This window comes from Pangasianodon hypophthalmus, chromosome 16, assembly GCF_027358585.1.
Source record: "Pangasianodon hypophthalmus isolate fPanHyp1 chromosome 16, fPanHyp1.pri, whole genome shotgun sequence".
NCBI lineage: Eukaryota > Metazoa > Chordata > Actinopteri > Siluriformes > Pangasiidae > Pangasianodon > Pangasianodon hypophthalmus.
In genome coordinates this window covers 20,112,297-20,400,654 of record NC_069725.1, presented here as the reverse complement: position 1 = coordinate 20,400,654, position 288,358 = coordinate 20,112,297, and the positions used below count along the sequence as shown (strand labels likewise).

At 39.5% G+C, this 288,358-nt stretch overlaps 16 protein-coding genes, 1 long non-coding RNA gene and 1 other non-coding gene across 38 annotated transcripts; 10 read left to right on the top strand and 8 right to left on the bottom strand.

Moving 5' to 3' along the window:
- Positions 1-4,309: 4,309 nt before the first annotated feature.
- Positions 4,310-48,176, bottom strand: rarga (retinoic acid receptor gamma a). Of its 4 annotated transcripts, none has more exons than XM_053241021.1 (10): positions 48,158-48,176; positions 40,575-40,693; positions 30,507-30,790; positions 9,838-9,986; positions 9,379-9,520; positions 8,267-8,430; positions 7,594-7,770; positions 7,295-7,499; positions 6,666-6,824; positions 4,310-6,484 (listed from the first exon to the last, which is right to left on the bottom strand). In XM_053241021.1, the coding sequence occupies exons 3-10, from the start codon at positions 30,661-30,663 to the stop codon at positions 6,126-6,128; spliced, it is 1,512 nt and encodes a 503-aa protein (XP_053096996.1). In that variant the 5' UTR covers positions 30,664-30,790; positions 40,575-40,693; positions 48,158-48,176; the 3' UTR covers positions 4,310-6,125. The 4 variants fall into 4 exon arrangements, with proteins under 4 accessions (XP_053096996.1, XP_053096995.1, XP_026777240.1 ...); XM_053241020.1 differs by lacking the exon at positions 48,158-48,176 and adding an exon at positions 46,813-46,966; XM_026921439.3 differs by lacking the exon at positions 48,158-48,176 and adding an exon at positions 40,941-41,085.
- A 1,649-nt stretch (positions 48,177-49,825) lies between these two features.
- Positions 49,826-67,761, top strand: nr1d4a (nuclear receptor subfamily 1, group D, member 4a). Its single transcript, XM_026920084.3, has 8 exons — positions 49,826-50,867; positions 60,424-60,723; positions 60,837-60,925; positions 61,021-61,165; positions 63,966-64,543; positions 65,135-65,320; positions 65,491-65,701; positions 66,241-67,761. Exons 1-8 carry the CDS (start codon positions 50,852-50,854, stop codon positions 66,435-66,437), a joined length of 1,722 nt encoding a protein of 573 aa, XP_026775885.1. The 5' UTR covers positions 49,826-50,851; the 3' UTR covers positions 66,438-67,761.
- A 3,420-nt stretch (positions 67,762-71,181) lies between these two features.
- mfsd5 (major facilitator superfamily domain containing 5) lies at positions 71,182-73,597 on the top strand. The gene is made up of 2 exons (XM_026921228.3): positions 71,182-71,339; positions 71,771-73,597. The coding sequence occupies exon 2, from the start codon at positions 71,883-71,885 to the stop codon at positions 73,311-73,313; it is 1,431 nt and encodes a 476-aa protein (XP_026777029.1). The 5' UTR covers positions 71,182-71,339; positions 71,771-71,882; the 3' UTR covers positions 73,314-73,597.
- A 2,287-nt stretch (positions 73,598-75,884) lies between these two features.
- On the bottom strand, positions 75,885-89,570 carry gdap1l1 (ganglioside induced differentiation associated protein 1-like 1). The gene is made up of 6 exons (XM_026921229.3): positions 89,094-89,570; positions 82,880-83,072; positions 79,752-79,925; positions 78,747-78,841; positions 77,893-78,007; positions 75,885-76,239 (listed from the first exon to the last, which is right to left on the bottom strand). The coding sequence occupies exons 1-6, from the start codon at positions 89,271-89,273 to the stop codon at positions 75,896-75,898; spliced, it is 1,101 nt and encodes a 366-aa protein (XP_026777030.1). The 5' UTR covers positions 89,274-89,570; the 3' UTR covers positions 75,885-75,895.
- A 3,521-nt stretch (positions 89,571-93,091) lies between these two features.
- On the top strand, positions 93,092-118,057 carry jph2 (junctophilin 2). 4 transcript variants are annotated; one of them, XR_008304304.1, is made up of 7 exons: positions 93,092-93,918; positions 98,170-98,989; positions 110,723-110,841; positions 113,346-114,577; positions 115,677-115,773; positions 115,912-116,053; positions 116,199-118,057. XR_008304304.1 is itself a non-coding variant. In XM_026921331.3 (6 exons), exons 1-5 carry the CDS (start codon positions 93,540-93,542, stop codon positions 115,755-115,757), a joined length of 2,631 nt encoding a protein of 876 aa, XP_026777132.2. In that variant the 5' UTR covers positions 93,092-93,539; the 3' UTR covers positions 115,758-115,773; positions 116,224-118,057. The 4 variants fall into 4 exon arrangements, 3 of the variants coding, with proteins under 3 accessions (XP_026777132.2, XP_026777130.2, XP_026777131.2); XM_026921331.3 differs by lacking the exon at positions 115,912-116,053 and having other exon boundaries at positions 116,224-118,057; XM_026921329.3 differs by lacking the exon at positions 115,912-116,053.
- Positions 118,058-118,901: 844 nt separating this feature from the next.
- Positions 118,902-121,748, bottom strand: LOC128316982 (tubulin alpha-1C chain). Its single transcript, XM_026921335.3, has 4 exons — positions 121,617-121,748; positions 120,342-120,564; positions 120,088-120,236; positions 118,902-120,003 (listed from the first exon to the last, which is right to left on the bottom strand). Exons 1-4 carry the CDS (start codon positions 121,617-121,619, stop codon positions 119,029-119,031), a joined length of 1,350 nt encoding a protein of 449 aa, XP_026777136.1. The 5' UTR covers positions 121,620-121,748; the 3' UTR covers positions 118,902-119,028.
- A 1,869-nt stretch (positions 121,749-123,617) lies between these two features.
- Positions 123,618-125,350, bottom strand: LOC113530927 (tubulin alpha-1A chain). Its single transcript, XM_026921333.3, has 3 exons — positions 125,111-125,350; positions 124,791-124,939; positions 123,618-124,703 (listed from the first exon to the last, which is right to left on the bottom strand). The coding sequence occupies exons 1-3, from the start codon at positions 125,229-125,231 to the stop codon at positions 123,723-123,725; spliced, it is 1,251 nt and encodes a 416-aa protein (XP_026777134.3). The 5' UTR covers positions 125,232-125,350; the 3' UTR covers positions 123,618-123,722.
- A 6,605-nt stretch (positions 125,351-131,955) lies between these two features.
- tuba1c (tubulin, alpha 1c) lies at positions 131,956-135,244 on the top strand. Its single transcript, XM_026921334.3, has 4 exons — positions 131,956-132,111; positions 133,514-133,736; positions 133,842-133,990; positions 134,078-135,244. The coding sequence occupies exons 1-4, from the start codon at positions 132,109-132,111 to the stop codon at positions 135,056-135,058; spliced, it is 1,356 nt and encodes a 451-aa protein (XP_026777135.1). The 5' UTR covers positions 131,956-132,108; the 3' UTR covers positions 135,059-135,244.
- A 196-nt stretch (positions 135,245-135,440) lies between these two features.
- Positions 135,441-144,382, bottom strand: pmelb (premelanosome protein b). The gene is made up of 12 exons (XM_034311543.2): positions 144,298-144,382; positions 141,296-141,409; positions 140,794-140,940; positions 139,621-139,758; positions 138,964-139,125; positions 138,491-138,856; positions 138,318-138,410; positions 138,059-138,181; positions 137,452-137,539; positions 137,163-137,362; positions 136,865-136,949; positions 135,441-135,914 (listed from the first exon to the last, which is right to left on the bottom strand). The coding sequence occupies exons 1-12, from the start codon at positions 144,350-144,352 to the stop codon at positions 135,779-135,781; spliced, it is 1,707 nt and encodes a 568-aa protein (XP_034167434.2). The 5' UTR covers positions 144,353-144,382; the 3' UTR covers positions 135,441-135,778.
- Positions 144,383-146,260: 1,878 nt separating this feature from the next.
- ccnt1 (cyclin T1) lies at positions 146,261-154,182 on the bottom strand. Of its 2 annotated transcripts, XM_026920527.3 has the most exons (9): positions 153,934-154,179; positions 152,960-153,041; positions 152,750-152,878; positions 151,148-151,208; positions 150,355-150,417; positions 150,156-150,201; positions 149,789-149,952; positions 149,437-149,507; positions 146,261-149,258 (listed from the first exon to the last, which is right to left on the bottom strand). In XM_026920527.3, the coding sequence occupies exons 1-9, from the start codon at positions 154,101-154,103 to the stop codon at positions 148,107-148,109; spliced, it is 1,938 nt and encodes a 645-aa protein (XP_026776328.3). In that variant the 5' UTR covers positions 154,104-154,179; the 3' UTR covers positions 146,261-148,106. The 2 variants fall into 2 exon arrangements, with proteins under 2 accessions (XP_026776328.3, XP_053096932.1); XM_053240957.1 differs by having other exon boundaries at positions 150,156-150,417; positions 153,934-154,182.
- Positions 154,074-164,122, top strand: mlh3 (mutL homolog 3 (E. coli)). 3 transcript variants are annotated; one of them, XM_026920525.3, is made up of 13 exons: positions 154,074-154,387; positions 156,152-158,598; positions 158,758-158,859; positions 158,952-159,016; positions 160,447-160,551; positions 160,665-160,749; positions 160,845-160,913; positions 161,108-161,216; positions 161,842-162,001; positions 162,101-162,124; positions 163,371-163,449; positions 163,569-163,717; positions 163,956-164,122. In XM_026920525.3, exons 2-13 carry the CDS (start codon positions 156,153-156,155, stop codon positions 164,025-164,027), a joined length of 3,465 nt encoding a protein of 1,154 aa, XP_026776326.3. In that variant the 5' UTR covers positions 154,074-154,387; position 156,152; the 3' UTR covers positions 164,028-164,122. The 3 variants fall into 3 exon arrangements, 2 of the variants coding, with proteins under 2 accessions (XP_026776326.3, XP_026776327.3); XR_004579656.2 differs by lacking the exon at positions 163,956-164,122 and having other exon boundaries at positions 162,101-162,248; positions 163,569-163,603; XM_026920526.3 differs by lacking the exon at positions 158,758-158,859.
- A 598-nt stretch (positions 164,123-164,720) lies between these two features.
- Positions 164,721-172,928, top strand: kansl2 (KAT8 regulatory NSL complex subunit 2). Of its 4 annotated transcripts, none has more exons than XR_003403201.3 (11): positions 164,721-164,794; positions 165,261-165,519; positions 166,993-167,168; positions 167,704-167,818; positions 167,954-168,117; positions 169,321-169,487; positions 169,850-169,946; positions 170,234-170,550; positions 171,106-171,285; positions 172,141-172,280; positions 172,576-172,928. XR_003403201.3 is itself a non-coding variant. In XM_026921412.3 (11 exons), exons 2-10 carry the CDS (start codon positions 165,269-165,271, stop codon positions 172,198-172,200), a joined length of 1,527 nt encoding a protein of 508 aa, XP_026777213.2. In that variant the 5' UTR covers positions 164,721-164,794; positions 165,261-165,268; the 3' UTR covers positions 172,201-172,246; positions 172,576-172,928. The 4 variants fall into 4 exon arrangements, 3 of the variants coding, with proteins under 3 accessions (XP_026777213.2, XP_026777214.2, XP_026777210.2); XM_026921412.3 differs by having other exon boundaries at positions 172,141-172,246; XM_026921413.3 differs by lacking the exon at positions 172,141-172,280 and having other exon boundaries at positions 170,234-170,487.
- Positions 170,019-170,156, top strand: LOC113530994 (small nucleolar RNA SNORA2/SNORA34 family). The gene has a single exon (XR_003403208.1). It is a non-coding gene; the product is annotated as a small nucleolar RNA SNORA2/SNORA34 family (small nucleolar RNA).
- Positions 172,929-174,845: 1,917 nt separating the features above from the next.
- Positions 174,846-200,413, top strand: nckap5l (NCK-associated protein 5-like). Of its 5 annotated transcripts, XM_026920676.3 has the most exons (13): positions 174,850-175,205; positions 179,331-179,481; positions 190,273-190,404; positions 190,513-190,581; positions 190,848-190,886; positions 191,022-191,141; positions 191,893-191,979; positions 192,201-195,295; positions 195,463-195,598; positions 195,706-195,784; positions 196,221-196,517; positions 197,063-197,211; positions 198,367-200,413. In XM_026920676.3, the coding sequence occupies exons 3-13, from the start codon at positions 190,279-190,281 to the stop codon at positions 198,616-198,618; spliced, it is 4,449 nt and encodes a 1,482-aa protein (XP_026776477.3). In that variant the 5' UTR covers positions 174,850-175,205; positions 179,331-179,481; positions 190,273-190,278; the 3' UTR covers positions 198,619-200,413. The 5 variants fall into 5 exon arrangements, with proteins under 5 accessions (XP_053096931.1, XP_026776477.3, XP_026776476.3 ...); XM_053240956.1 differs by lacking the exon at positions 179,331-179,481 and having other exon boundaries at positions 174,846-175,205; positions 198,396-198,535; XM_026920675.3 differs by lacking the exon at positions 179,331-179,481 and having other exon boundaries at positions 174,851-175,205.
- Positions 200,414-200,539: 126 nt separating this feature from the next.
- LOC113530699 (uncharacterized) lies at positions 200,540-215,448 on the bottom strand. Of its 4 annotated transcripts, none has more exons than XR_008304307.1 (6): positions 215,281-215,448; positions 215,064-215,147; positions 209,039-209,170; positions 207,805-207,866; positions 205,448-205,550; positions 200,540-204,186 (listed from the first exon to the last, which is right to left on the bottom strand). It is a non-coding gene; the product is annotated as an uncharacterized LOC113530699 (long non-coding RNA). The 4 variants fall into 4 exon arrangements; XR_003403167.3 differs by having other exon boundaries at positions 215,292-215,448; XR_003403168.3 differs by having other exon boundaries at positions 205,448-205,547; positions 215,064-215,444.
- Positions 215,449-215,558: 110 nt separating this feature from the next.
- LOC113530786 (coiled-coil domain-containing protein 42 homolog) lies at positions 215,559-229,202 on the top strand. Of its 2 annotated transcripts, XM_026921101.3 has the most exons (9): positions 215,559-216,326; positions 220,925-221,115; positions 221,807-223,379; positions 223,646-223,751; positions 224,266-224,367; positions 224,940-225,140; positions 225,371-225,592; positions 226,061-226,222; positions 226,657-229,202. In XM_026921101.3, the coding sequence occupies exons 3-9, from the start codon at positions 223,312-223,314 to the stop codon at positions 226,768-226,770; spliced, it is 975 nt and encodes a 324-aa protein (XP_026776902.1). In that variant the 5' UTR covers positions 215,559-216,326; positions 220,925-221,115; positions 221,807-223,311; the 3' UTR covers positions 226,771-229,202. The 2 variants fall into 2 exon arrangements, with proteins under 2 accessions (XP_026776902.1, XP_053096933.1); XM_053240958.1 differs by lacking the exons at positions 226,061-226,222; positions 226,657-229,202 and adding an exon at positions 225,880-225,995.
- A 1,069-nt stretch (positions 229,203-230,271) lies between these two features.
- sdf4 (stromal cell derived factor 4) lies at positions 230,272-236,451 on the bottom strand. Its single transcript, XM_026921316.3, has 7 exons — positions 236,279-236,451; positions 234,020-234,357; positions 233,748-233,884; positions 233,335-233,448; positions 232,930-233,088; positions 232,045-232,220; positions 230,272-231,949 (listed from the first exon to the last, which is right to left on the bottom strand). Exons 2-7 carry the CDS (start codon positions 234,325-234,327, stop codon positions 231,773-231,775), a joined length of 1,071 nt encoding a protein of 356 aa, XP_026777117.1. The 5' UTR covers positions 234,328-234,357; positions 236,279-236,451; the 3' UTR covers positions 230,272-231,772.
- A 3,909-nt stretch (positions 236,452-240,360) lies between these two features.
- On the top strand, positions 240,361-265,309 carry c1qtnf12 (C1q and TNF related 12). Its single transcript, XM_026920137.3, has 8 exons — positions 240,361-241,464; positions 254,089-254,193; positions 254,397-254,508; positions 255,921-256,102; positions 258,724-258,832; positions 260,853-260,946; positions 263,918-263,996; positions 264,087-265,309. Exons 1-8 carry the CDS (start codon positions 241,291-241,293, stop codon positions 264,183-264,185), a joined length of 954 nt encoding a protein of 317 aa, XP_026775938.2. The 5' UTR covers positions 240,361-241,290; the 3' UTR covers positions 264,186-265,309.
- The last annotated feature ends 23,049 nt before the right edge of the window (positions 265,310-288,358 follow it).

Here is a 288,358-nt window from a genome sequence, read left to right as displayed (position 1 = left end):
TCAATGGAGCCGGGCTGCCTGCTTTATGGCCTCCTCTAAAACCTTAACAGGGAAATCACTGTAGGATTGATGACTCCCTCACTCTTTATCTCTTTTAATTAGAAATGTAAAAGATATGAAGAGCCAGAGGCCAGAGTAGTGCACCCAGGTTTTTACGACTTTTCACCCCTCCCTCCCCTTCCGCTGGGGTCTGATCCATCTCCTCTTCCTCCAGAGGCCCTTGTACTCCTCCAGTGCCATCTTTGATATGCCTCCATTTTGTATATGCCTTGGCGTTCTTTCCACATGTCAGTCTCTTGATGCTTTCTGCCTTCAGCTTTTTATTCATGTGTCATATGGTATGTGAATGCTAATGTGAAGTGATTTAACTAGCCTTCCACTGCTATAATTCAATAATACATAATTCATGAATTTTTCTTTTCAGGTCTATGAATTTAATCCTTCGTTCCTAATGCTTCTTCCTGCTTTCCTAGGTAGATAGCTACAAAGTAGTCAACACTGCAATAAATTAACGTTCTGTGGCTCTACAGAGCACTCAACGCTTCTTATGCCTGCTCAGAAAGCTACAGAATATTTATGGGGAAAAAAATTAACCTAGTCTTATCTGCAACTTTCAAGGCACAAGAGCATCCCAATTATTTTTATAGCTCTCATTAGCAAAGATCAGACAGTTAGCAACAGTGAGTCTGCCATGGACCTCCACATTTCTTTCTGTAGTTTAAAAAAAAAAGACCTGCATTCACTGGCCACTTTAACAAGTACACATTGCCTGGTCTTTTTCCAACCTTGAATTGTCCAGTTTCGGTAAACCTGTTTTCTGTTCTTGGCTGACAAAAGTGGATTCTTTTGCTGTGTATCCCATCTGCTTCAAGTTAATCAGATGCTGTTCGGCTCATCGGGGTTGTAAAGAGCGGTTATTTGAGTTGTCGTAACCTTCCTCAGCTCGAACCAGTCTGGCCATTCTCCTTTGACCTCTGTCATCAACAAGCCGTTTCCACACACAGGATGTTTTTCAGGGTTTTTTTTTTTTCACGCTGTTCGGGTGTAAAATCTAGAGACAGTTGTGTGTGGAAAATTCCAGGAGATCAGCAGTTTCTGAAATTCTCACACCAACCTGTCTGGCAACAAAAACCATGCCATGTCAAAGTCACTGAGATCACATTTTTTCCACATTCTGATGTTTCATGTGAACCTTAACTGAAGCTCTTAATGCTACAAGTTCAAAGTTATCTCTGCAGCTTGACATGTATCTGCCTGGTTATATGCATAGCGCTGCTGCCACATAATTCGCTGAATTGGCTGAATTGATAATTGCATGAATGAGCAGGTGTTCCTAATAAAGTGGCTGGGGGCTGTCATGTATATGTCATTCATACATACAGGCTGGATCCATAAACATAGCATTGTTGGTTGTATTTGAGCTTAGTAGCTTTATTATATTGGGTTTTTTTGTTTTTTGTTTTTTTTTATTTTTTGGTTTGTTTTTTTTTGGGGCGGCAATAAAGAGGGTTCAAGACCACACTAATCATGTATAGGACAATGTTGCATTTGCAGAATATCAGTTTCATGAATGAATGGCTACATAGACACATTACAGTAATGGCTTTACAGGTACTCTGTAGTTCATGGTTGGAATACCCACAATGGTGATTTAACTTAATTAGATCTGATCATTAACTCTTTATAAATTGCATAGAAGTAGTAGACCTTACAGAGACTATGCTCTGCAGCAAATAAAGGGCAAAGACTTAAAAACGCACACTGTCTTTTTAAATTCATCAAACGTCCTGCACCCTTCCTGTGTTCCCATAGCAACATCTTATTGGGTTGAATATATGAGGCCATTTAGAGCCTCCTTGTAAAAGAGTGTATAATGTATGGACCTTGTTTTAATTTGAGCCCTGGTTTATTGATTTCTGTTTAATGAAGTTTCATTATAGCAATCATTTAATTAATAGTGCCATATCCCTCTTTATCACCGGCCTTAATCTCTGAATAAAAATAACTGTATATTCTTGGTGTCATCAGAAGTGTCAAACACAGCCTTACAGCAAAGTGTGTTTTCATACTGGATGAAAAGAGAAAAGAGTTGAATCAGGTGTTAAATGGGACTGGAATCACGGAGACTCTGCAAGTCTATACTAATGAGTGTAGCACATTCGCAGCATTGTCCTTACATTTCAGTTTCTTTTAGGAACTATATGCATGTCACTATCAGTGGGCCTTGCCATCATCAACCTACCTTCATAGACACAGCGTTGTTTCCATAGCCTCAAGACAAGTATGAATCAAAAATCAAGACATGCAGCCATATGGTTGTAATAAAAATTATGAATTTTTAAACATATATGAAGTCATAACCTGTTTTTTCACTGTCTTTTCACTGAGGCATTTTTATGCAAAATGGAGATGATTATGCATCTGTACGAGCCTGGCTTGTTACTGATTATGAAGATGACCTACAGTATATCTACTACAGTGGCCTTTATTGTCTTCACCCCCACTGAGGATTAATAAGAGTGACAGAATGAGCCATTGGCTTTGCACCCTTGTGCATGCATGCATAATGAAGCTTTATGTTTTTGTTCCTTAGAATAAGCACACTCTGAGCAGCTCTCTAAGCTGTAGAACTTGATCGCCCCCAAGTGGATGGATTTATTCTTAGACTTGTTTTCTCTAAGCCTTGCCTTTTTTTAAAACTATTATGCAGTAAATGCTATAACCACACCTTGTAATTCATATAGGATTTACTGTTTTTAACTGCAGAAACTGTGTCCTTTTTGCCTTTGCTTAATACTTATGGAGAATTGAATACGTATTGATAAGGGAAATGGTTATACTTAATTTTAACACTGTAATACTGAAAAGTGGATTATGCATTACTGGAATAGATTGCATGGCCATATTGTTTGCAGATAATCAGTTTAACACTGTACATATTTATTTGTTTGATGTTGGATTGTTTTAAATCCATATGCACCGAAGCCAAATTGTGTTCCTGACACAAGTATACAGTAATTTGGACATTTCCTTGCTCTTCCTTGCTATACCTGGTTCAATTTGTGTCCAACTGATAGATATTTATTATATTTTTATGAAAAGGTAAAGGTAAAAATAAATAAATTTAAATAACATCATAAAGCCTTCCTTGGAAGCATTTTTACCCGTCCCAGCCCAATATCACTACACTTTACCCTGAAATATAATCATTACAAATACTTAAAAATATTATTGGTGTATAAATGTGAATCCATTTTACCATCTCGTTCCTGAAATGTCCTTTATCACAAATCATCCATTATAGGTTATGAAAAATATACATTTTAGTCATTATTCACTCAACCATGTTATTTTACATTCACTTGAATATTCCCATGCTTAAGTCACATGTTAAGCAGGAAGTTGCATCATCTGAATTTCCTGAAGATCATGCAAAGAAGAAAAGTTTTTTTTTTCATTTATTTTCATTTATACTGCCTGATGAGGTTTAAAAACTATAGCTCTGTTAAACAAATTATAGCTCGAAAGTAAATTATTAAAGTAAGTAAATGTAAAATATTTTGTAAATTTAAAAAAAGAAAATGAATTGTCCTTGTGCCATTAGCATGGATACTAGTGCACCACATTTTGTGTATTTGCTAATTCTATGCTTAAAAAAACCTCAACCTTGTTACTTATTTAAGAGCAAAATGCAGCCTGTCAGCATGTTTTCTTAGACTCAGTGTTGGAAAAAGAAATTAAGGTTTAATTTTTAAGAGTTAGAAGAACTAAATGGCATCTGAGTCATGGAATTACCCATTAAGTTTAGTAGGGAAACCACAAAACTGTGCTGGACCATGGCTCAGCATGACCAACAATGAAATTGCAAATATAGTTTTCCTGACAGAATAATGCAGAATCCTCTTTATGCAGGGATAACCATCTACTTAGTGTAACTCTTTTTGCCTTAAGTATCTGAATCCAGTACCTATTTATATTCTTTTCCAGATCCTCCCACAGCTGAGCAAAGTCATCAGAATTCTCCAACTATAAATTACAGTCCTTCATATTGGCTGGTGGACCAGAATAAAATGTCCATATGGCTACAGTTTCTTAAGAAGCTTTCATTGATCCACAAATGATGAAGGCTAATACCTGATACTGATCAAATACTGGCATCCTTAAAATATTCAAACCTGTTTCTGTTATCCTTCTTGTTCTATTCTTCTTCTAGAATCTCGACATTTCAAACATTCACCACGGAAATGGAATTATTTGCAGGCACAAAATGTAACAGTGAATTAGAAAAGTGTATAAATAACAAAATACACCCTTGCAATCAGTCATTTATTGCCTCTGAATGCTTATATGGCTTTTCTTTATATAACAGAGCTGCTTGAACATGAACAGGGAATCAAGAATGCCTCAGCCAAATTGAGGACATGAAAATGAGCAAAAACAAGACAACATAATGTCAACATTCGGTTTGCAACGTAGCAATGTGTTACAGGAGGTGCTACACGCCACAAGGTGCCAGGAGAGATTTGTGTGTGCGCGCATGTGTTTCTGAACAAATAGGACAGACATGAGTGTGCACAAGAGACAGGCGATGGTGCTTATGTGTTGTGTGTGTGTGCATGTGTGTGTGTAAGAGAAGAGTGGGTGCACATTCACATTCTCAGTGTTTTAGCACCACACAAATGACATTCATCATTCCAAATCTATGCTCAACAGACCTCACAATCCCAGAGACAAACACACACAACTGGTTTTCTGTATTGCATAACTGTAAAAGTGGCACATTACACACGGTCACCTAATTGCATGCTGTTTTTTTTTTTTTTTTGGCAGTATATTACAAAAATGACCATTTCTATAATAAAAGAGAGCATATAAAAGTTTTACAATGGCTTTACTAAGGTCTGTAGATGTCACCACTTCCAAGTAAGACATCTAAACTGAGCAAACATATTCAATACTACACACACATAAATATTGCTGTTTTTGCAGCATGCCTGCAGGCAGCTAGCGTTTGGTCCTCACCGAAATGCCCTGAGTCGGAGTTTCCGTTTTATTTTTATACATAGAAAGAGTTCTGTTGGCATGCTGGATGTGCTTTCAATATGTGGGGATAACGCGATTATATAAGATTCATGTGTGTATGAAAATCTTAGCAAAGCTTTCTTCTGGAATCCATGTCTCAAAAGAACATTAAGGAGGTGATCATTCTGAACGTTTAGCATATACTGTAGAGCCTGCCTTATGTATGAATCAAGTGCACTCTTTAGAGTTTGGCTTTAGAGGGGATCACTGACAGCTGACAAACTCTTTGCCACATTATAAACTGCATGCTTTGGCACAAAAACACCATTCAGTTGGCAGGAAGGTACTGCAGCTTAAGCAACCAGAATTCATATCAGTAATCCCAGTCCTTAAAACACTGATCAACTAGCAGAAGTCAAGGAAGAGACGACCTAGTGAACTGATTAGGGTCGACGTCTACAATGAGCCAAGTGCTTGAGAACCCAGCCGAACGTCTGGGTAAAGACTCAGTAGACGTCTGCCAGTTATAATTATTAGATCATCTCCAACTCTCCTTAGGAAAGCTATCCAAACAATGTATAACTGAAGAAATAGTATACAAAGACAAAAATATAAAGGTATATAGATATGTATGGGCATATTCATAAAAAGTAAAGAGGTTGAAAAAGTCAAAACTGTAATCAAATGCATCCAAAAAATTATCAGCTGATTTGTTTGTTTGTTTCACCTTGCAGTTTTTGTTGAACCTATTGACTGTTGACTGTTTTATGTTGTGTCTTTCTGTATGGCTGCTCCATTATCTTTAATACAAACATGATAGTATAAAAAAGTAACTGTACAGTCATTTGTTTTGTCTCGCGTCTTCCCTCTTGCCCTTTTTGCAGAGTTCCTGAGAAGAGCCGTCCATCTCAAGTCTTCACACATTGTGCATGTGTGTCTCATTGCTGACCACGAGGCCTGAGTTAGGGTTGGCTGTACGGATTTAAGGCTCTATGTTTACCCCTGCAGGGGCAGATTGCTGTGAGAGCAGGGTAACCGAGGGGAAAGAGGGGTATAGGTGTTGGTATGAGGTGTAGGTGTGCGTTTACAGAGAAGAAGCCTGCTCACTGGGCCCTTCCACCATGGCTCTTTCTGGACATGTCCACATTAGGTTCCTGACCAGGCCAGGCCTCTCCGTCACTGTCCGTTCCCCTCTCCTCCTCGGCATCTTCGTCTTCATCGTCTTCCTCTTCTGGTGATGGCTCGCTTCCGTTCTCAGTGGCCCAGCTCTCTTCCTCATCCTCACGCTCTGTCTTCATGGTGAACGGGGGAACTGTTGGAGGAGGAGGAGGAACTGGCTCGGCTTTGCTCTCGCTGCACTCCGGCTGCTCTTCAAATGCCTCTGGATTCTCCAGCATTTCCCGGATCAGAGGTGGCATTGGGCCCGGGATCTCCATCTTCAGCGTGACCGCCCTCTCTGCTCCTGTAACAAACCACAGAAAATAGTATTTAGTTTTTTCAAAACTAAATTTAACCAAAAATCTTTCAATGCTCAGATATGTTCTGTGATTTTTCATGCCCTCATTCCTTTTTGTAGAAAATCTTCTGTCATATCAGCATGTAGTATCTCAAGTGATTTGAAAAAATTCTGCAGGTGGACTGACCTTTGGTGCTGATGCCACGCAGGTCTGTGATCTTCATCAGCATCCGTGGGAACATGTGGGGTTTGTTGGGCCGGCGGCGGCGGGCGTAGATTTTCAGCGCCTCCAGCAAGGGCTCCTGTAGACGATCTACACGCTGGGGCTCTTCTAGGTCCATACGGTCTGGGTAGAGAAAGGAAGAAAACTTAGCCTAAAAACATTATGCATTCCTTTTAACGTGAACACCAGCAACAAACATCTTTTTGGTGTCTTTCAGTTGAGTCAAGTCAGCATTTGTAATGATAATGTGATGACTCCGTTATGTTATTTCTAGAAGACATACCAGTCATTCCTAATTTTATCCCCAAATGCTGATGACTGAAGTCATATATTACACACCCATTCCAACTAAGATATGTTTTAGCATTTTGTGAATAACTCCACCCAACAGACTGTCTATCAGTTCTCAGATTCTGAATGGCTATTATTAGAAAATTAAGGCAACTGAAGGTTTTCCTCACTGCTCAACACTTTACAGAGTAGGGAAACATCTTCAAGATTATACCAGAAGTTCAGTTGCCTTGACTTACTACTACTAGACAACCCTCCACCAGATGGCAGCAGTGGTGCTATATAAGTGCAGAATGCAGTACCTCCACAGATGAGACAGATGGCACTGAGGAGGCCTGTTTCGGTGTCGTCCATCTCCAGCGGTAAAAGTTGCCCAGCAAAGGCAAAGACCAGATCAGTTAGTGGACCAAAACCTGCATTGTGCATCTGAGTGCGGTTCAGAGTGAGTCCGTCTGAGAACGTCATTGTATCCTGCTCAGGTGTGTAGCGTGTACAGATCCGCAGCATCTAGCATAGCAAAAAAATTGTGGCCAAAATAAGTGTCAATTTTACGGCCTCATCAGTGTACACATACACTGTATTTTGTTAACAGTTTAGTTACCAGAATGTCCAGGCAGGCTGATTTGAGCAGGGTTATCTGGTCGGCAATGGTGAGAGATGTGAAGCCAGGGAGGCGCTTGGCAAACTCCACGATCTTGATGATGCACTTGGTGGAAAGTTCACTGAACTTATCCCACAATCCGAGATCCAACTGAACGCGGTGATCTGAGCTGGAGTTCTGAGAGCAGATAAGACGAGGAGAACCAGAGTAAGACAAATAAATTAGCAAAAGAGACATCACATAAGCTAATCCATCACATAAGTGCTGATGTTGTATAAAATAAGAACTGCTAATTTTAGGGTGCAATGCATATAAATTGTGCAAACACACAAAATGTCACATTGCAGTAGGTTGGACAATATGGAAATAAAAAACTTTTAAGGTTACCAGAGTACATTTTCACAACAAATATGATAATACTTAATTTAATATTTAGTCATGTTACAATCATAGTTTCAAAGAATTTCCAAAATCAACACTATCTACTAAGAAAAAGCAAGGAAGACGAAAGCCTTGGTAAACGATACTGATTTTTAACCTACAATACTCGGTATACTCTTGGAAAAGAGTTTTCAGTAATGTATTTTTTTTTTATTTCAATATGATATCATCCATCCTTTGTATATTTCTATGCTGGTGTGCATATGACTATTTGCTATGTGGTTCAACTCACTGTGGTGTATTTTCCCAGCTGGCACAATGAAGGGCAGGTCTCTTGGTGTGCTTTGCTCACTTTGTTCACCAATTCCTCCAGTTCACCACTCAGCTCGTAGCTCTCAACCGGCACAATTTCCTCCTTCACGTCCTTCTTCTTCTTATTTCGGTCATTCCGCACAGCTGAGGGTTACAAGGGGAGACGAGTCAATACCTCAGCCATGAATCAGGCCCATCGAACTATAGCCAAACTATGATCTTGGCAGATGGAAGTGCTTTTTGGCAATTTGCTGACACTGTGGACATTTCTCTGGCTCACAGCAATCATCCCTAGGAACTGAAGGACCAGGTCACCAAAATCTGTGATTCATAAATCAACAGCGTACGGGAAACTGACCTGAGAGCAACTTGTTGTAATGTATGTGACCTGGAGGAGCACATCTCTGTGTTGCCAAGCCTAACCTTCTCCATAACCCTCTCGCTCACCCTCACCCTCCCTCCCACCTTCCCTCCTCCCATTCTTTCCTTCCTCTCAGGATATCCAGTAATAGCAAAGGCACAATGTGATCCCGGTTTCTACATACATCCCACACATATAAAGACACACATACATGTCCCTCTGGACACATAGAGTGGCCAATGTGCCACTCTCCTGGTGAGATCACTGCTGTGACTCTGGCAAGTGAACAAACACACAGCCAGCTTGCAGTCTTTGAACTTGGTGCTATTGTCTCTGGCATGGCACAAATCTGTTAGTGCCAGGTCATAAAGGCGCCTTTAGGAAAGGCTACTAAAAAAAAGAGCAAATGCTGATGGATTGATGTAGATGGGGGAAAGACTCATTTATAAGGTGATAATGGTTTGCATAATATGACCACATGAATACTCATTCAGCTGCATTTCTCACACAGTCTAATCATGTTTCTGTGCAAGTGTGAATTATCTGAGGTTAATGTGCACTGTGCGGCTGTCTATGTTGTTTCTTCTATCAAAAATTGTTGACTACTGCCTTTATATCTGTTCAGATCTGCGTTCTAGTCTTCATGGCTCTGTACGCAAGTGTGTAAGTGTCAGCATGTCTGTGTGTGGGCATGGCGCCAAGAACGCCTACATGCCAACCAGCAGCCTCACCTTCCTTGGACATGCCGACCTCAAAGCACTTCTGCAGGCGGCAGTACTGGCAGCGGTTGCGTGTGACCTTGTTGATCTGGCAGTTCTTGTCGCGGTGGCAGGTGTACACCATGTTCTTCTGGATGCTGCGCCGAAAGAAGCCCTGCAGCCAGGCAAGAGCGAAAGCATGTTAACCACTGCTACCCATTGTGTTCGCTTGCTCTTATCTGTCCTCTTTTCTCTTTTCAATGGACTCTTTATCTTCATGTTTGAACATGCTGAACAGAAACATTTCCTCCATAGTCCCTCATAACCATAGGACTATGGTTAGTCTTTGTCTACAATATATACTTATTGTGTTTTTCTTGATACTTTGTGACCTCTCAAGTGCAAATGTTTCTAATGGCAGACTGTATTATAGACGTTCACATCCAGGAACACTGCATCAAAAGAAAGCACACTTTAACACATTCTTCTTACCTTACAGCCCTCACAGGAGCTGACGCCGTAGTGGTAGCCCGACGACTTATCCTGGCACACAAAGCACGGCTTGTAGACACGAGGTGGTGGGGGTGGAGAGGGTGAACTGGGTACCATCTCCTCTGAACTGGTGCTCTGAGTCTCCACCGCTGAATAGAGAATAAAGAAAAGATATACATTACATGCTGGTACATTGTGTAAATCCTCTTAAAATATTGGCAAAGAATAGGAAAGATTAATATATGCATGTCAAGAATTGCATATCTCTAGAGGCAAATTAACTAGAATGGCCAGATAAGCTCAGTGATCCTTTATTTCCCTGCAGTTAAGCAGAAGATGCTAACTTAGCTAAGGGGTGGTTCTTTACTGCTCTATTTTGTGTAATCGGTGACAGATTGGTGGGGGTTAAGTGGGGGTGACGTCTGTAGAATTAATCTCACCTAACCCCTCCCCCTTTGACCAACCCTCTCCTTGGGGGGTGGGATTTCAGGGAGATTGGTGGTTTGATTGACAGAAAGAGAGAAAAAGATGAGTTTAACACAGTGACAGATAAGCAGTAGCATCACCGATGTTCTGATAAGACATGTATCTCATCTGTGCTAGAGGCACAAAGGTGGGGCTTCAGTGCAAGGCTTCCTCATTTTTACACAACCAGCTGATTGGCTCCTGTGTTTCTCAGCTTATAGACACAAATACCTTTCCCTCCCTTGAAACATACTTTGAATTACACACTCACTGCCCACAAGCGTGTTTCACAAAACACTACTATGACAAATTACTAAGCTATTATGTTTGTTTGTTTTTTTAAGCTACGCATTCATGCATGTGTGTCTGAGAGACAGTTCACACAACACACACGTAATCTGAACCTGGTACCTTGCTGCACAATGCCTCCTGAGCAACACGTCTTTCAACTTTCACCCTGTGGTCGCCCCTAAAACTTTGGCACCACCCCTTTGCCACCTCTTGACACACAAACCCTATTTTTCCTGGCCCTAAATTCCTGAGTATGGCCCTACCAGTTTTTATTGGAGGCCGGGCCTCATAAGCTTGGCCTATAAAGGTGCTCTCAGGGCCATGGTGGAGGCAACAGCCTGGCTGCTGGGGCTTTTACTGGGGTTCAGTCACCTCGGGCAGCCATTCACACCACCAGCTGTAGCCCTGGCCTGTTAAAAAGGCCCAATCATAAAACGAAAAACAGGGAGGCTCTAAACTTCTAACTTTTATTGCACTCCATTCCCCAGCTATGGTCAATGGAAAGCACAGAGACTAGCCTGAACTTAACCTACAAACCCCCTCCTTTTTCTCTTTCACACACACACACACACACACACAGGACTCAGCCAAAGCACTGGCTTGGCATTTTACAAGACTTGTGAGACTTCAAAAAGAAGAAAAGAGGGCATAAAAAGAGGAATTTGATAGAAAACAGAAAAAAGGACAAATGAGATTTGGGGGGGGCAAATGTTCCAGGCTTAGAAGCAGCAACGTCCCTGTTCACGGCCATGCTTATGCAAACACCATAGAGCTGCTAGTTAAATCTACATACCACCTGTACATTTACACAAAATGATAAAATGTTTCATCTCAGTTTACTTGTTCACATGTGAATGCGATGTGATAAGTATAGTTTTTGGACATCAAAACAGTCATTACAACATTTTCAATAACAGAAAAGGACTTTCACATGATTGTGTTAAAGGTTATAATACTAAATCTAGTACTGACATCAAACACAAAAACAGGGACAAACTATTGCTGTGAGTTAAATCTGGCATGAATCATTTGTTTATGTAGTAATCACAGCAATATAATGACTTCACCTCTTTCACACACTCTAAAAAGGCAGAACCATGGGTGGCGTCAAGCATAGACTACTGACTGGCACCATCTCAGACAGCGAGACAGGAGGGGGACAAAAATCCATCAGTGTCTGTCAACAGCCCAAACTGGTTCCTGTGGTAAATAAGGCGTCTTTTACACCTCTTTCACACATCATTCCAAAGTTCAGTCAACACCTCCATGGAACATACAATGGGACAGGCCATCTTTGACAGCTGCTCCCCCCCGGACCCAATAGGTCCTTGACTCTGGTTTCTCTACTGATCTCATCTTTCTATGTGGAAAACAATTCTTCTCAAAAACACCAGGCCTCCTTATCAGGGCCCCATTTGCATGACAATCTGCAGGCCTAGCTGCTGGCTGATGGAGGGACAGGTTGGGGGCGGGACAGGGCAAGGTGGGGATGTCGGGGTCATAGTTATCAGCAGCCACTGCTCACTTCCTGTTGTGTAATTTTACTACTAATCCTCTCACTTAAAGCTCTCTGCACACAAGAGCCATATGAACAGGCATGCATTAATGCAACCATTCAATTACATTTAAGACCCTTCCCATCCATACCCATAAAATAAAGCATCAGTAAAAAGTAAACAAAACACACAAACATATAAGGTGCATATACAGTTAACTCCAGAATTATTGGCACATTTTAAGAGAATGGGGAAAATCATTGTTCAAAATAAATATAATGCCACTATGCTTCAAATTCTCTAAATAAAAAAACGTCAGAAGCTCCTTTCCTTAGCTTAAACAAGATTTTTTTGGTTAAAGTACGATTATTGCTTGAAGCCATGCAAAATAAATGCAAATCAAAATGGCATCCTTGAAAAAGAAACCCCTATCTTTAAAATTGCTCTACTGTTGCCATCAACCAGCTCTGTTGGTGGCTTTGCAAAAAAAAAAAAAGAGCTTTCAACACAAAAGATGGTTCTTGACCTGCACAAATCAGGTTATGGACATAAAAATACATATGTGGTTAGAAATACCATTAATCACAATCAGGACTATAATAAAATGTTAAAGGTCTGGTAACAGTTTAAAACTTGTTAAGAATTGGACACATTAGCATACAATAGGTACTTGCTGCTTGTTTTTAACTCTACTGGCCCAGGGGGGCATCTGTGAACATTGATCATGCATTCCACTAAGTACCAGGATATTTTCACCTGATCATCTGGTTGCCTCTTACAGGAGGTTACTTGGCTGTAGATGAATATTTCCAAAAGATAATAAGCCCAGCCATAAGCCCAGCCTTCTTTGTCTAAATCAACAAAGAAATGGTTAGCAGAAGAGAAAATCAGTGTTTTGCAATGGCCATCTCTCTGGAATCGTCAGGACAAAATAGGACAAGGCTTAGTGTTATTGTTGTGGGATGCTGATACCTTTGAAACAAGTGTTTTGGAGAAAAAATGCACCATTTAAGAAAAGCACTTTAAAATAATAAAAACAACACAACATCCCCATATGTTTATATATGCATTCCAACTTTTTCTCAAGCAGTTCCAACTCCAAATGAATAGCTTGTTTAAAAGTATGGACAATGAGCAATAAGATATGTGCTATAAAAACATAGCACAGGGTGGGTGTGTAAAAGTAAATTCTGCATGTGTTTTGTGTTGCAACGCTACTTACACTAGAAGCATATGACGCATTGGCTGAGGAACAAATATTCTTTCACAATAGGACAGCAGATTTTTTGTACGTGACAGGGTGTGATTGAATCTTCTGGAAACACTCTTCCCAGATCTAGTCTTGGCCTGTGCATGGGTGTGTGTGTATGCGTGTGTGTGTATGCGTGTGTGTGTGTGTGTGTATGCAGTTTTGTGTGGGTACTTGCATGGCTACCAATGACCCTGTTTCCAAAGCACCAAATTTGATTTGCAAATGTAGTCAGCTCATCTCAATTCCTTTTAAAATGATTCAGTCTGCATTTATCTGTATGTGTTTATGAGACCTAACTTTGATCACTATCATTGCTTAGCCCAGGATCCCAAAACCTTGTTCTAGAAGCGTCAGGCTTTTTTTTTGTCTCAGTTCTGCATGCCCAGGCGCGCTGTGCGGCAGACGGTGCACAGATTGGCCAGGTTGTCCCGAACAGCATGATTGATAAGCTGACTGGCACAGGCTGCATGAGCAGGAGGCTTCTCTCCAAGCCTCGCCTGACGAGCAAGGACGCACAGTCCTCTCCAGAAAACTTGCACCAGCTTCCTGATGGGGGACCAGGTGCGGCTCACTCTCTCTCTTTCTCTTGCTTTGCCTTTCTCTTTGTCTCTGCCCACAGCTTCCTGCCATCTCCAGTGCATGGTTGTCATCACAACACTTCACTACAACACAACCACACTTCCTTCCTCCTCTCTGCTTCACTCGCTTTTTTCCGCTGGATGTTTTCTGATTGCTGACTATCTCTGTGAGTGGCATTTCCACTATTAGTCATATGTTGCAAAACAGATAATTTAACTGAAAATTATCTTCAAGGCATTATCAGTCAGAGACAACTGATTTCAAGTAGTCACTGGTCACTGAATATGACTGTCCATGTATAGTCAAAGTATGCTGGTAAGTCTGACCATACTATTTGACTTGGCCCATAGAAAAAAAAAAAAAAAAAAAAAATGAGTGATAGACTGGTGTTACAACAGGAGGGAGTGTATGCATGCTCTTATTAAGGTACTCAGCAGTAGCAGTTCCTGTCAACAGCTGAGTATGACTTCATTATCTGAACCCCCACCTCTTTCTCAATTTCTCTCCTCCCCCTGTCTGAGCATGTTGAGAGATATTCTTCCTGTTACAGTGAAACCCTTTCTGAAAAAGCCCTGAGCTGCCAGCCAGACGACGACTCAGAAGGGTAAAAAGCGAGAACATGCACCACACTGGACAAGACCAGAGAATCCGACCTAGACTGGAGTCTCAAGGAATTTGCACCCTCATGTCATAAACAGCACAAAGGCATGAATACATACACGCACACACATGAACACTCTTGGAGCAGAAATGGCCTGGTGTGCACACACACCTTAGAAGTTGTGATGTCAGAACAAAACTAGCTGAGATGCCAGCACTGTCCATAGAAGGTATTCAGCAGGTGGGGGCAGCCAGGCCCTCAAGGTTTGGGAAATTACCCTTGGAGACAGCAGTACACATTTAACACTTTTTTCTTTACAGTGCCTCATAAACCCCTTTTAGAACACCTTATTTCCATGTTAGCATTTGGCCTCGAAAGCCCTTCCTCACTGCACAACACCAGTCCATCAAAGAAACATGGTGTGACCATGAACCACTCCACCTACAGTGGAGTGATGTTGCTTCAGCACTAGTTCAAAATTATTCCATGAATTATTCTCGGCTTGGACTGCCCCAGCTGCTGGTTAAACAACTTTCTGAGCAAGGTACTTCCATGGATCTATCACGATGACCCTATCTAAACAATTCATTGTGAGCCAGTAGATGGAGATCAGATCCAATGGAGACAGATCTCTGGCATGGAGCCTTCCACTGCCTGCTAAGCCTCATATGTACATTCGGAGTTTGGGGGATACTGTCTCCTTCAATTCCTCTTCACTCCAGTGGCTGGATCATTCTTGTATGGGCACAGACGCTGGGGTGTTGATCTGTCTGCAAGCAATGGAGCCAAATGACAGGCTCAGCCTGGTCTACCATTCAGCTTTGATCCCAGGGCTTCTGCTTGCTCTCACACATTTCCTTTCTCCATCTGTCTAGCCGTCTGCACTCACCTGCCATGATGCCATGGTCCCACGTGTCACTACGCAACAGATTCAAGGAACTCCTTGTATGGTTCTTATTGCTTCCTTCCCCAAATAATAGAAACCGCAAATGTAGAAGTAGCAAGTCGGTTGACGCCTTTGTGACGGAAATAAAGACACCAAACACAAAGGGATTTCGTTGTTATTATGTAGAAATAACACTCCAGTATTATACAAATTGGAAGCTGTAGTAATACCATGATGTGCTGCAGAGTTAAAGTGGTGCACTCTTTTTTTCTATCTCTCCTCTTTGTTTTTCTGGTTAATTATGGCTAGTTGTGGACCATATTGTGACCAATTAAAATGGCACTTTGTTTAGGCTTATTTTCTCACAGTACTTATGACTTTCCATTCAAAGCTGACTTTACTACTTAAGGAGACAGTGAGACTGTGGCTTCCTGCTCTCTGTATGATTTGTGGTCAGTGAAAGCTCCACCTGTGTGTACAATGTGAGGTTCAGAAAAACAAATCCATTCAATATCACACATCATACCAGGGCATTGTATAGTTCTTTCTAATAGCATTCTAGAGGAAGTGTGAGAAACTTCTGCTTTGAGTGACAGAAACCAAGAAATGATGTTTGATTACATAGGTGGAATTTTTCCACCCTTGTGGGGCAGCAAGCTCTGAAAAATGGTTGCCCAACAGTGAAGGGTGTGGACTGGCAGCCTTCAAAGCATCACATGTTGAGTGATATCCTGTTCTTGAATTTTACTGAAAAAGAAAAGGTTCTTCACTGGAAACCTATGTGTGAATCATCTCGAGGTGGAAAGTCCTCCCCATGGTTGAGTTACCACAATGCTTTTTAGAGCAAGTTTTTATTTTTGAATTAGTGGCATAGGTTAGAGGTGTCTGGCAGTTACTTTGTCATACCAGCCAGCCAGTTTCATTCCTGCTCATCAAAATGAATATACTAATAAATTTTGACAGGCCTACTCTAGTGAGGCACATATGACTAAAATGCTGAGCATTTACATTAGAGTAAAGAAGGCTTGTTCTATTAGGGTTCTGGGCAGTGCAATCTAATTTGTCAAGGAAGATGAAAAGGGTGTTTAGTAGGTCATTTAAAAATGTATCTTCAATAACCAGGACAGATCAACTGTAACATTATTACCATGCCAGACCAACTGAGGTAGTGTTTATAGGGCAAAAAGTCCTTATCTAACTTTGCACTGAGAGTAAAGTTTGAATACAGTGCAGTTTTTTCCTGGGAACTGAGGTTTGAGATAACATTAAACAGTGAAAATTACAGTGGTTTGCTCTCTCTTGGCTTGAGACCACTGTCCTCTAAGCCAAGGCCCTTCAGCACATGTTCACATACAACAGTAAAACAACTACTTGCCAATGCCTAGCCTCCTGCACGCATTGAGCTTCTCAGTAAACAGCCACCAGAGTTGAGAACAGCACAGAGGTGCTGGCCAAAACAGAGAAATCAACAAGCCCGTCCCAGAATTCCCTAAAGCATGACGTTCAGCCCCGTTTGTGTGTTACAGAAATCTGAGACAGGGAAGAAGACAGACGGCTAATTACAGTTCAAATCTGGGACGGATCATGGGTAGGGCCAATAGCATTCAGACAGCTTCAAATTGCATCTGAGATGGCACGGAAATCTGCAACAAGCTAGTGTCAATAGCTATTTTAATAACAATTACCTGGCAAATGTTTGGTTAAGTCAGGGACTGCACAATGGAGCATTTTTATATTGCACTGAATCTAAGCCTGCATATAATCTTGTTTTATACAGCCAAGTCAAGATTATGGAGTCATCCTGCTTTTTGACAAGAAAGATCTTTTATTTACAGTTCCCTGACCCCAGCAAGAGGCTCTACTGCCATTATGGCAGCAATCCGGATTCCAGCGGCCCACTGTGGAATCTCAGCAGCCACGTCAGGCCTCTTTTTCTGGAACTGACAGGATAGGAAACTCCCTTTGCAACACAGACCATCACCCATCCACATACAGGTACACCACATCCATAGCATAGCACTTTCTATGCACTCCATATATAATGATTCATGCTCATGCATAGATATAGTAATCTATGATACAATCTACAAAGGCAGTATCAGTGATAAGAGTCTAACCAAAGGGCAGCTGGTCAAATTATTATTTTAAGATGAGGAACAGAACTGATTCACTGTCATACCCGGTTAAAGTTGAGTACACATACAATATATACATATATACATTTAATCCTTAGAGAGATATGTGCATATGTTTAGTACAGAACGATCCATTCTTCTCCCACAATCAACACAAATAATTCTAAACTGCTTAAACAGAAATCCCTTTGCAGCCTCATAAACACAGAGTACAAAAACATACCCCTCTCACTAAAGGGCCACTAAACGGTCACCACCACATACATACACCATACTGTCTATCTCTTTCTCCATGTTACACACATCTTCAAATCACCATTTTATCTACTCACACACCCGACTCCTGAAGCACTGTAATCTTTTAATTGAATCTTTTGTAAAGGATGACCTCCATTAATACAAAATTAATGAAAGGGGTTGTGTGTCCTACATTGAAAAGGTAGCAGTGTAATCAGGATTTCAACCATGGGATTCCAAATTTAAAAAGAAAAAATGTGTCTGATTAAAACATTAAATGATTTATGCCATGTATTAATGTGTATTTACTGTGTATTATCATAGTAACAACCATGTAATGCTCAAATGTCGGCAGTCTTCACCTTTAAGCATTTCAAAAAGTAATTGGTGAGAGGAAATGTGATGTTATCTCATTGCTAACTGATATGTTTCCAAATCATTGACGTTGGTGTCTCAAGTGCACATACCAGCCCCTCCTTCAAGTCTTTGCCACTGTTCTAAGTGTTACCCAATTTTTGAAGAAAAAAAAAAAAAAAGCTTTTTACTTGTCTTCCTTTTCAGGATCTTAACAAGTGCAGTGCACATGGTGTGGAGAGCTGACACTGCCCAGCGTGTAACCTCTCCATCACCTTTGACTCTAGAGATGGAAAGAGATGCATGAAAAAAACAGGAAAGCTGACTATGCATCCCAAAGTGACCAGTAAGGCTTTTATTTCTCCACCTATTGCAGACAGCTAGAGCTTTTACTGAATGGCACAAAGACAAAGGCTCTTCATTGTCAAGTGGGTCTCTCGGATGGTTCAAGTCTCCCTGGATGAACAAAAGGGACATGGTGCAAACAATTACAAAAGCTCCTGAGGTGGTGTAAGAAAGTGAGAAAGAGTCATCCATAGAAGTAACTTAACAGCAAAACAGAATATCTGTGTCTCACTGGCAAAGCAGACATTTTTTATGAGGGAAAGTTCCTTCCTGTAGACTACAAAGACAATGTTGGGGATTGTAAAGTGCTGAGAGAGACAGCCAGCCAGCAGCAGAAGTCAACCGTCTGAACCTCCCTGCATCGGCCAGCCGTGCTCCGCAGCTGGTTTGGCCCTAATGAGATATTGGGTTTGAACATCAATTCATCTGCTTCATCGAGGGGGACAATGAGTCGAGTGGCGGCTGGAGGGGGACAAGCTGGCCTTGTTTACTAAGCTTTAGCGGGCATGCAGGGCTGAAACAGGACACCGGTCCTTCCCTCAGGCCAGCCCACGCTTTCCCACCACATTTCTAGCTCTCCCGTTTCCTGGAACTCAAGTGAGATACAAATTCGTACAGTCGAGGAGCACAGGGATACTTTTCCTGCTTGTGTGTATGTGTGTGTGTGCTGCTCTTGGATGGTGAAACCTGATTGATTAAATAAACAGATCTCATCGTGCTCTGATCTGGGGAGGCGGTGTGGAGTGCGATGCCTCGGCCAGGCCCCTGACAGGGCATCTGTCTTCATTAAATGGCGGCCCAGTGTGGCTGACAGCCACTGAAACGTTGGTGTCTTCAGGATTAATGAAGACAGATGACTCACCCCACAGAGGCCAGCACCAAGGAACAAAAAAACAGAAGGTTGAACAAATAAAAACCCTAAAGCGAAGCAACCGGCTCCCATTTGAGAAGCTGAAGAATGAGAGATGTGTTGCTTGTGCAAATGCTCATTTTTTTGGATTCGCCTCAAAAACACAAGGCCGTTCCTCCTTTCTCCTAACACACACCCATGCATACACATGCTAACCTCCCTGTGAGACTATGAAAAAAGATCCCAGTTTTGTCTGTGCTAGGACAGGGCCCTTGTGGGAGCCAGAAGACTGTCAAAAGCAAGGGAGGGCCAAAAGAGAGAGAGAGAGAGAGAGAGAGAGAGAGAGAGAGAGAGAGAGATACAGAAATGGGGGACTATCCAGGCCACAGGAACAGTACTGCTGCTTTTGACTCAGCTGGAACATTGCTTATCCCATTTCCCTACTCTTTATTTCACTTAATGTCTTAATTTATTTATTTGCTAACCCCTAACCCAGATGCTTGCAGTTCCCTAGACAAATCCTTTATTTAATGGATGTGGAACACTTCTACAACATGTCTTTCCTCCTGCTGTTTTTGTGTCCTGGGTGATGCTGGGAATGATAAATAGGGTCATGGACAGACTTGCTGGGATCTCAGACTTGTCTGCCGTCAGTTGGGATGTGAAGAAAATAAATGCAATCTGCATGACTGAAATTATAGCAAAGAGTCTGATTCTCCTCCACCCCACATCTAACTCTCTCCTTCTTTATATTTTACCCCCATGTTCCTTGCTGTTTAACTTTTCAACAACTGGCAAGGTCAGGAATTAGGTTACCTGCATTGGTGCTGAAACCAGACACTCAGTTTGACATTCATGTACAAATAATCACATTCAAACAGCATAGACACACGCGTACATACACACTTACTCCTCTGGCCACTCACATGTTCACGCAAATAAACAGCATGACGAATGCTCCATAGTTTAAGGACTCTAAATGCATTGCTAAAGCATAGCAAAGGCTTACGAAGTTACAAACTGCCCGAATGAGTGCAAGATGACAGCATAGACAGGAATAAAAAGAACGCAACTTACACTGAACGGCTGTAGTCCCCGTCCAGGCGAAGTGATCCAGCCCCGTAAAGAAGGGACTCGCCTTCCTCAGCATACACGCACCACGGTTAGTGACATCGTAGAGCTGCCTGGGTCCCATCCCCAGAGGCTCCATACAGTCGAACATACTGCCTATGCCCTTCCCCTATGCAAAGACTCTTCGAAGTTAACAGCTGCTTCCTAGCTCAAAACAACAAGAACGACAACAAACCACGCTGGACAAACAGCAAAACCCAGGCTGGAATTCCTCTGCTCAGGATCTGCGCCTGTTGTTGCTTTCTTCCTGTATATTCTTAATGCTGCTTGCCTGCCTTTCACTGGGGTGGAATGTGGAGCTGGTTCCTGGCTGGCTGGAGCTCACTCTCTCTCTTTCTCTCTATCTCTATCTCACTCTCAGTTCACCGGATGCCCTTGGGCAAGCTGCTCTTAGTCTTCTGTAACCGACCTAAATAAGAGCTCCACATAGCACTCACTGAGTCCCAGGCAGAGTGGAGCGAACCAACTGCTTCAGTCCCGCGCCCACGAAGGGGGGTGGAGAGAGAGAGCGAGCAAGAGGAGGGAGGGATGGGGGAGAGAGGAGGAGAGAAGGAGAGAGGGAGGCAGGAGGTGGGGCAGAGGAAGGGCCAGAGTTAGTGTGTTTGTGTGTGTGCTTGCCAGCCCTGATCTGGTTAGAGAACAAACTTTTATTTGAATCTCACTGGCCTCTTTTTTTTGTCTCTTTGGTGATTCATATTTTAGCACACAGAACGCCCAAGCGTGAATACACACGTTCACACTCTCACTCTTCTCTGTTCAGCATGTTAGCGACTCTGCACCTCCCCCATTTCCCCTGCAGTAAATATGAGACCCCCATCCCTCCCTCCCTTTTCAACTCCGTCTCTAATCATAACCATATTAAAGTCGAGCGTGAGTGAGTGAAAGAGAAAGAGTGAGTGTTTGAGACAGAGAGAGAGAGAGAGAGAGAGAGAGCACATTGTGCATGGAGCAGATGCCAGAGCGAGAAAAAAAAGTCTCCTCTTTTGTCTCCACAAAAGACAGCAAATGACTGATGACCACTTCTGTGGGACCTTCATTAAATATGTGGTGTAGATTCAAATACCTTGCTTTTCAGTTGCCTAACAATATGAAAATATCAGCAACAGTAAATATTCACTCTAGCTGTTGGTTTGCATATGATAATTTTACCAACAACGTCCCGTTACCTGATCTCACAGAATGTTAAGTTCACCTGAGGCCTGAGACTTTTCCACCCTACATTTTTCACCCACTCCAACCATGATTTCATTCCTCCACCAAACTCCTTCATGTAACTAATGACACATGCAGTGCTGCCAAAAAGTAGCTAATGCGTCCTCAAAAAGTCGCTAGAAGTCACCACATGATGTCATAGGCTGATCTGCATATTAATTGAATTGTCATGGACATTTGCATATCAAAAGGTGTTACATGAAGAAGGACGATTTTCCAAAGACACTCGCAAAAGAATGGACTAGAACAGAGTTTGATCAGAACAGAAAATAATAGATTATAGCTTATTTCTTACAGAAAAAAGTCTTCTTTGGTCATGACACCATAGAATAACCATTTACATATGTATGTATAAAATATTTTAATTTCTATCAAGAATGCAGACAAAAAAAAAAATCAGTGATAGTGAGTAGTTGGGAAACAGAAAGAAATGGTTACTGATTTGAATAACTCACTTTTATTACTTGTAAATATTGTGAAGAAGAGAGTTTAATATGAAGAACAAAGTGGGATAATGGGAACAATGGTGATCAGTGATTGGTCTTTGGGAAACAATGGTGATCAGTGATCGGTCTGCTCTCTCAACTCGTATAACCAGCAGCTGTGACGTGTGCTGGAGACCTGTGTCAAGTGCAGGACAGTTGCTAACATCTGCTCAGATTTGTCGCCAGACTCTTTTTAAAAATAGTCTCTTAAAGGAGTCTAAAAAGTTGCCAAATCTATCAACAGAGTCACCAAGTTAGCAACACTGTACACACAGGTTGTTAGTATGACATTAAGTGTGGGTGTTTGGGTGCGGGGGGGGAAGAGACATTATGAAATAAATAGCTCTGCCAGTGTCAATGCCAATGGCTGTCAGTGGCAGAACAGCTGAGGGAAAGCCAGACCCTCGGCAGGGTTCAAATCAAGCAAACAGCTGAACTCAATGCCAGAAGCAGCAGAGATGGCGGAGCTCACTGCCCCACTACAACAATCTTACCCCCTTCATCGTAAAAGTGGTACAGCCCAGACTGCTTCAGAAAAAGGCACCATTTCCTGTCAATCTGTGCTGTTGGTTAGGTTCTCTGTATACATGTACAGCCTTTTCACTCACACTCTGCTGTTTCTCACTCTGTGTGTGTTTAGTCTTTTCACAGGGTACAAAATAAGCATTTTTCATACTTGTGCACTGGGACTAGTGCTGATTACACTGTTTATTGATCCTGAGGCTCTTGACTTTGTTATGGTTCGCATCTATTTTCTTTAGGTGGCCCTCACACACGAGCAGAGACAGAAAGAGAGGGGAGTGAGACGGAAAAGGGGAGAGAGGAAAAGGAGGAGGGGGGGAAGTTGGTTAATTGCCCTTTTGTTTGAGCTGATACTAAACATCAATTGAGTTGCTCTGCTCCTTCATGTAATTGTCATGTCATAAAGGAAGAGGGTGGTAAAAGAACAGATCAAAAAGTAGCATGGTGCACAGGCTGGTTGTTATACTAATAAAATTTGCCTTTTTAAGTTAGTCATACACTGCAGTCATGCTGGAAGTGGACAGAGAGAGTTTGCATTTTCTGTCTCTGGTTTTCTCTATATTGTCCATCTCACTTTCGAAATGATGCTCAGAAACCCTGAAGACATCATGATTGAAATAAGATGAAATGCCATAGAATGACATTTTCTTTCAGGTTTCATTTTTGTATAGAGAGATGATTGTGGAATTTCCCTGTACCAGAAAGCATTGATTGTGCACAAAAAGTACTAGCTAACACCTTTAACCTTTATCCATGAATGAGATTATACTAATTCATGGCCTGTTGTCTGTCTTCACTAAACAGAGACAAAAAAAACTCAGTCACACACTTTTTCTTCTCTCTCCTTTCCCTAATCAAAGAGTTTTGTTAGACACAGCTCCTGTACCTGGAGGGGGAAAAAAAAACGAGCTGGCTCAGACATTTAATCCGCCCCAACATCGTAGTGCTGTTGACCTGAGCCCCCGCCCTCCCTTTCCTTCCCTGTCCAAAAGGAGTGAACTCCAGGAGAAACCCCCACAGGGCCACTAACTTTTCCCCCTCAACTTATCCTGTTCACTTTTTCTCTCTCTTTCGCTTTTTCACCTCATGGCTACTTTTAAAAGAGGCACTCTACATATCCAACTCTACATATCCGTCTGCCATTTTTTCCCCCCTCAAACACTAAGTCAAGAATGATTCGAAAAAGATGAGTCCCAGTTCTTTTCTTTCATCCTTGCCAAAGACCAGACTCTCCGAGTCTGTCTTCACCCACCCTCGGTCCAGTTTTTTCCCCCTCCCTTCTCTTTCTCCATCTCGTGTGACAAAACTGCAATGACAAACAGACCCTGAACTGCAGGAAATCCATCTCACTTAGCTGGCTCTGTCATCTACCCTCGGCAGGCCAGAGACGTGCTGCATGCAGACAAGCTGCAGAGCAACGTCGCGTTCAACTCAGGTTCAACTACTGTGCAAGAGAAAGACAGAAAATACACACACATACATAGATATGTAGATAGATATACAGACACATAAAAAATTTACACCACCCAATGAAACAAATTGTATGAAAGTGTTAAATGGGTAGAAGTGGAAACAAAAAATACAATTAACTAAAAAAACTAAATATAATCAACTCAAGGCATTACTTAAGGCGTTTAATACTATGTGTGTTTACAACAGGGTTTCCCAAACCAGGGTTTGTGGTGGCATTGCAGGGGGTTCATAAAACTGATGAAAATGTCAATGTCATGTTAAATAAAATTTTAAAAAATGCATATTTTTTACAAGCTCTAATACAAATTCTAATAGTAAAAATACAAAAATTAAAGTAAAGCTGTTAATATATTTCATACTCTGAAAAATAACATGCTCTAAATGATAAGTTTTGACATTTATTACAAAAGTTTGACTCAATGCTGACGTATTTCCAGTGTGTTGAAGTACTGTACTGATTTACACAACAGCCAGTAGTTTAGCAAACTGGCTAACTATGGAGAACAGCAACGAATTATGCAAGAGCCTTTTTTCAACTGTGGAGGATTTATCATCACCAACTTCACCCAAGCCTGTCCGATTTAACGAAGATGATATCCTAGATGACAAGATGCTATGTGTTTTTGGAATTCTGCTGTAGGTTAACCATCAGCAGCGCCGATGGTGACGGAGAGCCACAGGTTCATCACTGGGAGATATCCGACACATCTGAATGTTAGGCTTACAATCAATTTTAAATATTTGTCTACTTGTAAAACTTTTATTGATGGATAATTGTATAAAGACGGAATCACATTTTCGATCAGTGTGATCGACATTCCGACCCTAAGTTAGTAAAAAAAAAAACTCCTCTGAAAAGTACTTGACACAAATTCAAAATGAATAAACTGTAACCATTTTTTCCCCTCAACCACGGGATGTTTAGAAAAGGGAATATTGTGTGGGAAAATGCAAAAATGTTTGCTGCTAACAAGCTGCCAGTGTACAGCAAAACCCGTCCCCGGGGGCAGGACATAAACACTCCAGAACACATTTAATTGGATGAACACAAGACTAGTATGTGTATGAGTCATCAAAAAAATTTACATTTTTCCAGAAGTGACTAACTATAAAATTAATAATATCTTATATAATAATAATAATAATAATAATATCTTCAAAACATTTTTCAGATATTCTACTGCCCACAACAGTAACAGACAGGTTATGGAAAAAAAAAAAAAAAAAAAAGCTCTGAAACACCAGTTTTGACTTCAGAAGCACTTATAATTTAGCCAAATAATTTAGGTTCAAAGGGAGTTCGGCTGACAAAAAGGTAAGTATTTCATAAGGTATGAAAATATTACACAAATGAGGATGCGAATCCATCTGTATGGAATGCGGATATGGGTTTACCTTACATAGCGTATAGCGTTACATGTGTGTTGGTATATTTGTATATGAAACACATTGCCAGTAAGTTGACTGTTCTTTAGTCACCTCATTATGCTTTCCAGCTACACGCACATTTCAAGCTGCCACAGCTTTGGGCAAGCCTGCACATGTTGAAGCACACACCAACCAACACAGACCACAATTCTCATGACACATAGCGTACCACACATAAAGGCACATATGCCAAGCACATTCCAGAGGGTTTTGAGGGTTATTAGTGTGTATGGATTGCCACTTTGTTGATTATTCGCAATGATTGTCTTCCACTCTCCTGTCTACTGACAGCGTTCCCTCTGCGTGTCTTTCTCATCAATCAACTAATACACGCAGGATGCCAGTAGACACATGTTCAACTGGGAAAGGGCACGTAATCTTGTGCTGCCATCTGACTCAGGTAATTTCAGGTGTCAGTTTAGTGAGAGGGTCTTCAGAAAGAGCCAATGCCCACTCAAACAGCTTCAAGCTTTCTTTCTCACAGTCAGTCCCTCATGTCATAATTCGAGACGATTAAAAATGGAAACTCGTATCGCATACAATTACAAGTTTTGCCAAAATCTCCCCTTTCCCCCTTTTGAAGACCCACCCACTGCACAAGTCCCCTCCCCTACTCCCTCCTCTTCCTGGTCGCCATGGTCAGGTCCTTGTCCTGCACGTCATGCCCGGTCCTGTCTGTCGGAGACTCAAACACTCCTCCTACTCTTGATACTCACCTCTTCATCTTCATCTGTCAACATGTGGAGACACCAGTGGCCCAGTCTTCTCAATACTCAGCTGCTCTATCCCACCACTTTTTTTCTTTCTCTATCCCACTGGAACTGAGGATTGGAGATGTGTGGAAATGAAGAAAATAAGAAGCAGAAGCCGTAGGATTTGAGGGTAGCCCAAATTCCATTTGCTAATAATGTACAAAACTGCCTGGCAGTGAGCACATGCACTTGCAAGTCTGTTTTCATCCCCCTAACACACTCAGTCAACACTAACTCTCTTAAAAAATATACTGTGAGCAGCATCCTGGGCCAAAAAGATCAAGGCTTAGGAAAATATCTATGGGTGTGAGAGTATAGCAAACATACCAAGAAGGAATCTTAAAGGAAAAATCCACACTTAACAATTTGCATATATCTTTATAATTAACACGTGATCTTCAGTGGTGTCCTAGAGTTACTGTGTAATGAAAGTCTGAGTTGACATTTTTGCTTAAACTTCTTTCATCAACATATTTTCACTCAGGTGAAAATATACTTTCCTGTATTACACACAATGCCATTCTGATGGAGGTGATAGTTGGATTTAGCCCTCTCTTCATCTCTACCTAAAGAGAGTGATGCAGCAGTGCTTTAGTCCTTTAGTTTCCTAATCTGTACACTCCACTTGGACAGATCAGCTTCCAAAGTTTCGATTTTAATGATATTGCCGCCATAAACGCCATCACGCTCATTAGCTCACAGATTGAGTCCAACGTTTGCATCAATGTCTTCACCACTGGATTTCTCATTAATATGACATTGTGGAAAAAGGTGAGTGAGAAAAGAAGCTCTTGCTCTTTTGTTTTTCGGAGTTCACAGCGAAACCCCTCACAAATATTTCAGTATAAACCCATTAAATGTGCTTCACGGTGGAGATTTCCTGTAAGGCAATGTTCTACAATAGCAAAGATCAGCACAGGAGATCAAGTGAATAAAGTTATTCATGTCCAACTTTTATATCAGTTGCTCCTGGACTCTGGTTTCTTTGTTCTGTTCATGCCTTAAGCCCAGATGGGGGTGAACGTGAGGGCATTCAGTTCTGGCCACCAACAATGAGGCTGAATCATCTGGAACGTCACGTCTTGATTGCATTGTTTCCTGCTGTAACGATTTATTAGCAAAGACTTCAAAAGAACGGTAAACGGACTGGCGAATACATCAAGGGCCCACGTGCCTGATTCATTCAATATGAAGTTGAACAGAGTTGTTTACAATAAAGGCTTTTAGTAAAACCGGTCAGTTCCTATTGGGGCTGAAGCAGAGAGAATGAAAGTGAAGGTGTAAACAGGAAATAATGGAGTCTTTATGCCTATGAGGAAGTGTCCAGACCTCGAGTATATACTTTACTCTCATTCCATTTCTCTCTCTCTGATTTTTTTCTCATTCACTCTCTCATACACACACGCACACATGCACACACACAGGCATGCACACATTCAGAGAGCAGGGGCAGCCAAGAGCTGGGCTGAAACCCAATACTTCAAGTGAACTTTTTTAAAAGAATAAATAATCAGGACCAGCGAGCTGTTTGCACTCAGACCCTTAACCGCCACTCTCCTCTAAATTTTCCTCTCCTCTGATTTTTAAACAGTCCTTTCTCAGTGCTCTTTTTCACACAGGCTGAGAACAATTCTTAGAAAGTAACACGTATGTGTGTGTGTGGGAAAAATTGATGCAATTTTCCACTGTTTTTTTTTTTTTTTTTTTTAAATTAATGTAATTTTCAACTGTGATGCTGAATCAGGAGATCTTGGCTAGATCAGTTTGGACCTCGTAGTCTGAATGTGTGTGTGTGACTGTGTGTGGGCAAATGAGTCTGATGCATGCAGATTTTTGTGCATAGCAAAACAATTATACTAGTTCTTTCCTGAAGGGGCAGCATTACACCCTTTTTTTTTTTTGAGGGGAAGCAACAAGCTGAAACTAGCACATCATTCCTTTAGGACACTCCACATCCCAACAGGGTTTGCAAAAAAAAAATCGATATGGAAAAACTGCAAGTAAGCTTCTGTATATGGTAAAAACTAGACAGGACCTAAGTACTGGTGCTACAGCTGGTCCCAAGGGGGTCTGTGAAGATAAATGAAATGAGCTTTTCAAAACATGTCTCCATTCTGATTGGCTGAAGTTCACTGGAGCATTTCAAAGCTCAGTGTAAATGTTATCACATGGTAAGTGTTGCTAATGGGCTTCCAGCCGTTTGAGTAAAGGCCTCAGATTAATGACAGGGATCAGCACAGATTTGGACATGGGGGGGTATGGCAGTGCCACACACAAATCACCGTCTATTAGAGCTGAGCACCAAGCTAACATATTCACATATGACACACTCCTGAAGAATCTTTTTCATGTGCTTCCATTTTCTCTTCTCACAAGCTCTCCCCTTTTTTTGTTTATTTTATTACTCTCCCTCTTTCCCCGCTCTCTCTTCCCACCTTCTGTCCCCAACCTATCGAAACAGGCACTCCGGAAAGACATGTGCCAACACTTAGGATCACGAGAGATGCTCGAACCTGTCTGCACATCTGCACGCTGTGCGCATAACAAAGCCAAGAGCATGTCTGCACTCTGCAGGCAGTTACACACAAGCCTGAAGAAAAATGCACAACACACACACACATACACACACAGCTAGAAACAGGCTCCTCTTTGCACTGGGCCCATTATGAGCTGGGGATTTTTGCTGTCTAGCCAACAGACTGCTTTGACAACAATGGGGAAGCCTGTTAAAGCAACTCCTTCAAAAGTAAACCAGCACTGCGACACTTGTTTTGCCTGCAATGGCAGTGTGTCAGTAAAATGACTTATGGCATGTCTGTCTGAAAAGAATGTCAAACTCCATCCAGAAAAAAGTCAATTGGAGGGGCCTTTGTGGGGTTTGACGCTCACCCAAACCCCAGACCCTGCTGAACTCCTTCTGTGGGGCAGCCTGGTAGTTCCAGCTCTTAAAAAATATGGAACCTGTCTTTTTTAAACTATCTTAGAAGTCCATGTGAGCCAGGGACGATTATTTAAATCCACATTTGGCACGTCAGACTACTATGATGGATTCTCTATGACCGATTTCTCCAAATTCATCCGAGTGTTTTTCCACGATGGCGACTCAATCTTGGCTGTCTTCATCTACAAAGGTGTATGTTTTTAATTTTCAGGAGAAGGAGACAGAGAGGCTCTGTTGGTGTGTTTTCATAGCAGGGTGTGTTCTTGGATTCCGCCACATTAGGAACGTCACCCCCAGGTGCTCGTTCTCTCTCTCTCTCTCTCTCTCTCTCACACACACACACACACACACACACACATACACACACACCTCCCCCACCCACTTCTGTCTCTCTTTCTCTTTCTTTCTGTCTCTCTCTCTGTGTAAATAAATACCTACTGGATTAGGTTGGCAGCATGAAGGGGGGGGTGGGTATTGATTGACATCTGAAAAGCAAGAGCGCTGTTTGGGCCTGCTGAAGAGTGAGAGAGACACCGCACCGGGAGAATGTGTGCATGTCTGTGTGACTGTGTGAGGGGGGAAATTCATTGTCTTTTACTTACTTGTTGCCACCCATAAACTCCCCCAGCAGCCAGATAAGATTTCAAATCACTGTCTTAACTTTTCACCCTAACCACTACCTCACTGACAGGACCCCCCCCCCCCCCCCCCCCCCTTTCTGTCTTGCCAGAAATTCTCACACACACCGCTAATGACACACTCCAACTCCAAAATAACTTTATAAATTCGCTTCTCTCACATGGCCAAGATAAGTGCTTAAGAAACCTTGTTATTTTTCTGGAATGTCTCAACGGTTTTGCACAAAAAGCAGTTTTAGTTTAAACGTTACCTTCTTTTCACTTGCTGGTTTAGCCATTTAATGTGCAACAGCGCCCTCTAGGATCTAACTGAGGCTCCATTCATTTTAAAAAGTAAAAAAAAAAAAAAAAACACTCATTCTTTTTTAATCAACTGTGTTTTATTCTTGTCTTTTTTCCATGCCCTTAAATATGACATTTCAGGCACCTTGTAAAGGCTAATCTTGCTCCCGACAATCTCAAAAGGTTAATGATCTGGACATACTGATTTAATCATGCTGTGCTATGTACAGTTTGACAGAGCTAGTGAGAGAGAGAGAGAGAGAGAGAGAGAGAGAGAGAGAGAGAGAGAGGGGTGAGAGAAGGATTGTACTCACACAAGGCCGCCATCTCTTTGGGAAGGTCCGCCCCGAAGCGGCCAAACAGACTGCCATTGGCCATCAGGTCAAAGGGGGAGTGGCTCCGCATGGAGTTGAAGGCGAACGGGTAGACAGCGGGTGGGAAGCCGGGCATGTGACTACGATTGGTGGCCATGGCGACACCGCAGGCCGAGGCTCTGATTGGCTGGCCCTGTGATCCCGGCCAAGCAGCCAGGGTGATGGAGGGTTAACAGTACTTCACCTGGCGTACTCAGCACTCCAGTTACTCAGAGCCGGAGGACCTGCATGAATACAGAGAAAACAGCAAAAATACATAAGCTTTTGATTAGAAGAACACCACAAACTAGAGCGTGAGATTCAATAAAATTGCACAATAAATCAAAAGTGGTGAATGACAACTGCTTCTCTACCTGCCAAAAGAGTGTACAGATCACTGTGGGTGTATGCGTGCATGGAGAGGGTTCTGAAGTACAAAAAGTACCAGAGAAAGTAGAGAGCAATAAAAATGAAAAGGCAAAGCAAAAAAGGGGGTAGAGGGAGGGGAAAGGAAAATAAGAAAGTGGTTAGGAAAAAGAGAGAGCGAGCGAGAGCAAGAGAGAGAGAGCTCTTGTTCCTGCACTTTTGAAAAGCGTCCAGACTTTTGCAGTGCTTCCAGGCTATGCCATATGATTTAAATCACCAGAACTCCACAAGAAAGAACCTCTCTGTTTGTGCTGCCAGGCCAGCTCAGCCCCAGCCAGGCTCCAGGCCCTGAACTGCCCCACTCACCCCAATGGAGAGAGAAAGAAAGAGAGAGAGACACACACACACATATAAGCAAGAAAGTTGAAGGGCAAAAAAAGGAGGTAGATTTGCATCTGCTAGGTTGAACTTTGTTGAACTTCTCATTTTTGCCTCTACATCTCTCTCGTGTTCTAACCATCCTCTCACTTGCAATCTTTGTGCCGTCTTGTCCGATATTGGCTTGCCCAGAGTGATTTTATGAGTGGGTGGGGGCCAGCGGCCTATTCTTTACATGTGGCTTTTTTTTTCCCTGTGAATGCACTGAGCCAAAAAAACAGAGCTTTCTGGAAGTGCTGTGGCTTGTGCAGCAGTGGAAGAAAAAAACAGCAAAGAACTGGAAATAAACAAGTCTAAAGGGTGATGGGCAACTGAAATATGGATTGTGTGAAAGGAGCAGCTCAGACTCTGGGCACTGGGGGGCACCAGTGGCAGCCGCATACCCCGCAAAGCAGCTACTGCATTCCAAGACACACAGAATACTGCCTTCCTTTCTTTCAATCACACACACACAGAAAATTATTCACACACATATAAAAGGGATACGGCACTCACTCTAGCACACACACACTCACACTACACACACAAAATGATGTGAGGTTAAAAGATGCACAGTCTGCAGAAAATTGTGCCATCTTAAAACTTGAAAGCACCAGGCTTCAAACTTTTCTCACTGAGTGCTTTCTTCTCATGGTCTCTAAATATATGTCTCCTGAAAGCACACACACACACACACACACACACACACACACACACACACACACACACACACACACACACACCCTCCCTGCATGTCTTTCTGGCTCTTTCTCTTTCAACAGAGCCAGTTAATTACAGCCTACTGCTGCAGGCAGCTTGAAACCGCCACTAATTTAGAGTTCCATTACCGTAAACTGTTCCACATGTGCATCCGCGGCTCAGGCGGCCTCGAGTGGCCACGTCTCAGGAAGGAGCGAGGCGGAGAGGCACCCGCCCCCAGCCAGCCATCCAGCCACCGCCACAGGGCCTTGCCATCCCTCGCTCTCTCCCTTTACCCTGTCTCTCTTTTTTCTATTCATGTCCCTCTCTCTGAGTCTGTTTTTCATCCTCTCTCGTCTCCTAAGGGCTCCCCGATTCTTTTTTTCAAGCTCCGCCGAAGACCGTGGCCTCACCCCCTATTTTTTTCACCCATGTCTCCCCACCCTCAGCCCCGACTGCTTATACAACGCCTCGCATGACCCCACAGAACTTTTCCATATGTAACAGATATCATTTAGAAGTCGGCGCTCGATGAAAGCACACATGGCCCAAAGTTCCACACAGGTGACAGTACAAATGCGTTTTTCTGCACGGGTCTCGAATACGAGGAGAAGAAAGCCAGTCGCAGGGTCCCATCCATAGCATTACACAATCATTACAAACAGACAATAAAAGATGTGTTTTCTTCACGTTTTTAATCAAAGCCAGGAAATGCCTGCTTCAAATTGAATGCAGACATTTTCTTTTTCTTCTTACTTCTGCTAATGTTTGTCTGCCTTGGAAGTTCAAAGTGATGTTAAAAAGTAATTCAAAACTTTTATATTATTCTTAGAGCTTTTACATCTAATCAAAATCAAATGGAAAAAAAAGGAAGTACAAAGCAAAAAAAAGTATTCATGGCTCCAGGAAAAAAAAAAGTACTGTTCATTATATTACATAAAATATTTTAAACACACAGGTTCAAAACCAAAAACTCAAGTGACAGATTTTAAATTTATTTGGTTTTATATTATCACATTGCCTTCATAAAGGCCGAAATAGTCACCACTCATAAAACAAAACCGCTCAGGAAATTAATCCACAATAACTTATACAGGAAATCAGTGAGTAGAAAAAGCATTTTTAGATTTTTAGACCATTTCCAATACTGTAATGATTTGTTAAATGTTATATTTATACATGGAATTGTTTCATATTCCAGTCTTTTTTTCCTTTCATTTTTTTTCCTCTTTTGACTTTGAACCAAAAAAAGTTTTTCAGTGACCAGAATTTTAGTGTGTCCCTAAGAAAAGGTTTCAAGCAGGCATCTTAAAGGGGAACTTAAAAGGGATCCGTGTTCCTAGAATTTTCCCAAAAACACAGTAATGAATTAATAAAAAAGCTGGCGCCAGCACATTTTAATGAGTCACACTGGCTTTTTTTACGCGGCCTGCACTGGGTTTATGGAGCACAGACTGCATGGAGTGAGCTCATTCCCCCAACACCCTCAGCCCAGTCTCTGGCACAGCCCCCTAAGCCCTGGGGCACACACACACACACACACACACACACTCATACATACACATTTTATATATATACACATATATATATATATATATATATATATATATATATATATATATATATATATACACACCACAAGCACACATAAGTACATACGCATATGGTCTCTTACTACGGCTATATTCTGGCAGACTCCAATACACACACACACAAACTCGTTCACCGTGTCTGGCAGCTCCAGTGGACTCGGGGGGCACGCAGCAGGCCCGCAGTGTTTGCAGGGATTAAAATCCCAAGTTGGGACTTTCCACCAACCTCTGCTTTCACTGCTGACTCGGGGTTTGACCAAACTTTTTCAACACATCATTAGCTGAGCACGCCGAGGCTTATTAGTCCCAGAGAGACAGAAAAATTCAGAGAAACAGAGTGAAGCTCTGAGCATGGTCGATGATGCATTTTGCGTCTATAGTAATGTCACAGGGGTGTGATTGATGGTCAGGGTTGGCCCTTGCCTGAGGTGCTGAAAACACAGTGAAAGAGTGTTTTGGAGGTTCGATTTTTTCCGGAGTCGAGTGTCCCTTTTCTCTCGGGATCGGGTGTCTCTCATCCACGGCCATTCTCACACTCTTCCTTCGCAGAAACAACCACTTGAGAATTAAGCACTGAACTGGCCATAGGTGCCACAGCCAAGAACAAAGAGAAAGAGAGTGTGAGAGAGAGAGAGAAAGAGAGTGAGAGAGAGAGAAATAAGATGATGACACAGGATGTCAGGAGGAAAAGGTGAGGGTGAATAGGGTTTCTCCATATGAACCCTTCTTGCCCTGGTGATAGGGCTCGTGGTTTCTGGGGTCACTTCCTGCCTCCTCGAGTTCTCTCTGAATATTTCCACTCTATACTCTTAAATATATATGGATCATATACCCGGCTTTAAATTCCCACATTTGTTTTTCATCAAAGGGGCATTCTTATGAGAAGGTCTTACCACAGCCTGGAGACTTGGATTCGTCTGTGTTAAATAACAGAGAGAAAACATGAGATGGGGCATACGGTGAAAGTTAGGATTCTGAGCTTTAAAGCTGCTCCAATAGAAAAAAAAAACAGACGAGAGAACATTTTACTCAGCATGAAAGAAATAAAATGTTTTTTTTTAAATCTAAACCATATAAAGGAATGTGGTTAAATTGCTACCGGTGACTGGCACACTTCACGCTGTTCTCTGACGTTCCGCAGAAAGACTTGCCCACTCCTGTTCTCTGTGCTAACACATGCCTCGAATCCATATTGCACAAGATCCGAATGCTAATTCATCCCAAAAAGTGTTCAGCAGAATTCATCTGTACAAAATGTACGTGTTGCTGAGGAATTGTTATAACATTGCTGGAATAAAATAAATGATATTTATATCCTGTGTATGAAATGGCAAACACGTGTGCGCAAGGCTCCGTTTACATCCGGAGCTCTTGTTGGTAAAACAATCTGTCTCCGTGTTTTGCCAGGGAGTCATTCACATGAGAGCGTGGTGAAATCACACCGGCCTCGTGTGCCATGGCTTCCTATAAAAATGCATGTGGATCCAATTGAATAAAGATGTCTGAATGCGAAGTGTGTTGTGCAAAACATTTTGGCTGCTGCAGAGACGCCCTGAGGCGAAGAGGGGTTCGGGTGGTCATGAGCTTGGGCAACAAGCGCACATCACAACAAAGTATGGAGGAGGAGCAGGAGTCAGACGAGACACGCACACAAACACACACAATTTTGTGTTTTCTTCTTTGATTTTCATTTTTTCTTTCCTTCTGACTGCTTTTCATTCTTTCTTTCTCCCAGTTATGTCTGCCTTATGTTTTTCCCTTTATCTTTTCCTCCTTCCTGTATGTTTTTTGGGCTGCTGAAAAATGGAACAATGTTGTCATCTGACTTGTCTCGAAGACAAAGCAATCATAACGCGCTGGTGTATTTAATTCCAACAACAGAAAACCAGCATCTTCTCTGATTGGCATGTCTCATGAGCTAAAGGCAGACTGAACCAGTGCCTCTCCTGGCAGCAGGCACATATTCTTATCACCCAAAAAAAGCTTTAGAATAACCTCCACTCTGGCCAAACAGTAACCCAGCACCTGCCATGCACAACCCGTCACTTGAGAATCACTCATCCTGAAGCGAAGTAGCTGAAGAATCAAATAAATTGTCCTGTAATCACACACCTGCGTGAGAGATTCTGTTTCTGTCTGCCTCTTCCGAATGCCAATAGGTGTCACAACAAGCAATTTGCACACTGTATCCGTTTTCACCCACGTAGGAAGGGAGAGGCTCGGCACTTATGCCTGAATGATTTAAATGCAGCTGTCAATTAAACCATTTCTCAATCATAGTAACAGAAATAGACAAAACACTAGCAGGACCAGCCAGTGTAATGTTTTATACTCAGCCACCCGAATTATATGTGTGTCATGCCATGGCAGCTAGAACAGAGAGAGGGATGGAGTGTGAGGTGACGAGAGAGAGCGAGGAATGAAGCACTAAGTGGCAGGACTGAAGCCACTGACATTAGTGTTCCATGATGTGATGCTCAACCTCAGGAGGGAAAAAGAGAGCAGTGGAGGGAGGACAGCAAAACAGGGGATGATTAAAAGAGTCTTAAAAACAAGGGAGAACCTTATTATTAGGACAAATTATTTATGGTTCAAATATATTATTTTTCTATGTGTAATGGGCCAGTGAAGGACAGTTCACAAGGCTAAGCCTACTTGTCCTTCCAGAAAATTTATATTTAAAAAAAGACAAATTTTTTGCCATCCTTTGCCATCTTATTTGCTGTTAACACATGGTTTAAAAAGTATTCAAATGAATTCTGTTAATATTTGAATTATATACAAGTCACATTAAATGATATTGTTAATGTAAAAATGTACGTTGCTGCTAAGGTTTTTTCTTTGTTTAGAATTTTAAAGGGGTAAGTTTTGTCTTTAAAAACATTTAACTCATCTGGGATTCCCAAAGAAAAGTAGACGCTTTCAGCGTGGTCGAGCAAATTAAAAACGTTTTTATGTTATACTGAAACAGCTAGTTTTCATACAGTGATGTTAAAACATGCCTAGAGTACGTATTTAGGTAATGTTCTAGCTAGTCAGGCTACACTAATGTTAGCTTACTGTCAATCGTTAGCAGCTAACAGCTAAAGTTAGCTGCTTAATATGAATTTAACTATTTCAGTAAAGATAAAGTCTTTAGATGCACTTATAGTTAATATCTTTCGTTTTGACTCCAGTTAACTCTGCTTTGTATCTCTTCACATAACTTCATGGACATGAGCGTGAGAGATGACTGTGATTGGCTAAATGTTCTGAAAGTTTTTCCTGGGAATCCCAGATGCTTCACTTTTGGCCTCATTTACATAAAATCTGTATATCTGAGTTTTGAAGTTTTGTACTTATGGTTCTGATTTATTTAAATCTCAGAACCCAGAATTATACGTTTTAAAATCAGAGGCTTGGGCTGATTTCTTTCTAGCCCAGAAACACATTGAACTACTCTCTAGATTTAGTCTCTATTGGGGCTAACTTTTTTGAGCCCACTTCGCTGACACATCTATAACACGTCAGCTGCAGTTATCGAGAAGGAGCATGTGAAATATAATCACAGGTGTAAAAAACAAGAACGAGCTGGATCACTTTCTCGATAATTCATTTTTCTAAATGCCTTTCGAGAAGAAACTAGGAGTAAATAGATGAGATAGGCGTCTTCCAATCAAAGTACAAATGACAATGGGACAAACTAGGAAATTAAGTTCTGTGTACCTTTTTTGAACAAAGCTTTACAATGTAAAAAAAAAAAAAATCAGCAAGCACAAATGGACCTGCAATTAGTGTGTGCGTGTAACAGTTTGATGCTCACGATGAGACCTCATGCTATACAGCTCAACCCTAGAATACTAATTGCGAGTTACTGAAGGTATTAGCATATTTTTAGACCACTCATTCAATATCGTGACCAGAAATCACTTAGTAAATCCACTCTGATTGCAGCTATGGTTCACAAACACAGCAACAGAAAAAAAAGATTCACAATTGAGCTGGTCTTTGTGCTAGCTGTTTCATACAAGCTCGGTTTATTTAATCAGACAATTAGGCATCTCTCATTACAGTAGCTCACAAGTATAAACACACACACACACACAGCATGTACTTACTCCACACACACACATTAATATAAGTGCACATTAATATAAGTCCTAACATGCACGCAAGCACACGCAGGCAGAAAAAAAGAACTTCAAACAGCAGATGTTCCTCTTTCACACAAACACATACAGACATGCGCACACGCCGCCTGACACACAAAGCGTTACATACACACATCCTTACACACCTGCAAAAATATACAGGGGAAATAGTGATCTGACAGCTTCCTATGTAATTATAGGGCACAGAAAGCCTTGTTCCCTAGCTCCCTTCCCCATCTCTCATTTTGCCCTTAAACCACCTGTCTGGCTCCTCCCTGATGTTTGCACTTCATTGGCCTGAGAAAGAATTCTTGACAGAAAAAAAAAGAGATGAGACCCTCACGCAGCGGGGTGGTCTCACCATAAAACACTTACACTTAAAACACCTTTTAAAAAAATCCCTGCGCTCTATATTAGCCTTGAACCAATTTCTTTCATGCAATGCCACTTTGACAAGGCCAAAATACCCTGTTCTAGAAGAAGGGCAAAATTATTATTATAAGGATGGAAACTATTTACTTGCATATTTAACTGCACAATTTTAGTGTTCAAAATATTCTCATCAGACCCAATTTTCTACAACCGTCATCCACACAAAAGGTTTAGACCTACATTACCCGACTAAAAGTAGAACATATGGTCTTAAACTTCCAATTTCCTACACACACACACACACACACACATACACATCTTACTATGTTTGTGAGGAACTTCCACTGATATAATTATTAATGCTATGCTACACCTAAATTTATCCCTATCCTTAACCTCAGTGACCAAATGGAAACCTTTTTTAAGTTTTATAATGAAAGCTGTGGGTTTTTTTGTTTAAAAAAGCAGTTTTCATTGAAGGGACAAAACAAACATCTCCACAAGGTCAAACTGTCAGATATTCCTATCTTTGTGTAAAAACATTTCCCCCTATCACATACTAACATCTAACTTAGTAGATGCATGTGTCTACACCTATATATAAAAAGAAAACTTAAAAGTGAATTACTCAACAAAGAGGCTGACTGTGAAGGTATACACACACACATACACACACATACATATATACATATATATATATATATATATACACACACACACACATATATACACACACACACACACACACCCCCACACACACACACACCCTCACACAACACACAGAACATAATAAGCATCCCAGTCATTGTTTCTTTGACGCCAACGGAAATGAATGGATGCAATTGACGATGCTATATTTAATCTGTTTATTCACAATCAGCTGAGGAATGTCTGCTGTTCCATTAAGCAGAGGTGAGAAGGCACATTACAGCTCAGGCCTGAAACATGGCGGAACGTGAATATCTGGTTTGACTTTAGTTTGTTTTCTTTGTGACGTTCCCTTTTGTCTCCGCTCGTGTAAACTCGTGGTTAATCTGAGAGATGTAAACAGCTCGGAACAGAGAAAGGCTGGGGCATTCCAGCTATAAAAGTTAGGACCTGATCCTGTGTGCATGCGTGTGTGTGTGTGTGTGTGTGTGTGGTTAAATTAATGGCTGTCTTGTTTGCAATTTGTTCACATCTCAGGCTCCTCCTCAGCCCAGATTGTTCCTGGATGTGTTAACTATCATTTTGTCACACATTAAAAATAAACATGGAGTAGCCCTGTGCTAAATACCAACATTAAATAATTTAATATATGACACATAGCAACAAGATGAAATACCAAATTAAAAATAATCAAATTAAAACACAAATCTTTGATCAAGCTTAAATAATCTAGCTCAGAATTAAACAGAATGCACTTATAACTAAATTGACTCCTATCTAATAATTCCCTGCTCACAATTTATAGCCAGATACATAGTTTTTTTTTATTTATTTTTTTTAGATTATTTATGTTTACTAACAGGTAATAACAAATAAGGTACACATTTGCTAAAAATCATGAGTCACTAAAAGGGACTTGAACTTTTTTTGTATTTCACAATGACGTAAAAATAGTTTTGCAAGATAGTGAGACCATTTCAATTTATCTTCCTCTTAAGATTTTTGAAAACCGTTAACACCAACCTTTATACATTTACAATACAAGTTATACCTGTAGAAATCCAGCTTATCAGGTGACATCAAAATCCCTGTGGCGCCACATGGTCATGCACTAACGCTCACAAGTGTCTGTCTTTGCAGTTTTGAGCAAACCGTGTCTCTCGGAAGTTGTGCAATGTGACTCAGGTGCTGAGGAACCTGCTCACCTGGCTGCGTGTGCAGTCTGCTCGCCAGCGAGACTGACAGGACGACAATGGTGAGATTTACAGACATTCCACAATCACAGGATTGCAGACAAAATTTATAGACGCAAACAGACACAATGTGACGGCTGTTCAAAAATAAACACACGTTTAGAATGGTCCCTTCACAGCCGGTACAAAGATGCAAATGCTGAAAGTATCCCTTTACACATATCAGGACACTGTGAGTACTATTCTCACCTTTCCTCTGTTAAAAGGATATAAAACCTTTAGGTCAATTGAACACAGACAGAATTAACAAATACAATTATTGTGATATACACATGGAATGAAATCAAAGAGTGGAAAGCTATATTTGTACCAGGAGCTGGTCCCAGAGTACGGAAACTGTGATTGGTTTTCTTCTCTTTCCCCCTTACTCACTTTCTCAATCTCTGTCTTCAATTAAGGCTGACAGCAGTATCGGCTCAGACTGCAGTCAAAAATGCCTTTCTTTCCTTTTTTGAACTCTCACAGCAGAAAAGAGAGAGGAAGTCCAGGGAAAAAAAGAAGAAAAAACAAACAAAGGCATTGTTTAGAAAGTGTCCTGAGAGCCAAACTCACCCACTTGTGTCCAGTTCCAGCCGTTGTAGAAACTTTCCCAGCTTCACCCAGGATGAAGGAGGAGACAGTGCGTGAGGAGAGGAAGCGAGTGCGCTCTTCGTCCGTCCGGGTCCCTTTAGCTGCAGAGGCAGAGCACAAACCAACTCACCAACTCATTTCTGTCTTTTCTTTCTTTCCCTCTCCCTCCCTCCTTCCCTTTCGTTTCTTCCTCCCTCTCTTTCCACAGGCACACACTCCCTGTGGCTCTCGGTGAGAAATAATTAGGCTCTGTGAATCATAAATGCAGTCGGGATCATGTGACTTTAAATAACCAGCACATTTTTTGACAAGACACAAAATGTCTAGACGGAAGAAAAAGAGACCTACGTTTCTTACTCTGTCTACTAAGTCTCCTTTTTCTTTTTCTTATCCCCCTCCCTCTGTCTCTGTCTCTCTCTCTCTCTCTTGTTTTCTTCACCTCAATCTCCCTCTGTCGGAGAAACTGACAAACACTGAACAATGGCTGATTTTCGGATGGCAATAAGGAACTCATTTAGAAGTGCTGCACAGAGTCAGAGCTGACTGAAGCCTCAGGGTGTTCCTCCCCCTCCGTCATACGATTCCACCATAGTATTTCTCCAACACCAGCTACAAACACCATATCCTGTAGAGGAAACCAGGGGCTTAAATGCAGGCTGTCCACTGGGTATTATTGTACAATATGGACAACATATCTGGATTAAGACATGGAGTATATAGGGTTATACAGAGGTAACAGTTGACACAAAACAAACAACTGATATGATTCTACACATATTAACAATCATCCAAATAAGATTTCAGAGATTTTCTTTCATTCATATTGGACAGGGTGTGAGGATCGTCCCAAAGTAAACCTCAAGTTATGAAGTTGCTAGTTTAAGGCAAGTTACATATCATTATACAAAACAGAGAAGAATAAAGATCAAGGTAATTATTACTGGTCTTTATATTTGTTAGACTACAGAAATACTAACAAAGGAACAACTGACACTTTTAGGACCCACATTACTGACATTACACATTATAACTTGGTGATTTGTGAAATACGGTAGGGGCGGGGGTGTAATCGTACTTTGTTACTATACTCAAGCATTATTTTTTCAATACTTATTGGTCTTGTTGTTATAACTGAACACTGGTGCTCTTCCTGAGTTGTTTCCTGTCCTCTGTAGGAGGCATGAACTCCATCTAATTTGAAGATCATTTCGCTAATTTGCTAATGTTAACTGGCTATATTTATATAAACCTGTTTTGTTTGCTAATGCCAAGTTAGACTGGCATTGATTCCAGTAGCTAATGCAATTGGTGAGTCAAATTCTAGCTAATGGTAAATATTAATTATTAATAGGATATTTTATCTCTGATTAATTCATTATCAAACTATGTACCGTTAGTCATGCATACTGTGCATGACCAGCTCAAAAAAGGGACAGCACCTTGCATTAGTCATGAGCAAACTTGCATACTTAACTATGGTTTTGGCCAAAATCTTTTTCTAACAGTTTTAGATAATAATTAAAGTTACTTTTCACATGAAAACATGACATTAATTGATTTCATCAGTTAAAACACTTACTTTTGAATTTTATTTGAAATAATTTGCTTTTGAATTAATGCTTGAATTCATTTAAAAGTAGCAACTTTTTGACTTTCACTTGAGTACACTGTGGGTTGGATTCTTCCACTTTAAATTGAGTACATAATAATTATAATTATATATAAGTATATTTTATCAGTATTTTTTCCACTCATGTGTATATGCCAATGCTGATACATTGTATAGCCACGGACTATGCAATCCCAAAGAAGGTAGCTTTCAATATCTCAGCATTTATTCATGAAAAAAGCACTACGAGAACTTCCATAATTTAAAATATATAGTTGATGCATACAGTTCCACCACCTTTTCACATTTTTCATGAAAAGGACCTGAAAGTACAGGAAGTCCCCCCTGATATGGTAGCTAGGGTGTGTCTGCATATATGCCACTCTCTGTACGAGCTCACATGGTTTAGATCTGTATTGGGTGTAGATTGTGCTCGATGGGCTGTTTGTGGTTCTGGGTGTATGCCCTTGGCTGTTCTTGAATCCGATGTTCTGAAATGAATTTTGGTTAAAACCCCAAAACCTCATTGCAGAGACACACCTTAACTAGTTCCCCTTTCATAGTACTACCACTTGTGTGCCCATCTCCTGGTGCCAGAATGGGCCAGAAAGGCTGTTGGTTGATTACCAGACTTCTACAAAAACACACTATTAGGCATATTGAGACAAATTTCCATGTGTTGAAGGGGCTTCATCCCAAATGATTTCAAAAAGGATTTCAAGTATGAACTTCAGTGTTTACATCTGAAAGATAACAAATCCAGACTGTAATTCCAAGAGGACCCACTCCTCCCAGTCCTTCCATGAATGGTCAGAGATTATACACAGAAACTTCACTGTCAATGTTCTAACTTATAGACAGAACTTCTACCATTGCCACACAGCACTATTAGCCATGATCTAAGGTTTAAAGGGGATATATGGCTCCCGTGGTGCAACAGAAATGCATTCACCCTATTGTTGGTAGGTCGCAAGTTTGAATCTCAATGATGCCACAGCAATCCGTGGCCATGTGCGCAAAAGAGCAAAACTGGATGGCATTGCTCTGTCCCCTGTCAATCAGAGCGATACTAGCCAATTGTCGGCATCTGTGAGTTCACGAACACGAAAGAGGGTAGATAGTGCCATTTTCCAAGTGTGTTCAGCTGCCCAGTGATGTAGCAGGAACCTCAATTCAAAAGGTTGCAGCTGACTGGCTTCATGCGTCTCAGAGGAAGCGCATGCCTTCTCACTTGGTAGCTGTCATGTGATGGGTATAGGACTAGCTAGTTGGTGGAAATCTAATAAATTGGAGGGAAAATGGGGGGAAAAAATCCCAAAAAAGGCAGACTGAACCACAGCGGACAACATTTTTGATGGACTGGTGTGTCAGAGGAAAGACAAGTGGAGGCATTTGTGGGCAACTTTTAATAATAAAATTTTTGTATTATTGAAGCATAAGTCTTTTGTAATCAGTCCATCTTTTTGGGTAAATTTAGATTTCGTGTTCTGTGGGTAGCCCAACATTAGCAGCCAGTCAATGGCTAGAAAAATGGACATAAGGAAAATGTTCTGTTGTGCGACATCAGGTACTCTGAAATCTAAAGCCTTCTCCACTCAAGTGAAAGGAGTGGAAAAAACATTGGCAGTTATTTGGAAGACAATAACCACAAGTCATGTACCTGCTAGTCCATAATCTGCTTTATAATCAGAAACAGTGGCTGCAATGACAGTGATAAAATAATTATGATTTGTTCATGGAGATGGTGATGATGGTGGAGGAGCCATCTATGTGATTGCATGATGAGCAGTACATGAATATGTATTCGATGTGTGAGAGAAAGGCAAAGCTAGCACATTTGGTCATATCAAAATGAGTTTGTGTGTTAGTTGTCCAGAACATCATGCTACTTCCTTGAGTTCTTCAAATTACTTCATCAAATTACTACAGACACAACGGTGCCCCAAAATAGATTGGATGGTAATAATGCATTTTTAAACCTTTGGCAGAACTGTTGGCTATTAAAAAAACCTATGTAACCAAATGTAACTCTTCCCTTTTAAAGTCATGTCTCACACTATTCAGTGATCCTTAACACATTTCACCAAAAAGAAAATGACATGAAAGGTAAAAAAAAACAATCAAAGTGGTGGGGAAAAATTTGTAGAAAATAAAGGTTTTGGATTTGTCTATAAAGAAATTTGATATTCATCCTTTTGCAGTCTATGTAGCCTACTCCTCGGCATTGCCTAGACTTTCCCGTCATTTGTCTACACCTACCCCCATCTACAATATTGGATCCAGTTTCACTAAATCATTCTAATACAAACGTCACTTTAAATGGACAGAGTGAAAATGACCTTGCTCTCAATCCCATAATCCAATGTGTCCAAGTTGTAAAGAACTAAAAATCAGGAAAATCAGGAAAATCCTTTAAATCATTTTGGCTTGCAGGGTAATTTATTGATGACCATAAATGAAAAATAATATAAATGAGACAGTCATGTGTGTCAAAAAAAAACTGATCAAAAACTAGATAAGACTAGTTTTATATGGAAATTTTAAACTGAGTACTTGGGTAACTTATTACAGAAGTGTAATATATTACATAAGGAAATGCCTATCTAAAATGTCTACGACCTGCCATTTTAAAAGAGATTTCTTCCATAATGATCTATTTATCTGACTTGAATACACAGGCAGGGCAACCACAATGGTGTTGGCATCAGAATGTAGTCAACAGGAAATGTTCGACGTAGCCACACTTCACGGGGAGTTCACTACTTTCTAAACGTTACTTTTGGGTAGAGTGCTTTCTAAATTTCATTCTGACATGATGTGTAGTAATAAGTAATCTTCACACATCATACGAAACTTAAAAATAACAGACAGGCAAAATCCTACCGTTTGGCTTTAAAAGAAAGCCTCTAATAATATAAACTCACTGTATATCTTGTATCTAACTCCTAAATCTAATTGTATATGTTGTATTTAATGCCTAATGCGTATGAGCAAGTGTCTACATCAGTGTGTGTGAGTGAGTGTCAGTAGCAGCCAAGTAGTAGAAAGGTCAGAGGTTAGCAGTGTTTGTGTTTCGGAGTCAGTGGAGTGTGCTGGAGGCTGAGATTTATGATCCATGTGTCGGGGAGACTGCCGAGTGCAGGATAATGAAGACAGATCAGACTGCTATCTCCAACCACCCCCCCCCCTTCTCTCACTCTCTCATTCTCTCTCTCTCTCTACCTCCACTTCTGTGTAAAACAGGCAGCATCGGTGTGCTTCCTGCCTGATTGTTAACGCTCTTTCTACGTTCCAGTTCTCATTCCCATCTTTTTAACCACCTCCATGTTCCTGTCGTCTTCCTGTCAGGCTATCCATCTCTTTCGGTTTTTCCAACTGCCTCTAACACTGTAGACTGTCAATTATTTTAAATGATGTTATTTATTACAAACTACTTAGCTAAAGCAATAATTCCTTAATTCCACATTCCTTATGCGAACTTTACAAATGAGTAAGTTAATTAGATTTAGAAGGAGAAATAATGTTTCATCTTTTCACATTTGGAGCTATTAAATATATAGCTAAATTTGTTGTAGGCTAGAGCTTCTTGTGTTCTCTGCTGTACTCTCCATTTTTTGTCTTCCTGTCTCACCCTCTGCCTCCCTCTCTTCTACTAATGGCCTCTTCATTACATCAGGGTCACTTCCCACTCTGTGAATCGACATCAACCCACAGCGATGCCTTCTGACATCGTTCATTCTGAGAATGCATTCATATTGCCTGCTTCACACTTTCTTCCCCTTGGATAATTAGCACGGCTACATGAGTCTGGAATAGGAAAACTGTCCCTATGAAGACAGATGAGTATTTATTCGCATCTAAGACAAAAGCAATGGCCTGGAAAGCAAAAGGAAAAACCCAAAGAATGGATGCAGTTGAGAAAGGGATGGAGGCTGTTTCAAATTTCTAATCAGGAACACTGTGCCTGTAATGAACTCACTATTTCCTCGCGTTCTGATTCATGTCATGTGAAGTTGTGCCACACCAAGACATGCACAGGACACAAGGCAGGCATGCATGGCCAATCTCACATAGACATAAGCAAGAAAATAAAGACACACACAAATAATCTTAACTCACACACCCACCAATCTCACTTCATCTCTCTCTCTCTCTCTCTTACTCACACACAGTTTCAAAGTTAGACATTCATCCTGAGAATTCAAGGGGCTCATTCATACTGCCTGGCAAAATGTACACTTTCAGAATCCAACTGTCATGAAGTAAAAACATACACACCAGAAAGTAACAGAGGAGGCATTGGAAAATGGAAAATGAACTTGGAAGGTAGGGGGGGAGCCTATTTATACTGCATACCATGCACACAGGTTAATGTCAAATATAATTTCACAAAATCACGTCATTCTGCATTTGTGCCAAAATGTGTGTATTAGTGTATGGACTCATATATGATGAGTGTTTAGGCTGAAAAGTGGTTGGAAGGATTGAAGGGGTGCAAAAAAATGTATCTGTGTGCCAACAAGTACATCAAAAAAAAAAAAAAAAAAAGTGAATGGTCCTCCTGTCTCTATAATCAACCATGATGTCACTATGAACCTTTTCTGAACTCACCGTTAAAAATATTTTTTCATTCGTTTTTCTCCCTTTTTCTTTGCCTCCAAGTTTTTTTCCACCTCTCCCTCACTAGGATACCTCACTCTTGCCTGAACTCTTTCTCCAAAACCGCACTCTTTTTTTCCCCCCCTCTTTTCGTTTGCTGTTTTTCTCTGAGTTTGGTGCTCCTAACACGCCCACTCTCCTGCGCACGCGCACTCAGTGCTCGTGCTCTCTCTCTCTCTCTCTCTCTCTCTCTCTCTCTCTCTCTCTCTCTGGTTGCTCTAATTGAATCACCGCACGTGAAGCGCGTTGCCAAAAGTACCAGGATGTTCTCATTAAATCTGGACTTTGTTGAGCACGAAAACGAGGGGCATAGGGGGGAGACCAAGTCGCTAAAAAAAGAGGGGGAGGGTTAAAAGAGAAAAAGAAAAAAGGAGGGGGAGGTGGGGGGAGTTTTAGCAGTCTGTTCAACATGTGGAAGTGATTCTGTAATTACGGCAAATCTGCGAGCGCCAGAGGAAAGGTCGTCTTTTCCATGCCTCCTCCTCCTCCACAAATAAAACTCCCCCTTGTGTAGCACAAATGGCACGCTCTCAAGACACTTAGCATTCAAAGCTACATATGTACACAGCAGGCTGCCGTCAAATGAACTGGTATCAGAGCGACTCTTTGTTCGAGCCAATAATGATTTCAGCCAGTAGGCAATTCAACAAGAACGCACTGATTGTAGCTTTAAGAAGCCGTAAATCACAAAGAATCCAAATCCATTCCTCTAATTAAAAACACCGCTTTTTTTCAGCTTCACAGCTTGCCATTACTCACTCATCCCACTCAGTGACTGCATCCAAACCTCCAGCCCAACAGCGTCAGCAAACCTGGCATCTGCTAAATCTCACAACACTCTGTATAACACGAAAATATGAAAAATGTAGAAGGAGACAGATGGCAGACGTGACTGACACTGATGGGTGACTACCTAGCCGGAGGCCCAAGGTGTTTTTTTCTCTGTGTGTGTGTGTGTGTGTGTGTGTGTGTCTGTGTTGGCAGCATCTCCTGTTCAGTTCCCAAACACCGCCGCGCGCGCACTCTATAATTACCGGCCTGTTCTGCCATAACATGCTCTCCTCGCTGCATATGTCGCCCACAGTTATAGAGGTTCCTAACTGCTGACTGCAGCACGAATTTTATCACGCCCAATTAATCCTGCCAACGCTCAAAACACTACATAAACAGAGTTTGATTCCTTTGTGTTTGAGTTGTATGCCTTCTACGTTATCACTTCACTCATCATGTCATCGTAGTTAATCATGTTTATTTTACAATGTAGAAGGATTTCGCACGTGAATCATAGGCCACATACTTGAAAAGTTTGGCAGCAGGCCTTCATCACGCTTTCTCACTCTGTGATGTAAAACAGGTGGTTTTCGGTCGCCAAACTACCTCCATGGCCAATCGCACGCCTGTGAAGTTTCGTGTAAATGCTATTTACCCAAGCACGAAAAAAAGCCTTCAACTTCAACTTGTAGGGAAAGCAATTTCCTGCATTATGGTGACACCTAGCGGCAGATGCCTGAATTGCAACAAATAAATATACATCGCTTTGTCACCTACAATGTTTAGTTTTTTTCTAACCTTTTTTTTTTTAAATGGCGATTGTGATTCGTGCTAACAAAACACTGCGAAGACTATTTGTTTGTTTGTTTGCTTGTTTGTAGGAATGTATTTTCTTATAATATGAACATTGACAAGAAACTTGAAGTGGTTATAACCTCAGAAATAAAGGTACCAAATTGTACTATACACTGTAGACTAAAGACTAATAATTCTCAGAAATAAATGTACTAAACTGTACTGTACACTGTAGTCTAATGCTAATAACTCTCACAAATAAAGGTACCAACCTGTACTTTTTCTTGTTGCTGGTGTGGTCCCATCAAAGGAGCATCCTTTGTACATTCAGTATTTATGGAAATATGAATAGTATAGCTTTAAAAAATAATTTAAGGTACATAACTGGATGGACTACTGATTACAGCTTTACTCTAAAAGCCAATTAAAGGTGCACCACATACACCCAGGTTAAAGTTACACAGAAATACTAAAGTTACAGAAGATGGTACATAATGGTAACAACCCAAAGTAGCCTACAGTTTGGCACCATTATTTCTGAGAGTTATTTGAATTAGTCTACAGTGTTTAGTACAGTTTGGTATCTTTATTTCTGAGACTTATTAGTCGTTAGTCTACAGTGTATAGTACAGTTAAGTACCTTTATTTCTGAGAGTTATTAGACTTTAGTCTACAGTGTTTATGACAGTTTGGTATCTTTATTTCTGAGACTTATTACTCATTAGTCTACAGTGTATAATACAGTTAAGTACCTTTATTTCTGAGAGTTATTAGACTTTAGTCTACAGTGTTTAGTACAGTTTGGTACCTTTATTTATGAGTTATTAGGCTTTAGTCCACAGTGTTTAGTACAGTTTGGTACCTTTATTTATGAGTTATTAGTCTTTAGTCCACAGTGTTTAGTACAGATTGGTACCTTTATTTCTGAGAGTTATTAGACTTTAGTCCACAGTGTTTAGTACGGTTTGGTACCTTTATTTCTGAGAGTTATTAGCATTAGACTACAGTGTATAGTAGAGTTTGGTACCTTTATTTCTGAGAGTTATTAGTATTTAGTCTACGCTGTTTAGGTTTTTATTCCAACCTACTTTTTTTAAAAGGTGGTTGTGATTCTATATCAAGCTTACAAAAGACTTAGAAAAGGCATTTTATTCTTTTGTAGGAAAGCATTTTCTTATAGAATGAAATTTGTAATTCTTATAGGCTATGTGAAAAGTCGGGTGTATAGGTTTGCAGCCACCAGAGGGCGCTGTTACCTGTTTTTTCTCCCTGTGCCTTTGTCCCTGCGTGTAGTACTTGGATTTTTTTTTATTTATTTATTTTTTTTAGCTTTTATAGATGTTTAAACGTTTAAATAGAAATGCTTGTGAATTTACAACCTGAGTTAAGAATAAACTGTCCGAGTTGACTATATAGCCTACTAGAAGAACATATGGTAACACATCTTAGATTACGCGTGTTTTTAAAATGAGTTCATTCCATGCCAAAGCTCATCTTTATACATTCCTATATTAGGATGGAGCTCTGCCACGTGACCCACACAGTGGACATCTCCAAGGATTCCCACTGGTTGTGGATTTTAATAGCTGCTGTGACTGTTGATGCAGCCTTCATGTCGTGACACTCCACGGGGCGTGTTTTGACAAGTAGCAAATGCCTTTTCAAAGCAACGCGGCGGTCACGGTGAGCTCCGCCTCCGTTCCACGTGCTCGCCTTTGCCTCTCTCATGTCTCTGTGCGGCACGCTCGAACATTTTGCATAAAATGTGTGTCAGTAGGGCAGCGATCTCTCCGGCACATGCAGAGCGCACATGCACTAGGCGGCTTTTCACCCCGCGCTCGAATATGCACATCTAATACCCCAGCTCAAATGAAAGTGCGCGGTGTTACACTAAAGCAGGCAGAGAAAACGGAGTTAGAGGGGCACGCGCGTCCAAAGGAACCACACGCGTTCTCAATAGGGTCCCTTAGAAGCACTACCCAAGTCACCTGAGCGGGATGTGGGTGTGAGGGGTGTGTGTTGTGTTATCGGTTGGGTAGGGTGGGGTGCTCAAGTTTTGACAGTCCGTCCCTGTACACAGTGGTGGCAAGAATTACTCTGAATTCTTCACTATAAGCTACAACACAGCGCGCGTGCCAGACCTGAGACGTTATTATACCGGCAAAAAATAGAGACAGCGAGAAGGAACTGCAGAAAGCTCTGCGCACCTGACAGAGCTCGGGCTTTATTTTGTGCACTTATCTCCTGTTTTGTATGCGCTTCTGTTTTTTTTTCTGTGCATTGTTATTTATGACTTTTTCACCGGTTTCGACTCGCGCACTTATTCGACACCTCTTTCACCTAATTCGATATATGCACATTTTGAGGATCTGAGCCTGACCTAAATATAGTAATCGACAAAAAGATCGAGCAAGACATATCAAGGATGGATAGCAACCCTGGTAAGTAATAATAATCATCATCATCATCATCATCATCATTATTAAAGTTATTTTCATATAATTACCATTTACATAGACTAAGGAATTTAACGCAAATTTATGTTTATAAAATATTGCTTTACATAATTCCTATAAAGCGCTTTTTGTATATTATTTATTCAGTTATCAAGTTTTGTGCCAAATTCTTGCGTCCATCCATGCTTGTTCTAACTAAGGTTCTTGGTGTCTACCTGTCCACTGACCTGCAATATTATAAAGTTAAGTGAGTTCGTATGCAAAACTGTGTGCATTTTTATGTATATGGGAAGTTAAATTGCGGTGTGTGTGTGCGTGTGCGTGCAATGCTGCTTTATTGCCTAGAAGGGCGCAACGAGCAAGTGCAAGGTGCATTATTACCTTTCAGTTTGCATACACTAGCGACAATGAATGATTGCCAACATTCAGCAGGTCTGACACAAGCAGCAGTCCGAGACACTGGAAGATCTATGAGTGCCGCACGCGCGCGCACGCTTGTAACTTCCTGTTCTGAGCATGAAAACAAACTCACGTGGAGCAGTCCACACGCCTCTGCTCCAGAAGCCCAAGTGTTGTGGTTCAGCGGGCGAGCTGCCTAAAATGAGATTCTGTAGCCATGCACCTATCACTAGGGCATGATGTAAACAGAAAAAAAAGCTGTTTGTGTGTCAGGGCCATCTAGCCTACAGCAGCTCAGTCAGATAGAGTGGCATTACACAGAAAAGTGTGTGTGTGTGTTTGGGCAGGTTTTTAGGTTAGGGTTAGATTTGGGTGTAGACATAGGATTAATCAGCTGCATTAATAATTATGTCAGTGGAAGATCCTCACAAGGATATTAAGACAAATGTGTGTGTATGTGTGTGTGTGTGTGCAGACAACACCTCACACTGATTTCCACAACTCACAGAACTGCATCTACTTTCAAAACTGATTCTTAAGTCAGCAAAAGTACTTAGCAATAATTATACACTTTTCCCCACATGAAACTCTTTTATATTATTACTTGAACGTCCACCAAAGGAACTTGGCGAGTTAAGCTTATTTGCACAGGGCTTTCCTCCGGAAGGTTATCCAGGGGCCACCAAGCCCTGCTGGATCTGCTTACCTAGTGCACTGGTCTATTAACCGAAGGATGTTTTATTGGTTCAAAGGTTATAGTCACGTTCTAGGACCCGTGATAGAAACATGATGCCTCCTTTTTAACCCCTTTGATTTGAGGAAATCCTGGCTTGGCCATGTGAAACAAATAATTGACTTGAAAACATGCCACATGTCACTTTATGACTAGCAAAACATAATTACTGATATGGTACACAGAAAAGAAACATAGCCTACATCATGACACGTGATTTTGAAAGGGACTGTTACTCTGTAAACAGACTAAAACAGACTGACAAATATTGACATAAGCCACTTGCAAGTGATCTACAGTTCCACCACACAGCTAGGCAGTAGAATAAAATGAAACACTGCCAAGATTATGGTTATATCAACCAGTTGATATTTGGTTTTATTTGCAGTGCGGGTGAAGTTATTGTACACTTTAGGGGAACACTTGGCACATAGACTTGACACATAAACGCTCTCAGACATAGCCTGATGGTACCAAACTGGACTTTTCATTGTAACTGGGGTGGTATCATCAAGGGTATCTTCTGTCCATCCATCCATCCATCCATTTTCTGTACCGTTTATCCTACACAGGGTCACGGGGTAGCCTGGAGGGACTCGGGGCACAAGGCGGGGGATACCTTAGATGGGGACACCCTGGGCCAGCCCATCGCAGGGCGCAATCGCACACACACTCACACACCACAAACAATTTGGAAATGCCAGTCAGCCACATGTCTTTGGACTGGGCGAGGAAACCGGAGTACCCAGAGGAAACCCCTGAAGCAAGGGGAGAACACGCAAACTCTGCGCACACAGGGCGGAGGTGGGATTTGAACCCCGACCCCGGAGGTGCGAGGCAACAGTGATAACTACTAAACCACAGTGCCCCATCAAGGGTATCTTTTCACCTGGAAATGTGAACATGGTATACCTTTGAAAAATAGTTTAAGGTGATAATTGGACCTTTAAAGCATTACTCTAAAAATTACGCTATATGCACTGTCCCAAGTAGCTTAATAGAATCATACTAAAGGTACAAAAAGGTGTATGTTTCATGGTACCACCTCAGTGACAAGGGAAAATACTGTTTGGTATCTTTATATCTATCTGAGAGTGAAGGGTTCTTTGTATCTTTGTATAGTTAAGGATTCTTAGCTTCCTAAAAGGGTTCTAGTTTGAAACCCTTTCGGATGAGGTTACGTTATTGTAGGCTTCTACATAGGAAGTTTAAGGGTTTCCTCAGAGGGAAAACCACATAACCCTTAAGGGTTCTAGATTCATACTGATGCCTCTTATCTTCTGTTAGGACTATCTAGCTCTGTTTGTCTCATTCTGGCTTAGATCTTTTTCCATTCCTGTAGAGAGAACTGCAGTAGTGGATATTGCTGCACTCTTAAACCGAGTCCAAAAATTTCAGCTATGGTCAGAAACCTGATATGCTGTAAACAATACGAAAGAAAGGTCATATGAGGCAATAGATCTGAGTGTTGAATTTCGCTGGGTAGCGGCGCTAAATGCAGAATCAGAAGAGAGAACTCCCATCTCTTCTCACCCAGACCAGATCTATTTAATTTCACTTTTTTAAAATAACAAAGCAGGCAAGGCTCCGCCCACGTGCGCGATATCCTTTCCTCGTTCCCTCGCGCGCCTCCGTTCTCCTTCACGTGGATGCGCTCTCTCGGCCGCGTGCGGCGCGTGATTCCCGCAGCACCCCCCTCCCACCCTCACCCTCCCTCTCTTCTGCTGCTCGCGACTCTGTTGTATATTTCTGTGCCCGCTGCAGAGAGACGAAAAGAGGGAGGTTGGTCAGTGGGTCAGAGATTTCACCGAGGAAATGTAGCGCGTCGTCACGTTTTCCGCCTCATGCAATATGTTTTTTTTCCCACCTAAAGGGGTTTATGTTTAACAGGACTTAGGACTATAAACCTCGTGAATGGTGTCCTAATATATTTCTTGTTATATACATAAACAGAACAAGAACATCTTGATAAGAATGCGATCCCAAAGCATAATGTTGGGCTTTTTATTGCTACTCTGTTATTGCTTAGTGGTTATCACTGTTGACTCGGACCTTCAGGGCTGGGGGTTCAAATCCCACCTCCACCCTGTGTTCAGGAGATTGCATGTTCTCTCTGTGCTTTGGGGGTTTCTTCCGGATACTCTGGTTTCCTCCCCCAGTCCAAAGACATGCACTGTAGGCTGATTGGCATTTTCACATTGCCCGTAGGGTGCGAATGGGTGTGTGTGCGTTTGTGCCTTGTGATGGGTTGGCATCCTGTCCAGGGTGTCCCCATCCTTGTGCCCCGAGTCTCCCGTCTCCAAGCTCCCCCTCGACCCTGTGTAGGATAAGTGATACAGAGAATGGTTGGATGGATTTTACCAAGAAAAGCATAAATGACTCTGTCCTACAGACTTTCCCATATCAGAAGTGTACTTTACAAAGCACTGGCACTGGAGACTCCTTCCGTAAATGAAAAATAAACATCTCCTTACAAAAAATCTTCATGGTTTTCTTTATTAAATATCACATTTTTATATAAATAACATTTTTTATCCATTTATTATTAGCCTTAGGTTTTGTAGATCGTCCCTTATATGAGTTCCTGCAAATGAGTTGTTACTATAGAAATGATAATGTATTAGAAAGAATGCATTAATAGAAACCTTGAATTACATCCAGTACTACTGTCACAGCTGCTGTTATAAAAAAATGAATCAACAGTGAGTTTTTTAGATAGTGTATCACTTATAAAGAACTTGATTCAAATAGTCCACTGTGACTTTGACCTACTTAGAGAAGTGATCCCTTTTTATTAACAAAAACTGAATGTTGATGGCGCAGCATGCTGTGTATCTCTACTCCCTCTTAAACGTTTTTTTATTTTCCACTAAACCTTCAAGTGTGACGTTTGAAACTCTGTAAAGCGCTACAATACAGCAACAGCATGACTCACATGCCCCTACACTTTTAGACACTGAAACATGAAGATGATATTGAGATCACTCTGGATGGCACCCATGCAAGCCAAGGGATTTTAACATTTTGCAGAGACGGTAAAGGGAGGGGAAGAGCAGAGTGAGACGGGGAAATGATTGTGCCTGCAGAGAGCTCACGTTCCTGTGTCTGACTTTACTCACAGGCAGATTAAAGTTTGCATGGGTAATCTAAGCTCATGATGAGCTGTTAGGGTCCTGCTGATTCTTTAATTCACATGAGTATTTCCAATGACCCTAATTTAATATCCTTTTCCTTTTATCCTGCAGAGACCATGCCTAAGAACAGTCTTTTACACTCGATAATGCAGAGATCATTGCAATTATTAAAATGATGACATGATATGATAACAAATATTTTCTAAGAAGTTACCAAGTGTGGAACTTTGAAGTGCATTTCTTCACCAGAAGCTGGCTGTTCATTTATTACTCTATTTCCATGAAATTCTCTGTGTTCACATGTTGTCTAGCAGTGAGTGTATGTTGTCTGGGTGGGGCTACTGAGCTAATCTCAGGTAAAGACCTGAGTCACACACATGGAAGGTCAGGCATGGCAGTGTGTCAACACTAAATCCCACACACACATGCTCTAGGATTATTAAAAAAAAAACGTGTTAACCAAATGATGTGCAGCATGAGGTAGCAGCAGCGCTGAAGAGGGGCCGAGACAGGGGAAGCATCTGTTTATATTTTCCTCACTCACCGAGTAGAGGTTATTTGCAATGTGCAGCTTGTAGCCTCAAACCTTTTCCTGTTGTTTACTGAGGAGCCAGTGACGGCAGAGTTCAAGGAACAGGCTACTGTAAAATGACTGTTAAGAATGTATGGGGTTGAGTAGACCGTACCAGACCAGACATTTTTAATTTTGGCTTTTTGTTCGGATGAGGATATGTGCACTTGTAGTATTGCATGTCCAAGAGCATTTTCATAAAAAGCTTGTAAATAATAAATGTAGGCCTGCAGATGTGCATATTATTACATAATTTTAGCCCGAGGAGGCAAACTGTGGTCCTGGAAGTCCAAAACTAACTCGTGTCAATAAATAAATAAATAAAAACAAGAAACAAAATAAGTTCATGTAAATGCAGGATAATAATCAGGAGATGTTATGTGTTCGTTTGGTGGAAAGTAAATTGAAATGATTTAAATGTTTCCCATTAGGAGTTGATTAGTCATGACATGTTTGCACTAGGGCTATGAAACTAAAGTAGCTTACAATTAATGAAATTTACAGCTAGCAGCTTAGCATTGTGCAAATGGCATGTCCTAATTGCCATAAACCTGCCTCAGAATATGCTGAGTTGTTAAGCTGTTATGTAGACTTGCTTTATGGTTTCTGGAACCACAAAAATGCACTTTAGAGCTAAAAACAGTAGTAGCAGCCATTTTGAGGCCAGAGTCATTTTCACATTTGGTCATCAGAACCAAGCGACAGACTTGGTTCCAGTTCATGTTTTAAAGAAGTTGACTATTTTTATATGAACTTAATCTTTAAACCATTTAAACCATGGTATTACTTCACATAATGGATTTCATGGTAAGTGTGTGATGATTGCAGGCCGGCAGATTGCACAATGCTAAACTTGCTCACCTTTCTTGTTTGCCATATTGGCCTAGTCACTCCAGTCAAAACTAATGAAGCACACTTTGGACATCAAACATGTCGTGATAATATTTGGCAAAAAAGGGCAGCATTGTGGTGCAGTGGGTAGCATTGCCACCTCACAGCTCCATGGTCCGGGTCGATCCTGAGCTCACGTTACTGTCTGTGCAGGGTTTCCTCCAGGTTCTCCGGTTTCCTCCCACCTCCCTAAAACATGCCAGTAGGTGAACTGGCTCCTCTGCCTATTGGCTACCCCGAGATCTGAATGAGCGTGTGAATGTCTGTGTGTGTGTGTGTGTGTGTGTGTGTGTGTGCAGGATGCACTGTCATTTACTGGCTTCCTATCTGGGAGGCTCACGCCTAGTATTCCTGGGAAAGACTCCGGATGCACCGTGACTATGACCAGTGGTTTCTGAAGATGAAAGAATAATGAATGAATTTTGGTAAAAAAAATAAAAAATAAGCGGATTGTGCAAAGTATGAGATTATAACATAGAACATCATAAATCAAACAGATAAGGTTATAGCAGTATCCATGGTTTATAGATGTGTACAGAATCAAGCCGTGTGATTTCCCTACACATACACACACACACACACACACCCCTAATTAGCTAATTCGAGTTTAGTAGAGCAGAAACATGACCAAAATCTGGTTTGAGCACATCTGATACATTCTTCTGTAATGTAAACTCAACCTTTGCAAAGAATAGTGCTTTAAAAGCAACATGTCACTTCTCTCCAGTCTTATATGGGTCACAGGAAAGAGTAATACTATCAGTCATTTCTTATTATAAGATTCAGACTCGGCTGTGGGAAAACGCGGTGGATCAAAGGTCCAGCCAAAGCCGCAGAGCACATTCTCACCAAACGTGACACTCCCTCCCCGCCTGTGATCCAATTCGCGCAGTGGCAGCGTTGCAAGACAGCAGAGACGTCCTTGAGCGCGCGCCACTGACATGAAATCACGGAACCGATCTGTGACGTTGTGCACGAGACCGCGGATTTCGCAGCTCCATGTGAGGAGTCGGTCAGGTGCGGCTCGCTGCTGGCTCCGTGCCACAGGAGCGAGAGGAGCCGCTATTGGTGTGGAGGCAAGAGGCGTGAGAGCGCGCGGCCACGTGACACCAACACGAAGTCAGCTCATCCGCGTCGCATGACCGGAGATGCGGGAGGATGTGGTGCAGGAGAGCACGGGAAAAAAAAAAAGAAAGAAAGAAACAAAGGGGGAGGATGCACCACAGGAGCTAATGCTGTGCCAAAAAAAAAGAAACAAAATTAGGCCACTAGATCCGCAAGTAAAAGATTAAAGAGCCTGTTAAAAAATCTGAAAATACACCCTTAGGGAAAAAAAGGGCCCTTTAAGGTCGGGTCTTCATTGGGTATTTGGATAAGGGTTGTTCAGCATGTACCCCTCTCTTCCTCTGGGAAACACTCAGCTGTAGGGTTCTGCAATGAAAATGTAAAGATTCCACCAGAACAACTGAAAAACCCTCAAGGGTTCTAGATTTAATCTAGTTTTTTTTTTTTTTTTTTTTTTGCTTCAAAGATAAGGATCAAGCACTCAGCAACGGATATCCAAAAACAAAAACAAAAACAAAAAACCTGTAGCTATACCTACATACTGTTACCTTTTACATTACCTAAGTATAGTATTAACAACTTCTGATTTATAATCACATTTAAATTTATCCAAAATTTATTAGCTCATTCATCCACTCCACTTATACTTTCAGAAAATAGCTTTTTACTGAAGTGTGCAGCATTTTCAAGCTCTACAGCATGGGCTCTCAGACCTTTTGCAGCCATGAACCTCTTTAACTGTAAAATACTAAAGCCATGGACCCCCTTCGGAAAGATTTATTTTATGAACATAATCCAACTCTTCCGATATTAGGCTCTTTATCTAAAAGTGTACAGCAATGTTCAGGCTATTTGTTAAGATTTTAATTCCTGAACTTTCCAATAACAGTAGATTAGCTTCAAGTTGATGTTATTTCTAGGCCTGCATGCTGTACATGAGTTATTGTTTGGATTAAACCTATTTGATTCAAGTAAGTCAATAACTACAAGAGCTCAATTATAAATATAATAACAAAATAAAAAAAAATTGTGGGCCCCCTGTGTGTGCTTCATGGACCCCATGGAACCATGGCTCTATAGTATATCTCATAATATTGTTGCGATACTTTAATGTGGTTTTAACGTGGGGATATGGCTATGTAAATCTACAGACTTAAAAAAAACAATAAAGTTCTCTAAAATATAATCTCTTAAAAATAAAATCTCCATTACAATCAGTTGTTTGGTGAATACATGTGCCAGCAATACTGTTTTAACACTTTTAACACAAGCCTGCTTTTATTAGGGATGCACAATATATTACTTATTAATAATTAATGCGTTATTGGCCCTTGCAGTACTTATATTGTAGAGGAATGCAAGACAGAGTCCTAACTGAGCTTCAAAGATTTTATTGTGTGCTCTCAGCATCCAGCCCAACCTTAGGCATTGCAAATGAGTGTTACTGTTTATGATTGAATGAATGACAATATATTCAACATATTGCACCATGTGACACAAAGAGCTCAGCACTGTTTTAATATATTATGTGGCGAATTATTATCAACATTATACACATAACAAGATATTTGCACTTTAGTATTCTATAGTATTTAGTTCATATTATGCAGCCCCTTCAGCGATCCGAGATTACACAACTCTGCATCACTTTACTCTGAATTTAATGACTAGTTCAGAGTAAAGTGCACAACAAAATCTTGCCTGACTTGCTGGACCACTTAGTTTCTTTATTACTGTGTAACCTGTACTGTGTAACTGCTGAAAATGAGTAACATGAAGTATATTAATGTGCTCATTCCAACATGTTATCATTTTTATACTAACAGCTACTTTCTGTTCTAACAGCTACAGCAACTTGTATAACAGATACACCACATAATCTAAGACTATTAATAAATAATTAAAAATGTAGACGAAAAAAGTTGTTATTTAAGAAAAATGTATAATTATTGATATGGTGGGGTTTTCTGTTAGGAGATGTTTATTTAACATTTATCGAAGTCAGTGCTTTGTATTAGTCAGTAGGTTTTCCGCCACAGGAAAGTCTTCAGGACAGAGGAATTTGCGCTTTCTGGTTTAGAGCTGTTATAACCTGCGGGATGACAGGAACTAACTTGACTTATTGATGGTCCACAACATTAACTGTAACTATAAACAGATAATACATATAAAGGAATAAAATACTCATGCTCTTATAGAAAAATAATCAACTTTGAGGAGGAAACAACATCATACCATCCCGTAGCTGATTATTTTTCCTATATCATGCCCAGTCATGTTTTGCTCCATACATAATAAGATACATAAAGCCACATTCTGCTTGTGAGATTCTTATGTTAGTGATCAAATTTACCATTATAATCATACTATTAGTGTAAATCTTCTGCAGTTCATCCTGGTATTAGATAACTTATATTAGTGTCAAAGTAAACAATTTGGGCTCACAAATATGTCACAACCAGTCATTGCACTACTTTTTGCATTGTGCAGGTGAGCTTGTCATTTGGGTAATATGAGTCCCTGGTGTATCACATTTCTAAATCTCATCTTATCAGCATATTTAATGTCCCAGTTTTGAACACAACTGGGTGAAACTGGGTGAGTGAGCTGTACTGTACTTTATTTTGCACCAAAGAAGGTCTAGGAGTTATATTATGAAAAGTAAATTCATAAATTCTGCGGTAAACTGGTACAAACCAACAAGACACACATTTGTTTGGTGTTTACTTCTAATTGGGCTTTTTTCAGGAGGTGTTATACTATATGCTGGCTCCAGTGGCAGTGCCAGCCCAAGCCCAGGAAGCCCATCCAGTGGGTACCAGACCCAGTCGCCCTCCACACACTCACAGCCTTCATCCCCAGAGGAAGTCACCTTCACAGAGATTGGTGCTCTGAAACAACATGGCAGCAGTGGGACCCCCTCCTCTCCCAAACTGGTCTTTCAGTTCCCAGAGATCTACAGCAGCTCAACAGCATCCTCCAACCAGAATACTTACTCCCACCCCACTGCAGGAAAGAGGCCATGTGGCTTTACTGGCACCTTCACCAGTAAGCACCAGATTTCACTGTCCTTAAAGATAAGACGCTTAGTCATAACACTGATAAATCAATTCTTGTTTTTTTTTTTTCCTAATCTCTTTCCTTCTGTACTGTTCTCTCAGAAGCAGGAGGTATGGTCCTACTCTGTAAAGTGTGCGGTGACATCGCATCAGGCTTCCATTATGGAGTTCATGCATGTGAGGGCTGCAAGGTAAAACCCTGACACATTTCGATATACAGGGCAATGAAGTTCCTCCTGATGGAGCCCCAAGCCTCACTGTGTCTCCTGATTTTCACTCCTGCCAGGGTTTCTTTCGCCGCAGCATTCAGCAGAACATTAACTACAAGATGTGCATGAAGAATGAGAATTGCCTGATCATGCGCATGAACCGCAACCGTTGCCAGCACTGCCGCTTCAAGAAGTGTCTGGCTGTGGGCATGTCCCGTGATGGTGAGTGTCATCATTGCCTGTGTCCTGCCACCTCGGTATCGCAAACACAGCTTCACAACAGGCTTCCAAAGGCAGAGAAAAATGAAGGCTTCACATTTCTCAACCTATATTCTCCATTTAGCTTTTGCACAGTTAGGAAGTTTTTAAGAGAGCACATCTTTTTTGGCTGAAGTGCAGCCTCGCTCTGGTCTTTCTTCTGCCCTTTGCAGTATGTTATGCATCTCCTCCTCCCTCCCTCTCTCTCTCTTTCTCTCTCTCTCTCTCTCTCTCTGAGCCAGTTTGGGCCTTCTCCCTGCACACTCCCTAAGCTCTCCTTCCTCCACCCATTCCACAGACAATGATTTATGAGGGCTGGAGTCATGCAGTCCCTGAAGCTATCCGTCATCTGGAAAACTGCAGCAAGTACAAGAATTATTTTGGGAAACTGGAACACAGGCAACTAGATTACCCCACATGTGCCCTTATGATAGCTCCTGCAATGAATAGCCTGCCACTGCAACAATTAAGCAAGAGTTGCAGAAAATAAAGAGGTGGCTCTGTTGCCCCCTTGGTGAAACAATGAACCATTCATTTCCTGTTTCTGTAGTTTTCTCACCAGAAAAACACATAATAAAGAGAAATCAACACATTATAAAATGACTAAGTAGGAAATATTTGCCTGGCCCAGAAAACAAAACAAGACAGCCACACACATTGTGACCTACTTAGTGGGTTTGGTTTTGGCTTCATGTCTTCTCGTCAGTGTCGGCGCTACCAGCTGTGGGACAATATCAGATATTTGTGAGCGTGTGGGGTATAAGCACAAGTAGGTTATATGGTTGATGGTATGATAAGGCACGGGGGGGGAAAATGTCTGAAAAGGTACATAGGAGAGTAGGCAAGCATTCCTGTTGACCCTTAGGAGAGTGTCAAGAACCACAACCTAAAAACCCCTTTCTTTTGTTGCACCTATTGCACAAACAGGAAAACCTCATATAACTGCCTCTTCACCACATTAAAGTGGCCGCCCTGATTTCTACTCAGGCCGTTGTGTGATTTTAGCTTTATGATAGAAGCAGATGTTCAGTTTGACACGATGGCACGGTTTCACTTCCGCTGTTATCTTACCATTTCAAAAAACCAGGCCTCAATATAGGGCTTATAGAAATAAATCCGTTACAATGTTTTGTCTCAGTGGAACATAAATGAGTGTGGCTCTTAGACTTGTTTTTAATAGAGAAACGATTTACATATGTCAGTTCATACAGTTGTCTAATATTCCATAATGCAAAGATGACTCATTTGTAAGAAGAGCTTGACATGAAGGTTCTCTCAGCTATTTCATCTTGACTTCTTAAACCTAAGTTTGAGATTAGTAGAGCAACTCTCTTTAAGCCTGTTTTACACTGTGTGATTTCAGCAGTCTTGAGATTATTACTTTTCACACTATATATGATCTCAATAATCATGGCTGAATCCTTCATATCACTTTATATGATGAAGATCTTCTAACAATAGACCCATGATTAAAGAAAATGACTACATTCTGCTTAAATGAAAGAGTGTGATCCAGGTTCATGCAGAAAATGGGGTTGCATAAACAGAAATATTTGTCAAAGTAAGCTTAAGGTAATCAGGATATTTTTTCTGACCATTAGCATGTTTTGTTTACCATTGCCAAAACTATTTTTGTAGCTGACACATGAGTTTCACAGAATCCCATGCTGTCTTCTTACTGGTAGCAGCAGTCACACTGAGATTTTAATAAAACATTTCTGACACTTTGTTGTTGGCTGTCTTTCTAAGACCACTGATCTCAACTCACAGCCAAAGATTTCGAAGTCACACATTACAGTTTGTAATCGTACAATATGTGACATTTGTCTGCAAAAGCAAAATCATTCCAAAACTGTACAATGTAAATGTAGCTCTAGTGTTTCAGCTCTTAGCCTTGACACCCTCTAAGGGCCTGATCTGGTGCTGAGTTTTCCTTTCTTCATCACACTCTACTTGTGTACTGTTCTCTTTTACTTTTTTCTCTCCAGAGGTTTCTTTTCTCCTCTCATGCTGCTCTCCTATATCCTAGGCTTTCATTCTCCCTCTATATCTTCTCTCTTTCATCCTTCTCTCCACTAATTTTACTCACATTTTCACTCCTCTGTTCCATTCTATATATTATCCATTAAATTTTTTTCTTTCTTCATTCTTCTCTCTTCTCTTTCCTTTCTTTATTCTCCCCTTCTCTACTTCTCTCTTCTCTTTCTGCTCTCTCTCCCATCCAGCCCAATGAACCCCTGCTCTAATGGGCATCAGTCTTTTTACCCACTCACTGTTTAACATCACGTTTTGCCTGCCCCACTGCCCTATTTACTAGTCGAATGAGGGAGTAAGAGGAGAAGACAGATGAAGAGAGCAAGGGAGAAGAGGAGGGACAGAGAGAAGGAGAATGAGCGGGGGCAGTATACGGTGACATGGGTCCTATTTTTAGCGTAACTGGCTGATGGATATTTTTAGAGTAGGAGAGAGGACCAAATAAGAGGTCTTTTTAGATGATTGTCTGATGTTTTGGTCATATCTGGTCAGGTTTTCTCATGAAAAATAGATTTAAATATCTTAATGGGACCAACCCGGCTAAAAAAGATTAAATGAACATATTAAGGAGCGCACCACAATCTGAAATTGCGTGCACTTTTGCTATTTCTCCTAAAGTATCATTCTCAAAGAACCTATGTCCAACCTACCCCTACTTTGTACCTAGTAATCTGGCAATTTTACATGATCGTTTAACATAGAAATCCATGTTTCTTTGTGTCTCTCTTAGCTGTGCGCTTTGGCCGCATCCCTAAACGCGAGAAGCAGAGGCTGCTGGATGAAATGCAGAGCTACATGAACAGCCTGAACGAGTCAGCCAGCTTGAACATGGCTTCCTCCCCTCCTTGTGATCCCCCGACCAGCCCTATGGAGATACAGCCCAAAGAAACTATTGGCTCCATGGCAAAAGCCTATCAGGACATCTTCCCAAGTGCTCCCGACCGCCTGACCAAGAGAGCAGCTGGCATCAACACCAGCAGCAGTGTGCCAACTTCCTTTCAGAGCACCACCCCTCAGGAAAGCAGCTTCTCCCATCACAATACTCCTGCAACGTATCACTCTGGAGTACCTGTGGGTTACACAGTAGCTGGTCTCTGCCCTGGACAGCAAATGCCCAATGACAACAAATGCCCAATAGCCTTAGTGGATAATGGTCACTATCAAAACCATGCTCCATCCAATCAAATCCCATGCCAGTCTACAGTTAACCCATCTCCGCAGGCCAATTACGGCAGTACTTATGCAGCTGGGGAGATGCAGGCTCAGACCTCATGCCCGTGGAAGCTGGTTGCAGGCTCCAAAGTACTGGTGAGAAGTGCCTTTAATTTGTAGTGGTGTAATGAATTTACAAGTCTGTGATGAAGGTGTCCTATGAGAAAAGGCAAATATAGCATAGTATAGAATAGTAAAGAAAGTAGAAGGGTTGTCAATTCTGCCTATGCATTGCCACTTCTCTCTTGCATGTCTCATTTTGTCTTAATCCAAATACATCACTTATATATTCACTTTTCTCTTTGTTACTTCTTGTGGAATTCTTCTTTTTTTGTAAAGAGAGACTGTTTATGCGACTGACACTGAATTCAAACACTAACATGGGTAGTCTTTTTCAGTTCATTTAGTAGCTTTTAAAATTGGGGTTTGAAATGTATCATAGTGGAAACCATAATTGCAGTGTAAAAAAAAAATAAGAAAAATGAAATACGTTGATACATATCGGAAAAGAATACTCATTTAAAGGGCTGACACCTCATTTGGACCAAAATTTTAAATTGATTTGCCCTAACATTAAGTGGTATATTATTTATTATATTCCAGGAACTAACTTAAAACATTTTAACTTGCAAATATGGAAATGCTCTGAATTCAAAATTTACTTTCTACCCTAATCTGTCTTTCCAGGCCTGCCCTCTGAATGCATGCCCAGTTTCAGCGCCAGGCGTCTCAAGCCAGCAGGTGTGGGAGTCTTTCTCTCAGTGTTTCACCCCTGCAGTGCGAGAGGTGGTGGAGTTTGCCAAGGGCATCCCAGGGTTTCAAGACCTGTGCCAACATGACCAGATCATGTTGCTCAAAGCAGGCACCTTTCAGGTACAGATGATTGATTTTGATGGCCTTGTCTCATTAATTCCAATCTCTCTAGCCATATTTATTCCTGATGTCTATGTCTGACATTTATTTACCTATGAATAATTATTCTTCATGTGTAATTAGCTTCTGCATGTCTACATTATCATACTTTCCTCTGCTTTTTATCAAAGGTGCTGATGGTAAGGTTCTGCTCGCTGTTTAACCCAAAGGACCGGACGGTGACATTTCTAAATGGGCAGGCCTACCCACTGGCCACACTGCGGGCACTGGGTATGGGCTCACTGCTGGACGCCATGTTTGACTTCTCTGAGAAACTGGCCTCCCTCAGCCTGGAATCTGATGAGATGGCACTTTTCATGGCAGTGGTCCTAGTCTCTGCAGGTAAACTACAAACAAACACCGAATTCTGTGCGAGATACAGATAGGGATATAACTTATGTAAATCATTTCTCCTTTAAAGCTTCAGTCTTCATTTATTAGAGACACTAAAATAGAAACAATATTATAAGATTCCCACTGTTAAAATATTAAATACAACCCTAAAGCGATGTTGCATGTTGCTGTTTTAAATGTCCCACTGACAACTATGCAACATCCATCCTTTACCCAATATCTTTTATGTCTATTATTAGAAATATAAATTAGCTTTATGGAAATGGACACAGAGAACACTGGTATGACTGCAAATAAAAGGTGCAACAATTACCTGGGGACAAAATACTGAACATGATCTCATTTAATTAAACAAAAATTTAGCTAGATATATGATGTAATTTTTCGTTGGTTGAGATTTGACCAAATTTATTCAAACATTTTGATCAAAATGATCAAAACATCCTCAGGTTTTAGAACCTCTAACTAAAGTCTATTCAATTACATATAATCTGACATGGATTCTGATGATGCTGATCTTTCCGTAGATCGAACTGGTGTTTCTGACACAGCAGCTGTGGAGCAGTTACAAGAGAGTCTGATTCGGGCGCTGCGAGCCTTGGTTTACCGTCATCATCCTGATGATAGTGCACTTTTCCCCAAGCTGTTGCTGCGCTTGCCAGACCTGCGCACCCTCAACACTCTGCACTCAGACAAACTGCTCAACTTCCACATCGACCCATGAGCGACCAGCAAACTATGAACTGACATGACTGGTCATTAAGAGAATGACTTCTCATTTATCAAAAAAGAATAAGAGTGGATCATGCTAGGAACATTTCACCATTTCAAATTCATGGTCAAATTGTAAGAATTAGCAGAAACAATTTTGTGTGATTGGATGGACATGGACATGGAAAGATGGTTGTCTCAACTGATCAAAGACAAGATCTAATCTTCTTTCCAATTTATTTTTCTTCACACAATGTCCAAGACTCTCAGCACACTCAAAGCGCCTCAAATACTTTTCCAACAGACATGGCTTTCCAAAGGAAGCAGTTTCCTATTCATATCATGACTAACCAGCTAACGTATTGAACAAGGAACCAAAAAATGTTGGTGTCCTGTTTGGATCATCTATCATCTGTTTTTCTAGCACAGCCTGCAACCAAGACCACATATAGAAATAAGGAATAAAGTATAGGGACCATTTAAACATGAACATCAACATAAATGGAACGAATTACCATGTACAGAACATAAATATTACAGCCATGTAATTCATGTCATGTAGGTTTTCCAGTTGTTCATCATGTATGTATCATCAATGTTAGTGTAAGATTAAATAGCACAATTTCAACTGTATCAGTAAGCACAAGAACTCTGGTTAGTTAGTTCACATTTTGAAAGAAATATAGAAATATTATTCTTTCATCCTGGCAAAATGTAACTGAGTTGATCATTTCTGTTCCTATTCTGTCTTGGACATAGTACATACAGTATATTGTTGTCTCTCACTCTACTCCACTGTTTAATTTTTAATCTTGAGAGACAAAACCAGCAGCAACAACCCAAGCATGTTTTGTAGTTGCTTATTTTTCTGTTTCCTTGCTGTAAATATTGTACGGCTGCAGGTATGTGTGACTGAGGCAAAACAATATACATCAAAGGTATATTTGAGAGAGTGGTGGGGGTTTGGGTGCCTTCTGAAGAAGCGTTGTGGCTAATGTGTGGTTGTGGAAAAGAACCCTCACCAGGTGTGCTGAAGGAGTAATGAAAGTTCAGATTACACCAGCAGAGACCTCCAATAGCCTTTACTGAGAGTTAGAGGTCTTATCAAGACATTTGGCCTGGAGTGCACAAGATTTGTATGCAGAAATACTGGTTGTTCAAACAATGTGATGTAATCATGCTAATGTATATTTTGTAAATTATATCCTTCCATAGAAGCAAGATAAATGAGATTATGTACAGTATGTAGTAGTGTGCTGTTTTTCTACTGCATGATATTCTACTCATTTTAATGCCTAATTAATGCAGGCATTCTTAACAGAGCTACAGTGTAAAAGAAAATACCTTTTCTATCCCATGAGGGTTGAGGAACATCTCTGGGAATAAGGACTAGGTGATGTATAGGAAAGGCATTTTCATTTCAGATGTATATTTCAGGAACAGAAGCTCAGAGAGGAAAGATGGTGATCTCTTAAGGGACTTCACTTCCCATGTTCTTTACTCTGCCCAAAAATATCTTAAAGTATGAAACGAAAGGCCCTCAAAAGGAACTGAAAACCAAAGTTTTAAATGAATGTGAGGTACATGCTAGAATCTAAACGTCAGGACCCATTAAATAAAAATGCAAATAAAATACTGTACATACATTCACTGACTGTATCTTACAGACACAGATCAAGAGCTTCAGTTAATGTTCATATCAAAGATTTCCAGAATAAGGGAAAATGTGATCTCAGCGACTTTGACCATGGTGCGTTTGTTGGTGCCAGATGGGCAGGTTTGAGTATTTCAGAAACTGCTGATCTCCTGGGATATTCACATAAAATGGTGTAAAAAATAAATAAATAAATAAATCAGTGATGTGATAAAACAGATGATAAATAAACATCAAATTAGTTAGTAGTGTACTCAAAACTTGTAGGTGCATCAATACTGAGTACGTGCAAGAACCTAATGATGGCCTCATTATGGAGATATTTTATAGCAAAGATTGTCAAGTCAAAAAAGGTAAAGCATTTGTTCTCTAAAAGTCCAAGCTCAGCATATTTTAGTGTTTCCATTGCTCTAAGACATGAGACTAAGCTCATACAGGTCCACACCCAACACAAAACGTACCTCATTTTTATACTTACCATTTAGGTTTGGTATGGTCCAAATATTATATTGTGTTTGTTCAACATTTACAAGAAACAATACAAAACCCATTGGTTAACTTCCTACTTTATACCAATTATAATTTTCCCAAAACCAAATTTCCTTAGTATGTTTTGGGATCAGTAAAAGTTTTATAACCTGGTTAGTACACCTCTTTCGTGTTTCGTGGAGCCTATATAAGCATTTTTGGCACTGTCTGCTTTCATGTGCTACTGGCACAAAAACAATGATACAAAAGTAGTTTAGTAGGCTGGCTCATGTGAAACTGAACATAAAAGCTTGATATTCACTGTGAGCCATGATAGCAATCTGCTGTCCTTCCTTTAATCTCCAACCTTTTTCCATCAGGTTATTTCATTTGCATTGTGTTTTGGTTACATTATGATCCATCCTAGACTCCTGCACTTCACACTATAGTGAGTTCTCTACTCTAACATGTCTGAAACATCTCATTAGCTAATTAAAAGCCCCTAAAATAAGAACAAGACAGTGAATACACAAAGGCAGGGTACTTGGAATCAGTTTTTAATATTTTTCAGCCTCATACTACTAGTTTGCCTGTATGCAAAACACTAAAAAAAAAAAAAAAAAACATTAAAACAGCAACTGACCGTAGCTAATTAACATGCATGGTGAAACTCAGATGCTGTTCTGGCCATCTGCGACTGTGGCTTTAAGTCTACACTGAGTGAGATTTAGAATAGCTCCCCTATTAGCAATAAGCTGAAAATAACACTTCCTTCTCTCCACTGAACTGTCTCCCACCCTGTGTGTTGGACCAGTTGTATCGTCTGAGTTTTATAGAAAACGAGGATGCTCTCCGAGGCATTAATATACTCTGGCCTAAATGTAGCACCAAATTATGCCAGACAGATCAGGGTCACTTGGTTATTGACTCAGAAGATGAAAAGAGAGCACAAGTGTATATTTTAGTTAATAGATAGTTTTCTAATACCAAATACTCCTTGTCTCTTATATATACAGAATATCTTTTATGTGGGAACTGATGAAAGGTCAGAATGGCTTACCCAAATAGCAGTGAGATACACATTTCATTCATCATTTTGTGGCAAGCAGAAGGGAACAGGCTGCAAAACAGGTGGCCATGTGATTTCAAATAGATTAAATCCAAAACTAAAATGAGTCTTAATAAATAATCTCAATAAAGAATCTAAAAGCACATATTTTAGACTAACAACATCATAGAAATCATCTAGCTAAAAAATTATATACATTCTCATGTCATGTGTGTGGTTGTGCTGGGCACCAGGTTATTATTTCATGTCCTGCAGGTGTCAGAACACACTAACACACTTTAATTCTTAATTTTGCTGTATTATTGAAACAACTCCCAAATTAATAAAAAATGTATCATGACAGATCTGAATATCACAGTATGCAGAACAACATGCATATATGCATATTATGTCCATCACAATCTTGTCCCTAAACACATGGCCACTGAGGTCTATTTTATGTTTGACATTTTGTATATTTCCACAACAGTCACCTGTTCTTTTTCACTTTCTTATTTGTGCTCACTAGGTTACACCTGCAAATACATGGTGAGCATGCATAAAGGCAAGTAGGGGCATGTAAAATAGAAATGCGTGCAAGAAGATTTGGCAAACTGTATTATGCTGCCACCATGTGACCATGTGTTGTGTTATGTCTCCATATACAGATAAAATAAACTGGTGGCTCTGGTCTGCTATTTTGGTGGCATGATTTTGGTACACCTCTTCCCTTAGAACACAGGTTCCCAACACTGGTGCTTGAGTATCCCTTGTCCTGCACATTTTAGTGATATTCATGTTCCCAACACACCTGATTCAGTTAGTCAGCTGATTTAACAGCCCTTCTATGAGCTGAAGTTGATGTGTTTGAACAGGGGAAGCACAAAAATGTGCAGGACAGGAGGTACTCCAGGACCAGGGCTGGGAATCTGTACCTTAGAGAGAAGGGTCACTGCAAATCAACACAAAGTTACTCTGCCTGATCACATTTATCCTATAATGAAACATTTCTATCCTGATGGGAGTGTTCTCACCCAGACAGCACCAATCGCTGGTTCGATCCTATGCTCAGCTCGGATTACTATGTCAGCATGGGTTTCCTCTGGGTTCTGTGGTTTCCTCCAACCTCCCAAAACATGATGGTTGGTGGATTGGCTATTCCAAAATTGCCCGTATGTGTAAACGTGTGTGTGCATGATGCCCTGTGATGTTATGTTCCATCCAGGGTGTATTCCCACCTGCAACCCTGACCATATGCTTACTGAAGAAAGAATGAATGAATGAATGAATATGCTGTTGTTAATTTAACACCTATGGGAGATTCTGGAGCTGTTCAACACCTTAAGGTGCACCTAATTCAAAGGTAAAACTGACATAGGTGTGCAAAGATGAAGCAAACCAACTCAAAGCCTACTGGCAACTCCACGGAAATATCCATGGCTGCCAGTTAGGCTTGTAAATATTAGGTGACCTGACCGTTTTGAAGAAAATACGGTCAGGTTAGCAATCAGAACTGTTTGTGGAATAACGAATGCCTACTATCTGTTTGTCATTTGACTCCTTCCGGGGGCGCGTCGCTTCTACACGACTACGTCACGCCTGGTGATGTTGCTACCCGGAACCCGGAAGTGTTCGCAGAAACGGTTGTGAAAACGAATGGTGATTCTAAGACTCCTAAATAAACCTGTAATATGAGAGTCTGGAAGAAGTATCTTGAGATGAAGGAGCAGGTCAAGGCTGTTCAGGTATTGCAAACAACAACAAAAAAAGAAGCTAATTTTAGTAACATTCTTTAGCTACAGTTACATCAAGCTAACTGTTTCAAGCTAACTTGCTAGTTTGCAACGGTAATTAAACTAGTTCACTAACTTTACAAGGTGAATTCAGCTAACCTTATGCTGAGTAGTCTGCTTATATAATGCACTAAGTAGGGCATATAAGACGTTGTTTCATCATTTTTAAATAGAAATAGAGTAATTTGAATCCAGCCCTTGTTCTTTCATTTCTTAGTGGGCTCTAATGTACTAAAGGAAGTTTACAGTTCTACTGATGTACTGATCATGTGTACGACAGATTCCTGCAGTGTGCCTACATATCAGCATTACTTTATTCATTACTTATTTCACTGTTTTTCCATTGCAATCCATTCTTATCCTGTTGCACCCTACTTTTATAGCCTCTCCAAAACATAACAATGAAGTGAAATTGTGAAGAAGAAGAAGAAGTGTGAATCCGGAGCTGTGAAGACCTACATTACCAGGCCACCTGAAAGCTGACCGTGGTCTGCCATGTTTGTGACTGCATATCTTGCGTTTGTGGCCCTGGTGGTCCTGTGTGTGTGTCTGGAACTCGCAGCACGGCGCATTGCTTCTCCGCAGTCCACTCAGGCGACCGTTGCCAACCCGGCTTTCCTCTCCTTCCAGAAGCTCTTCTTAAAAACATACCTGTTGGCTCTGTGGGCTGACTGGCTGCAGGGGCCATACCTTTACAAGCTCTACCAGCATTACAGCTTCCTGGAGTCCCAAATCGCCATCTTATACGTCTGTGGTCTGGCCTCGTGTGTGCTGTTTGCCCCCGTGGCTGGTTGGCTGCCGCAGGTTCTGGGTCGAAGGCAGACGTGCCTCCTTTTCTGCGTGTCCTACTCCGTGTGCTGCCTCACTAAACTGTCTCGGGACTACTTTGTGCTCATCCTGGGACGTGTGCTGGGGGGTCTCTCCACTTCCTTGCTCAGTACGGCCTTCGAGGCCTGGTATGTGCACTGCCATGTTGATGTCCATGATTTCCCTAAAGAATGGATCCCTGTGACATTCAGCAAAGCTGCAGACTGGAATCACGGGCTGGCTGTGGGTGCTGGGCTTGTGGCAAACCTGTTTTCAGAATGGTTGGAGCTGGGACCTGTAGCTCCTTTCCTGCTTGCCATTCCAAGCCTGGTTGCGTGTGCTTGGATGGTATTTTCCGATTGGGGTAATGAGGAAAAACTGGAACAAGGAGGCCAAAGGGACAGAAACAGTGCTCATCCCGGCCCTCAAAGTGCCCCTCAGACTCGATTCAGGCGAGCCTGTCTGGAAGGCGTGCGCTTTCTGTTCTCAGAACGTCGCGTAGTACTCCTGGGTGGTGTGCAGGCCCTTTTTGAGAGCGTACTCTATGTCTTCATATTTCTATGGACACCCGTGCTGGAGCCACAGGGCCCACCACTCGGCATTGTCTTCTCCTGCCTAATGGCGGCCAGTATGGCAGGATCGTCACTCTTCCGACTGGCCACATCAGCCCGCTACCGGCTCCAGCCAGCCCACCTGCTGGGCTTGGCCACGCTGCTCGCCTTCTTCTCCTTCTTTATGCTGACGTTTTCGACAGCACCAGGCCAGCCAAAGCCTAGGGAATCGTTCCTGGCCTTCCTGCTGCTGGAGTTGGCCTGTGGCTTGTACTTTCCTGCTGTGAGCTTCCTTCAGGGCCGTGTGATCCCAGTGGAGCGCAGGACTGCAGTTTTGGCGTGTTTTCGACTGCCGCTCAACTTGCTGGCATGCTTGGTCTTGCTGGCGTTACATGGTGAGGTGTCAGGCGCTGGTGCAGGTGAGGCAGGTAGTGGCACCAGGCACATGTTCGCCGGCTGTGCTGGAATGATGCTAGCCGCCTTGCTGTCTGCTGTGAGTCTCTTCACTCTGGGGAGGAATGATGCAGACCTGCGACTTGACGGGACCAAAGGAGAGGGTGAGATTTAATCAGGATGATGGGAGAATTTCCAGTCAGTTCATAAACTGAACTACTTTGTTAAGAGAACTAGCTATTATAGCTGTATGAAGAATATTTACAACAAAATCTGTAAAATACAGTACTTTTGTGAAGTGACTACTTGTATGCCAGAAAACATTTGCAAAGTGGTCAATGGTATAGCAGACCAAAGATGCTGTTACTTTTCCATGGTTGCTCACAGTGTTGTTTCATTTTTACATATAATCTCCCAATTACAATTTTCTAAGTGAATAAATAATGTCGGTAAACTGAGTATTTATTGTTTACATTTTGTGGAAATATATATTCTGACTCAGTCAGCTCCCTTGGTAAAGATGGTATAAATTATTGGGTATATGGGTAAAAATAATTCGCTTACCCACAGTTATTTTAGATTTTCAAGGTTAAAACACTGAGTACCTGTGTTCAACAACATTTCAAAGATCCACATTAGTTCATCATGCCACATTTCTTGTTTTTGTTTTAACTGTACATGCATAGAACCAAATAAAAAGCATGATCATGTGGTTTTAAACGTTCTCTTGCAAAGTGTTGAGCCAATCCTGACAGCACAATGCCACTGATTTTTTAAAAAAAATTTTTTAAATGGAGTTTTTTTTTGGTTTTGCTGACTTTGCTATTTTCACATTTGTTTATCACACAGCTACGCCGTTCTCTAAACTTTTCATAAGTACGAAAAAAGTAATAAAGCTCTCTGTTAAGCATTTTCATTTATTGTAATCCATGGCAACTAAACAAATTATGGCTTATGAACAAACATCGTAAAAAGCACCATAAATGCATATCTTATCAATATAAAAATTAATAAATACATAAATAAATAAACAAAAAAAACCATCTGTTGTGAACTGTAATGGCCACAGTAAAAACAATATTTATTTCTGGAGATTCTGTTTGAAGGAGACTGCTTATTGTTGTTTTTTTTCATCTTCAGTGAACTACACCAGAAATTATGCACTTGAATAAATCTCTCATTTTTCCATCAGGGGTGGATGCATTTACACATTCATTTATGACTTGTAAGGCGGTGTATATTGCTCTTATTCTATAGTGTACAGTGTCAGTTGTACACTGATCTTTCTCCTGACAAATCCATTTATAAGCACTTACACTTATTTTTATCTCCAGGAGCAGAATAATGCCCCTAATAAAGGGGAAAATCAATTTTTGCCTTTGGTTAAAACTCATGTATTTCAGAAGGACTTGATATTTTGGTGTCATTTATAGGCCTAGTGTCAATTATCAATGCTTTTCTATAGAGTTTTTATTTATGTTCACTTTTTTGACACAGTATTAACACTACATATCACTTTTCTATCATCTGTGTTTTGAATCCAAAGCAATTATATAATGTGTTCTGCCTTTGTGTCATCTGTACAAGCCCATTTCTGTAATTATATACAAGAAACAAAAACACATAACTGACAACAACTAATGGCACAATGAACCACCCCATCAACTGCATTCTTGATGTTGGATTGTGTCTATTGTGCGTTTGCTCAATATAAGATGATGAGCGAGTGCTATATGAGTAATGTATGAGTGATTTTCTGATTTAGTTTCCTCTGGATATATTTCCATGGCAAATGGGTTGAATGAAATTCATCTTTGAAGAGTCACAGTACTGCACATTTCATTGTTCCTTGCTCTAGCACAAATGATTTAACCCATGAAGATCTTAACAATTAATCAAGTTGGAAAAACACTAGAGCTGTGACTCTACCCGACTAGATACAACCGATACATGGAAAGTCTTACAAGCTATAATCAATCACCTGCCTATCAAGCATATCTTAATATCCCATTTTTATAATGACCCCACATCTTAAAATAACCTAAATGATATGAGTCTAGTGTAAGCCATCAGTGTCCACTCATCCGGGTGCTAATGCTGGTGAGGTACGTTCTGCAAACAAACAAACAAACAAAAACTTTTACATGTCCATGTGCTGTTTGTGAATGTGCTGTAATCTACACAGAGTGAGTGAACGAATAGTAATTTCATGTGTTTGGCAGTATTAGGCTGCAGCTAAACATTTTATCTAGTATCTCAATAATTATCAGGGTTTGGATGGAAACCCATAAATGAAAGGTAGATTAAAGGGCAAAAGGTGAATGCCTCAAACACAAGATACTCCTACTACAGTGTTAGAGGGGGGGTATCGTTATAGGTCATGCTATAATAAGTACGCGTGTAATGCCAACACATATCACGTGGAGGAATTTGTAGTGCTTTTAATTTAGATTGTGACATTTCATTTTGCTGATTATAATCAGACTGTAGGCAAATGAAATTAAAGGTTGACAAGGCATTTAGTAACCCATAGGGGAATCAATATAAAAAAATAAACAAATGAAGGCATTGATTACCAGAAAATGTGTTGATAAGAAGAATTCCTTGTCATGGAATGTTCTTATTTAATCCGTTCACTCAGATAATAGGGTTTTCTCTGCACAGCATTATAACTCCAGCTGTTTCACAACATCTGGTACAGAAAAGTTGCAGCCTCACACAAATTCACTGACACAGAACACAGTAATAGAGTATTTACTACATGTATTTCTTTTTTAAAAACCAATAGGCAAAATAGCCCATACCACCTAAAGAACCCATTAAGAAGGAAGCGCCGAAGAAGGACGGCGGCTTCTTTTTTACCATTCGGAACGCGTTGGGTAGGACTGCTGACAGTAAGGTGGTGTGGATGTCTCCCAACACCTTGCGGAAAGCGTAGCGCTTCTGCACACGCTCAAAAAATGACTGGAGGTTGGGTCTGCTTCCGTCTTCCCAGTACTTCTTTGAAAGTCCCAAGAACTTAAGCCTGTGCAACGTGGCTCCAAGACATATATCAGCTAGTGTAAAGTCAGGTCCACAAAGCCACAACTCATACTTCTGACCTGTAAGCAGGGAAGTGGGGTTATAAGTGAGTGTTGTGCTGTAGTATAGGATTGTGCGATACTGATTTTCCCTGTTCATTTTAAAATATTACGATAAACAATTAAATCATCCAGAACCACCTAAAAAAAGGACAGGATTACAAGCATTTCCACCATTTCAGGTTTAAGAAGAGTACTGGAGGGCGTAATAATATTATTAGCTGTGCACTTGGGAACTGTGACAATCGTGAAAATCCTGTTACAAATATGTTATCTAATATCCACATGGCTGACATTTTCACTATTCCGCTGCTGCTAAAAGAGTTCAGCAGGAGGGAGTGGGAGAGTTCCAGTCAAAAAAATGCTAGGAAGTGTCAGTTAATCATTCCAGATTAACATGCTGAAGTTTTACTAGGGAGGAAAAGACTTTTTCTGTATTTTTGAGTGATTTTTGTACTAGTACTAGTGTATACCAATGATTTAATGATGTAACAGTTGGCAAGTTTGGTAATATAATGTAATCGCTGATAAACGTCACTGGATATCATGACAATATAATATCGAGTAGGGATGATAATATTGTTATATCGCACAAGCCTATTGTAGTACACAAAATCTGTAGACTTCATGAAAGTCTGAAATCCAAGAACTCAAAATTCAAAAGAATTACTGTTTGTTTGTTTTTTTTCTGAACAGTTATGCACATGTAATAGTAAGATAGTCTGAAAACTATGAAATAGTGACAGATTGCTTTTATCAGCAAACATTAGAACAGCTTCCCAAAGTGACCCCAAGACTGTCCACGATTTTGTATGTGGGAACCACAAGAACCATTCTGGGAAACTCTGCACAGACATTCAAACAACAATAAATAAGAATTTTTTTGTATAAAATAAAGATCGCAATGGGTTCTGAGGTTAGCCTGAGAAAACCCATAATGCTGTCAAAGCAAGTCCACTTGAGCACTTAAGCCTGTAAATACCAATATCAGGGGTGTCAAACTTATGCCCTGCAACAAGATAAAGGTTCTAATCCAGCCCACCAAATTTAGAGTCCGTGTTCTTAATATAAATCATCTCGTGGACTGTAATTGAATTGAAAGATTGAAGAGGAATTGAAAAAAGAGCTAACCTCTGTAATTCCACCAGGGTGCAATATAGGGTAATAAACTACAGGCCATAAACCCAGCTACTGAAAAAATTATATGTAATCTTTCAATAGCAAGTTAAAAATGTATAACATATAATCTCAAATCCATGACAGTTGTAACACAACAAATTAAAAATAAAAAAAAACTGTCAAAGTACTGGAAGAATTAAAGGGACTGAATATTTATGACAGACACTGTATGGAAAAACCATCATTTGGAAACATTGATTTTTTGGTAAGGAATTGCAGTCTGTTCATCTGTTCTGTAGGTGACATATTGTACATTTAATCCATTTGTGCACTCAGAATATACCTTTCAGATAAATACAGATAAATGAACACATTTAAGAACAGTGTTAATGTGTTATTTTTCACTAACCTGATTTTCTTTGGTCTGTCCCACTTGACATTGGTATAGTCAAGTATAATGTGGCCTGTTACCTAAAATGAGTTTGACACCCCTGAGCTAGAATAACATTAATTAAGATGTTAAAGTAAAAGTAAAAGTAAAAAAGAAAAACTTGCCTTGATATTCCAGTTTCCTCTTTTCAAGTTCTGCCTCTACCTGGTCTAGTACCATTGCCAACTCAACAAGGATCTTCTTCAGGTAGTTCACATTATCATGATCCAATATCTTTGCCTGGTAGAAGAAGATAGGCCTGTGAAACGATACCCCATACCAGAGACTCCCCCACATACACAAATTTTATTGCAAGAAGCCATTTCCTCTTCGTGTAAAAAGCAGTTACACTGAAGAAGCAGATTTATTAAACACAACATGGTGACAGTTGCAGTCTAATTTGACATTAATTCTAGACAGGTTTGTTTATGGACCTTTGATATTTTAATGAAAAAGTCATCATGCAAACACACTAGTCGAATCTGATTTTTCAGAAGGTGTTGATTAATTTTCTATAATAGCGGCTCTGACAATCATTCTGGCTGCAAGACAAATCACAAGTTTATATTAATGTGTTTGTTCTCATTTATTTCTTTTATATTAACATCTTACACAGGGACTTGTATGCTAGACAGAATTTAAAACGTGTATAATTTTTGATATGGTGAAGCTAAATTTTTGGAAGGAGTCTCCAGTGTCAGTGCTTTAACATACGCTGCATTCTTATTAACTTCAATAAAAGAGGAAACAACTGTTTATAGCCACCAGAAGTGATAAGTACAGGTTCCATAACAATAACGTTATCTGTAAATGGATAAAAAGGTACAACATGATGTCCTTTAATAAATAAATAAATAAGGCTTCCCATTCAATCCCAGCTGCCACCCCATGATTGGGTTAATAATCACACAATAAGTAAACACTAATTACTTGCCTGGTAGGAATTTGGTTTTGAAACATTTATTGCGAAAAAACTTACCATGAGTTTTTTCTGCTTTGAAAGGTAGGGCTCTGTCAGCTGTGGCTCCTCATGGTCTAGTTTCATCAGTTCAGATGCTGCATTGGCCAAGTGTCCTGGAAGAGTAGGATCATAGAAAGAACTTCTATCAGCAGTTACTAACCAGGGTCACGTAGATCAAGTAAATGTAAGGATTTGATATCAGTGCTTGTTATCTAAAATTGTTGTGGGGGAAAAAAACAAGGTGCTGATAGTAAATCAGAATGCTTTTAGGGGAAAAAAACTGAAAAAGACCAATTTTAACAAATAAAACTGAGTGCTAGTGTTCTCCTCTGGAATAAAAATAAGATACTCTTTGTTTCTGAAGAGTTCTATGGGCAGATGTGAGGATAGTTTTCATCAAAAATTTGAAACAGATTTGGCAAATAATTAAGTTGTAATGAGATTTGCATGCTTGAAAGGCAAACTGATAAACATCAATCAGCAAAGGGGGATTCACACACATTTACAATAGTGGAGATTTATTAGGGTTTATGCAGGATTTTCCTGTCCTCATTAAATCCAAAACAAGCCTTCGGGGTGGATCACGTCTATTGCCTTGATTTACTGGTCTGTTTCATTGCATAATGCCTGTGCAATGCGGTTCAGAATAAATAAGCCATATCCAATAACAGGGGCCTTTGCATAAACCAGCTAGCATTCTTCTGCAGCTGGGGTTCATGCCAATGCAAGGTCAACACTTGATCCCATAACAGGGACCTTGCTGTAAATCAGCTAGTCTCAAAGCATTTTAATGCAGCTGCCATTTATGCCATTGAAAGGTCAACACTTGAGTCAGCTACATTTGTTTGTTTTCAAGTTGAGAATCCAGTTGAACCCAATGCTAAATCATAGGCGTTATGCTCTTTGACTATAGATTTTTTTGTCATTAGCTATGCCAAGCACAAACAGATCCAAATCATCCCAAAGATACCAGTCTGCAATGAAGCAGTTCAACAGAAACCACTGAATTGTGGCATCACTTACTACGTATTTCAGCAGTGGCGTACTTTGGGATCATGGAGTCAGTGGTGAGCTCAGGGTGGAGGATGCAGCCATGTGTGTAGGCGTCCATGGGCAGGCCGTCCAGAAGCTCACGATACTGCTTCACCCGAGCATGCATGGGAGTGCCTTCATCTGGAATAAGCTGGGCTATTGTATCTGTAGCAACACATATATACATACAGGGCACATTATTATACAGACTGCTGAAAATCTGGAACTGTAAGCCTCATATCAGCTCCTTTATGTGAGTTGTCCCTTTTATAGAGAGGATTCGATACTTCACAGATGGTAGTTAATTCCTTTTTTGTGAAATAACATGGCTTAGTTCGACCATGTGTTCACCAGCTGAATTGACCCATGAAGTAAAATATCCAGAATAAAGTAGAATAAACAGCCAACTCTTGATTAAAGTCATTGCATACGCATTTGCAACACAGCTGTTACAAAGGAATAAAGAAGGCTTTGTAGATAGAACTGAAAAAGAAAGACAGACTACATGTATCCCACTCTGTCTGCACCATCTTGATGCATTAGGGACAGTGGATGAGAGCAGCCTGGCTTTCCTCCAGCCTGCTGACTAATCAGCCTCTACCCTGCACCTGCACGTCTCCATCAGGCTTGGGGTGAGATCTGCCGCAAAGCAGCCTCAGGGTACAGCAACATAACAGTTCGCCTTGTCTCTGAAAATCTTTCTGCATCAGGATTGATTAACATCAGTCCATGAAAGCCACCTTCTGCATCAGGATTGATTAACATCAGTCCATGAAAGCCATGTCACTGCACAGTAGGGCTGCACGATATTGAAGAAAAATGAGATATGCGATAACTTGTTAAACAATGTGATATGCGGTACGATAATGCTATAAGTGTGTAAAATCAAATTATATTTAAATTATATTTATATATTTAAAAACTGAAATAATCAACCTACATGTTTCATGTTCTTTTGAGGAAAAGAAAGCATTCTCTGCTTTCTGCACTGCCCTAAAACTTTGACTTTTCGTAACTTTTTTGAAGTATTAAAATCAGTTATCGAACCGTTGTGATATATATATCATGATATTTCGCGATATTTCGATCATTTCAATCTGTTGTGCAGCCCTACTGCATAGGATAGGTTTCACTCCCTTAACACACTTGTTTTAACTTAGCAAATTACTTGTATGTACTAATAAGAGATTAACTGAGTGCAGGAAGAACAATGCACAACTTTCTGCTGGGGTGAGAATTTGCTCATGCTTCAGTTTACACATAAATTTAGCCACTTGGGCCAACATGGGTAGTGTTGCTGCCTTACAACTCCTGGGTCCTGGGTTTGATCCTGAGCTGAAGTTACTGACTGTATGGAGTTTCACATTCTCTCCCCATGCCTATGTGGTTTACTCCAGCTTTTCTGGTTTCCTGCCACATCCAAAAACATGCCAGATGATGGACTGGCTATGCTAAACTGTGAATGTGTTTTTGCCATCCAGAGTGTATTACCACCTCACACACCTTAACAAATCAACAGAAAACAATGTTAAGATGATGCTCTTTGTTCATTTCAGCTTCAATACAGTCATCTCAGAAAGGCTCATCACCAATCTCAGGACAAGTAAAATATTCTTTAAATGAATTCAGGAATTCCTGACCTCAAAACATCAGAGGTCATTTCCCAACCTATGCACCAACAGCCAGGAATCCCTATACAGGAATCCCTCAAGACCGTAGACTCAGACCCTTCCTTCAGCCACGACTATATGGCCATTGACAACACTGTCATCAGGTTTGCTGATAACAAGCTACTATGGGGCTAATGTCTGATCAGGAACAATCAGCATTTACAGGGAAAGCATTGACTTACTTGCTGCCTGGTGCAAACATACCAACCTCTCAATGAGTGTTTAATAACCAAAAAAATGGGTCGTCAACTTTACTACTCTTTACAATGGAAGGTCTGCAGTTCAGAGAGTCACCGTCTTTGAATACCTGGTGACTTGTATCTTGTAGGACTTCAAGTGGTCCATCAACAGTACAATCTTCCAGAACCCTTAACAGCTACTAGAAATGGAGCTATGAAATATCTTTAGGAGAAAGACCAAGGCTGAAGCTCTTCCTAAAAATTCCAATATGTCTCTTCCTCCAACAGTGACCAAGTGACAACTCCTACCCAAGAGTCTTTCATGGGGGTATGGCTGTCTTGCACAAAGCAGAAGCCTCCTAGACCTGCAGATTTCTCAGAGTTCCAACCCTAGACGAGGAAGAAGAATTAAGAAGAATTATTAAGGAGCTTCCTCTGTAATATGGAAGTAATTCGGATACATCAGATCAGATGTGAATCAGACGTCTCTCAAGACTGTATTTTGATGTGACTTGTGGCCAAAAAGATAGTGTTGAATATTACTATTTTCATATCATCATTTATATAGTTACCGCAAAAAATACCATGAAATATTGTGATATAGTTTTAAGTCTATATCACCCATCCCTAGTTTCACAATCACCATTCATGTAATTTAGTTGAGATGACATTGTCTGCACTCGTAAATGCTGTTGTAGAAAGAATCTAGCACCATTATGGTCTGAAATGGCAACAGCATTTCAGGGCACAACGCTCTCCACATTGAGGTGAATTCAGGCCATCATTGGTTACCTCTGATTTTGGACATCTATTGTATAAGAAGCTCGGTAAGAGTACACACAATAGCATAATATCTTCAGACACAGCACACACCCAGAAGAGAGTACATCACATTAGTGCCATCTAGCAAAGGGTGTCTGAGCATTTGGTCTGCTTCCAACTGTATAAAGGGCAGTTTTTCTTCTCAGGTCATTAAGCTTCTCAAATCTCTCACCTGTTCCCCTTCACCACACTGTTAGATCTTGAACCCGCTTAATTTACTTTACCTAGTCTTCATGGGCCATGAATTCTGAGGTGTAATATATTTAATGTTTTAGTATATACCCCAGAATTTGCACTGTTCAATATGTATCTGTGTATTGTCTGCCTCTCAATGTAATGCCCTAACATATGACAATAATGAAATTCGATTCGACTTTAACTTCACTGTCTCTGTCTTATGACTGACAGTCTAGTTACAGTTACCTCCATCCAGAGTTTTAATACTTACCACCCACAAAGTTGGTCTCTAAGTATTCGATGATTTGGTTGTAGTCACTGACAATGGTGTCTCCATGTATGAAGACAGGCACCTCCTCTCCAAGGTTGAGCCTCATGAACCAGGGCTCCTTGTGCTCAGTCAGAGGTAGACTCACATCCCGCTCTTCACACAGCAGACCCTTCTCATTAATCACCAGACGCACCTGCCAGACAATAAACTCCAGCTCAAGCGCATATACAATATTTTTCACATGAAGTTAGATACAGGGTTCTTACCAGACTTTTTTATGATTCAATTTGCTCTTTTAAACTTTCCAGACATTCTTTCCAACTTTCTATGTGCAGTTTTCTTGATATTTTTAAAGGCCACTTAATATAGTATGGGAAGACTAAAAATATTATAAAAACCTAAATAATAACCTGGAAATAATTGACAGAGTCATCAAAAGGCTTCAGTGAGATTAGAGTGAAATTAAGAAATAATAAGAAAAGAATAAACCACAAAGAGGCATCCTCTTAGAGGAAAATCAACAATGTGGTGTTGTGCTGTATTTATAATTAAATTTAATGTTGTGGACCATCTGCATTTGATCTCTCTTCTTCCTCTCTCTCTCTCTTGAAGTTAATAAAAATGCAGCTTCTCATATTACAGGGAAACTGCAATGCCCTCTGGCCTGAAGACTTTGCTGTGTCAGAAAACCTAAAAGTTACAGCTTTACCTCTGACTGTTACAAAGTGCTGACACTGGAGACTCTTTCCAAAAACATCACCAATTCAGCATCAACAATTTTTTTTTTTATCGGTTTATGTGGTGCTTCTACCATTCAAGTCACTATATTAGCTGTTACTGTAGAAACGATAGACTGTTATAGACATTGCTGCTGTTATAGAAAATTAATTAGCACCTTCTGACCAATCAGAATTGAGAATACAAAAGCACTGTAGTATAAAGCATTTTATGTTATGTGACAGTTATTATCAAATATTATCAGTTACATAATAGCAGATACCAAAACCAATTATCATATGATATTTACTATATAGTATATGCACAAGGGAGTTACTTGGTGTGTCAAGCTACCTGAAATTTTGGAATTAGAAGTTCAGTTTACTATAAAATCACAGGTTGTTACAACCTAGTTTTAAAGACATGCCATACAGAATTTACTGCTCAGTGGTTTGGGTGAGACCATCCTATAGCTGTTTGATCAGTGATATTTAATATGCTCCAAGGACTCCTGTTTGTCTGTACTGCATGTCTTGAACCCAGATGAGACCTGAACACAGTTATTATTAGTTGTCACCAGAGCCTACAGAAAACATTCACTAGACTGCAGTCTTTGTTCTTTTGATTCTGAACCTGGTTAATGCATAGCGCGTCTGAATTTTCAGGCGGGATATGAACAAATTTATTCAGAAATCGTTCACACAAGCATTTACACAAGAAATGTGGTGTTCATAATAATTCAGCTGTTTTGGAAAAATATTTATATCCCATCAGAACAGCAGAATTTGTGTAAATTTACATATAATGAGACTCACTAATGTGAACCTTGATTGATACTGATTTGAAGCATATCAGGAAAACGTATTACATTTCCAAGGGTTTCTCAACGATGAAACTACTTTTGTGAGCTTACAAGCTCGCATATACTCTGAGCTTTCATATTGAGCATCGTGTCAAAGTGCCAACAGCATTAACTATGGTGAATTCATTCCTGCCTTTAGATGTTCTTTCACCATTTAGTGATCATTTTTGTTGTTTTCAACTCTGTGAGCTATCTTGTCCTACATCTGGACCTGCAATCTGCCAGCTGGATTCCATCCCTTTCACAATGCTCAAAACCATCTCACAAGACCTCCTCCCCTTTCCTCTCTTCTATCATTAATGAGTCCATAACATCTGGTCATGTACTGACTGCATTCAAGATAGCACGTGTTATTCCCATCCTGAGCAAACCCACACTGGATACCTCAGACATTAGTAACTACCGATTGGAATCACTTTTCTTTCCACTCTCTTTTCTTTCTAAAATCCTTAAACACACTGTCTACAATCAACTGTCTCTGTGTCTCTCTATCTCACCCAGAACCAACTCCAAGGTCCTAACCAGTCTAGCTTCAAAGTGGCACACTCCACAGAAACTGCCCTTGTGGTTGTAACTGAGAAGCTTCATGCCACTAGATCAGCCAAACTGTCATCAGTCCTCATCCTCCATGTCCTTTCAGCAGCATCTGACACAGTCAACCACAAGACTCTCTTGTCCATCCTCATGAGTCTTGGAATTTGCAACAATTTTTGCCTCCTGCCTGGAGGGATAGTAATATCAGGTGACACAGAGGGGATCCACGTCTGCTTTATGCAGACTCTCCACTGGTGTCCCACAAGGCTCAGTGCTTGGTGCTCTTCTGTTCTCCCTCTATACCCAATTTCTTGGTGAGGTCATGTCTTCACATGGGGTTTCTGATGACATTCAAATTATCCTCTCCTTTCCTTCCTCAGACACTCATGTTTCTGCATGGATCTCTGGCAGACATCTCATCATGGATGGCAGCTCAAGAGCTAAAACATCATCCTAGCAAAACTGAGCTGCTGTTTATCGCTGGAGATACATCCCAATGTCAGGAGGATTCGTCCACTCTATCGCTCTATCCACTGAGCCCACTCAGGTGCTTGTTCAGTCCCTTGCCATATCAAGACTTGACTACTGCAACTAGCTCCAAGGAGGTCTGTCTGTGCACACTATGCAACCTATAATCTAGAATGCAGAATGCAGTTGAAAGACTTGTTTTCAACCTTCCCAAGTTCTCCCAGACTACCGAATTGCTTGACTTCCTGTGGCTGTCTGCGTCAGATTTAAAACACAGATGCTTGCCTACAAAGCCCAAAATGGACCAGCACTGATCTACCTTAAAGTACTTATCACACTCCGCTCTGCACCATGCTCCCTCCGATCCTCTAGCACTGTTCGGTTGACCCCACCATCTCTCAGTATACAAGGAAGACATGCATTAATGCTATTCTCTGTTCTGGCACCTAGGTGGTGGAATGAACTTCCCCTATCTGCCCAAAGAGCTGAGTCACTGGCTGTCTTCAAACAATGACTAAAGACCTACCTCCTCATGAAGTATTTAAATTTGCACTTTTTTTAGACTGATAATACTCTTAGACCCTGCCCTAGTGAACCACTATGAGGTTGTGTTTACTGATGGAGACTTCAAAGTTGCTCTGGATAAGGGCGTCTGCCAAATGCCATGAATGTAACTGTATATGTAAATGTACTGTGAGCTTTTTTGAAGCTTTATGGCTGTCACTAAATGTAAATCAGCTATGCTGTGAAGGTACTTAGCAATTTATGAGTGACTGGCATTGTCAGCGTATGCACCTGACTACGAAAAAAAAAATCAGTGTTACTGAAAGTTTTGTGAATCTGGCAGGAATTGTTAGTTTGCTTTGGTGTAGAAAAACATTTACACAAAACTTGGTTAAAAAAAAAAGAAAAATTAAGCCCATTATGTGCATTTTTGTACTCAGTCATGCTAGAACATTTATGATGAAAGACTTGAACATTTCCAATAACAGTGGGTGTTCTTATGTTACAAAGTATCAGCAAGTAATCCAAACTATTCGTTAATTCCAGAAAGAAAATTGGGAAGCTGGTGTTTATGATCTAGCTGATCTAGCTGAAGGGCTGAATCCCAAATGACTGCCTACCCTCCTTAAGTGCAAGCCATAGGATATGAACTAATGGATTCTTGACACTATATTGCACTTTATGTCTAACAGAGAGCCATCTGAGACTCAGCTTTGTCGAAAAGTCACTAGTGAAGTGTGAGAGAAATATATAGGGCAAATGAAACAATTTTCAATATAGACAGAGTTCTGTGGAAGCTCAGTGGTTAAGGTTTACACTAGTGCTCAGAAGACTATGAGTTTAAATCTGAATACTTAAACTACCAGAGAATTACTGTTGGGATCTTGAGCAAAGCATCAGCTGTATTATTGAATTGCATCATCTCTTAACTGTACGTTGCTTTGGATAAAAGTAATTGTTGCTAGAGATGGCACCGAGCCGATATCCAATATCGGTATTGGGTCAACATCAGAAGAAAATGCTGAATCGGCTATCAGAGGGGAAAAAAGAACAAATCCGATTCAATGATCCATGGTATTATAACATGCTATTCATTTTCATGAAAAAGTATGAATATTTCATTTGAGTCATAATTCGAAGTTGCTTCAATTACAAAGCACTCATTTTACATCTTAAAAGTTTACCAAAAAAATATCAGCTCAGTACTGGGGAATCTCTAAATAATGTAATGCTAAATAATAAATATATAGTAAATCTGTATGTAATTCTGAATAATATAAATCTTTTATATTATGAAACCAGGTCACAGACAATCTGCAGCCTATCCTGGGAACAAGGGTGTGAGGCGAGAATACACGATGGATGGGACACCAGTCCATCACAAGGCACCATGCACACACATTCACACACTCATTCACACCTAGGGGTAATTTAACGAAGGCAATCCACCTACTGGGATGTTTTTGGGAGATGGTAGGAAAACAGAGAACCTGGAGAAAACCCTCACAAACACAGGGAGAACAGGGGACCCTGGAGCTGTGAGGCACCAATGCTGTCCATCTCGCCACCATGCCACCCAGTATTAAATATTAAATAATTAAATATTATTTTTATTGGCCTTGGTAGTTTGTTAAAACAATACTGTTTTTCGTGTGGACTGTTTGACTTTATAAAGCAGACTACCCTGTTTTAAAAATGCCCTGAAATGTTTTATGGAATGGGACGCACGTGGAAATAAATGTTGTGCATTATGTACACTACAATTTTAGCCAATTTGTGCAGAAATCCCGTTTCTAGTTTAATCACAATGTTAAAGTCATCCATCTCATTTTCAGTAACACAGATTGACTTGTCTTTATTTAAAGTAACAAATTAATGAATCCTCACTCAGCACGCAGCAGATAGACCTGGCCTTATCAGCTGGTGTGTAACAATCCAACGTCCATGCCTGTCATTTGATGTTGACAGCCTACCAGAGGCACATTACTTCTTCATTTTACATTTTTAGAAACATATCAAGTATAATATTGAAAAGGTAATGTAGGGGCACAGAGAATTTAGATAAAATCAGACTAATTCTAGCAGAAACAGGAAACCAGGTTCTGATTTAATGCACATCTGGTCTACACAATTGAATCTGTTTTTTTTTTTTTAAATCAAACATCAATATAAACAGATTTCTGTGTATCCTTTAATAGAAAAAGCTGGCCCTCCTCCGACTTGTACGACTTGTATTTCAGAGATAACAGTAAATGTTTATTTCTTTTTCCAACAAGTTATATATATATATATATATATATATATATATATATATATATATATATATATATATATATAATGTGTGTGTGTGTGCTCCATTTGTCTAAACATGGATCAATCTCATATAATGCTTTCATTTGAGTCATAATTCGGTGTTGAGACATTTCATTAACTTGCTGGATAATGTGTCTGCACACAGGATGCTATGACATTAAAAGTTGAGCCTCATAAATGCAGCTCAGCTTGTAAGGTCAGTGGGGGAGAAGATCTGTTTGTCTTTTGCTTGAGTGAAGTCGTGACTTCCATTTCAACCACTTCACTGCTTCACTGCTTCACATAGGCCACTGTCCAGCAGAGCAGTGCTTCTTTATCCCGCTCTGAAAGCTTGATATTAAGATGATCAGCTGATTCAGGAAATTCACAGATTTTCGTGATGCCTGGAATTTCCAGGACTGCATCATACTACATACTGAGTAGTATGCCAGCCACATGCTAGCAGTGCCATCTACTACAAGATACAGCTCAGTCAGTTTTTTGCATAGCCAGGCTCACTTGTTTCAATGAATAATTTAGAGTGTCATCCTCATGTCTACAGCCAGATCTGAGTCTCTAGCCATGCACAATGGTCTGAGCTGTCAAAATGGGTCATGCATTTTCCAAAATCAATCCTAGCAATAAACATACACTACAGATCTGGAGCATCAGCAGCTATATGTTTCTGTAAAACTGAACAGGTACATGCCAGCACTGTGTGCTACAATAAAGCAGACAGAAGGAGAATAAAAATGAATGCAGTATAGTCAGTGTGTCCCACTGCATAGCATGCAATGTACAGCCTGAGCTCCTCCATTTTGCTAGCTATGTGTTTACCTTTTGCGAGCTGAAAGACTGCGTCCAGTGGTACAAAACGAGGCGGTCTTTAGAGAAGGGCTTGTGCTCCACTGGCGGCTCGTGACTCTCCTCTCCGTCCGCGAGCTTGCCGTCCTCGCCCATGGCCGAAATGGGCCACCAGCTGCAGTTGGTGGGGGTGACATGGTTGGAAGACGCCATGACGGAGGATGCTCGTGCGTGCGAGAGAAAGGGTACCAACCGGGGAGGGAGGATGATGCGAGAGAGAGAGAGAGAGAGAGAGAGAGAGCGGAAGGAGGGAATGCAAACCGTGCAATAACAGCGCGCGGAATCTTCACCAGCGCGAGCACAGCATCCTTGGGTTATCCTCTATTTCCGGCTGCTCCTAATCCAACAGAGGATGCTCCATATATGCAATTTTAATAATGAGCCATATATTTAACATTAATGCACGACATCTATGTAGCATAGGCCTATATATGTATATACATACACACACACACACACACACTTGCGCGCGAGCGCGTTATGACACATGGAAACTATCTCCGGGTGATGCCTGATTTCTTACGCCATAGTCTGAAGGTCAAGAGAAACTTCTAACGCCTTGTGTCAGGGGTTCTCAAACTCTTTGCACCCAGAGACCCCTTTAACTATAAAATAAATTCCACTCACCCTCTCAGTGCAGTTTCATGAACATAACATTAGGCATAACATAACATTCTTTAATTGTGTACAATAATAGAGCCATGGAGCTTTTTATTCCTGCACTTTCCACCAACACAACACATTATGTCCTCATTATTTATAGGTATACTTATTTTTAAATTGGTGTGGACTGGCTTTAACTATTTCATGCATAAATTATGTATGAGTAAAAAAAAGGTTAAAAGATTATATCTGGGGGGAAAATTGTACTGATGACCAAAAAATATAGAAAATATAATTTTCAAACAAAATGTTGTAATATTCTTGACATGTACGAAATGTGTGCAGTTTAGGACTCTTGCATGATGTATCTGTTTTCAGAAGTAAAAATGCATCTTTAATAATGAAAAAAAAATCTGGCACAATTTTTTTTTTAATTAATTTGGGATTTTATGTAGAAAGTTTGTGAACATATACTTGAGACATTGAGAATGGCAAATAAATAACAGTAATGGTCTCAAGTTATTAGGAGGTGATATTTTCCTAAAAACAGCCTTAAATTGGCTGTCCATAAGTGGACACTATGCATAAAAGCAGTAACCCATTTCATTCAATTAACAAGTCAAATAAGATAACAACTATAAGAATGCAATAATAAACATAACTTTTGATAATGATGAGTTATGATTTCTACTAATGTAACAAAATTTTAAAAATTATAAACCCCAGGCTGTGCTTCATGAACCAGTGCGCTAAAGGATGCTTTTACATGTGTGCAACTGTATATATGGTGAAAGACAATAATATAGTTCCTAGAGACAGAGAGCAGTTTTAAAAATCAGAATTTCGAGAATGAAAATTTTAATTCATTTTAAATATTATTTCGGGGTGTCAATCGTTTTGCTTTGATATTTTTAATGGAAACACAACTATTTTCTAAACACTTTTCTAAAAATAGGTTTTCCAAACTTTTGAGTTGAAAATGATACTAATTGCAAGTAATGTTTTTGTTTGTTTGTTTATTGGCTATGTTACCCTTTCACTTGATGGGTGCCAATAATTTTGGAGTTGACTGTATTGGGAAACATTATTTGGAGTTGTCATTAATTTTGTCACGTATTTTTTTAAAGGAAAATACAAATCTTCTAAAAATGAAAACATGGGAATAAGTTTTCGAATTGTTTGAGTCTAAATTGTAAATGTATTCTACATGTAACAAATTCTTAAAATGAATAGATCTCTGCTCTTAGCCAGGCGTCTCAGTTGTGCAATACCTCATGTTGACCAGCAGGGTGTGCGCTTCTCTATTTGTCTCCCCACAGCCATGGCGCTTTAGGATCCTGAGGCGACACAGTGCACACTGAGGAGTTGTCAATGGCTCAATCCTAAACAGATCCCTGTTTTCAGGACATATATTTCCCTCCAGAGTTATAGTTTAGGTTTTATTGAATTTATCAGCCTATAGGCTGTGTACTTACAGTATATGATTATAATCTATAAATTTCTATTTTGGCATAGTGTTGATTAAACATATTGTTTCTACTAATGGTTTTCATGTCTAATATATATACTCTAATATTTATTTATTTACATATTACTATTATTATTGTCATAATATTTTAATTTCTACTAATACAAATTCAATTATATTAATTACACATAATGGCCACAAGAGGGCGCGCTGTGGTCATTTATCCCCATAAATCAAACCTCAACTTAAATCTCCAAAATGTTCAATACAGTGTTTCGAGACGATTTTAGGAGTCTTTACATGCATTAAAAACATGATATTATGAGGTTCAATGCTCTGCGAGATTTTGTTATTCACCAAATTATCACATTTCCTTTTAACACCTTTGGAGCCTGTTATAGAGCTTGGTCAGACAGCAACATTTCCCCATGTCCCTGAGCTGCTTATTACATTCTCATTAGATCAGTGACACTACATAGACAAATTTAATTCTGACCAAAATCAAAACACATTATTACAGTTATTTCATAGTTGTGACGCATAAAAAGAGATAAAAAGCTGCTCTATGGACCTGTTGTGTGAAGCATCCTTTATATGCTGTCTTGACAGTAGTACACATTTCTCTCTCTCTCTCTCTCTCTCTATATATATATATATATATATATATATATATATATGCTATAATTCTTTAATAATTATTAGTTTGCAAAGGTCTCATAAACACCAATCATGGCACATTGATTTCCATTTGATCAACATTTTTGCTGCAAAGAAAAATGTAAAATTAAATTAAATTAGGGCACTCATCATGCAGGTTTTTCTCTAAAAAAGTTAATTTCACATCCACTTTAAGAAAATTGAATCATAACAATGGAATGATTTGCTACATGTCAAATGCTCCATGTTTACGTGGTCCTGACTTTACTCCATCTACACCATCTGCAGCTAATAAAATTATTCATTGATTAACTTAACTTCATTAAGCATAACTAATGTTCAATTCAAAACACTGAATACTGAAACATGTACAGCAACAAAGTGAAAAAATGAACAGAAGTTGTATCAAAGTAAAAAAATGTGATGTCTTACTTCATTAAACCTAAATTATATCCAAAATCATGTACACCTATGCTTTTAAAGGGTCTAGATAACATTCTTACATTATGTCCTGGGGGCATTTCGCTCCTCTGCTGGGGTTAACTATCCTGTTCAGGGAATTATATGTGTTATGAAATAAAATGTAAAAAAAAACAATAAATCAGCCCCTTTGAGTAAAGCTTTACAGGTGCATCAGAGGACCTTAAATTAGATTTTAAAGGTGAATGATACACACGAGAGATGTAACACTGATGGTACCACCTGAGTGACAAGGAAATGTAAAGTTTGGTATATTTATTTCTGAGAGAGCACCTGCATAACTTTGTTATAGTGGTCTGTCATTCAAAGATAAATTTGGCATATTGGGTTAAAAACAGAAATTATTCTTTAATAAGAAATTCTGATATTGTTGTTATTATTATTATTAGTAGTAGCAGTAGTTTAATTAATGAATTATATTTTATTATTTTTTATATAATATTATTTTATTATAATATTATTTGTGTATGTTTTTGGTGGGATAATAATTTGGCCCAGATCCCAGTTAGGAACTTAAACAAGACATTAATCCAACACCTCTGATTAGCACCTTTTCACATCTCAAATTCATGAAATGCAACTTTTTGGAACACCCAGTCAGCTTGGCACAGATTTCACTGAACCTGATATGGCCACATGCTCGCCCACCCCCTTCAACTGCAAGTGATCTGGCACGGCGTTGAGCAGGGCCTTGTAGCCGGGGCAGGATTGGGCTGTATTTTTGGATACAGCGTCGGGGTCTGGTTATCCTTGTTGGGAGTGCTGGAACATTAACCGAGCTCGGTGGAGAAAAGAGGGGAGACAGGGAGAGGGGAGAGCCATGAAGACCACCGGCTCACCAATTCGACTCAATGGTACTCACCTTGAAAAAAAACCATGTAACTAAAGAAAAGTAACTCCCTCTCCCTAGTCAAATCCGCTCTGTACCGACAGTTTCTCAAGGAGGTTCATCACTTAGTGTGAAATACCTGTGGATTTTTTTTTTTTTTTGTAAGAAGAAACACAAGAATTGGGATAAAACAGAACAGCTGTCAACAGAAGATGCGCGCCAGCGACTAGACGCACCGACAATGACCGACGTTCAAGAGCAAGAGTTCCCCTCGGCGGAAATACACATTTTAACAATTTAACGTCACTTTGGAAAAGGTCACAGGCTCAGTCCAAGTTTGAAGAATTGTTTTTTTCCCCCTCTTTTTTTCCATTCAAGAAGGATGAGTGGAGGTCGCTTTGAGTTCGATGACGGCGGCGCGTACTGCGGCGGTTGGGAAGGCGGCAAAGCGCACGGCCACGGCATCTGCACGGGTCCGAAGGGTCAAGGCGAGTTCTCCGGCTCCTGGAATTACGGTTTCGAGGTGGTCGGGGTGTACACCTGGCCCAGCGGAAACACGTACGAGGGCTACTGGGCTCAAGGCAAGCGCCATGGCCTGGGCGTCGAAACTAAAGGCCACTGGGTGTACAAGGGCGAGTGGACGCACGGCTTCAAAGGCAGGTACGGCACGCGCGTGAGCCTGGGCAGCGGCGCCAAATACGAGGGCACGTGGAATAACGGCCTGCAGGACGGCTACGGCACCGAGACCTACGCGGATGGCGGTGAGTTGAGCGCGTAAAAAAAGAAAAAAAAGAAAAAAACTTCTGAACACAACCCAGATTCAGCTTTCCTCTTTTAACAGGTGGCTCTGGTAAAGTGCGTTTCTATCCAAGTTTTTTTTTTTTTTTTTAATGTTTTTTCCCCTTTAAAGGAAAAATGCGAATCGTTTTGCGTTCCCACGCGAAAAAAAGCGAATTTTCTGTATGGAGGATGGGGGTGGGGCACCAGGGATGACGTAATTAAGAGAGCGCCCGCCCAAAAGCCAGGTTTACACTGTATATTTGTTGTCGCAACCAACAATCGTACAATTCTTTGGTCATGAGTTGAGATGTGCGGTCTTGAACTTCTTTTTAGCACCACTGTAACCACAGACAGGCAACGACAAAGTTCTCTGACAAAGTGTCAGAAATTTCTCATGAAAAGCCGGTTTTATGCTGTGATTTCAGCTGTCATTAAAGATTATTATCACACTGTATGATATGATCCCAATAAAATCTTGGCTGACTCCTGTAACAGACTGTTCAATAAGGTGTGTTCTCCATACGATGGATTATATGATGGAAAGATTATATGATGGAAATCATCTAATGATAGACCTGTGATAGAGAAAATTACTACATTTCGCTGAACGTGATCAATTCAAGCTTGTGAAAACAAGGGTCATAAACAAACATTTTTCAAAGTGAGCTTGGAGTAATAAAGAATTTTTTTTCTATCCAGTAGTTGATATCATTGTCTGATTTCGGTATCACCATTGCCACCAACGTATTTGTAGCTGTAGTGTGTCATATGAGATTAGCATTATCCTAGGTTGTCCTCCTATTGGTGACGTAGGAGCTTTGTAGCAGCACTCAAACAGTGAGAATTTAATTGGAAATTTCTGACACTACCAAAACGTTGCCATCAGCTGTCTTTGGTCACCTAAAGTCACGTTTACACTTTACAGGTTTAACCCGATTTTGTTGTCACAGACAAAAATACACATCGTAAAAGAATTACATGATAGTGAGTTGAGATCCGCAGTCTTAGAACTCATAATATAACATGCTCATGGTAGCCAATTTAATGCCATTGTGGCCAAAGACAGCCGATGACAAAGTCCTGGCAGTAATAGAATTTTTTTTCAATGGAAACCTCAGAGTATGAGCACTGCTACGAAACGCATTTGAATTTGGATTTGGATTACACGAAACTGAGAGGACATCTAGAAATACAGTAATGGCAATAGCAAAACCTGAAGGAAACATGCTAAAGGACATTACAGGCCGGTTGATAGAGGATCTTCATCATATACTGTGACATGGAGAACACATGTGAACACAACTCCAGACTGGAAAACATATTCGCTAGTGGCAGTGGCTCACAAAATGGTTTCTGAGGACCCCCAGGGGTCCATGAACAGTTAAAGTTTTAATAGTTTAGTTACAGTATTAGAAATCACATCATGTCAACTTGGACCTGTTTTTTTGTGTGTGGAAAGAAATAGAAAAATTAAAATCATCTGTACTGCGAGGGTCGGTGGGATGTATTTTACAGCTAAAGAAGTCCCTGGCTGAAAAAGTTTGAGAATCCCTGTGCTATGGCATGACTTTAAAAAATGTTTTCCACACCCATATACCAACTTCCAGCCAAGTGTCAAAACTTTTGTTTTGCAGTATTAAGGCAATTTCTTTCAAAAATTCTGGCATGATCAAAGTTCAGAATTCAATAAGACTGCCAGATGTGAACTACAATTCCCAGATAGCAGATAATTCATTGCTGAAAATGATTGAGTTTAGCTGCATCAGGATCATCTGTGGCACTTGCAATGGCGTTGTGGTCTAAAATTTTCATACCTTTTGGAACCTGCACACATCAACCATATTCTGCACTTCATTTTGGGTCAAATGAAAAGTGCCCAATTGTAGGTTTTGGTTCATATCATTCCTGAGATTCGGTTTTAACCAAGTGGTCTAGTGGTTGTGATCTGGCAGTCAGATTTGGATGTATTTGTCATTGTCATTCCACTGTGGTATATGGACACATGGAGGGGTAAATGTGGGCCAAAACTGGGCCATCAGTCATTTGCTACGTGTTTAACCTAAAACGGGAACTGAAATTCAGGTCAAATTATGGAGATCCCCACACAGCAAGAAGCCCAGTTTCAGTTTAACACCTCCTCCGGTGTTTATATGTATGCAGGACTTTAAAGTCGACTGGTCTTCAGAAAAGAACAATAAAGAGTAATGGATTCTGACAGAAACCCAGTCGCTTAACGGATTATAAAGGTGGCACCATGGCGTCACCACAGATGGCCTGCTGGGTAAATGCCCATCACTAAGGAGTGTTTGCCAAAGGAAAGGGGAGCAGGGGGTTACAAATTAAAGCTGTAATGAATTCTGTTCACTCTCTGTGTTTGAGAGTCTGGAATGAATATAAAATCCCAGTGTTCCTGTCCCTGTTCTTTAGTGGTTTGAAGTAAAGTCAAAAAAGTGAAGAAATGAGGTAAAGACATCTTTACTGTGTAGGCCAGAATAGATGGTAGACTTTAATGAAGTGAATGTTGCTGTATTTTAAGACAAAGGGGAAATATATATTAGCATAAATATATTAGAATTCTTTCTACATTTTTTTCAGCCAATCAGGTGACTAAAGGTAACAAACTTACTTTAAGTTAGTTTGGAGCACAAAAGCAAAGTATCAGGGTTATACAGTAGCAGTTTTTCTAACACTCATTGAAATATCTTGTTCACTTTACTATTATCATAACAGTGAATGGAATAACATGAAGCAGAACTACAATGTAGATAAAAATCTGACATTTGTTAAATATATTAAGGATAAGGGCACTGTAAATCAAACATACTAAAATACATCAAAAATAATTACAGAGACGTTTGTTTGGCATCTCACTTTTCCAGGTATGTTCAGTAGTATATGATTGTAGCCGTTATCACACAGCTATTAGATATTTATAATATTATATTTAATCCTGGTTCATATTGGTTGTTTACTCAAAAAATATGAAGAAGTGTTATGTGAAAGCGTAAGAGCGAAAATATACTGCTAAGGATTCGACGAGACAATATAATTGAAATGTAACTACAAAATTCTTAAATATGTATCAATATCAACATTAAACCTTTATTTGTAAGATTATTTATCTATAGAAGGCTGAGTCGTCACATTCAGCAGGGTGTAAAGCAGTGCTGCTGGTATAGCACTGTGTAGAAGGACAAAGAGTTCAGAGTGTACCCTTCTGGCATGTCTTACCTATGCCCTGGAAATGATGAACACAGGCATGTGTTGCTTGACCTCAAGTCTCAGGGACACACAGAAAATAACCGTAAGTGGTTTATGGCTCTAGAATTTGAACATGCATGTCTATTGTGGTTACAGCTGAGGACAGGAAGTAGTGGGTATGGATTAGCATGAAACACTTATGTCAGCAGAAATCATCTTCTTGTCTGTTTTTCCAGATGTCATTTTTATGTAATTTGTACAGCCAGGGTCTCCTTTAAATGTAAAATAAATCCCAAGGACCCCCGTATGATTTGTTTTATGAACATAGTCCAACTATTCAAATATTAAGCTTGTTACATTAATTAAGCTTGTTATAATAATATATTGGCTACTTATTAGAGCCAAAGATCTTTTCAGTCCTGGACACTTCATTGACAGAAAACATAAGGTCCAATTTTGGCATTATTTTTAGTCTATTTGTTTTTGATTTATTGAGATTTAGATTAAACCCACTGAATCTAAGTAACTAGTCAAATATGCTAATAATTATAAGAACTCAGTAATAAATGTAATAACCATAATTATGGTGGGTCTTGACTTCATTACCACTAATTTAAAAAAAAAAGAGAAATCAAGGACCCCCTTGATTTGCTTAATGGACCCCTGGAGGACCCCAGTTTGAGAACCATTGGTTTAATGTACTGTGCTCTAACTTTCCCCTGTTTCCAGGATGGGCTCTAGATCACCTGCAACACAGACCAGGATAATGAAGACGAATGAATGTGTCTATCCCCCATATTTACAGGCTTTTTATGGTCAGCCATCAAATGGTAAACCTGGAGCATTCAGGCTTAAGAACCTTGGTCAACAGGATATCAGTGGGGTTTCGGGCAGTTCTGTGATTTGAACTCACAACCTTCTGGTCACTAGTGCAGAATATTAACTGGAGAATTACTACTGCCCCTTATTTTGCCTTTGTAGCTCTCATATATCTACTAGTGTTTTATGCTCACTAGACCTTGTCTCGACAGGCACCTTCCAAGGCCAGTTTACCGGTGGAATGCGACATGGATATGGTGTGCGTCAGAGCGTTCCATATGGTATGGCCGCTGTGGTGCGCTCTCCTTTGCGCAACTCGCTAACCTCACTGCGTAGCGAGCAAAGCAATGGCACACTGCTGCAGCAGGATGTTCCCATCATCACCACCACAAATGCGTCAGGCCAGGAGACTGTGGTCACCCCATCCATGCCTACGGGGCCTTCACGTGGTGGCTTTGCCCTCAGCCTACATGGTGACCCTGAACTTGCCAAGCCAAAGAAGCGGGGCCTTTTCCGGCGCGGCTCGCTGCTGGGCAAGCTGACCAAGTCAGAATCCCGCACATCCCTCTCCAGCCAGAAGAGCAAGATCAGCTTCCTGCGCAGCGAGTCGGCCCTCAGTTCAGCGACTAGTGATGCCAACTCCACCATCAGCATGGGTGACAGTGAAGCAGAGGGCGAAGGCCACGAGTTCCCACCTGTCGAGTCTGACATTGACGCCACCACTACCGAGGTTTACATGGGAGAGTGGAAGAATGATAAGCGGTCAGGCTATGGCATCAGTGAGCGCTCCAGTGGCCTCAAGTATGAGGGCGAGTGGCTGGACAACCAGCGGCATGGCTATGGCTGCACTACCTTCGCTGAGGGTGGTAAAGAGGAGGGCAAGTATGTACACAACGTGCTGGTGAAGGCTGTGCGAAAGAAGGTGATTCAGCTGAAGGGCACCAAGGTCAAGCAGAAAGTGGAAAGGAGTGTCGAGGGAGCACAAAGGGCTGCTGCCATTGCCAAACAGAAAGCAGAAATTGCAAGCTCAAGGTCAGTGTTTGTGACTGAATGACTTTGATATGCAGTAGAAATTCAGTGTAACCTATGAGTTATTAAAAGATATTAAACAATACAGATATACTATAGGTGTTATTATATAAATACACCAGCCTTAACTTATCAAACCCTGCATGAGCTTATCAAAGTAAAGCAGGGAAACAACCTTAAGTGATGTAATGTCACACACACACACACACACACACACACACACTTGCTACAATCTTTAAACATATCATAATAGTCTGTTGATCTGAAGAAGGAAATAGGCCACAGAGGGAGCTTTGTGTAACCTCTAAAAGGACTTTTTGACAGGACCAGACTTCTCCTCACCCATTAAACTGCATATTTTTCCCATTAGATTCAACACAGAATAATTCAAAGTAGTTACTGAGTAATACACTTTGAGATGAATGAAGAGATTATTAACATGAGATTTTATGGGATAAACACCTTATTAGCAAATTTGCACTTCTAGAGTTGTTGTCACAGTAAGAGCCACTACTTGATGTAATTAATGTCCATTTTCTGTATGGGTCTCTCTTAGGTAGTTGTTTATTAACTATTAGATTCCTAGTGAGTAACATCTTTACGTAATACCATTCAAAACATATCCGTTCTCATTTATTAGCATTCAGCAGAGGAGAACGTTTCTCTCACAGTAAGATCAGCATGCTTTGTCTAGGTCTTTTGGTCTCTGATGTTTTTGTAATTAGTCACTGGTCTTTGTCTGGTCTTTACAAAGCAGAAGTAGGCATAACCATGCTGCCCAGGTCTCAGTTTATTCAGCTACCGGATACCAGAATGTTGGTTTACAGTGTGACCTCTGACCTTACAGTGATGGGATAAGCAGTTTTTCCTCTATGTAGATTTCCACAAGTCTGTTGTAAGCACTTAATATTTTCATAACAGCAGATTAACTACATGAACATTCTTTAAAAACACTGAAGTAAAACAGTAGAAGTCCAGGTCAATACATGGTAAAAGATTATTCACTGAATAATCTTTTATAATTCACAATCTTCTTCCTGTAGTCACTGCAGTACTGGAGTACTCATATGTGAAAGCCAATAAAAGCCAAATTTGGGTCAGCTGTAATTACAACATAACTCAATAAAAATGTGGCATGAGGTAGTGGGGCAGTTTTTATATATATATATATATATGTGTGTGTGTGTGTGTGTGTGTGTGTTAAAAACTATCTTTAAGTATTTATAAGAACACTTTTCTATAAGTAAATCTTCTAATAATAAAGTATTGCACCGTATTATAATTCCAGCAATGAGAACATATTTTCTCCACACCATACACAGTCTATTATTTCAACTGTTGCACTTTGACATTTTTCTAATAAATTATTTATATACTATATCTGTGGTACATTCACTTCTCACCAGTTGTGAGAGCAGGGCTGTTTTGTTTTCATCTGTGCATCTCCTTACAAGGAGGGAAGCCTCACCACCTGGAATTAGCACACTGTTTATAAGAGCGAGTGTCCCAATGATGAGCCACAGAGCCTGTCAGTGGCTCAGAGAACTCTAAATATTTTACCTGAGAGACAAGCAGATTTATTAATGTTGGTGGCTTTTGACTCTCTCCCTCTCTCTCTGTCTCATCGTGGCTGTGTTGAGGCTACATGAAGATCCTCCAAGAGTGTTTTTACATTTTTAATGCAGTGAAAGAGTCAGGAGGCTGATAATTCTCACTGCGGTGGTCTCTGATTTACCTGGGAACTGTTTTTTTTCTCAGAATGAAATGTGTTATTATGTGTCAGCGCATTCCAAGGGTGGGATTCAAATTACAGAATGACATTGTGGTACAATTTTGGATGCTAATGTGACACTGTATATCACAAATCATGCTTTATTTGCTTTGATGAGTGGTTGCATATCAAAAAAATGGGCTTGTTCTCTGCATTTCAAACAGAGAAGTAGTTTACCCAGTGCCTTTTATCAATGCCTTGACATGCTTGACAAAATACTGAGCTGTAATACAAAGCTTCAGGTTTGTATTATAAATTATAAATGAAAGAAGGAATACTTTTTTTGTGGATGTAATAAAATGCTCTGGGAGTCATACAAAACACTGTGTTGGTAGTTTAGAAACAGTTTTCTCTGCCATTAGGCTTTTTGTCTCTATATTTATTAATCATAATAAATTCTAGTACAGCCATACACTCTCTGAAAGGTACTAAACTGTACCTTTCCTTGTCAATGGAGTGGTATCCTTATGTTTTGCACCTTTAATATGTATCCTTCACCTGAAAATGTGGATATAGTGTAGATGATAATTACATCATAGAGTAAAGCTAAGTAAAAGATACACTATATTACCAAAAGTATTCGGTCACCCATCCAAATGATCAGAATCAGGTGTCCTAATCACTTGGCCTGGCCACAGGTGTATAAAATCAAGCACTTAGGCATGCAGACTGTTTTTGCAAACATTTGTGAAAGAATGGGCCGCTCTCAGGAGCTCAGTGAATTCCAGCGTGGAACTGTCATAGGATGCCACCTGTGCAACAAATCCAGTCGTGAAATTTCCTCGCTCCTAAATATTCCACAGTCAACTGTCAGCTTTATCATAACAAAATGGAAGAGTTTGGGAACAACAGCAACTCAGCCACGAAGTGGTAGGCCACGTAAACTGACGGAGAGGGGTCAGCGGATGCTGAAGCGCATAGTGCAAAGAGGTCGTCGACTTTCTTCACAGTCAATTGCTACAGAGCTCCAAACTTCATGTGACCTTCAGATTAGCCCAAGTACAGTACGCAGAGAGCTTCATGGAATGGGTTTCCATGGCCGAGCAGCTGCATCCAAGCCACACATCACCAAGTGCAATGCAAAGCATCGGATGCAGTGGTGTAAAGCACGCCGCCGCTGGACTCTAGAGCAGTGGAGACGCGTTCTCTGGAGTGATGAATCACGCTTTTCCATCTGGCAATCTGATGGACGAGTCTGGGTTTGGAGGTTGCCAGGAGAACGGTACATTTCGGACTGCATTGTGCCGAGTGTGAAATTTGGTGGAGGAGGAATTATGGTGTGGGGTTGTTTTTCAGGAGTTGGGCTTGGCCCCTTAGTTCCAGTGAAAGGAACTTTGAATGCTTCAGGACACCAAAACATTTTGGACAATTCCATGCTCCCAACCTTGTGGGAACAGTTTGGAGCGGGCCCCTTCCTCTTCCAACATGACTGTGCACCAGTGCACAAAGCAAGGTCCATAAAGACATGGATGACAGAGTCTGGTGTGGATGAACTTGACTGGCCTGCACAGAGTCCTGACCTGAACCCGATAGAACACCTTTGGGATGAATTAGAGCGGAGACTGAGAGCCAGGCCTTCTCGACCAACATCAGTGTGTGACCTCACCAATGCGCTTTTGGAAGAATGGTCAAAAATTCCTATAAACACACTCCTCAACCTTGTGGACAGCCTTCCCAGAAGAGTTGAAGCTGTAATAGCTGCAAAAGGTGGACCGACATCATATTGAACCCTATGGGTTAGGAATGGGATGGCACTTAAGTTCATATGTGAGTCAAGGCAGGTGACCGAATACTTTTGGTAATATAGTGTATATACTATAGGTACAAAAGGTGTACACTTGAGGGAACCAGCGCAACAGCAAGAAACAGTATAGTTTAGTACTTTTTTCTGTGATTGTGGCTATGATTATATGGTGTTCCTCAGTTGTGTTGATTATAACAAAGATGGGCATCTGGTAGCTCATCTCTATGAAATAGGGACGATTCATACAGAACTTCACTCTGCTCTACTTATGCTCTTCTCACACTGTAAATATGGAGGTTGTTTCTGCTGGACTTTTTTTTTGTTTTGTTTTGTCTATGTATCAAAAGAACCACTATTCATAATTGGGAATACCCTGTTTTGGGTGAAACAATCCAAGCTGGTTGAGTTATGACACTGAGGGCCAGACCTGGGTTTGGCTTGGTGCAGTATATTTTGAGCACTGCCTGGTGTGCTCTGAAAGCTAAGGCTCTTCAGTGGGTGTAAATGACATGGCCCTGGTGTCAGAAAGGAGGCCTGCCTAAATATGGACACACACTGTTGCTGTATCACAATTGCAGGAGAATGTAACAGCTGATAGCTAGCAGTTCTCAGAGGCTGACAATCAGCCGAGGTCCCCCATTCTTAGTTTTGAAGTTATAGTAACACTATGTTCCTGCTAAGCTTTGCAGATTATTGTTCTCTCTTGGTCAATGAAACATGATTTGAGACTAGTATATTTATGAGTATTGTTTTTGAATGGCTGTTGCAGATAATGAACTGTAAATGTAGAGTGTGTTACAGTGTGTGCCAGGATAAATGTTGTTTCACACTCCAAATCTAACAAACATAATTGCTGGATCATAGTCAAGGTTTCAGATGACTGTGTACACACATTTATTGTGTCCATCTTTGTATCTTTGTGTTGCTGTTTTTCTTGTTTTTGCTGTTGTCATTTGCCTGCCAGCTAGTGAGTAAAAAAGTAGCAAGTGAAGGTTTTAAAAACCTTCTGATATATTTCAAGACATATATGCCTTGGAATGAATAGCATTTTTTTGTTCATTATATAATCACAACTCTTTTCTTAAATTCAGGGTGTCAAACGTACAGCCTGATAATCCAACCCACCAAATGAATTTAAAGTCCATGTTCTGAATTAAAATTGTTTTGTGGACTGTACTTGTCTTGAAATGTTCTGAGTTAGACTTTATGGGGAAAAAAGGGCAATAAACTGAAAGCCATACACTCAGCTACTGACAAAATGTGTGAATGATTAATCATTCTTCATTAGCAAGCTGAAAATTTCATGCTATAACCATTTCTCTTTCCAATAGAACTAACTTAGGGGTTTCACAGCCAGGGAGTGAATACTTATGCAATCACAGCTTTTATGTTTTCTATTTGTAAACAATTGTACAAATTGTATTTATACCCCCACAACCCACTTTAATGCTATGGGATATTTTGTGTATAATCCCAATTAAGTCCATTTCAGTTCCAGATTGTAACACTACAAAATGTGATAAAGCTTGGGAGGGTGAAAACTTATGCAAGCTACTGTAAAGTCTGTCCATTTGCTTTGTAGGTCATATACTTTCGATCCATTTCTGCATTTATAACATAACTTTCAGACTGATGATGATAAATGAACAAATTTCATGAGCTGTTGATGTGTTACTAGGCTACTAAGCTAATCTGTCCAACTTGATACTGGACTAAGTGTAATGTGGCCTGTTACCTACAATGAGTTTGACCTCCCTGGTTTTGTACAAATATGACAAAGACAGTCCTGGACTTTGGAAACAACTCAAAGTGAATTTAAAAAAAAAGTTAAGTTGAATGGCGTATCGTTAACTCCCATTTCTGTGCGAGGAAGGTTTCTGTTCTGGTGCTCCTGTTCAAAGCTACACGCATGGAAAGCTATGCAAAGCCTTGCGTCAGCAGTGGTGTCAGATCTTTCAGTAGTTATAAATATTACTCAGCCTGTAAGTGAATGGCATCACTTGCAGTATATTGATGTCCAACACCTAGCCTTTATCTGGAGTCAAAGTTCTCTAGGTGATCTTAACGTTAGCTCATCTTAACTTTAATAACATGGTATGTAGCCTGTTCTAAATACACTAGGCAGTATTTAAAGGGACTGGCTTTCTCCTATTTCATTGATACAGCATTGACATTACCTGTCATGGGTTAATGTAAAAATCTGACATTTATGGTAAGAACAAATTTCAGACTTTTTTTCTGGCACACTGAAACCAGCAGCTTTGAATATGTTCTCACAGGCCAAAGACTGTATGATATTTAATAATGGCTTTGGATAGGCAGCATACTTGCTGAAAATCCCTATCTTTGACTTTGATTGATTTGTTGCGCAAGACACTGTCCAAAAATCAAGTCACGTATTTTATTCATTGGAATAATATGGGCCATAGTGACAGATGGCATGACACCAACTACTCTGATAAACAGAAAAGAGGCAGAAAAATAGTCAATGGTGAGGTCCTTAAAAAGAAAACTTTTTTTTTTACATACATCTTTGTTTAAATCCACACAGAATGCATTAAATTTTTAAAAAGATTTTAATACCACCTCCATTTGGTCACCTGCCAATTGCCACCCACCAGCCAGCTCTCCCCTATCATGTGACAGCCACCAACCAGGGAGGGCTAGGACTAAGACATGCTTGCTATGAGACATGTGAAGCCAATCAATTGCATCTTTTCAAACTGCTACCTATGCTGCATTACAGGGCAGTCTAACACACTCAGAGGAACAGACTATCTGCATACGTGAGCTCACAGATGCCCACAACTGGCTAGTGTCACTGTGATTGACAGGGGAGAGAGAGTATGCAACCACTCCTGTGTATGGCTGTGTCATTGTCAGGATTCAAACTCATGATCCCCTGATGAGCCACATCTTTTAAAGTAATCGCCTTATAGAAAAGCTCGGTCCAATTCATTGTAAGAGTGGTGGTCTGGGAAAACCCATCGGATATTGCTATGGCTGAATTATGGCAAAAATCAGGTTTTGGCAAAAAAAAAAAAAAAAATTCTGTATATAACATACGTTTACACTTATTTCACCAAAATTACAGAAATGATTTTATTTACCATTTAAACTTGCCTAATCTATCAGCAAAGATAATGTTGGGTAAGGAGCCAGTTTAGTCACCACGGTGGTAAAAAACGAAAAAAACACAGCCAGTCTGTATAAGACGCCTAAACCCTTGCTAGCTAAGTGTGATTTAGATCATAAAGTGACTGTCACACTTTGATCAAGTTGTTAGAGAGCTAAGTGCCATTGCGAAATGGATATAAACCTAAGCAATTCAGTTATGTAATCAGATTCCTGCTGTCAAAATATCTGTGATGCTCCGTGATGTTAGAGGTAACCAAAGTTTAAAATGCTAGAAATTTACTTTTTGTTGAAATGCAAAAGAGAAAAATATTTCAGATCAGGAAAGTAGCGTGAAAATACTTTTCAGAACTATATATGGTAGAAAACGTCAAAATTTCACTATGTGAAGGGTTTTTCCAGGATCTAACATATATTTACAAAGATTCAGATTCAGTGTTACTGCTTCCCTGTTGTGGAGGTTCCAACCTAACATTCTGTTTATTCTGTGATGATATTCAGAATATTCAAATGGCATCAGTACTTTCAGTGAAGGCTCGCTTGCCAAGACTAGCAGAAAGAGCACAATTAAGTATCTTCATTTTTCAGTACTAAGAACATGCTATTGGTGGTGTTTTCTGATTGGAGGTCAAATATTGGACAAGACGATATAGTCCTCTATAAGCTTATAAGCCTCAAAGTGTTTGTCAGCTGACTGAGTTGCTTCAGCTGCCATCTGTCAAAGGTCTCTCCACCTACTGCTTGGCCACATGGTAACCCAGGCATGGAGGATACACCCCCACATAAATTTGTTGTTTAATAGTTTTTTCCCCTTGTGTTGCATTGATTCTATTTATGATTGCTCAGCAGATTTGCTTTGTTATTGTTTGACCCAAGGATACCAGTTGTGAAGGTTAATCCTGGACATGAAGCCGCCACGTGCATTCTACTGATTTCACGTATAATTGAATGACCCATGGGATGCCTGCTAGAGCTTATCTGCTCCATAACTGCTGTCCCTGTGAGATGACTGGCTTATCACTAGGTAGCAGGGCCCAGTAATCACTGGAATGTCTCTAGAAACTGTAGCATGAGTCAGCTGTAGAATGATATGTCATTTCTGGGCTATGTTAATCTGTTTGGGGAGGCAGAATTTGTGACCACCTGAAGTGAGAGGAGTAGAGAACTGAAGGCTAAGGCACTGCTTCAGGCCTACATTCATATTAACTTCCTCCAAAACCCCCATCATATTATTCAGCCATTTATCTTAAAGCGTATTTTTAGTATTGACTCATTTTCTATAACTGCAGCTCTGGCAGTAGTGCTGGCTGTAATTTAACATATATGGAAGGAGTCTCCAATGTCAGTGCTTTGTAACAGTCAGTAAGTTTTCCACCACACGAAAGTCAGTACTTTGCACTTTCCAGTTTCTGGGTAACATTGCAAGCTGCAACTTTTGTTGTTTAACTTCAAGAGAGAGTGTGAGAGCAAAAAGAGAGGCTGGTGTGGGAACAACTGTTTATAGCTGATATAAAGTAAGTGATAACTTGATTCAAAACCGTTCCAAATATTAAATGTAAATATAAATGGAAAAAAGTATAACTTCATTCATTAACAAATTAAAAATTGTAATCGTTGGCAGTCAGAATTGGAGTAAACTAACTTTTAGTAGATTACTTTAGTATTATAAGGTTCTGTCTGGGTTAAACATGAATATTAGGTAGAATCTTATAATACAAAGGTTGCAAATTGGTGCTTTGGCCTCAAAATCTGTTGTTAGAGATTATATGTTATAATATTATATTATATTATTATATGTTATGTGTACATGCCTGGAGTTTTCACAAGCTTTTTACAGGTGCATTAGAAGAGGACAAAGCTGTGTTGGTTATTCTTTTTTTTTTTTTTTTTCATTTTCACATCTAACCTGAGATGATCTTTTATCATTTTGTAATAGTTTATATATAAGAATCTTACTGTACACGTAGTTCCAGTATATTCTGCCCAACATGCTTTTATGATGCCAAATTTGTAAATTCATAAGAAAACTGTGTTAGTAGCAGGATTAGCAGTCATATTTTTTCTTATGACTTCTTTCACATAAACTCCAATGGCTTGCACGCGTTAGAAATTTTTTGTGAGATTGTACTGGTTATCTCACAGGAACAAACCGAAATAGTTCTGAAATAGTTCTGAACCCTGAAATAGTTCTGTATGAAGCCTTGGTTTAAAAGCCTTTCACAAAGAATCTGACAATAGGCAAGAGGCAGCTGTATTACTGCATCAGTCACCTCTAAGCTAAGTAACCCTGCAGGGAGTAGGGAACTGTGTTGACTGCCTGCGGACAGGTGGAGATCTAAGATTCACTACAGGCAGTTATGAGCCCTTCGAATGGCACCGTTGGGAAGTGCCGTCTAAACAGTCTTAAAGTGGAGGAGGCTATTTTGAGGCCAGGATAATGTTACAGCGTGTCAAGTATTCCCAGTGTAATCTCAATCTGCAATGCTCCAACTCATTATGCATAAGGATGCTTTCACCAGTTCAACCACTACAGCACTGTTTTGGTCAACAAAACAGCATGAGAACGATTGATGAAAATATAACCTAAAAGGAATTAGTAGTGTTGAGAATTTATGAGAATTTAGATATCCTCAGAAATCCATTTGGGTGTTTCTTAGCAAAATTACATGAAGTTTGATTTATAATCGTATTGAATGGAACATGATAGAATGCTGATTTTACTGTGGACACTCTGAAATATACAAAGCTTAACTTTCTGCTGCATGGTGTTTTGGTCTCTAATATCCCCACTTTAATACAGTAAATAAAACTGAACACGAATTTGGTTGATCACATGGTAACAAACTATTTAAAAGGTGCAATTTGTGAAATTATTTTATTTTAGGAAAAGGAGCAGTCATACTACATGGTGTGCCCCAAATAAGTTAATTATGAGTACTTTAAGCATTACAAATTACAAAAACAAAATTATGTATTATTTCTGCAGAAATGTCTCTAGAAAAATATTTGAAGATTTGAAAAATTTGAAGAAAGTTTGAAGATGAAATACACTTTGATGAGTACCTGGATGTGCAATGATGTTTAACAGGTTAAGAAGTTTAATTTCATTAAATCAATAACCAATATTTACAGGATATGGACACTCTTTATTGCACACAGAAGCCTACTATTTAACTATGTTATTAGTTTGTGAAACAATTTCCATTTGAATATCCCCATAACACCATTTCTCTTTTTTTTAGCTTTCTATGTAATATATTTTTTTGTTGAATAAAGCCTTTTTGATTATTTTACAACATTATATTAAAAGTTATGTGTATTTTTGCTTCCGAGTGGCACAACAGAAAAGCATTCAGCCTGTCGTCAGGACATTGTGAGTTTGTATCCAAACAATGTTACAGCCATCTGTGGCCAGGAGCCAAGGAAGCAAAACTGGCTGTGCTCTCTGAGTGAGAAGGATGGCATCCTTTCTCTCTCTCCCCTATCAATCACAGGGACAGTCGACAATCATGGGCATCACTGTGCTCATGTATGCGGAAGAGGGTAGATAACACTTTGCTCAGAGTGTGTTACACTGCCCTGTGATGCAGCAGTTCGAAAAGTTGCAGTTGCCTGGCTTCCACGTTGGAAGCACGTGCTAGTTTTGCAGTTTCCTTGGTTGGTAGCTGTTGTATGATAGGTGAGAGCTGGCTGGTGCATGGGTGACCAAATTGGGGAGAAAATGGGGATAAATCAAAAAAAAAAAAAAAAAAGGATCCACATTTTGTACCTAAGGCAACAAGAAAAAATTCTGAAAGAAATAATAAATGAACTTTTTGGGCTAAGAACCAAAATTCACACAGTTACAGCATTAGAAATTCATGCCATTATTTATGTTGTTGCTATGCTCAGAGAACGTGATTTGTTTATTATTCTAAAGCACTATTATAGAGAAGCTATTTGGTAAGAATAAACTGAGTGGTACTCAGCGCAGCCTTGGTCATATCTCATTGTCAGAAACTGGCTGCTAATTTAGCTCAGGTCCAGCTTGATGCCTGATGAGTCCTATGCTAATAACCTGCTAATATTGCATGACCCTGATCTCTGCATTCACACTTTACACACTTTACACAGAGTCTAGAGTCATAGGACATTTTGTCTCATATTGTTTTCTCTTTTGGGATTTTACATGTTTCCATTACTACCTGAGTAGGGTATGGTGAGGGATTCTTTAGTGCTGAGGCGTTGTGCTTTTTATAAATAGGACAGACAACTGCTGTCCCATCTTCCAAATAAAGACAAAGGGGGAATGTCTTGGAATGACAGTGCTGTGCATTGCTCTAGTAAGAATACATTCAGCATTAGATGAAGATCTCTGCATTCGCGGATCGTTTAACAGTTCAGAAATGCACATGTGGGAAATTTCAAAGCATTGTCCAAATGTGCAAGACTATCCTTGTGACTGATACTGTAGTGAATTATTAATAGACCAGGATCAGCATGGTGGTTGTATACCAGCTTACTGTTTTTGCATTACTCATTTGTAAATGTGGGTTGACTGGAAGTGTCCTCACATTGACAGACACACGACTGCTGTCAGTCTGATCGTTTTTCACACATGCTTGACACGCTTAATCAAAACTGTTTGATCCAGAAAAGAACCTAGACTAATTAACAAGTATTTAATAAGCTTAACCTGAAAAACTAGATGAACAGACAGTCAAATAATACAGCACGGTAAACATAGCTTTCCTTTTGCAGCATGATCCTGAAACGCTGCCATCTTGGATTACATTTAGAGGTCTGTTTTCCCTTGAGATTATATTTGGAGTATTGCTATTTTGATTCTGGTTTTATTTGTGGTCCATAGTGTTATTGGTTACAATGGTGTTACAAAACGTGAATAAAGTCCTACTACTGTTACTCATTTTAGTTGCCATGTTTACTTAAACCAGTCCTTTTTACTGAACACATTTATTGTCTTGTATACTATATCATATATCTTATCTTCCTAAAAGTAATTTTTCACCCAGGTTGTCTAGTGAAATAATTTCACTTTTAATAGCGAAAGAAGAAGTAACTCACTGCGTAACTCCTTCCTCCGCAGAACTTCCCATGCCAAGAGCAAAGGAGAGGCTGCTGAACAAGCCGCTCAAGCGTCCAACAACGAGTCCAGCATTGCACGTGTAGTGGCCAGAGAACTCTCGCCTTCATTCTATCAGCCAGGTAACAACAGTTCATCTTAGAATTTCTGTAAACTAACACATTTAGATTAGTTTAATGAATATAGTTCAACCTAAAATGTCTGTTTACAACTAATACATAATACTAATATCTCATATGAATAACTTCACACCTATGATGTTTTGTACATTGAAGAGACACACCTATCCAAAACTATTAAATCTTAATTAATATCAGTTTAAATATCAGACAATACAATGCAATATACACTCACCAGCCATTTTAATAGGAACACCTTTACACCTCCTCATTCATGCAACTACTCAATCAGCCAATCATGTGGCAGCAATGCAATGCATAAAATTATGCAGATACAGGTCAAGTACTTAAGTTAATGTTCACGTCAAACATTAGAATCAGTAAAAAATGTGAGCTCAGTCATTATGATATCCTGGGATTTTCATACACATCAGTCTCTAGAGTTTACAGAGAATAGTACGAAAAACAAAAAAGATCCAGTGAGAGTCAGTTCTCAAAAGAGAATGTGCAGACTAGGTTGAGCTGACAGGAAGGCTATGGTAACTCATATGTAATCACGCTTTACAACTGTGATGAGCAGAAAAGCATCTCAGAATGCCAAACACTTAGAACCTTGAGGTGGATGGGCTACAACAGCAGAAGACCACATTGGGTTGCACTCCTGTCAGCCAAGAACAGGAACCTGAGGCTAACATGGGCACAGGCTCACCGAAACGGGACAGTATCTGACAATTTTTTTACAATCTCAACTGTCTGCCAATATTCTGAGATGCTTTTCTACTCATCATCATGGTTGTAAAGAGTAGTTATTTGACTTACTGTAGACTTCCTGTCAGGTTGAACCAACCAGGCCATTCTCCTCTGATCTCCCTTATCAACAAGCTCACAGAAGTGCTGCTCACTGGATGATTTTGGTTTTTCTACCATTCTGTGTAAACTCTAGAAACTGTTATGTGTGCAAGTCCCAGGAGATCAGCAGTTTCTGAAATATTCAAACCAGCCCATCCGGCACCAACAACCATGCCATGGTCAGTCACTGAGATCCTTTTTTTTTTTTTTTTTTTGCGTTCTAATGGTTGAGGTGAACTTCATTCATTACCTGAAGCTCTTCATCTGTATCTACATGATTTTATACATGGTGCTGCTGCCATGCCATATTATGCTCCTGTAATACATCTCATCTGTGAAGTGAAGGGTTAAATGGTTATCCTTTTAAATGTCACACTTCAGCTGCAGTCTACATATATTAATATAACATTCCCGAACTCTCCACTCAGGCCTTGTGTGAGTTCTCAATCAGCTCTAAACCATTTACGCTCTTCAGCTGCAGTGGGCTTGTATTTCAGTATGAGTATAAAAGACACACTATATAGATTATTCCATATATATGAGAGCTTTCTGTCTCAGATAGAAAAGGCATGGCTATGAATAATCAGCGTCCCCAGCTGTTCGATTCTATTTGTCTTCAATTTCTAAATTTGTCTGTACTGGGTTTTGAAGGAACATGTGGAAGAGGGTGAATGTAATGTGGGCACCAAATGAAAATATGGACACAAGATATCCTTTCAGATTCCTTAGTGTCACGGAAAGAGCATCAAGGGAAACAAAAGGTCAAGAAATGTAGGCTTTTAGTGTTTACATCGGAGGTGTTTAAACTGTTATTATTGAACAGTTTGATGTGAGAGGCCACAGGGTTTTTGTAAAATAACTAAAATAGCGTAATTACTATTAGGCCAGCTTGACTGCCACCATTATGTTGCTTTTTAATCAGAGTGAATATCATAAAGTGTACATTTTATCTACTTTCTATTGGTTGCTTAATTAAATAAGGTTGTGTACATCAGGATTTACAGATTTTCACTCAATAATTATATTCCTTCTTTACAGCCAAGCAGACACACACCTTCCTCTGAACTCAGCAAAAAGCATTCATTTTGATGACATGCCTAAAAATCTCCTTTGTGTGCATTTGTCTTTCATTTTTCCAATCATTCTACCTAAAAGCTTTGTAACTTTAATGTAAAAAAAATGAATGCCATGAACACATTGAGGAAAGGAAAGAGATTTATAGATTTTTACAGTTTGATTTATGGGACAGCGACACCTAGTGTTCAATGCAGGATTTTTTTTTTTAGGTGGACCATCCTGAATTTTATTTTTAAAATGGTGGTCGACATGGTGTTTAAAATGTTAAAATATGGCAGTGATCTGCAAATGCTTCACAGGCTGTAGTTTGGACACCTATGGTGAAATTATATAACTCTAAATTATACATCTTAATTAATTTGTGTAATTATTGTTTGTTTTTTTTCTTTTTGCTACAACTATATTTGACTCCCAAAAAAAAAAAATATATTAAAAATTATTTTAGCAAGAAGGGCCATTCTAGAGCCATGATATTGTCATATGGTAACCTTAAATATTGGGATGAATATTAGAATCAACAGACCAAAACATAACATTTGGGAGATATAATAAAGTTGTTTTGTATTTTATGTGTCTTTCAGGCCCAGAATACCTAAAGAAGCGAGCACTACAAGAAATTGCTGAGAGCAATGAGAACGCTGAAACAGGCATGCATGAGTCACTGCTGGCTGAGGAGATCATGCCTCCAGAGAGCCCCTTCATGCACGAAATGGAAGGCCTGAAGCCCAACATTAGTCCAGCACGCACACCATCACCTGGACCTACCACCTCTGCTGCTCTAGATCCTAACCTCCTTGGTCCTGGTAGCTGGAATGGGGACAGAAGCAGTCGAGGTGGCGGTAGTGGCAGCAGAGGGGGAAGCCGCCCAGGGAGCAGACAGAGCAGTCGTCCTTCAACTCCATCAGCCAATTCAGCTCAAACACCAGCTTCAGCGCCAAGCAAGGAGGAGCCTGGGGTCCCCAGCACAAAGGGTCCATCCCAATCCCCCAGCCGCCAAAACGCCAAAGCTGAGCAGGGCTCTGACCTTGAGATTAAGCCTCTACAGAAGATGGACTTAGAGTCCAAAGCAGCAGAACCTGCTCCAGCTCCTGTAAGGACCAGCCTCATCTCCTCTACTGATGAAGAAGAACCACCTCCTCCTGCCTCCAAAGTGCCCTCCAAAGCGGCGACCCCAGAACACAAAGCTCCCGAGCAGAGAGCTGAGGCCAGGGAACCTGCAACAGAGCACCCAGCATCAATGACTGAGAGTAAGCGGGAGGCCAAGGAAGACAGAAAAGTGGCTAACAAAGTTGAAGCTAAGCAATCTATGAAACGAGAGCCTAGTCCGGCTCCGAGACGAGAACCAAGCCCGGCTCCGAGGCGAGAACCAAGCCCGGCTCCGAGACGAGAACCAAGCCCGGCTCCAAGACGAGAACCAAGCCCGGCTCCAAGACGAGACCGTAGCCCGGCTCCAAGACACGAACCAAGCCAAGCTCCAAGACGAGACCGCAGCCCGGCTCCAAGACGAGACCGTAGCCCAGCTCCAACACGAGACCGCAGCCCAGCTCCAAGACGAGATCGTAGCCCGGTTCCAAGACGAGACCCTAGCCCGGCCCTGAGAAAAGAATCTAGCCCAACTACTAGACGAGATCCTAGCCCAGCTCCTAAAGCTGTGTCTAAGCCTGAACCCAAGGTTGTGCCTAAACCAGAGCCCAAAGCTATCGCCAAACCAGTCGCTAAGCCTGCTCCCAAAGTGGACCCCAAAGCTGAGCTGAGACAGAGGGCTTTGGTGAAAACCCCTGATGAAGTGACTGGAATCACAGCACCAGAAGAGGTTAGACACAACCAGAAAAACACACAAAATGCAGATATTTTTTGCTTATCATAGTTGCAAAATGTTGCTTAACATGATTAAATAAATACATTGTTTGTCTTGATGTCTAATTAAGTTTTCAGTCATCCAGGTGTTTGAACTGTCTAGCACTAGTACGTCAAGATGTTTGGTCTTGTATAATTATAAAGTTTTGTGATATGAAAGGCTTCTTCAGTTCTAAACAGAGCAGAAACCCATAATGTCTAAATGAAATGTCGTCAAGGGCCACTTTCCTGGAGCCACAAAATGCAACAAAATGTTTCAAAGAAGCCCGAAATTACTCAGATATTGTGCCTTAGTTTTACAATATTATTGGCTATTTATTAAAGTTTTTTATTCCTTAATTTTCCACTGACAAAACACATTAGATCCAAGTTTACTTTAATCATAAGCCTACTTATTTCAAGTGAGCAGTCTAACAGGCTAATAACTATAGAAGTTAATCATAAATATAATAACTTTGATAATGGTAGGTTGTGATTTCCACCACTGTGCAATGAATAAAAAAGGTGCAGATCCCCTGGCTATGCTTCACAGAGGCCCCTCATCTCCAGAGATCTTGAGAACCATGTTTCAATAGTGATCATATCTCATTTCCAAAGGAGCATTGCCAGAACGTTCCCTCACTGACAACATACTGAACATATTGAATATCAAAATCAAAGATGGGTGAGTGAATGTTCAATCCTAGAATTGAGATCCACTGTGTGACTCCAGAGCAAAGCCCAGTGAATAATTTCAAATATCTTTATGACTTCTTTCTTCATAACCTAGATCTTTGTGCATGGTACTTTCATACAAATAAAATGTATTGTTACATTACAAAACAGGAGATTACCTTGAGTTCAAAATTTATGCATTAAAAAAATCAAAATAGCTGACATTCCACTTATTCCACAAGTAGTCACTCAGACAAGACATGCTGAGTATCTGAGGTTTGCTTTGCCCTGGCGCTATGTGGCTAATGTAGCTAACAATTAAGAGACGTTTATATTACCAATGTAGTGATTTACTTGATATATATGTCTGTAATGGTGTTTTTGTATTTTTTTTTTTCCAGGGCCCAAATACGATTATGATCTGCATGGTCATTCTGCTCAATATCGGTCTGGCCATTGTTTTTGTTCACATCCTGTCCTGATGGAAAGATATCCAAGGTAAAAAAAATAATAATAATAAAATAAAAAACATGCCTGTGTGCTGATACTGTATACATGTATGAAGAAAAAGTGATTCTATAGTTCACCTGATTTTATCTATTTTATTTTAGTAATCTATAAATAATGTTTTGTCAGTTTTTGAAAACTGGGGTGCCCAAGTGGTGCAACAGGGGTCCAGTAAAGCATAATTTCCCATGCTCTCTGGTTGGGAAAGATGGCGTTACTCTCTCCAAACAACAGAACAACACTAACCATTCATGGAAGTCTGAGAGCTCATGTATGTGGAAGTATATGGCTAGTGCTTTCCTCCAAGTGTGTTCAGCTGCCCTGCTAGTGGGTGGGAATTGGCAGTGGGGAGAAAATTGGGGGGAAATTACAAAAACTGGAGTAATTATGCTTTGTTTCTGTCTATTTTCAAGCAGAATCTTTTTTTTTCTTCAAACCAAGAACATCTATATTGAAGAAAGAAGAGAGAGGAGCTGTGATGGATGCCACATGCTTCCCTTGAGGCTTCACTGATGTGATACAGTCTCAATAAAGCCCTCTCGAGCCACTTGAAGGACAGTTACTATGTATAGTTGGATTGAAGGATGACATACAGTGAAAGTTTCTGTGTCTGAATGGTGGAGAGAGCTTTGCTCTCTTAGGATGGAAAGCATTTATCTGTATTGTGCTGCTTTAAAGAACGATTCTTCCCAAATGAACAGTGCCATTTACTTAAAAGGGTGAATATATTTTATGCAAATCAAGCATTGATGTCAAGCTTACCTGGTTTACCACTGATTATCAATCAAAGCCATAGTTTCAGATCAGTCTGAGATCACGTGAATTTAAAGAAGGAAAAAATCTACTAATTGGCCAAAAAAAATGTTTTGTGCTTATTACCACCTGACAAATGTGTTGAAACTACTTTATTAATGTGCAATAATGCACACTCAATAAGATGTCTTAAAGTCTCACAATAAGGCCTTTTCCTTCAGTCTCTAATGCAGTCTTCTAATACATGACACATACAAACTTTTTTCAAACCTCATGATAAAAAAAATGGATTCTGCAATAAATCTTTGACTATTACAATATAAGCCTAAGTATAAGAACAAAGCAAAGGTCAAGAATTTCATTTCATGTGAGGAGCTGTGTGTCATATGGTTTTGCCTGATGTTCCTCAGAAGGTTTTTCTTTCTGAATATAACATCCCACTTCCATTTACAGTGTCTGAAATTTTACAAAAATTAGCAAAAACAAAGTTGTTTAGCTAAAGAAACATTGTACTGTGAACATGTTTGTGCTTGCAAATTTAATTTTTGAAAGTACCATTTGCAGAAACTAAAGTGGTGACGTTTGAGTACTCAAACAAAACTGGTTTTGTATGCATGTATGTTAAGGGTTTTTCTACCTTTCTAAAATTGTGACGTTACATTACAGCAACATGTGCATTTGCAAATATTGTAGAGTCACCTTAGAACAGGGGTGGCAATCTGCAGAGGGCCAGCGTGGCTGCAAGCCTTCATTTCCAGCCAGTCAGGATCTACAGCTGTTCCCACTTGATAAATCAGTTGATTGTGGATCATGGAGCGTGAACCTGCAGTCACGCTGGCCCTTTGCGGATAGGATTGGACGTCCCTGCCTTAAAATATTGCAAACATATGTTTTGATTAATGTCTCCCTATTAGAAAAGTAATTATTACCTCAGACTTTGCATTGAAGAATTGGTTTGCACCATGATGATAGTCTTTGCCCAAATATTTTATTTTATTTTGAGATTTTATTTGGACATAAACAGTAATCATGGATCCTAAAGCCTTCATCTAGGTCTTTGACCCATTACCGAAGGATATGAAGAGAAATTAGTGAGTTACATGTAATTGCTCTGAAACAGCATTCATCTGTTTTGGCTTGTAACCGTTTGCACTGGAGTGGTTTGATATGGCAGTGTTTTACAATGCAAATTTGCCAATGTATTTTATTCTCATCAGAGTGCCACCCACAAATGTCCATGTTATGAATAAAAAAAAAAGTCAAAGATGTTATTTATTCATAGGTTTGTTTTCATATGAATGCATTAATTCATGCTTTCACTGGCCAAATAGTGCACACATTCAGAATCTGGATTTCTCAATATGACTTCCAAAATGTTCATCCCATGTAGATGATTTAATTAACGCATACTTGTGTTTGCACCTTGGAAAGGAATTAAATCACAGCACTCAAAATGCCAAGTATAAATGTATTGTGCTGAGCAGTACCACTGAATGCAAATAAATCTATTTTTCAACTGTAACATTCTTAATTTGCTTCATATTTCACTACATATAACTGCATTCATAGTACAGTGTAACTTCTCACTAGCTAGCAATGAACATGATATATTTAAATGTTAGACAGAAAGAGGATATAGACAGAAAGAAGGAACAAGCATGGTGTCTCAGATAACAGTATGTAAATATCAGGCACAATTTTAGATTAGGACTGCAAACAGGACTCTCCTGAAAATGGAATATCTTTCATTTGCTTTATTGCACAGGATCTTCTATTAATGTGCTAGCATAATTACTTTCATAATTTAACCATTAGACCTTATAATTATTTGCCAGTTAATTGCCTGGTTGCTCATCCTAACATAGGGTGACTTTTAGAATAACTGCACACAGAAAATGTACAGCCTGTTGTAGTAATGCAGTGTTTGCTCAGCACATTGTATGCTCAGTAACACAGGTGCAGGTTATTCATTTCACTACCATTGTCTCTATTCAGAGTGCACTTCATACAGGCAAAGCCACAACGCTTAGATGAGTATACTTGGTTCAAAGTTTATGTAATCCTTATGAATAACTAGTTTGAACTGGCACTCAGATTGTATACATTTTTGTCTGCAGCTTTTATTTTTCCCCTTCAAAGAGTTAACCATCTATTTAAGACCAAAGGGCCATTTTGCTTTCTGAAGCGAAACCATACAATATGGAACTTTGATCTATTAATTGTAAGGATTGCTATTGAAAACCACCTGTAAAAGGACATAAACCAAGCCCAGGAAGTTTACACATGAAATAGTTCCTAACACCCCAACCATTTCCATGCTGGTGAAATTACCATGACTCGCACTGATGAGACACAGAACACAAATCTGCAGAGGAAGCTTTTTCCACCTTTATTGTTTAGCTCTTGCTACTGATGAAATAAAGTACAAGAACACACATAAAAAGACATGACAGGTCTGCCAAGGAAAAGAAAAAGGAAGGAAAGAAGGTCAACTTAATACTCCTCTCCTTCCTCTTCTCCCTCCATACTGTCAGCACCCACTTCTTCATAATCCTTCTCCAAGGCAGCCATGTCCTCTCTGGCCTCAGAAAACTCGCCCTCCTCCATACCCTCACCAACATACCAGTGCACGAAGGCGCGCTTGGCGTACATCAGATCAAACTTGTGATCGAGACGAGCCCAGGCCTCGGCAATGGCTGTGGTGTTGCTCAGCATGCACACAGCCCTCTGCACCTTGGCCAGGTCTCCACCTGGAACCACAGTGGGGGGCTGGTAGTTGATGCCCACCTTGAACCCAGTGGGACACCAGTCCACAAACTGGATGGTGCGTTTGGTTTTGATGGTGGCGATAGCAGCGTTCACATCTTTAGGCACCACGTCACCACGGTACAGCAGGCAGCAGGCCATGTACTTGCCGTGACGTGGGTCACATTTCACCATCTGATTGGCCGGCTCAAAGCAGGCGTTTGTGATTTCAGCCACAGAGAGCTGCTCGTGGTAAGCCTTCTCTGCAGAGATCACTGGAGCATAGGTGGCCAGTGGGAAATGAATACGGGGGTAGGGCACCAAGTTGGTCTGGAATTCAGTAAGATCGACATTGAGGGCACCGTCGAAACGGAGAGAGGCTGTGATGGAGGACACAATCTGACTAATAAGCCTGTTGAGGTTGGTGTAAGTAGGACGCTCGATATCGAGGTTCCTACGGCAAATGTCATAGATGGCTTCATTGTCCACCATGAAGGCACAGTCGGAGTGCTCTAGGGTGGTGTGGGTGGTCAGGATGGCGTTGTAGGGCTCCACCACAGCAGTAGACACCTGGGGAGCTGGGTAGATGGAGAACTCCAGCTTGGACTTCTTACCGTAGTCAACAGACAGGCGTTCCATCAGCAGGGAGGTGAAACCAGAACCGGTTCCACCACCGAAGCTGTGGAAGACCAGGAAACCCTGGAGACCTGTGCACTGGTCAGCCTGGAAAGATGATGAATGCTAGTCAGTTTATGATTTTTCAAAAGAATCTGTATAAATTTACAACATAATCCAAACAGTGCTCACCAGTTTGCGGATCCTGTCCAGAACCAGGTCAATCAGCTCCTTGCCAATGGTGTAGTGACCGCGAGCGTAATTGTTGGCGGCGTCCTCCTTTCCTGTGATGAGCTGCTCAGGGTGGAACAGCTGGCGGTATGTTCCAGTGCGGACCTCATCTAAAGGAAAAGCACAAAATATATGAGGAAACTGAACAGTCAAATAAATTGAACATTAATAAATTTAAAGGGGAAAAATTCTCAGCAGTATAATCTCAATCCTACCTATGACAGTGGGCTCCAGATCCACAAACACAGCCCTGGGGACGTGCTTTCCGGCTCCAGTCTCACTGAAGAAGGTGTTGAAGGAATCATCGCCACCTCCGATGGTTTTGTCGCTGGGCATCTGTCCGTCCGGCTGAATGCCATGTTCAAGACAGTAGAGCTCCCAGCAGGCATTGCCAATCTGGACACCAGCCTGACCTACGTGGATGGAGATGCACTCACGCTGTGGGGACAAAAGGCACATTTACATGACATTTTCAATACTTTCTGTCTCCAGCTTACTTGAATCTCTACTTTGTATGAGAACTTTTAGGCAGATAAACCAGCCTCTGTATAAAAAAATAAATATGTACTCAGGGTAGAGCACAATCACTAACCAATAGAAACTAGAAAAGTGAATAAGTGATAAAATAGAGCACACTTTAACCAGAATTCAATAAAGTGATGAGTCATGTATGTTTTTACTTGGCTTTTGTGTGTAACAAGCTGAAGAGGACTTCTTGGTTTAAACAAACCGCTTTACTAGATACGTTTTAATGTGTATTTTATAAAATTAAGTAAGCTGTGTGAAAGTTTCAGACTGGACATTAAGCTACACTGACTCAGAGTGAGGGAATTTGGGCAGCCAGCTTGGTCATGAGGAACTCATTAATGCGCGAGACCCGGATGTAAGCGTTCTGGAATGCACCGGTTCCCCTCAGTACCGACCACGTGACCCCGACTCGTTTCCTGAAAGCACGTTTCTCTGTAAAATTCACTAATCTAAAACGTCGACATAATTTTGTATGACGACTAACGTCACATTTTTTAAACACGTCGGAGTGAGCTAAATTGCTAAATTTAAAAAAAAGCACTATTTTAAATGAATTTCTTTGTGTGATAACGTCGGCTTTACTGAACCTCATGATGACTCGATTTGGTTTGAAAAAAAACATTTTTAAAAATAAACAATGACGTCTTCGGAAAAAAACTTGTGATAAAATCCATTTCATATAATGGATAAAAGTTTGTAATACGCCTATGTATCAAATATTTCCGTTATTATTTAATTCTACGAAATGATTAATGTGTGAAACATTATTTTCTATTATCAAATAGGGAAATTTTTTTTTTTTTTAACTCACTACAAAGTCGAGTGAGACGTTATATTTCATACATTACGGTTTATTAAACTTCCACATACCGCTTCTACAAATGTCGTTCATAAAATGTAAATAAAGTCACTAGCAGCTGGCAATTTTAACATTAGTCCGAAAAAAAAAGTTTAACACTTACCATTTTAATGTGGATCTAAGTGAAAGCTTACAAAAAATAAAGGTTGAACTGGACTTCTCACAGCTTGACTGTAATGAGTCTGTAGTGAGAACACGAAATGGTCAAGAGCTTGGGGGTGGAGTTATTTATACTTTTCGGCTCTGTCGTCACAGAGGGGGGGGCACTTCCGCTTCCTGGTTTTGAGTCCTGTCACTTGCTCATTGGTGGAGACGCGCTAAGCCACACTCCATTGGTGGGTTTTAACGTTTGAATAATCACTTCCTCTGAAGTCATTTTCAACCGGCGCAAATAACTGGACGATTTTGCGTTAACTGTCGCTTATATATACGTTATAAACATAAGCTTAGTCTGAAATGGCATACAACCACACGACATATTATGGACACAGTAAAATACGCAGTAGAATGAAGATTTAAATATGGACATATGATTATATTTAAATATTAGCTAATATGGCCCTAATATGTTTTTTGGTACTGTATTATTATTATTCCTGTTATAAATTAGAGGTTGTGTGCCACGCTGAGGTCACAGGTGGATACGGCTATTGCTAGCACAGTTACAATGGTGTTTAATTTGAGGAGGAAAAAAAACAACAATCCTAAGCATAAGGGCTACCATTCATTTTTCACTGTTTGCTCCAAAAAAAAAAAAATTCAAACTCACCATTTTCCAGCACTTTTGAGTGTCCTATTAATGAGTAATCCAGCATATAATTATTTGAGACAGCAAACACTGGACTCCAAACTGCCTATGTCATCAAAAGCACTGTCATTTTTTTAAAGGACACAGTTTGGGGGTTCAAAGCCTTCCTATTATGCATGCAGTATCTGAGTAAAATCAACATTATCTTAAAATAAATCAGTGTTAATGTGAAGTCTTTTACCCAAATGGACCAGGAAAATAACAATTTTATATAACCAAGAAACCAGGAAAATAACAGTAACAATAACCAAGAATTTGTGAGACATATAGTATATCAGCACAAGCCCTTTACTCAGATTATTTCCCTAATACAGTAATGTTTGTTGTAAAGCCTGGCTGGTTAGCTTTTTTTCCCAGTAATGTGTAAAATATCTACTTGCCTATGTAAAACTGTTTTGCTTTAGAAAATGGATGTTCTTTTTTTCTGTTATAATTTTTTTTTTCCTATTACTGCAGAGAGTGGTGAAGACTGCTGAGAAGATCATCAGGACTCCACTGCCCTCTCTGCAGAATATTTACCACCACAGAGTCCACAGGAGAGCTGCCTCCATCCTTAAGGACCCAACCCGCCCACAATACAGACTGTTCACACTCCTACCCTCAGGACGGAGGTACAGGAGCGTGAAATGCAGGACTTCCAGACTAAGGAACTCCTTCTTCCCCTCAGCCATTAGACTTTTAAATGGGTAGTCAGTGGACACAGACTAGTCTCACATATCTCATAGAATAGGTGGACTGAACTGATACAGCTCAATTTGCACATTTGTAATTGTTACTGCTGCTATTTCTTATCAAGTAGCTTCATTTCTATTTGCACATTGTTAAATATGACAGCTGCTATTGTTATTGTGTAGTTGCACTCAATTTGCTACAGGCTACTGTACTATTGTTTTTGTATTTGATATTGTTATTGTTTTGTACATAAGTCAATATTACACATAGAGATATACTACATATTACTGCTACATGCGAACACATTACTGTTACTACATGTACTGTAATATTGTTTTGCACAAGTCAATATTGCACACTCACACATACAGATGTACATAGTCTATATTTCTATATATATAATCTATATTTCTACTTCTGCAACATAGCTACACTTTATTATGTTTGTTTGTATGTATGTGTATGTCTGTTTTTATTTTTTACATAGTTTGCATTTGTCTTGGCATTCAATGTGGAAAGCAAAGAAAGAATTTCATTGTACAGGGAAACTTGGTTTTCCTCACTGTGCACATGACAATAAATGCTTTGAATCTTGAATCTCACAATTAAAGACAACCAAATATGTGAACTTGAAAGGAGCTTTATTTTTTGTTTTTGCATACAGTGTTATTTCGTTTGTTGTAAAAGATTCATTTCATCCTGCAGCAGAGAATGACTTCCTTCAGCATTTTAATACTCCTCTCCCTCTTCCTCTCCCTCACCTTCAATGGAGTCAACACCAACCTCCTCATAATCCTTCTCCAAGGCAGCCATGTCCTCTCTGGCCTCAGAGAACTCGCCCTCCTCCATACCCTCACCAACATACCAGTGCACGAAGGCGCGCTTGGCGTACATCAGATCAAACTTGTGATCGAGACGAGCCCAGGCCTCGGCAATGGCTGTGGTGTTGCTCAGCATGCACACAGCCCTCTGCACCTTGGCCAGGTCTCCACCTGGAACCACAGTGGGGGGCTGGTAGTTGATGCCTACCTTGAACCCAGTGGGACACCAGTCCACAAACTGGATGGTGCGTTTGGTCTTGATGGTGGCGATAGCAGCGTTCACATCTTTAGGCACCACGTCACCACGGTACAGCAGGCAGCAGGCCATGTACTTGCCGTGACGTGGGTCACATTTCACCATCTGATTGGCCGGCTCAAAGCAGGCGTTTGTGATTTCAGCCACAGAGAGCTGCTCGTGGTAAGCCTTCTCTGCAGAGATCACTGGAGCATAGGTGGCCAGTGGGAAATGAATACGGGGGTAGGGCACCAAGTTGGTCTGGAATTCAGTAAGATCGACATTGAGAGCACCATCGAAACGGAGAGAGGCTGTGATGGAGGACACAATCTGACCAATCAGCCTATTCAGGTTAGTGTATGTAGGACGCTCGATATCGAGGTTCCTACGGCAAATGTCATAGATGGCTTCATTGTCCACCATGAAGGCACAGTCGGAGTGCTCTAGGGTGGTGTGGGTGGTCAGGATGGAGTTGTAGGGCTCCACCACAGCAGTAGACACCTGGGGAGCTGGGTAGATGGAGAACTCCAGCTTGGACTTCTTACCGTAGTCAACAGACAGGCGTTCCATCAGCAGGGAGGTGAAACCAGAACCGGTTCCACCACCGAAGCTGTGGAAGACCAGGAAACCCTGGAGACCTGTGCACTGGTCAGCCTGGAAAGAGAATCATATAATGCATTTATTCATATTATTGTTATATTTATAATTAATGTTGATGTTAGGCAGTTCAAAGATACCCACCAGTTTGCGGATCCTGTCCAACACCAGATCAATAATTTCCTTGCCAATGGTGTAGTGACCGCGAGCGTAATTGTTGGCGGCGTCCTCCTTTCCTGTGATGAGCTGCTCAGGGTGGAACAGCTGGCGGTATGTTCCAGTGCGGACCTCATCTAAAGGAAAAGACCATATAAATTATATTACGAACCAGACATAATATATTTATTTATTATATATATATATTACTTAAATTATATTATGAACCAGACTTATAAATTATATTATGAACCACCAAAGACCCATTAGCTTTATTACATTAACAGACAAAGTCATGTCAATCCTACCTATGACAGTGGGCTCCAGATCCACAAACACAGCCCTGGGGACGTGCTTTCCAGCTCCAGTCTCGCTGAAGAAGGTGTTGAAGGAATCATCTCCACCTCCGATGGTCTTGTCGCTGGGCATCTGTCCGTCCGGCTGAATGCCGTGTTCAAGACAGTAGAGTTCCCAGCAGGCATTGCCAATCTGGACACCAGCCTGACCTACGTGGATGGAGATGCACTCACGCTGTGGGAGGACAGAACACATTTAGGAAAAAGGAGCATTTCAGAAATAGACAGTGATCCTAAATACGCCCCGCGATGGACTGACCAAGATAAAGCGTTACTGAATATGAATGAATGAATGAATAAATAATCTTAAGTACAGAAAGATATTAATAGCAAAAATATTATCCAGATATTACCAAAATCTATACAATTCCTGAGAAATGATCTGTACTTATGCAGCAGTCTATTGTCACCATGAAATGGTGATCTCATGATCATTTTACTGGTGATCTCTTGGGAGTTTGTATCCATCTGTTTGAGTCAAAGAGGAACCATTTTCCATACCACTTATCCTACACGGGGTCACGGGTGGAGCCTGGAGCCTATCCCGGGAACACCCTGGATGGAGTGCCAACCCATCACAGGGCACAACTGCACACACAACAGACAATTTGGAAATGCCAATCAGCATACCACACATGTCTTTGGACCAGGGGAGGAAGCCCCCGAAGCACAGGGAGAACATGCGAACTCCACACACAGGGCGGAGGCGGGATTCGAACCCCTAATCCTAGCAGTACTAGGTAACAGTGCTAACCACAAGACCACCCTCAAAGTAGAACCAGGTTTGGTTTTGTTTTTTTGTTTTGTTTATTTTGTCAAACTATGTGTTTGTATTGCACATAGAAAAAAGGATACATTTACTTGTATATTACACAGGTTATGTTTAGAATAAAAGCAAGTTTGTTCATTTCAAATATTATTTTCTGGCTCATCTGCCTGAAGTCAGTGATCAGTGCATCCATTACTAAGGGGTTAATGGCTGCTGTAGTCAATCCAGCATTAATATTGCATGGCCACTGCACTCCTGAAAGGCGATATATCTTTTGCAGATAGCATTTCTGCAAAGAAAACCATTTCCCAACAATCCCGACTTGAAAACCAGAGCAAACCTAATGGAAGGTTAAGAAAGCGATATGTCTTAGGGAAGGCTCTGGGTTTCATCTTGCTGTGGTGATATCATGAGCAGTGTGGAGCCGGTTACACCCACATTATTCAGCGCACACTGCACTCTGGGTCCCTTTGTTGGCTCGCTTTGCTCTCTGCATCACTTCTCAAGCCCAGATATCATTTCCCTGCATTCATGAATGTATTCACAAACCTTACAACCTATCCATGGCTATATTTGAACATTTTTTTTTTCATTAGGTCTATCCTGGCTACAAGGTAAGCTACTCTGTAAACCTGTGATTCAACTCAATTGCTATTTTTTGCATTTATTTTTATTTATATATGACCTATGTAAAAACAATTCAAATAATAGGTTATGTAATCCTTTTTTTTTTTTTTTTTTTTAAATATTTCTATTTCATATATAACAGGGAAAAAAGGCTCACCATTGTTCCGTAAGGTCTTGATAGTGAGGATAATAAGAAAGTGTGTCTCCGTGGAGAAATCTTACAGCTCGACAACTAACGGGTCGATGTAAGAAGAATGGGCTTTTCATTGCGCGAGCCTCCCAATTTATAGATGTGTTGCCCTGGCGACTGCGGCTCCTTCATTCCTATTGGTCGCGCTGGAAATGATGGCTGTTAAGGAAAAATGGCTGGTTTCTATTGGCTGAAAAGGGGACAGCGAGGAAAAGATCCCGCCCACAGCCTCACCCAGTTACCATCTCAAACACTGACACAGCCCTTTTGTTATACATTAATATGTACATACTATTTGATATATTGATAGAATTTTTTTTTTTATCAGATTCATTATTATATATAAATATATGATATAAATGTTTCTGCATTGAATTCGAAGAACAATTGTCTCGGTTAGGCTGTTAAAGCTGTGAAAGGCTGTAATATTGGTTTGTGCTCTAATGTTCTACTTACATTCTTTAGGTCAAAATTATTTTACGACAATTTACGACACATTTTCAATATTCGTTGCACCAAAGATTCCACTTTTTAAAACATGGTCATATTAAAGGTTAAAACACATTCAGGCTACAAGCATTTTTCCCTGTAACTTGATTCTCTCATCTTCCATCTGGTGCTTGTTGTCCTTCTCTTTAGTCAAAGTACATTTTCTAATGGTGTGTTAAAGAAACATGGCTATTTAATATACAGTAGGCCACAAAAACAGACAGTGCAGCTGTCATGATGAAAGAAAAGGTTCTTTTACTTTCACCTCTTGTCATAGACTACTAAAAAGGTGTAATCCTAATAGGTGAACATCAGGTGCCTTGAAATTTGTCAAAAACTTTATATCTGACCTTTAATTTTGACCATAATTTGTGAATATAAGACACCATTGATTTAAAAAAATCACTCTGTTTGGCCCTTAGAAAATTCTCCAAGATGTGGTGGGTAAATGTGTGTTGCTGTTTAACCGTTATGGATGAAAGGATATACAAGCCAAAGCGTAACACACACACACACAACCCCCACGGCCTTCTTCCCGGGCTCAGCCGTTGCTAGGCGATCAATAACGAGGTTGCTTAGCGACCCAAGGGTGTCCTGGAGATAATACACAAACCTACATGAGTGTCTCTATTATTTGAGGGCCACATGGCCAAGCCTAAAGGTCACTCCCTGGGGTACAATGCAGCTAGGGACATGTAGACATTGCTCCACCTTCTTCTCTATAGACCTGTAGTCAATCTATATAATAAAGCTTTGAAGGTTATCTTAAAGCGCCAGTCTTGTGAAACACAATGGCAGTAATACAGTGAGTTATTAGTTTTAGTTATTAGCTATTAGTATCTAATAAGCTCTCTTGCACTTGTATCTTGCACTTGTTTCCAATCAATATGTAGAATTTGTCTTGCTGCACTTATGTCTTGGTTAATTGTTTTAACAGCTAAATGCTTGGAAAAGTAACTAGTAACCCTAACTTGTAAATTGCCTTCAACTCATTCTCCTTCATTAACCACTATATTCTGGGTCAAGTAACCAAATCTGCAAAAGTTATTGAATGTCTGCCTTACTGCATTTGTAAAGATCCAAATTAAGTTACCTATTAAAATGTTCTATTTGTGTATAACAGTGTAAGTTGAGCCAAATGATCAGTTTGGCATTGGTCGGAAAGTTGAGTACATGCCTGAGGGAATCTCAGTGCTCCATCTGCCATGGTTACAGGCTTTGTTTGATGGTAACTCCTGAAGTCTTTATTTAGTCTTAATTAAGAGCTATATCTACCTCACAAGTTTGCAACTAAGACGTTGGAATCTGCAATACCATGTAAGGGCATTTTGTCTGTTTTTATTATCAATCCTCATTTTTTCTGTTAAGGTTTATGAATTCCCACAGTTTTCTTTGTTCATGTATCTGGGTTACTTCAGCCCAAGTGTTTAGCTTCAATGTTTATTGGTTGTTGCTAACAACAGAGAACAATAGCAAGTTGTTATCTGTGCTTCTTATTTGTCCGGGTTATAAATGACCAGAAATTGCAGTGCCTGTGATACACACCTCAAAAACATATTAGACTGCTTATCAAAGATTTTCTATAATGTAGCACTTTTGCAATTCTTTGACAAACAGTCATATAATCTCTTTCCTCTCAGTAAAAGGAGTGTAGCGTTGGCTCTGAAGACATACCATTTTACTGCCAAAACATGATGTCATTTCCACCCATTACCATAAGACACACTGCACTCTCTCCAGCTTCCTCAATATCTATCATTAATTCTCCTCTAAGGAATACACATACTTCACCACAGGCTCTGATGCATTAAGGGGATAATGGGTTATGACAGCCAAGGCAAAGTAAAATGCACAGACTCTTGTCAGTTTAAAAAAAGGGCTAATTTGCTAAATTAAAACTCAGCCAGAGTCAAAGTATGAGTATCAGTGGCTGCATAACTTATATGTACAGTTTCTTAACCATGTAAGAGCAATAGTAAGGCAGTTTTAACAAAATAAACGAGAATACTACATGAATAAAATAGAATTTGCAAAAAAAAAAAAAAAAAAAAAAAAAAAAAAAAAAAAAAAGGAATAAAACTTTTCTTCTGTATATTATAATATGATGTGACTAGGTAGTTGGAATTAATGAGCCAAAGTTTCGTTAGAAATTTAAGCCCATTATTCATTCACTATGAGCTATATGTGACATTAAGTGCACACAGGAGATGGCAGAAGAGCAAATAAGTTCAACAGTTTATGTTTGAGCTTTGCTCTCCATAGGCAACCACTCCTGCTTCTTGCCCTCCCATCCTATTCTCATCTCACCAACTGTTTGAATACCTCTAAGTACGCCAGCTGCTGGGGTTTTTCCAGTGGAATGCTCGGCTTGCCACTATTAATCATTGCAATCTTCTCGGCTTCAGTCTTAAAAATCTATAAGTTCTTAGTGGTTAAGTTTTTCTATTCTACTACTGTAGTAATTCGGTGCATGTAGTATCAGTATTTAGATTTGGGCTGAAACCAATTTTTTACTTTTACTAAAAGTGATACAGTAACACTTATTCTATAACCAGCAACTCAAACCTTCAGTTAATATACTGTAAAATCCTTCCTAAAAACCAGTTTCCAACTCATAAATGCACAGCATGAGACTTAGTCACTGTTATACATGTCCTCAACAGATGAATACTATCATACTTTTTGGATTTGTCAACACATCCGTAATCTTTGGTCAGATGACACGGGCAAGCTTTCAGTGATCCTGGGCCTTGACAACCCCTTCTGCCTCAAAAGAGTATTATTTAATGACATTTCTGACATTATCCATATCCAGTCATCTCAACCTCTTTAATACTAATATCACTCACCATGCTAAAGGCTCTGGAAAGTCTCACAGCGAATCTAAAAAATAGCAAAAATACATTGAGATCATGGCAATATGTGCAGACACTAATGAGATAAAAGTCATTTAACATAAGTGGAATATGTCTCTGAGCACTTGGAATGATTAAAACGTTGGTTTCAGACACCAATAAAATATAAAAACTAATCAGATTAAATGACAGGTCTGATGTATAGTGCTTGAACAACAAAACAATGTGATTTGTTTGAACTCTGGGTGGATGATGAGATCAGAATCTAAATGCGCAGACGATCTACCAAAATACTTGAGATGGCAGTGTGGGTAAAATGAGTGGGATTTCATAGCTGCTCTTTGTGATCAGAAGTCCTTACCCTACAATTAGGTTTGAGGAGTTATGTCTGCTCAGTGTTGCAGACTCAGTAAAATCAACACTGGGTTTTCTTCCCACAAACACTGTGCAGGCCGCGTGATCCACACATCACACATTTTTCTAGATTTTTCCCAGAGCAAAAAAGAGTTGATGATAGGTGAATACACACTAAACACTCCCCAGGTTGTAAAGTCAGGGAGGATGCGTAGTGCACACTGACAAAGCAAAAGCAGAGGCTGGATGATCACGTGTCATATGATGACATCACTCCTGTAAAATCTAGGACACGGGGAGGCAGGACAGCAGGGAGGATGGAGAGAATATGAGCCGAGTACAGCATGATAAGATCTCTCACAGTGGACAGCATTCAGCCATTTTACATTTCAAATCAGTTACCTTACAGTAGCCTTGTGTTTGGCTATTAAAGAACACTGATCTGTTTAGCATAGTGATGATATTTGCTAATTGATCTGTTCCTGTCTTTTCATACAACATATACTCTAGGACAATAGTTTATACAGTTTAGTATGACATTAATGCAAATACTATGCAGTCTAGCTTTCAATGGTCTGGTGCCAGAATTTTAGTTTGTGTTCTAATGTTTCATGGTTTGTGATTTTTTTTGTATTTAGTTAACATTTATAAATTGAGTCTCCAGTGTCAGTAAACAGTCAGTAATTTTTTTTTACCACAGGTGAGTCTTTAGGCTTTGAGCTTTCTGGTTTCTCAATAATATGACAAACTGGATTTTTTTTGTCTTATTAGCTTTAAGAGACAGAAAAAATTGGAGACTACTGGAGAGGTTTGTGGACACCTGACCAATCACACTCATATGTGCTTGTTGAACACCCCATTCCACATTTATTCCCTTTGCTGTTATAATAATCTCCACTCTTCTGGGAAGGCTTTCCACTAGATATTGGAGCGTGGCTGATTTGTGATGAATTGTGATCATTCAGCCACATTAGTGAGGTCAGGCACTGATGTCGGGCCTGATGGCCTACTTGCCAGTTCATCCTAAATGTGTTCAGCGGGCTTGAGGTCAGGGCTCACAAGTTCTTCCACTCCAACCTTGACAAACCATGTCTTTATGGAGCTCGCTTTGTGCACAGGGGCATTGTCATGCTGGAACAGGTTTGGGCCTCTTAGTTCCAGTGAAGGGAAATTGTAATACTACAGCATACAAAAACATTCTATACAATTGTGTGATACCAATTTTGTGGCAAGAGTTTGGGAAAGAACCACATATAGGTGTGATGGTCAGGTGTCCACATACTTTTGGCCATACAGTATAAATGTCTTAGTTCAAATATTTTTTGTTTTCTTCATTTTTAACTCAGGGGATGCAGATTTTGTATTCAACTGTATAAATCTGTCTAAATGGTGCAGGAATATATAAATAGAAATCTATTTGAAATTTAGATAACAAACCCTTTTTTCAGTCACACGTTGGACGAAAGAGCAGAGTAAGACGGCTCTGATTGGCTGCTTGTATTACGACCTGACGTCATAAATTATACGCCCCGCCCCTCGGTGGTCTGTTTGTGTTGGTGGCTTGTACACCGCGCGCCAATACTGTCAACATTCAGCCTTTCTTTCAGCCTTTCTTTCAGCCTCGTCTGATCTTACTGTCGTTCCTTCGTCCGCATTCTTCCCAAAAATGGTGAGTACTGTCGTTTTTCGGATGTCTGTGAAGCAGTTCGTTGTGTTTACACTGTTGTCTGTGTACACTGGATAGTTTTTATACATGTATTTAGTTAAAGAAATCATTTTGTCGGTTTCTTTAAGCCGCGTCCGTTTTCTCACTAAAATGGAGGCACAAACTTGACACAGTGTAAGAGCACGAAGGTACAAAAAATTCCTGTTTGAAACAACAAAATAGCTGTTTTATAACTTTAAAAATCACTTCATCATTTTATTATCTGGAAAGGTTAACTTTTAAGGTGAAAGAATCCAAGATATGGCTGCGTTTCATTCATTCACTCATTCATTCATTCTGGGTCCTTCAGACAGACATGAGATGACGTCATCTCAGACATGATGCATAAATTATAAATCAACACAACATATGTTAATATTAGTGAACATAAATCATTCTTCTAAATATTATGAATAAACCCGTATCCTGAATAATTTACTCTACAAAACAATTTTTTTTTTCTCCATCATCCATACCATCATGCTCCCTGGAGCTTTTATCCATATAGGTGTACAGTAGTTAGAGCAATAAATGTAAATTTGCAACCCAGTTTTTTCCTCCTGGCTTCTGTCTTATGAAAGTCGCTTGCCTGTAATCCCTGACTGCTTTGCCTTTATTATGTTAATATCTTGTCTAAATGGCTCTCCCTAGGATGGCTGATGGAGTGATCAAGGGTGCATTGTTAGCATTGTGAAGGAGGAGAGAATATTCATGAAATGCGCCCCATCCTCCCTGCCTCCATTCACTGAAAGATCCTGGGTGGAGACTCCAGCAGCTGTTTGCTGGATCTTATGTCTGACATGGCTGAACATTTCCCATTCCTGATGCATTTGACAACTGCTGATGTGCTTACGGGATATAAAATTGCATTCACTTTGAAGCTGGCTGTAGTGATTACGCTCAGTAGTGTGAAATATTGTGGAAGGACAGTTGTCAGTCTTTTTGGTCTATATGACAATAGATTTATCTCGGTTATCCTTTTAAAATCTATCAATCCACATTAAAGGTTCCTTTTGAGCTCCATTGCTTGTGTGTGTGTGTGTGTGTGTAAGCTCTTTCTGTTAGTGTGGTGTGCCAGTCTGTGGTAGACTGGGTGGGGCTCTTTCATGGCTCTTTTTCTGCTTTCTCACTCCCATGAATAGAGCTTTGCTGACTGCTGGCTTTGTTATGCAGCCCTGCAGTTGTCTAGTTGCTTACATCAGCATTTTAATCTCAAGCATGACCATTCTTTTAGGCCCAAGAGAAGAAATGTTTAACTTTAGCACAAAACAATTCATATATGCCCATACACAATAAAAAAAAAAAGTATGACTGTGCACTTTGTTTTAATAACTGTACTATATACTTTACATTTTTCCTCCCACAGCGTGAGTGCATCTCCATCCACGTAGGTCAGGCTGGTGTCCAGATTGGCAATGCCTGCTGGGAACTCTACTGTCTTGAACACGGCATTCAGCCGGACGGACAGATGCCCAGCGACAAAACCATCGGAGGTGGAGATGATTCCTTCAACACCTTCTTCAGCGAGACTGGAGCCGGAAAGCACGTCCCCAGGGCTGTGTTTGTGGATCTGGAGCCCACTGTCATAGGTAGGATTGAGATTATACTGCTGAGAATTTTTCCTCTTTAAATTTATTAATGTTTACTTTATTTGACTGTTCAGTTTCCTCAAATATTTTGTGCTTTTCCTTTAGATGAGGTCCGCACTGGAACATACCGCCAGCTGTTCCACCCTGAGCAGCTCATCACAGGAAAGGAGGACGCCGCCAACAATTACGCTCGCGGTCACTACACCATTGGCAAGGAAATTATTGATCTGGTGTTGGACAGGATCCGCAAACTGGTGGGTATCCGTGAACTGCCTAACATCAACATTAATTACAAATATAACAATAATATGAATAAATGCATTATATGATTCTCTTTCCAGGCTGACCAGTGCACAGGTCTCCAGGGTTTCCTGGTCTTCCACAGCTTCGGTGGTGGTACCGGTTCTGGTTTCACCTCCCTGCTGATGGAACGCCTGTCTGTTGACTACGGTAAGAAGTCCAAGCTGGAGTTCTCCATCTACCCAGCTCCCCAGGTGTCTACTGCTGTGGTGGAGCCCTACAACTCCATCCTGACCACCCACACCACCCTAGAGCACTCCGACTGTGCCTTCATGGTGGACAATGAAGCCATCTATGACATTTGCCGTAGGAACCTTGATATCGAGCGTCCTACTTACACCAACCTCAACAGGCTTATTAGTCAGATTGTGTCCTCCATCACAGCCTCTCTCCGTTTCGATGGTGCCCTCAATGTCGATCTTACTGAATTCCAGACCAACTTGGTGCCCTACCCCCGTATTCATTTCCCACTGGCCACCTATGCTCCAGTGATCTCTGCAGAGAAGGCTTACCACGAGCAGCTCTCTGTGGCTGAAATCACAAACGCCTGCTTTGAGCCGGCCAATCAGATGGTGAAATGTGACCCACGTCACGGCAAGTACATGGCCTGCTGCCTGCTGTACCGTGGTGACGTGGTGCCTAAAGATGTGAACGCTGCTATCGCCACCATCAAAACCAAACGCACCATCCAGTTTGTGGACTGGTGTCCCACTGGGTTCAAGGTGGGCATCAACTACCAGCCCCCCACTGTGGTTCCAGGTGGAGACCTGGCCAAGGTGCAGAGGGCTGTGTGCATGCTGAGCAACACCACAGCCATTGCCGAGGCCTGGGCTCGTCTCGATCACAAGTTCGATCTGATGTACGCCAAGCGCGCCTTCGTGCACTGGTATGTTGGTGAGGGTATGGAGGAGGGCGAGTTCTCTGAGGCCAGAGAGGACATGGCTGCCTTGGAGAAGGATTATGAGGAGGTTGGTGTTGACTCCATTGAAGGTGAGGGAGAGGAAGAGGGAGAGGAGTACTAGAGTGTGGGAACAAAAATGGAAATTAAATCAGGTAGCCAGTATGTACACATGATATTCCTTAAGTATCAAGTGTAACCTCTACTTCTGAATGTGTACTATTGTTATTGTCTTGGCCAGTATAATTGTCTGTGGCATTTACCAGCCAATTTTTCAATGTGACTGAATAAAGATATGACTCATTTTTTAGTGTTTTTGTTCGTTGTTTCTTCTTGTTGGGTAATATAATTTCATGAGAAGTCATGCACACTTCCAGATTCATGTTAAAGCTGTACATGGTTCCTGGAAAGTACAAAATGGGGAACTTGCATGTATGATGAGTAGACCACTAAAATATGCTGTGTTGAGCACCCTCTTCTGGCCATTTGGATATTTAAAAAAATATGGTCGTTTTTAGAGTAAATATTAATACTGAAATATTGAAACTGATTACCAGCTTTTGAATTAGTTTATTAAATTGCATTAAAAACACAAAAACAAAACTGAAGCCTAAGACCGCTTGCATCATAGCCACCCAGATACAGTAGTGTCATTTGTTAGAAGTGTAAAAAAAAAAAAAAAAAGTGTTACACTATTACAACACATTGTTTGGATCTTTGTGTGAAAAGCAAAATCAACCACAGCTACAAAAAAAAAAAAAAAAAAAAAAAAGAAAGGTCTGTATAATCAGAATTTGCTCCAAACTGTTGGTGAATTATATTTACTGTTGCTGTAGGTGCTTGTTCACCCTGTTCTGTGAAGAAGGACTGAATCTTTCAGTTCTGCCTGCCGCTTTATCAAGCTCCAGAGGAGAGAAGGCATCGAACATGTAATTCCAGTTGCAGAAATCTCAGACAGAGGCTGGTAGAGCTTTAGACGCCTGAGGAAGGAAATGGAAGTGATGTCCATTATTGTTTCCTTACCAGTTACAGTGGAGCATGGGTAAAATACATTTTGTCAGCCCATGTACGTACATGTGTACAATAAGAGCCTTCATTATTGTGCACAGTGTATTTGACATTTTCATTTAAAATGTAGACAGAAGGAACACTTCTAATACTAATACAATACTATTTTGTAATTTATCTAGCACCTTATGTTTGTGAACCGTTCATGAACAATGCAGCAGTGCTTCAAAATGCCTGATTCAAAGGACTAAACGTAAAGGAAGCAATGTGTTGACTAAAGTTCATGTTGCAAAGAACATGACTGATACAGTATGGCTCATGAGTTTTATTTTATCTGTAATGTCCTTTGCTAGCTAACAAGAGCACTATGTGTAGCTACATTTCAGAAGGGCATGGGTTTGGATCCCAGCACTGCCAAGCTGCCATGTTTGGGGCCTTGAGCCAAGACCTTCAACTGCTCAGTTGTATACAGCCTTGATTGCAAGTTGCTTTGTATAAAAGCTTCAGGCAATTGAGGAAATAATATAACACTTAGCAATGTTAAGCTCTGCTACCACAAGAGACAAGTCAAATGCACAGATAAACACCAGAGACAGTGGAGTCACCTGCATAAACTATTGCCAGGTTTGTAGGACAGGTTACTTGCAGTCACAAGCTGTTACTCAGATAGCTACATATCGTGCCCATGTACTCCAACATGTGTATGAAGTTAGAAGAAAAAAATGGAAAGATGGCTGGATTACAGCTGTATATTAAAAATACTATGACATACTGTATGTCATTATATGACTTTGTTGGAAGGTCTCAGCCTTTTATATAAAACGTCAAATTTGTTGATAGTAATTCAAAGGCCCAAGATGCAAAGAAATAATGATTTTTGGTACTTGGCTAAATTAAGGAAAAAAATGCCATAGTGACTTACTTGTAAGCAAAGGTCCCTATTGCTAATGCAACAGTCAGGATACCCAGCACCATAGCCACAATTCCTATGATGATGAACCTGGAACCTGGAAATCCCCCCCCAAAAAAACAAAACGATACAGGTATATTGGGAGCTGGAGTAGAGTAAAAAGGGTCTGACTAGGACCCACAAGGACTGGTCTGAGAAACACTACCTATGTTATATATGAACATTCTTATTGATTGAAGAAGAAAAGAAGTATTACTATGAAAATTGTCTGCTTTGACATATACAGTGAGCCAGATATATTATTACTCACCAATGATTACGTTTACTCTGGCACTAGTGACTGCAAGGCTGACGTCGTTACTCATTGACACGTTAATGCAAAAGATGCCAGAGTCATTGAACACATGTCGGAGAACGAGCTGGCACTCTGGTAAAGCGCTTACAGCACTGCAGATGGTCTTGCCAGGAGAAAGGCAGTCGGATATCACAGTGCATATGTCTGTAGGCAAACTGAAAGAGAACAAGAAAATAACTGACACACAAGGTTTGCCTTCTGTGTAGTGTTTCAGGGTTGCAGAAAGAGCATCACTAGTGCATACCTTCCCTGACAGGAAATGGTGAAATCCACAGCGTTTTGTTCGAGAAAAGCACTGGCCGCCTGGACAATCTGCACATCCACAATGCCCTCTGAGAAATCAAGTGAAGATATCAGTACCTGATTATATCACAGAGCCATTGAGTTCTCAAATCTGATTGGTCAGAAGTTGTTGAATAATATTCTGTAACATCACCTCTGACAATAGTGCCAGATGCACTTTTTAATTTATCATTTTTGGAAGGAGTCTCAAGTGTCAGGGCTTTGTAACAGTCAATTTATGCCATGGGAAAGTCTTTACGGCAGACGACTTTGCAGTTTGTTGTTTCATGATAACATGACAAGTTGCATTTTTTTGGCATTTTTTTATTGGTGAGGTAATAACTGTTTATAGCTGCTCTAATATAAGCAATAGCAGGAACTAAGCTATCTCATGTACGTTCCACAGCATTAAATATAACTATATATAGTGGAAAAAAAACACACTGTGTGATTCATTAATAAAATCAAATTGTACCTTGGTTTTAGCTTTAGGACAAAATCCATAAACAGTCAGTATAATTGTTTACTAATGCAGCTAAACAAGATGGTTGTTTAGCTAAAGAACTCACCAACAACCGTGATCTGTGTGGAGAAGGAGCCGTAGCGGTAGATTACACAGTCCTGCTCAGAATTTGGTGGCTGAAGCATTTTGTTTACGATAGTATCTTGGAATATTGCCTCCAGATCCATCACTGGAAACAGTTAGAGATGGAGCAGTATGGATAATCATACAAATCAGGATTTTCAGTACATTATGGTAGTAAATTGTTTGATTAGGGAAACTATATTACTTAAAATGGACAAATGGCATAAGCAAAACCAACAAACCTCCATCTGTGTCCAGCTGGGAAGCTGTTTTCGTGTCAGCACTCGATGAACCGGAATGTTCCATCAGATCTGCAGTGTCCTTATATGCACTTTCTGTGTGAAACATGAAAGTGGAATTGAGTTTTAGCATTTTTGGGCCTACTCTGGTGCAAACATTGTAATATTGACCCTACCAGTCAAGATAGGCTGAATAGGCCCTGCATGCTCCTCAGAGATAAAGGCATCAGCAGTGGGGTTAGTAACTGGAGGTGTATTTGGAGGAGTGGAACAGGACGGATTTGGAATGGCAGCCTGGACGACAACATGGGGTTTAAAGAAGCCAGTCTTGGTGTACGTGTGGGTGACATTGAGTTGTCTTGAAATCACAGTGCCACTGCCGTCCCCAAAATCCCAGTTAAAGGTGATGTCGGAGTTGGCCAGGTAGGAACTGGGGTCATGGATGGCAATGGCGAAGGCAATGGCACGGTTTTGGATAAACGTCTGGTCCCCTTCATCTTTATCATTCATTTGTGTGAGAGTGACAGCAAACGGGATCTGGTCTGAAGAAGAAGTGGAAAGAATTTTTGAAATGAAATGGATTGGATAGTGGATTGGATAGATGGTTGGATAGTTGCATTATTGGATGAATGGATGGATGGATGCTCACCAGTGATACAGAACTGTGTGGAAGCATAGCCAATTGGGATGAATTTGTCTCTCTTTCTGTAGTGATAAATAACCACATCCATTACATAGGAACCGAGTGGGATGTCTTCAGTGCTGATGGTCAGAGAGGATGACGGACCATCAAACACCTGCCAGTACTTTCCTACCAGAAAAAAGAAGGAAGATAAAGCTACAAATAGGTCATATTGATCTTTATAGGTTTTTAAATGAATGCTTCATTCTGATTGGTCAGAAGTTGACCAATGATTCATTTTCTATAACAGTACCTCTGATAGTAGTGCTGGCTGCTAGGTTTACATATATATAACAGGATCTAACTTCTTTTGCAGGTATTCCACAACATTAAACATAACAATAAATGGATAAACAGTATGGTTTCTTTAATTAATAAAAATTATAATCATTGGCATGATTATATCATTGGTATGAAAGGAATAAAAATACATCAGGACATGCGGTTATTAGAAATAATTAACTTTAGTGTGGTAACACTAACTCTAGAGGTTGTTTAATATTTATTTGCTGTTTATAATTATCCATTTATTGTAAAAGATGACCAGAATCAACACCACTTCCATTGATATGCAGGGAACAGAAAGAGAGTTTTCACATATCTGAATTTTAGCACTGAAATTACCCCAGGTTTTCCACACAAACACATAAGGTGGTTTTTGGTCTCCATGTAGGTTAAGCGGAGAGCCATCAGGAAAAACGGCATCCTGCTCATCAATAGATTCCTGAGGGTAGACGGGCTCACCCTCATGACGCTGGGTACCTAGAGAGATTAGCACATGAGTTGTTTTGTCAGAAAAGTTCAAGAAAATTAGGCTAGTGGATACTGTTTGGTCCTGGAAAATCTTGACCCACAAGGGAAGAACAAAGCTTGATTCATTCTCAGAATTTTCAAGAAACAACTGAAGACCTGAAGATTACCGAGTATTAACACCAGTAATAATAATAATAATCTCCTCTCTGTTCTTGTTTCTGGTAGTTAAAGTGGAAAGTTAATCTTCAGGCGCTTGTGGTTGGATTGAATGGTTATCATTTCCGTAGTGACAATTTACACCAGGATTTGGCAGACACTCCACATACACAGTTTTAAAAAGTGTGTAATCACTGATATGGTGAAGTTTTCAGGGAGGAAATGTTTATTTAGCATTTTTGGAAGGAATCACAAGTGTCAGCATTTTGTAACATCAGAGGTAAAGCCATAACTTCAAGTTTTCTGACACAGGAAAATTTTTATGCTCTCAGTAACATGACTAAAGGAGCCTAGTGTGGAATCAGCTGTTTATAGCTGCTAGACTGTATTAATAACAGAAACTGACTTGTTTTACTTGTTTATATGTAACTATAAATGAATTAAAATACCTGATTTTCTTTAAATAAGAAATTGTACTTATTGGCAAATTGCTCTTCTATAAGTCAAACACTTTGAGACATGCTGGCATTGGAAAATAATCAACTTCAGGGTGGCAACAGTAACTCCGCTTCTCTTTGGGCCACATCACACCACTCCATCACTAATTTTCCTATAACCTATAAGTGTTTTATTCCTTGTTCTATGTTATTCTATTCTAATCTCTCATCACATGTTGTAAGTGAAATGTACAGTTCCATTTTGGAAGATTTCTGACAATGTGATCAAGTATTATAAAGTAAAACAAAAATTGTGTTGTGATTGATCAAACATACATTTCTAAAAAAGTACTGTATCAATGGATAGATTGAGAATGGAATTAGAAACTGTGCTCTATGTCCCCCGTGACACGTCATACATGTATTAATGGCACTGCATTGTCAGACGTACCATTTACAAAGCAGTTTTTTCCCCAAACAACTTCTCCATTAGGCAGCGCCAGCTGGTTGTCTGGGAGGATTATGTCAATAGTGAAGGTGACTTTAGCGCCAGTGAGAGTTGGTGCATCGTTACGGACATCAAATTTCACCTCTCCGCCTGTGGGCATGAAAACAACTCACTTTACAAGCAAAACAAGTTAGCAGACCTACTGCAAGACTCTCAAAATGGAGGTTATGGAGATTGTTATCATTAGAATTAGATCACATATGGTTATTCTAACAGTGTAATGGAACGATATGGAAAATGTACATTATGATAACAATACAATTCAGTTTTACATTCTTGAGGAAACGGTTACAGTATTTGCCCTGTGATGGACAAGAATCCCATCCAGTGTTCCTGGCATAGGCTCCAGACTCACAATGACCGTGACCATGATAACATGCTTACTGAAGATAAATGAATGTTAGAATATTTATTAAAAAAAAAAAAAACAAACAAACAATGGCACCTGTCCAGCTGCTCCTATAACGCTGGTCTCCTTTCTTCCACACCGGGTACATTTTTGTGTTCCATGATTGATATCGTATGAATCTGGGTTTGGACTTGCTTTTCTGGAGTTGCTCTGAAATGAAAGGGAATAGCAATTTGAACATTTAAAACTACTTTACCTTATCTGAAGATCAGCAAATGTGAACTTGGTGGAACTGTTTCAAAGATGCCAAGTATTAAAGTCTTAATTCAACCCTATCTCGTAGCTAGGGAGCTGCTAATGTGACAGGATGGTTATTTTTTAAATAAGTCCTGTCCATGAGTCAGTATACCACAGCCACAATTTAATATTTTGAGGCCATAAACCTGAACCTGAAGTATCTCATGGCTGCGAATTACTATGTTGTGGCCATGAGATACCAAAGTCATGACCACAAACTGTGTAACTTGAGCCCATGACTTAATTTGTTGTGGAAAGTCATACTTAATACATGGCCTCCAGGTAGTTATTTCTCAGGAATGGGCAAAAAAAAAAGTCTGTTCATTTTGAGAATTTGCTTAAGGTGATGCAAGCTAATGGTATATCAATGCTGCAACCCCACTGACTCCAGCATGTCTTTCTTAATGCATTATTACAAGAAGTAAAGTGTAATATTATCAATCATATCCATGCTTAGTTTCCTGAGACCACAGTGGTCTAATTCAGCTGATTTCACTGTCTCCCTCCTTTTAGCCCTGAGTGGCATATCCCTATAACAATCCCCATCCCCATCACAATCCCACACACACACACACACACACACACACACATACACACATACACATTACCACGAATGAATGAAAATACAAATATTTTCTGGCATGCTGGGTTATAATACAAATAAAATAAAATACAATGTTTTTTTCCCTTTAAAATAAGTCTCTAATAATAATTCCTAAATGATTAAGCAATATGTAAGATATGAGCTTTCATAGTGGGCATCATCACAGGGTTAAAATACAAAAAAAATTAACAATAGTTTAAAGTATTTGCCACAATTTAAATATTTTGTGACTATGACATAGAAAACATATTTTGAGAAGCTTAACCCATAGCCTTAATATATTAATTTGTGGCCACACCTTATAAAAAACAAACAAACAAAAAAAAAACACTATGTCACTTCAGTGACTCCATACTTCAGATCATCTGACCACACTTTTTCAGGATAAGAAATTTTCCAGTTAAAATCATAATTATGGATGTAGCTTTACAAAGCACTGGCACACATCCAGCAGGCCCACACAGGTTCTACGGCACTAAGTCGAATCACCACCAGGGTTATAAATTCCCACTGAAGTGCTATGATTTAAGAGGCTTAGTTAAAATATTTGGTAATAACAATGTGTCATTTGTTTACTGCAAAACCTTGATGTAAGATTTCCAGTTTAATTAGCCTGTGCTTTAATTCCAGATTAATCTTATAATCTACTGATTTCTTATTTGGGATCATATATTTGTGGTCATGAGACGTTGTTTAGCATCAGACAGCTAACAAATTCCTAACAAATATAAACTAAATAAAATGTTTTCCCATGTTTATTGGTTCCTTGGTGAAAGAGACACTATTTTACCATCAGTATCAAACCTTAAGTGAGTTTAAGAGTTTATACTTTTCACCTATAACCTGAATGAAGAATTTGTAGCTGCGACTTTTACCAGAGAGATTATTTACATGAGTAGTTGCACTTTTACTTGAGTAAAATTATGGTATGATTATGGTACTTTTGGCATCTCTACTCACTGTAAGTTAATTGAAAATCTGCCGCATTTAAATGTAAATGAAATGTAATGAGCTATACATAAGCATCGTCTTTTGCTTATAGTCTGCTACAGATTAGCTAGCAGCAAAAATGGTCTAAGAAAGGTGCTCCTTTATCTAAATAGAGTAAATAAAGGTCCAGGAGGTTTGCTTTGTCTCTTACATATGGCCATGAGATGTCAGTGTTGTAGCAGCTCAAGTAAAGTCTGTCTCTGGAAGTCTAAATCAATACTGTCTTGCCCTATTCCCTTTCACGCTTCAAACTCTCAGTCAGTCTACTTTTTTGAATATATCAGAGATTTCTCATTATCATAAGTCTTCTCTTTTTTTTCTAGTAGTGAATTCATGCCTGACAGTGAAATTCTTCCAAATGCTTACAATAAAACAAGCTATCTTATTTAAACACTACTCTCTAAAATGGATTTTCCTAGATTTTCCCAGGCTATAGACAATGCTTATATTACATTACATTATATTATATTATATTAATATAGACACCTGATTTTTAATGAACCTGATGAATATATTACGACTACTTGTATATATATTATGAGTTAAAATACGCTGGAAAAATATCTATAACATTTTATCATAATAAATAAATATCATAATACATAATATAGAAGTAAGGAATTAAACATGATGGGGCATGTAGTTATAGGAAAGTCATCAATGAAGCAGCGTTACTGTTACCCTAATGCAATGACGTGTTTTATTCCTCTTAAACCACAGCAACAAATACATTTTTTTAAATTAATTAAAGAATAACAAGTCATACTTGTTATCCAGTTATAGTTACTATTAATATTGTGGAACATCCATGAAACAATTTTGTTCCTGTTATCATTTAAAAGCTATAAACAGTCATTCCCTCACCAGTCTCTCTTTTTTCTCTCTATTGAACTTAATAAGAAAAAAATGCAGGTTGTCCTTGCTGTAGTGAACAAATTACTGACACTAGAGACTCCTTCCATAGATTTTAAATAATAAATGTCTCCTTACAGAAAATTTCACCATGTAATCAATCAAATTAGCTGTTACTAAGAAACAATAACGTATTAGAAGGAGGACCTATATCTAATAATATAAACCTGTAATTTGGTTCGCAGGAGGAAGTAGGCTACTGTCAGGGCGGCTGTTATACAAAGCTTCTGATCAGTCAGAATGAAGAATTCAGCATTGCTGTGATAGGAAGAGTAGATATAACATGGATACTTACTTGACAGAACCACTGAAAAAAAGAGCAATATAAAAATTCTTGATAATAGCTTCATTTTGCTGTTTCACCCTTAAGTGTAATGAAGAATACAAAATCTACACTAAATGTTTGAGCTGTTTCTCTTTATATATATATGATGAGTTTACCCCACATCTGACATCACTGATGGAGTATAACTGGCCACTCCTATAATGCACACACACACACACACACACACACACACACACACACACACACACACACACACTGAAATACTGTATCATGTTTGAAAGCATTTCACTAGTCATAAGCAGCTTAGGTAGTAGAAATGGCTTACATTTCTATATTTCTGCATGTCTGCTGCAGGTATAAACGTTGCCCTGCATTCTGTCACATCATGAATGGACACTACAAATCAATACACTGCATGGATGTTGAAATGTGATGTCAGGATGTGTATTTTATGCTTTTTGTATTTAAAAAAAAGGGTTGATGGTTAATCCAGTGTTACAGTCTGGTGGGTACAGTAGAGTCACGAGAGCTTTAAGACGGGAGAAACAGCTCAAGGGCCTCAACTAATTTGTCTTTTGACTTTAGAGCCCTCATGTTCTGTTCAGTTCTTCTCAAACCATCTCATGAATATCTAACAGTAATACAACTATAGTATTTTTTTTAAAAACTTTTTTAATCTCAGTTATTAGCAGCATGAACAATGTTTATGGAAATACACAACCTCTTCTGATGATTGGGTTTTGGTCAAATAAGAGAAATATGATTCATATTTACACACTTTGATATCTTAAAAGAAATTCTTTGAACATAATATCTGTAGTACAGTATATGATATTATTGTCTTTTAGCCAAAGATTACAATGAATAACCTTTTCTTGATCCAAACATAAGAGTTGATTGGCGTCCACTCATTATCTTTTATTATGTAAGGAATAATATATTATGAGCTGTTATAGGAAAATAATCAACACCCAGGTTGGTGTGATGTGATCCAATGCAAAGCACAAGATGATTATTTTCCTATAACACCACGTCTCCAAGTGTTTCATTCAGCTTGTACCACAGCAATAATCCAAAGATTGCAAATTTTTAATTATTAATTACTGAAAGGTGTTACTTTTTATCCATTTTTAGTTATGTTCATTATTGTGGAATATCCACGAGACAAGTTAGTTATAGCAGGAAGTTAGTTCCTGCTATAAGCAGCTGTAAACAGTTGTTCCCTCACCTGCCTCTTTTGTGTTAAATGTGGCATGTCACTGTACTGAGAAACCATAAAGCACAAAAGGAGCACATAAAGACCTGTCCTGAAAACATACTGTTACAAAGCGCTGACACTAGAGACTCCTTCCATTAATGTTAAATATCTTTTCACAGAAAAAAATTTCACCTTATCAGCCATTACATTTTCTTTGTTAAATCACAACACTGTTTTTACATTCCTGTGAATTAGCTGTAGAAACGATAATGTATTAGAATGACTGCATTAATATACTGTAAACGTGATTTGATAAAAAATCCAGAGCTGCTGTTATAGAAAACGAATCTGTCCAATCAGAGTTTAGAACTGAAATGTACTGTGGTATAGGCTTCAATGATGAATGGATGCTAAATTTAAAAGGATTTAAGATTAAAGTGTTAATTAGGAATATGTAATACTGTAATCCTGATTTGAATAGCATTCAGCATTAGGGCATCAATAAAACAATAAGTCACACAGTAAGACTGAGAGGAACATGCCAGGAATTGAAAGTCAGGATCAGAATCAAGCACTCGTGACTCTTACTTGCCAAGATTTTGGGATTTACTACTTCCACAAAACCCAAAATGTGAAGAGTGCAGAAAATTTCTTTGTTAGAATTACAACACTGACTGTCGAAAAAAAAAAAATAAATAAAAAGACATGCCACTTGTTTAAGGTGAGAACTCAGTAACTGAAAGGTATATAACAAGACGCAAGCTCACCAGAAGGCATGTTCTCATAAAACATTTATTTACATGAGATATCAATCACATTTAGAAAAAAGGAACAGAGTTCACAAAGTTTCTTCTGCCAAGAAATGTTCCAAGAATTCATATCTGAAACCTGAGAGTTCATGTGGTACCACTGAACATAGTGTGGTGTGTACATTTAATTAAAAAAAAAAAAAAAAAAAAAATCTTTTCTTTGCAGGCGTGAAAAGATGCAGTGGTGATTGCACGAGACTGAGATTCGACCTTTCCACATCCCCATGATACCAACAATCCGATACAACACACACAAAAAAAAAAGAAAACCAAAAAAAAAAAAAAAAGAAAAAATCTTGACCCCTTTATCTCCAGCACCATCTAGGAAATCAGTAGGGAGAGTTAAGGAGCGTGTGCTTCATGCTTTTGGTAATGAGTCATGGCAGAATATAGCCTCGGAGGAATGAGTGGTAATAATACTCTCAAACTAAACAGTACATCATTAGCATGCAGAGCTTATCATGAATGCTTGTGTAATGCTTGGATAGATATAATCGCAATCCATCCTATTAAATATACTAACCAGAGGCAGGCACAACATTAACGTTAATGCGATGGTAGAAATCGGTTCATGTCTCAGAAACAAGCTGAACATAAACTCTTTTAAAGGAAACTCTTTTTAGAATTCACTGGAAAAAAACAAAAACAAACAAAAAAAAAAATGATATGCATGGTTATGGATGGATTTCTCTATATGATCTACATCCTCTGTGCTGCATACAACTTTGGTAGACATATTCAAGCAGATTATTTGAATATGGGTTATGAGTTTATAAAAGTCTATAAATGCTTCACAATGGCTTATGGTCTCTTCTGCCAATACGTGATCTTTATATTCTGCTCAAAAACAAACAAACAAAAAAAAAAGATACTGCCTGGGTTGGTATCAAAATGAAATCTACATGTTATACACTCAGTTGAATTTCGAGCACAATTTACAACCATTTAAAACAATGACTGCTTCCACCAAGGGCCCATAAATTCTTTAAAAAAAATTTAAAAGAAAAAAAAAAGCAAACATAACACATTTAAAGTTTTTTTAGATGGGAAAAATATTGCATGTCCACCTTAGAACACAAGGCTGAACAAATAAGAGACTAACTAACCAGATTTTTTAAATATTTTGATGCAAATCTGTGTGGGTTAGACTTTTTTTTGTTTTCTTCAACTTACACAAAATGACTAACACGATGCAAACAGGGCTAAAACAATACAAAAATAAATCCAAATCACTTCCAAAGCAAAAAAACAAAAAACAAAAAAAAAAAACCTCTAGTTATTTTTTTAAAAGACTATCAATAAATATTGTAGTTTAGAAAAAGAGACACTAATTGTTAAATTGTTAAAAACCCATACGTAAAAACAAATCTCTCTTTTTTTCCTTGTCAACAGTTACTCAAAGAGGATGACCACAAAACACAAAAGGTCCCCCTTGCTCAGGTACACAATTCCTATTAATCACCATTTAGACATAATGCATATATAAAACTGAGTGACAAAAATAGTATGTACATTTTTTTTAAATAAATAACATTTTGCTTTTGCATTTTTTTTTTTTTGCTAAGTTTTAAAAGTTTATATTTTATAGTTATAGCCATTATTGCCACACATTCAGGTGCCGTGGAACCACCCATGCACAAGGACACCGAGGATGATTGGGGTGGATTAAACAGGCTGAAGCAGAATGTGCATATATAGTGGTACGTAAATTTTTCATAAATCTTAATGCACATGATAGAAGTGGAGACGATGGAGGGATGAACTCTGGAAAGCCTGGGACGGTTTATGGACAGAGTGTGATGGACGGGGGTTCATTCGGGGAGCGGTGGAAGCCGTGGAGGGGGTTCCGAGGGAAGCGGTGGAGGTTGCGGGTTGCCTCCTCTCGAGCTCGCTCCGTATCTGTAGTCGCCGTACTGGGAGTGATAGTTAAACATTTGGGGCTGCGCAGGCTGCACCCCCTGGGCGCTCAGCAACGAATTCAGCATGTCAAAGGTGTCCTGGAACTCATTAGACTGACCACCTGAGCTGGCGCTGTGCCCGTTGGTGTCAGCCTTGTCCGTTTTGGAGTGAGAGTAGCTTCCCTGATTGTGTGAAAGCGCAAGCGAGGGCAGGATGTCAGTAGGCAGTGGGGGCAGCTGGTACGAATTCCTGGACGACTTGCTGACTTTAGAAGGGTGAGCACTAGACGAGGGCTCGGACGAGTGAGTTCGCTTTCGGGATGACGAGGAGGATGAGCTCATTCTGGTTGGGTCTGCTTTTTTGCTACTTGTGGAAGCACTCGCAGAGCTGGAGTGTTTGTGTGCTGATGAAGATGAAGATGATGAGGAGCCACTCCCTGAAGAGTGGTGATGGTGATGATTGTGGTGGTGATGATGGTTGGACCGCTCTCTGTGCTTCTCTTTGTTCTTTCCGTCATCCCCTGGACCTGATCGTCTCTCTGGGATGCGGAGCTTTAATTTCAGGTCCTGCTCGGCTCCTTTGCTGCTGTTTGGCAGACGCATTTTGATTGAGCCACGATCCTGCCTCTCGTCTAGCGGAATCTTCAGGACGATGGGCTCTGAGGAGCTCGAGCCAGCTTGCTGCTGGTGGTGGTTATGATGGTGCTTCTCCTTTCTTTGCTGGTTCATGAGGGCCTGGGCGGCTGTGGCGTACTCACGCTTTACAGACGCCTCCATGTTTTCCAGCTTCTTTTTCTGTGCGGCGAGCTCGTCAGCGTGCTTGGCACGATACTCGCTCAGAGACACTCTCGTAGGAGCAGGTGGTTCTGGTGGGTTAGGCACTTTGAAAACAGGCTGCTTATCCTCCGCAGATGACGTTGGGGTGGAGGACGAGGAGGTTGAAGGAGGAGCTGAAAGGCTCATCAGGCCGGCTAGCGTGCTTTCAGAGGATGCCATGGAGATCATATTCATCATGGTCTCTGTCTTGTCGCCCTCCTTCGGCTTCTTCGCTGTTTGACCCGATGCCTGAAATTGGAAGAGAGAACAGTGAAAGGTATAGATATATCCCTTAAATATTTAGCAATTTATTACTCTAAAAGTAGATTTTAAATTGTTTAAATGACTTTTCAGACGTTCTTTATCAAAACTGGCCTATAACAGACAACAAGCATAAATCTCTACACTACAAACAGAAATGACTTACTTTCCAGTTTCGAATGCGTTTTAAACGGCTCGGTGTCTTCTCCAAGATCTGCAGAAACTCATGTGTGAGCTCTGTAAAACCATTTTGAACATAAATTGACTTCAAATGTACTGAGCTGATCTGAGCATATGCAGAAAACTTTGAGTGACGTCAAGAAGATGAAACCAGGGCAAACAGCACACAGGGACGAGTGCCCTCAACACTTCAACAGCGGTGGACAAAAACCACTAAACCAAGGAGATGTTAGTTTTTTCTTTTATTGATGGTTGCACAGCAGTAGGTTTAACCACCAGAAAAAGAATATACATCCTAACCCCTACTAGGCTGCGGAGATCGTGTGCAATTTACATACCGTCCAGCAGCTCGAGAGTGACTTTTCGGTCGACGTACTCCCACCAGTGCTTGCTGTCAGTAGAGACGGGTATTTCCCAGTTAGACCACTTGCAGGCCAAATGAATGCACACACACGCAACTACAGGTGGACTGTACTGCAGGCAGAACGTGGTCAGGTGCAGACTGAATTGACGTGTTGGTCCAGCAAACAGAAGGGGAAGAAGAAAGAAAGAGAAAGAGAGAACATTATAAAACTGAACATGGCAAAGCATATAGTAATATACACAAACAAGGTGTAATCAGCTACAAAACCAAAGTAATAAGCTCATTAGCAGGGGAAAAAAAAGCACTTTATCAGAGTTGTTTTTCACAAAAAATTAACACACCTGTTGGTTGCCATAAAATATGATGTCTGGGCCAGGTCCTTACTCGCTGGAATAAACAAAACATGCAAAAAACATCCCAAATGAAATATTGCCACACAAGCCTGCCAGCATTCCACATTCATCTGGGAGGATAAAACACTAAGTATGCAATTAAAAAAACAAATAAAACAAAAACAAACAAAAAAACCACGGCACTTACCTCGTACGAGCTGTGTACACTTGACGACGTGTGTGTGAGGATGGTCAATGGTGATGTCAAACGCTGAAGTGACAAAGGCAGAGGAGAAACAAAGAGAAAATAGTGAGAATCAAATTCACATACAATTGTAGCATCTTCAAACCTGCTAAACAGCTAGCAAACACACTGGTATAAATAAAGCACATAAATAAAATTCACTGGGTCTGGATTGCATAATTTCACTGAGCACCACGGTGTACGAAAAAAAAAAAAAAAAACCCAAAAAAAACAGCCCAGTTAGGACCGTGTCGAGGCGGTGATTTTTACTGATTGTAACGATGTGCTTTAACTCTTCAGATGACTGATCCTAGATAGGACAAATATGGATGAGTGAGTTAAGGACAGAGGATTTTATCTGCAAATTCACTGTGATATTTTTGAGCCGCTCTCTCGCTGTCAATTCCACTCATAACCTTTAACAGTAAAGAATGCAAAAAAAAAAAAAAAAAGAAATTGTGTTAAAGCAATGCGAACTTCACAACAGCACAAAACAGAATGGCTCAAAAACCCTCTGATGGTACAAAAAGGAAACGCACACACATTGTCAAGTTGATATGAAAAAAAAAAAAGAAAAAAGGAAGAACTGAAAAAAGGTGAGAGTTACAACAATGGCTGTTTATGAGGAGCTTAGGAAACGCTCCATTTGACTCCTGGGACTCGGCTGTGAACAGGAGCAAAGAGGATTATTCTCCCTTCACTCTAACATGGTGGTGGTGGTGACTCATAGACCCACTTTTGCCAGTTCCAAACTTACCGAGGGTCTGGAGTATAATGCTCTCAAGCATGACCAGGTCTTGGGATTGTTGCAGGTAAGTCTGAGATTGAGAGGACAGGCAGGTTACTCACAGGGTCTTATGCACTCATATCACTCTCTCTCTCACAAGTACCCTGTCAGCAGCCAATCAAAACTTCACAATAGCAACTATCAACTCCATCAATACAGACATATACATATATATATATATATATATATATATATATACACACACACAAACACACACACATTTACTAGCACACAAGCACACATCCACACTGTAAAATGTGTACAGTGGTATGTAAATGCTTTGTTGCAGGATTTGATAGCCAATTGCTGTGAAGAATATGAAAATTCCTGTTTAAAAAAAGAAAACATTAACGGAAAAACTGCAAAGTTGTGTGATGCTGTTTTGGAATAAATTTTTTAAAATGGAATTTGTACATATTAGGCCTCATTTAGCAACCTTTTGTGTGTAAATTCCTGCCAAAGGTTTCAGTGATGCTGATTTTCTTCAGACTTATATGCGTATGCTGATAAAAGCCAACCTCTCAAAGATTAACACGCATGTTCATGGCACAGCTGACATACAGTGATGCACACAAAACTCCATATAAGTGAAAGCTCACGAAGAGATAAACAACGAGGACTAACTATAAATAAATAAATAAATATTTAAAAAAAAAAAGAGAGAGAGAGAGAGAGAGAGAGAGAGAAAAAAAAACTGTACAGTAATGCAGCTCAGCCACTGCAGTGCATCAGTTAGGCACATACCAACTCATCTCCCTTTTGTAGGGTGCCATTTCTTTTGACCTAATTGGACAGCTAGTCTCATTCATTTATGGATTTGTTTTGGTTTAATGTCATTGTAAAGAAAAATTTATTACACTGGTGTGTGCAGTTGAAATTAATTAGAGATTTAAACCTGACAGTGTAATCCATGCATAAATGTTCACTAACTCATTACCAGTGTTGAAGCTGATCAATCGAGGTTCACATTAGATGCTAACGTTTTCCTGAACTACCTGGATTTTAATGAACACCAAACGCTCTTTACGAATGAATTGGATCATATCCAGCTTGATAAATGAGGCCTATTATTAGTCATGTAAGGAAAAATATGGTCAGGTTTTAGATATCAAAAACTTAGATGCATCAAGATTAGGGCTGTACCAATCCTGTTTTTATATTTAAAAAAAAAAAAAAAAAAAAAAAATTACAATACTGATAACGCTCAGAGTATGGACTCTTTTCTGCAAGTGTATTGCCTCATGTGTGCGCGAAACACAACAAGTGTCCTAGTGACGTACTCTAGTACAGTTCATACACATTATCTATGTTATGTCCTACATCATCACATCACATCACAACAACACAAAATATATCAGTGGACAGAACCAGAAAACGTGTCAAATCACTTAACGAGCACAGACAACACTGATACTCAGTGTCGGATCGGTACATCCCTAATCGAGATGCATAAAGAACTGTTCGTGCTGCCTGGAGATTGAACCTCCTTAAAGATTCCCACCCCTACGTCAATCACAGACCAAACGTGCCACATACCATCTCCATAATCATACGCACTAGATCAATACTTACGTCACTCCTAGAGTCTAGAGGAGGCTCCTGAGGGTTGAGACAGGCATGGGCCACCTTAATCACATGCTCCAGCTTGCGTGGCTGCTCTTCAACCTTCGCTGCCAGAAAAAGGGCAGCAGGGGCAATCACCTGGATCAGGAAGGGAAAAAAGAGCAAATGAAGTTTTGGCACAATGTGACTCGAAGTCTAAGCGGATGAAGTCAGACTTACATTTCGGTGGAAGCGAGTGAAAGACTGGATCATGTAGAAGCGATGCATGTACGCGATGGCAGTGTTGATGGTGAGCTGGGATCTGTTCATTTTGGAGTTAAGGGTTAAAACCATGGGCATGAAATAAACAAGACATGGACATGCAATCACATCAATGCAGTACATGCTCGCTGGGGTTTAGGACGTGGAGGCATTTCTTTGGGGAGGAGGATGGAAAGAAAACAAAAGCAGCTGTAGGTGTCAGAGAAAATAAACAGCACCAGTACGTGAGGGACAAGAAGGAAAACAAAGCACTGTTGCTAAATACCGAAAGTGAAATTAATGCTCATGCTAGTCATGTTAGCAAGCAGCTTAGCAAGGGCACGCGCAACACAAACATTATATTATTCCTTAAAACGCGTTTCGTTAGATAAACAAATTAGCAAAACTTAGAATTTAGTACGTTTTTTTTTTAAACAACAAGACTTTTTTTGATGAACAACCCATCCTCGGAGACAGCTCCTAACATATTCGAAATGCTAGCTAGCTAAGTTCACGAGCTAACCGCGAAAACAAAACGACACAACATGCTAAGCAAAAGGTCAGCTATGTAACAAAACAGTGTTTGCTAAAACATTATCATGGTAACGGATTGAATTATAGAATATTAAAGCACAGAATGGGAGAATAGTTTATTTTCTAAAGTAAAACTCGCACTGCTCGCCGCGGTGAGGCCTACACATCCCACAAGCCTCAGCCCGGCTAGCATTAGCTAACAACACCGGGCTCGCACGTTACTTCGAGTTATTTCTACTTACATTTTCATTTACAGATAACTGTATTAACATGTATACATCATTCAGTAACTATTAATATCCATAGCTAAGTCAAAACGCAGCCGAACCGGCTTCCTGCTCTTTTATTTGTACCAAACAGGCTAAGTTAGCAAGCTAAGCTAGCTAGCCTGTTATCGACGCTTCAGGAAAAAAGGATACACATTGAGCCGTTGTCCCATGTCCTGTAGAAGATTAGCAGCCTGTTGTCTGTACGATAATTCTTTATCAGGGTCAAGTCCCGCTCGACGAGATGGACTGTTTTCGATCTGCTCGCGGGTAAAGTACCATTTATTCTTCTTTCCCGAGCGAGAAATTTGCGGAGCCGCCATTACTAAGAAGGAGACTATTTTAAAAATCGTACTGCGTCACAGGAAACACGTTAGCGGCACCCCGTCTAAGAGACCGCACCACTTCCGGTAGAGTTCAAAACAACATGTGTGGATGAAAGAGAAGTACACCGATGCAGGAAAGAAAATGGCTTTCTTCTTCTTCTGGTGGTGCTTCTTTATCAGGGTGTTGAGCTGTGTTTTAAAAATGTCTCACGGAAATGGCTGTTTACCATCACAAACCATCTGAAACATGACCTGAGCTGTTACTGTTACTGAGACCCGAGGTAAAAAAAAACAACAACAAAAAGTCTTCAGCTGGATTTATGTATTCATTTTTGTTATTTGCTGGATTCAGTTTAATTTAGGATATTTAACTAAGTAAAATATACCTTCTCATGCTGTATGGAACAAACTCCTTTCTGCTTTTACTCCTACAGCGGTGTGGAAAATAAAATACGTTAAGATAAGCTTGGTGTCCACTATAACGGACATTTATGTAGAAATGAGCTCTTACTTTATCTCACAAATAATTCAGCTCCCCTCAGACCTCACTACTCAATTCCTGACATGTTATAGAAAAAATAACAATTATAACAGTAACAGAACTTGTATAGTTAAAAGACTAAATGTAACCATGTAATTGCGGTAGTAACATAGTAGTATATGAGAGTCATAGCTTCATAAATCCACCTTTCTTTTTTGTCATAACTTTACCTTGCTCTACGTCATAGCGTCACCTTGTTTTACATCATAGCGTCACCTTGTTTACGTCATAGCTTTACCTTGTTTTACATCATAGCGTCACCTTGTTAACATCATAGCTTTACCTTGCTTTACGTCATAGCTTTACCTTGCTTTACGTCATAGCGTCACCTTGTTTACGTCATAGCGTCACCTTGTTTACATCATAGCTTTACCTTGCTTTACGTCATAGCGTCACCTTGCTTTACGTCATAGCTTTACCTTGCTTTACGTCATAGCTTTACCTTGCTTTACGTCATAGCTTTACCTTGCTTTACGTCATAGCGTCACCTTGTTTACGTCATAGCGTCACCTTGTTTACGTCATAGCTTTACCTTGCTTTAGGTCATAGTGTCACCTTGTTTACGTCATAGCTTTACCTTGCTTTACGTCATAGCGTCACCTTGCTTTACGTCATAGCTTTTCTTTGCTTTACATCATAAATTTACTTTGCTTTACTTCATAGCGTCACCTTGCTTTACTTCATAGCATCACCTTGTATAATGTCATAACTTTACCTTGCTTTACGTCATAGCGTCACCTTGTTTACGTCATAGCTTTAGCTTGCTTTACGTCACAGTGTCACCTTGCTTTATGTCATAAATTTACTTTGCTTTCTGTCGTAGTATAACCTTGCTTTACTTCATAGCTTTAGCTTGCTTTACATCATAGCGTCACCTTGTTTAATGTCATAACTTTGCCTTGTCATAGCATCACCTGGTTTTACATCATAGCTTTAGCTTGCTTTACTTAGTAACATCACCTTGTTTCCGTCATAACTTTACCTTGCTTTACGTCATAGCATTACTCTTGTACGTCATAGCATCACCTTGTTTTACGTCATACATTGACCTTGCTGTACATTATAGTCTCACCTTGTTTAACATCATAACTTTACCTTGCTTTATGTCATAGCATCACCTGGTTTTACATCATAACTTTACCTAGTGTTTTGTCATAATGTCACCTTGCTTTACATTAAAGCATGACCTTGTTTATGTCATAGCCTCACCTTGTTTTACATCATAACTTTACCTCGCTTTCTGTCATAGCATCACCTTGCTTTACATCATACATTGACCTTGCCTTATGTCGTAAATTTACCTTGTTTTATGTCATAACTTTACTTTGCTTTACGTCATAGAATCACCTTGTTTCACATCATAAATTTACTTTGCTTTAAGCCATAGCTTCACCTTGTTTTAGGTCATAACTTTACCTTGCTTTATGTCATAGTTTCACCTTGCTTTATGTCTCTGATAAAAAAATAATGTTAGTTGAAAGAGGACTATTTTTATGTGTTTCAGAATGATCAGAAGTCTGTCGAAAGAAGTTCAATCACACTTGCGCTCTGGAGTTGCCATTTTCTCATTGCAGCAATGCGTGGAGGAGCTTCTACTGAACAGCATTGATGCCGGAGCAACATGTGTGGCTGTGAAGATAGACATAGAGGCCTGCAAAGTTCAGGTCTTAGACAACGGCTCAGGCATGGACCGAGAGAACATGGAGAGGGTCGGGACCAGGTATTGCACGAGCAAATGCAGCTCCATTGAAGATTTGGATAATCTTTGCTTTTATGGGTTCAGAGGAGAAGCAATTGCCAGCATGGCCACCATGGCAACCATGGTAGAAATCACCTCTCGCACTAAGACATCTGTGAAAACATTTGTTAAAAGGTTTCACGAAGGTAAGGCGTCAGATGTTTTCGAGGCGCAGACTACTCGCCCATCAGCCGGGACGACAGTCCTAATTTGTAACTTCTTTCACAACCTGCCAGTCAGGAGAAAAAGGATGGACTCTGTGCTGGAGGTGGAGCGTGTTCGTCAGAGAGTGGAGGCCATATCGCTGATGCATCCATCTGTGTCATTTACTGTCAAAAGAGATTGTTCAGACACACTCCTGGTACAGATTCCCAAAGCCAGGAATACTTACTACAGATTTGTTCAGATCCATGGATTGAATAGGGCCCAGAAGCTCGGAGAGGTGAATTATACGCATGGACAGTTTGAAATGACAGGGCACGTTGGCCGAGAGGGACACTACAACAACAGCCTGCAGTTCCTCTTCGTGAACGGACGACTTCTTCTGAAAACACGTCTTCACAAACTACTCAATTGCCTTCTCAGGAGACCGAGTAATGTCCAAACCAGCAATCTAAATGTGTCCGCTGTCATCCCAAGCCCTAAACAAAAAGGCAGTGCTGATTTACATGGAGTTTACATCATTAATATCAAGTGTCCCTATTCGGAGTATGATGTGTGCCTAGAGCCAGCGAAGAGTCTTATAGAATTCAAAGACTGGGATAGCGTGCTCTTGTGCATCGAGGAAGGCATAAAAGTGTTCCTTACAAAGGAGAACTTAGTATCAGAGTGTTCTGTGAGTGACATCCAAAGCTTTGGGGAAAAGGAAAGCAGTCCAGGAGGGAATGTAAATATTGAAGACACAGGAAGGTTACCAGTTCCTGAAAAAAACTTTGGGCAAGATGAAGAGATGCCTGAACCAGTGCGATCAAATACAGAGTCTGAAACGAATTCAGATTCAGACCCTGAAGAAGAAGAAATGGTGAACAATGACGCCATTGACGAGCCTTTGCAGGAATTGCTTGAAAATGTTCAAAACACAGAGTGCACTGATGATAGGGAAGACAATACCTCGTCACTTTGTGTTAGCAGCAATAAAATAACACACTTTGAAAATTCCAGGATTGATGTCATTGATCATAAAGTGGCATATGACAGTTTGAGGAGATTCACTGAACCCAATCTCAGCTGTGCACCGAAGAGAAAGTTGACATTACCCCATGCTCGGAGTCAGACAGACGGCTGCGACTACGGGCCAAAGATCACTAGGGTCACACCGCATCGCAAATTAACACTGTCTTTTGAAACTGGATCTCTTGACAAATTCAAGAGGTTGTTTGGAAAAGAGGTTGAAATGAAACCCCAAACAATGAACACACAAATCCCTGATGTTTTATGTCCGACAGACTTTTTTGAGAGTTCTGCTTTGAAAGCAAGCAGTAATTTAGTCTGTTCTGAAAGTGTGCCAGTAGAAGATCTTGGAGTAGATCGCTCTTTGTTCAAGGACAATTCTGTCTTCAAGAAGTTTCAGTGTTCCTCAGCCAGCAAGAGGAACAGAATATCATTAGCGACAAAGCTCTCTCGCAAGGTAGAACATGAAGATACAAAAAATACGCTCATCAGTGACACATTGCTTAACCCTTTAACACAAGATACAGACTTTATAGAGAAGTTTCCCAATTCTCTGTCAGTGGTGGTGAACAATGACGGTGTTTTAAATCACAGCGTTATAGCTGAGAACTCCGTAACGACCGAGCCGCATGAGGTTGACCGTTCAGATGAACCCACATTCACTGCTCCCAATGGACAGGAAATGTCAACAAGCACCTCCACCTCCACCAGCGAAGACACTGAGCTCACTAAAAATACGACTTCCCCTAAGCCCGATAACCCCCAAGGTCAAATAGTTGACCCTGCATCACAACATGACCTATTGCCCTCCAAAACAGGAAATGAGGAACAGACTGCAAATGAAAGCCGGGGCCATGAGAGTGATGGAACGAAGCCTGTATCGAGTGACTGGCTGACACATTACGATGATTCATTGGGAAAGTTGGTCTACATCAATCAAGTAACGGGACTCAGTAAATATGAGAATCCATCACTGAAGGAGAATCAAGTACCGTGCTCCGCAAACCTCACCAACATGGCGGTCAGCGTTGTTTCAAAGACAGGTAGGAAGCACAACTACTTATGTACTGCAATATAGTATATCAGTACATGAACTCTCTTCTCTATATTCAGTATTTCCAAGTCTTTCCTGAATACAGTAGAATGTAGTGATCTGACAAGTCAAAGGAGTTATCTGTTAGTCGTGTTTTTTTTGCCTGTAGGATTGGAGTACAGATGCTACCCTTTTCAGACAGACCTTGTATTGCCCTTTCTCCCCAAACCTAGAGCAGAGAGAGTTCGTAGCACAAGCATAGAAAATGGAGGTAATGCATGTCACAGGTCAGTGTAGGCATAAAAACAAACTGTGTGGTTTCTACTGATTGAAATTCTCATTTTCTCACCAACCATGTTGAAGGTCCGAGTTCCCTGTCGACTCTTTACTCTGAGTGGAATAACCCTGTGTTTGTACGACCACCTCAGGTAAGAAAGTCCTGGCCTATTCGACACCAGACTTGTTTCTGAGGTGTTTTTTTTCTTCAGTGTGTGTGAGAGGTGCGTTACATGTGTTTTCACACTAACAAGCGACAAAGCGACAGGCAGCTGTTCATGTTCTATGCGCATATGCAACAGAGAGCCTGGATTTCAGCTAAAATCAATTAAAATTGCTGTTTCCTCAATTCTATGCAAATTAGATATGACGCAGCAAAGCGACAAATCCAAACGATAGGCTTCAGTGATTCCTCTGACCAATCCGTGTGGTCCGACGTTTCTTCAGTTCCTCACTCACAACTTTACACTGCAAAAATTACCACCTCAGCAAGTGAAAATATCTTGACTGTATTTGAATTTCTCTAGTATTTCCTACTGTAAGATCACAATAACCAAGTATAAGGTTATTAAACCTATTTCTATTAATTTCTACTTAATTCAAGGTTTAAAATCTCTTATTCTGTTGGCAGATCATTTTGCTTCTTTTTAGAAATTAATGCTTAAAATGAATCAAATTGCCTGCCAATAGAACAACACTTATTTCAGGTTTAATTAGTAAAAAAAAGTCTAGAAATAGGTTTAATAATCTTATATTTGTTTTATTGTAATCGTATAATACGGAATACTAGATAAATGCAACTAGATTCAAGATATTTTCACTTGCTAAGGTATTTTTTGCAGCGTAGTTCTTACCTGCGATTAGTTTCCTGTTTGATTCATAAAAAAACATGGTTTTATTTTATCCTGTCATATATGACCTTTCATGAAATGTTTATAGAGACATTAAGAAGAAAAATAAAGCTTGGAAGGCAGAAGCAGAGATCATTGTAGCTGTGTGATGTAAATGTAGCTAGTATGTAGCTAGTACAGTTTGCTATTCTGCCATTGAAAGCTAATACAAAGCCCAGCAAGCAACATGTACATTTTCACACTGATTAGTTTATTCAGTGTTACTTAATTTGTGTTTAACTAGTTAGCTTTAGAAGATATGTATATATATATATATATATATATATATGTATATATATATATATAGTTACTACCGTTTCTCATTGGAGCTTAAAAGAATGTGCACACCACTAGTGCCAATAGTAGCGTACGCTACACAACCACAAGTAACAAGCTACAAGTGACACAAGCAACTTGCGTCAGTAAATTTAGAGTTACACTTCCATTTAAACAACCGAACAGATGGATGTAAAGGGTCTGGTGTGAATTCAGGGTTAGTTGTATGTGTGAGTAAACCACCATTTGCCATTGATCTTGGTGTAAGTTACATACAGAGACGCTGTTTGTCACAGTCATTCAGAAGGAAAATTGTGTATTTTTTTTTAACAGTCAGAGCCTGTACTCTATTCTGGAGAATGTCACCGCTGATATTATATTATCAGATGTTATCTCAGTGTTTTGTGCTTTTAAAGGTTGCTGTGGATGTGACAAGTGGCCAAGCCGAAGGCCTTGCTGTGAAAATCCACAACATTCTCTTCCCCTACCGCTTCACTAAGGAAATGATCCACTCGATGAAGGCAAGCACGACTTTTAATGACTCATTTAAAGCAGCATTTAGGTGAAACGGATTGCTTCACACTTCACACACAGTGCCTGCTCATGCTTCGAATTGCTTGTTTTTTTGCCTCAGGTTATTCATCAAGTAGACAAGAAATTTCTTGCCTGTCTCATTAATACTACAGTCGAAAATACCCCAGAGTCTAGTGAAAATGAAGGTATGTTATACATTTTCATTAGAAGAATATTCATTATATTGTTTGAGTTACGACTTTGTACTCTTAATCTAAGTTGTATTTATTTTCTTTTTCAGGAAACCTTCTTGTACTGGTCGATCAACACGCAGCTCATGAAAGGGTTCGCTTGGAGGCGCTTGTGACAGGTAAATCCAACAGCATAAAATAAACCACATCTGCCTGCTCTTTATTCACAAATAAAAAAAAATGCATTCAGGTGCATGTATGATGTGTACAGCTGTTCAGTCACTGTAGTTCTAAAATATATCACCAGCTGGGTTGAAGTTTGTATGTAACTATGTAATGCAGATGTGTGTGTGGTGCTTTCTGTCTGATTCAGAGTCTCATGAGGACGACCCGGACACACCAGGTAAAAAGAGACTGTGTGCATCAAGTGTAAGTCCTCCCCTGGAGATCCATATGACTGAGGAAGAGATAAGACTGCTGAGGTCAGTTGAAGGAATTAAAGCAAAACTCTTTTTCTCTGTCACCATTTCTCATGTTAATGAGAAAGCCAGCGTCGAAGTAATTGTTGTTGATGCAAATGATGTACTCAAAGTTCCAGCATGCAGTGCAGCTCAGCTATACTCAGCTGTCCCAGGTTACAGCAGGAGCTCAGCTAGGCTAGTTAGCAATCTATGACATGACTAGCATGACTAGCGTTGCCTGAGGTATTAGCATGAAAGCTGAAGCCCTAGAAGCTGATCCGTTTGCCAAATAAAGAGGCGAGAGAGTTGGACAGACTGTGAAAGATTAAAGCGCCGCTGCATCTGTCTCTTTAGGTAGAGATGAACTGAGGGCTAAATCCAGCTCTCATCCCGTACTTAAACAGCATTGTGGGTAATGTAGGAAACGGTTAACCAAAGTGAAAATAGACCAACAGGTCGCTGAATTTCATTACACAATAAATCTTTGTCACTGAAGGTCATGTGTTAATTATAAAGATTATATATCTAAGGCATTCAGAATGGATTTTTCCTTTAAGTACAGCTTTAGATACAATTGCAATAAAAGCACTATGTTAAAAAATGTTAATCAGAATTAAAATTAAGTGTGTACATTTTGATTCTGCAGTTTGTATCAGCTTTCCCTAAGAGACCTGGCTCTCGAAATAAGCTTCCCTCAGACAGAGCAGTCGTCTGTGCTCGTGGAGCGACTCCCCACCTGTTTCGTAGAGAAAGAGAACACAGAAAAGCGGCGTGGCAGACGTAGTGTCATCAAGTCTATCGCAGAGGTCAGAATCATGCTCTTAGAAAGCTTTCTGTTCTCTGTAAAGATAATTAAAAGCTTAAATAAGCTTTATATACTAACAAATCACCCTGTGTTTGTTCAGGAATACTTACGAGAGCTGATTGAGGTGAGTCTGAGGTTTGCGCAGAATGCTACTCGCCTACTTTTTGTCTGTAATTAAGATTTTTGGATTACAATCAACCCCAGAATTAATGGCATCCTTCATGAAATTGAGCACAGCTGAGCAAGATGTGAGTGACATTTTAAGCTTAAACATTTTGGGATGCTTTGTAAGTTTATTTTAACAAATGTAAGAAGAGTAAGTTGGGTTCCAGACTTTTTTTTTTTAATCATGGCCCAGTTGTACTTCATGGTATTTTTAACTGCTTATGTAATTCTTCTATCCATTGCCTGGCTTGCCATAGTGATGGATGATAAAAAGATTTTACATGTGTAACTTTATTAATTGATCATGAGCAACAGAGATTCTGGAGACTGAAGAATGTTTAAAATAGTTCTATTAAAGATTATTATTTGTAGTTAACTTAAATATTCTCTAGGGATTCTTAAGCATGTACACTAAATGGCCTAACGTTTGTGGACACCTGACCATCACACCCATATGTGGTTCTTCCCCAAACATTGCAACAAAGTTTGAAGCTCACAGTTGATTACAATACCATTGTAAGATGCAGAATTATAATTTCCCTTCACTGGAACTAAGAGGCCCAAACCTGTTCCAGCATGACAATGCCTCTGTGCACAAAGCAAGCTCCAGGAAGACATGGTTTGCCCAGGTTGGAGAGGAAGAACTTGAGTGTCCTGCACAGAGCCCTGACCTCAACCCCACTGAACACCTTTGGGATGAACTGGAACGCTGACTGAACCCCAGACCTCCTCACCCAACATCAGTGCCTGATCTCACTAATGCTCTTGTGGCTGAATGAACACAAATCCCCACAGCCACGCTCCAAAATCTAGTGGAAAGCCCTCCCAGAAGAGTGGAGGTTATTATAACAACAAAGGGGTACTCAGTCTGGAATGAGATGTTCAACAAGTACATATGGGTGAGATGGTGAGAAGTGCCCACAAACTTTTGGGAACATAGTGTATTTTAGAGATAAAAAGCTATCTCTTTAGAGGACAGATAAGTAGCTGATCCAATATTTTGAGTGTAAAATTTTACTTATGTGAAATGCTGTTTATTACAATGATATTAACCCATTTTTCTAAATGATGCCTACAGTTCTGAAGTTTGCTTCACCTTATGTTAATTTATAAATGACATCTGGAGTCACTGTCTAGTTAAAGTTAAACGACTTAGTTAAAACTTAAGAAGTTAAACCTGTTTCATGTGATTCTCATTTTTTCAGGCTCTGCAGTCAACAGGAAGAGTAAAAGTCACTTTGCCTCTAACAGTCCACAATGTCCTTGCTTCACAAGCTTGTCATGGTCAGTCTCTTGAATGCAGCTTGCACTTTTAACAGTGATGTGTATAAACAGCAGAATCCGAAGAGACGTGCGCTTTTTTGTTATGACTTGTTCAATATCTTCTTCTCATATCACAACAGGAGCAATAAAGTTCAATGATGAGCTGAGTAAAGAGGAGTGCTGCAGTCTGGTGGCGTCCCTCTCGTCCTGCCAGCTGCCCTTCCAGTGTGCTCACGGACGGCCCTCCATTCTTCCTCTAGCTGATCTTCTCCACTTAGAGGATGAACAGGTGTTTCTCATGCCTTGGCTATATCATGTTTCTTGGTGAAATGTGCCAGTCTTTATTTATTTTGTATTTTATGATTCACTGTATAAATCAACCTGTTACAATCCAATGAAATTATTATTTCATACTGTAGAGGTGTTCCTCTAGTGAGGATCTGTTGTATGCAATGCATACTTCATTTTTTGTAAGGATGATTTATTACTCATTCCTGTCTTACTCATCATATTTTATTCATTCACAGGAGCTCCCCAAACCAAATCTCAGGAAATTGAGAAGAATGTACAAGGCATGGCAACTTTATGGAAATAATTAATTTGGGCAAAACATGAAATTTCAGAGAGGAAAGCACATTCAATTTACAATTTCAAATTCAAAATTTTTAAATTAAATTATTTATTTTAATATGAATTTAAGTCTGTTTCTTCATTTTTGTTGTGTGTGTGTGTGTGATATAATAATAACCATAATTACATGAAAATAACACAACATTTTCATATTTAAGGCAAGAAACTACAGGTAAGTATGTTAATTAAAAAAAAAGAATACTGTAGATCATCAGTGCCAGTTGATTGCTGATATTCTTACATGTACATTTTTTTTGTATTGGAAATTTTTCAAAAACTTACCTTTATACAAATTTGCATACCTAATGATTCTGATGTTATAAATAAAATATTTATTACATTGTGAAGACGCTCTAAGAGAACGACTTTTTACAAAAATATTTGTTGGAAAATAATTTACAGTACACTGTTACATAAATAATAATAATAATTCAGTATAAAATTTAACGTAAATCCAACACTTCGCTTTAAAGACTTTCAACGATTATTTATTTTGTAAGATTGATCGGTGCATCAGCCAATCCAGAAAGAGCATACTATAGCTCTTGTCCAATTAAACGGCTCAGGGAAAGGAGATGATCCAATCCCGGTTAAGCGTGGGCGGGTCTGCTGAAGAAAGTGGGCGGGGTTTAGGGGGAGACAGTGAGTAGTGCTTAGCAAGCAGGCATTCGATTGGTGGTCTTTGCCGTTGTAAGTAACGGAGCTTCGAAGTCAGCGACTGTAGTGTTAAATATTGGTGAGTTTTTAATGTTACTTGGTCCAGGGCTTTAAAACATAATGTTTTAATTTAGATATAATAACAATAGTAGCTTATTTTATGAATACTGTACCGTATTTTGCCCTTTTTGCGGAGCGTTAGCTCGCTTGCTAACCTCAGTAGCCATTCAAAGATGGCCGACCTGTAGGTGACGTTCTGCGGAAATCGGCGCGAGTCAGATGACATCCAAAAAAATAAAAATGCAGAATCTCTGTTGTAACGCTTAAGTGTCTAAATTTTAAAAAAAATCTATTTAAAAATATTTAGCAGTTTGTTATGGCTGTGTGGAAAGTAACTGTGGCTTTCATTAGCATTAATATTCTCTGTTGTAGTTTCTGTATGCTGAATGCAGTTTTAAGCAGCACGCGTATCTAAAATGGAGCTGCATTTTTACGATACTTTATTGTTTTTTTTTTTTGGTCGGTTTTTTGTTTCCTCCCCACAGTAGCCCGGATGAACCGGATTCGGATCCACGTGCTGCCGTCCAGCAGGGGTCGAGCGTCGCAGGCCGCGCGCGCCCACGAGCCCCAGACGTGCGCGTTCACGCAGAGAGCGTGCACTCAGCCTCGCATAGACGGCTGGGACTTCTGCATCAAGCACATCCTGGAAGACAAAAACGCTCCATACAGGCAGTGCAGCTATGTCTCCAGTAAGAACGGCAAGCGCTGTCCCAATGCTGCACCAAAACCAGAGAAGAAGGACGGGTAAATGTTTGTTCAACACCTCAAACAGATTTAGACTGTTAGGGCTGATGTATACTTGGGTGAAGATACATATGAACATGTTTGTGTTGAGACGGGATAAGACTTCCTGTCCGCTGATAAGATTTACTGTCTGCTGGAGGACGTCTGGAGTAATTATGGAGTAATTATGGAGTAAAATATTATCGAGTTGCATGGGATAACTGATCTCAGTACAAATCGCACAGATGCGAGTGCTGACACGATGTACACATGGTTATCACACTAAAAATGTACCTCATTTTAATGCAGATTGATTGTTTTGACCTCTGTTATAGCTGCTCGTTGGAGAGCCTTTGACTGCACATGCTGTGCTTCATCGTTAGTAGGTCACATGTCCATAATATGTATGTACACTATACTATATGTACTAGGAGCTCAACAACTTACCTACAAATCCTGGAGTTTCTCTTCTCTTACATGTCCTTTTAAACTTCAGTGCTTGACTTATAAGCCAGTACTTTACTTAATTTTGGTTTCGATTGAAGACAGTAAAAAAGAGCACTACCTGGAGTGTCTTTATACTGAAGAAAAAGTCGAAGAAAAACAATAATAATAATAATTTCCTGTGGAATATAACAGTATCTTTACAAGCATGCCAGTTAAGACGATATGTATATGGCATAATCTTTCCAGAAGTGTGCACGCATAATCCGTAACAAATACTGAAATGACAGATTCAGACAAGACTAAAATCCAAGAGATACTCTGGTAATAATTACATTATCCCACTTCCCAATAAATCTGGTACAATGTGAATAGGGCTTCAGCGAATGTGTTTATAGGTTAGTGTCGATTGCAAATGAGCAGATGCACACATCTCCAGAATCTCAGCCTCGTTTCTTCTGAATGTTTTAGAGGGGAAGTGTTCTTGATAACGCTGTGGTTCAGACATGCTCCAAAAAATACTCAACCCAACCCAAAGTAGCAAAACAGAGAAATCTGAGGAATGTTTGGCTGCTGAGATGCAGCGATACAAGCACTTATACAACCCATTTTCAAAACATAAAATCTGTGAAGTGACATTCTTGGACAGGACAGTTTTCAGTGTAATGTTGCAGTGCAGGTTTTCAAGTACAGTGTAAACTAAATTCTTCATCGTAACATACTTGGCTTCTTCTGTCCGTTTTTGACCCATAGAACCACTTTTTATTAAAATTGTCATTGGTTCCAGTTGACATTGTTTATAAGTATAACTTTGATAATGGTGGGTTGTGATTTCCACCACTATACCAAATTAGAAAATCACAGGCTGCCTGGTTATTCTTTAAGGACCCAGATCCCACTTTGAGAACTATGGCCATAGTGACCACATCACCATTACCTGATGCCTGGCAATATGCTTGGTGCCTTCACCTTATTAATCACATGAAAGACTAAATTGTACTATTCTTGTCTTTCTCTACATGACATTGTTTTCTCCCCCCCTCTTTTTAGGGTTGCATTTTGTGCTGAACATGCACACAGGAATGCTTTGGCGCTGCAGGCACAGATGCGCAAGGCTTCCTCCGGACCGTCCCCTGAGGTCCTGCTGTCTCAGCTCAGTGGCTACAACAGGACGGAGTTGGGAGCTCTCGGCCAAGATGGCCGCAGTGAAGCGAGTCGCATACTAGGCAGGATATTTTCCAGATTACTTTTTACCATTTTTCAACTAAATTTCTGTTTACCATATTGGCAGTGTGTGTAATCATTGATGTAGTTTTATGGGGTTGATTGCACATGGGTACCACAGAACGCTCACGAAAGTCGAAGTAACCATAATTACTTTTTACTTTTTACTCAGGTAATACTTCTTCTCAGGTGTGGCTCATCCTAAGACCTTTTTTTTGTTGTTGTTATAGGGAAACGGGTGTGGTTTTTGCATTTTCGTTACTGCTTATATATTTTAAACACGCAAAAGCCTTTAGGCATCCAGTGTAATTGAGTTTACAGCTAAGAGATTTTCCATTAGGTTATGCAACTTTTTCTCCATTGTACTCAGTCATACATGAGAATACTGTGGTTTGAGATCAGGTTAGAAAATTCTGGAATATCGCGAACACCGCTAAAGTGTGAATGGAACCACAGTAATAGTTATAAACATTGAGTTTCAGGATTTAAATTTGAGAATATCGAGGTGATAAATCCTCTCTGAACTTCTTTGTATAGATGAAGACAGCTGGAGCGAAGACGAGCAGGATCCAGTGGTGCTGGATCAGACGTGGAGAGGAGATCCTGACAGTGAAGCGGACAGCATAGACAGCGACCACGAAGACCCTCTCAAGTGAGAGGCTTTGTCATTCACTAGTATAGATTAAACGCATGAAGAGTGTATATAAATACAGCTGCAGGCTGTGCTAATATCCAAACTAACGCTCACTTCGTTTTGTGGTGTGTGTTTGTGTGTGTGTGTGTGTAGGCATGCTGGGGTGTACACTGCTGAAGAAGTTGCTCTGATCACACGTGAAAAGCTCATCAGACTCCAGTCACTCTACATAGACCAGTTTAAGCGTCTGCAGCACTTGCTGAAGGAAAAAAAGAGACGCTACTTGCATAACCGCAAGATTGAGCACGAAACAATAGGTAACTTCACTAATCCTGTACATCTGTTTTCTTGAGCAGTGTAAATCGTTAGCTGTCCAGCAGCATAATAGTGTTGATGCACGCTATAGCAGTGGGTGAGTTTGGGTCAAACTGTACATAATCCAGTGTAGCTGCAGGTTAATTCTCATGTGAGGGTTGCAAAATATACTGCTATGTCTTCCCATCCACAAGTGTAAAACCTGGCGATAGTATACATTATAATGATGCGCTTCAGCTTGCATATGTCCCCACATACAGCCTCTCTTCTCACTGCTGGATTTGTTTATGTGCATTTGGTTATGTTGTGACCACTGAGAAGGCTCTTGTAAGCACAGTGCAGAATATGTGCTCATTTACATAAAGTTATGCTACACTGAATTTGCAAGTGAACACGTACTGTAATAATTTGGTGGCACAGAATTCGTGTGCACTACTGTTTTTTTATTCATAGCTGCCCAGGGGACAGGTTCAACAACTCCCTGTAACTCTTCTGCTAGCACAATACGAGAGAAAATAAAGACTCTCTCCAGACTCACTTAATACACTATATAGCCTAACGTTTGTGGACACCTGACCATCACACCCATATGTGGTTCTTCCCCAAACTGTTGCCACAAAGTTTGAAGCACATAATTGTATGGAATATTTTTGTATGCTGTAGCATTACAATTTCCCTTCACTGGAACTAAGACCTCAGTAATGCTCTTGTGGCTGAATGAACACAAATCCCCACAGCCACACTCCAAAATCTAGTGGAAAGCCTTCCCAGAAGAGTGGTGATGGTGAGGTGTTCACATACTTTTGGAGCTATAGTGTGATGGTGGGTAAAGAGAACACAGCAAATGTAGTCAAAATGTTTGCCAGTGCCCTTTTTTTTTTTTTTTTTTTTTTTAAACCGTTTGCATGATTCCGTTATTTTGAGAGAAGATGATAATGATATGGCTACATAGAGTATGGGAATTCACTTCGTTTCCTTTGGATTACATTAATGCACTTAACTATCTAACTAGCTTGCCATACATTACTACATTATGTTAGCTACCACTTTTTAGCCATTAATTAGGTTTCCAGACATCCAAAACATGAGACTAGGCAGCACACTGGAGCTTTTACTTGCCTGGTGGGCTAGCTTATAAGTTTATGGTTTGTCCACGTCTGCCTATTGACTCATGCCTAATGAGTGTAACTGGCTGTCTGAGACAGGCAGCAGTCTTTTAACAGGACCTGAGGGTCTGTCCATGAAAGAGAGGGAAAATCTGAAGAAGCTGAAGGCTTTACGTCGCTACCGGCGGCGCTACGGAGTGGAGGCTCTGCTACACAGGCAGCTCAGGGAGCGCAGGCAGGCCGTTACTGAGGGAGGAACACCTCAGGTACGTCTGCTCTAGTCTTAACCTGATCCCTTTATTTTTAGCAGGATTGGGTCCAAATTGTTTTCTGCTTCATCTTGTATTTTAGATAATGCAAGAGTTTCAATTTCAGCATTTCCGCTTTATCTGGATTGGTGTAGAGGATTAAAATTAGGCTCCAAACCCCATTACACAGTCGATCAAATGGATTTTCAGAGTGTTGAGTGAAGACCAACAGTTTTGCAGCTGTGTATTTTTAAACAGCAGTTGAAATCGGTGTACTAACAAGCTTTCACAAACATTTTGATAGGAAAATTTGATAAGGACTCTGCATAATTACAATAATAACTTTATTTACAAATGTATGCTTTATGGTGTTTCCACAGACCCACTCAGTACGCCACAGCCAGAGGTGCATTTCCTTTGTGGAGGGGACGCGGTGTTCAAACCCCTGTCTGCCAATGACCCGACACTGCGTGTCTCGTATCTTTCTCAGAGTCAAGCATGCACACTTGTAATACGTTTGTGGTTATAACCCCTTCTCCTGTAAGTCTCTGCGCCCTGAATCAAGGCCAACAACTTGCTGTAGCTGTTGGTTTCAAACAGCGGCCAAAATCGAAGTCTTCAGATGGTCTGTTGACTTTCCCAGAACTTGCTATATGGGAAAAGTCAGTTCAGTTAGAAGAGACATTTTGATGATTAAAAATTTTCCCACAGTGCTACATTTATATCTGCTGTTTTCTTTTAGTTTTCTTTAACGATCCCAACAGATATTTACCAAGACAGTAGCCAGGTGTTGTTTAAGATGTGCCCAGGCCTTAAGGACGTGCCCTGTGACAGGCCGGTGCACATGGGCCAGTCAGAGGAGCCACGATGCCCGCTGCATCTCTCCCTGCCTCCCCCCATGTACCAGCCTGAGCAGGAGCCACTGGCGCCGGAGCAGCTATCATTAGCACCAACAGACATGTACCTGAGCGCTGCCGAGCTTCAGCCCACAGAGAGCCTGCCCCTCGAGTTCAGCGATGTACGATTAACTTCATTTGGGGTCGTTGGTCATCTAGGATGTCTGTTGAATGACAGGAATACAGTTAAGAAAATTTGAAATAGCACTCTTAAAAAGTATGTAGTATATTCTAATGTATAATTAGACTTTTTTATATACATAAAGAATGACTAAAAAGACTTTGAATTGAAAAATGTAATATTTTCCATTTCAGCCTTTTTATTGCGTTTTGTCTATAGCAAGTTCAGCTAGCTTGCAGCATTGTTAATGTTTAGTATATTTGAAAAACAGTTAATCACCAAAATATTTTGCGTAGTAGATATTGAGTAAATGATACTACTGAAGTCTAAGGAGGCCATGTTTTTTTTTTTTTTTGTCCCATTATCTTAAAAGTCACAAGTTTGTTGAAATGTATCTTTCTTTACCTTTCTTGTAATCTTGAGCTAACAAATCATTTTGACATCAAACAACGCAGCCAGAGCTCCACTGAAAGTCAAATAGATTTTTATCAGTACTACAAAACAAGACGTGATCTCAGAAAACCTAAATAAAAATATATGTCAAGTTTAGAGTTCTCAGCCCTACTGCTGTAGTTAATGTGAGCTGAGAGATGACGGTGAGATTTGCTCTGCTCTGCAGGATCTGGATGTGGTAGGTGATGAGGAGATGCAGTGCCCTCCATCACCGCTGCTCTTTGACACTGCCCTGGCGCTGGAAGACCAAACCATCCGCGCCATTGCTGAGGCTCCTATGGACATCTTGACCTCAGGACAGGACCCCGATCTCTCAGAGACAGAAGACATGTCCACAGCAGACCAGGTAAATGTTGATTTACAGCAATCATACAATGTTCTTGATTCAGTCTGGGTTTATTTTCCAATTGTAGCAATATATTTTTTTGGTAAATCATCTGTTCGCATCTTTATATTAGCTGTAGCAGCACTGAACCCTATTTGGTTAAAGAAATAGCAAGAACGTATGATTTATATTGATTTAAAAGCATAACGTTTAGCCTTCAGTACTTTCTCAGTGCACTACGAAAGGAATAAAACTCTTCCGGACATGCTGTTATAGAAAAATATTCAACAGTTAAGTGGTGTAATGTGCCGTAATGTGCCCGGAGCAAAGCAGAGTTACTGTTACCACCAAAAAGTTGAATGTTTTCCAATAACAGCACGTCCTATCATGTTTTATCCCTCTTATGCTGTAGCTGTTTGCCAATGATTACATTTTATTAATGAACAACACGTCATACATTTTATTTGTTTATACTTACATTTAATGTTATAGATCATCCATGAAACAAGTTCCTGTTATAACTTGAATTATAGCAGCTGTAAGAAGTTCCCTCAGCTTTTTTTCTCTCTGAGTTAATAAGACAAAAAAAAATACAGCTCAGGAAACAGATACTGTTACAGCTTTACCTGATACAAAGCGCAGACACTGGAGACTCCTTTACAAAAATCTTAAACATCTCCTTACTGAAAATGTCACCATATCAACAATCACAGGATTTTTAAGAATGTTTATGTGGAGCGTCCGCCATGCGAGTCACTGCAGAAGTTACTACGGAAGTAATTGCTATAGAAACAATAACATATTAGAATGAGCACATTAACATAAGCCTGTGATTTTGCTTTTGCAGCCTAACTAGTTTTATATCTGCTGTTATAGAATATTAATCAACACCTTCTGGCGAGTCAGATTCAAGAATTCAACAACGCTGTGGTATAAAGAGAGAGGGTTGTCTGCTGTTCATCTGGTGTGATTTCTTTAAAAAGTAGGCTTTCTAATGGACTGCGCATTTGAATTCAGTGAGTTTAAAATGATGCCAGTCACACTGTCTCATTTCATAAATGTTCATTTAATGCAAGCACAACAAATGTTAACTTTTTTTTTTTTTGCAATTCATGACAAGTTTTATAGCTTGGAAAAGTGCAGTTTACATGCTAAGGACATGCTTTGGAGATTTACAGCAATATGATTTTTAATAATACACCATCAAGTTATTCCATTCTGTCCTTTCAAAGACGCTAGACTGGCTCTGACCTTGAACATCCAGGATCTATTAAAGACACTCTTTCTTTTTTTTTTTTTTTTTACCCCCAGGCTGTGTCGGAGGTATCTGAAACAGCAGGAGATGAGGATGCCACAAAGAATTCTTCAAAGGACCCTGACACAATAACAACAGTTGGCACATCCTGAGCACCTTGTGCACTGATTTTCTCAGCTGTCTACAGACTTTTACAGAACCTTCTGCACTGGTGTCCGATCAATAGCCATATTTAACAGAGCCTTTTTTTGTGGAGGAAATGTTGCACCTTATTTATAGAAAATGTTCTGATGTATATTCCAAAAGCCTTATCGCTTGGGGAATGAGTGCTAATACATTACTTGTAGGCAACATGAATTTGTTGCTTTCTTTGGAAATAAAACGGAAACTGTGTTGCCCCGGTCTGGAATCTTGAGTATGTGCTTATTATTGCGTGTGAAGGTTCAAGTGTGTGTGTTTGTGTATGCAAGGCTTTTTTTTTTTTTTTTTTTTTTTTTTTAATATAAATACCCTTCTGCATTTGAAGCCAATAATTACTCATGACTTGATCACATACTTTCCAGCCAGCACTGGAAGTGGCCACTAGAGGAGCAGAAACTCCTCAGCTTAGATGTAAAGCATTAAAATGGGGACTGCTATTTAATATGGCATGGATAATCAAAATCAGACCTGGAATGTATAAATTACAACCTAGCTGGTTTAAAAAAAAAAAAAAAGGTATGCATAGTCAAATTACAGAAAAACTAAATTATTCATACATTTTGCCCATAGCTAAAAAAGTTTAAATGTGTTTCTTAAGGAATATGTCTATACGTGATTACCTGAAATCTGTCTTCTGACCTATATGCATGTCCTCTTACAAGAAAATATTGAGGATCTTTCCTCTATTCTGTATTCCTTTATTATTATTATTATTATTATTATTATTATTATTAATTTTATTTATTTATTTTTTTTAATGACCATTTTTCTGCTCTATTGAGATTTTTCCTGACATGTCCTGTATCCTACACGTATTTATTTGGAACATTCAATTCCTTTCGTATCTCTGTATGCATGGGTGTTCAATCTTATCTAGAAAGGGCTGGTGTGGGTGCAGATGTTTTGTATTCCAACTAAGCAGAAACCAAACCTGTCTGTTGAAATCTGTAGAAAGTTAAGATCATCTGATGAAACAGGTGGAATCGGGTGTGGCTCCTGCTGGTTAGGAGTAAAAACTTACACCCACACTGGCCCTTTGTGGATAAGAATAGACACCCCTGCTATAATGTGTTCATTTGGGGACCCCCCCCCCCCTCAGTGTATTAATACAGGGCATTTCCTATTCCGTATGTGTTGGGATGTTTATTCTTTCTTATAAGACCTTATTCAGGACCATTCTTCTGTTCTGTGCATTTTTTCTGGACTATTCCTGTATCGTGTATATATTTATCAGGATCCTTTCCTCTGCCCTCTATCCACTGATTCAGGGCTTTTCATATGCTGTGATAATGTGCTGAATTGGGATTTCTCATCTTCTGTGTGTGCTTTTATTGAGGACTTTATAGACATTTTCTGGAACATGTTCTGTGTCCTGTATGTAGTTATTCAGGCCCTTTCTTCTGTCCTATTTCATAAAAGCATTTATTTAGGACTTCTCCTATTCTATGTGCATTTAGTAATTCTGTCCATTAAGAAATTATTCAGGACTTTTTACAATGTGCTACATGCGTTTTCTCTGAAACCTTTCTTCTGTTCTGTAGGCATTTTTCTGGGCTTCTCCACTGTCCTTTATACACTTATTTAGCACCTTTTTTTAAATCACTATAATATGCTCTCCTCTTTTATATGCATTAATTTGAGACCTTTTTACTTCTTTATGCGTTACAGGTCCTTTCCTGTGTATATTATTCAGGATTTTACCTCCGTCCTTTCTACAGTTATTCAGGACTTTACCTCTGTCCTTTCTACAATTATTCAGGACTTTACCTCTGTCCTTTCTACAATTATTCAGGTCTTTACCTCTGTCCTTTCTACAATTATTCAGGACTTTACCTCTGTCCTTTCTGCAGTTATTCAGGACTTTACCTCTGTCCTTTCTACAATTATTCAGGACTTTACCTCTGTCCTTTCTGCAGTTATTCAGGACTTTACCTCTGTCCTTTCTGCAATTATTCAGGACTTTTGCTCTGCTGGAGATGTCCTGTGTCCTATATCCATTTATTCAGGACCTTTCGTATCCCTATAATGTGTTCATTTGCGACATATCCTCTTTCATATATGTATTTATTCAGGACATTTCATATCCCATATATTTATTCATACCTTTCCTGTGAGTTCTATACAATTGGAACGTTTGCAAAGCCATAAATGCATGCTTATACGCAATCAGCGTTCTCGCGTGCGTGTGTGTGTGTGTGTGTGTGTGTGTGTTGTGATTCAGAAAGCTTGTAGTGATGGCAGGCCTACGTGGAGCACATGAACAAACGGGGCGGGCAGCGCGAGCACGAGCGCGAGCCATGACATCACTTTTCCTGCCTCGCGCTGCCTGCGAGCCCTAAACACGGCGAGACACGACGACCAAACATCCGAGTAACACTCGCCCGAGAAACATGTCCCCGCTCTGCGAGCTCCACCGCGCACTCCGAGGCGTCTCTTAGCGCGTTCGTCCGGGGATCCCTCTACCCACCCAGCCACCTATCTCACGGTAAAGCTTTTACTTTATCACTCTTTTTTCCTTTTCTTTCTTCCCAGCGTCCTCTTCTTCTCCTACACTGAAATTGCGCTGAGTGAGCTAAACGTAGCCGCGCAGCTAAGCGAAAAGCGGAAATGATGCGATTAAGAAGCCAAAATACAGGCTCCGTCCGAAATCACACGCTGCCGTACTAAAACCGTGTGCTGAAATAGTACGCTTCCGCAGTACTACAACATACTACTGAGTGCGCGTGTGCGCGGTTTAGGACGGAGCCGTGTTTCTCTTAAAGCTAACGGCTAACTGGGACGCCGGGTTTGAGGATGCTGGCTGAGATATCCTGCCTGCTCTCAGACAGGATGCGTTGTGTGTGTGTGAGTGTGTTTGGGGGGGGCATTTAAATACCATTTTAAATAGCGAAGGCCATGTTTGCAGCACTGTATTCATGAAAACTCCTAGTAATAATAAGAGAAGCACAGTGTTATATGGGTTTACCTCAGCGCCATTGTGTTGACCTCAGTAGTTGATTTTAAAGGTATACCCCCCTCCTTTCCTCCTTTCCTCCTCTGTGTAGCAGAAAACTGTTGGCACTTTTACAGTCTCCAGCTTTTTGCTTCTGTGCTGAGTGGCTGTGCACTGTAAAAAAAAATTGCTCATTTTGGCAGCACCCATGTTGCATTACCCCCTAAAACAGCAACTAATTCAAGTGTAATTGAGGGTAAAAGCATGCCCTCCTCCTCCTCCTCCAGCTCCAGCCCGTCCCCTTTAATATTTTACAGATGTTTTTCACATTTGCAAGGCCCCCATGGCCAAAACCTATATTAAGGCTGGCTTACAACCTAGGCTGCGATGGTCAAAATTCCAAGGCGGTGCAGTAAAGTTAATGATATTCACTCCTGCTGAGAGGTTTGTGAGTCCGAGCCGGACACTGCATGACACAAGAGCCAGGCTGAGGATGCGCCACAAAATAAATAAATAAATAAATAGCTGAAAGCAGTGGACAGTAAGAAAGATAATCTAAGAAAGATAAAATAAAAAAAAAAGGCCAGTCGTTTTGCTCTGACCGCATAGGACTGGCTCCTTGATTTGGAGATAGTCATGGTTGCGTGGCTGCTGTGCGAGCTACTCCCATGATCAAAACGATTATCTCTCCTTCGCCCTGGCCTTTGATCAGTTTTCTCATGCCCAGAGGACATGCGTCGTCCCTAATGGAAGACAGATGACCTCTTCGTTTTGTGATTACAAACCCCTCCTTAAGGTATTCAAAAAGGTCACGTTCAAACCTTCCCCCCTGCTGTGTATTAACTCTTGGTGTGTGAAATGCATGTTTTATTTTTGACTGGACAAGTTATCACCATGGCCAAGCACCGTTCCTTCTTTTGATTGTTTATAAGACAGATTGTAAGCATACCAGTGAGGGTGTATCCATCCCACACACACACACACACGCGCACACACACGCATGCACGCGTACATTTGTCTTACTGTCCTTGTGAGGATCTTCCACTGACATAATTATTAATGCAGCTAATTAATTCTATGCCTACACCCAAATCTAATCCTAACCTTAACCTCAGGAACCGAAAGGAACGCTTTTGACTCTTTTAGGTTTTTAAATAAAAGCTGCAGTTTTTGTTTTAAAAGATTTTTCTTGTGGTTAACAGCCAAATGTCCCCATCAGGTCAAAACTGTCAGATATTCCTATCCTTGTGAGGAAATTTGGTCTCCACTAAGATATAAAAACATGACCCCCCCTCCCCAAGCACACACACGCACACACACTTCTGTACATTGCTCCGGGCGCTGGGTGAGACGCAGATTTTCTCGTTGGACCTCTTCTCGCAGTTGTGCAATTACTGTCTCAATTCTTCCTGAAAATGCTTTGGCCGTAAATATTACGCATGGTTTATCAACTGGGTGTCATTCAAAATCTTTTGAAGTTATAGACTGTTTTTACCATTTTGTCTTCTTTCGCAGTGTGCGATTTCTTAAGCTTTTTATTCCTTGTCACACCATATGAGATGATCTCAATAATATTTTGGCTGAATTATATAACAGATTGTGCGATGAAGTGTTCTCCATGTCAGATTATACGATGAAGATTTTCTAACGAGAGACCTGTGGTTAAAGGATATTTACGTCATCAGTCAGCTTGATCCAGGCTAAACAGAAGTATTCTTCAGAATGAGCTTGAGGTAATAAGAATATTTATTTCTGTCCATTAGCGTGTTTTGTTTATGTTTCGCCAGTGTCATTACCGTATTTGTAGCTGTCCTGTGAGTTTAGCGCAATCCTGTATCGTCCTCCTGTTGGTGGCTTTGAGACGAGCGTCGTAGCAGTGCTCGTACTCTTTCTGATATTGACAGAATTGTTTTCTTTGGTCGAGATGGCACCAAAATCGTCAGTGAGCCCATTAAAGTGTGCATTCTAAGACCGCCGATCTTAACTTGTGACCAAAGAATTCTTTTACGATGTGCGATTTTTGTCCGCGACAGCAAACTCAGGGCAAAAAATCATACAGTGTAAACCTGACTTGAGATTAGTAAGGCACTCTCTTCTTACATGTCACTTTCCACTCTATTATTTTGTAAGCATGTTATTTTTAGAAAGCATGATTTACAGCAGCTCAGATTCAAAAACAAGACCTCCAGAAGACCTTTGTGAAACATTGAGCTGTTGACACTAATACAGGCCTTTGTCACACTGTGTAACCTTCAGATTATTTAAAGCTCAAAACTATGCAATAAAACTTTGTCCTCATGTAGCACTTGGGATGATACTGTCCAGCATGGTACATTGTTATGCTACGCCTCCCACATGGCTGTAGCTAGCGAACAGTGTCTGTTTTTCCTTCTTGAGGCTCATGATGTTATTTCATGGACCGGAGCCCAGAATGGTCCGGGGAGATTACGTCCAGCCACCTGATCATGCCACTGAGCCAGGAGGCTGATCAGCTGCTAAAACAAAGAAAGAGCACATGAGAGACACAAAAAGCGAACCAAATGGGAAGTGCTCTGAAGTACGTGCTGCTGTTTTGATACTCGTTGCCTAATGAAGTGTTCTGCATGTCCTGTGTATTTAAACAGTAAGGGGAAAGCTGAGTGGTTAAGGCTTTGTGCTACTAATCTGAAGGTTGCATGTTCAAATCTCATCACCACCACAATGCCATGGTTGGGTCCTTGAGTAAGACATTTAATTGTAAGTCACTTTGGATAAAAGCGTCAGTCAAATGAGGAAATGTAATCATAAATGCAGTAGAGTCCAAGTTGAAAGAATGACTGCACATTATAGTTTACATGGCTGGATTATTCTTTTGCTCAATATTGTACAATTCTCTTATCCTGCTGCTGCATTCAGGCACCCTAAACACCACTCTCTGGACAGTTGTTAGGACTGAAGCGTGAAATTGGACCTTTGCTTGGGCCCCTATAGCTCAGACTCCTTCTCCAAGAGCTTCCATGCGTCTGTTCTGCCCAACTTGAGAGAATGGAAGTGGTCATTACATTCTCTTTCTTGCCTCGTGTGGTAAAAATGGTCACACTGCCCACAAAGGGGAAACATTTCCTCTCTCTCTCTCTCTCTCTCTCTCTCTCTCTCTCTGCCTTGTTAGGGCTGCCCTATTATCTGTTTTTCCCCACCAGTGAGTTTTCTCCTGCTCTCCATCTTGCCAGTACCCTGGTTATGGATTGGTGGGGCACATTAGCATGTGGAGAACTCATCAATTACTCAGGGAAGCCGGAGATCTCAGCAGGGGAGCACGGTGCCGACTCGGCAAGACCGCGCCTCTGTTTCCACGCGCTGCAGATATTTGGAAGAAAGCAATTACGCTGGCTGCACTTCCCCCCTGCTGCCTTTGTTTCATTTCTGGGGGTCATCCACCTTTGTAAGAGCTGTGGGAGCTCATGTGAGGGGGGGAAAAAATGTAATTTTTATTTACACATCTTTCCTAGGACTAGGAAATATTAGTTGAAACACTCATCTAATGATATATATTTTTTTTCAAATTAATATTTTAACAGTACCTCTTCTTTTGAGATGGCAGGATTTTGGGGTGTCAAGCGCAAGCTGATTGGGAGTACTTAGTGGAAGGAGCGTGCGATCGCATAACATGGGTTGAGATTTGCTTTGCTTCCCATCCAGCCCACAGAAGAAGCTGAGGTCGTGCAAACATTTCAACTGGTTCTCCACTCCACAGAGCGCCAGTCTTCAGCAGCAACAAACATTCAATTCATGCTGGCGGTGAGCGGAAATATGCGTCGGAATGCAGCTCTAATCAATTCAAGCAAACCAGGTCAGTGGCACATCCTGTTTGGGCAATTGAGGGATAAATGTCCACGATGTGGTTGGACAGCGACAAGAGTTAAACAAATGCCATCAGAAATGGTCTAGTGTGGTCCATTTCATATGGCAGGGGCTCTTCCTGACATTCCTTGCACAAATGGCTACATTCATAGAGCTCTTTGAAAAGCTTTACCACCAGCCGGTTAAAAGAAAGCCTCAGCGGTTTGGGGTCCTGTGACCTCTCATCCCATTAATTACAGCCAAACCCTTTCCTCAAAAACTAACCCTGATCTATGCTGTATTTGTGTCAAATATGCGAAGAAGCCATCACTTTTAAAGCAGCCTTTTTTTTTTTATTCATCCAGGAACATCCGGTACTCTGTTTTGGCAGCAGAATTCTCATAGGTCTTCAAACACAGGCGCACAAGTGAAGGTGATTAATGAGCACATGGAATGTGGCCCCTTGTGTCGTCTGCATACGTTCCACACTCATTAATAAAGATGAATATTTGGATTATAGTGCCATGAGCGGACAGTGGGTGCAAAGAGCAGAACTAAATCCTAAAGGTGCAGTCCAGATGCCGTCCAGATGTTTTGTCATTCTGTCCCTGAAGCCTACTGAACTCAAGGCTTCACTGCTTTTTACTGCACCCTCGGCAAGGGGACAGCGGCTCTGGTCAACACTGCGTGCATTCCAGGCTTTAAACAAAGCATATGCTCCCTTCATACCAAGTTCCTCATTTTCTGACTGGTGAACATTTCTCTTCCTCGTTTCATTTCACCTGCGATCTTTATTTGTCGATCAACAGAGGAACTGGCTCGGATTTCTTCCTCTTTTGGTCAGCATGACATTTATCCTAGGTGCTAACTATTGTCACATGCTTCAGGCTGATCCTTGTTCAATGTTTTCAGACAAATTTGTGTTGATACCACCAGGTTATATTTGGATACAAGTGTATTTACTGTTCATATAACCCCTTGAATTGATGTGCTTGCTCTTGAATAGGGTGTGGGTGTGGCTCAATTGAGTCTTTTGTAACCACATGATCCTGCAGGGTGATCATTCACTTTTTTTCCCCCACATACACTTGAGTGGGGGAAAAAAAAAAAAAAAAGATCACTCTCATTAAAGATAATTGAGGTGGTTACAGAAGGCGCAGGTTCTATGCAAGTATCGCTGTGGCCTTCAGTCACATGAAAAAACTGTACACAGGAGGGCTTGGTTCAGTTTTAGCTACACACAGACCCCTCCTCCTCCTTTTCCCCCCTCGTCCAGACTAGTGTCACATTTCCAAAAGGTGGATCAGCCCCTCCACCTCACATGGAGTTCAGCACATTACAGCCCATTAAGCTGTCTTGCTCTCAATAGGGGCTTTTTTTTTGCCGGCGCTCTGATTTATTCCCTTAATCCGAACTCGCCGCAATGCCACAAATGCACAAACGCTCAGCACAACATTTTGTTTTACTGTTTATCTTTTAAATCTGTTGTCTATCCACTGTAAAAGAGCCGGGATTTATCTCAGTTTTCCAAGATAATTTAATACAACTTGCAACATTTTGGTCTGACTATGTACAATATCTCATTGGGACTTCATTGCGATTGTTACCATTCAGTTTAAACAGTATGCCTAACATTTGGAGGTGTAAAGTATTTATTTTTTTTTTTATTATAACACAAAGGTTAAGTATACAGCTTAACATTCTTGGTTGCATAAGTATTCACCCCCTAGATCAGTACTTTGCTGCAGGTTTTCAGGGACATGTCTATATCAAGTTTGCACATCTGGATCCTGATATTTGTTCCCATTCTTCTTGGCAAAATTGCTCCAGCTCTGTCAAATTGGATGGTTCAGTTCGAAGCTAAGGTTTGATCAGCAAAATCTTCTCTGCTGTAATAGCTTGTCCTTTTTTTTAAAACCAGATGTTCCACTTATGTTAAATGTCCAGCTGTTTTCCAAGAGACATGGCTTGGCAAAGTACTTATGTTCATGTTAATACAAATGGCATCCAGCACCTGGGGCTTTCTGACTTACCCAAGTGTTCGCCAGTTGTCCTGCCATTGCTGAGCAGTAAATTGGTAACACTTGAAATAGCAGTGAAGATCCACAACCTTCAGGTTACGGTCAAGATATACATTTGTTACCACCACATTACCACCCACTGTTACGTATTACCTCCTTATTGATCCTTGTATGTGATATTTACGATGCTTGCCGAAGAGCGCCCGAATACACAGATCATTGACAGGCCTTTCTTGAGCGAAAGTGGTGTTTGCAAGATCACAATGGCTCTTTGTGGCAGATTCTCTCCACACTCGACTGTTGGCTCCAGGACAACATGTGACCCCTCTTCCATTTGGGTCATATCACCCAATTTGGTTTTCTTAACACACAGCCACTGTTTTGCTCCAGGAGGAATTCCGGCGACAGGGGTGGCTGACAGGGGCGTGATCCAGGGTTCAGGCATGGTTTTGATGAGCTTCTTCATTGGCCCCTTAACCACAAGGTTGACGCGGTATTTTAAGAATGTCTTCTGAAAAATCATTCACAAGGATGCCTTTGTTGTGCTGGAAAACAGCCAGTTATCCTTTAGGGGATGCTCGTGCTGGAATGACAGGCTTGACTGGATTTTAATATGGTGTCTTAGTACCTATAATTTAAAAGACGTCTTAGAAATATGTGATAATTCCGATATCGCATGGGTATGTATATTTAATTGCATAAATTCACCAAATTGGTGTCAGCTGATTGACTTTAATAATTCACACTCAGGTGCTAAAGCATTAATTAACCCATGTCTGAATGAAGTAATTCACCTTTTAAAAAAAAAACAAAAAACAGCCATCTTGTTCATTTTTTTTGAGGCAAATTACAGAAAGTCTGTTGTTGTTTAAGGTGATTTATGGTCTGTATTTATGCTGTTCTTGGAATCCATAGACATTCCTATCACAGAAACATAAAACTATCAGTTATTTTTTTAACAGCTGAATTTTTTAAAAAATACATTAATCATACTGCAGTTTGCTTTTGTTCACAGACATTTATTGATTGATTTTTAATGTGTTTTGACTTCTTTCTCTATTTTTAACTAGCCTTGTTGTTTGAAAGATGTGTTTGAACTGGAGTGGAATTTAAGTCAAGTGATTGTCATGTCTCAGTTCCCAAATTGTATCATTACAGGTAAAAAAGAAACACCAGCCTTTTCTGTGTAGCTCTGTATGTCCGCGCAGAACATTAACATGCCCCGCCTCGTTGATAATGATACAGTGGATTATTTTGGCTATATATTAAAAAAAAAACAAAAAACAGTAATTTAAAAAAAGAACAGTCATGATTTTTTTTGTTTTGTTTTGTGTGTACCTATACTGACTATCAGTAACTATGGTCACAATCCAATCAGCGCTACTCTGCAACCTTCACGCAATCCTCTTAGGACGAGGCCCGCGTTGCCTGGGTAACTCCACAACTACCTTCGACTGGTAGGATATCCTCCCTTGACTATCTTTTGTCTTTCGTGCATGGCAGAGCCTTGTCCCTTTTGAAATATAACCCCCCCCTCTCTCTCTTTTATGGCTGCTCCAGCAGTTGCAGGGTTAATGTTTGGGCAGCAGCAGTTGGAGGAGGGAGGGAATGAGAGAAAAGAAGAGAGGTGGAGGTGGGAGGTGGGAGGTGGGGGGGCGGCCCACAGCTGCCGTAGTGCACTCGGGTTTGTACGAATAGGACGCCTGCTTCACTCGCCCCGGAACAATGGGAGAACACGGGAACCACCGCAGCCAGCCTGGAGACACTCGCCCAGGTTTCAGAATGAGCGAGACACACGTGTAGGGAAGGTCTACAGAGGGCCATGTCTAATATGACATTGCAAGGGCATATGAGACGCGTATTCTGTTTCTCTGTCTCATTTGTCCTGCCTGGCTTGTCCTCAGGTTCCTAGGATGATCTGACTAGATGTGCAGGTATAGTAAACTTTTAGCAAGGGCTTAAAGATTTTTTTTTTTTTTCTGTTCTCTTGTAAAGGCGTTTTTGTATTTTAGAGACACCAAAACTTAAACAAATTGTTTTCCTTTTTCTAAAACTAGCTAAAGTAACACAAGATAGTAGGATATTTATAAAACTACAGTTTGAAGCTTAATGAGAAGCATTATTAAAATGTTTTAATGTCTTTTACTGTCTTTACTGTGAAATCTTTTGAATTGAATGAATCGAAAAGTGTCACCATCTGCACTGAGCTTTTCATTGTTAAAGACTTGAAGTTGTGCATCTTTTCCACATGATTGTCTGTTTAATTATTTCTGAATTGCTCTGTCTGCACCACAGAAGTAACAGAGTTCATCAGTTTGTGGACCATTCAATGCTTTTGGCGAGACAGATAACCTGACTCATCCAAAACGGCGCCATTCACAGTCAGACGACAGCAAATTAACAGCTTAATTCACACCTCACCTTCAGCTGCTTTCATAGTTTCTTTCCACATGTTCTCAGCCGCCCTTGAAAGAGCAAGGCGTCCTGGTTATTTGTCTTCCCTGCTGTGTGTTTTGGTAATCTCGAGGTCTTTGAAGCAGACACAAATGGGGGATTTAAAAGATGTGCTTTAGAGAAGCGAGGTTTGCTGCACTGTGAAGGACAGTCTGCATTTATATAGCTGCAGACTCGCCATTATCTTGCTTTAGCACTTGGGATGAGAGCAGAACAGTGGGTCAGGGAGTGCATTCATTTTAGGCCTGTCACGGATGCATTAGTCTGCCGTTAAGTGGATAATGCGATCTCGAAAATGGAAATTTTGATTGAACTGCATTATTGAAGGTATTCTAAATTTAATGCAAAGATCCAGAATCTCGCACTACAGAGACTGCGGCTATCCCCAGAATAGTGCACATCAGAAGGAAAAAATAATGCCCCCAGGGGGATTGACGCGAGGCTTTTATGTTTGTTTTTCTCCTTAGATGGAAATGAGCAGCTGACACCTCTTGGCTAATTCTTTTCATTCTATGCATAAGAGGACCATCAAGTCCCTGTTCTGAGACAGTTGATCATTTTATTAGATCATAAATCACCCAAAAATAGGATCAATAATTTGGTGGTGTTTGGCATTGCAGGGCTTTGTGCATGGTGTGTGAATAATCAGAGACTGCCTCAGCGGACGGGGATGGGTTTGGTTCTTAATAACCCCTGGAGTGTGGGGGATGGAGGCAAGGTTTGGGGATCCCAGAGCCCCAATTCTGTTTGATTGCCTTCTTAGTGGCTTTATTTCACCCCTCCCAATACTAGCGAATTTCTTTCTTTTTTTTATCTCCTCTTGCCACAGAATATTTGCATTAGTTACGTCTGTACTGTCTGCCCTTAACAAAAGAAAAGACATTTATATCCATTTATATATACCTATGTGTTCCAACACACTGTACATGTGTGAAATGATTCAGACGTATGTGGCACAAATAAATACCCAGTTTTGCTGAAATATTGAGGCTTGTAAATTAGATATTTTGATCTATTTTAACCAGGAAGCAATAATTTTACAGGACAAAATGTTTTGTCCTAATGCTCCTCTTTGTTTAGTACATTCTCTTGTTTGGACCAAGGATTTTGGTTGTATTTTGTTTTATAGTATAGCCTAGCAATATAATTAAATCTGTGTTGTGAATGTGTTGCATGTTTTTAAATGTTCCCCAGTGTCCAGATGGACCTTGAAATTTGCTGCCTGTGGTCTTTTTTTACTGGGAGGGGAAATAAAATCGGTATTCTCTGCCACATTAATGCTGAAACTCCACCATCCTCCATCTTGGATACTCGTATAAACCAACACCAGTCCCCCTAAATCATATCAGCAAATATGCCATCATTCAGACACGTTGCATCCTCCACATTGTCAGATGAAAGCTTGTGTTTCTATTTGATGTCTCCAAAAACAGACTCGCCTGCAGTGTCTGACTGCCACGCTTTACAAAGTCTGGTGTGTTGAGAGAAGCTCTGGTTTCCAGCGTTAGTCATGTTCAAGAGACTATCCTCTGGCCATCATGCCAACGCGGTGACTCAGAAACAAGGGGAAATCAGGGAAAACGGAGGTCCGGCCGTTTCTCTGCGTTCCAAATACAAACATCAACAATTCAGTTCAATTCGATCTTATTTGTATAACGCTTTTCATAATCGATATACAGAGCAGCTTTACAGAAATCTGGATGTAGATTTAGATCCCTAATGAGGAAGCCAGAAGCTTCCGAGACGACATGAGGAAGAAACCTTGAGAGGAACCAGACTCTAAAGGGAACTATGCTGGGTGACACCGGATAGTGCGCTTAGAAATCATTACAGTATACAAGTGCAGAGGAGTAAAGAGAAACCGCACTAAGTATGCTCTTTATGAGGAGTCTTCGGATGAGTACAGGACAGTCTTTACGATTACAGCAGCAGCTCTTAGGAACAAGGTAAGATTATCCACTAAAGCAATTATGAGTCTTGGGGATGAACCTTTTTGGAAGTGCAGATCTTTAGGGTTTCCATTTTGGACCATCCATAACAGCAGGAGGAGGTGTTTCAAAAGTGCAGAACAGTAGTCTCTTGGCAGTGAATGTTCAATAAATGTACTGCTTTACAGATTAGTGAGCATGGGGGCCCTGTTAAGGCCACGGCACAATGTTTTACTGCTAGGTTTATTACTCAGTATATAGTAGGATTATGTGCTAGGAGCTTGCTAGTGCTGCCAAGAATCTTGTTAGCATAGAGCCTATAGTCTTCCCTTTGTTTGCACTAGGAACCTTGTCTCCCTCTTGTCGCCAGAGGTGTAATTGTTATAGCTAGTTCTACTTGAGCGTGTTTAACTGCCGACTGTGAACTTTCACACTGACGCAGGTGTGTGCAGAAGGATCTATAGACCTATTTGGAGCACAAAGGTTCAGGGCCAGAAGCAAATTGATGCTAATCTCATTTAGTCCAGACAAGCTTTTCCTGTTGGCTTCAAGTGACCACAGACTGAAGGTGTTAGTGTAGTGATTGTAGGTGAATACACTCACCATCAAGATGTCAGTTGACTGGGGCCCCATGATTGTCTAGTGTTGCTGTGATTGACAGGGGAGAGACAGTCTGCCATCCTTTCCCCTAGACAGCACAAGCAATTTTGCTCTGTTGGATTCCTGGCCACCGATGGCTGTGGCATCACAAGGATTCGAACTCGTGAATTTCCAGACGATAGGGCAATAGTTGTGCCTCTCGGGAGCTCTTCACTGGTGGAAAAATGTGTTTTTTTTTTTTTGTGGTTTTGCTTGTGTTATGAATATGCTAGGAAGTTTATCATGGTTGTTGACCAGGTCATTGTTTGTCATCTGTAATTTATTTGAAAATGTATTTGCAGTTTGATTTTTTTATTATTTTATTTATTTTTTTTGGCATTTTTGTTTTGAAACGTTTGGCCAGTCACGACCCTGACAGGATAAAGCGGTTACTGAAGATGGATGAATGAATGAGCTAATTTTCAGCCATTTCAGCCATTCTGCATTTTCCCTTTTCTACCACTTAACGTTATTCTTGAGCCATTTGACGTAACAATTTATGACTTGACCGCCAAATTGTGTTTACATTTTCATGTGGATGGAGATATTTTCAAAAACATTGTTCATGTTTTTTTGAAAACAGACGGGTAAAAACCACATTTTCAAAAATATCCATGTATGTTTGGACAGTGCCTGAGACATGGTTGCATTGTTAACTGTCTAATCAAAGGGTGAGGCTTTTATAACCACAATGATCTAATGTACAAGTTAAAAAGCTGCTTTTCTGGCATGTCAATGATTAATGATATCTCTGGAACTGACTTTATGCGTCAGTCGGTAGTTTTGCAGTAATATTCAGCTGTACTGCATATGTGTACCTTATCTCAGATCTTCTTGAGCAATCTCTTTTATGAAATTGGTTAAGTATTTTTTTGTAATCTTCAAGTCATTACACTGGAAGTATATCTAGTAGTTCTAGGACATTCTGTAATTAAAAATAAACAACACAAATTGCTTTATGTAGAATCGTCTCTCAATCGAAACTTGAAATTAGACTATTTAGCCAGTGCCTCAGTGGGTTTGACTTACTCATGCGTTAATTTTTCGTTCCTCGACAGTGATTCATAGATGAAAAGTAAAGATGAGCAAGCCATGACAGCCTCGCATGTGGCATCTCAGATAAACTCCCGAGGATAGGCTTGATTTCCTGCGCACTCTGACCCCCCCAGGAGATCCACCAGGGATTCAGAAAAAAACAAAGGCATGTGATATACCTTTTGATATACAGTCCAAGGCTGACAAGCGTCTAATGTAACGTAATTTACCTCAAAAGTATGATGAGCTAATTGTGTGCATTAATTTTGATTCTAGAAAATAAATAAATACTTGAGTACTTAGGAGGTGTGACTTTATGTAGCCAAGGCCTTTATCCGCTCTAAATAATGTGTGGTGATGAAGCATTATCACTAGATGACGTGTAGAAATATGAGGTGGTTACGTTATATTTACATTCTACCAAACCTGTTCGTCCACCGTCAGCTCTGAAAGGAAAAAAAAAACTAACACTTAATCTGCTTATCCACTCCTGGTGTTGTTGACTGCAGTGTAATACTTGGAATTCATAACTAATGATTTTGCATGACAGTTGAGTGAAGAGCCAGGCTCTTTTGTGTTAAGGTTTATTGGTGTCAGGAGTTTTGGAAAAATCCCCAACCTCAAACAAGCTGTATGCAAGCATCGCACATGCTTACATTTGGAGGTCTGTTTTTTTTAAAAGCAAGTTGTTTCTGATGGAAAGAAACAATGATAATAATGGGAACTTTACCTCCTATAATAACATCCAGCACACAATGGCATCTATATAACCTTTGTGTTTAATCTATATAAAGAAGATTATGTTCTGTGTACTTCCATTCTTAGTACCTCATACCCAGCAAGCTATATTTGTGGATTTAATACCTGGTGTATCTCAGTGCCTTAACAGTTCTGTGTAGCAAAGGCATTTTTGGCTGTTGGTCAAAAGCAGATACAAAACAGCCACTACCTTTCAGGCTGCCAGTGCAGAAAAAAAAAGCGCTCAGGTTTGGGTGTTTTTTCAGCTTGGTGCTATATATAGTTCTTGGTCATGTGTAATGTTTGCACAGCTTTTTAAATGGATGGCTACTGAAAATGCCATAGTGTTATTCCAGCTGGTCTGATAAACTGGAATCTATCAGTGCTTAAGAGGGGTTTTTGAAAGAAAAGACAAGTGTTCTGTGCACTCTGTACACCTCTTGCTGAAATCAAACTGTACACACCACCCAGTGCCTACTGGTATGATTCATCTAAAAACGCTTAAACTTCATTAACAAAGGTAACATAATGTGATTGCTTGGCATGTACCAAACTAGTAATGCAGCTTATTATTTAGCAAAGCATTTTCATTTACTCTTTACTTTATTAATTAGTTTGTTCATCTTCACTAACCGCTTTTCATCCGAGGAACACAAAGAATGGGACACCAAGCGCACGAACATGCATGCATTTACACACTCGTTCACACCTAGGGGCAATTTAGAGTCACAGATCCACCTACCAGCATGTTTTTGGGAGTTGGGAGGAATCCAGAGAGCCCACAGGAAACCCACATGCACATTTGTGGAGAATATGTAGAACTCCTCACAGACAGTAACCCAAACTCACTGAGGCGGCAACCCTACCTACTGTACCACCTCAAATACTAGTGTTACAGCTAAATGTGTTAAGTGGATTAGGAAAGAATTTTTCTGTTCAAAATTATCTGATAAAATACATTTGCCTTATTCTGTCTGAGCTGTTTCTGTTAAAGCTTCAGACATTCCTACAAGCACATTCCTAATGTGCTCTGATCCCCTGTACTCCGCTCTGTGACCCCAGTGGGTTTTGCATTTATTGGTTTTTATAAGAGGCGGATCCATTTAAACCAATTCACTGCAAGCACAACCAAGCTGGCTCTACGGAGACCGAATGTGTCACTTTCAACGTTAAAAGCATCAATTATGAATGACTGGAATGAACGTGCCAATCGATTTTTCAGATTGAGTTTTGCAACAGGATAGCCGGTGTGCTGTACAATCCCAAGTGACTAGTGAAGGTCAAGGTTCTGGTAATGCAATAACAGGAACGGGTGGACTCTGACTTTTGCATTTATATAGGGCATGAGAAGGTCGAGTAGTCTGAATGGATCTGATTCTTTGTTAGTGGCGACGGCAGACTAATGCTTTGCACAATGCTTCCACTAGCCAGTGACCTAGTCCACTTTGGCAGAAAATAAGAGGCTGTCAAGTGAGGTTCTTGTTTCTGAAGCATAAGTAGGCCATGAGAAACAGGCTTCTGTGTCATGGTCACTAATGCAAGTTAAGCTGGAGTCAGGGGGTGGTGACATGACTGCGATCCAGTGGTGTGATTAGAGCGCTTAGTTCTGTTTAATCTCCTTTATTATTACAAAGCTGTAGCCAAAGCCTGGTCCATTAGTCCCACTGAAATCCCAGCTGCCCAAAGCCCTCACTTACACACTAGTTTTGCACCAATCCTACACCTTTTTTTCCCCCCACTATTGCATTCCATCAGCAGGGCAAAGTTGCAAGGAGATATTTGGAACGCTGTAAAAGACTTTGCTTTATTTACAGCAGTTAATAGTTTTTCACTCGTATAGTATATGCACTAACAAAAGAACCCTTGTGGCTTTGATTTAGTGGCCAAACTAGACTGCCAAGTCCTTCTCATACACTGTTTCTCACGATTTTGACAACCACTACTAGATCCAATCCTGTATTCCACTATTCACATTTTTCGTTGCAGGTAAAGATGATGTCCGAGGAGACCCAACACCGAGCGCTTGAGGAGGACCTGGAGTCAGAGGAGGGTGATCTGGAATCATATTTGGAGGAGGAGAGCAGCAGCGAGCTCCTGGAGCGTGTCAGAGAGCTTCAAGTGAGTCACACTTCTGCATTGCAAAGGCACCGTGAGAACAATTCTACATCTTTTATATCTGTTCAGTATCAGTGTGTTGAATAACGAGTGTCTTTTATTTTTGTCCAGGCTGAGAACTCGGCTCTTTCCCTCGCCAACGAGAGCCAGAGAGAAGCTTATGAAAGATGCCTGGATGAAGTGAGTTCTGACAACCTGACTCGATATACTGTAGATAGGGAATTGTTTTATATCTTTTATTCCACAGTGTTCCCTGGTTTGGATACTCTCAAGGTTTTGTACAATAACAAAATAAATCACAAAAAAAGACTTTGTCCTTGAGGCTGATCACATTCCCTTTTAATAAAAATCAGTCTAGTATTTCTCCATTGTAAAACAATGTTGTATGAATGTGGCTGAAGCTAAATACATGTAAATGGCAATCTTTTTTTTTTAAACATCGATAGGTAGCCAATCATGTCGTCCAAGCCTTACTCAACCAAAAGGTAAAGCTTATCACTCTTTTCATTTGTTTTAAAATGCTCTGCTTGTATGCTGTGCACTGTTAAGGGCTACAGGTGTCTGTTTATATTGCCATCCTTCACTTTTAGTAAACGGGTGTGTTCACGTGCTTGTTTCAGGATCTTCGGGAGGAGTGCATAAAGTTGAAAATGCGAGTGTTTGATTTGGAGAGGCAGAACAGAACACTGTGTGAACTCCTCCAAGAGAAACTGCACAATCAGTCATGTGTACATCAGCAGGTAAATTATAATAAAAACATTCAAACAATGTGATAAAACTTTCTCTCTCTAGACAAAACTGTGGTTTCTGTAGTAGCTTTCCGGAGACTGTATTTAGACGGCATATTATGTTTGTGTTTATTTTGCATGCAAAATTGAGGAAAATGTGCACTTTCCTGTTTACCTTAGTGGTAAGAGGGTATTTTTCGGAGATAGTAACAGAAAAGCTATGTAAATCAGATATGCATTTTCCATATATAATATACACATAATGTATCACATTATATTTAAGCAATATTTCACAACCAAGAATTTGGCTGTAAGTAATCACAGCTGTGCTAATATTCAGAACAACAGCATTTATATTGCTTTTATGAAACAATTCTGTAAACAAGAAATTAATACAGAGTAACTGACATTTCAGACACAATATGGCCAAATGTTGTATATTATTGTTAATTTTTGCTCTGTCAGCAACGGAATTCCCAAAGAAGCCACAGTTGGATAGAGCATTGTATGTTGTCATGCAAAGCACAGAATGACTGACAGCCCATAGTAAGTGTAGTAATGGTTTCATTGTAACGACTTATTGCTAGAATTGAAATTGTAGGTAGCAAACACAGACAAGCAGAATGATACAAACAGTGAAATATACCAGTGCTGTTGTACTAAATAATAGCACTCTTGGAACAACGGTTGTCCAGTCAAATTAGTATAAAATAGGAGATAATCCAGTAGAGAACTAACATTTCTTATTGACTTTTGAATTCAGACTGGGTCCTGCTTGGAACACATTTCTGAACTACAGCACACTGATTCAAACAAACAGATTGAAACTCAGAGGAATGCACAATCCAAGGTAAAAACAATGCATGAAGTTCTATAAACTGCAACACAAAACAGAAAGCATACTAAAACATGGCACACATGATAAGTTCATTTTTTGGCCAAGTTTTAAATGTAGAAGTGTCAAAAATTTATTTTGTTTTTAACTGTATTTAGCTAAACTATATTTAGTGTAGGGAGAAGTATTTCTGAAATGTAACTTTCTTTTCTTCAAATGTTTGTCTTATTCTAAAGGGAAATGGAGAGTGTGCACAAACTTGCTTTCCTGAAACCCAAAGCTCCACCACCTCTATGGACGCCTTATCTCCTTTTCTGAAAAAGAAAGCACACATTTTGGAGGTCCTCCGCAAGCTTGAGGAGACGGATCCTCTACGCTACCATCGTTCCTCTGGCATCTCTTCCCTCTGTGAATATAGCCAAGCCCTGGTCTCTAAGGATGCTGTATTGGCTTGCAGAGACAACTCCCCTAGGTGCAATGTGACTAAAACGCATTGTCCCCATTCCTGTTCGGATGTTTGTATTTGTATCAATGGAGCAGAGCACAATAGTGTAAAGTGTGGAAGCTGTAACACATGCCTGATTCTATCCAATAAGGACTCGATCAGTCTAGCCAACAGTAGCCACAATTGCTGCACTTCAAATGCCATTACTATTGACAACCTCAACTTGGCTCCACCTGACTTTCATAAGAACCAAGACTTGCAGAGCCATATGAGCCATGTGAAGCCTACTACGGGTACTAGTGAACTCCTAGTAATCAGGAAGTCTGCCGATTTGTCTGTTCATCCGACGGAAAAAGGTCTTGAACCATCCAATGAACTTTTATCAACAGAAGCCCCTGACTCTTACTCAAGCATGGCAGTACCTGAAAGAGACCACAATAGAGTGCCTGATCATGCACCAGCTAATTCCCTTGCACTGTCTGAGAAAGAGACTAGAGATAAGAATAGAATATCAGATGTTATATTGAACTCCCAATTATCAAAAATTGGCAACACCGCCAGTGAACAGATTAGTCATGATAGTACAAATGATACAAGTACTCTGGAAACAGACTTTAAGCACTTAAAAACTGTATCATTACAGAAGCTTGAAAAAGTCACAGATGGTGAAGAATTTCTGCAGAAAGGTGATACTGATGTCCAGCCAATCACCTCCAAGTTACCTACTCTTGGTCTGAAGGACAGCCTGCAAGACACATATAGTGAGGTAGAAAGTAGCGAACCTGTGCATGAAGGACTGCTGTTTTCTCCCAATGAGAATCATACAGCATCAAAAGTACTAGATGAGATATGTGTCCCTGTGAAGGACAGTACAGCACAAGACCTTCAGACTGATAGATCTAAACTTGTGAACCCCAACCAGGTATGTATAAGAGAGGTCAAGTCCTCCCCTTCAAAGCTGCTCAAGTTTCTCAAGATTCCCACCCTTGGGGAGCGTGCTCCAGTAGCCAATCCTCCCCGTCTCAGCCCTCAACTAACACGTAGCTCAAAGATCCCTTGTCGCAGTAACAACTATGAGGTGCACCATTCACCAGTTGCTACCCGCAAAGCAACCACCGCAGAAAGGCAAAAACAACCACCTTGTCCCAAATCGGAGCCTTATCCATCCACACATTCTGCTCCAACCTCTCCACCCCTGTCTGATGATCCACCTCCAGTTGTGCCAAAAGAGCTTAATTGTGGAATACCTAAAAGCAGTCGAGGAGGCAAACCTACACAAACTGCCCCCTCACAAAAGACACCCCAGAAAATACCACACTATGAAAATATTCCTGATCTCTCCAATGCCAGTGGCTCAGACATATCCCAGGTTCTTGGAGAGGTGAGCTGTGCTCTCCGTTATGCCAGCTCTAACACAGATAAAGTTAAAGGGAAGATAGGAAGCCTTGGTCTTGAGAGGCCCACAAGTTTCAAATCTCAAAAAGACACTTCACTAGGCTCTGACTTCTCAGACCAAGAAGAGAGCCCAGACAGTCCTGTATGGCATAAGCAGGCCAATCACCGCAGTTTGCCTAGTCAGTCATCTTCACAGAAGTCACAGATGAGTGGTATGAGGTCCAGAAGCCAAGAGAAGAATGAGTTAGTGAAAGACCACATACAGAGTGCAGGATCACCCATCAAAAAGAATGATCCACCACCCATTCCCAAGAAGACAGGTGTGGGCAGACACTCAGGTGAATCTAGCCATTCCTTTAAAGAAAGACTAGCTGCACTTGGTAAGCTAAGGAACCCAGAAGAATCAGCTTGCTCCCAGGCGACTGAGAAAAAAGAAATGCCTCCACGAACCAGCGACAAAAGCAAAGCTGCTGACTATAAAACTGAAGAACATAAACTTTTAAAAAGTACAGATTCTGTTGAAGAAAAATCGTATGTTTCAGGTGATATGGACAGTGCTGTCTCAAAGCTTTCTGACCAAGGCATCAAAACAATACCTGTAAGCTCTACAATCTCTAAGCTGGAAAGTGAATCATCTAGAATGTCCCTTGCAAAATCAGAAAGCCCTAAATCTAAAATGCCTGGGCTATCTACCAACTTAGAAGCTGCACAAGCTTTGCGTAGCTACGCTAAAAGTGCAACTCCACATAGTCTTTCATACAGTGGGAAAAACCTGTCCAGTCCCCACAGCAGCAGCCCTAACAGGATTCCTCTAAAATCTCCCACTAAAACTGTACCACCATCTTTGAATCGAGATGGGAAACAAACCCAGGAGCTTCCAAGGTACTTGTCCAAATCTGAAGACAGAAGCCAATCCCGAGCTGGTAAGAAGAAAAACTCATTCGGGGAGAGCCTTCCTCCTCCACCTCCAAGGCCTACAGAGTCGGTTGAAGAAAAGAGACACTCGGCACCAAGCCCTCAGTCCTCCATTGAGCAAAAGGTCATGAAGGGCATTGAGGAAAATATGCTGAAGCTTCAAGAACAGGACAAGAGTCAAGCACCTGAAGTTAAACAGAAGGCTTCCAGCGGAATTGCCAACTGGTTTGGCTTGCGGAAAAGTAAGCTGCCAGCTCTTAATCGGAAACCCGAGGCTTCAAAAGGCAAAGATGATAAGAGAGAATGGAAACTCAATATATCCTCAGGGGGAAAGGATTCTAAAGTGGCTACTAAAAAGCCAGAGAGCGAGAGCTTGAACATATCCATGTTAATGGAAAAAGCGGAGGGGCTACACAAAGCCCTGGAAGAGGAACGTGCCTATGTGAATGGTGTTGCTATGGACCGACAAGGAAAGGGACATTCCTGTGAGGTGGTGATGGACCAAGCTCAGGGGCAGCTCTCTGTAATGTACAGGGGTGTGCCATCAGACAGCTTCATGCAGCAGCTGCTTAACCGGTATGTATGATGTGGCAAGTTCATACATTTCTACTTACGTATTCCATTGTGCATCCAGCTTTCTCACTTAGTCATGCATTCCTGAATTTGCACACACTAAGAGTGTGTAATAGAAATAATATTTCAAACCCGTTTGAATAATTAATAAGTTTTTGTTTTTATAAAAGGGTGGATGGAAAGGATGTTGGAGGCATTGGTGTGGCTCATCGACGCTTATCATTTGATTGTAAAACCAGGCCTGTCTTCAGCCATCATAGCACAAGTGGTGTTTGTCAGACCAGAAGTAGTGAGGACATGGAAAAGGTAAAGTCATAATGGCTTGGATGTCACTGCCAACAATTGAAATGTATGCCTTTAGATTCTATCCTAAACATAACCGTAATCATGCTGACTTCTGTGATTTGTCCCAGGCTGCATCTTTAATGACTAAAATGGATGGTGTATCTGATGAGAACCTGGCTGATTCAATTCACCATGAGCACTTTGCAGGTAGGACTGGTGACTGATACCACAGTCACTCACCACACCAAGATGATGTATTTGATGAATGGGTTAGTGCATGACCTCATAAACAGGCCTGGACCTGATCGTCCAGTACAAGGTTGCTTGACGTGTTTCTTCCTGTGGCTTTTACAATGAGTCACACCTGCAGAGCAGTAACATCCCAACATTTGATTTCACTGTTATTTGACTTTTTGGCTCTTAAGCAGAAAATGCTAACAGAAGATTTTTTTTATTGACAGAAGATTTATATTTCAGGTGTCTTATTTCAGATATGTGAAGTCTTTACCATTTTTGTGAACTTCAGAGTTACATATATGATTAATGTGTATTAACCTTTCCAATTTAGCAGTTGCTATAGTGGTATCATACCAAGTGTTTAGCATTTAGTTGGCTTGTTTCAATATCAAACTGGTTTTTACAGGCTCTGGAATTTCCACACACACCCTGGACAGTGGTATTGGCACATTTCCTCTTCCTGACTACAGTGTGAACGCTGGATGTAAAAGTGTCCCCAAAGGGAAGGCCCAAGGGGAGAACGATCCTTCCTTTCCTCAGGGAAGACATGGCTCAGGGATTAAAATTCCCCACAAGGCCTGGACTTTGGAAAGAGAGCTGTCATCTTTAGATGAAGATTACATCATGGGACAGGAAATGGATAGCACCCCACTGGAGGGCAAGCTTGCACCCATCCAAGTTGCTGACGTAGAAGGTCAAGAAGGTACTGATGTTTGTTGGTGCATTGTTTTTTTCCTCAGCTTTTTTTTTCCTTAGGAGAATGTCTAATAAGTTTACAATACACTGGACCCAGTACCAGCTCAGTGTTGATGATGCTGCTTATTGCATTTGCCCCACTTATCCCTGTCTTAACTCTTCTGTTAATTGTGAGCAACTATGCACCTGTTCACATTATACTTGGTCTAATAATCAATGAATTCTCAATTTTGATTGGTCAGAATTTGTTAATTAATTTTCTATGACATCAGCTCTGACAGTAGTGCCAACTACAAGGCAGATTACAGGTTTATATTTTTGGAAAGTCTCTCCAGTGTCAGGATTGTGTAACAGTAAGGGTTTTTTTTGTCTTATGAGCTTCAAGAGAAAAAAAGAGAGGCCCGTCATTGATTTTCTTATACCAGCACCCCCTTCGTGTTTTATTCCTTACATATTTCCATGAAATATTCAGTACAAGTTTTAATCCCCAAAAGTTATATTTATGCCTTTCAACTATATTTGATGAATTATGGAACGTCTTTATATTTTAAGGAGCCGATGTCTGTGGCGGACCCATAAGATCTGGCTCCACAAAGAACTGGACATTCCCCAACCTCAAAGGATCAGCAGAGCCGTCTGATGTTTATCTTGGGGTAGAAGAGGCCTTAGATTCAGTGAACCAGAAGAGCTCATTTAGGAGGGTGAGTCTGCTATTTAAGCACATAGATGGCACCAGGAGTGGAAAATACTTGAGGAATCATACTATACTATACTATACTATACTATACTAGTATTATTTTAAGGTATTTATGCTTTACTTGGGTGGTATTGAAATTGAATACTTGTACTCTTTCTTAATTATATTTCCAAGGATATCCAACATACATTTTACTCCTTACATGTTTTTATTAAGACCGTGAAATACTCAAAAGTCTCTTCTCTCATCCAGTCAGTGATTGTTTGCTATAGATATTGTTCACTACACGTAAAAGTTCCTCTGAGTAGAAAAAAAATATCAAGAATCATGCTATGATTAGCGCTGTAACTAACTATCTGTGTTTCTGAATATGTATAAGCCACTAGAGTTATACATATTCACAAGACATAAGACCATGTGGAACTTGAGGATGAGCGCCCTGGCATACCTCGGTAAAATGTTCAACATGCTGGAGTACGCAAAGACTCATATAAATTAGAAGGCATAAACTTCTAATTTGAAAAATCATTTTGTGGTAAGTTTCGCTAATGTGAGTTAGCTGGCGTTAATGTTAACTGGCCATATTTAACTAAGTTAACCTGTTTTTTTTATTATTAATTCCAGTAGCTAATAATTGGCTAGACAGCAAATCAAATCCTAACTAATTGTAAATATTGGTTATTTACATAATATTGTACTGATTAATTCATTATCAAACTATGTAGCATTAGTCATGCATATGACCAGCAAACTTGCAGAGACTGAATGATGTTTTCAGGTTACAAAAAAAAAAAGGCATAGTTCCTTTTAACAGTTTTAGATACATAATAGGTTTTTCACATAAAAACATAACATTTATGTTTTAATACTTTAGTACACTTAAAAGTAGCAACTTTTTTACTTTCATTTGAACATGTTTTGGCTTGATAATTCCTGTTTTAATTGAGTAAGATTTTGACACATTATCTATTCTTTCACTTAAGTATAATTCCTCAGTATTTGTTCCACCCCTGGATGGCATCATTATAATACTGTAATCACTGGATGCGTCACACCATGTGCATGCTGGGCGGATAGATTGCAGGCATGGAATTTTTCTGCCATCTCACTAATTACTTTTTAAAGTAAAATTCAAATTTGATTTATGCCATATGTTCAGCGCTCAAAGACTAGTGATGCCCCATTCAGGCGTGACAGTGACCCCAGAAGCCTCCCGCAGCCGACTCAAGTGCGCAGAGGCAAGGCACGTGCTCCTGTCAACCCAGACCTGGGAAGAGAACCTGGGTTAGAGCTGGTGAGAGAGAGGCCTGATGACACACTTTCCCCTGGCCACCCCCAGGTCTTAGAGACCCCTGAATCCCTTAGCGACTCTCTCTATGACAGCCTGTCCTCCTGCGGTAGCCAAGGCTGAGAGGGAGCACCGGTAGCTGAGTGGATGGGAATTAACTGACCATCAGGTACCAACTTTTTCTACACCTTATGTTAGGCAGCAGTTTTTTTTTTTGTTTTGTTTTTTTTTTTTAAAAAAAAAAAGATGGACACTCACAAGACAGCACGCTTTTGGCACCAGAAGACACCCACTATGTGTTCCTGCAAGAAATCACCTTTTTACCTGAGAATTTCTACTGGACGAAAGCCAGCGAAGCGTGGACGCGTGTGTGGTGGATTTGAGGGATTCACTGAATTTCTATGCTTGTGTCATGTTTTTATAACAATCTTACACCACATTCATTCTGATTCAGGTAGTAGCAGAGTAGACATGTCACTTTTCTGTCATTGAATTCTTTGTAATGATTGGACACTCAAAACCATTACAAGTCTTCCATTAAAAAAAAAAAAAATCTCAGAATGTTCTCGAAATTGTCTCTACATGTACATCAGCGCACATCTTTCGTTAACATAGTTGTGTAAAGTTATTGCGAAGTGAAACGTGTATATGTATGTGATTTTTGTTCATAATTTAATATGCATATTTTATGTAAAAAGTAAAAAAAAAAGATTCATTTGTGTACAATTTGAATTGGACACTGACTTCCATTGAGTCCATTATAGGTTAGGTGTCAAAAACTTGTAGCAATAATAAAAGTACTATCCGCGTGTGATAGCGCTACAGTGTTCTACAGTGAATTCTACTTTGCAAGTATTTATTTAATTTTCTTTTCTCAAGAGTGTGGTAAGACAAGACCACATTTTGCTGGTTACTTTTTAGCATTTGCTCAATTTTCTGTGCCCGGCTGTATATGTTTCTGTTTATCACTAGGAAGTCCTCAACAGGGCATTTCACTTAAAAACATATATCTTAGTTGGATACTTAACTTGATCAGGTTACATAATAGGTCAAGAGCATTCTTATCGGATGGTCTTGGTCTTCGTCTTAAGTTATCCGCCCGAGAAATTCCGGCCTTCTGAGACACCCTTTAAGTTGAATATTTGTTTTCACACAATCAGTGTTCTGTTCTGTTCAAGTGAGTTAATCTGTGATGTTGTCTTGGCAAATGACCTCCTCCTGTATTGTACATGGTGTGTACACTTCTGTGGACATGCCACAAATTAGAAACACCCTGTGACACCCCTGACAAGTTGTGTAAACATTGTGTGACCTTCTTACTGAATACTGACATTTCCAGTCAAATTATCCTTCTGCTCCTTTTGACACTAATTTTAATGAGTGAATTATACTGTTAGTGCAAAACCACATCATTTTTATCTTAAGATGATGATTTTATCTTAAGGTGAAGAATTCTTAAATGGCAAACTTGATGACATTGAGATTTGGGTCCCTTTTTTCACTAGGTCATTAAAATTAGATTTTGTAAAAAATAAAAAAAAAAATCCACTTATCCTCGAACATGTCATTAATATGTCATGTCGTCATCATGACACCAAGCGTTCTCCTTTTGTCACGGTCCCATTGATTTGAAATGTGTTCTTGTGTAATAGATTCCTATGTTTCCTGTAGAAGTTATTCCATTTATTTTGACAATTTATTTTGTTGTAATTTTCAGGACAATTTTATATTAGTTTGCTATGTTTACAAAAGAATTTATGACGAAGCTGTTAATATATCTGTAAACTTTTTATATTAAGGTGCTATCGGATGTTTTTCCACTCATCTCTACAAAAGCCATAAACCTGTTTTTCATAATCATCTTTTTAAGCAATTGCCATCACTCATGCAATTAAATAAAATGTTTTTATGCAGTTTGCCCATGGTATTTGCCTTTTTTTCTTTTCTAATTTTTTTTGTTCGCTATGTCTAGTGGTGTTTTGCAGAAAATGCTAGATGTATACTAATAAAAAAGAAGAAAAATCTGGAATAAGGGCTCGAAGCTCTGAAACTTTAAAGAAAGATTAACACCTAAGACCAGCTATCTGTAGTTTGTGCAGTGAGCCATTGCAATTCCAATAATACTAAAGGTCATTTGGTGCACTTTTACCTAATGAGGTCAAGTGAACGATGTCTAATCAGGGCTTTACAAATCCCTTCATTCAAGGCTAAGGTCACTATAAAAGCCATTCTTTGCCCAAGAAGTAAGTGAGACACCCACTGCTGTGCTGCCAGCGTTTTCACTAAAGCAGCTAGACTTTGACATGCCCTTTGGCAGGATCCAGGATCCAGAACCGAGCTTGTTTCTGGCAGACTGGAACAGGTTTTCTTCTAGGATTGCCCTGTACTTGGCTCCATCAATCTTCCCTTCAACCCTGACCAGTTTCCTAGTCCCAGCTGATGAAAGACATCCTCACAACATGATGCTCCCACCATCATGCTTCGCTGGGGGAAGATAATGTTCTCAAGGTGATATGCAGAGTAGGGTTTCTGCCAAACTCAGTTCTTTATCCCAAGGCCACAAAGTTCAATTTTGGCCTCATAGGTCTTATGCAAGTCACTGTATGAGACTGACTTTATGCAGCTGGCCTCAGCGCCTGCACAACATAAGCAAGTTGACCTTAGCCAGCAATGTAAACTCACCCATTACGCCTGCTCTTAGCTTACTTGGATAAAAGATTTTGGAAATGTATCTAATTAGTTGCATGTAAAAGGCCTTGGTGAAGGACCCAACAGCAGTTCTCGGACAGTCTTAAAATAGCAAATAACCCTAAACACTGAGCTTCGACTGTTCTAGGAAGCCTGACTGCAGTGCTTGTTTTTTGTTTATTATTATGTTTTGTACTACAACAATGTTAGAATTGTCTAATCTGATTGGTCTCCCGTGTCAGAACTCACTTTATCTGTCATGGCAGAGTCTTCAGGACAGAGAAGTTTGTGCTTCAAGATGTGCCGTTATGGCGAAATAATCTTCAGGGTGGTAACAGCACTCTGATCTCTCCATCGTACCACCCTGAAGTTGATTATTTTCCTAATACAGGACATCCCTTTGTGTTTTCATCCTTAAAGACTGAATTTCAGTCCAACAAAGAATGCATTTTTTATTAGAATACTACATTTGGTAGCAATACTATTTAAAGGCCTGTATTGTTAAGGTGCCAAACTGGCATTAAATCTGGCCTTTAATAGAGATGTGAGCCCCTAAGTTTTTTTTTTTTTTTAAACAACGTCCCGTTGTTAATTAATTCAGAACTCCTAGGAAATATTTGGCAAGTTGAAAGATCAGTGAAAATCATTCCACCAGTAAATACACCAGTGGGCTGCAGTGGGGAAAAATAAAACTGAACAATTCACAAAAGGCTTGTGCTGCCACATATTATGTGCAGTGTGTTTACGTAAGCAGTAATGGCTGATTTTTAACTGAGCTACAGTCAAGTACGGGCAAGTCTGCCTAAGGCTGAAAAAAGTATTGGCACATGATACACTTATGTGAACTTGTCATTTCTTGCTGTTGGGTAGTTGGTATGTACACACCATTTGTTTATGTGAGTAAAAAACAATGATGATAAGAACGTTTGAGAATTGCATGGCATGATGTGTTAATTGGCCAACCATAAAAATAATACAAGCCTAAAAATACACTGGCCACTATATTAGGAACACCCATACCCCTGCTCATTTCTGTAGTTATGTAGTTAACCAATCATGTAGTAGCAGCACGATACATAAAATCATGCAGATACAGGTCAAGAGCTTCAGGCTGCTTTGAGCTGACAGGAAGGCTACATTAACCACATTTTACAACTATGTGTTCTAACAATGTTCTGTCATACCCAGCATGAACTTTTTCAGCAACTTGTGCTACAGTAGCTCTTCTGTGGGATCGGGAAAGACGGGCTAGCCTTTGCTCCCCACACACATCAGTGAGCCATGGGCGCCCATGACTTGTCGCCGGTTCACCAGTTTTCCTTCCTTGGACCACTTTTGGTAGGTACTAACCACTGCATACCAGGAACACCCCACAAGACCTGCCATTTTGGAGCTTCTCAGACCCAGTCATCTATCCATCACAATTTGGCCGTTGTCAAAGTCGCTCATATCCGTATGCTTGCCCATTCTTCCTGCTTCCAACACATCAACTTTGAGAACTGACTGTTCACTTACTGCCTAATATATCCCACCCCTTGACAGGTGCCATTGTCACGAGATAATCAGTGTTATTCACTTCGCCTGTCAGTGGTTTTAATGTTATGGCTGATCAGTGTACTCTAATAAGGCACAGGGTGATATTTTCATTTTTTGCAATATTTACATAACATTTAATCACAATTTAACATTATTTTTTATAATTTTATAACAACCTTAATTTGCTTACCTGTATACTCTTGCTACCTTCTCGGCTTAGATGAAACGCAGACTCTTTAAATATAGAGAAAAAAATAAGGCCAATTTACCCTAAAGGAGGAAAAATGTAATACGTGTGTGTAATATGTGCTTTGCTGCTGATTAGATACCAAATATTCATAAAATGACTCATGAACAGCTTTATCCCTTCAGCTGTACTCATGCTGAACTCAGCTTCTAAGCATTAACTACCAGCCTCCACCTAATACCTAAACAGTAAAATCAGACGCCCTAGTACACTGTATTGTACATTACTGCCATCATCTGCAATTATCTGTCATTACTAGTTATTCATATCAGACTGTTATTTGCACATTATTGCTATTTGCACATCTGCATGCATCATGCTGTTTACCTCTACCTGTATACTGTTTATCTCAACTGTTTATTGCACCATAATTCTTATTTATTTCATTTAACTTAATTGCCATTTGCATTACTGGTATGCTTCATACTGTTTACCTTTACGTGTACACTGTTATCTTAACTTATTGCACCATAACCTTATTATCTCATATAACTTATTTGCTATTTTAACTACTGGTTGGTTGCTAACTGCATTTCATTTTACTCTGTACTCGTATTTTCATTTTATTTTACTCTGTCATTGTCAAAGTACGAGTACAATCAAGTTGAACCGAACCTAACCTGAATACACGTGCAGGGTTACTGTAGCACCTGCGTCACACATCATACTGCTGCTCTACAGTCCGAGCAAGACTTTATAAATGAAGTAACAGAAAAACTAGCAGTTTTTTAAAAGTTGCTTTAATAGAGACACTGTACTTACAGCATATTACATGCCTGAAGACTTTAATAGTAAAAGATTCTGATGTTATGTGATCCAGAATATTTTATAACAACACACGAGACAGATTTCAGAGGGTTTTTTTTACTGATACAGACTTGGCATAGTTGGTTACAATATACTCAGGTCTAAATGTGTAGATCTTCGGAGATGTGCAGTAGAGCAGATGAAAACAGAAAAACTATGCTGCTAATAGAGATGAGCTTTAGATGTACATTGTGGTGGACTCCAGCCAGTCTACAATATTTGTAACTTGTCTCCATTTTTCATTACAGAAAATATACAATAATATACTCTTCAAGTAAAAATATCAGCTCTGGTTTAGTTTTTTTCTTTTTAAATTGGCAAATCAATCAGGCAAATTCAGCTCCTCAGACAAAGGCGATGAGGTGAAGCAGCTCAGCATCATCCACATGCTAACATCAATACAGCTCTGGAGCCTGCACAGAGATGAACAATTTTTATAGATTTATAGTTATCATTATATTTAAGGTTGTTCACATAATTCTTAAGTAAAGACTGTATTTGGTCTCAAAAGCATTTCAATCTGTAACACACACATGTTGTAAATTGTTTTATATAATTTATTCATTCCTTCTAAGTTGAATTCAGATCTGGAGTATTTTTTATAATGGCATACAACCTAAACATCACATCATATGAGGCCTGAATGTTTTAGAAACCTATTCTGAACAGAAGTTTGAATGGGTACTTTGAGAATGGGATATTTTGAAACCAACAGACATCTTCTGAGCAAGAATGTGCAGTGGTTTGAGTTCATATGTTGTGGTATGCGCATGCTGGCAAGCGAAATTGCTAAACATTTTTGTTCTGTTTGCTATTGGACCAAATATTACATGGTTGCTTACACAGATGGACATTTTTTTTCTATTTCTAATTTTCTGGCTGCTTTTCTTGTTTGTGCACTCATCGACGCAACAGCATGAACACATCTGAGAGAAAATTCACAGAGCTGTTAGGTGATTATCCACATCTGCATGAGAGGTCCAGAACAGAATTTAAAGATGTTCAAGTAAAGCTGGTTTAAGAATGACCCTCAAATCACTGCAAATCAGCATGCAGAAATCTATGTGATTAGTCTGACAAAACCATCGCGTCGGATGTCCTAGAAAGACGAGTGACTACATTGTTGCTGGTATTTCTGTTTTTTTTTTTTAGGTCTTTTAAAGCAATGGGTCATAAAGTGGGATCGGGAAAGTGGGGTCTGGAAAGCATAGCCAAGCATGTCAAGTATTGGCTGTGCTCTCTATGTGGAAGGGATGACATGCTCTCTCCCCTGTCAATCACAGTGACACCAGCCAATCATGAGCTTATGTATGCAGAAGAGGGCAGATAGCACTTTCCTCCAAAGTGTGTTACACTGCCCTGTGACGCAGCATGAGCAGTTTGGAAAGATGTTGGTTCACAAATTTAAAGGTTCATGAATTCAAAGGTTCACTTTTTTCCCATCCTGTATCCTTCCCCCTTCAGTGAATTATCTTTGCTGTTGGCTAGATTGCTGCAGCTAAACTGTAAATGTTGAAACCTCTGTGTAAATGTGGGGCCATTTACAGTTTGCAATATTGCAGACTGGCTTGATTTCTGCCTTATGGAAAATGTCAAGCAACAGTCACACAGTCACAAATTCTTCACAGTGTCACATATGGAGAACAGCTTATGTCCTAAACCTACGTGACCTACCGAGACGAGGACAGCTGGTATGATGAGGTTCCTCATGGGGTTCTTTTCACAGGGTGGGAAAACCAGGATCCAGGGTAAGGGTCATGAGGTCATCTCAGCCCTGCTAGAACACATAGTACTCATGGAATAACAAAGCAAGTCAGATGTACAGTCTACGTAGTAGACCAGTAGAAGAAAGACAAGGAAGAGAATGGATGGAAAAATAAAGTTGTAACTAAAAAAAAAAAAAAGTACAGATCAGGAATAATTTCTTACAACAATAAACTTCAGTTTTCATTTGTATGAGAAGCTTGTACACCACTGATGGAATAACAAGAGTACTTGCAAGTGACATCTTTGCTTCAGGGCTTATCCCTCTTTACAATTCACTTCTCCTTTCATCTAGTTCAGTAACGACATACAGTCTTATAAAACACTACGTGATCAAACATGCCTCTTATCCCATTATGAAGCATGACAGCATGGAAGAGCTTCACATTCTGCTGCTAGCAGCTTCCTCATGACACAAGTAATCAAGAATAGGCCGCACTAGTGAGAACCAACCTATCCTGGATTACTTGAACCAGGCAGAAGCCAAACACCATGCTTACGAGGATGCAGTGAAAAAACACTTGTGGCAATCATGACAAGTATAGTTGCTTATTTGCTGAAAATCAAAAGAGAAAAAAAAAATCTTTTGACAATATACATAGTTTACACATTGACAAATATAGAAATATTATCTATACAGAATGTATGCTTCCAGTGTGACATCACTATGCCTAGCATCACTGTTGATATAAATTAGCAAACGTAGATTTAAAAAATGAAATAGGCTAGCATTGCTAAGCCTGCTTTCTCTTTCAAGGTCTTATATACAAATGCCAAAATGCCTTTTTCTATTAAGCAGTAAAGCATACACTCCTTTAAAACGTGTTTGAAAACATATCTTTTTAATTTGGCATTTAACTGAAGGTGCTATTAAGTAGTAGTAGTAGCAGTAGTGGTAGTAATGCCAAGTTACTAATAGACAGTAGAATTTCTTAGACCTCCCATTCAATACCGTAAGCTGTCACTAAAAAATATTTTGGGTTTATTGAAACAAAAAAAAAATCTTTATTTGAATGCACACGAATTTGACCTTCTGAGCCACCAATGTGTTAGTTAGCCTCCATTATTCCCTAATATTTTAATAATATTATAATTCTAAAAATGAGAGTTTTACTCAAAAATTACAACTCCACCCCTAAGCTTTAGGTCCCAAGTTGTTCAGTTACCCATCTTAAAGCATATTTTTCACTGCTGTAAATGGAAAAAAAACAGGAACAGGAAAACGTTTGGTCGTTTGAACACAAGGGGGCGCACACTGTCCAATTTTGTTTCAGGAAAAATAAAAAAAACACCCCAGCTCACTTCCCATTAGTGACTCTGCTAATAAAAATATTTAAAAAAAAAAGTCTTCCAGTTCTCACAGAAAAACCACCATTTTCTTATGAAGTCCTACATGCCACATGTCCCCAGACACAGCGCAACCAGCACTGGGGTACAGGCTAAAGCAAAGATAATGTATTAATAACCTTATTGGGAGGCTTGGCTCCATGTTAGCGCTGATACTTTTGCAGATTTGAAGCTACAAAATGAAAGTAACCAAGAGTTTCTTTGTCAAAAGTGTCTTATTTGATATCTTAGTCATCATTGTATAAGCACAGGATACATTAACATGGATGTTTTAGTTCTTGGTAAAACATCCAACCAGTGTTATGGTGTTAGTACTAATTTTCTCCTGTTTTTTTTTTTTCTGGAATTTTGTCCTTTTACCTTGTTTTATATTACCTAGATCATTTGATTCTATTTCAAATATTATCACACATCCTGGTTTAAATGCTTAATCTGTTACAACACTAGTTTTAGTTGTAGGTTAGTCATAAATGTTAAGTAAATAGGTTGATTATTTTCTGTTTTCTTGGCTCAACTCTCGTATACTAAACTGTAAACTGACGGACATGATCTGTATAATTCTGAACAATTTCTATAATGTTTCTACAATTGCCAGATTGAGTAAATGATTCCCCAAAACTGAATTTATTTAGTGTGGTAATAATAATACGAATTTCCAGTTGAAGGCTTTCTCTGTATCCACATCTTTATGTGATGTATAGTGTATCAGGTTGAGAAGTCTGCACATGTTGGTGGCTGATTATCTGTCTTTAATGAAGCCTGATTGATCTGGGTGAATAACAGTTTCAATTCTAGCAGCTAATCTTGCTTCTAATATTTTGTCTCTGTGTTGAGTGATAATGGGCAATAATTGGAGGGTAACTCCTCAGTATTAATGCAACCACGTAGGATTAACACTGTTTTGAGTGACATGTCAATACCTTAAGCAAACTCCATACTCGCGTCTCATCCAGGTTCATGACCAGACTCATTTAACTGGGATCTACAAGCAAGATGAAAGCAACAAGAGGTCAGTGCCAGGAACTCATCAAACACCAGGTTTGTATTTCTAGTATCGCTGCACCGTGTAAAATGGTGAATGATTGTTTTAAACCATCAGCATGATGCTTCTGATAAATAATAATTACTATATATATATTAACTATGTTTACATGCACACCAATGATCCAAAATACATCTGTTAATCAGAATTATCATGATCCAACCAAGATCTTAGTTGACCTAGACTTAAAATAATTTACATTTGGAAATATAAACACACCAGTGACTCCAGGATATTTGTGATTTTTTTGTGGCACTTCATGCAAACATGGTGTCTTGTTCAGCTTCAGAAAGCGCAGGAAGCTCACATGTGGATAAACATATAGGATGCGTCTGACACTGCAGTTGAGTCAGACTACACTGGAGTCTATGTAAACGGGACTATAAATAGACTAGTTTGTTATACAACTCATTAGTTTGTTCTAGTTTCGTACAACTTGCAGCATGTGGAGATAGCGAAGATGGGGTAAAATGATTTATATGCATAAGTGAGCACGGCTCTGAATAGTGCTCCTGTGTATTCTCTGTCCAATTAATCTGCTAGATTCATTTCAGTAAGCAAAGGGAATGTTGCAGATTAGAAAGGATCTGCTCATCAGGCAAAAAAAAAAAAAAAAAAAAAAAAGAGTCATAAGATCTCATCATGCAAATTAGTAAAAAGAAGAAGCCCTATTTTCTGTTCGCCTTTATTTACTAAATCAGTAGGCCACTCAGTACAGACATGAGCCAGTTCTTGCTTTCACAAAAAGCCCGTTGTTCTTAATTACACAACGTGTGAGTATTTGAGATCAAGGTACAAATTTGCTTTTCTGCTTATGATGAAATCCAAACCCAATTCCACGATGATGTTTCCAACCAGAAATTCCCAATGCTTTGGATTTATTATAACAGCTAATAGGAAAAGCATTAAATAGTAATTAGTACTAAACATGTAATTAGCTGCATTCTTTTATTTTTCAGCTGTGCTTAATGATACATAATAGTGATAAATTTGGCAATTATGGGAAGCTTTTTGCAGCCACATAGCAACAGCTTGCTCTCTTTCTGATGGACCTGAAAACTAGGATCATCATTCAGAACTTGCATGTGAACAGATCTGTAAAATGGTGCTACCTTGCCAGCAGTACCGCTATCCTTAGGCTGGGCATCATGGGTAGTTGGCATTTACCGCTCGGCATCCTGAGCTTGAAGGCTTCAGTAAAAGATGTTTCGTCTCCAGTAATTTGAATTCAAGGAATTGTACACCTGACCCACAAGAAAACAAAGAAGAAAGATTTTATAAAAAGATTTTATAAACTATTTATATCACAGCACTGTTGAATTTTCAGTTCTGATTGGTCAGAAGATGTTAATTAAATTTCTATAACAGCAAGTCAAATCACAGGTCTAATGAGCTAATTCTACTACATTATCGTTTCTACAGAAGCTCCACATAAATGGATTAAAAACGTGCAATTGTTGATGTGGCTGAAGTTTTATTCATTTTAAGAGAGAAAATAAAAGAAGGCTGGTGAGGGAATGACTGTTTATAGCTGCTATAATGTAAGCGATAACAGGCGCTAACTTGTTTTATGGTCATTCCACAACATTAAACATAACTATAAATGTTTATATAAATGCAAAATGCTGTTCTGTAAGTATTAAAAATGATCAGCCTTGACAAATCAGCGTGGTATAAAATATCTGGAATAAAATATTTCAGGACATATTTCTGGTATTTCTGTTATCTGAAAATAATCATGTAGTTATAATAATCACGTAGTAAAAATAACTCTGCTTTGGGTCACTTCACACCACCACGTCATTGATTTTTTTCTTATAACAGCAAACCCTGTTGTGTTTTATTCCTTACAATATGAGCTTGTATGTTGCATGTGGGTGAGCTACAACCATTTCACTGCTAATTAAGTTACATAAAATTACATTAGGCATAAATGAATAACAAGATTTACCGTGATCCCTTTTAAACCCACCACCAGTCCGTGGCTAAATGACGAAACGAGTGCGAGAGTGCAAGCCCAGGCGTCTAAACTTATTACTACAATAGTGAGAACCTTCAAAGACAACATTTCAGTGGGTATTTCAAAACACTTGGCTATCGACTTGGCTATTGCATAATCACAAAATGCCTACACTATCAGCATGTGTGCTTAAATCAAATGAAAGCTTTTCACATTTGCACTTTAACCTTTTAAAAACCTTTTTAAAACCTTGTGTTTCTTTACCAGTGCTTCTCAGATCTTTCACTTTTTCAAATAATCACTGGTAAAGAAATGTAAGGATTGACCACCTGCTCTGAGCCAGAACTGGAACACGACGTAAGCTCCATTCTTTTTAATCAGTGAAACTCGTCCCCTGTGCTCAGTGTCCCCTCTCCTGCACAGAAACTCTAAAAATCTGTTTTAAATGAGGTTGCTGGCTATGGCTAGTATATGTTATATAATCGCAGAGGGTGGGAAAGCCCACACATGTCAGATGCAGCTTCAGTGCAAAACACACACACACACACACACACGAGCGCTCACACAAACACTCCCGCCATTTCATCACAGGAGAGTCTGGCAGGAACGAGCCCGTGCAGTGCATATGCCACAAAGCCAGAGCTCGCAGGCGCAGAAATGAGAATCATGTTTCATACAGTAACATCAGTGACAGACTTTCAGATGCATTATGGATGGCTTATGTGAATTTAAGGTCTCGGGCATATCTACATTTGCAAATAGTTTAATCAATGCACATGCTTTTTAGATTACATGGGAGGTTTGAAGAAAAAAAAAAAAAAAAAAAAGAAGAAGAAAAAAAGAAAAGACTCTGCAAAGTGCCCTGAATATCAAACAGTTCCATCTCTGGGGAAATCTGTTTGCACAGCAATCTACTGCTGCAAGCTCACATTTTTCTTTTCTTTTTTTTTTAACTTCAATATTCAGATATAATTCAAGATAATGAGTTTGAAATAACAGCACGAAGCCTTGTTCATTTCTCTCCCTGTCGTTCTCTTTGAGGTGTTTATATAGCCATAGGAATCATCTTATGTAACACATGAGCAGTGTGTGTAGGCTACTGTGTAGCGGGATGAAGGGAAAATGGCCCCCTGCGTCACCGCTTACTGTTCATGTGTCCATCTCTGCGCTCATTGATAAAGCACCACAGGCTCATGAAATGGAGGAATAAATGTGATCCATAATCACCTTGATCTACCACTCTTGATTGATCTGATATACGCAGATGGAAATAATATTGCACAATCATTAGGAGCAACGTAGGGAAACCTAGGAAGGGTGTTGGACCTTTCAACTAGATTTGAGTAGTCTACTGTAAAATCAACTCTGCTAAAAGAAAACAGATTCCCAAAAACTCATTATACCAAGTGTCAATATGTCAGTAATTGCAGAAGGTCAAATTAAAGAAAGATATAAAACAAAATAGTCACATCTAAGCTGCAAATAAATATATATTTATCTCACGCAGCTGTAGTTATCAGTATGCATATGTAAACTATATAAATTAGGGCTATTCTACACTCTCAACAGCATTTAAACCCCCAAAACAATAAATCTAACAAAACTGTTATTGTGTGCACCTCTGTATGAATAGCATTACAAATTTAAATCCAAAGAAACTTGAATAATAAAATGAAATACTGTGTGTAATGAGAAGGTAGTGTTAATATCAACCTGTAACACTGTAATCCAAGACGTCACAGCTTCTCTTGTAACTTATTACTTTCATAAGTTACTTTAGTGAGTGCCTTTACAATACAACAGAGAATAGTTTCGACTACGCCGCATTTGCTGGTATCATATTAACACAACACAAGATGATGCCAGACTCACAATTTTCAAGCTTTTTTTTCTCCTTTTAACTCGTAGATGCAGACTTGCATCTTACAGACACATTCTGTTGAGAAAACCTGTGGGCGATTTTGTGAAAGAGAATTTCATGGGGAGATGACTACAGCAGAAAAACACACAGAAACACCCATTTCTGTTTCTCTTACAATTCGTTTTAAACACAGCCTTTAGATACAACACAATGAAATGATGTGTCTGTTGGGTCAAAGTACGTTTAAAGAACAGAAACACCACCAAGCCGTGAATGGTATAAGACCCATTAGCAGGCTTTTCTATGCCACACCCTTTCTCCGCTTCTTATTCAGACTTAAACTTGTAACAATTAATTTAATTCTAAGCTGAATTCACACTGATTTTGGCTACTTGATAAATTACAAATAAATTTCCATTTGTCAAAACTTTTTCGAAGGCCAGAAAGGGACTTGATGGAGGTGCTATGGATCAGTTCACTTCATGAATCTGATTCTTTTTAGTGATCCAAAGATCCAGTTTAGTCAATCAATCTATGCAACTTTTAAGTGCATATCCACAAATATTTGCTGCTACAGCTTAATACCTATTGTTTTCTATATAATAGTCACTTTTTCATAGCTAAAAACAATATTACATGAACTCTTAATCCAGTTAAAATGTTAATAAGTAAAGTAGATAATATCCACACTGACAGCAGTACAAGTCAAACAGGACAACTTAGTGAAAATGTACATATTAAATCGTTTAATTTTGTCATTTCTATTAACATCTTATCTTGGTTTGCTGGATTCGGATCAATCTAATCCTGGGAAGATTCAAGCGAAATATAGATGAACATGAATTGTGAGATTGCAGTACTTACGCATTTGATTTACAGCTACCTGATTTAAACCGCTATAAGTTCTTAAGCAATGTTATTGCGTTACGTAACAACAGTAAGGGTTTTGCATGCACAGCCTAAACAGCACAGACTGTTCCGTCTTTTGCTTTTATCGCATTCGTTTTTGTGTGTATGCTAGACATTTAACCAATATACACTCACAAATAAACTTTAAACAGTAGTTCAAAAAGCATTTGTTTGCTAATCGTTCCTCAGTAAAGTAGACTGCCTGCTTCTTTTACATTTATATAGCCTAAAAACTACACAGCATGCACAATACTCTTTATAATTATAATTCTATATAATGTAATCTGTAATCGCCTCCAATATTTATACTGTAATGAAATTCTGAGTTGACATTTTTTAGTTTTTACTTCCTTCATTGACATGTTGGTCAACAGTTGATTCAGCGGTGCTTTAGTTCTTTAGTCTGTCCAGCTCTCTTAACTCCTCATCTGTTTACTTCGTTCAAACAGATCAGCTTTCAAAGCTTCAACTTTCATGCTACTTCCACCATCAACTCCATCACGCTTGTCATCTTATGTCATCTCATCTCATCTCATGCACGGCATCCTGGAACTCTGAATCCAACATTTACTTCTACATCCGATTTCTCCTTAACATGATGCTAGAAAACAGTTTTTAGGAGCTAACAGTAGAACCTGACTTATCACTTATGTTTGAGATTGTTCAAAGTATTAATTAAACTCCACTGTAACTGAGCTAGCAATGACATCAGAGCAGCACACAAGCACTTACATCTCACAGGAATAACAAAAATACAACACCAGCCAACAAATTAGCACCTGAATCGCTTAAAACATCACAAATATTTCATTCTAAGTGTATTTAATGTGTTTCAGGGTGGACTTTTCCTTTAAAAATATCGAGCAGAAATGGGAACATACTTCAGTAACACTTTGTTCAGAAGATCCTGCTGGAAAAAACAATAGAAACCATCACAGAAATTGTAATGGGTTCCACTAAAAAATGCCATTACAAACCATCAGCTAACCATTAAAACCTTTACCGGTCCTTAATGGTGTCCACTAGACATACCACCAAAAGAAGGAAACAAATTACCAGTAGAGACTCATAGGGACCATTAGAGTTTCCATTAAAAGCAATACAATTCCCATTATAACCATTAAAAAGGTACATTACAAATCCTGAGGATTTCTGGGTTTTTTTTTTTTTTTTTTTTTGCAGCAAGGAGTTAAAAGAGACCAATAATGTGACATGTAGTTTTGTTAAAAAACATCTCAAAAAAGTTTTTATTTATCTTTTTTTTCTTTACCACTACCTCAAAGAACTAAAGTGTACACAAACCTATGGCTAACCACAGGCTACAGTGCAACACAATACACCACAAGAACCACCCAAACGTTAACAAAGGTCACCAAATAACAAAGTTCAGCTAATAAAAAACCGAATAGGCTACTTATGAGAGACTGTGAGTAAAGGTAATGTTTAGGGATGAGGGTTTTTTTGGTAATTATCCGCAAATTTGTGAGTAATTAGCACTAAAGTAGGCTGAATTGGGGAACGCGGTTAGTTTTAAAATGGCAGAACATATCTTCACACAGGCTGTAAACCCGGACTGTCAACAACACTGTGCAGGCGGAGGGAGGAGGGCGTGTATGCTAGTGTAGCTAACAGCTAACAGCTAACGTGTGTGTGTGTATTTATTCCACCGCGACACCTTACACTGGCTCGGCTGGAGTGTGTTTTACACTTATTTTAGCACTCTTTTCTTAAGAAAATGGATGGAATGCTGAAGAAAATGGACGCTAACTGAAGTGCTGTGTTGTGTAAACATCTTCCAGCAAGTGGGCTACAGCAGGGTTACATTTGGGTGACATTTTGCTTCACAACATAAGGAGGAAAAACAACGTCGCCTCAAACGTGTAGGCTAAACAATAAAAACGACAATATAGGCTTTAAAACAACTCAGAAATATAACAAACGCGTAATTAGCAAACAACAAGCTAAACAGCTAGCCAAACAACTCTAAGGGAAAATAATAATAATAATAATAATAATAATCAAGACTCCTAATTATACATCATACAAATATATTGCAGTATCTGATATGTATCATTATTTCATATTCCTACTCCTAAACTAGTTTAACCGATGATTTGAATGTTTAATGTTTAATGTTATCTGACAGCAAAAGCAAGCCGAGAAAAGAAACGGTAAACAAGTCGCAGTTACTGAGCGCGCGCGCGCCACAGTGCTGCATGACAGCTCCACTGGCAAACCCAGTTACACACAAACTACAAGCACACGAAGCTGTCACCCCACACACACACACACACACACACACACACACACGAGGCACTGTCGCCTGACAGCATGCAGAAATAACGTACACGGTTCCAGGTTTGACAACACGGGCTGAGCGTGCTGACAGTGCGCGCGCGTGTCCTACCTGTTTTCCTCCGTGTCTCTGCACTTGCACCATGACTGAACTTTCCAATCCATCTCCGTGCAAACTCAGCACATCAGCCTTCAACTATAACAATTAATCACCATGAAAAAGAAAAAAAAACTAATCTCCGGACCGCAATCATAACAGAAGCAATAAATTATCTTTTTTTTTCTTTTTTTTTTTTTAATATATATATAAATATATATTTATTTCTAACTATGTATTTACGCTTTCCCGCCTTGTCTTCTGGTCCACATGGGAGGGGCCGCACACTTTGTCTCTTATCAGCTAAGCGTTCTCTCGGCTGCGCGTCCCAGCTGTGCGTTTTCGCGCGGGGTGTATTTATTTCTGCGCCAGAGTCGAGTCCGCTCCGACAACATGGAGAATCCGAGCGAAAGAAGGAAAACAAGCGAGGACATGGGGCAAGGCGGCCGGTTTCAAGTTCCCCTTACTACACATAAACAACCTGAGCGCTGGGCGCTGTCCAAACGCCAATACTCACCGCAAAGGGCTCGAACGCGCTCAGCCTGTGAACCTGCGCGGATCGGAAGTGAAGACAGCGACGAGAAAACGCCATTATGCGATTTATTCAGCCATTGTTTTGCTTTCGTTGGGCTTTGAGGGGGCGCCTTGAAACAGCTGCTCGTTTCGGATTGGATGTTCGGGAAGTGGGAGTAGCTGAAGCATTCTTCTCCGCTGCGCGCGCTCCACATTGAAAACATTCCAGCGCTCGCGCCGCTGACGAGCACACAGTGCACGGTACAAGCAGTTCATTAAGCGGAATATGAATGCAATTATGAGCAGAATATAAGGGTCTCATTCTACTGTTTACAATAGCATGTGCATTACTTTTATTTAATACACTTGGCTTTTACATGGTCAAATCATCCTATTATTATTATTATTGTTGTTGTTGTTGATCTTTTTTTACTTATTGTTATTGTTTTCTGCTTGTAGTTATTATTATTGTTGTTGTTCTTCTTCTTCATATTATTATTATTATTGTTGTTGCTGTTGTTGTTCTTCTTCTTTTTCATATTATTACTGTCATTGTTTTCTGCTTGTAGTTATTATTATTATTATTATTATTATTATTATTATTAATGGACAATAATGGCTCAGTGGTTAAAGGCTGCCACTGTTGGGCCCTTGCGCAAGGCCCTTAACTCCATCTGCTCCAGCGGCGATGTGTCATGGCTGACCCCAGCCCCCTACCAAACTGGGATATGCTGCGAAGAAAAGAACATCACTGTACTGTAATGCGTAAGTGACAAATAAAGGCTTCTTCTGCTATTGCTGTTGTTTTCTGGTTGTTGTAGTTGTAGCAGTAGCAGTGCTGTTGTTTCTGTTGTTGTTGTTGTTGTTATTTTTTCTTCTTCTTCTTAGTAGTAGTAGTAGTAGTAGTAATTCACTTTCAGTAACTGCATTATCCTGGTCAGGGTCGACGTGGATCCAGTACCAATCCTGTGAACACTGGGCATAGGTGGGAATAGACCCTGGAGTGGACACCAGTCCTCCTCTTCTTCTTCTTCTTCTTCTTATTATTATTATTACTAACAGTAGTAGTACTAGTAGAAATAGTAGCCATAGTGTTGTTATTATTGTAAAAGAATGGTTGAGAGCAGGCAATGGTACACTAAAGGTTGCTTTTGCAGAATATCTTATTTGTTCCTTGATGCATGATGAATGGTCACATAGTGACATTATTGTATTAGTTTTATAGTTACTCTATAGTTATTAATCCTTCTGATTTGGTCAAAATACCTGCAACACTACAGTGATCATACAAATTAATATGAGCTATATATGATCCTTAAGTCTGCTTGAAGTGTATAATTGAAGTATAATAAATGTAGATTGAAGTATGATTAATACTATAATTATTAGATAGTACATTATTATTATTATTGATGTTCTTGTTGTTGTATTGTGAGCAGTATTGTTCCTGATGTTGCAAAACTGTTGTTACCTTGGTTGTTTGATGGAGATTTATAGCTTTATTGTTTTTCACATTTTATATTTTTATTTTATAATTTGCATAATTTGAATTGTATTAGCCATAGATGTTCCTTAATTTAAAAGAAAATTGGACTGCAGTAGCAACAGTAAGTAGCTATTGTAAGTACATGAAAGTAAGTTACAAAAGTGCTAAGAATGAATTAGAATTAACTCTCCTCCTTGCGCTCTGCCTTCTTTATTAAAGGATCAGTATGTTCTCAGTGCTTTTGTGTGCTTTTTTTATTTGGGACCAATAAATATTTTGGCCGAAGACATCAGTTACCAAATTACTTCTACACCATTGGCATACCGTGCGCTTTAAATAAATAAGCCATATAAGCTAACTGAACAGTTATACACTGTGTTGAATTTGTCTTTTGCTTTCTAAAAAAATAGTTTGAGAGGAAATAAACAAAACAAGACAAAAAAAGTGCGTGGGAGTGGTGGATAAAATCATTTGCACAGTTAATGTATGTGAGCTATTCCTGAAATATTGCATGGTTTATATTACATTTGTCATTCTAAGAAAATGCCTCACAGCCTAGAATAATACACTTAGAAGTCAAAGTACAGTTAATAAGTTTATTATTAGTTTAGCTGTTACTTAAAACTTAATAATAAATAACAATTAATAATTAATAATAATACGTTTATTATTTAGTTTAATTTTTGCCTGCAAAACTTGTATGTAAAATTGATGTACATTCTAGTAAACTTTGCTGAACACAAAAGTGTGGAATCAAGTCACCAATACAATCTCAGACTATTTGATCAAACTGTATGTACATAAACGCTGCATTAAGTGTACAGTGAATTTTTCTGTCATTTCCAAGATTATAAAAATGTGCTTCAGCTCGTACAAGCACTAGCGTAAAATATCTAGGTATTATACTATATTAAGCAGGTGAGATGAGGACAGCATGGAGACTGAAAATGAAACTGAGCAAGGATGCCTAGCAAGAGTGGCAGGCTTTAAGAAAGCTCCAGTGCTGCAAATCTATTCCTGAGAAGTCCCAGCTGGGGCCAATTCTATACCACAAAGCTGAGATGTAAACAAGCATTGGAGCAGTGTCTGCATTCCTCGTGGAAGCCGCGCAGACTCATAGCTAAAATTATTGTGAGCAGAATTCCAAAACATGCTCTATTTTTTTTTCTGAAAAGAAAAAAACTCTCTTCAGGGCAGAAGAAAGGACATTGGCTTGCAAAACAGCTCTTGTTTTGATATTAATATTGAATGCATGAAGAGCAGCACTGTGCATGACAATGGTGTAGATACAATATAAAAGAAAGCAATACTGTGGGTGCATTGAATATGTAACTTGCATCAGATTTGACTGAAGTATACCACTAATCAAATGTCACCTTTAAAGCCTTTCGTTCCCGATACTCACTGTATAAACAAAGATGGGAAAAAAATGTTGAAAGAAACTCAGCAGGGTGGTAGGAAAAGCAGCATTGGGTTCTCTCAGTCTATAAGTTATGCATGATGCAGTACAATAACACATTTCACCATTTAAGGTCCCTTCTTTATTAGTTTTGCTTGTGAAGGTAGGATGATATGTTGGGTGGAAGTATAGAGTGTTCCTAGGGCTCTAAAGACTATCTTTATAGTACTGACTCATATTCGGTTATTTACAACATCTATACAGTCATGACTGAAAGTTACAGTCATATATATGCACCAATCAGCCATAACATTAAAACCACCTGCCTAATATTATGTAGGTCCCCCTTGTGCCACCAGAACAGCTGTGACCCGTCGAGGCGTGGACTTCACAAGACCTGAAGGCATGAAGGTGTGCTGTGGTATCTGGCACCAAGACGTTAGCAGCAGATCCTTTAAGTCCTGTAAGTTGTGAGGTGAGGCCTCCATGAATTGGACTCGTTTGTAGAACACATTCCACAGATGCTCGATCAGATTGAGATCTGGGGAATTTGGAGGCCAAGTCAACACCTTGAACTCTTTGTCATGTTCCTCAAACCATTCCTGAATAATTTTTGCAGTGTGGCAGGGCGCATTATCCTGCTGAAAGAGGCCACTGCCATTAGGAAATACTGTTGCCATGAAGGGGTGTACTTGGTCTGCAGCAATGTTTAGGTAGGTGGTGTGAGTCAAAATATCATCCACATGAATGCCAGGACCCGAAGTTTCCCAGCAGAACATTGCCCAGAGCATCACACTGCCTCCGCCGGCTTGCCTTCTTCCCATAGTGCATCCTGGTGCCATCTCTTCCCCAGATAATCAACGCACATGCACCCGGCCATCCACATGATGTAAAAGAAAATATGATTCCTCAGTCCAGGCCACCTTCTTCCATTGCTCCATGGTCCAGTTCTGATGCTCATGCGCTCATTGTAGGCGCTTTCGGTGGTGGACGGGGGTCAGCATGGGCACTCTGACCGGTCTGTGTGTTCTGACACCTTTCTATCATAGCCAGCATTAACGTTTTCAGCAATTTGTGCTAAAGCAGCTCTTCCGCAGGATCGGACCAGACGGGCTAGCATTCGCTTCCCATGTGCATCAATGAGACTTGGGCGCCCATGACCCTGTCGCCAGTTCACCAGTTGTCCTTCTTTGAACCACTTTTAGTAGGTACTAACCACTGCATACCAGGAACACCCCACAAGACCTGCTGTTTTGGAGATGCTCTGACCCAGTCATCTAGCCAACACAATTTGACCGTTGTCAAAGTCACTCAGATCCTTACATTTGCCCATTCTTCCTGCTTCCAACACATCAACTTCAAGAACTGACTGTTCACTTGCTGCCTAATATATCCCACCCCTTGACAGGTGCCATTGTAACGAGATAATCCATGTTATTCATGTCACCTTTCAGTGGTTTTAATGTTATGGCTGAACGGTGTATCTATCATATCTGCATACAGCTTCACATTTTCACATAAATCACTGCCATGGCAGTGCAGTTATCTGCGTATACAGTATGTCTAGGAATACATATCATTTTAAGAATATATTCTGAATAAGTGTATTAAAATAATGCAGAAATGTCATGGATTTTGGCCAATAAGTAAACTTACTTGTTTTAACAGTCACACAATCTTTCAAAGCCGTAATCATTATCTATGTAGAATAAAACTAACAATGTATACCAAATTTCCTTATCATGGTGTATGACATGCTTTCTCAACGCAACCTGCACATGGCAGAAAACCTCAGAAACAGTAATGTATTAGAAGACCGTATGGATGATTTCATTTTCATGCGTGGGTTTCCTCCAGTTTCTTCCCATCTCCAAAAAAAAAAAAAAAAAAAAAAAAGCCAGTAGGTGGATTGGCTACTCTAAATGACCCCTAGATGTGGATGAGTGTGTGAATGAATGTGTGTGGTGCCCTGAGATGGACTGGTATCCCATCCAGAGTGAATTCCCATCTCGCTTAAAGTATTCCTGGGATAGACTCTGGATCCACGGTGACCCTGATCAGGATAAAGTTCTTACTGCAGATGAATAAATGAATAAGTTATTATTATCGTACTGAGGATGTTTTTGTTTGTAGCCTGTGACACTCGCATAATCGGTTAACAGGATATGAGCTGAAGTTTTTTTCACATGCGAGATTACTCTCTTGCAGAAACAGTCTCACAGGCAAAAAAAGACTGAAGTGTGTGTGTAATGTTCAGCATCATGTACACAAAATAAAGAGGAGAGACATGAATATTCATATAGTCTAGTTATCTTTGCTGAGTTGTTCATTGTACATGATGAATATAGTACCACATGGAATAAAGAAAAGTGAATATTTCTGATAAACTCGCTACTAATGAAGAGATATTTGAAATATTCCGATTTTCAGAACATTCATTCAGTTGCTCATCTTTAGTAACTGCTATATCCTGCTCAGGGTGGCGGTGGATCTGGAATCTATCCTGGGAACACAGGATGAGATGAGGGAACACACCCCGGATGGAATGCCAGTCCATCACAAGCACAGACACGGGAATGCAAAGAGAAAACTCCACACAGTAACCCAAACTCAGGATCTAACCAGGGACCCTGGAGCTGAGATGCAACAATGCTATGTCGTGGCAGCAGGTAAGTAACAACACAACAAAACGCTGCACAAAATCCTCTGTGACGAAAAAACCTAATGACAGTTACAGAGCTCTGGCACTGGAGACTCCTTCCACAATTGTTAAATAAACATTTCCTTACAGAAAGCTTCACCATAACAATGATTATACTTTATTTGTTGTTGAATACCAGCAATTTAAAAAAAAATGCATTAGTTATTAGCCTTACATTTTGCATTCTAAGTCAAATTAGCTGTTACAGTAGAAACAATAGCCTAGAACGAGTGCATTAATATATATAATTTGAATTAAAGCCAGGACTATTCTCAGAGCTACTGTTATAGAAAATTAATCCACACCTCCATATTAGTTTTGTATTAGGATTCATTAAGAGGATTACTAGTGATCATCAGTATTTTTTTTAACTACTGCATGTAGCTAGAACGACCTTTACCCAATACTTTTGCTCTTTAAATAGTAGGTTAGCTTGTTTCATAAATCAAGTGACATGACATCATTACTATTAATATAAATATCTTTTCAATTATGGTATAGAACAATGTTAACACTATAAATATTTCAAGTTCAGATAAAGAAAAAAAAAATACATTTCTCTTCTTGTGAGCCAGAGGATGAAAAATGAGTATGAAGAATTTTTATTTTGTGTGTAGCTTGTATAAGTAAAACTGCCTCTTTCTTGAACTATTTAACAGGATATGAGCTCAACTAACAAAATCCCGCCTTGATCCGAACAGCCTCAATGTCCTTCATGGCCTGCACCTAACACAACCCACATTAAGCAAAGTACAGGCTGGATTGGCCAAATCTGAGGTTTGTGCAGGGCCCAGGCTCAAATCTGCAGCCATGTGACTTACAGGAAGGGGAAGAAGACCCCCTCCCACTCCCCATCTCCGTGTCTCTCTCTCCATCTCTCTCTGTCTCTCACTGAGAGGGCTCTTTTTCCAGGAAAGGGGCCCGGTGGACAGGCGCATTCAGGGGCCTGCGCCGGGGAGAGCCTGGCTCATTGAGAAAAACAACAACACTGAGGGGAGGTGGGAAGACTCTCCCTCCTTGCATAAGAGGAGAGAGAGAGAGAGAGAGAGAGAGAGAGAGCTACCAACCCTTTTACCCACTGCCACCAGGCTGAAAACCCGTCTGTCTACTCTACACACAGCGCCACACCCTACAGTGAAGCTCAGTGAATTTCATCAGCTGAATCTGTGAGATTTTTAGACAGGACATTCAAAAGCAAGACAGTGTTTGCTCGTGTTTCATAAAAACAATGTGAAAATACTTGCCATGTATCAGTACAGCAGGCTTACGCAGGAATGTATTCAAGCACAGTGTCAGCGTAGACGAATCTGGTGATTATTGAGGCCTACTCTGAGTGTAAGCATGTTTTTATATCTTGGTGGGGACCAAATCTCTTCACAAGGATAGGAATATCTGACAGTTTCGACCTTGTGGGGACATTTGGCTGGTCCCCATGAGGAAAACCGCCTTTTTTTAAAAAAAAAATTAAAATAAGAGCCAAAATGTTTCCTTTTGTTTACTGAGATTAAGGTTAGGTTTAGATTTAGGTGTAGGCATAGCATTAATTAGCTGCATTAACAGTTATGAAGCAATTATAATAAGATGAAGGTTCTCATGATGATAGCAAGAAAAACAAATCTACTCCTGAGAAGTGTGTGTGTGTGTGTGTGTGTGTGTGTGTGTGTGTGTGTGTATTAAAACATTGCTGACACTTGGGTGCCACCTTGTGGCATTAAACAGAAACATAGTTTAAACTGATGATTGGATGAGTATATTCACTATAAAGACAATAACATGGAAGACAAAACGACCAAATCATGTTTCTGAATTATTATTTTGTGCATTTTCGCTTTTATAGCTCTCTGTTTACTTGAAATGAACTATGAAATGCATCAAAATCGACCAAATTTCACATCTCTCTCTCAGTTCTACTGGCAAATAAATATTATTCCCCTCCCCTAAATGTGATGCCCCTCCCCCTCCCCCCTCAGCAGCAGTGATGACGTCGGGGAGGCCAAGCAGCTCAGCACACAGATGGTGACGATTTTCTGACGTCATGGAACTATGACGCCATGCGATCTATGACGCAATAATCGACTTTGCTGCTTTTAAACAGAAACACATGCTCCAGTGATCACAGATCAGTCCGTATCGAAGCCTCACTGCACACGGTACAGAGAGCGTCATGTCTTCTGTGAGAAAAATGTCTAACAATTTCACAGATTTTGAGACGAACCGACGAAAGCAGATTCTGTAAGTAGTGCGAGCTTTTAGCTTTTATCTATGTGTATATTTTTAGTAATGTTAAATTAATATTGAATCAATTTTTGTTGACACACAACTATACAACAGGGGATTGCAACCTGCTTTTTTTTTTTTTTTTTTTTTTAAGCTACTGTGTGTTATTGTGCCAGATAATCATAGAGAAATTCTTTGTATTATTGTCAGATTAGTGTATTTTCTTTAGATAGTGTTGCACCTATTGAACTTTGACTTGCTTTACCTTGCTGTGTTCATAGCTTGCCCATGCCTCCTAAAGATGAGAAGCCGACACATTCAGGGCGTCTGCTGAGGAAGAGATGGGAGGCCGTGAAAATGCAGGAAAACGTCCAACTGCAGATAAAGGTCAGGCGATTTACCACTGAGAAAGATTATAGATTAGATTTTAGACTACAAAAACAACATCTGGTTTATAGCATGAAAAAGTGATTTACTTAGCAAAGAACATGAATGTTTTTTTTTAAATAATAGAAACAACTTTGTAAAACTGATACTGAACATACTTGATAATTGCTGAGTGATGATTAACTGAAGAATTTATGAAAGTAGAGACAAAATTCCCAACCCATGCTTGGCAATGGAATTTTTCCTGATAACAGGTGCAAATCAGAGAGCTACTTAAATGATATCAGCCTACCTGTAAATACCCAACAGAGATGATCCACCCTGGATAAAAGAGACATCCTCTGCAGAATAGAGAACGACTTCGTGCTCAAAACAAGCACATCCATTCAGATTCAGAATCAGATGGAAGAATCAAATTGTGTTGACTGTTGCTCGGTGTGTTTTTTGCAGCTTTGCACTGTACATCTTTTTTTTTTTCCTGTAGCTCCTCTGATTTTCCACTGATTCTGTCCAGGAATTTGAGTTGTCTCAGCATGCACTGCTCGAGCGTAAGGAAAAGCTGAAGGAAAAAGAACAGCAGATGCAGCACCGCATACAAACCAACAGCTTCCTAAAGGTGGATATTCATGCACATTTACATTTACTCATGAACACTTTATCCAGAATAGCTGAATGCATACAGCGAGCTGTCACAATACAGTCTACAGTGATAAATACAATGTGTACGTCACAGCAGATACATTACAGTGATGAGACTCATTGTTGGTGTCACACCTGTTATAGTTAGGAATAGGAATTTAGATGACTATACACACACACACACACACACACACACACACACACACGTATTATAGAGAAATGCAGTGCAGTGATGCAGTGTTTGAAAATGTAGTAAGTAAAAGTCAGAACTATTAGGCGATAGATAACCTCAAGTAATGTACAGATACATAAAAACCAGTAACAGTCATTGTTGCTTGACTTCCCATCTCTGCAAGTGGGGTAGAATCCAGCTGACAGCTAAAGGGCCTTACACAAGGGTCCAAAAGTGTCTCTGATAGACCTGGGATTTGAACTCACAACCTTCACTAGTACAAAATGTTAACCACGGAGCTCTCCTATCTGTGCTTTTCCTTAAAAATGGGATTAAAACCATTGATCTAAGACGACTATGGCACTTTTTGTACACAGCATAATGAGGAGCAACGGTGTGACGCAGAGAGAAAAGCAAGATGCAACAAGGAGCTGATTAAGAAGAAGCAGGTGTACCTCCAAGAATTAAATGAGGAACTCAATACTTTGATCACACAGCAGCAGCAGCTGAGGAAGCAAATCGAAACAAACTGCATTTATGCCAAATATATGGATGCAGTGATGCAGGAAAGCAAGCAGGTTATTCATAACTCATTAATATTATTGTGCGTTATTAGAACCACAAGTGTGGATGAAATGTGTAAAATGAGACCATGTAAAATGTTTTGATTGCATTATTAAGATGTCTGAGTCATCCTATACTACAATTACAATCACCAATTACAATCTCTCTGTCTGTCTCTCTCTCACACACACACTCACACACAAACAAACAAGCAACCCTGTATCCTCATGAATATTGCTCTCAGTTTCAGGAGACACATGAACTGATCACACACTACGAAACACGGAAGCAGATACAGGAGGAGCTGTTGGCTAGAATAGAGAAGAAGCAGGTGGAGATGGCGAAATCCCATGATGAGTTGGCCAGGGTGAGGGAAGAGTACTTCCTCACACGAGTGAATCACGAGACCAGGATAAACCTGCTGAAGAGCGAACTGGAAAAGGCCAAACAACATGTGCTTAATTGGGTGAGAGATTATTATTATTATTATTAGTGGTGGAACCTTAGGTTATCTTTGAACTAGTTATAACAAACTACACACACTAGTTACTAGTTATAACACACACTCATCAACTGACTTAAAGTGTGTAAGTTGTGAACATGTGCGACACAAGGGGAGGTGGGTATAATGGCGGAGGGGAATTTTCAGTGTATAGCTTGCAAATGAAGTAGCAGAATAAAGTAATGATGTGTCATCAACTTTGTAATGAAATGTACGGTTTTTCTTTATTTATTTGGTTCTCCCCAATTTAGTCACCTCCCAATTCCCACCCAGAACTGGAATACATCCTTATAATGACAACCGAGCTGACAATTAGATCTGACAATGTCAGACTTGAATGAAAGATGGTCTATTACTTCAATGGATCAGACCAATTGATATAATTATGCAACCATTCAATACAATATTACTGCAATGTCACTCTGTTACCAGGAGGCAACGTGGAGCGAAGTTCAGATGTCAGCCAAAATGAAAACCTATCTACAGGCTAGAATAAATTTGGCCACATTTAACATATCCAAGAATCTGTGGAAGATGGGCACCGACATCCCAAAGCCAGTTAAGCCAGAGGAGACTATAGAAGTGCTGGATAAGGTATTGTAGAGAGCTCTTAATACTTAACAAGCTAGTGATGATTAAGAAGTATCTTTATGTATGTTTCCATCCAATTCTCCAGAATGTGTAATAAAAAAATCATAAATAAATGTGTAATACCATTAAGGAAACATCAACCTACCCAGAGACAGCAGATGAAAATGAGCCATTTGGCTAAATCTGACACATTTACATCATAAATATTTATGTTGATTAATATGTATTGTCTCTATTAAACTTCCCACCAGATTTAGTGGCTGTAGCAAGTTAATATTGTACAATACAACATGGCCACTCATATGATATGTGAAAATATATCCCAGAAGTGAATGGAAAAAATGATTGCTCAATATATATGCTTATAAACCATGATATTTGTATTGCTGAAAGCGATAATATTAAAAACGTACTTTTGAAATTCTTTTCATTCACAGATTCAGGAGTTCATACGTGATCTGAACTCGATCTGGGAGAAAGTGAGCAAATCTGAATCCGAAAGAGCTAACCCTTACACTGGAGAGCAGAGCAACAGCGGTACAAAATTATGACACAAAACAAAAACAAAATCCAACACAAAATGCTAATTACAACTGGTTTAATTTTATACCTCCTAATCACCAGGGGCGCTGTTTGAATACCTGAATACCTTCGTATGACCTTCGTAAACAATCAGAGGTCAATCTCCTGGAAAGCGAAAAACGCTGGGCTGTTGGTAGAATTTAAATTTATACCCCTGCAGCTTAGACATCAGAATCCACCAGAAATGTTTTTAATATAAAGTGCTGACAAACCTTGTCCTTTATGGATGGGCTCTGCAGGGCTTCTAGTGGTGGAGGATGTGTTTTGGTGTAAATATGAGGCTCTCAGATGCCGGTCAGGAGTCTGAGTGCATGACATTTGTCTGTTTAGTGCTTGTAAGAGGCTGACAGAAATTATGTGGGCGCCTAGCTGATAAGCCTGGTTGTGCTGCAGGTGTCAATGGCAGGTATGATTCCCAGGCCAAGGCTAAAGTTCAGTTGTCGGTTCACCATCAGCTGGGAAATGTCTCCCAGATGCAGCTATAAACATAGCACGCTTCAAGAGAGACTTTAATCATCTACTCGGCTCAGAATCAAGATCTAATTTCAAGAACCGGCCTTGGTGTCTCCAAGGCCTAGTGTTGGCCTTGGTGTTGCTTAGCACAGGGAATGTCAGAACAAAAGGCTGATGTTTTTGCTGATATGGTCGATGCCGAGGCAGCCGACACATCGCTGATGTTCATTCATGGTTACCAGAGAGCTTAGACATTCACTGCATGAGTGTGAATCCTGTGTGTATTATGGAAATCTACTAACTCGGTGGCCCAAGCAGACATCAGGTTTATCAGATGGTGAGTGATAGAAAGAAAAACTCTGAGGGAAACTATACTCAGCAAGGGACTGAGAGATGAATGCAGCACAAAGTCGCAAAATGGTTGCAGCTAGCTTGAAAAAAAAAGAGAGAAATCCAGGTGTTTAAACCCTCCCCCCTGGCAGTTAGGAGGCATGAAATTGTGCCAAGTTCAACAAATAAACCACAATAAAAATGAATAGCAGCCAGGTCTTGGGTCTTGGTCTGTGACTGGCTCAGTTTCTGGAAGGATTAATCTTTGTTTGGTTCCGGATTTTTTACATTTTAATAACGGAAAGATCAGTCAGGCTTTCATATAGATATCCATGTGAACAATGTCAAATCAGCACCAGGTGAGGCTACAAATACACACACACACACACGTACATACAAATGAATGAATGAATGAATGAATGAAACCCAAAGCATATGATATAAAAAAAAATGCAAGGTTTTATACAAAAACAGCCAATGTGGAACACAGATTCCATATTTTAATAGCTTTCTTGTTGCATGAGCTAGTTAATGTTTTTTCAAAATGACAGAAAGGGATTTCATATACACATAATACTTTTCTAGCAAAATAATTAAATTACAAATAAAATATTCAGTACCAATTCTATTTCATAATTAGTAAACCCAAATGATAAATTTTCTAGATACAGTTTAAATTCACTGTGGATTGATCCCAAAATAATATGATTATATAATATGATATACACAAGTTTTCGAGTTTTGGTAGATATTACATGTGTTTGAACGAGTTTTACAAAACTCTGGAAACCATAGCCAGAAGTTATGCACTAAGACAAATCATAATAATCATAATGCAACATCAGTTGGCTTTGTATATGACCATGTCTAAAACATATAATGAAGAAGCCTGACTTTATAGTGTTCTGTAATGAGTATGGGACTGATGAGTGTCTTTGTGTCAGAAATATGAGCATTAGTGACACAGCAGGTAGATTTGCTGCCTCAAAGCTCCAGAAGGAAAAAACGTGCATTAAGAGCCGGGGGGTGAAAACTTTTTGAATTTGAAGATCAGGGTAAATTTAACTTATTTTGTCTTCTGGGAAACATGTAACTATCTTCTGTAGCCTCTGAAGGGCAGTACTAAATGAAAAAATATGATATTTAGGCAAAATCAGAAAAATGTACACATCTCCATTCTGTTCAAAAGTTTTCACCCCCCGGCTCTTAATGCATGGTTTTTCCTTCTGGAGCATCAGTGAATGTTTGAACCTTCTGTAATAGTTGCATATGAGTCCCTCAGTTGTCCTCAGTGTGAAAAGATGGATCTCAAAATCATACAGTCATTGTTGGAAAGGGTTCAAATACACAAAAAATGCTGGAAAACCAAAGAATTTGTGGGACCTGAAGGATTTTTCTGAAGAACAGCAGGCAGGTTAACTGTTCAGGACAAACAAGGGACTCATGAACAACTATCAGTAAATAAAAAAACACAGCTGTGGATCATTCATGTAACAACACAGTATTAAGAATCAAGGGGATGTAAACTTTTGAACGGGGTCATTTTTATAAATTCAACTATTATTTTCTCTTGTGGACTACATGTAAACATCTTTTATGTGAAATATCTTATTCAGGTCAGCACTAAATAAACAATAACATGCATTTTGTATGATCGCTCTTATTTTGGTAAAATAATAAACATTTTGCAGATTCTGAAAGGGGGATGTAAACTTTTGACCTCAACTGTAGGTTGATTTCAGTGGGATCATTTCAAAACAAAGGTTGCGGTGTATGCTGGACATGCCTGTCAGTGATATAATGTAGATATGTAGATTTTCACACTGCAGCACTCTCTGCATATACACTACACTGCCAAAAGTATGTGAACACAAAAATGAGGGCCAGCTGCCAAAACACAGGCTTAACTGGTGACACTGGTAGACCAACTTTTCCAGCTGATAAGTGAATTACTGCTTCTGACTCTACATCATAGAGAAGTTATTTTTAATAACTTCTGTTTAAATAACAAAACAGAAAAGAAGTTAGAAAATCTTAAACGTTTGCTGATCAATTTAGTCAGTAATAAGGGAGCTGGAAAATAACTGACCAGCAGGTAAAGATGGTCTACCAGTGTGACCACCTCAGCCTGTGTTTCAGCAGCTGGTAGCTGGTCAGATAAAGCTGGATATTTTCAGCAGGGAAGATTGATATACTTACTTACATAAATTGGTTTAATAACTAGTATAAATAATTAGTGGTTAGGTAAATGCTGTGAATAAAATTAAAATGAATAAGCTGCTTGTTAGGATTTTTTGAATGATGCAAAGTCTGTCTGTAGCAGTTTGTCAGAAGCTGCTTAACTTTCCTCAGGAGCAGGTCATGATGCTTGAGGCTCTGGATTAAGCTGAACCGATGGCAAAATGGCTCCTATATGAAGAGTATTTGCTAGGCCAAAACAATTCACCCATCTGTGTATTAGGCTTATCTCTATCTGATTAAAAAACTAGCATGCTGATGCATGTTAAAATATTTAATGTTTGATGATAATGGTTGGTACCATTTCCATAAGCTTCTATTCATCCTAAATGGTAAAGATTGTAAAATCCAGTGACAAGCTTAGACAACTGATATGAAAATGTCATACTGACACATGCCTTTTTTTTTTTTTTTTTAAACCATGAACAGAATAGAGGCAAAGTTTTAAATCAGTTTAGACAGCATTGTTTAATGCATAAAAGCCCCAAGACATTCAGCAGCTGAAGGAAAATGTGGGCACACAGCTGAAAGAAACAGCTTTAAATCAAACATTTCCACAGGACAAAGGCATCATACTGTACACAGAAGGCTTCATCAACTCATATCATGCACAAGATGGTAATAAATTAGCCAAGAGAACATACTTTATTAGAATGGAATTAAATACAAAGCAAAGCTCTCAGAGAAGAATGAGGGGACCTATTAAATATTAAATAAAACTTGTAAAACTTAAGAAAATATTGTTTTATATATTTGAAATAATACATCAATACATCCAATTTCACAATAAATGCCCACAGATTTACTCCATTTTAAGTGTAACATTTTAGTCTCGGAAAGGAGAAGCAACAATAACTCTAAAATAAATCTTTTGCTTTGCATGTGATCCAGGGATTATCATCTCATTACGTGAAAGCTAATGCACACATGATCCATGGGACGTATTAGAGTCTCCCTGTACCAGTGCTGTTTCCAGAGCCAATGAGCTGCTAATTCTGTTAAGACCAGCTTGTTCTGGGTCGGTCCCTGTTCTCTCAGTCAACATGAGAAAAAAAAACAAAACACCTAGAATCCATAGAGAATCCATAATCGCTCCTTCTCAGGGGGATATGAAGGAGGCGGATGGGTAAGCTACATTATATCAGTGACTGAACTGCATAATTATCCAACAATAATCTTGTCAATAACTGCTCATTTATACAATGTGCAAACAGAAACACCGGCCATACGAGGGCCAAAAAAAAAAAAAAGTCTTTTCTTGTCAATTAAGAAAATGCACATATATATTTAATAAAACTAAATGTCTAGACATCTTGAGTGCAACAGTGCGAGAATTATTATTTTTTTTAATATATGTACATACACCAGTGTTACCGTTTGACTTTTTTGGCATTACCGTTCTTTTATTCGTGTTAGCCCTTGAACTCCGGAAACAGCAGGTGTCCACAGCTCAAGAGCTTCTTGTAAAAATCAAACGTTAATATATCATATCATTTTTTCAATAATATTATTTACATTTCTCACGAAGGCTTCATCTATTTTTTACAAGTCTTATCTCTCTATACAATGAGGCAGCAAAAGACCTGGTTATAACTCAAAGCAATGATTTTTTCCCCCCCTCAAATCTCCTCATATAAAATATTAACCTCATTAATTAACACTTCAGCAAAAGCAGCTCGAACAGAAGGCAGATTCTGATGGTGTGTGAAAATATTAAAGAGAAACATCAGAAAATTCTGAATGATTTACACTGAGACATTAACATTCTAGATGCTGCTTCAAGCATCCATACAAACACACACAAACATACACTCCCTCTCCAAAGAGCCAATCAGATCCCTGGGAGGCAAACCCATATGCCATCCTAAGGAACGTGTGTACCATACGGCTGCCTGTATAGCTGTTGGGCAGAATATGGTTTTTTCTCTTTATAGAATTGGGGAGAAAGTACTAGAACTCCTCATGTACGTTGCGGGCGTAGTCCATGAACTTGCTGCCGGTAAAGTACTCGCTGTATTTAAGGATCTCTTCCAGTTCTAAGTTGTGGTTCTGGTTCTCGTCGGCAACAGCGATCATCTGCTTGGCCTCATTAAGAGCGTTGTACTCATTCATGGGATCCATGTATTCCTGCAGAAGAGAAAACGTGTAAGAGATGCAGGATAGAACTTAAAAACGAGGAGCTTAAACCTAGAGGGTTTGGTGTGTGGTGAAAGTCGGCCAACCTCGAGCTCTTCCATGGTGACAATGCCGTTGTGGTTGGCATCGATGACCTCCTCAAACTCCTTCTTGCGCTCACGAACCCAGTCGTCATCAATGTCCTGGCCCTGCTGGTTCTCCACTGTGCCCATGGGCAGAGAGATGAACTCGGACAGCGTCAGTTCTTTGTCTCCATCTTGATCTAACATAAAACATTAGTTGAACAGAAAGGGTTTACTTACATTTTAAGGTTATGTAAACACTATACAGTACATTTTTCCATACCAGGGTTTAAACACGCTAACAGAAAGTGTATGTGGTTGCTTAAAGCACCTAAAGAAAACTACTGTACTTTATAAAATTAATAACAACATACAAGTTCTTCCCCATTACTACCGTGTGTATGTGATTCGCCACTTCCTGCTGCAAACAACAAGAACTGCAAAATGACTGCCAATTAACTGCTAGAAAACTAGCTCATTTATCTCCATGATTTATTTAACAGTAGTTGAACCTGTTAAAATATACTGTAACAATCAAACTCTATTTTGTACATTACTAACATAATGGCTAGATTGCCCAGCATGCAGGTTGTATGATTTTTTTTTTTTTTTGGTAAGATCAATAGCTGAGGTCATAACCTACACTGACATTTTTAATGCCAGTATTGAGAAAGTCTCTGTTTCAAATTGCAAAATGTAAATTTTAAGTAAAAATAAAAATGTTAAATTTTTAATTTTTAACAACTTTCACCCAGATACTTACCTAGTTTATCAAAAGTATCCATGCACGTCAAGTGTATAAAACTACAAGTGTCTTGAAATTGAGAATCACACAGAAGTGCCACACGTGACCACAGACCAAAAAAAAAAAAAAGTAAAAACAAAAAGACACTGTACTGTCGTGCCTACCCAGGTCTCTGATGATCTCCTTGACCATGTATTTGAGCATGCCTCTGCTGTGCTCTGGATGAAGGAAGGAGAGAAACTCTTCCTCGTTCAGCAGCTGGTCAGCTGGAGGGTTATCGGCCTGGAACCAGCGATCCTTCAGACTTTCCAGTATCTCCTGGGCTGTGGACATACAGCAAACCAACCCATCTTCATCATACTGAAAAAACGCTCCAAGGGGAATCTCTATATTCATTTGCATGAGAATTCACTTTTCCAATATGGCTTCAATTTTGACACGATAGACAGGATAATTGCACACCTCTCAAATGAGCTCAGGAAATCAAGCATAAAGAAAAGTGAAGACAATCGCACTAAACAACTACACCAGGTTATGCATCTGTAAATATAAGTGATCGTTTCACTTACTCTCCTCATCCACTTTAAGCTCTTCATTATTTTTTATCTTCTCAGCTACCTCCTTCTCATTGAAGCCTTTGCTGGCTAAAAACTTCACCCGGTACTCATCCCATGTCACATGTCCTGAGAGAGGAACAATTCGACTGGATAAGGTTAAAAATCCCAGATTGAATTGAGCAAGTGGTAGTTTAATGATGACAAAACCATTGAAAATCTTAACATCTTAAAATCTGAACTAGAGATTTTTGTCATTAATATATTCAATGTATCTGTAATAATACAGACCTTTGTTATTTGAAGTTAAATAATATGTAAATTAAATATTATTGAGTACAAAGTACACAGTGCATTTTACCACATTAATAACAAACAATTTGTTCAAATATTCGCATCTCCTTGATATAAATATTATCCAAGCTTACCATCTCCATCTGGATCTACAGCACGGAAATTAAGTTTGTTCTCCTTCACCGCCTCTTGGAAGTGCTCTTCTGTTTTCTCCATGATCCAGCGTTGAAGCTCTTTAGCGCTGACACTTCTGTCCTTATTGAAATCAACTCTACCGAAAAAAAAAGTAGACAAAGTTGAAATTAAAGACAACAAAGACAACATAATTTGGTGGCATTTTAATCCAGACACTGGGTTAAAATTGTGCAAGACAACAAAAACACCCTATGATGCAGGCATAACCTACTTGCTAAAAATTTCAATTAATTTCTTGCGGTTCTTCCTGGGCTCAGAGTCTTCATCAAACTCCTCCATCTCTTTTCCCAGGAACACTTCTTGGTGGAAGTCCTTGTTCAGGTGGCCATCCATTTCCATTTTGACACCATTTAGGTGGTCAGGAGGAAGGATCTCGTTGTCCTCCTTACCGGTGGCATGTTTGTTTCTGTGGACCGATATGTTAGCGGGCCGTGCTTGGACATCCATGATCAAAATCACAAACAGGGCAAAGAACGCCGCCCCATGGTGGTTTGTCCAAACTCCTCTTGTACTGGACATGACTGCCAGCTTACACCTCAGCTGGAGACACTACAGGAAGAAAACACATATTTGGTCACGTCAATCATTCCTGTAACTATAACGTGATGACAATTCATCGGAAAACTTTTATTTCGCTGTTATTGTCCACTTGTGACCACCGCAAACTTTGAAGAAGGCATTAATGGTGTCATGTCGTATATCACTGAAAAACTTGTTTCCTGATATATACCCTATATGGCCAAAGTATGTGGACACCTGACCATCACACCCATATGGGGTTCTTCCTCAAACTGTTGTCACAAAGTTTGCAGCTCACAACTGATTAAAATATCACTGTAAGCTGCAGAATTATAATTTCCCTTCACTGGAACTAAGACGCCCAAACCAGTTCTAGCATGACAATGCCTCTGTACACAAAGTGAGCTCCAGGAAGATATGGTATGCCTAGGTTGGAGAGGAAGAACTCGAGTTTCCTGCACAGAACCCTGACCTCATCCCCACTGAACACCTTTGGGATGAACTGGAACACTGACTGAACCCCAGACCTCCTCAGTGCCTGATCTCACTAATGCTCTTGTGGCTGAATGAACACAAATCCCCACAACCACACTCCAAAATCTAGTAAGCCTTTCCAGAAGAGTAGAGGTTATTATAACAGTAAAGGGGACTAAACCTGGAATGGGATGTTCAACAAGCACATATGGGTGTGATTGGTCAGGTGTCCACAAACTTTTGGCCATATAGTGTATGTATGTTTATATGATATACATGTCAATTTCCTTTATAAACCTTATAAACTACACTAACTAGAGTGGAATACATGAAACCATATTTTTTGTATTTTTAAAACTGTTCCTTAAAATCATTTTTTTTCCCCTACATTCAGAACCAAATATCTGTTTCTACATTACTGCATTGCATTTATGAAATTTTACATGTTCACTGCTATCCCTGATTAGAAGGATATTACAGAGGAATTTCACAAAATGTTGATTATTGTTGGATTTGCATTCAATTTTATACTAAAAATGGCATTAAAGGTAATAGTGTGTGGGAAGATTGCTGCTAACGAGCTGCTAGTGTAGCGCAAGAGCCAGCCCAGGGGGCGGGACATATATATGTACTAAAGAGCATTTAACTGGATGAACACAAGATTAGTACAGGATGAGTCATCAAAAAAACTTAAATCACATTCCAGAAAGTGATAAGCTATTCATTTAAAATGAAAATATCTCCAAAACTATTTAATAAATATAGTTTATTCTAGCTATAGTGTTATATTGGTGTCCATCGCACTAAAACTCTGAAACAACAATTTTGATTTCAGGGGCAAATTAATTATCCACATTTAATAAGACAAAACCACATTTGCAAAAATAAATATACATTTTTGAAGAAGTTCCTGTACAAAAAATACTTCTAAGAATAGTAGCAGTAACCTAGCAAATATTAATTGTGATTTTTTTAAATGTTGTTTAAAATTATATATATATTATCTGTAGTGACGACCTTAAATATAAAGAAGGCAGTTAGCTAGTATCTATAATATACACTGTCACTAAAATATACATATATTAATCATAAACAAGAATATTATGTCATACTTTTACAAGTAGTCCACTTTTACACTGAAAATAATCCTTAGTGCTCTGAAACCAAACATTCACCTAAGTTACCTGGCTAACTATGCTAGCTACCTTAGCTATCTTGTTTTTAGCCTGCTAACGTTAAAACAGCGTTAAAATAACGTTAAAATGAGCTGCCCTACTATTAACCAGAAAAAATTAAAGGTTAAAATACACTCAGTTAACAAGCACCTCAGTAGCTCAATAATATTAGCTAGCTCGCTAGTTAGCCAAACCAAATGCTAGCTCCCGTCCTCATTAGCACTGTGTGGGGAAGTTTAGCCGCTAGCCGCTAGCTTCCCTGAATATAACGAGTGTGCGCGTGATAGAAACGAGTCACGTACCTGCTCACTGGACCGGCTGCTTTAACGGAGACGGAGCGGAAATACAGCACTGAACACGAACCACGGTTATGTTATGACTGTCAGCCTTCCACTAGCTCCGTTAAACACATCGCATCGTGAAGTTTACAGCTCGGCTACTTCCTGTTGACGTGGCCGCCGGCGGCTCGCGCTCAGACCAATGACTGGAAAACACACGCGCGTGGAAAGCGCCTCCTTCTGATTGCTGAAACGACAATGGGTCAGTCCCAAATGCACCCTCGCTCCCTACATAACTGCCCTTCTTTTCATATAACATAAGGGCTTCTGCACCCTGCGTGAGTAGACTAGGTGTTCATAAGTGAGCGATTTGGGATGTAATAATGCAGTAGTAACAAATGCAATAATTGGATTGCTCTCTCTCTCTCTCTCTCTCTCTCTCTCTCTCTCTCTCTATCTGTCTGTCTATCTATCTGTCTGTCTGTAGTACAATTTGAAATGGCTTTACTTTTAAAATATTACAGTAACACTTTACTACAAAGTCACAAATACACATAAATCAATTCAAAACTAATGCTTTTATAATGATGAATGAATGAATACACACACTAATCCTTAGCTCTAAATCAGTCATATATTTCATTCATTTACTCATTTTCAGTGACTCATTTTCTCCTGCTCAGGTGGAAGTGGATCCAGAGCCTATCCTGGGAACACTGGGCACAAGGTGGGAATACACCCTTAACAGGCCTCCAGGCCATCACAGGGCATAATACACACACATTCAAACACTCCTTCACTCCTAGAGGTAATTCAGCATAGATCAATTCACCTCCTGGCATGGTTTTTTGGGAGGTGGGAGGAAATCTGAGAACCTGGAGGAAAACATACACAGACACAGGAAGAACATTTGAAATCCGAGCTCAGGATCGAACCCAGGACCCTGGAGCCTGGAGGAGGCAATGTTGCCGTGCCGGCCTACCCTCTTCCAAAAATCCTAAAGGACTCCAATAAGAAACGTGTGCAGGATTCTAAAATATGATAGGATGATAGGATTCTATCATATTAGAACCATTCCTATAATATTCCTATAGGAGTTGTCTCATAGGACAAGATATAAATATCCTGCAGGACCACTTCTACAGGATTTTTTTTTAATGGGATCTATTTGTGTTCCTATTCAGGTTATATGACTGTAAAAATGGCTATAATTCCTAAAGAGTTAATGCAATATTTTTGTTAAACACCTTGAATTTAAGCAGAAAGTCTACACTTTACCCGATTGTTTATAGTCTGGTCCATAATTTTAGATTTTACATTTTACAGAAAATCTTTTAGGATTTTAAAATTTCCAAAGTACTCTCTGTAATTTCCAATAAATCGCCAATAACAAGACATTATTTCCAATAAAATACAAGTAGAATTCCAATAAGATTCTAAAAATAAGATCCTACAGGACAAACTGAAATTCCAATAGGATTTTTTGACAAGGGATAGTTAAATCTTACCATGTTGTTAACTCCTTTGATTAATTAATTCCATAGTTGGATGCATCTAACAAGCTTTAGCCATGTTCTGCCATCCTCTAGACCACAGGGACCCAACCCTGGTCCTGGAAAACCACCTGTCCTGTCATTTTGTTTTCACACCTAATTCAACATCAGATAATTATCTGTCCTTCCTGAGTTGACGTGGGTATGTTAGTGCAGGAAAAACACTAAAATGTGCAGGACTTGGCGGTTCTCCAGGACCAGGGCTGGGAACCTATGCTATAACCGGATTGTGGTATCAGCTGTCAGCTCTGGACCATGACACGATGTAGATAGGGTATTTAAGGGTAGACTTATTACCTGGACACACAACTCTCTTTCCACATGACATCCACATACAGCACTTTATTAGTTTGTGTTCATTCTGTGCTCAAGCCAAGGGTTGGGAAGGACTACTGGCCACTGAGGAATAATGAGTGCTCTGTTTAGAAGCATAAGCCTCTGAGTTGCACAGACTTAGCTTCTGAATAACAGATTTCAGCTGAGCAAATAAGTATTGAGAACTGTAATAGTTTTATAATGCAATATATGGTCAATTTTCTTACCCATATAAAGCATGGTATATGAAGTATTGTCACAGTAATCCATATATTCTCCTGTATATGTAAAGTGGCAATAATCTGTATATTGTAAAATATGAATATCAATAAGCATGTCTGCGATTAAACTTCGTTAGAAATCTGACTATAAAGTCGAGACTGAGGAAGTGAGCCATATAAAATAAATATTCAGTGTAACCTCAGAAGGATGTACATAAACATATTCCTTTATGAGGAAAAATAGATTTAACTGCTTTTAAGTTTTTTTTTTTTATTTAACTGCTTTTCAGGTCATTTCTTTTCTTTTCTTTCTTTCTTTTTCTTTTCTTTTTTTAATCTTTCTTGTAATTCATGTGTGCATTTGACTTCAACTTACACAGGAAGATGAAAATGTGAGTGATACTCCATTTTTGTCACCAGAGGGAGGAAGAGTTCTGGCTTTAAAAGTCTGTAGACTTTCCTATAACACATTCAACCTACCAAATAGACACTATTTATACAGAATTGCTGCTTTAATCCTTTAAACACTCAGATCACATTGACTGGTTTTCTGCTATATACTGTATTCAATATATGAATGCTTACCAAATAATTATAGGTATGTAATCAGTAACATAATAAATCATGTGTCCTCATATCACCATACAAATATCCTCATATCACCATACAAATATTGGATATACAGACTGTAAATCTTTATTTGCCAAATACAAGGTATAAGGAACTTATCTTTGAGGAGGTGTCAACATAATTTGAGTAGAATACACAATATTAAAAATATTTGGAAATTTAAGGAATTTCCCTAAGACTGGCATATACAGTTACATTACACTTTAGAATTTTATATATATATCAATCAAAGGCTTATATTAATGCACTCATTCTAATGTGTTATCATTTCTAATAGTAACAACTTGCACAGGAGCTGATATGGTGGATGATCTACAAAATCTAAAATTAATAATAAATGTATTAGAAAACGTATTATTTAACAAAGAAAACTGTATACTCATTGAAGTTTTTTGTAAGGAGACGTTTATTTAACATTTATGGAAGGAGTCTCAACTGTCAGTGCTTTGTAACAGTCGGTAAGTTTTCCATCACAGGAAAGTCTTCAGGACAGAGAACTTTGCACTTTGTGGTTTATTTAGTAACATCCAGAAAAAAGAACAGCTGGTTAACAGAAACTAACTTGTCTTGCAGATGTTCCACAGCCTTAAATGTAACTCTAAATGGTTAAAAAAGCATGACGTGCCATTCATTAATAAATTGGAAATTATAATCATTGGCAACTCACTGTGGCATAAGAGGAATAACTTTGGGGCGGTAACGGTAACTCTGCTTTGCATCGGGCAACATCACACCACCCCATTGTGGATTATTTTCTTATAACCGCATACTCCCAAGTGTTTTCTTCATTACTTATGATACATTTCAGGGAAGAAGCTGATCTAAGTAGTCTGATGTTATGGTAATACATTGTTTGTACAATATGCATGCCCGAGACTCAAATGAAGAAATTAATTGTAAGAAATTAATGCTGGAGGGCTTTTGACACCTTTTTGAGACCACTGTGACATTTGCACAAGCATTATATATTAATTTAGTATATGCATTTAACCCAACTGAGACAGGATAGAGTTCAAGCATATAGCAGAGCAGTTATAGATTTTTGGGCATTTCTCTGACAGTCCTGTCAGAAATTTAAATGTGACAATCTTTTGATCACTAGCTCAGAGCACTACTCTACACTAAAACAGAGCACACACTCACACATACACATCCCCTGAAGTCCTCCAAGTAGCTCTTAAGCGCTCACATGAACATTTCATTTGTGAGATAAAACAGGCCAGTGAAACAAGCGGGCCTGCCAATTTTACTGAAGAAGAGAAGAGAGGCTAGGGGAATCAGAAAAGAGAGGGAGGAGAAAGTAAGAGTGAGAGAGAGAGAAAGCGGGAGAGGAGGGGAGAGAGAGAGAGAGAGAGAGAGAGAGAGAGTGCTGTGTGATAAACTCTGCTGTGAGCCCTCCTGTATGCTTCAGTCAGGAAGTTTAGGGAGTGTAGGAGTGCATGAGATTGGAAAAAGCAAGTGTGTCGAAACAAGCAGGCACAGAGCAGGCAGGACCCACCACGCAGCCCAGACACGGAGGTGTGTGTGCTTGTGGTTTTAGACTTGGCTGTTGACTTAGGGGCTTCTGAGTTGAGTGTGCAAGTGGCTACATCGACAAGAAAACATAGCAATTGCTGTCTCCACCAAGTCCTTCTTCTTCTTTGTAGTTTGCTTGAAGGTGTCTGCAGGAAATCAGTTTTTTTTCCCTGAGAGAAAACAAAGCTGAAAGAAGGGCAAAGGCCAAGACAACTGGAGTGACTCTAACTTCTAACTCCCTAAGGACTTTTTTCCATCCACCTTCAGGAGCAGACGACTACACTCACTAGAGAAACTCCAGCTCATCACAACTGTCTCACCACAGCCTCCAAGCCAGAGAAAGAACAAGGGAATCTGGGGAACCCACCATTCCAGCCCCCTCCTTCCCCTGCCTTGGCTCCTGGCCCCTCCTCTGCAGGCGCCCCATGGTACCCTCCACCCCCAGTGGGGCAGGAAGCGTGAAAAATCTCACTAATGGGTTTATTTGCTGTCAGACCAGCCGCGATCTGTCACTCCCTAGGACTGCTCTACTTGACACTCCTCATAGTCGAGTGAGCTGCTCAGTTTAGTCTTAGTAAATTTTACTTTTACTACCTACTGAGACCATCATCACCTCTAGCCTTCCTCCCTAAGAAGGGAGTCCTTGAGTTGAAGTGCCTGTCCCTCAAACCAATTTGCTCCACTGAATCCAAGCATAGTTGGGGAAACTCCAGCTGTCCCCAACAGAGGGGTGTGCTTTCCAAAGTGAGGCTTGTTTGAAGGATCTGAAGACTGCTTTGGGAGATTGATTGGAGAACAAAAGATGCGCCTCTGGCTGCTAGCCGCATTGGCAGCTCTGCTTTGGAGTCACGGCACACTCCTGGAAGGGGCTGAGGCCAAAAAAGCACGCAAGAGGCCGAAGGAGATGACCCCGCAGCACACCGAGGTGTTCAACACCACACTTTCCAACAGCGAGGAGGAGGATGAGAGCACAAAGGTAAACGGCTCCTGTCTAATTCCTCTGCCTCACTCTAGCCTGTTCTCTCACCTCTTTCGGTGTGTATGAGTTTGCAGGGAGTACAGATTCACCTGAAATGAGTAATGACTATTTCTAACACAGAATTATAACCAGAAAAACATAGCTTTTCTGCGTATGTCTTCCATAGGTCATTAAGGGACATTATCATAAGCTTGCACATACAGACACATGTGGTTTATTTGTGGATTATTTGAGGCCAGTCTTTCAGTTTTTATCAGTGTACTTCCTCCGGTTATGCTCAAGGAACGCCTTTAACACTAGGTAGCCACATTTGTCTTCATAATCAGTGATATCATATTGGAAACATATGGGAAACAGTACCCTGTTTTCCCATTCCCTTAAGCAGAGCAAATCTGGAGGACTCATCAGACAGCAGGGAACCCAACTGATTTATTCTGACCATCATAATCATGTCTCTGCATAGTGTAAGTGTAGAAGTCTTTGGCTGTTTTGCCTCAGAGAAAAAAGAGAGTTTAATGTCGAATTCATGGCTATTTATGTTAGTTCCCCCCCCCACATTGTTGAGTCAGTCAAGAATATGTCCATGGAATTAGACTATAAGTGACAGATCATGGGCTTCAGCCTGTGTGGAGCAGGTGTGTATTGAAACAGAGAGAAAGTGCAGACTGTAATGCGTGTAGGCCAAAATGGATGAATGGCTTAGGTATGTGAGGAATGTGCACTTGGGGAGCCTGATCAGTGCATCAATTAGTCCCCATCCACCTCTAGACGCCTTACTGATTAAGCCTTCAGTGTGTTAATGAGCTGCAGTAGGTGGCAGCTATAGACAGGAGCTCAGACTGACATTAATGTATTTTGAAGTTGTTATTTTTTCCAAAAATAAAATTTTCCAAAGTGAACATGTAAAATATTATGTCAGCATTAACTTTGGTCTGGATCAGCATTAGTCAGGCGACATAAACGCCCACATGCGGTGACTGAGTTTGAATGGAAGTATGCATGCATATCCTCAGGCTTTACCATGATAAATGTTTTGCCAGTTTAACCCTGTTTATTTATTGCATAAGTATTGTTTAGATATAATGGTTTCCACTGGACCATTTGCCTCTGTCGGCCCACCCATTGTGTTGGCATTCTCAAATGACTCGCTCTGGCTCTCCGCCTCCATACCAATACGCTTCATGATTTGTATGCTTCACTTAGTTTGTTCACAACAACTGTATTTTTCCTGAAACTAATAGTGAGATGTCTTGGACTTTCTCAGTAGAGCAAAACTCACGATCTAAGATTTCCAAGTCATTAGGGGGTTAGTGAGTTTGTATATGTGCTACTAGGTCAGGGAATACAGGTTGCACATTGCTGGCACCTGATTACTGGAATGAATAATAATAATACACTTCATTTATTTCACACCTTTCCCAAACCCAATGTGACTTTAGAAAATACAGTATAACATCACTACACTAATGTGAACTTGTTTAAGTGTGTAAAATTAAGGACTATGAGGATTTTACCTGTTGAATTAGAGGCTGTAATGATTTTATATCTAAAATCAGAAGCCACTTGGGTCAGACCCCAGGGCCTCTGGAGGCTTCAGCCAACAATGCATATTCTTCCGCCATTACCCTCTTCTTCTTCGTCTTCTTCTTCTTCTTCTTCTTCTTCTTCTTCTTGCTGTGGTCCGGTGCAGGCAAGCTGCCATGATGTAATTCCTGGGAAAGTTTAGGTGGGGAGATATTTAAAGACCCTTGGCAGAGCTCTTTCCCAGCCCATTGATTCTGTCATTCTCAGGCCAGCCTGACTCCACTGTGTCTGGGACATCCGATAGGGCGAAAAAAAAAAAGAAAAACCAGGGCAGCAGGCCGTGTAAGCCCCTCACAAAGCCTCACAGAAAGGGTCCTGAAAGAGGACACCTAGAAGAGGATTAGCTGCTTTGCCCCCGCCTTGCTTACATTCTTTTCATCTCGTCCCATGCGATCAGGGAATAATGACATAATCACGTTAAGACCCTGTGTTATGCCAGATTGTGTCACTGCCAAACAACATCACCTGGGCTGTGGACTCAGGGTTAAGTTGATATCCAGGGTTATGGGCCGAAGATCAATTTCAGAGATTTAAAGCATGTTAGATGGCATTAAAGGAAGATATGTCAAATCCTTATACTACTTATAATCTCACTTCAGGTGAAAGAGGTAAACAGAAGTAAGCTCTCTCATTTTTCACCTCGCTTATTTTTCTGAGTCTTTGTACTTAACCCTCGTGTTATACCAAAGACATAAGTTACACTTGCACATCCTGGAAATAGGAATATGAACTTGAACTTGGCTTACGCATATTATTTTGGCTTTTATGTATAATTTCATGTAGTGACTGTTTTTAGACAAATAAAACAACATCTCCTAATCTACATTCAAAATGAACTGTATTGGCATATGCACAAGTGTTCTTGTAAAAAAAATTAGTTTGCATGTGCTCATGGATGCTGCAGGAGAGAATGAACGATAAATAATAACATAAAATAACAACAATGTTAAAAAAAAATGGAAGAAAAAAAACAACATTAGAAAGTGGTTATTGGCATATGTTACATAATCCTAGACAGAGACTGTAATGTAGCCCTGAGGGTAATAATGGCCTGTTCATATTCTTCTTCCCAGAATCATTATCAATTTTTTTGATTAACTTAATAAAGCTGAAATCATAGAAAGAAACTATGCACAAATGTAGGAATTAAGTGCAAAGAATAGTGAGATAATATAAGAAAAGTTTTTTAAAGCTGGAAACGATACCATTTTACTCCTGAAATATTTTGTGTTTACGGATTTTTTTTTTTTTTTTTTGCTCGTTTGGCTGACATTTTATCCAAAGTGCTGATGTTGGAATTTAAACTCATAACCTTCTGATAAGTAGCCCAAAGCCTTAACCACTGAGTCACCAAAACACATGCATGTCCTTGAAGAAGGCTAAGTTTTGCAAAGCTATCACTGAGCAGCACAATGGAAAAAAAAGTCATTAATAGCCATCATCAAAGGTGCTTCCCAAAATCATGGCAGTCATCAACAAGCTAAGATCTCTGTGATGCAATGCTTTGGCATAAATGATCCATTTGACCTACCACAGATAAAAAGGGGGAAAATGAGCAGCCACTCCAGCCTCCATCCCTACACTGTAATTTCTGCATAAAAGCAGGTGTGATGCTCCAATCAGCCGCTTCTCAGCCTTGTGGAAGGAGGTGGGTCGAATAATTCTACAGAGCTCATAATAGGCCTTGTGGTTTTTACTCTTCACATGTCTTCACTGGCAAAGGAATGCGCACTCGATATACGCTCGCACACAAAAATATCTATACAATGTTTACACTGCCAAGAGATTAAAAACAACACGGGGCCCCTGCTAACCTCAGCTCAGATCTCCGCTCGTGGAAAGTTTCCCAGCCATTCTCAACACATACAGTACAAGGCGGTGTGTTTTGTAAACGTGTGCTAGATGGCGGCGTAAATTAGATACAGCCGTTTTTGTTGTCACTGATTTAATGACCCATGGGCCTAATGGGCGCCTCTCCAACTTTCCCCTCGAGTAATAACACAGCAGTTAACTGTTTCACTGTGTATGTAAGGATGTGATGAAAGGAACTTTATGGCAACTGCCAAACAAATATTTCAGCATGCAAAAAAGAGCCACGTCTTTATTTGTCCATTCGGAGGGTATTAGCTGTCAAACCTTGGCAGGAATGAGTGATGAAATGAAATAATGAAAACTGCACTGGGTTCTGGTACCTGTTCAGTGAAAGCCTTTGAAAAGGGGGCCTCCTGCCTGATACGTAGTGAAATGATCGTTTTCTTTTGTATCTCAGTGCTGGATCCCAAAGGGCATAATGACTTGGTATCAACCCAGGGCTTAATTGTAGGTACGGCACAGAGGCGTGCCGCCAATGCGCTCATATAATCAAGACTGTAAATCTGTCCACCGATCCGTAAAAAGCAACGCCGGGAACATGGCATCATTGCGCTTTGTTCATCCCCTCCCAATGTGCCACTTTTTCTCCTGGGGGCCTCTAGTGGGATCCACTCTGTGTCCAAGCACGAACTTCACAAGTGTGACTAATAATCACATGATTAACATGAGAATTTTACACATGTGGCTTTCAGACTCTTCACCTCATGTTTCACACGTGCGGACTTCTCGCATGGAGCATATGGGTTTTATTTTTTATTCTTATTTCTTTTCAATTGCTAATTGTTCATCTGATCACAAGTTCATTTGTCACATGCAGGGCATGTGGTTTTATTTTCCATGTGATCACATGCTGTTACATGATGTCATGTGCAATTTAAGGGCACGACATAGTGAAATGCACATTAGTAGGTTTTTCACACGTGATCCTGTATTACTCTCAAACGCACAGGTGAAAAACATATGATCACGTGTAGAACGTAGGTGATTTTTCCGTCCGGGCGCTCCTGCCGTGCCTGCCGTGCCAGCGAGAGGCACTGGAGTGGAATGGCGGCTGAATGGCAGATGGAGATGAGCGTGACAGCGAGGACACACGCCACTGATGTCCAACTGCCGAAACAAAGAGAGGCTCCCTTCATTCAATTCATTAGGGATGAAAAAACAAAGGGTTACTTTGTTGCCATATAAGAAGAGGAAAAACTTTCAGTGAAGAAAAGTTAAGTTTAACAGAAAAGTGATCCGTGTCCTGCCGCCAAACCTAAACAAATTCCATTTCAGACAGCTCACCTCACAGCTCTCCTCTACCCCTGTTTTTATCTCCACCACAGCCACTCAGGAGTGTTTTGAAAAGGGCTGGATATGAGAGTGATAGTGAGAAAAAAAAAAACCCTAGTGAGGTCAGTGAGAAACAGATTCCCAGTGTTGTAAATAGACACACACAATTACAAAAAAATTCCTAAATCAGGATCTGCACTGACCTCATATCCAAGAAAACCAGGCTACACGTTTATTTTTAGATTTTATTGCTGTAACCTGTAACTCACACCTCATGAGCTGTCTTTTTCGCTTGTTCTCTCTGTGTCTGCACGGTTTCCTTTGGGTTCTCCGGTTTCCTCCCGCCCAAAATATGCAGTAGGTGAATTGGCGCTGTTCAATTGCCCCAGGTGTGAATGTGTGTGTGCATGTTGCCCTGGATGGACTGATCTCATTCGGCAACCCATCGCAGGATAAAATGGCTACAGCAGATAATAAATGTAACCGATAACAGTTATCATTCAGTGTTTTTGCTAAATCCTTAAGGAAGACAAATTTCCTAATCTTCATGTGTACTGGTGACCATGTTGAGAATATGAGCAGTGGGCAAAAAAAAAAAAAAACAAAAACGCAAAGTCTTTGTTTACTATTATCTCGTGCACTTAATGTGATATTACATTTTAATAGCTTTAATGTGCACCTGAATAGTTTTTATCTTAAAATGATGCTATGACATCAGCAAACAGAAAATACCACCAATACAGGTCATTTTCCCTTGTATGCAAAACCATATTTTTTTACAGCAGAACTCTATGGAATGTGATTCGTGTCTCAGATTTTAAACTTTACATAAAAAAAATTCTTTGATATGCAAATTTACATCATAAGCTGATGGCAACACAGTTTTTGGATGTGTTTTTGCACCATTCTTCATAAAGTGGCAGATCCAAAATGGAGGTTTGAGAGATTTGATAGAATGTATTACCTTACAATACAATTGTGCTTACTATGTGAAAATCATAGACAAATACAATATAACCAAATTAACTCATTTTCAAAAAGACCAAACTAACCTGCAGGGTCAGCTGAACAATTCCATGCTTCACTGTTTTCCATGCTTCACACTTGCTAACTTGCATAAGCTGCATAAAGTTAGTATATCAAACAGATGATAGGTCCAGATATAAAATAAGAATAAAAAAAAAACATGCTAAATAGCTACTTCTGTCTTAATAACCTCAAAAATGACATTCAGATGAAATTGAATGAAATCATAGTTCTTGCAAGCATATCATCGTTGTTTGTTTGATTTTCAGATGAATTTTTTGTGAGTTCAAGTTCTTTTTTTTTTTTTTGGAAGAGGAGGGGTGATCTGGAGCCTATCCCGGGAACACTGGGTGTGACTTGGGAATACACCCTGGATGGGACTTCAGACCATGTATGCATTCATTCACACACAGGACCAAGTTAGCAAATTAGAGCTGCCAATGCACTGCCATGTTTTTGGGAGGTGGGAGGAAACCGGAAAACCCTGAGGAAACCCACACACGACAACATGTGAAACTCAAGACAGACAGTAACCCGAGCTCAGGATACAACTGGGAACCCTGGATGCAATTCTATCAGCTGAGCCTCCTGTGCTGCCCTACTTAAATACTGATACTTTTACACAATTAAATTACATAATTACTTTCCACCTCTGGTCATGATGAATAGACACTTTTTTCCATAGGCGTGATAATTTTAGCTTAGATGTGTTTTGGGTCCCTGTTATGATATCAACAGATTAGAAATGCATTGAGGACAAATTTGACGTTTTAAGGATCGATGCAAGTTTGTGGCTGTTGAATTTTCTCTCTAAAAACCCATCAATAGTTCTTTGGATAGATGTGTTATCTATAGATCTGGTGACCATGTACAGTAACTACACCACATTCCAAAATGGGAATTTACTGATGGCAATCAGTACAATTTATACTGTGGGAGATCATTCAGAGCAAGAACACCAGAAAGTGCTCAGTGAGAGCTTTCCACTGTTCTTCACATTGTATGTTGCTTTTAACAATATATGTTGTCATAAAGTAGCTTTACAGAAATCCAGATGATTTAGGTCCCTGATGAGTAAACCAGAGGTAATAGTGGTAAGGAAAAACTCCCTTGCCGTGAAGTTTGAAGCCCACAATTGTCTAGAATGTCTTTGGATGCTGTAGCATTACAATTTCCCTTCACTGGAACTAAGAGGCCCAAATCTGTTCCAGCATGACAATGCCTCTGTGTACAAAGTGAAGTCCATGAAGACATGGTTTATTCAAGGTTGGAGTGGAAGAACTTGAGTGTCCTGCACAGAGCCCTGACCTCAAACCCACTGAACACCTTTGGGATGAACTGGAATGTTAGTCCTTCTCGACCAACATCAATGCCCAACCCCACTAATGCTCTTGTGGCTGAATGGGCAAATCTCCACAGCCACTTTCCAAAATCTAGTGGAAAGCCTTCCCAGAAGAGCAAAGGAGACCAACTCCATGTTAATGCCAATGGTTTCGAAATAGGTTGTTCGAAAAAGTACATATGGGTGTGACGGTCAGGTGTCTGCCTACTTTTGGCCATATAGTGTACTACTACAGTTACGAAAGATCTCCCATTGTGTGTATCACCCCAGTGGCAAGGAAAGACACAGTTTAGTACCCTTCTTCTGAGAGTGTATTGTGAATACAAGTGCTGAGATGAACACAGGTCAGTCTTTATGATTACCTCAGCAGTTCTCATATATAATATTGTCAATATCCAAGTGAAATTATCCACTGAAGCAAGCATGAGTTGCAGAAGCAGAGCATCAAAATGCATCTGTAATCTTGGCATTATAAACTTAGACCAACCTCTTGCATTCTGTCTTCACTTTAGAGCCCTGTACAGTGCTGTTTCTGGCTTGTTTCCATCGTTACTGCTGTACACAATAGCTTATGTGCTATATCTGATACAAGTAAATAGAAGACATGACTGTTCGTCTGGCTGGTGTAACGGGCACCCAATTTGTAAGGATTCAGTATTTATGCAATATTTAGTCTAGTTTGTGCAGGCTGTGCGTGCGTGGGCTTAATTATAGGCTTCAGAAATACGGCCTACACGCCTGTCAGTAAATGCAATGGAAAAAATTAGGCCTAATGCATAGTCATGGCGCGAATATCTGGAATTATATTAATCATAACCAAGCTGATTGTAATGGCATGAAAATGAAGCCTAAACAATCATTAAGCCTCTCCACAATGAGACAGTGCTGCATGGCTGTCGATGGCGGCCACAAAATAGTTTAATGGCTGTGTTTATGTTTGCCGTGGCAGGCAGCCTCTTGTTCCTCCCACTTTTGTTGCTCAAAATAAGCTCATTTTCAAATTTCCTTTAAATGTTAAACAAATACTATGTGGCAGAACTTTGGAGAGGTTTTCAAAAAAAACGCCTGATGTGAAGCTATTCTGTTTTAAAGTCATGTGGAGCCTTCGAATGTGACTAAAGTATTCAGTGAATTCAGCAAACACCATACTGAAAAAAGTGTAGATGACAATTATAGCATGTCACAACTTACAGGTACAGTGTTTCTCTTGTAAAATCCAAAACCAAAAGCAGCAAAAGCAACAATTTGCCGTTTCTTCATGCCCAGGTACATTTTGTGGTCAAATTATTTCGTAATTGCATATTTGCAGGCATATACATGTCACTTACTTTCAGTATTTAGGCACTGCATAACTTTAAAAAAAACAAAAAAACAGAGCTGATTATATTAAACTGTGCATTGCTCTAGTGTTTCTGTGGTTAAAGCAAAACTATTAGGTGTCCAACATCCACATACCATTTGACACCCCTTGACACCCCTACTACATTAGTGTTTTATTCATAGACTAATAAATTAAGGAGCTTTGTGTTTTCCTTTCATCTTCTCTAGATTACTTCAGTGGGAGGCTTATATTATTGGGTAAAATTCTTTCTTTCCACCGGCTCACCCATAATGGAGTATTTGGCAGCATTGCCCCAAACTGCACTGCTATTTTAACAACCACAAACCCAAATCATCAGAGGAAAAACTAGGTCCATAAAAGTGCGTAGGTGGAGGTATGCTGAGCTACAAGCTCCTTGACATGATCCATCACAGGCATTTCTGAAAATGTTCACATAACTCAGTGTAGCAGCTTTTTCCACACTAGTCATGTTGCCGCTTCTGTTTACAAAGAACATTGCATGAGTGCTGTTTCACAAACAAGACAATAAAGATCATTTCTTGAATTATTTGGAATAAAGACAGTGGTTTGGCACCATCATCATCATCATCATCCTGGTTTGAAACTGATCTGTGCTACATCATGGGCATGGTATCATTCTTATAATTATGTGCTCACAATCCTTAGCTTGTTTCTTGACATAGCAATGATGAGCTTATTCATTCCCCTCAGGCGCTGGAGTGGTGGATTTGCACTTTTATGGTTACATTAGGTGGTCTTGAATATTACCATGAACAGGGGAGTGCTGTGCCTGTGCGAAATTCTACAAAGCTCATGTGCTTTGTCTTGTTGCACTCTAATCCCCTGCTTTGAGAGAATTATGGTGTCTCTACATGCACAATTTGAGTCTGTTCATCCACAGTGTTTGCAGAGGGTCGTCATATATTTCGAAGTGGTTTAGCAAAGGCGTTGACGAACTCATTGGCCTCCAGACCCCCATAGAAAACCAGTCAGATTGAATGTGCTTGAACAACCTTGTGCTAAATTCATAGGAATTCTAACAACTGAGTGATTTTTTTTGGACTTTAACCATTGAATCCTGGTCACTGTGGATCCCGAGAAAACTGGACATGAGACAGGAATATGCTCTGGATGGGATGCCAGTCCATCATTCACACCAAGGGTCAATTTAGCATAACCTGTCCATTTACTGACATGGTTTTAGAATGTGGGAGAAAAACTGAGAACCCGGAGGAAGTCCACATGGATGAGAAAATCTATGAGCACTAACACTGTCTCTCGCACAAAGCTTAAGCATTTACACATTTTCACATAGGTTAGATAGGGAGAAATCTTCCAAATTTGCAGAAGAGACTTTGTGAGCTTTGAGGAACAATTCATTTCAATCTTCAGTCAACTGAAATATCATTTTCATCATAATATTCTGATCTGAATCTTTTACCTTAATTGTTCATCTTTTGCAACTTTGTTTGCATGAAATATACCTGTTGAGTTACATATACAATAAATATATGACTAGGTTAAGCCTTAGCTTTGCCAATCCTACTCCTATTAGCATTCAGACGACATTCCAGGAAATAGAACAGCAAGAATCCAATTACCTTTGTGGGAAGGATCTGAAGGATTACTCTCAGCCTTAACAATATATTTACAATTGACTGAGCCTGTCTGTCTTTTACATGTCTCGGGGCTCCTGAGGCACTACACAAACACAAAGACATCCAACACACAAGAAGCCCGTGTGCTAGTTAAGTTGTTTATTTTGTCTGCTGTCACAAGAAAAACGAGAGAGAGAGAACAAAAACCTTGCCCAACCAAAACCAAAATACAAGCCCTTTTCATTCCTGAATATTTGAGATTTAAAAAAAAAACAAAAACAGGCGTTTACTTTGTCGTTGCATAAGAAAAAGCAAAGTCTTTCTGCAAAGAAAAATGGCATGTTAGTTTAACAGATAAATGATCCATGTGAAGCTGCCAAACCTAAACAAACTCCATTTCAGACACCTCGCCTCTAAGACTCTGCTCTATCTTCACTTTTATCTCCACCACAGTCACTTGACATTTAGAGAAAGGTGTGAAGCCTTTGCTGTGGTTGTCGGAATTCAGCTTTACTTATTAACCAGTTCTATGGATACACGTGGATGGATTGTTGTTGTTGTTTGGATAGTTCTTTGGATTTGGTTGTCATCATTTCAAACTATTTCAAACTACTGGAGGATCGAGTTGGTTATTTGCATCTGCAACCAACGTACATTAACTACACATCACTCCAAAGAAAATCTACTGAAGGCAGTTTTGCCTGTGCAATGTGGTATTCCTTGTTTTACATAGTTCTTGACTCGTGTCTCCACTCAATAAACATTCTTGCAGATTAGCCAAGGGTGGAAAGAGTACAAAACACACTGACTTGAGTAATAGTACTGCTACTGAAGTAATAATTCACTTGAGTAAATGTATAAGTAGTGATAATAAGTAAGAGTTAATAAGTTGTCTGGTGAAAAACTGCTTGAGTAATTACTGGACAACTCATACTACTACTCCAAAAATGTTCTATATCTAAGGAATGCATTTCTGAACAATTATGTTAACTAAGGAAGTGAGCTATGCTGAAGCCAAATGCTGTTGGGGTTTCAGTAGCTTGCTAGGTTCAGTAGCTAACTAGCTAGCTCATGTTAATATATACACGTTTCTAGCTACATAGTTAGCTATCTAGCAAGGATGCCCCTTACACATTAACCTGAGTGTTACCTGTAGGCTGTAGCAGCATTAGATATATTAAGCACAACAGGCAAACGCTACAACACATCAAAGTGACATCTTAATACAGTTTAATACAGAGCTTTCATACTGTAAAATATCAAAAGATCTGGCTAGCTAGTCTAGGTCACTCAGCTAGCTAAACTTTCACCTATACATGTTTCCGCAGATTGGATGTTGAGCTGTGAAATGTCTGTATCTCCATGAGTTTTGGCTCACATAATTTGTAGATCATTATCATGCTGTTTCTTACAAAAGAATAAATTAGGCTAGGGGTCTACATCAGTCTCTGCTGTCTCAGACATTGCTGCTGCTGAGTAAGCATTTGGTTCCTGAGATGTAGACTATTTGCAGGAAACGGCATAATTTTTGATTGGCTTACAGTAGGGGTTATCTGTAATGGTGTTCAAAAATAAACGTCGCAAAAACTCAAGTAACAGTACTATGATTATATTCAAAAAGAACTGTTACTTTGAATCATGTACTCCAGTACTGTACCACTAGTACATGTACTTTGTTACTTTCCACCCCTGAGATTAGCATATGACATACGGAAAGCCTTCATACAAATAAAACTAATATTCTACAGCTATGACTCTGACAAAATACAAAGAAAAAAAAATGCTGCTATGCAAAAAAACAAAACAACAAAAAAAAACCACACATTTGGAGATTGGTCCAAAACATGTCATTCTGTGATTCATGAATATTGAACTTGGTCCAAGCTGGGATTTAGATTGCTCAAGTTATTGGCAAAATGTGTGCATTATATCAGATTTGTCAAGATTGCATATTTGATAACCATAGTGTGAGTGAACAGGCTCACACTGAAAAATTAGCTTTAGATAAGGTGAAAAGATGAGAGACGTTATTTCCATTATGACTTATAGCATCTAATGTGTATGTACTTGTAAATGGTAGGTTCAGCATATCTGATGTATCACCTGAGGAATATCCACAAATGTGAATATACTTGGTATGAGGTAGCATAACATGCCACAAAACCAATTCCTTCGCTTTGATGCTTTGATGGAAAGGGAGAGAAAAAGAAAGAAAGATAAAGAGAGAGAGAGAGAGAGAGAGAGAGCAACCTGCCTTGATGTCTGGCACCATTTAATAGTATCTTTAGGCAAGATTTTCCAATGATGGTTTGTAAGCAGAAATTATGACTCATTGGATTTAGTGACAATACTCCGCACTGAATGCCAAGTGGAGAATGATTCCGGTTTTACATGTCTGATAAATCACATAATTAGTGCAGTCCTCCAAGGCTCATTGAAGAGGAAAATAAGAATAAAATGTGTGAACACAGGCAGAGTGATCAATGATACGTGTATCCAAAGCCAACTCTACAATCAAGAACAAAGTGTTGCATGCTTACATGTTTATACAATAACATATTTATTTAAAAATTCTATTTATTCAGGTCACAGAGAGCCAAAGAGTAGACCCACATGGATCATGGATGGATTTTGTGAAGAGGCCGGTTGGCAACTTCCCGGGAAAATGCCGGAAAAGGAAGCGGCCACTGGTATTGAAACTCAAATCATACCCTGTCACTCATCAAAGATTTGATTTCTACATTTCTATCCTATTAGGCAATGCTTCAGTTGAACACTTGTATTGACTGTAGGGCTTGTAGTACATAATTAAGATCATACGTCATATTTTATGTCATGTTGTGACATGTCTTATGACCTTTGAGTCAGAGATTAAGAGTATGTTATGTTTCAGCCGGGACCTCAAGGACCTCCTGGCCCTCCAGGACCTCAGGGCCCACCAGGGGCCCCTGGAGCAGAGGTCACTCAAGAGGTTTTGCTGAAGGAGTTTAAAGAAATGATCAAAGGTGAGCTATTATAAACACATATACACACATTAAAACCAATCCGTCGGCATATGTGAGAAATCTCAGCACCTGTGATTGGACAAGGCACTTCTCATGAGCCAGTACGACATAGAGCTGTTAAAAATCTGCACGTGCTAACCATATGCGTTTAAAAAGTTTGATCTGCTGAACGACGCCGTAGACATGGCTGTGGTTTTCCAGTGCCTTCACTTTCACACATTCTCAACCCACTTTATAAAAGCCACTGTGGAAGATCTTAGCTTGTGCAAAACCAGTCAGAGATCATACACAAGGAGCTTTTCGTGATCCAGAAATTAGGCTGTTAAAATGTGTGTATGCTAACCATATGCTTTTTTTGAAAAGTCTGATCTGTTGAGTGTAGTAGACAATTCAGTGCACATGCAGTCTGGGGATTTGAGGGTTTTCAAATTTACCTTCACACATTAATAACCAAATATACACTAGGTCGGGTTTCAAGCGGGTTTCCATAAGCACATGTGGAAGACCTTAGCTCTATTGATCTGGCTAGTTGTGCTATAAAAGTTGTGAAAGGCTATGTCAAAGTGAGAGAAAGCATTCTGTGACATTTTCATTTGTGCAGATAATTTATTGCACAAAATAAAATCTGCATGCTTTGAACAGGGTATGCCATAACAGAGACGTTTCTATTTGTAAATCACTCTTAATAAGAACTGTACAACAACAATCATCATCAAAACAAGTAATACATACAAACAAAGCTAGAAACTCTAGCTAATTTTGTGAAGCTACACTGCTACTTGGTAAAAGAAAAAGTAGCTAGCAGCTAGAAAAGCTATATTATTTTGAAACTAGCCTAGCTAAAACAACAACAATAATAATAAAAAAAGTAACACATACTGAGACACATACTTATTCCAATACTGTTGGTTAAGTTTGTTTCTGGAAATCTAGCTAGCTAGCTAACTTTTTTTCATGCTACACTGCTACTTGTCAATACATTTTTTTGAAAATAGCTAAGCTAGCAGCATTGCATCTTGTAGCTAGCTTATAGTGCTACACCACTACTTGTTGAAAAAAGTAGCTAGTTACTGGAAATGATCAATTATTTTGAAAATAGCTCAGTTACTAAAATGTAGCTAAGCTAGTAGCATTGCTACTTGTAGCTAGTTACTCCTCAACACTGGATAATTGAAAGTGGATGACTGAAGATATCCTTTTTGTATAAATATTATTCAGTTCAGTCACTTTAAATTCTATTACATTTAATTACCGTCACCACCTAACAAAAAATAATTTGTAAGATCAGATGTTAAGAGACAGCTCGTGTTTTAATTGGGTCCAGACTGTCAGGTCTCTGTGGTTGTCATTCTGGCATTAGAATCATGTCAAATGGTTTCCGATGCACTTTTTTTTCTGTTGTGTTCATTCAGAAGCCACGGAGAGGAGAGCGTTGGTGGACAGGGCAAGCGGGCAGAGCCAGCTGCCCACAACTCTGCTGGCACTGGAAGGTATGGCGTCGTACCGGAGGATCGAAGAGGCCTTCCACTGTAAGCTCAGAGGGCCTGTCGTGGTAGACAAGAAGACTCTGACTGAGCTGCAGAACTTCCAGACAGTAAGTGTTATGAAAATCCACTCCCTGGGGAATGTATTAGTTATAACTGATGAAAAGCTTTTAAAAAGATGAATATTTTGGGAGGTGACGCGCAGCCCTGAGTAAATAATAAGTACAGCCATTTTTCTCTGCAATAGTTCATCAGCATTGTCTGAAAATCCGTCTACTGTGCACTTGCCTAGCACATACATATAAAGGCGAGGCTGCTAATGATAACATTATGTGGCTCTTACAGATAGGCAGTAGTGTTTTTCCAACATCCATCCTCACCCTGTCTGTTTTTCTTTCTGCATCCACTGTTTTATGGCTTATCTTCTTTTATGTGCATTACCTCACCACAAGAGCTTTAATCACTTGCAATCATATCTCGATTTCACTTTATTCTTTAATGCCATGAAAGGCACATATGCATAAAAACAAAAACAGGTGGGCTTAAATCATGGGCAGCCTTTGTTTTATGATCCTGCCATTTATGCGTACAAAATATAATGAGTAAATCAATAAGAGGGAGAGAGAGAGAGACAGACAGGAGCAGAGAAGATCTAATGATAATGTAATAATAAAGTACACAATTTAACATCATAGCCACTGATAGCCATCTGATAGCCACTCAGTGGTCCTAAATAATAGCTCTTTTAAGTGCTAATGTTGGTGGCGGTGACTTGTTTTTGCACAAATTCCAGGCTTTTGAGAACCACTTTGATTTTGATCCAGGTTCCACTTAATGTTCCTTGAATAAGTATTCACCCCCCTCTTGAACTTTTCCACATTTTGTAATGTTACAACCTGGAACTGAAATGGACTTAATTGTGGTTATGTGTCATGAATCAACACAAAATATCCCAATAGTTGGCAAAATTTTTCAAATAAAAACATAAAAGCCGTGATTGGATCAATTGTTCGTTCCATTCCTGTTAAATCTCTAAATTAATTCTGGTGCAACCAGTTGCCATCAGAAATCACATAATTAGTTGAATGGAGTCCACCTATGTGCAATTAAAGTGCCATGTGATCTCAGTATAAGTACACCCATTCCTGGACGGCTCCAGTGTTTGTTAGAGAACACACCATGAAAACCATCGAGCTATCAAAACAATCCAGAACACTATTAAATACATTATTTAAAAATTGTGGCACAACCGGGTAAGGAGGGCATTAGTTAGAGAAGCAACAAAGAGGTCAAGGACAACTCTTAACATGACACTACCATCACCATGCTTCGCTATGTTTAAGTTTTTTATTTGTAAGTAGTTTTGCAGTCTATATTAATTTTTCCTTCCACTTTAATATTATGGGATATTTTGTATAGATTCATGACATATAATTGCAGTTAAGTAAATTGCAGTTCCAGGCTGTTACAATACAAAAAGTGGGAAAGGGGTGAATATTTATGCAAGGAACTGTAACTGTAAGCTCTGCAGTCGTGTACTCATTGTAACTGTGTTGAAGAATAATGTGTGACCTATGCACCACATTTTGGAGCAGTGTGTCTCTGTGTGAATAGCTCTCATCATCTGGACACTAATGATGGGACACTTTGGATTAGCCAATCCTCCAGGCAGGACCAATCCTGAGCCTCTCAAAGCCCTCCTGCTGAAAAATGTCTCCTTTTTCAAATGTGCCACATTGCCTTCTTGGCACTGTACAAAAAGGTACACTGTTTGGGACTTGGATCAGGGAGCAGTAGGGATAAAAAAAATAGATGCTGTTTGAAATGGCACACTGCTTCAGTGAAGAGCTATGTCTTGTGACATTCTGACGCGGCTGGCATGGGGAAGTGAGACGCTGGCATATGAGGAGTAGCAGGGAGAAAAAAAAAAACTTGTGATTTGTGAAGTGGCCTCTGCACCAGGAATGGAAAAAATAGGGCTTTGATGAATGTAGACAAGACTCCCCAATAAAAGGCTGCGGTGCCAAGCATCCCACTGCTAAAACAGCATCAAAGTTTAAAGGTGCATGATTTCTTACCAGTAATAGAATGTGCGCCCAGCTGGAACGTTGTCATAAATTGTGTATAAGAATGGGTGATTTTAAACCTTTCTCAGAGCAATCAATCACGACCATATTTTATTAAGAGAATGCATTGTAAATGCTGATTTCTAGTCTTTCATGTCACAAAAGAATGACAGAACACTTACATGATAAATGCCCAGTTAAATGCTATTATTTTAGCTTATTTTGTCAAGAAAAAGCTTTCACTGAAGTACAAAATCTTTCTGATGGATTCGGAAGGCGTAATACAGAATAACGCGGCCTGGCATGACTGCCCCATACAGTGATGATCAAAAACAGAATTGGAGGCGTCTTGGCAGAATCCGAAATATTTCTGAACCCTTAACTTCTCCATGCTCCCAAACCGAACCCGATTTATTTCGTAACAGTATGTGGGCTTATTAAATTGCAGCGTATTAAACTGCTTTTGAAAAAATACATTCTTAAAACATTTCATAGTTTGGAATGCTACTCAAAAGATACAACGTTTTCTCTGCAGGGTTCTTTTTCTCAAGAGTAACTGTTAAGGCCTATAGGTTCTATGCCATAGATGCAACATAGAAACTGGTAGTTTGGTGTCTGGCGTTGGTTGCTGTGCTCAATAGTTCTCACTTGCCTCTTACCTCCAGCCCCCTGCCAAAGGTGCCTTTCTCAGAGGGACGGGGATGGATCAGTCCACTGGCCGATTTACAGCGCCCATCACAGGAATTTATCAGTTCTCTGCCAACGTCCATATTGGTAAGACGATCACAGAAATCTTAGTTTTTAATGCTTGGAAAAGTTCTGTGTATCCATTAGATACAATATTGTTGAGAGCAAACTATATATCAATGTTACTTCAATCAAGCTGTCAAGCTGTTTTGAAATGAATGGTATTGTTTGAGAATAGAGATGAAGAAGCTGTAATGGAGAGCTAAGTGTATAAGAAAGACTTAAAAAAGTGTGCAGTCTTTAGTAATCTTTGCTTAGGAGGGCCTGAGAATATCTGTCCAATCTTACAGAAAATTAAAATAGAACAAACTCAAGGATATTTGAATACTTTGGGAGAATACACCAAATCTCCAGTATTATTACAGTTTACTGTTTTTCTACAGTTGGTGTCATAAGTTTAAATACGCCTTGCAGAATTGCAAAATGTTAATAATTTACTGTTAATAAAAAGCTATTTCAAATAGCAGGTGTTTACATATAGTCCACACGACACAATAATTACTGAATTTACACAAATGAACCAGTTCAAAAGTTTACATATGCTTGATTATTAATACTTTGTGTTGTTACCTGGATGATCAACGACTGTTGATTTATGTTTTGTGATAGTTGTTTATGAGTTCCTTGTTTGTCCTGAGTAGTTAAACTGCCCACTATTCTTCAGAAAAATCCTCCAGGTCCTGAACATTCTTTGCTTTTCCCGCATCTTCTGCATACTTGACCCCAACAGCGGCTATATGATGTAAGATATAAGATCTTTTCACATTAAGGACAACTGAGGGACTCATACACAACTATTACAAAAGGTGCAAACATTCACTGATGCTCAAGGAGGCAACACGATACATTAAGATCCAGGGGGATGTAAAATTGATCATTGTAAATTGTTATTCTTTTGTCTTCTGGAAAACATGTAAATATCGTATGTATTCTAAAGGGCAGTACTAAATGAAAAAATAATAGAATAAGATAATTTACACCAATCATCCTGTTCAAAAATTTACACCCCCCTGGCTCTTAATGTATCGTGTTGCCTTCTTGAGCATCAGTGAATGTTTGCACCTTTTGTAATGAAGGACACATCATACGTTTATAGTCACATCATAATATTGTGCAACTTCCATGAAACAAGTAGTTCCCCTCAGGATTTACGTTATAACGTCTATAAACTAATGTTCCTTCACCAGCCTTTCTTTTTTTCTCTCTCTCTTGAAATTAATAAGACAAAAAAAATGTTGCATCTGTCCCGTAGTGGAAAACTTATTGACTGTTACAAAGCACTGACACTGGAGACTCCTTCCATAAATGTTAAAAATTAATGATATTAATGTTTAGATATTTTTCTTTCTTAAATAACAGCACGTTTTGTATTTGTTTATTGTTAGTATTATTTGGTCGGCCATACAAGACAGTGTGTATTAGCTGTTACTATAGAAATGGTAACATACTAGAATGAGTGCATTAATATAAACCTCACAGGCATCATTATTATCTAAGCTGCTAAATTAAAGAATACCTTCTGACCAGTCAGAATCGAGAATTCAACGGCAGTGTGTTCACAGCAATTTTCAGTATTTAATTTAGGTAATTTTTAATTTTACACTCTGTCATTGCTGTGTTTTCTGTGATTGAAACAAATGCCCTAAAATCCTCTCCCAGGGTAAATTCTTCTAAGATCTGCTTCAGCCATTATCTCTCAGTACTAGGTTGTGATAGAATCTCCACCATCCCGTGACAAATTCAGAAATATTGCCTCGATGCACGCTCAGGCCGTGCTGGACTATTGTGATTGACTCTGTCTCTGTGTGGTATACAACATTCCCTCAGTTCTCTGGCACTTAGTGTCAGTAACACGCCAATACCTTAATGTTTATACCGCTGATGACATTGCAGGCTTCGGGCCATGTTTACTTCAGTAAAGGAAAATCAGATTACTTCTTTTTTTTGTCTTCTCCTTCAGTTTGCTTCAGAATTCTTGAATACACTTGCAGGAGTGTTTCAGTTGTTTAGCTTCAGGCGTGAAGCTGATTGTGTGTTCTCTTCGCAGACCACAGTGAGGTGAAAAGGAGTAAAAACCAACTCAGGGCCAGAGACAACGTGAGAGTCCTGATCTGCATCGAGTCTCTCTGCCATCGATACACGTGAGTCTTCTCTAATCCAGTAATTCTCAAAATGGGTTCTGTGAAGCATAAACATGGGTCCATGAGTTTTTTTTGTTACAGTGGTAGAAATTACAGCTAATCCTTATTAAAGCTGTTATATTATTAAGTTCATTAGTCGGTTTTCCTGCTCACTTGAATGGGTTTGGGAATGACAACTTTGTAATGGGGGGGTCTGTGGATTTTTTTTTTTAACAGTTAAAGCACCCTTGAAATGAAAACTGGTGTTTCAGAGCTTTTTGTACTGGTCCCTTTGTGTTATGGCCAAGGATACAGTACTATATCTGGAAAATGCAAATTAATACAGTAGTTTTTGAGGTATTGTTGTTTTTAATTTTATAGTCAGGCACTTCCAGGAAAATGATCAATGATGATTCATGTTTGTGCAAATCTTCACAATCATCCAATTAGAACCATATACTGTATGTTCCGCCCCCTAGGAGGCGGGCCTTGCTCTATAGGAGCAGTGAATTAGCAGCAGTAGCAGACTGTTAGCTTCAAACTTGTATTTTTTAGTAAAAAAAGAAAAAAGGTTGGCGTGTATCCATATTAAAGAGTGTGGAATTTGTACAAGGTTATGTGGCAGGCACTTCCTTAGGCGTTTTACTAACTTAGGACTGTTAAATGCAGGAATATGTTGATTGAACAGGAACACACACCATACACAGGCCATACACTTCTGCATATTTAGCCAGCTCTGTCAGGTGTGTTTAGATTCAACAGGGGTGTGACGTTTCTCAAACATTACTGGCTGTTGTATAAATCAGTCAAGCTGGTCAACATGTTGTGAGTACACCAACACACAGAATCAAATCACAGCTAAGAAGCTATTCATGAAGACTTTAAAGGAGTCCCTGACTATTAAAAAGTGCTCCAATTGAATGCATTCAGACAGAATGCAATTATCGAGTATCAAATGTATTTTATTTCACCCGACGTGAAATGAAAACGTGTGGCGTGACTCTGCTATGTTGTTCATGGCGTTGTGTATTATTCCATTATTCCAGCGTTTCTAAGTAGCAGCATGTCACTGCTGTTTGTGGACCGTTTTACGGTGCAGAACTCTAAAAATCTGATATGTATAATTGTATATCACATTCTATGTGATTCTCTTTGGCCCCAATGTTAGTTTCGGTGGTTTCAGCTCTGTCTGTTGTCAGACAATGTCAACTCTGTTAACAAGCCCATGTGGGAGACATCTTTGCTTATAACAGCAATTTTGGTAAGAAAGTCAGTCGCCTGTATAATTTCCCCTCATGTATTTATTACAGCCAAACGCCCGATTTTGACTCCGTTTCCACAGACCGTATCCACATCTTCATAAATTCATGCATGACCCAGGCTCGGAGGAATACATCATTGGTGATGAAAATTAGTATTTTTCTTTGGGCTCCTCTTGGAATTAAGACCATGTGGTTCTTGTTTAAGTGGTTTGGGCAAGCGAATGCATGTCGTAAAAGTCCTCTTCGAGAAATCAAATGAGAAAATGATTTTAGCTTAAGAAGAAAAGACACTGAGGGGAACAGAAATGAGGGCAGATCCAGGCAAATCCCTTAAGGCAGCAGTAATTAGTTGTTTGTTGCTGTTGCTGTAGTTACACTCTGTGCAAATGCAAGAGGATGGTTCATAAACCTGATTAGTCTTACGATTCCAGTTTGTCTCGAGCCAAAATTTACGGGTTGTAAATTATGTCGTCTGTTCCGGCCTGTGTGGAAGCAGCAAGGCATTTCCTGTGATAAAGCGGAGCAGGCCTTTAAAAAAACTAAATGTCCTCAAACCTTCAGCCTGGTCCAGTACTCTTGGTAACCTTTGACCCTTGGGTAGCACCTTTGACTTAACAGGGTCCTGGTTGTTTCTGGGAACAGGGGGGTGGTGGAAATGTGTTTGCAAAAATCTGACCTGGCTGCTAAAAGATTGTTTACTTAAAGGTTTTCTGTCCTTCTCTTATTACAGGATGCAAAGCACACCAGTAATACCATTGCAAAAAAGATTATTGCAAAACAAAAGTCAGTACTACTAGAGATGATAGATTGCAATTTAAAGAGAACCAAAATCGTAAATCATGAAAAAACAGAGCCAGGTTTTTCCAACTCAGTTCGAAACCCAGCAGCTGCTAGGATATGCTGAGAATGTGAGGTGAGGCTCAGTGAGAAGGCGGTTTAGAGAGACAACCAGCAAGATTCATTCACTATGACAAATTCTTCATTTTCCGTCTGAGAGCTGTGGGTGGATGCGGCAGTCCGTTGCAAATCTTCAGACTGCCCAGAGAAATGAAGCACATCAAGTCACTTCTGTCACGTCTGATTTTCCATTCAACTGGAACATCTGCCATGAGCATGAGCACTCAGTTAGAGTTGATAAAAGGATTTGATGCATTTTTTTAATCCCAGAACAACTTCTGACCTATCAGATTCGAGAACTGACATTATTACTGTTGATTATTTTTCTATAACAGTAGCTCTGACAGTAGTTCTGGTTGTATTTCAAACCAATGTTTATGTTCACGCACTCGTTCTAATACCTTACCGTTTCTACAGTAACAACTTACAGGGACTTGTATAGCAGACAAGCCATATAATCTAATGCTAATAATAAACAACTGAAAAAAATGTGTTGTTATTTAACAAAGAAATACATTGAGTCACATTGAGTCTGTGTTGATAATTTGCTATGGTATAAGAGGAATAAAACACTGTTATTGCTTAACTTTGGGGTGGTAACAGTAATTATACTTTACAGCTGGCCACATCACACCACCTAGTCGTTGATTATTTTCCAATAACAGCACATCCAGTTGTGTTTTATTCCTTATATATTAAACATTTTTGCCATTTTTCTTATATCGTACAGCTTCTTTGCTGGAACTTTGATAGATTTGCCTCCTAACCAGACTGTGACAGATTTCTGAAAATCACTTTTCTTAATGCTTCTTATTATTAATGCATTGATGTAGGTCTTTGGAGATGATCGTTGGCTTGGAGAGCAACAGCAAGATATTCACAGTGTATGTTCACGGATTGCTGGAGCTCCAGGTCAGCGTCTAAGTCATACACATACAGTAGTGAGCTTAATGCAATGACTTCTCGCTGTTTTTGACTGGTGTTATTGTGCTTTCTCTTCAGGCTGGTCAGTACACCTCCATATTTGTGGACAATGCAGCAGGAGCTTCAATCACGATACAGAACGGCTCGGATTTCATGGGCATGCTGTTGGGGGTATAGCCTCCCTTCGTTTTTCCTCCCACCTAAGACTGCTTTCTTTTGGACTGCCATCCAACACTGAATCAAATAGTGGACAGCCAGAGGCAGCTAACTGCTCTGCAAATGCTTCAGTATGAGATGACTGAACCACTGCGCTGACTGTGGCACATCTGTTTTACGCCGTCGGTAAAAGACAGTCGGAGGCAATTCTTATCACAGCTTGGAATGAAAAGACAATGTGGATCTTTAATTCAGCTGTAGGCAGGCTAAAAGAAATTCTGAGTATTTTCATATGCAACAAAAGTTATCTTTTTGTTTTATTGGGGTTTTAAGTATATGATATTGAACAGAATTTATTTTGTGATACATATATAATCTACAGTAGATGTATACAAAGATATATGATAAGACAAACGTTGCTTTGAAATCTGACTCATATCTATGATACGGATTCATTATTTGAAAAAAATTTACTGCTATTAGCAGAGGACGTATATTTTTCAATCTGAGTAAAGGCGCTGGCTATGGACTCACTGACCCTGACAGATGCTGTTGTCATTATCATTTCTAATGTACACACCTCTGCTTTGTTGACTGCTAATGATCACACAATAGATAACGCACCATAACACCCTGCACTAGGAAAATGAATCATGTGATTGCTCATAATGAACACATTTGCCAGCTTGCAAAAGGGCAAAACCTGGAGGCGATCAAGCGCACCATAAAAAGCAATGATTCCAACTCTGTTTATTCATTATGCCCGCTTGAAAACACTTCCAGATTTGAGCTAGGGTACTTGGAATGTATGCAGGCACTTGGGAAGAGGTGCCTCCATGACAAATTAGACATGTTAGAGATTCCTGTTGCACTCTATTCTTGTTTTTTGGATGTGACAACCACGTCAACAACGAGCCCTCTTCATTTTTTCACGATTCATTTATAGCAGACAAATATATGAGTACAAATACAATTGTTTAAAGTATTTATGTGAGTATTAGGATGTCAATATGAGAGCGATAATAAATAATGTGAATAAAACACCATTTTTAAGCAGATTTACTCTTCAGGAGTTTGTACTGTAGCATGGAGCTTGAACCTTTTTACATTCAATAAATGTAAGTAATATTTGTGTATAAAGTTGACTCTAAATGACTTTTGTGGCGTATGAACCCACTGTTTGCCTTGCTTTATGTTTCCTTAAAGGAAAACACCATCCTGAAACACATTAACTATGTGTATATTGACATATTTGTAATGTGCTTAGCAAATCTAGTGCCAGTTTAATGGTTGGTGGTGTATTTTTTTTTAATTCCTGTGGTTTTGTGCCATGCTGATGTCATAGGAAGTCATCACTAGTGCAGTTATAATGCTCTTTAATAGGAAAACATCAGTCTTCACTGTTAAAAACAAAAGTGCAAGAGCTTCTTTTCTCACTCACCATTTTCCAATGACATTCAATGTCGTATTAGTGAGAAATCCAATGTAAAAATATTGGAGACAGCAAATGTATGTTGGACTCAAAGTTTCAAAATATATTGCAGCTACACAACACAGTACACTGCATCATGGCAGAGACATGGCTCAGCTAGTTAGCGATCTATGAGATGAGTAGCATGAAGGCATTGATGGCGGTATTAGCATGAAAGTTGAAGCTGATCTGTTCGATAAGAGTGTACACATGAGGTGGTGAGAGAGCTGGCCACACTAAAGGACTAAAGTGCTGCTGCATCGCTCTGATTAGGTAGAGATGAAGCAAACGCTAAATCCAACTGACACCACTATCAGTAAGTAGTTGGAAAGCATTAACCAAAATGAAAATGTACCAATGTGTCAAAGTTTAAACTAAAAAAGTCCACTCAGAATTTCATCATAAAATTACTCTTGGACGTGATTGAAGAGTTAATTATTAAGATTAATATGCAAGTTGTTCAGGGTGGATTTTTCCTTTAACTTTTATAATCCTACAGTGTTGTAACGCACTAGAAAAAAAATGGTTAAACTTGATGCAGTGGAGTAGAAAATACATCTTTGAGTCATTTGCTTTACCTCAAATACCTTGGTGAGAAGGAGCAGCACTGCCAAGCGGACTGTGGCCAGCCACCCGGACGCACCACGGTGTGATGTCCGAAATCCAGCCTTTGACTGCCTTTTGGGAACTGACGTGAAAAACAAGACACCCATAAATATGTCTATTTATTTATTCATGTATGTATTTCTCGTTTTTTCACAATTTTGCCTCCAGACGTGTGGTTTTCAGTAACTGGGTTCCTATGCCACTGTCTCAGAGCACTGGCACAAGTCAATGAGCCTTTTTGTTTTTCATACTTTCTGATATTGATGCTGCTTAAGGGAACTCCCTAGAAGAATATAACACTAAGGAACATGCTATTATAAGAAAATAATTAAGAACGAGTGGTGTGAGGCAATTATTTTTTAAAGCTGATTACAGGGGTATAACGATTTGTCATTATTTGATTCAGTTCACAATACTGGCTACTACAGGTTCACCATAGCTTAAAAAGAAATAAATACATTTATAAATTCTCCCAAAAATTGAATTGAGTAAACAAGGTCTTTGACCCTGGGAAAATGATTGATTGAAACATAATGAGCTGCAGTGTCACAGTAGCAGTGTCTGAGGCAGCATTTTAACTGGAAATAGAGCTCCAAAGACGGCTAAAATGCCGATTTCTGGGCCTCTATCTTGGGCAGTGTAGACTGCAGAGGCATGGGGCTGATGTCATTTGAAAGCTACTGAAGGGGTCTTTTTAATGGGTAGAATGTGATATTGTTACCATATAACCTATAATGTGTGTTGGTTGTTGTGGTCTGGAGCTACTGGGCCCAACCTGCTCTCTGTATATTTTAACTCTATGGGTTGTTCAGATTGGGACCTCTGGTGTTCAAACAGTGCAACTGCATTAGATGCATAATTAATAGAGTGCTTACATACACAACATGAATCATACTTTCCCATGATGCACATCATCACACTTTGCATCGCGATGCATTGTGTCACAATCTATACTTACACCCATAGTTGATTATATTCTCATAATCCTATTACTATAATGATTATCTTTCTTATATTTCTGTTCATCTTATACTACAGCAATTTGGCAATGATTTTTTTCCCATACCGTTTATCTGTGTATACTGTAGTTACTGTACATTTAAAGTGGAAAGTCCACAAAACCAGTTAGTTCCTGTTATCACTTACGTTATAGCAGCTATAAAAAGTCATTCATTCACCAGCCTCTGTTTTTACTCTCCTGTGAGAAGTTCATAAGACAAATGCAGATTATCATGTTCTAAACACTTTCCTGTGCCAGGGAACTTAAAGTTACAGCTTTAGCCCTGGCTGGTACAAAGTGCTGACACTGGAGACTCTTTTCAAAATAATAATAAACATCTCCTCAAAGAAAGTCACCATATCAATGATTACACAGGATTTTTTTAATGTATAGCAATCACCATACAAGTCCATGTGTAATATGTTACTATAGAGCAGGTACATTAATGCTTTGCCTTGCAGCCAGAATTATCATCAGAACTGCCGTTATAGAAAATTAATCAACACCTTCTGACCAGATTTGAGATTTGAGAATTCAACAGCACAATGGAATAATTCTAAAAGAATTAATAAAAAAGTTGTTCAATTTGAATCATTTCCTGTAACACAAGTAACACAACCAGTAGTATTTGGCAAAGTGTTGCATTAAATTAAATTCCTTACATTAAATTAGGATGTTGGTATGAAAAAATTTTCATACAAAGAGCAACAACTATGACAATTTTGTCATATTTGACCTCACCAAATTTTCTTCGTAATTAGAGCTAGCCTAATAAATGAAACCTGCACTCTACATTACACAGTAACTGATTGCAACATCATATGTATAGCGGTCTGGGAAAACGCATTGGATGTCACTGGGGCTAAATTCTGTCAAATAGCAAAAAAATATTACAATAATATACTTTGACAACTTTAAGAAAACAAATATGTTTTTACAAACTGATATTTACTTTTAAATGTTGCCTGGGCTATCTTCCTGCAAAGATCAAGTTAGGCTAATGAGCCAGTTTTTTGCCTGAAGATGACTAAAACCATGCTAGCTAAGTGTGAGTTCCTCACACAGTGAATGCTGTGTTTTAATCAAGTTGTTGGATAGCTATGTGCCAAAGTGAAATGGAGCAATACTGCTCCTGATCTTTATTAACTCCTAGGAAAGGCACAATAACACTCCAATCGATATCTAACGTACTTGTAAACAAATTACTGACTCATTTGGGCTATGTTTGGAAGAGATAGTTATCTCTTTGGAAGTAAGATACATAGAGTGATGTATATTTTTTTTTGTTTTTTTTGTACTTTGTGACTGTGATTGGTAATTATTCGGGAGGAATACCGACATACTTATTCCTGCAGAAAAGAACGATGGGATGCTTGAATTCTATTTACTAGAAGCTAGTATTTTAGCTAGGACATTACCATCTCCTAAATAGGCAGTAAACATGCTTGGGATAGGTTTTTATGTTATACAGGCAAATTAGCAGACTTTGCTTCTGATTTAATGTAGTACTGTATTTGGGAGCTGTGTAACAATAAATATATTTTGCCAGACCATATACCCCAGGCAGTAATGTATGACTAAGCATGAAATTTCCGTCCAAACACAACATGATTGGCTCCAGTTTTTTTTCCTCTCACTAAAGTATGAACATTGTGAAATAATTGATAATATTCACTTCATTTTGTGGATGTGGTTTAGGGCAGCCACGATTTCCCGTCTTGGGCAGTGAGACATATTTTGGGAAAGTAAAACATATTTTAAATACCATTTATTAAGTTGGGAATGGTATGAAAAAATTCTTAGTATGAAAGCCATACACACCAATATCATAGTTTTGCAGTATTTTTTATTTTTTTAACAACTTTGCATTACAATTACATGCCATATAACACTGCAGCAGCAATGCATATATAAGGAAAACAGATGTTCATTACAAATGTATAGAAATATCAAGTGTTCATATCAACATTTATCAAGTTAAATGTCATCTATACTATTCTTTTGTATTTTAAACTCAGAAAATACTACAATTTCTGTTTGGTTCCAATGGGAGATGACAGAAAACATTGTTTGCTTGAATGTCTCAATATGAATCCTCTTTTCTTACAGTAACACATAAACATATGGTGGAATCTTTACCAGTATGTCAATGTGGACATAATATATATTTCACAGGTTAATTTGAGCAGGGCCTGATCCTTTTATAATAAGTAAAAGATGGCACAGTCATGATCATAATCCAGATGTGGGAATGCACAGTCTGTAATAAAATTTGGATATGAAGGATTTAGAAGGAACTAAAATCCCAAAAATACAGAATGTATTTTTATAAAATTAATCTTGTCCAAATGACGTATATCAAATAACTGCTGCAAAATCATCATTCTACAAAGGCAACCTGAAAGCAGCTTTTTACCATTTTTCCTCCTCTGTTTACTTCTTCTCTTCCCCTCCATTATCATTGATCTTCTTCCCCTGGCTTTATTTCCTCCACTAGTCATTCCCTACACCGGACTATCTTGAATGACCTTCTCCTTCACCTTGATCACATACATCTTAAATGGCTCCATAACATCAGGTCATATACCTACTGCTTTCAGGATTGCCAAAGTAGTACCTATTGTAAAAAGAAAAGGCCACACTAGACTACACTCATCTTTCTTTTTCACCCAGGAGCAGCTTTAAGGTTTCAACCAGTCTGGCTTCAAACTTGCACCAAACTTTCAGCAAATCAGCCAAACTGTCATCATTGCTGATCGTCCTTGACCTCAGAAGTTATCTTCCTCTCCATCTTCACCAGTCTTGAAATCACCAACTCAGAATGGCAGTGGTTTAATTCTTACCTGGAATGGTGTTCATTCCCAGTAAAATGGAGTGGAGCTCCATGCTAACTCTCTACTGGTGTACCTCAAGGCTCAGAGATCGGGCCTTTTCTCTTTATACTCGTTCCTTTAGGGTTGTAAAAACTTCACATGCCTCCTCCTTATGCTGAGGAGAACTAAGTCATCTTTTCTGCCCACTGTCATACTACCTGTATGTTGTAGCTGTATGCTACTATAGCTACCCAGACATTTTGTTGTATGTCAGCTTATCACCTAAAGCCAAATCCATCAAGACCAAGCTGCTGTATTCCTAGAAATGCATTCCCATGCCTTAATAGTGCCATCTCCTTCAAGAACTCCCTGATCATCCCTTCTGCAAATGCACATATTATGATGTTGCAAGAGCAACTATGATTCTCAGCACAACTTATTCAATCAAGAAGGTTTCTCCTAAACGACATCAGGAGAATGTGTCCAGTACTTTTTAAATGGGCCACTCAGATGGTTAATCCCATGTTAATTCAAAACTAACACAGAATGTTCCTGACCTATCTTCCTGCATATGGCAGTTACTTCTGAATGCAGGCAGAGTCCTACCTTATATTCAGTCTTTCTAAGTTTAGTCATGTCAGTCCACTGGTGTATTCCCATCACTGGCTTCCTATGGCTGCCTGAACTGAGTTTTCAAACACTGATGCTTGCCTACAAAGCCAAAAATGGAGCCCTTCCTGATGGCAATGTTCAAATCTGCACTATTCCTCAAGCCCTCAAATCACAAGTATGGCTTGGTTTGTGCCACCATGCTTTAAGACACAAGGAAACTCATCAACAATCTTTTCTCTATACCCTTGAACTGGAGTAATCTTCCCCTGCCTAACTCTTGTATTGTATAATCTTTTCTTATGTTGCAGTAGTGACTCCTGCCCATGGCAGTACTTAATTTTTTTGTTGGTTCCCTTAGGCCAATTTAACCCTAGCCTAAGAATATGATTTCCAAGAAGACAAGACAATCTCACTTAGGTAAGATTTTCTGAATAAGAGCATCTGCCAAATGCCATAAATGTAAATGTAAAGACTGAGGCACAATCACAGTATAAAAATATCTATGATAATTCCACTTCCTGCTAATAGGTTTAGACATGTCTTTGAATTCTCTTTTTTAATTTTGTTATTGTCCAAACTGAAATGTTTACCCCATCTCACCCTCCTGCACACAGGCCAATAATATGACATAGAAGAAAGGCCAACACTATTATTTTGTCATTTCACTTTTATTGTCTGAAAGAGAAGGCACTAAAATATCTTGTTTCTTTTGGCACACATGCTGAACCCTGATTTATTATGAGTATTAAACTCACTCTATAATTTGGGGGGAATAATTATTCTCAGAGGACAGAGGGAAAATATCTGATGCTTAATAAATACTGACTTTTAACTAAGGCTAAATGAGGCACTAGGTTTACCATACTAAAAAAACAAGCAAGATGAATTTGACCTTGTTCAACAGGACAGATGACAGGTAAGGTGACTAATGCAGAATCCACGCAGACCAAATATTTCCAAATAACATTCATCCCAAACACAAATCCCAACATCCCAACACAGGCCCAAGTGGATGAGTCAAAGGCTCAGATGGCATTCATTCACCTTCAATACTGGAGAAACTAGTCCAGGGTACATAGCTTTTACATTTAATTGTGTGAAGCTCTTCTCTTAAAAAAACACACACATACACACTCCTTTAATGACAGCTATGTGAGCATGCTGCGACCCATTCGCATTTCCCAGTGTGGAGTGTACGGAGGCTGCCAAGGTGCTTGCGAAACCCACGACAGAGCTCACTGACAGGAATTTCCCATCGCTCCACTATCAGCATCAGATGAGCTGAGTGATCCCAATTACCTCTTGCCCAAATGCTAAGAGCAGCTCTCCTCCAACTGCCACCATTTCGAAGAGAGGCAACATTCATGAAAGATCCCTTTGTGAATGCTTGAAGTTCCTTGTTCCTTAACAGAGAAGCCTTAACAGAGTCTAAATGGATGTTTAATCATGAGACTACCTACAGCCTAACTGTACGTCTTTGGGATATAATTGAGTATATAATATATTATATAGTATATAATATGAGTGCATTTGTTAGAAAACATCTTGGCTAGATCCCACCAAAACTGCATGAGCGAGTTATAGAGATGTCCTGTTCACATTTCGATTTAAGACCAGTTATGAACTGGAATGATGTAGCTGAGTTTGAGGAACTGTCAGAGTCATTACAGACTATGCTGACAGTGCTGGCATTTCTACCTCCGAGAGTTTTTTAGTGTTATCCAGTTTGGGCCATGTCCAGATTGAGGTTAAATGAGAAAAAGGATACAGGTATGAATAGTTGGAGCACTAAATAAATACAGATTCAGATAGTGTTACACCGTTAGTGTGATGGTTTCAGTCATCCAGGTCTAGTAGTCAAAGCAATTAGACTTTACCTTGGAGATGTTTCACTACTTCATCAGAGCACATGCTTTAAGATACATGGTAACTATTCTCCTGGAGTGTGAGACTCTCTGTCTGACCAAATGTATGATCTTAACCTGAGAAGTCCAGATTTCTTCCACTGATGTTCAGGCAAATAAAAGGTGGTTTATTTCCATATGCTGCGGCTTCGACGGGCTTTTGATCACAGACCGAATCTAAACATTGCTCATGTCGGCCCAAAGACCAGACCAAATATGCGGCAGATTCGATTTTCTGCTTTTGCAAACCAAACAACTATTCTCATCACAGGGGGGCCGGGTATTTTGGAAGGAGCTACAAGTCCCCAACTCTTGCTCCAGATTTCCTATTTGTCAGCACTTCCAAACATGGCCACCTGGAGGGATGGGAGCAGACAGAGAGGCTCTTTCGCTGGGCGACGCCGAGCTTCTGTATATTATGTTTTGTGCATGCTTTGGATTTTTTCACGGCGACCCACGTTACTCTAAACAGCTCCACGCTGCCCGAGCCTTGCTGATACCAGCCGGCTACAAACAAAGCGGTTGCCATAGCTGACGCTCTTTTACACTGGACCAGACTAAAGCACAAGATGAGTGAAATTATGATGGGTTATGTATTTCTTGCAGGATTAAAACATTTTGATTACTCTTAATCTTTATGTCAGTGTCTTTCTTGGTCTATTTTTATTACTAAGCTGTCTCAATTGTTTTTTTAATTCTCTCTCTTCTTTTTATTTCTCTTCACATTGTCTCGTGTGTCGCTTTCTACTTTACACTTTCTTTAACTCTCTCTATCTGTCTCACCCTAACCCCCCAAACTCACTCACTCTCTCTTTCTCTCACTCTCTCTCCCTCTCTCTCTCTATCTGACTGTTTTATCCACTTCTCCATTAATCCCTCTGCTGGTAGCAGAGGCCCAGTTAATAAACGTCTTTGACAGAACTCTCTCCAAGCTTACTTTACACTGAGCAGTGCTGTAAAGCTCTGGAATGAACAAAGTACACAGACAGTGCGCAGCGACTGATTTTCCTATAAATTGTGAGCAGGAGCTCTTGCTCAGACCAGGAGGCTCCTGCGAGGCACAAAGAGCCTGCCAGGAATGAAAACTACGCTTCTCTCTCTTTCTCTTTCTATCTGTCTTATGCATTCAAAAACATTTGAAGACACATCTAATAGTATGGAGATATTACTAAGAATCTTTCTAAGTCAGATAGTGATCAAAAGAAAGAACTCAGACAAGTACAAATCAGAGATGCTTTAAAAATGAGATTTAATATATAAGTAATAACTGTGTAGTTTACAGCATGGAGGGTTTTCCAGATAACATTTTCATACAGAAGAAATGGCATGTGTTATTTTTTACCATCCTATCATTTGAAATGGGGTTAGACAGGGGCCTCTGACCGTGCGTCTCCCAGTTTTGTGTATTTGAGCCTGAGAGATCAACTTGCATCTTATCAAGGCTCCTGCCTTCTTTAGCTCTGTTGAATTTTAGGCTGCTTGTTTATCTATCAAAGACATAAGTATCTAACACTCGAAGATTTCTGCTTTGTACATAATTAAACAGAGAAAAAGAGATTTAAAGGATCTGACCATAATTGGACATATCATACCTTGGAAGTTTACTTTTGTGGCAAAAATGAACTATTAGTTATAATAGGAATGTGATGCAATGTCTGTATCTGTATCTGTATCTGCTTAGCGCTACAGATATCTGTATCCGTACTTGGATTTAAGCCTGAAGTGGGCGTGGCCTAAACTAGACGTTTTATTTTCTTTCTTTTTATCTTTCTAATAACTTTCTAATAAGTTTAGTTCTATTTATCAGAATATAAACAAGTTAGTAGCCTAATTTAAACCACTTCACCCCGGACCAGGCATTAGTAAGGATGCTGCGAATGCATCATGCAGTGCCGCCTGTTAGTGATGATGAAGAATGTGCCACTTTACAGCCCCATTTAAAAATATATGCAGTCAAAAACATATACATGCAATTTATGTAGAGAAAAAAGGAAAAATATGATAAACTGTACTGATTAGCATTTTCTCTACCCATTTATCCTCTATTATTCATCATTGTGAGTCCAAACAAGGACAAAAGAATTATGGAAAAGCATCATGAAATGCACAGCCACATTGTTAGACTAACTACCTTAAAGACGTACGCCGGCCAGACACGCTGAATTTAGCATGGATACTGCGGCATGTGATGACACACAGTGTCTGTTTGAGTGTCCCTATAATTACCCAAGGTCTGACACACATCTGTCAGTGCCTGGCTGCTCACGCTCGTGGTCGGCTCTCCACAGGGCACATACTGTGGTGTGTTCAGGTTGGCCAGGTTGTGTGGGACTGTGGGAGGCCCGAGTCGGAGCCACTGGTTTAGATTGGTATCATCTTAATAGTTCCCAAGGCTCCTGCGAAACCATAAGAGTGCGGAGTATGCTGATCTCTCTGAATCTATGTCACAATTAGAGGCAGTTGCATGTTTGAATCGGAGACAGACATTCACACACAATGTACCCTTTTGGAGCCAAGGGCAGATTGTCATAACAGCGTACAAAGGCAGTTTTATGATCTTCACCTGGTATGTTTGTTCTTTAAAGTAGCAGTTTGTAATTTTAAAGCCTTTTCTTGCCTGCAAGGCAAATATGAACTATGTGACTACGTGAACTATGTGACAACATTGATAAGCCTTTCCCTTTCCCTAAACCCCATCTGTTGGAACAATGTATGCCTTATAAGTTGATTTATAGGCAAAAGTGCCATTACTTCTGGGCTGGAAAACGTAAATGAAGAAACTAGATAGAGATACCTTGTACAGCAATGCTGTAAGTCACAATTGTTTAAACTGGTACACTACTGGCCACTTTAATACACCTGTAAACCTTCTCATACATGCAATTATCCAATCAGCCAATCATGTGTCAGCAGCGCAATGCACACAATCATGCAGATACAGGTCAAGAGCTTCAGTTCATTTTCACATCAAACATCAGAATAGGGGATAAATTTGATCTCACTGACTTTGATCATGGTATGGTTGTTAATGCCAGATGGGCTGGTTTGAGTATTTTAGAAACTTCTGATCTCCCGGGATTCATGCATAACAATCTCTAGACTTGACAGAATGCTGTGAAAAACCAAAAACATTGTGTGATCGACAATTCTGTGGGTTGAAATACCATGTTGATGAGAGAGGTCAGAGGAGAATGGCCAGACTGGTTTGAGCAGACAGGAATGCTATGGCAACTCCAACAACCACACTTTACAACCATGATGAGCAGAAAAGCATCTCAGAACTCACACCACATCATATCATGAGGCATATGGGCTACAACAGCAGAAGATCTAGTTCCACTGCTGTCAGCCAAGAACAGGAATATGAACTTACAGTGGTCACCTGTTCACCGAAACTGGACTGTTGAAGATTGGAAAAAGACCAGGTGATGTTTTTCCAATCTTCAACTGTACAGTTTTGCTGAGTCTGTGCCCATGATAGCCTTAGATTCCTGTTCTTGGCTGACAGGAATGGAACCCAATGTGGGCTTCCTCTTTGGTTGCCCATTTATGTCATGGTTCGATGCCTTTTGGATCCTTTAAAATGTAGACAACCTTATTATTTTTAAAAAGCATGAAGTATACAAGCTCTTTGGGGGCGTACATGATCTCAGCCATTCCTGAGATCAACCCACAAAATGCAGCAGCTAAAGTTCAACAAGCGTCATTGAAACTACAATTGGAATCATGCGTTGTGGTCAGATGAGACCAAAATTGAACTTTTTTGGCTGTGCACACTATCAGCATGTTTGGCAAACGAAATGGACCGTATGCAAGGAAAAGCCCCAAAACCCACTGAAAATTATGGTGGTGGATCATTGATGCTTTGCATCAATTTTCTGGCTAGAGGTCCAGGAAGTATTATGAAGATTGATCAGATTATGAATTCCACTAAATACAAGGAAACTTTTGCCTGAAACCTACCTCTATATCTTGTGACAAAATAAAGACCTCAAATATACAGTCGGGTCCAAAGGTCTGAGACCATTAGTGAAAATGCATGTAATTTTCATTGTCCACCTTTTGCTTCAATGACAGAGTGCTATCGTGACCTACCATAGACTCCACACGTTTGTGTGAAACTCGATCCATGTTAGATTGCCAAATCCATCAGAATGTCTTCTGAATATGTGCTTCAGTGGAAGGGATAAGACTCAAGAAAAATCTGACCTTTTGTACATAGTAAATATCACCAATTTGCTTCGAAATAGCATACAATCTTGAATATCGAACAATTCCTTTCTTTGTTTTATTTTTTTTATTCTGAAACTGTTTATTTCAAGTTTTAAATGAAAAAAAACCCCTACATTTTCAGTGTGGACCCAGACTTTTAGACTCCATTCTACATCTAAATCAGCAAATAAATGGTTGTGGGACACAAAATCAATATTTTGCAACGTTTTATCTCAGTCTCTGGATTTGAACCTTTCTGAGAACATGTTGTCTAAACTGAAAAGGTCATTCAGTCTACACAAAGCTGTGAATATAATGGAGTGAATATAAAGCTGTGAATATAATGGAGTGAATATAAAGCTGTGAATATAATGGAGTGGTCCCATCACTCTATTCGTATTTTCCAGCCATGTTAGATGTTACATTCAGAGTAAGAAGGGTGAATACTCCAAACTACTGTTTAGATCATATGCACAAACAAACAACAGTCAGCATTTTCGAGCTTGAGACTCAAAACCTCATAGAGGCAACCATCTATCACAGCTCTAATCTGTGCAGGGCAACAGCGACCCTTGGCTATAGAGTCTGGTGGAGTAGGAAGACATTAATACGACATAGCCTCAAACAGTCAAAAGGCTGTCCCTGTTAACTTATGCCATAGGCTACTACATTGTGATTGTTTTAGAGTAACCCTATAATAGATAGTTGAGAGTCGGCAATATACAGTCATCCAGAATACAGTCTAGCAGCTCTTTTTGAGTGCTTTAGACGTAAAGGTCTAATATAATTATCCAGGATTGACAGGTTTTAGCAATATTTCTAGCCAAACTTCATCTCAATAAGCACACAAAAGACCTGGAAATAGCCCAAAGAATTTGGGCATTGGAAAAGGGAGACATATTTCCTTCTTCTTTTTCACAGTCTTTGCGTGGGAAACAAGGTCACCGTTGTGCGCACGCATTTCTATTGTATAAATGTTTTCCATTCCATAATCCCCCTTTCCCTCTCCCAATCTTTGCAATATGTCTTACAATAGAAATAGTCTACACTTACACTTTGGCTTTTTTGTGGAAATGTATTAGATTTCATTCTGATTATTTGCTATAATACAAGATTTTTCTTGCCAGACAGTATTTTTAAACTAGCCCAATTTGTTAAACTTATCATTAACTTTCCTGTACTCTGCTTCTCCCCCGAATGTGGGGCTGCATGAGTTGTTGCAGTTCCCATTTTTTGACCCCGAGATGTAATAATAACTCTATGGAGATAATTAGGGTATTGTTCATGCTGCTGCATGATTGCACAACATCTCGAAAAGTGAGCAAATCAATGGCTTATATCTGTCAAATAGGGATGTTTTAAAGTGTTGGTCAATGGAATTTAAAATCTATTGAGATGTGATTGAGGATGTTATGAAGATTAACATTTGTTGAATGGGTTCTATATATGGTAAAGCTTTGCCCTTCATTTTTCATGGGGATCTTTGGGATTGCTTTTTCTGTTTTTTCTGTTCAACAAAGTTTCAACGAGGTCACAACAGATGAACAGCAGAGGCTCCGCCAATTAAAGCAATCTTTGATTATTGCTTTATCCTAGTCAGGGTTACTGTAGAGCCGGAGATTATCCTGGAAAGACTGGGTGCAAGGCAAAAGAATTCACCTTGGATAGGACACCAGTCCATTGCAGAGCACCATGCATGCACACAATCTCACACGTATTCACACCTATAGGCAATTTAGCATAGCCAGTTTGCCTACCTGCATGTTTTGGGGAGGTGGAAGGAGCCTGGAAGAAACCTTGAAGAAAACCACACATACACTGGGAGAACATGCAAAATTATACACAGACAGAAACTCAAGTTCAATATTGAACCCTGGAGGTGTGAGGCGGCATTGCTACCTGCTACGCCACCATGCCATCTGCATGTATTAATCATACGGACAGCATTTATTTTTTTTTGGTAATTTTCATAAAGATTGCCAATAATTCTGGAGTGTGCATCAAGATACTGCATTGTTTTCGGTTCTAAAATCTGATTGGCTGGCTGAGGTGGAAGAATTGTTTATTATGTTAAAAAATTAAATTATTTATTGAACACTGGATTTTTTTAGAAGAAGAAGAAGAAGATTTTATAATATTGATCAGAAATTGTCCCCGTTTATGAAAGCAATATGTCTAAAAAGCCCTTAGCCATGATAAAATTACTGACGCATGCCCTTGAGTGGCTTATTGCTTATTCGTGGTGTAACTGCGTCACATTCCTGATTGAAATGGTCAGTCTAGTGAGTGACGTCTTTCAGAACACTGCACGCACAAATTCCAATTCTCATGTCTCCTGGAGCTAACCAGCCATTTCCCACAGAGCTCAGTCCAATCAGGGCAGACAGTCTCCGCACTGCACAACGCCACTATGAGAACCATGTCAGGCATCCGGCACCAGCATGTGCCTCCTACCCACTCAGATGACTAGACAGGGATAACACTAATGATGTTAATAAGGCTAAATCTGCCCCCCATTATCTGCTCTCTGAGTGATAAGGAGAAAGACTAGGGCAGGGTTGGACAGAGAGATAGAACAGACTGGAATATGAAATAAACAGATGGGACAGAACCTTACAGCTGCTTTTTTGGCCTAGCTAGGAGATCAAATTTTATTTGTTTGAAATAACTCATTAAATCCTACATCCCAGTGTCATCCCAGTCACAAACACTGCATCATTGCGTATACAACTACTGAAAGTGCATGGCTCATTTTGCACACATTAAATGACTAGTGCTCCTATTATAAGCACTTGTGGCGAGACGTGCGTAATCATAAATTGCGCCACCTGCTAAATATGTCTGGATTACCACATAAGAGCGAGCTGTGTCTCTGAGTGATGAATATACATGCATTAGCTTGAGCACAGATCCGTCTGACATGAGTTTAAGCCTGACAAGCACATGCATGTCTCATATACACTGTTGTCTCCCACATGGAGAGGAAAATGCAACATGTTTTGCCTCATTTGCCAAAAATGCAGTCTGTTAACAGCATAAATACCTGTCAGCATGTCGGATTAGACTTGTACACAAGTGGCAAGCCTTCTTCTTCTTCTTCTCCTTCTCCTTCTTTTTTTTTTTTTTTTTTACAGCTTTACAGCTTGAGGTTGTGAGGGATGTGATTTATGCTTATATATCCTTGAGGAATGAATAGATGCCAATGTAGTCTGTAATCATTAAAAGTAAGTTTTTTAATTGGGATTTAACCAAGCACCATGGTCAAGTTGAAGCCAAAGCTTGTGGCCATGTAACAACCGCTACTGCTGTTGCTTTGTGGCTCGCACTCTCCAGCGTTTTTCTTTTTAGTTCCAATGAGAAACACTAGTAGCCAAAATGCATAGCATACAGCCCTACGATTTATAAACAAAATTTTTGTTTCCAATGTATTTAAGTTTGATTTACATGTTTCAAGCTTCGGAGAATAGCCAAGCTTCGGAGAATAGCAAAGCAAGCTAACTGTACTAGCTATGTACACTCACCAGAGGCACCAACGATCTCTGCTACTTCCTTTCAAGCTTTGCTTTTCTTAGCAAGGTTTCTATACACATTTAATGCGAGTTGTAAATGACAGGATAAGATGAACCAGGGCTGTAAGTTTTTCTACCATTTATGCATGTCAAACCGTGTATGGGAACTAATAGCAGGTAGGAACTAAAGCTGTTAGTGAAGAACTGAAGAAACCTCAGAGCACAAGTTCTGAAGAATGATTCAAGCCAATCGTTTGGGTTTATTGCTTTACGGCGTAATACCTAATTTCCCTAGAATTGAGAAAATCTTGATTCAAACGTCACCTGTTACGCTGTTGGGCGAAATTTTCCGCAATACCAGCATACACATGTATGCATGATGTTTTATTTACAGTCTACTTTATTTACATGCCTTCCTTCTCTAAAACCTTCATCATTAAAAAAAAAAAATCTAGAAGCTATTCTTTTGAGGCAGAAGGCCAGAGAGGAGTAACACAGGAGTGAGAATGAGACAGCAGCCGCACAGGGAAAAACGTTGAAATGTGGCCTCGTCTGGTTCATAAAGTTCAGTGTCAACAATCCAAATGGATTCTTCTTCTCCCGTCTGTGGTGGTATGTGGTGCGGTTTGACACGGCTTTGTGCAGCTCTCATACACAAACACATGCCTGGCCACCCGGCCATCAGTCACTCCGCTCCTTGTTAGCGTGTTAATAAATGGCTGAGCTGGCAACACCTCGCTTCATTACAGGCTGACTATAGCACCATGGCACGCGGTTTTGGGGCAAACGAAAGCATGATGACGGGGCTGCCACGAGCTCTCTTTCCATCTGTCAGATCTTCACCGGCCTTGTCATGGAGGACAGAGTTACATTATTATATCAAACCAAAGGAGAGAAAGTGTGAGGGCCACGTGCTGCCTGTAGCTCGGGGCCTTTCCGAAAGATAAAAAACTGTGCGTGATTATGAGAGACAGAAAAGCTGCAAAAACCTACTTTGATTAGACGAACGACATATGCTCAGCCATGCAGCTGTGATTTGTGCGCCTTTTAACTCACTGATCTTTGCAGTGTTTGCATACTGCGTAACATTATAGCCCTCCCTTACACAAATTCCACATATAGAGGCCTGGTATATTAAATATGTTTTGTATGTGTTAAACCATAATGTTGATAGGGTGAAGGTGAAGCTTTCTGTAAGCAGACATTTATTTCACATTTATGTCTGTAGAAGGAGTCTCTAGTTTCAGAGCTTTTTAACAGCCAGTAAGATTTCCGCCACAGGAAAGTCTTCAGAACAGAGGATTTGGAAACTGAGAAATAAAAGAAAGGGAGGAAACAACTGTTTATAGGTGATATAACGTACTGTAAGTAATAACTGTAAGGAGCTTCATTCACAGCATTAAATGTAACTATACACAGATAAAAAGTAAAAAGTCATTCTTTATCTAATAAAATGTAATTGTAGCTAAAGTGCTGTGGTATAAAACACTTTGGTGAATGTTGTTATAGTAAAATAATCAACTTCAGGTTGGTAACTCGTCTTCTTCTTGGGCCAACAACACCCCATCGTTGATTATTTTCCTATAACGACACATCCCCAAATATTTTATTCTTTACTTAGTTTATGTTAAACCATAACACTACCATGGTTTTTATCTTAGTGCTTTACAGTAATTGTGTTTACTCCATATTTAATCATGATACTGTCACAGTGTTACTATGGCATCTTATGGTAACTGATGTCATTATACTCCTGAAAATGACCATGGTTTTATTCTGGTACTTATAGTAAACTTTTTCGTTATACTTTGTCATTTCAATACCAGAATTTTGAGTTTATGTTATGTTGAGTTTAGTCTTAGAAAAAATACTGTTTAAATAGAGATTCGAACGCTTAAGCGTTCTTAGGTTTATCACTCTTAGGGAACTCTTAAAGATTTTATGTAGAACCCACAACCTGAGGTAGGTTTCCAAATAAAACCCTTTGAGGGACAGTTTGATTGTTTCTCAAATTAACCTGGCTAAGACCTGTCCAATAAAAAGCAATTCTGTCTATATCTAATATGGAATCATGGTGAAGCTGTGTTCATTTATTACGCAATATTATTTCATTCCAGGATTTAAAAAAAAAAAACTAATAACTTGGATATTATTTGGATATTCCAGTGCAGACAAAACCATCCATCAACTGATTCTCAATGAAGTAGAATGATGTTTATATATCTTTCAGTATGTCATAAAATGTATCAACATGGTTCACATGAACTGACTTTGAAATTGTGATAAGTTGAGGAATGGGTCAATAGATTGATAGATGATCTACTAAACATTAGGGGTGTAAACCTCAGGCTTCCACTTGATATGATATGATTTCGATTCATAAAGCAGTGATTTGAATTTTGACAGTACCACTGAATCTTAACCACTGAATATTTGACGATACCTCTGAACAACACAGTTCGTGAATGATGATGATGTAAATAAGAACGATTTTAAATGTATCAGAGTTATGGGCAAATCAACTTGTTAGCTTAATAATTCTGATTTTTTTAAAACATTTTCAATTTGTGATTGTTGCATCGATTAATTTCAAACATCGATCCAAATGATCAGATCATTACATACCTACTAAACATCAAGATCTAGAAACTGGACTATCTAAACAAAATGAAAGCACAAAAGAGGAGCTGATAGTATGTAGATGATATACTAAACATCATGATCCATAATCTGGACCATCCAAATAAACTGAAAGAACTACTAAACATCACCAACCATGAACTGTTGGCATGTTTAAAATGAGCGTGTAGAGTTTCTTCTTTCCAAATTAAAGGGTTACCAATTGTTTTATAAAAAAAAAAAAAAAACAACAAAACAAGAGCATACTCAGTGTGTGAGACTAATTTGTGATATAAGTAAGGAATAAAACATGACAGCGTGTGCTTTTGTATAAATAATCTACGTCTCTTCTCCACATCCGGCCACATTAAAACCACTCCGAAGTTGATTATTTTCCAATAACAGCACCTCCTGAAGGGTTTTTATTCCTCTTATACCACAGCAATGAAGTCTGTGCACCTAAGTTGTTACTATAGAAACAATAACGTATTAGAACAAACACATTCATATAAACCTGTGATTTGATTACATGAACTACTGCCTTAGTCGTGCTGTTATAAAAAAAAATTAATTAACGCCTTCTGACCAATTAGAATCGAGAGTGCTGTGGTATAATAAAAACATATTGTAGCTTATGCCATTAACACATCACACAATAAACAGTTATTTCATATTTTCTTCATCCTGTGTCACCCAGAAGACGATGGGTTCTCGTCTGAGTCTGGTTCCATCGTGTCGTCTTTTCCTTGCCACTGTCACCTCTGGCTTGCTCATTCTGGATTTAAATCACAGCCAGAGTTCTGTAAAGCTGCTTTGTTAAAAGCGTTATACAAATTTAGACCATTTTAAATTTGAAGAAGAGGGATAACATCATGGCCATAGAGATATGAAATGACAAAGCAATCATAGTGACCTTTTTTGTGCATTTTTTTAATGATTTACTCAAAATCTCTTTGTCGCTAAAGTGCAGATCAGATATTTCCAGTCGCAGAGCTGAATTTGAGATTACACTTGCATCGCCATTTGTTGTGCCTCGTCATGTCACACCATAGCTTTCCTCTTGACTAATCTTCCAAACGCTTCCCACAAAAATGCTGCCAGTGAAGTTATTTGAAATGTCTCTGTGGTAATCGTAATAACGATGTTTACGGGCTGAGTGAGTGTTGCTGGGAATGAAAGCTGGAGAAGTAACAGGAGAAGGCTTCCGAGGTCTATATTTCGAACAAAATCAACACATTCTGCAGTGAGTAAAGTACTCAGGGTTCTTTTTTTAATAGACGCTATAAGAATCACTCTGGTTTGTACTGTATGTGAACAAACTCATAGCACCTTCATACCTTCATCTCTGAATTGCAGATAAAGTTTCCAAATTGTGCCTTAACTTCACCTAGTGCGAGCTTTCTCCAAATTCCACGTGTGAAACATAAAAAAGTGGTGAAGCAGCCTTTTCTAGCTTTTACGCACCACAGATCTGGAACACATTACCAATAAACATCCATCAGGCTCTGTCTATCACTCATTTGGGGGGAAAAAAAAAACGGCAAAAAATATTTGCATTTTTTTTATTTTTTTTTACTTGCTTTACTTTTTACTGAAAGGTTACTTTTCCATTTTTTTTTATTATATTTAATATTATCGTAATTGCTGTACATTTATTCTATTTTATTATTTTATATCTATTATTATTATTGCACTAACTGATTAATATGATACTGAATAATATGCTTTAAGGAGAAAACCTGAATAGTAAGGTCAGACTTTATGTTGACGGCAGATACTTGGCAGACAGATTATACCATTTTGAAGACAATCCAATATTTGTAGCTGTAATTCTCGGGCACGAGACAGGTTTACAGTCCCGCGCTGGCAGAAGAAATTCCACAAATAAACTTTCCAGACTGCAGGAGTGAAAGCGACTCCTCTGTCTTTAGCGAGTGTGAGCGGCCTTGTTGCGATATTCATCAGTGGGGATAACCTCTGACCCCAGGAATCATATGACACTGTGTGCTGCAGATCCTGCTGTAGCCAGCCAGTCTGACTGTGGCAGCATCCCTCTCTCTCTCTCTCTCTCTCTCTCTCCCTCCCTCCCCCATCTTTCTCTGTCCCTACACACATCTCTAGTCTAGCTTGTTCCTTTTTTGCCTCTCGTATTAAAATACTTGCTACTCATCTTTTTCCTGTGTGCTGCTCTGTCTCTCTTCTCTCTCTTTCTGTCTGTCTCACTGTCTCTATGCAGTGTCTATCTATCTATCTATCTATCTATCTATCTATCTATATATGCTGTCTCTCTCATTTTCACATTCTGACTCTTTGCCTCTGTCTCTCTGTCTCTCTGTTTGTCTTTGTCTCTTTCTAATGTGCTGTTTAGTCTTCGGTCTCTGTTTCTCTCTATCTGTCTCTCTACTTTGTCTCTATCTATCTATCTTTCTATCTACCACTCTGTCTCTCTCATATTCCCTCTTTCATTCTCCATCTCATTCACTTTCTCTCATTTTCCATGTCTCTCTGACTCTCTCTCTCTCTCTCTCTGTCTTGCTTTCTCTCTCTCTCTCTGTCTCTCTCTCTCTCTGTTTGTCTTTGTCTCTTTCTAATGTGCTGTTTAGTCTTCTGTCTCTGTTTCTCTCTATCTGTCTCTCTACTTTGTATCTATCTATCTATCTATCTATCTATCTATCTATCTACCACTCTGTCTCTCTCATATTCCCTCTTTCATTCTCCATCTCATTCACTTTCTCTCATTTTCCATGTCTCTCTGACCCTCTCTCTCTCTCTCTGTCTTGCTTTCTCTCTCTCTCTCTGTCTCTCTCTCTCTCTCGCTTTCCATTTACATTTGGTCATTCAGTGTGTCTTGAGTATCAGGAATGTATCCGGATAGGGATTATCCACATAAAAATGAATCAAATTCGCATCTGATTTATATCTCGAATCACTTCAGAATGTTGTCTGAGACACATTTTCGTGACGTTACACAACTGGAAATGCATCTGTGTCTCGTAGCCACTAAAGTGAAACCCCTCCCAATAGCTGACACATGTGCTCCATTAATGCCAGTGTTGGCACTTTAAAAAATGTTAGCGAGATTTAAAAAAGGCACAGAGAATCTGTGAATCAAACCTCAAGAATCAAACCTCTTACTCAGATGAATGCAAGTGTAAACGGATGTCAAAATGCAATTTAGATACAAGACGCATGAAATAGCCAGGTGTAAATCAGGTCTCCTGATGTCCTGTAGTGGCTTTTTGTGCTTGCATTACACACACTCCTTCCCAGATCTCCTCGCTCTAGCCTAGTCTCCATCCAGCAGGAGAAATAACCCTTAATCTCCCCTACTCTTACAGAAATAGCATTACTCAGACTCTCAAAGTTCTCATCCTTCCTCAGTAGGTGAGTCTAGACGCTGCTTTTCCACACCGTGTGACACGCAGAACTGGCTGAAGAAAGCTCTATCTCCTTGTCTTTCGTCTCTGGGGCTGGTCCACACAGGCGCCCCTCAAAGGACCCTCACCCTAACAGATTTGATAACCAGAGAGGCACCGGCTGAGCTACATGTTTCTGAGATATTTGCCATGCGTAAGCCACAAGGCAATTATGCTAATAGCCTTTAAGGCATGTCTGTGCCACACACAGTCATAAATGCTGGTTTGCATGTGATCTGTGTGTGTATTGTTCATTTTAAAGCATGATCCTTGCCCTAAAGTGTGCATAATTATAACCAGTAATTATCTCTGCATGGGGATTTGGAAACACATTTCCCAAAATCTCGCTGTTTTTACCATCAGATATATATATATTTTTACCCTGGTCTCATTAGTGAGTCTGATCTTTAAAAAACATCATAAATTATTTTGGACAACATAAGCAGACACCGCATTCGGAGCCTCAAAATGACACCAGGTCTGTGTTTAATAGAAAGTCAAATGAAAAAGCTTGCTCAATCTCTCTCTCTCTCTCTCTCTCTCTCTCTCTCTTAAGGCTTGTACAAACAGATATTCCTATGGCACTGCTTGTCAAGTTTGGATAGAGATACTAGATTTCTGGGCAGAGACAAATACAGTTTTTTTTTCAAAAGGCAAGATGGTGTCCGACAGTAAGCAGCAAATAACACATAAACAAATAATCATCACATACAAACGTCTCATATGACAAATAAACAAATAATCATCCCATGCAGATGTTTTATATGACAAATAAACTCTTATCACATACACGTCTTATATGACAAATAAACAAATAATCATCCCATGCAGATGTTTTATATGACAAATAAACTCTCATCACATACACGTCTTATATGACAAATAAACAAATAATCATCCCATGCAGATGTTTTATATGACAAATAAACAACACACATCACACATAGATGCCTTATACAACAAATAAACAAATGCTTATCACATGCAAACATCTTTAATGACAAATAAATAAATCACTGTCAAACAAAAGTCTTATACAACAAATAAAACAATAATCATCACATACCTATAAGCATTTTCTAGACAAATATAAACATCTTATAGACAAAGAATAAATAATTATCACAGATGAACTTCTTATAAAACAAATATACAAATAATCATGACATATAAATGTCTTATACGGCAAATTAACAAATAATAATATAATTTAAATAAAAATTCAATAAAGTACATCTATCTATCTATCTTATAGGCAAATATAAACATAAACAATATAATAATACGCATTACATATTAACTTCTTATACAGCAAGTAAGGAAATAATAATTGCACACAAACAACTTATACAATAAAAAACAAATAATCATCACATACAAACATTTTATACAATAAGACAATGGAGATAAGAACAGTTTGATATATGTAAACTGAGATGTCAGAAAACAGACAGACAGACAAATGAGAATCAGAATGAGATAGACAGATAGACAGACAGATAGATAGATAGATAGATAGATAGATAGATAGATATTTGTTTTATTGTGTAAGTTGTTTGTGTGCAATTATTATTTTCTTAGTTGCTGTATAATAAGTTAATATGTATATTGTTATATGGTCAATAATATGTTTATATTTGTCTATAAGATAGATAGATAGATAGATAGATAGAATGGTTGATTGATTGAAGTACATCAACCAAAAAACACTGGGAAATATTTGAGCTGATAGTGAATAGTTCTAGCATACAATATTGGATTTGTTCCTTTATCTTATAAAAAATTATCTTTATAAAAGATGGTCTTGCCATAGTTACAGTAAAATAACAAAATAATAACATCGTTCTTAAATAATGTCATGTTTAGATTAATGTTGCGCAACATTAATCACCAAATCTGCGCATATAATGCAACCGATGAATGATGCTCATTTTTCTCGTCAGCCATCCAAAACCTGGAACTATTAACAGCCAAGTGGCCAAGCCTCCTGCCACTCTTCCCTTTCCCATCATATTCAACCCACTGACAGATC

Bases quoted from the DNA above. Each gene is read 5' to 3' on its own strand.
- rarga (XM_053241021.1), bottom strand. From the start codon at position 30,663: ATGGCCACCAATCGTAGTCACATGCCCGGCTTCCCACCCGCTGTCTAC. The intron at 8,431-9,378 runs GTGAGGCTGCTG...TGTAACCCTCAG, and splicing joins GGTCGGCATGTCCAAGGAAG to CTGTGCGGAATGACCGAAAT. The intron at 7,771-8,266 runs GTGAGTTGAACC...ATCTGCTCTCAG, and splicing joins AGCTGGGAAAATACACCACA to AACTCCAGCTCAGATCACCG.
- nr1d4a (XM_026920084.3), top strand. The intron at 60,724-60,836 runs GTAAGCACCAGA...CTGTTCTCTCAG, and splicing joins CTTTACTGGCACCTTCACCA to AAGCAGGAGGTATGGTCCTA. The intron at 60,926-61,020 runs GTAAAACCCTGA...CACTCCTGCCAG, and splicing joins ATGCATGTGAGGGCTGCAAG to GGTTTCTTTCGCCGCAGCAT.
- mfsd5 (XM_026921228.3), top strand. From the start codon at position 71,883: ATGTTTGTGACTGCATATCTTGCGTTTGTGGCCCTGGTGGTCCTGTGT.
- gdap1l1 (XM_026921229.3), bottom strand. From the start codon at position 89,273: ATGGCGTCTTCCAACCATGTCACCCCCACCAACTGCAGCTGGTGGCCC. The intron at 79,926-82,879 runs GTAAGTATTAAA...GTGTTGCTACAG, and splicing joins AGAGACCAACTTTGTGGGTG to ATACAATAGCCCAGCTTATT. The intron at 76,240-77,892 runs GCAAGTTTTTCT...CCCTGCTTACAG, and splicing joins GAGGAAACTGGAATATCAAG to GTCAGAAGTATGAGTTGTGG.
- jph2 (XM_026921331.3), top strand. From the start codon at position 93,540: ATGAGTGGAGGTCGCTTTGAGTTCGATGACGGCGGCGCGTACTGCGGC. The intron at 93,919-98,169 runs GTGAGTTGAGCG...TTGTCTCGACAG, and splicing joins CGAGACCTACGCGGATGGCG to GCACCTTCCAAGGCCAGTTT. The intron at 114,578-115,676 runs GTTAGACACAAC...TTTTTTTTCCAG, and splicing joins GAATCACAGCACCAGAAGAG to GGCCCAAATACGATTATGAT.
- LOC128316982 (XM_026921335.3), bottom strand. The intron at 120,237-120,341 runs GTAGGATTGAGA...CTTTTCCTTTAG, and splicing joins TCTGGAGCCCACTGTCATAG to ATGAGGTCCGCACTGGAACA. The intron at 120,004-120,087 runs GTGAGCACTGTT...TCATCTTTCCAG, and splicing joins TGGACAGGATCCGCAAACTG to GCTGACCAGTGCACAGGTCT.
- LOC113530927 (XM_026921333.3), bottom strand. From the start codon at position 125,231: ATGCCCAGCGACAAGACCATCGGAGGTGGAGATGATTCCTTCAACACC. The intron at 124,940-125,110 runs GTAGGATTGACA...CTTTTCCTTTAG, and splicing joins TCTGGAGCCCACTGTCATAG to ATGAGGTCCGCACTGGAACA. The intron at 124,704-124,790 runs GTGGGTATCTTT...TTCTCTTTCCAG, and splicing joins TGGACAGGATCCGCAAACTG to GCTGACCAGTGCACAGGTCT.
- tuba1c (XM_026921334.3), top strand. The intron at 133,737-133,841 runs GTAGGATTGAGA...CTTTTCCTTTAG, and splicing joins TCTGGAGCCCACTGTCATAG to ATGAGGTCCGCACTGGAACA. The intron at 133,991-134,077 runs GTGGGTATCCGT...TTCTCTTTCCAG, and splicing joins TGGACAGGATCCGCAAACTG to GCTGACCAGTGCACAGGTCT.
- pmelb (XM_034311543.2), bottom strand. From the start codon at position 144,352: ATGAAGCTATTATCAAGAATTTTTATATTGCTCTTTTTTTCAGTGGTT. The intron at 141,410-144,297 runs GTAAGTATCCAT...CTTTCATTTCAG, and splicing joins TTTTTCAGTGGTTCTGTCAA to AGCAACTCCAGAAAAGCAAG. The intron at 136,950-137,162 runs GTGAGTAATAAT...GGGGATTTCCAG, and splicing joins CAGAGTAAACGTAATCATTG to GTTCCAGGTTCATCATCATA.
- ccnt1 (XM_053240957.1), bottom strand. From the start codon at position 154,103: ATGGCGGCTCCGCAAATTTCTCGCTCGGGAAAGAAGAATAAATGGTAC. The intron at 153,042-153,933 runs GTATCCTTTTTT...CAAAATGAACAG, and splicing joins ATGGGACAACGGCTCAATGT to ATCCCAGCTCACCATCAACA. The intron at 149,508-149,788 runs GTATGTAAATTG...ATGGTTTTACAG, and splicing joins CACTCTCGAGCTGCTGGACG to AGCTCACACATGAGTTTCTG.
- mlh3 (XM_026920525.3), top strand. From the start codon at position 156,153: ATGATCAGAAGTCTGTCGAAAGAAGTTCAATCACACTTGCGCTCTGGA. The intron at 162,125-163,370 runs GTGAGTCTGAGG...TCATTTTTTCAG, and splicing joins ACTTACGAGAGCTGATTGAG to GCTCTGCAGTCAACAGGAAG. The intron at 163,450-163,568 runs GTCAGTCTCTTG...ATATCACAACAG, and splicing joins TGCTTCACAAGCTTGTCATG to GAGCAATAAAGTTCAATGAT.
- kansl2 (XM_026921409.3), top strand. From the start codon at position 165,269: ATGAACCGGATTCGGATCCACGTGCTGCCGTCCAGCAGGGGTCGAGCG. The intron at 167,819-167,953 runs GTGAGAGGCTTT...GTGTGTGTGTAG, and splicing joins GACCACGAAGACCCTCTCAA to GCATGCTGGGGTGTACACTG. The intron at 168,118-169,320 runs GTAACTTCACTA...TGTCTGAGACAG, and splicing joins GATTGAGCACGAAACAATAG to GCAGCAGTCTTTTAACAGGA.
- nckap5l (XM_026920676.3), top strand. From the start codon at position 190,279: ATGATGTCCGAGGAGACCCAACACCGAGCGCTTGAGGAGGACCTGGAG. The intron at 190,582-190,847 runs GTGAGTTCTGAC...AAACATCGATAG, and splicing joins ATGAAAGATGCCTGGATGAA to GTAGCCAATCATGTCGTCCA. The intron at 197,212-198,366 runs GTGAGTCTGCTA...CCATATGTTCAG, and splicing joins AGAAGAGCTCATTTAGGAGG to CGCTCAAAGACTAGTGATGC.
- LOC113530786 (XM_026921101.3), top strand. From the start codon at position 223,312: ATGTCTTCTGTGAGAAAAATGTCTAACAATTTCACAGATTTTGAGACG. The intron at 225,141-225,370 runs GTTATTCATAAC...TATTGCTCTCAG, and splicing joins TGATGCAGGAAAGCAAGCAG to TTTCAGGAGACACATGAACT. The intron at 225,593-226,060 runs GTGAGAGATTAT...CTCTGTTACCAG, and splicing joins AACAACATGTGCTTAATTGG to GAGGCAACGTGGAGCGAAGT.
- sdf4 (XM_026921316.3), bottom strand. From the start codon at position 234,327: ATGTCCAGTACAAGAGGAGTTTGGACAAACCACCATGGGGCGGCGTTC. The intron at 233,449-233,747 runs GTAAGCTTGGAT...TTCCTCTCTCAG, and splicing joins TGTAGATCCAGATGGAGATG to GACATGTGACATGGGATGAG. The intron at 231,950-232,044 runs GTTGGCCGACTT...TCTCTTCTGCAG, and splicing joins TCACCATGGAAGAGCTCGAG to GAATACATGGATCCCATGAA.
- c1qtnf12 (XM_026920137.3), top strand. From the start codon at position 241,291: ATGCGCCTCTGGCTGCTAGCCGCATTGGCAGCTCTGCTTTGGAGTCAC. The intron at 241,465-254,088 runs GTAAACGGCTCC...CTATTTATTCAG, and splicing joins AGGAGGATGAGAGCACAAAG to GTCACAGAGAGCCAAAGAGT. The intron at 256,103-258,723 runs GTAAGTGTTATG...TCTTACCTCCAG, and splicing joins AGCTGCAGAACTTCCAGACA to CCCCCTGCCAAAGGTGCCTT.